This window comes from Plecotus auritus (genome assembly GCF_963455305.1).
Source record: "Plecotus auritus genome assembly, chromosome: 3".
NCBI classification, from domain to species: domain Eukaryota; kingdom Metazoa; phylum Chordata; class Mammalia; order Chiroptera; family Vespertilionidae; genus Plecotus; species Plecotus auritus.
This window is the reverse complement of record NC_137772.1, coordinates 133,726,294-134,014,651: the sequence shown is the minus strand read 5'-3', so window position 1 is coordinate 134,014,651 and position 288,358 is coordinate 133,726,294. Positions and strand designations below refer to the sequence as shown.

Genomic DNA, 288,358 nt, shown 5'->3' with positions numbered 1-288,358 from the left:
ACTAATTTGACTAAATAAAACTTAACATCTATATATTAAAAGTTCAGTGATCAGCTCGAAAAAATATTTGCAACATATAACATATATTAGTAGTTAATAGTTTAACTATATAAAATGTTGGTACAGGTTGGCAAAAAAAAAAGTTTATCTCAATAAGAAAACTATACAAATTGCATTCACAAAAGAAAATGACCAACAAACATATGGAAAATGATCAAAGCAACACACAAGAATGAACAGTAAGATATACTAGTACTTTACACCCTATCAAATATACAAAGATTTCAAAAGCAAGGAATATATTCAGCGTTAGGAATAAATAAACAACTGGTAGGTTATGTAAATTGTCCAACCTTTTTTGAGGCCAATTTCTCAATGGTTCTCAAGAACCTTAAGATGTTCACTCTCTTTAGCTCAGTAATTCGATTTCCTGAGGAAATCATCAGAAATGTGGGCAACATGTACAAGAATATTCTTTACAGAATTACTTGTTGAGTCCTTTTATGGGAACAATTTAGCATTTTTAAGCAAGGGAATAAAAATTCAAACTTCTATATTAAGGGGAAAACTGTGACAATGGTGAGATTTGCAATGAGTAGAAAGGTAAAAAGATCAATTAGGTAAAAATGTTTTTTTTATGTAAGATAAAAAGACCAATCAGGAGGTTTTCCTTAGAGGAGTGTTAATTTCTTTTCTTTGAATCACCAGCACCTAGCATAATGTCTAAAATGTCATGAGAGTTATTGAATTTTGAAATATTTAGTGAAGGAAATTGAACCAGGGTTGTAGAAAGGTGTTTTGTCTTTATCAATTACTACCAGTTAATATATTCTGCCTTAAACTTTTTATTTCAAAGTGTCTGAATATGAGACCCCAAAACTGATGTAACCGAGGTTTAGAGCTCTGGACTTAAGAGTCAGACATCTTGCCATTAATCAGCTATGCAATTTGGGGTAAATCTACCTTATTTCTCCTCATCTGTAAAATGGTGATACTATTTTTCTCTGAGTTGTTGTGAGCCTAACTCGGTCTTGCCTGTCACATTTACATGAGTGAAATGAATAGGGACAGAGGTAGTTTTACATATTTGATAAACTGAGTAGACTCTGGTACAGTAACAGGCAAACTGGGTAGGAGAGGAGGTCGTCATTTTTTAAAATAAATGAATGAATGAGTGCTTTATGTACTTTGGTTATGAAACATATTAAAGCAACTCGAAAGTGCAGAGGCTTTTTAAGATCTACCCTATTATATTTCCTAATAATTCTTCCACGATTTTACTTCCATTTTGATTTATAATCATTATGTTGGAACTATCCTTGAGAAAGAATCTAAGTAGCAGGCTTAAAGAATCTAGAAATATTTCTTCAGTTGTCCTTGAAAAAAAAAATCATTTGGAAAAGGTAGGGGTTGTGAAAGCTTCTTTGGAAATCCACCCATCTCACTCTGTTAAATGATCTCCAAACTGACATTTCTTGTGAAGCTGAGGATCTCACATGGCTTACCTGGCCCCACACAGGTAAACCCAGACCACCTTTCCCTTCCCATCCCACCTCCCACTGTCCCCGGTTGTAGGGGAAACAGTGCGGACAGAAAAATGGGTCTGGTCCTGCTGCTGCCATCGACTTTCTGACAACTGGCCTCTTTGTGGCCATCCTGTGAAACAGAGTGGCATCTACTTCACAGGTTAACCAAACAGATGAGGGAGCCCTGGGCTCACTTGTCCTCCTTGGATCTAGGTGTCTTTCCACTGCTTTGTTGACCTGACAAGGTGGCCAATGGGCTGGATCAGACCACCAAGTTTTCTTGGGCACACACAGATTATTTTTGCTTTTAAAAAATTTGGTTGTCAATATTTAAAATTAAAGTTTTCACACTTGTATAAAAATTAGATTTTCAGCTTCTCTTGGAAAACTGGGGATGGGGCAACACTAACCAAATCCTCATCTGGAAATAATCGTCTGCAGGGAGCAGGAGGGCTGCCCCAGTCCACTACTCCCTTTTGTTACAGGTAGTTTTGAAACAAAGGCAGCAATCACAACTCTCATCTATAATACTAAAAGCATAATGTGTAAATCAACCGAACAGCAGAACAACCGTCCGGACGACCACACTATGATACACATTGGTGACAGGCCAGCCAAGGTGGGTGTGATGTGATTGGTCAGGGGGCCCACCATCGCCCCATGATTGCCCCGCAGAGGGAGGCTCAGGCCACCGGCCAGAGGGGAAATTGATCGTAGAGCCCCAGCCGGGTGGGCAGGGTGTCCCTCTGCGGGGCTATTAATAACAGAGCCCCGCGATCCATCGCCCCAAAGAGGGAGGCCCTGGCTACCCGGCAGGTGGCGCTGCGGCGGATGGGCCGGGCCTCCTTCTGCGGGGCAGTTGATCACAGGGCTGCCACACTGCGAGAGGGCGCAGGCCGGGCTGAGGGACCCCCACCTCGAATGCATGATTTTCATACACGGAGCCTCTAGTATGGATATAAAATGAATACATTTTAAAGATCGCATTTAATTCATTAATGAAGAAAGTGGTGAGGTGTTACTACCAGTTCAAGAGAGAATCCAAAGATCAGGAACACTGAAATAAAGGTGTCATTGGAGACAAAACCTGGGGACAAAGTTCAGGTGAACCTTCATGGACAGAACTTACATGTCTATGAACAAAAAGTATTCTGCATTATGGGTTGTAAAATAGCCCCCATAGAATCGGAATCACAGCGCAGAAGAATGTGCTCTCATATGAGTGTCCACTCCAGACAATGCATCGTTTTCCACTGAAGCACAGATTTCCCTCTATACTTCTATATCCCACCGTACTATTATGGACTGCCTGGCCCCAGAAGTGTTTGTCCACCAGATCCTATTGAGCTGTAATTTCTCTCATTTTTATTCAGGTTCTTCAATGATGAAATGTGGAGATTGAATTGAATAACCTCTAAGTTCCCTTACAACTCCTTAATTCCAATTTCTTAGTGCTGCTTCTTTCCAACCCCTCTCCCAACACACACACACACCATCATCATCATCATCATCATCACCATAAATTGTTTACATCATCATCACCATAAATTGTTTATTCCTTTCAGCCCTGCAGGTCCTTATCAGTGAGGTGCAGCCACTTTAATTTGTACTGAGGTGTTAATGGGTGATGTTTTATTAATATGACACTTTATCCTCTGCAACATCTACTTCTACAGCTTCAGTTCCCATCCCAAACAATCATCACTTTCATGAAAGTACACCACAAGAACCAGCTTTAAATATCTGTTGTCAAGAAGGCCCAGACCTCTGACTGTGAGTGAAGACCCTTGCTCTCCCTGAAGACTGTGCCCTTTCCCCAATCCCTCAGCACACTAGGCCCAGTTCCAGGGATGTGATGACCTCTGTTGGTAAACCAGAGGAAGACAAGTGAAGATGGCCAGTCACTCAGTTTTCCTGGACCCCCACTGGAGTGCAGAGAAGAGATTTAGGTTACTAGCCAGGATTGTAATTAATACAGGAGACTGGATATCCTAATGACCAAACAGAGCTTATTATAATTTGAGATTTTATTACAAAATTGAAACATTACCTGAACAAAACCATAATAATTTGGGGTCAGAGGGAGGTTTCACATAAGAGTAAGGAATCTTCCCATCCTATCTGTTCATCAATCCAATAAATATTTATCAAGTGCCCAGTAGGTGTCTAGCACTTTTAGGTTTTGATATATAGCAGAGAATACAACAAATAAAAAGTCTTCCTTTCATATGGTTTACATTCTAGTGTAGAGATTTTAATGAAAAGTTGAGAGACAAAAATTGAAGCTACACTTTTAATAAATAGCAAATAAGTTTTCTATTAACAAATATATAGTAATACTAATTAATACAAATTAATAAATAATAGTAATGTCATGTTAATATCATATTACTGTAACTACCAACCCGCACTGTCCCAGGTGTTTGAGACTAATCCCTCACTTGTGCTCTGAATTCGGTCCCCTCCACTACCCTTCAGGACCAGGCACCATGAGTTATGCCAGCCTCCCCCAGTGCAATTGAAGGTTTAAATCTCTGTATGCCCTGACCCAGAGGTTTAAATCTCTGTATGCCCTGACCCAGAGCCTGATGAAACTTTAGACAGGCTTCTTCCATTTTCTTTAAAAAACTTGGAATTCTCTGCTTTTTAGAGATGTATGTAGGTCTTTTTAAAGTCTCTTGCCAATTTTACAAGCCAGAATGTCTGTTTCTAGGACCTGAGAGCCATTCCTTTGAAATGTAATCATCAGGGAGGCAGCACCCATCTCCATTTTTGTGGGAGGCAGGAGCCTACATCCAGTGGACAGGGCACCTGCCCCAATGCGCAGAACTACCTCCTGTCATACAGATAAGAGCAGCTCACTTTCCTTTGCATCAAACCAATTAGTGAACATAAATGGCCCATAGCTTCTCTGCACCCCAGCCCTGTCAGCATCTTCCAGCACTTCCACCAGCTCACTCCAGCCTGGGAACCTCCTCCGCTCTGCTTCAACACAGATGAGCACAGACTTTGTTCTGGTCTCTTTGATTATAAGAGTCCTTTCCCTCCCTTACAACAATCCCATCTAATAAAAGAGTAATATGCAAATTAACCATCACTCCACCACACCCACAAGCCACGCCCACCAGCCAATCAGGAGCGAGTATGCAAATTAACCCAACCAAGATGGCTGCAGCCATGAAGAGAGCAGGAGGGAGGCTTGGGTTTCCCCAGCAATGGCGGAAGCCAAGCTTTCTGCATACCCTGGCCGGCCCAGGCCTCTACTCGAGGCTACAAAGTTTCAATTATAGAAGATAAATAAATCCCAGCAAAAATGGTGGCAGCCACGGAGCTGGAGAGAGCAGGAGGCTAGTGTTGCCCCCAGAGATGGAGGAAGCCAAGTTTCCACAGCCCTGGCCTGCCTTGGCCTCTGCTTAAGGCTACAAAGTTTCAATTATAGAAGATAAATAAATCCCAACAAAAATGGCTGCCGCCACAGAGTGAGCAGAAGGCTTGGCTCTGCTCCAGGCTACAAAGTTTCAATTGTAGAAGATAAATAAACCCCAGATACCAGGGCCTCCACTTGGGTTGCTGGGGGGTGTGGCCGGCCTGCAAACCACCACAGGCCCCTCGCCCAGGCCACCCCATGCCCCAAGGGAACCCCTACCCTGATCCGAGACACCCTTCAGGGCAAACTGGCTGGCCCCCACCTGGGCACCAAGCCTCTATCCTATCTAATAAAAGAGTAATATGCAAATTGACCATCACTCCAACACACAAGATGGCTGCCCCCATGTGGTCAAAGATCCTGCCCCCATGTGGACACAAGATGGCCACCACAAGATGGCCAGCAGGGGAGGGCAGTTGGGAGGGACCAGACCTGCAAGGGAAGGCAGTTGTGGGCAATCAGGCCAGCAGGGGAGGGCAGCTGGGAGGGACCAGGCCTGCAAGGGAGAACAGTTGGGGGCGATCAAGCCTGTAGGGGAGGGCAGTTAGGAGTGACCAGGCCAGCAGGGGAGGGCAGTTGGAGGGGACCAGGCCTGCAGAGGAGGGCAGTTGGGGGAGACCAGGCCTGCAGGGGAGGGCAGTTAGGGGCAAACAGGCTGGCAGGGGGGCAGTTAGGGGCAAACAGGCTGGCAGGGGAGCAGTTAGGCATCAATCAGGCTGGCAGGGGAGTGGTTAGGCGGTGATCAGGCTGGCAGGCAGAAGTGGTTAGGGGCAATCAGGAAGGCAGGCAGGCGAGCAGTTGGGAGCCAGCAGTCCTGGATTGTGAGAAGGATGCCCAACTGCCCGTTTAGGCCTGATTGGGCCTAAATGGGCTGTTGGATATCCCTCAAGGGGTCCCAGATTAGAGAGCATGCAGGCTGGGCTAAGGGACACCGCCTCTTCCCCCCCCCCCCCCCCCCCCCGTGCATGAATTTCATATACCAGGCCTCTAGTCTTTTCAAATAAAAGTCTCTCCTTACTAAATCTGAATGTGCCTTTACTTGACACTCCTCAACCTTCCATCGTGCTCTTGCTCTCATTCTCTCAGGTCTTTCCTTCACTGGAAAGGTTTCTTCAAATATGCCTTCATCTCTCATTCACTCCATAGCCTTCCACAGTGTAAATCTGATCATGGCTTTCTCCTGATCACCCTGCAATCCCTGGAACAAGGCATGAGTTATGTAGCCAGACAGACCCAGGTCAAACAAGTAGCTCAGCTACTTCTAATGGGGCAATTTACCTTCTCTAAGCCCCTGCTCCGATCATTTAAATGAGCAGGAGAGGTTAGGTGATTTTGTCCAAATCTCACAGCTAAGAAGTGGTGGCATTCATATTTGAACCCAAGTCTGTTTAGGGCTTAACAGCTAAACCACTCTGCATTACCTCCTAGATAAAAGTTTAACTCCTCACTCCTCTCCCTCTCCCAACACACTGACTGCCACACATACACACACACACACACACACACACACACACACACTCATCTGCACACTCACACATTTCACCTGGTTATCCTCAAGACAGCTTTACAAATCCATTTTCTATGGGGTTTTCCTCTTTCACAAATAACCTCTTTATACTCTCAGAGCCTGTGACACATACCTCCATATACACTTCAATTATCCTATATAATAAAGAGGGAATATGCTAATTGACCATCACTCCATCACAAAAGATGGCTGCACCCACAGCTAAGGCCAAGTTCCCATAAGGAGCCTTAATGAGCAATCAGCAGGGACCTGAGACTACGCGCTCCCTCACCCACTTGGGGCTTGACAGGGGACCTCAGGCCGCATCCCCCACCCAGCAGGGCTTGACAGGGGACCTCAGGGTGTGTCCCCCACACAGCAGGGCTTGACAGGGGACCTCAGGCCACACCTCCCACCCAGCAGGGCTTGACAGGGGACCTCAGGCCACGCTCCCCACCTTGGCATCAGGCTGGGGGACTTCAGGCTGCGCTCCCTGCCCCAGTGCCAGGCCAGGGGACCTGAGGCCATGCCCTCTGCCAAGAGGGGCTTGACGGGGGACCTCAAAGTGTGCTTTCCATCCTGGTGCTGGGCTAGGGGACCTCAGGCTGCTTCCCCCACTCCAGTGCCAGGCCGGGGGACCTCAGGCCGCAACCCCCTGCCTGGCTGGGCTTGACAGGGGACCTTAGGCTATGCCCCCCACCCAGCGGGGCTTGATGGGGGACCTCAAGGTGCACCCCCAGTGCTGGGTCGGGGGAACTCAGGCCGCGCCCCCGCCAAGTGGGGCTTGACAGGGGACCTGAGGCTGCGCCCCCCTGCCTGGCGGGGTTTGATGGGGTACCTCAGGCCATGCCCCCCACCCAGTGGGGCTTGATAGGGGATCTCAGGCCATGTCCCCCACCTGGCAGGGCTTGATGGAGGACCTCAAGGCACGCCCCCCACCCAGGTCTGGGCTGGGGGACCTCAGGCCACGCCCCCCATCCTGGTGCAGGCCAGGGGACCTGAGGCTACGCTCCCTGCCTGGCAGGGCTTGACAAGGGTGGGACTGGCTGGGTCTGGATCTAGTCCAATGGGGGTGAGCCAGCTGGGTCTGGGTCTCACGCAATTTTGAGGTGCATGTGGGTGGGCGGGAACTTGACTCTGGGTCCCATGGTGAGCGCCAGACTCTGACAGGAGGAAGGTTTTCATATACATTTTACTAATTTTCTTTCATCTCTGAGACTTCTATTATAGAGAAAGGGCAAATAGCAATATTAAATTATTTCCTTTAATTAATCCCCTTTTAATGTGCACAAATTTTGTGCACTGGGTCACTAGTAGAACTTATATTTCTCATTAGAATAAAGTTGAAGGTGACCATAACATCAAGCAAAGCCGAGGGAGATATACAGAAGGGCCCAGGAAGAATTTAGAATTAGAGTAGGATCAGGAGGTAGATAGATTTGTTAAATTATAGAGGTGCAATGACAACATTATGACAAATGGGGCAGGTTCATCTTGTAGGCTGAAATCAGCTTTGATGGTCAGGTAAAGTGCTACTTTTGAATCCACAGGACAGGCCACAAGTGCACCTCCCACAGGGCAGAGCTTAAAGTACCTACAGGAAAAGCCGCTATAAATGGACACTCACCTCATCCCTCCTTAGAAGAACAAAAATCATCCTGGATATTGATGCCCAGATCTTGCACCCAGGGCACAGTCCTTGGTCACATGCATCTCCACACACTAGGAAGAGAATTCAAACACTTTGGGATGGTCCAATTGTTTCCTTAGTTGGCAAAGGTGTTCAACCTCCGAAAGACTTAAAATTAAATATACAAGTAATTCAAACATTGATTAGTATTTTGTTTAGTTGGGAATAATCTGTGTATATTTGATGTTAAATAATTCCTTAAACGTCAGAAAACACGATGATCCTGAAGGGAAGAACATATGTGACCGAGGAGAAGAAAGCAATTTGAATGCACTTAGAAGCATCAGGAAGAGCACTCTGGGCTCAGGATTATTTGGTGGAGGCCCATGGAACGAAACTTCCTTCATGGTTAGTCGGCTGTTGTGGCATTTTGATTTGGAGCTTGAGCAGAATGCCAAGTAACTCAAGTTAAACAAAACAGGATTTCTCAGGAGCCAAGGAAAATGAAAGATAAACCATTGCACTGGTCTAAAGAAGTGTGAAAGGACAAGCAAAAGACAGCCTAAACAAAGAATGAGTAAATGAGGAGCTGGTCAACTTAGAAGCGAAAGCAAGCAAAACCACTCACTAACAGTTTGGTTATTGTGCTAATTTGTGGCAAACCATGAACAGTGAGCCTATACTTTTAATTTACCTAACTAAAATTATCACCTAGAAAGATAGAAATGCTATGGTAGCTTTCTGTATTCTGAACCTCAGATATGTACTCTACTAGAGAACATAAAAAGGCTAGAGAATCAAAAGTGGGAAGGCTGAACAGTGGTGAGCTCTGGGCCCACTCAATGGTGAAAAGCCAAAGGCCTTTGCTCTCAGATCAGAAACAAGACAAGGATACCCACTTTTATTCAACAAACTATTACAAGTACAACCACAGCAATTAGGCAAGAAAAACAAAGAAAAGGCATCCAAATCATAAAAAGGTAAAACTGTCACTATTTGCAGATGACACGATACTCTATGTAGAAAACCTTAAAGATTACACACACACACACACACACACACACACACACACAAAACGCTGTTAGAACTAATAAATACAGTAAAGTTGTAGAACACAGACTTAATATACAAAAATCTGTTGTTTTTCTTTATATTAATAACAAACTATGAGAAAAGAAATCAGAAAACAATCCCACTTATAGTTGCATCAAAAAAGAATAAAATACTTAGGAACAATACTCGTTTAACCAAGGAGCGAAAGACCTCTATACTGAAAACTAAAGGCACCGATGAAAGAAACTGAAGAAGAGGCAAGTAAATGATGCAGTTATGGGTGATCAGGCCAGCAGGGGAGGGCAGTTAGGGATGACTGGGCCGGCAGAGGAATGCAGTTGGGAAAGACCAGGCCAGCAGGGGAGGGCAATTGGGGCGGGGAGCCAGGCCTGCAGGGGAGGGCAATTGGGGGGGAAACCAGGCCTGCAGGGGAGGGCAGTTGGGGGGAACCAGGCCTGCAGGGGAGGGCAGTTGGGGGAACCAGGCCTGCAGGGAAGGGCAGCTGGGGGGAACCAGGCCTGCAGGGGAGGGCAGCTGGGGGGAACCAGGCCAGCAGGGGAGGGCAGTTGTGGAGGACCAGGCCTGCAGGGGAGAGCAGTTAGGGGCAACCAGGCCAGCAGGGTAGGGCAGTTAGGGGTACTGGGCCAGCGGGGGAGGGCAGTTATGGGGGACCAGGCCTGCAGGGGAGGGCAGTTGGGGGCAACCAGGCATGAAAGGGAGGGCAGTTGGGAGGGACCAGGCCTGCAGAGGAGGGCAGTTGGGGGCAACCAGGCCTGCAGGGGAGGGCAGTTTGGGGGAACCAGGACTGCAGGGTTGGGCAGTTGGGAGGACCAGGCCTGCAGGGGAGGGCAGTTGGGGGAAACCAGGCCTGCAGGGGAGGACAGTTGGGGGAGACCCAGGCCTGCAGGGGAGGGAAGTTGTGGGGGACCAGGCCTGCAGGGGAGGACAGTTGGGGGCAACCAGGCCTGCAGGGGAGAGCAGTTAGGGGCAACCAGGCCATCAGGGTAGGGCAGTTAGGGGTGACCGGGCCAGTGGGGGAGGGCAGTTGTGGGGGACCAGGCCTGCAGGGGAGGGCAGTTTGGGGGAACCAGGACTGCAGGGTTGGGCAGTTGGGGGGACCAGGCCTGCAGGGGAGGGCAGTTGGGGGGAACCAGGCCTGCAGGGGAGGGCAGTTTGGGAGAACCAGGACTGCAGGGTTGGGCAGTTGGGGGGACCAGGCCTGCAGGGGAGGGCAGTTGGGTGCAATCGGGCCGGCAGGGGAGCAGTTAGGCATTGATCAGGCTGGCAGGGCAGTGGTTAGGGGGTGATCAGGCTGGCAGGCAGAAGTGGTTAGGGGCAATCAGGCAGGCAGGCAGGTGAGCTGTTGGAAGCCAGCAGTCCTGGATTGTGAGATGGATGTCTGACTGCCTGTTTAGGTCCAATCCCTGATGGACATCCCTCACGAGGTCCCTGATTGGAGAGGGTGCAGGTTGGGCTGAGGGACACACTGCCCCCCCCCCCCCCCCCCGCCCCATGCACAAGTTTCATGCACCGGGCCTCTAGTATATATATATATATATCTTAAAGGAACTCATACAACTCAATAACAAAATAAATCTGACTTAAAAATGAGCAGAGTCTTGGCCAGTGTTTTTCAGTGGTTACAACATTGGTCAATGCATCGAAGGGTTGCAAGTTCAATTCTCAGTCAAGGATTGGAGGTTTGATCCCTGGCCCTGGTCAGGGCATGTGAGGCAACTAATCGATGATGTACCCTCTCACATTGATATTTTGTTTTTTTTCCCTCTTTCTCTTTCTCTCTCTTCTCCCCTTTCACTCTCTCTAGAAAAAATAAAATAAACAAAAAAAAGAGCAGAGAATTTGAAGAGATATTTTTCCAAAGAAGACATACAGATGGACAACAGGCACATGAAAAGATGTTCAACATTACTAATCATCAGGAAAATGCAAATCAAATCCACAATGAAATACCACTTCATGGAGAAAGAGAAAGAACTCCTGGACATGGACAACAGTGTGGTGATTGCCAGGGAAAGGAATAGGGGGAGGTAGAGGAGAGTATGGGGGATAATTGGTGATGGCAGAGACTTGAGGTGGTGAAAACACAATACAGTGTATAGATGGTGTGTTGTAGAATTGTGCACCTGAAATCTGAGACCTGTATAATTCTGTTAATCAGTGTCAACCCAATAAATTTAATTTTAAAAAAGAGATAATCACCTCATACCCATCAGAATGGCTATTATTGAAAAGACAATAAATAACGAGTGTTTTTGCCAAACTGTGGAGAAAAGGTAACCTTCGTGCACTATTGATAGGAATGTAAATTAGTGCAGCCACTCTGGCAAACAGTATGGAGTTTTTTCCAAAAAATTTTTAAAAAGAACTACCAATATGATTCATCAATTCCACTGCTGGTTTTCTATCCAAAGAAAATGAAAACACTAATCAGAAAAGATATATGCACCCCTATGTTCATGGTATTATTTACAATAACCAAAATATAGAAAGAACCTAAGTGTTCATCGATGGATGGATGGATGGATGAATATAGAAAATGGGGTATATACACTGAGTGGCCAGATTATTATGATCTCTGAACGCATAATAATCTGGCCAATCAGTGTGTGTGTATATGTGTGTGTGTGTGTGTGTGTGTGTGTGTGTGTGTGTGTGTGTGTGTATATATATATATATATATATATATATATATATATATATATATATATATATATATATATCAGAGGCCCGGTACATGAATTCGTGCATGGGTGGGGTCCAGCCATCCTGGACAGGCAGAGGGGACATGGCAGTTGGCCAGCCTGCCTGCTGTTTGAACTCCTGGTTGAGGGACAATTTGCATATTAGCCTTTTATTATATAGGATATACACTGGCATTCAGAGATCATAATAATCTGGCCACTCAGTGTATAACCATGGAATACTACTCAGCCATAAAGAATGAAATCTTTCCATTTGCAACATGGATGGACCTTGAGGGTATTATGTTGAGTAAAATAAGTCAGACAAAGACAAGTACCATATGATTTCACTTATATGTAGACTCTAAAACACAAAACAAAGCAAAACCAAAATGTATAGGAACAGACTGGGGGTTGCCAGAGGGGGCTAGGGGTGGGGGTATGAAATAAGTGAAGGGGATCAAAAGGCATAAACTCCCAATCTATAATATAATAAAAGCATAATATGCTAATTCAACCAGACATCCTTCTGGATGAAGCCATGGCGGCTGGGCCGAGGCAGAGGCGGCTGCCGTGGTGGGCAGGGGCTAAGGCAGAGTAGCCGTGGCAGAGGAGGCTGAGGCAGCCACCATGGCTGTGGGGCTGAGCCCCTTGCACAAATTTCGTGCATCAGGCCTCTAGTTATAAAATAAATAAGTCATGAGGATGTAAGGTACAACATGGGAAAATAGTCAATAATATTGTACTAACATTGCATAGTGACAGATGGTAACTGTCTTACTGCAGTGATCATATTGCAGTGCATACAAATGTTGAATCACTACTATGCTGTACACATGAAACTAATATACTGTTTTATGTCGATTATACTTTAATAAAAAAAAGCTGTTCACTAATTCAGAAGCTGACATGGTGTTCATAGCATTTAAGTGACCAATATAACCCCTTCCTCCTAAGAGACCAGTGTACATTGGTGCCTATTTTCACTGCCCACTTGGATGCAAGCAGCTGACTTCATTATGGCTTCCATGTGGTTGTGCTCACACACCAATATACTGGAGTACTATTTTTTGTTATGTAATAGAGGCCCAGTGCATGAAATTCATGCACTGTGTGTGTGTGTGGGGGTGTCCCTCAACCCAGCCTGCACCCTTTTGCAGTCCGGGACCCCTTGGGGGATGTCCGCCTGCCGGCGTAGGCAGTCAGTCATCCCTCTTACAGTCTGGGGCTCTCGCAGTCCGGGACACCTCGCACCTTACCACCTGACTGCAGCAGAGGTGGGAGAGGCTCCCGCCACTGCCGCTGCACTAGCCAGTGGTGAGTCTGGTTTCTGGCTGAGTAGCGCTCTCCCTGTGGGAGTGCACTGACCACCAGGGGGCAGCTCCTACATTGAGCATATGCCCCCTGGTGGTCAGTGCACGTCATAGCAACTGATAGTTCTGCTGTTCGGTCGATTTGCATATTAGGGTTTTATTATATAGGATTATATTTTGATTTCATGTTAGGTAAGTTATAGTAGCTATGCCTTTCATGTCAGGATAATAAAGGATGCATTACAAAATACACTGAGTGGCCAGATTATTATGATCTCTGAATGCATAATAATCTGGCCACTCAGCGTATATCCTATATAATAAAAGGCTAATATGCAAATTGTCCCCTCGACCAGGAGTTCAACCAGCAGGCAGGCTGGCCAACTGCCCATGTCCCCCCCCCTGGCCAGGCTGGACAGACCCCACCCACGCACGAATTCCTGCACCAGGCCTCTAATATATATATATTACGTGTATGTGTGTGTATATGTGTGTGTGTGTGTATGTATGTGTGTGTGTGTGTGTGTGTGTATATATATAATTTTTTTTTAAATATATTTTATTGATATTTTACAGAGAGGAAGGGAGAGGGATAGAGAGCTAGAAACATCGATGAGAGAGAAACATCGATCAGCTGCCTCCTGCACACCTCCCACTGGGGATGTGCCCGCAACCAAGGTACATGCCCTTGACCGGAATCGAACCCGGGACCCTTGAGTCCGCAGGCCGACGCTCTATCCACTGAGCCAAACCGGTTTCGGCAGTGTGTGTATATATATATATCTCTCCTAATAAAAGAGTAATATGCAAATTAACCATCACTCTGCTACACCCACAAGCCACACCCACCAGCCAATCAGGAGATAGTATGCAAATTAACCCAACCAAGATGGCTGCGGCCACAGAGAGAGCAGGAGGCTTGGGTTTCCCTGGCAATGGAGGAAGCCAAGCTTTCCACACACCCTGGTGGGCCCAGGCCTCTACTCCAGGCTACAAAGTTTCAATTATAGAAGATAAATAAACCCCAGATACCAGGACCTCTGCTTGAGTCACTGAGGGGCGTGGCCGGCTTGCAAACCACCACAGGCCCCTCTCCCAGGCCACCCCATGCCCCAAGGGAACCCCCACCCTGATCCGGGACACCCTTCAGGGCAAACCAGCCGGCCCACACCTGGGCACCAGGCCTCTATCCTATCTAATAAGAGAGTAATATGCAAATTGACCATCACTCCAGCACACAAGATGGCTGCCCCTATGTGGTCAAAGATCCTGCCCCCATGTGGACACAAGATGGCCTCCACAAGATGGCCAGCAGGGGAGGGCAGTTGGGAAGGACCAGGCCTGCAAGGGAGGGCAGTTGTGGGCGATCAGGCCAGCAGGGGAGGGTAGTTGGGAGGGACCAGGCCTGCAAGGGAGGGCAGTTGGGGGGAACCAGGCCTGCAGAGGAAGGAAGTTGGGGATTACTGGGCCTGCAGGGAAGGGCAGTTGCGGGGGACCCAGGCCTGCAGGGGAGAGCAGTTGCAGGGGGGGAACCAGGCCTGCAGGGGAGGGCAGTTGTGGGGGGACCAGGCCTGCAGGTGAGGGCAGTTAGGGGTGACCAGGCCTGCAGGTAGGGCAGTTAGGGGCAATCAGGCTGTCAGGGTAGTGGTTAGGAGGTGATCAGGCTGGCAGGCATAAGTGGTTAGGGGCAATCAGGAAGGCAGGCAGGCGAGCAGTTGGGAGCCAGCAGTCCTGGATTGTGAGAGGGATGTCTGACTGCCCGTTTAGGCCCGATCCTACCGGGATCGGGCCTAAACGGGCAGTCAGTTTTTATTTATACTGTACTGAGGAATTTGCTGACACTAAACCAACTGTTCATCTGGGTCTTGGCTGCAATATCAACTTACACAAAAGTCCGAATTCCTGTGCATTAGCCATCACTGCAGAGAGACTGTGGCACCTCCTTCACATGGAGAGAACCTTTCTATATCCATTTATCTGAAATCATCTAGCTGTCCTAATAGCAGGGGGACAGACTTCAGGTAGTTTAGGTCTGAGCAGAGGACTATGGAATTACTGCATACAGTTTGAAAATCTGTCTACAATGTTTTATATGTATGTACTATTTTTTTTAAATATATTTTATTGATTTTTTACAGAGAGGAAGGGAGAGGGATAGAGAGCTAGAAACATCGATGAGAAAGAAACATTGATCAGCTGCCTCCTGCACACCCCCTACTGGGGATGTGCCCGCAACCAAGGTACATGCCCTTGACCGGAATCGAACCTGGGACCCTTGAGTCCGCAAGCCGACGCTCTATCCACTGAGCTAAACCGGTCAGGGCTGTACTATTTTTAAAATATATATAGATGTCATTAAGATAAAATTTGAAAAATAATCTCAAATTAGTTATGGAACATTATATATTTTCTCAATTAATGGATAGTAAAAGACAATCCCCTATCACTTGTGGTTGTCATAATATTTTGACATTAAAAGGGGATCTTTGTTATAGAAGTAGCTTGACACAGTGAAATTCAAATCCTTCAGCATTACAGAGGATAAATGACACATATCATTAAATATATATTTTTAAACAAAAATTATGCTTAAGCTCTAAATGGCTAAATTTCTCATTTTATAAATCAAGAAAGGAAAAGCTGTTGCAGAATATAACCTCAGATGTTTTAATAGAGAGATCTTATTCACTGTTTACAGGATTCTCTGATGAAAGTGGGCTGGTCACTAGCCAGGTAACGCAAATGACTCCAAAAACCCAGAGCAGCTCAGGAGCCACTAAAAGTTGACAGTCTTCGCTGGCTTCACCTCATCCATTTCAGAAGACAGCCAGCGGTACGTGCGATGACGCCGCAGCACCTCGATGGCCTTCAGTTCCAGGGGTGTGGCCTGAATACCAAGGTCTTCCAAGCCAGGCAAGTGAGGCAATGTCATGTCGGTGATGTGAATCTTTGAACAAACAAAGAACCACAGAGAACACTGAATGCTGTCCGAGAACGCCACATGCTATCCAGCAAGCACTTAACCCTCCAGCTGAGACCCATTACTGATACTGATACTTCACTGTTTTCAAAGGATATGGGGCAATACTTGATTCCTGGCACTCTCTAAAAGTTGACCACAGGAAAAAGGTTTAAGAAAAAAGGGCAAGTTCACCAAATAGCAGCTCAAAGGTCCCCAGCACTATCCATGAGCATAGAACACAGGCTCTAGGGGAGTCATTCTACAGATTTAAACAGAAATAAATCTAAAGTGAGAGGCATAGGTCGTCAAATTTGTCAGGGGTGGCTTTATAGGAGGTTTTAAGTAAAATATAGGATTTAAAGCCTGTGTGTCTGAGCACAGGCTTTCTGTCTCAGTTTTTTTTTTTAATTTTTTTTTATTGTTTAAAGTATTACATATATCTCCTTTTTTTCCCCCATTGACCTTCCCCCAGCCTCCCCTACCCCCTGTCGCATGCCCTCATCCCACCACCCCCAGTGTCTTGTGTCCATTGGTGTGCTTATATGCATGCATACAAGTCCTTTGTCTGCCTCAGTTTTAACTGTTGAATTACAGAAATAACTAGCATTTGTCCTTGCTCATTAAGAGATAATCCATTAACCTTTGTGCTCCAGCTATACTTAACCTGGTTGACTAATAATGCTCAGATCTAAAAATCCAAACCCATCTTGAAGGAAAATGAACTGTAAGACTTAAAAAGATCCTTCATCCTCCCACCCGACAAAGCCTGCAATTCTTTTACCAGTGCTGTAAAGCAACCTCCAAATCAAATCTAAAACCCATTCAGCCTACTGTACTAACACTTTTTCACTTACAAATGTGAGAGGCACATTAGTGCAAGATACATTCTGACAATTAGTTCTCTTGCCCAATCTTTCATGAATATACAGGACACCTTGAAATGGTCTTAGCTTTCCACCCTATCGGCTGTCCATTCACATTTGTTCTCCAAGGACTATTTTTCCATCTTCTCTACATTTTAGCTTTCAGGTAACATTCAAAGGACAATCTGGCTATTTCTTATTGATAAAAGGTCAACTGGTCTTCAAAGGTCGAGGTGGTATATTATTTTATTTTGTGTCCTCCCTAGAAACTTTTATAGGCAGTGGGTGAATGATCAATGAGTCAGAATAGAATGGGAGATAGCAGGCTGGGAAGAGCCAGAGCTCTGGAGTCCAACACACTGCAGAGGGACCAGAGAGGCAACAGGAGACTGCTCAAGGCAGTAAGAAAGAAGACTCTACCCATTTGGATTAAAGTGGGTAGAGGAGAGACAATTATTTCCTTTACCTTCTGTAAGTTGAAAAATTTAAATACTATTATAAACATTTTCATAACAAGCTGAATAAAAAGGTAGAAAGAGTAGAAGTTGTAAGATCTGGAGCGTATTTGAGGGTTACCAGAATCATACTTGCTGAAGGTGTAGAGCTGTGCTCTCCAATACGATAGCCACTAACCAACTTTAACTAAAATTAAATAAAATTCAAAGCTTATTTCTAGAGTCACACAAGCCACACGTCAAGTGTTCAATAGTGACATGTTGCTAGTGGTTACATCTTAGACATTGTAGATCATAAAACATTCCCAGCACTGCAGAAGTTCTATGGAAGAGCACTGATTTAGATCTAGACTGGATGGGAAAGGAAGAAATCCTACATTTTTGACTTGACAAACAGAGCTTATAGTGATGCTGTTAATTGTGATGACAGAGGCAGGTTTGCAATTCTATTTATGGACATGTTCTATTTCAGATAACTATAGTATTATCTAAATTGGTAAGAGCCCATTGCTGGGTTGGGGAGCTATTCAGGGCTGGAGATAAAACTGCAGTTATGAGTTACAGATAGCAGCTGGAGCTAGGTGAGGGTCATTTAGAGAATAAGCAAAGATGGCAAAAGGCTGAGGATAGAGCCCTTGGGTCCCCAAACATTTAGAGATCAGGAAGAGAATGACCCAGGAAGGCAGACCGAAAAGCAAGGCCCAACAAGAAGAGGAAATCCAAGAGAATGTAGAACTGGCCAGAAAAGAGATGGAAATTCAGGGTTGCAAGAAGGAGAGAGCACCTCATGGATGCAGCAAGATGATGTCAGAAAACTCACTATGGATTTGGCAGAATGGAAATCACAGGCAACCTTGAAAAAAACAATTTTAGGGGGAAAATGGGAATAAAAGCCTGAGTGAAGTGTGTTAAAGAAAGAATGAAGAAACCGTCAACAGCAGGCACAGGGAGCCCTTCTGAGGAGTTTTGATGCAATGGCACAAACAGGGTGGGAAGGGAGGGTTTTGTCTTTTAAAAAAGAGTGGAGCTCTTATAGCATGTTTGTATGCTGAGGGAAATGAGCCAACAGAGAAAGAAAAATTAATAGCACCAGAGAAAAGGTAGCGGAGGAACCACACCCTGGAGCAAGCTGAGAGTGGGGGAGTCTGAGTCCACAAGTAGAGGGCTGACCTTTCCAAGAGGGTAAAGACAGACAAGAGCATGAAAATAACCCCAGCAAACAAAAATCACTTCTAACTGCCAGACTCTATAATTGGGTTCCTCTTCAAATCATATAAATCTTTCACCTTTTCCTAACTTACCCATCTATGCAGCTCTCTGCCCAGCATCTATCCAGGCAGATGTTCAACACACTTATACTCACCCGCTCCACTTTATCCCTCGTTGTCCAGGGCTCAAATGGACTGATTTCAAACAATCGTGCTACCAATCTAGACAAAGGAATAAATACAGCACATGGGGTGTCTCTATGCCCAATATTCAAGCTAGCTTATAAGAACCACAGGAAGAGAGACTGCTCTAGAGGCATTTTTCCTTAAAGAAAACCGCCCAGCTCTAGCCGATTTGGCTCAGTGGATAGAGTGTCGGCCTGTAGACTGAAGGGTCCTGGGTTCGATTCCGGTCAAAGGCACATGCTGGGGTTGCCGGCTCAATCCCCAGTGTGGGGGGTGTGCAGGAGGCAGCCGATCAATGATTCTCTCTCATCACTGATGTTTCTCTCTCTCTCCCTCTCCCTTCCTCTCTCTGAAATCAATAAAAATATTTTTAAAAAATAAAGGAAAAAAACCGCCCAGTCGGCGTGGCTCAGTGGTTGAGCGCCAACCTATGAACCAGAAGGTTCTTCGTTCGATTCCTAGTCAGGTTACATGCCCAGGTTGTGGGCTCGATCTCTAGTGTGGGGTGTACAGCAGGCAGCGGATCAATGATTCTCTCTCATTATTGATGTTTCTATCTCTATCTCCCTCTCCCTTCCTTTCTGAAATCAATAAAAATTTAAAAAATTAAAAGAAAAAGAACCAACATCCTGGCACAACTCTCTGTGAGGTTACCTTTTCTTTCAAGTTAACCCAGCCTGACCGCTGTAACTGCTGCCACTCCTTATTCTCTACCAAAGAGACAACTAATCTTAAAAAGTAAAATAAAGCTACCACCACCAACAAAACAAACAAAATATCCCACATTCAGAAGTCTGAAATTCAATCTAATTTAAGCCTCAGAAATTCAAATATGCTTCCATTAAGGATGTAGGGCAAACTGAACAGTGTGCAAATATTAACAATGCCTACTGTGTGCCAAGTATTGTTCTAGGCATTGGAGATAGAGATGTGAACAAATAGCAATGCTTCCCCTTCGTTGTTTTTTTAAATTATTTTATTTTTTTAAATTTATTTTTAGAGAGAGAGGAAGTGGAGGGGGAGAGAGAGGGAAAAACATCAATGTGAGAGCATAACATTGATTGGCTACCTCCTGCCACACCCCAAATGGGGATCGAACCCGCAACCAGGGCATGTGCCCTGACTGAGAATTGAACCAGTGACCCTTCAGTGCAGAGGACAACACCCAACCAACCAAGCCACACCAGCCAGGACAATGCTCCCCTTCTTAAAACATTCATTCATTCATTCATTCATTCTCTCCTTAAAACACTCTTTTTTCAAAACTAATACAAAATGATACTGCATGTAAACTATAATTGAAAAAAAATTTTTTAAAAAGAAAGTCAAAACATCACTTTCCTTTGGGTATTTAGGCTTCCAAACTCTACATTTTTCACTTAAGCATTCTTATTACACTTTTTTAGCCTCTTTGACAAAGTTGTTATTCTGCTGGTTCTTTAAATGTAGGTATTCCTCATGCTCTGTCCTAGCCTCCCTCTTTCACTCACACTATATATACTCTTCCCTACCTACTTCAGAGTCATTATAAGTATTAAATGAGAAGTAAAGACAGCCTGAAAATAGAACACTCTCTATAGGTATTATCATCACACTACATTCTAATTGACTACTGTTCTGATACCTCTGTTACAGGGCTTAATGTAACATCTCAAGTGCCTAATGCATTGCCTATGACACAGCAGGCACTTGATGAACAAACAAATGAAGGAGTGAACTGCCATGCTGGTTTATAAAAAAATCTGGCAAACTGGAGTGACATAATTCTGAGCTTCTAAACCTACAAATGGAAGAAATGAACCAAGAAGCAGGGAAATAAGACAAGGCAACCATAGGCCAAGTCTAAACCAACCTAGCTCCTTTCCCCAATTGCATGACCAGAATGGTTTAATAAAGAGGAGTCCCTTTGCCACTTCTGGGTAAATGATATGAAACAGAGAAACCTTATTTCTCCTTTATCCAACCTGCCAAGATACTTTTCCACATTAAAACTCAGTGATTTTTAATTGGAGAATCTGAAGAACTGCAGATTTAACCCCTCAACACATCGTTTTTCTCATCCACACTAATCTGCATTTCCCTTTCTTAGACGTCTCTGGTTCTTTCCCAGACTAACATCAAGATATCAGGACAACATTGTAGTTAGAGATTCTGAGACTTCACTATAAAGGACATACTCCCTATAACCCTAAGTGAGAGAGCATTATGAACAAATGTATCTAGTTAGCTCTATTTTAGAAGGCACAAAAAGAAGTGCTTTACTTACTGATAGGCAAAACGTGGCAAAGGGTATGGGAGGAAGGGTCTATGAGCCATACCAAAGACATACTGCACCAGGTCAAAAAGAAGGTATCGATTGGGCCTACGAAAAACAAAATTCAGTTATTCAAATTATTTGCACCTACAAATTCACCTTTTTAATTTAATAAAATAACATTTTTCCTATGAAAAAGGAACACATATGCACTATAGTAAATACAGATTAGCACAAAGGAAAATCATCATAATCCCACCAAAGACAATGTTAATATATTTAAAATATATCCTTCTTATCTCCTTATATATACATTTGTGTTTTTATAAATATAAGATTACAGTTCATCCTATTCTGTAATGTCTTTTCATTTAACATTAAATCACAATCATCTGTCAATGTCATTAAACATTCTAGTGCATGTTTAATGCTTGCACATACTGCATGTATAGTAATTATAACTATTTTACCAATTCCCAATTTTTGGATGTTTAAACTATTAAAAATATTTTTCTTTTATAAAATAATGCTTTAATAAACATTCTAATAGTAAATATTTGTACTTATCCATAATTATGTGTTTACTAGAGGGACGGTGCATGAAATTCATGCACTCAGGGGGGAAGGTCCCTCAACCGGGCCTGCACCCTCTTGTAGTCCGGGAGCCCTCGGGGGATGTACGACTGATGGCTTAGGCCCAATGAGTGGGCTTAAGCCATCAGTTGGACATCTTTAGCGTTGCCGTGGAAGCGGGAGAGGCTCCCGCCACCACCGCTGTGCTCGCCAGCCTTGAGCCCAGCTTCTGGCTGAGCGGTGCTCCCCCTGTGGGAGCACACTGACCACCAGGGGACAGCTCCTGCATTGAGCATCTGCCCCCTGGTGGTCAGTGCAGGTCACAGCGATCGGTCGTTCTGCCGTTCGGTCTATTTGCATATTAGCCTTTTATTATATAGGATAATACATTCTAGAAGTAGGACTAGCTAAAAAGTATACTTTGAGATTTTAAGGCTTTTATTGAATACTAGAGGCCCGGTGCACAAAATTCGTGCACTGGGGGATTGTTCCTCAGCTCAGCTTGCACCCTCTCCAATCTGGGACCCCTCGAGGGATGTCTGACTGCCCGTTTAGGCCCAATCCCGGTGGGATCAGGTCTAAACGGGCAGTCAGACATCCCTCTCACAATCCAGGACTGCTGGCTCCCAACTGCTCACCTGCATACCTTCCTGATTGCTCCTAACTGCTTTTGCCTGCCATCCTGATCACCCCCTAACCACTCCCCTGCCAGCCTGATTGATGCCTAACTGCTCCCCTGCCAGCCTGTTTTCCCCTAACTGTCCTCCCCTGCCGGCCTGGTCACCCCTAACTGCCCTCCCCTGCAGGCCTGGTCACCCCTAACTGCTCTCCCCTGCAGGCCTGGGTCCCTCCCAACTGCTCTCCCTTGCTGGCCATCTTGTGGCGGCCATCTTGTGTCCACATGGGGGCAGGATCTTTGACCACATGGGGGCAGCCATCTTGTGTGTTGGAGTGATGGTCAATTTGCATATTACTCTTTTATTAGATAGGATAGAGGCCTGGTACATGGGTGAGGGCCAGCTGGTTTGCCCTGAAGGGTGTCCCAGATCAGGGTGGGGGTTCCCTTGGGGCGTGAGGTGGCCTGGGTGAGGGGCCTGTGGTGGTTTGCAGGCTGGCCACGCCCCCTGGTGACCCAAGCGGAGGCCCTGGTATCTGGGGTTTATTTATCTTCTACAATTGAAACTTTGTAGCCTTGAGCGTAGCCAAGCCTTCTGCTTGCTCCGTGGCGGCAGCCATTTTTTTTTTTTATTTATGTAATTGAAACTTTGTAGCTTTAAGCGGAGGCCTGGGCCAGCCTGAGTGTGCGGAAAGCTTGGCTTCCTCCATCGCCAGGGGCAACCCTAGCCTCCTGCTCTTTCCAGCTCCGTGGCTGCCGCCACTCCTGTTTGGGTTTATGTATCTTCTATCATTGAAACTTTGTAGCCTTGAGTGGAGGCCTAGGCCGGCAAGGGCAGGCGGAAAGCTTGGCTTCCTCCATTGCCAGGGAAACCCAAGCCTCCCTCCTGCTCTCTGTGGCCCTAGCCATCTTGGTTGGGTTTATTTGCATATTTGCTCCTGATTGGCTGGTGGGCGTAGCGGAGTGATGGTTAATTTGCATATTACTCTTTTATTAGATAGGATATCCAAATTGCCTTCTGAAAAGGTTATATCGATTTACATAAAATGCTAGTAACCCCCCTCACCAAAAATGAATTTAGTCATAAAAAGTAAACAAAATTTTGTCAATCTGCCAGGTAAAAAAAGGTACCTCAAATTTTTAATTAGCATTATTTTAATACTAAAGATTAATTTTTTTCTTTATATATTTTTGGCCATTTACACTTCCTTTTTTCCTGTCTATAAGAATGATTTGTTAAAAGTTTTTTATATTTTAATAATAAAGTTGGAAATATCTTTTATTGTTTATTCTTCACATTTTAATGTTTAGGTGTTTTATGGCATATAAAAGTCTAAACATTTCACTTAAAACTACTGATTTATTTTATTTTATGGTTTGGCTTTATATTGAGAAAATCCCTCTCCAGTCATCAGTGACATAACTTTTCATATATCTTTACTAATACTTTTACCAATAAGTTGTTATTTTTAAATCCATAACATCAGTACCTTTAGCAATATGTTTTTGTATTATAAGGTAAAGATATAATATCATTTACTGAATTATCTAACCTTCTCACATATTTTTAAATGTTGTCTTTATCACATACTATATTCTTACATATACTTAAGACTGTTTCTGGACTTTATATTCCATTCTCTTGATCTGAATAGTTTTGAACCAGTATAACCTCGCTTTAGTAATTATTGTTGCTTTTCATACATTTTAATATCTCTTCACCCACTTTCCTAATTCCTTTTCATCAGAAAGCCTGTGATAACTCAGCGAAATGAAAGGAATTTAGTGAGAACCTCATCATTCTGATATTTTCACCCAAAAACAAAACAAATAAAAAGAAAGACAGAAAATGTCAGCTAGGGGACAAAGCCCTTAAATAGCTTTCTTCTAATCCAGAAGGATGTGAAGATCACTGCACGGCATATAATATATGCTGTGCCAAAGAACAAACTATAATCTTTATGATGCCAAGCAATACTGGACTCATGGGCAAACTGATATGTAATATCCTTCCTTTTCAGCTCTTCTAAAGCACTTTGTGTTCCATTAACAGTGACTTGAAGACTGGTTTAAATGCCCCTGCTCACAGACAAAGTACACTGTAGCCTGTGTCCCTCCCAGCTTAGATTCCATGGTCATTCCTTCGCAAATATCCTCAGCAAAACCTTTTCCTCCAGCCTCCTCTCCACTATACCAGTGTAGCAAAACCCATACTCCAGTTAACCCAAATATTCGCCTTCTCAGTGCCTAAACCACCAGCAAGACAGAGTTGTAGAGAAAGTACAACTGGTGAATGGGCTTCACCTTTGATTTTTGATCACTACCTTCAAATGGAAGACTCAGTTCTGCTTTGCAATCTTACTATTCTCTCCTAGGAGTGCCCTTTTCCTGTTCTCCTAGGGAGTGCTTCCGTCTCTTCTGTGTCCTCAGACTTTCCATACACCTCTCTGATCTGCCCCATCCTTTCAGTGATGATCTCCTCACTTGTCTTTTTACCATTTTCTTAACAGTGTCTTTGGAATACAAACGTTTTTAATTTTGATCAAGTCTAATTTATCCATTTTTTCTTTTATGGAGTATGCTTTTGTCATATCTAAAAAAATCTTTGCCTAACCCAAGGTCTAGAAGATTTTTTATTTATCTTCCAAAAGTTTTAACACTTACATTTAGGTCTCTGATATATTTTGAGTTAATTTTTTCATGTATGGTGTGAAGTAAGGGTCAATGTTCATCTTTTTGCATTTGGATATACCAGTACCATTTGTTAAAAAGACTATCTTTCCCCCTTAGAATTGTTATGTCACCTTTCTCAAAGAGCAACCACCCATAAGGTTTATTTCTGGACTATCAAGTCTGTTTCACTGACCTATATGTCTATTTATATGCCAGTACCACACTTGATAATTGCAGCTTTATAGTAAGTTTTGAAATTAAGAAGCTTAACTGCTACCACCTTACAATTCTTTGTCAAAATGGTTTCAGCTACTGTGCTTCTTTTGCATTTCTATGTAGATTTAGAATCATTGTCAATATCTGCAAAAAAAAAAAAAAAAAGCCTGCTGGAATTTTGATAGGGTTAAGTTGAAAATATAGATCAGTTTTAGGGAAATTGCCATTTTAACAATATGGATTGACTCTTCCAATCCATGAAAATGAGATGTCTTTCCATTTATTTAGGTCTTCCTTAATTTCCCTTAGCAATGTTTTATAATTTTCAGTGTATAGGTCTCTATTTCTCTTGTTAAATTTACACCTAAGTATTTTATTCTTTTTTATGCTATTTTGAATAAAATTATTTTCTTAATTTTATTTTAGATTGTTCATATCCTAACATAGAAAACTGATTTTTTACTTGCTGATCTTGAACCTTATGATCTTGCTGAACTTATTAGTTCTCACAGGTGTGGGTGAGACCATAGGTATTTATTAAATGAACAATAAGCAGAATGGGCCAATATCATATAATTAGTAACTATGAAAAAACAAGAAGCAAAATTCAGGTCTTATGCTTCTGCCTTAACCTCAAAGTGTCAAGGAAACAAGCAAAGTTTTCCCCTGGAACTGAAGAGGCAAAAGAGAAATATAGATGTATTTTTATAATTTCACAAGGAAAAATGCCTACACTGCCAAGTCTGGCATTACTTGACCCATCACTGTGCCAAACAAGTATGACTTACCAGAGCCTAGCAAAGAGACTGAAGTGGCTGGGCAAAGCCAAAAAAAATGGCTAACTTATCCCAGAGCCATCCCCACTGAGCAGTAAGCAAGCAAAGTTTGTAAAGCCATTTCTGTTCATCTGTTCCTTAGTATCCTGGTCTAAGTACCTCTTAACTAAAGCCTGATGTGTTTGAATCTTGTGTTTTACAAAACCTGTGCTAAACACATTTTAATAATAGTGAAACATAAAAATGTATGAATCATAATCCTGAAAATAAATACTATGCATCTGGTTGAGAGAGAAAAGTGTCTTTTTTGTAGAATCAAATATTTCTTAGGAATTAGGTTATCCCTTCATTGTTGAATCAGATCCCCACATGTCACAAAACATCAGGCGCCACTAGTTTCCTTCACAGAATGATGGGGTTCTGAGCCAATTATTAGATAGATCTGGTACTTTTGAACTTGATAGATTAAGTCTTAGTTTTTTAGTCTTAGTCAATTCAGTATAAAGGTTCTAAACCTAGCTATGTCATAATTTAACAATTTCAGGAAAGTCAGTTTAACTGTGTCCCATTTTTCTGGAGAACAAACTTCAACAAAGAGAGCATATAACAAAAGATCAGTCTTGCACAGCGTTAGCAACTGTACCCTAAACCAGCCATTGTCAACCTTTTGGGGCATTAAGATACTCTAGCAAAATTAATTTGATTTTGTAAGTGTACTTACTCCCTAAAAGTATTCTGTGTTTTAGCATTTATAGTAATATCCTTTTATATATTAAAAAAATAACTGGAGTGATACAAAACCATCTGTGGTGGTCACGGGACTATGTATATATAATTCTCGAGGTAAGTGGTTCTCAGCCTTTGGTGACAGAAAAATCACTTATTTTAAAGCAGATTCCCAGGTTTCTTCACATTCTGACTTAATATAAGCATTCAGAAGATTCTGATAATGATGGCCTTTGGACAACTCTTTGAGACACACTGGTCTAAGGGCTAAGGGAGTAGGTTTCTGGAATAAATACACAGAAGAAAGAAACTATAAAAAATGCAATGAATAAATCTGTTAGTGAGTGACATGTTTAGAAATTATTGTTGCTGTAAATCAATGAGTACTTCATTTTAACAGGTAACACAATTTTAAAGTCAAACTCTAACCACCTACCCAACAAAGGCAAAAGTTTTCCCTCTGGCATCTGGCTCCTTAACTGCATTTACAATTCCTTTGGATACATCTACAACCTATAAGAAATTATAACACGTGTTTAGGTGATTGTTGACAAAGAGAGGGAGGGAAATAGAGAGATTCAAGAGAGAGAAAGAAAAAAGAAGGGAGGCAGGAAAGGAGAAAAGGAGGGACGAAGGGAGGGAAGAAGGAAAGAAGGCCACATCAATCAGACAGAGACAAACCCATGAAAAAATTAAAATAATGGCACGTCTGTTCAAAAACTTATTGAAGAACAGACTTCTAAGAGCTCAAACCATCTCTACATTGGAAGTTTTAAAATACTTTTTCTAGTCAAAGGTATTTATCTTCATACTAGAGGCCCAGTGCACGGATTCATGCTCCAGTGGGGTCCCTCAGCCAGGCCTGTGGGGATCGGGCCAAAATCGGCAGTCAGTCTGACATTCCGCTCATCCCGGCCCCGCTGTGCCTGCCACCACTCGGTAGTGCTGCCATGGAGGTGGGAGAGGCTCGCGCCACTGCAGCTGCGCTTGCCAATCATGAGACCAGTGTCTGGCGCCTGTCGGTCAGCTCCTGCGTTGAGTATCTGCCCCCTGGTCATCAGTGAGCATCGTAGCGACCAGTTGACGGGTCATTGGGTAGTTCGATCACTTAGACTTTTATATATATAGATGGCTGTCAGGCCTTCCTGATGTGCCTTTGCCTACCACTACTCCAAGCTCCTAACTCTGTTACTAAGCTCTCTCAAACTATTAGGCTAAACTACATGGGCTGGCCTATAATTCTACCACTTTGACTTTCAAAAATAATAATTTTATATAGTTTCAAATCTATGGTTTTTGGTCTGGGGTGACTTTGACACCCAAGAGACATTTGGCAAATGCCTAGAGGCAGTTTTAATTGACACAACTTGGGGGTTGGTAGGGGATGCTACTGCCATCTGGTGGCCAGAAGCCAGGAATACAGCTACAATAGCTCCTACAACAAAGAACTGATTATCTGGCCAAAAATGTCAATAGTGCCACAGTTGAGTGAGAAACCCTAGTTCAATATAATATGGAATCCAACATGCTCCCTCACCTCTGGGTTCCTGTACACACAGTTCCCTCTGCATAGGATGGTCTTTCCCAAACTCTTCATCTGACTTACTGCTAATCATTTTTAAGGTCTCACCTGATATGTCATTTCCTCTGGGAGGCCTTTCCTGACCATCAAGTCTAGATTAGGTATCCCCTCTCACATAACCCTGTAAATCTCTCTACCAGTCACGGCATTGATCACACTGCATGATCATTGCTTTGCTAATATGCCTCTGATGGAGACCAACTTGAGGATAGCAATTTGTGTGTATATATAGTTAATATCTCTATATCTGCCATGGTATGTACAGTGTGCCTAGTACATTAAGGGTTCAATACATTTTCCTTAAATGAAAGAACAAGACACAGAGAATTCATGTCACTCTTAGGTAAACTGAAAGGAAACCAGTTGAAGCAAACTGACAAAGAAGAAAATGACAAGAGTTATAGGATTAGGATAAATCCAGAAAACTGGTTACCCTTCATCCACAGTACTTACATATACTGGTTGTTTCACAGTCTTCTTGCCCAAGGACACAAGAGGTACACCACCAAAACAGCGCATATCTGGCAGAAGAAAGAACTATTCTTAGAACCCCTAAGCTGCTAAAAACCCACCACCTCCAGGTATTCCAGATTAACATAATCATTTTGCATAACAGAAATAATGAAATAAATGTAGGAGAGTCTGAGGAAATGAATGAGCAGCCCTTTTCTTTTCAGACAACAGGTATGGAAAGTAAAAAGGCCAAATACAGGGTGGGGCAAAGGTAGGTTTACAGTTGTGAGTAGGTGAAACACAGAGTTTATCCTTGTATTATTTGTTAGTATATTGTTTTTCATACTCACAACTGTAAACCTACTTTTGCCTCACCCTGAATATAAGAGAAAGGGAAACAGGTCAAATGGCTTGGCTACTTGTCTTCTACTCTATAATGCTAAATGTATGACCACTCCTAAGACTGGACTCGAAAACAAAATTGCACCTAATTTTAAGGAGGATATAACAATCAACAGATCAGTGATATAACGTACATAACCCAGAAAAAGATGCTGTTAAGAATGGGAATGTAGGCCCTGGATGGGTGGCTCAGTTGGTTGGCGCATTATCCCATGCACCGAAAAAGGTTGTGGGTTTATTCCCTGGTCAGGGTGCATATGGAAGGCAACCTATTAATGTTTCTCTCTCACATTGATGTTTCTCTCTCTCTCTCTCTGTTTCTCCCTCCCTCCACCAACTCTACAGTCAATAAAAATATATATTCAGGTAAGGATTAAAAAAAAAGAATGGGAATTTAGTATATAAAAAATGCAGTATCACAAATACATGGAAAATGGAAATATTATTTAATGTATGGTGCTGAGACAATACTACTTGGGGAAAAAAAGAAATGGTTCACATCTCACCATAAGCCAAAACAATCAAATTCCAAACGGATTAAATATAAAGGTAAAAAGAGCTTTTCAAAAAAATTTTAAAAGTAGAAATTATTTATAAGAGCATCAGAAAAAGAATTAAAATACTTAGGAAAAACTTAACCATGTTGGCTAAAGACCTGCGCAATGAAAACTATGAAACATTACCAAAAATATTTAAAGACACAAATGAATGAAAAGACATCCCATGTTTGTGAATTGGAAGACAATACTATTAAAATATCAATAGTGCCCTCGCCGGTTTAGCTCAGTGGATAGAGCATCAGACTGTGGACCAAAGAGTCCCGGGTTCAATTCCTATCAAGGTCACGTACTTTAGTTGCAGGCTCCTCCCTGGCCCGGGTGGAGCTTGTGCTGGAGGCAACCAATTGATGTGTTTCTCTCACATGGATGTTTCTCTCAGTCTTTCCCTTTCTCTTCTACTCTCCCTAAAAATCAATGGAAAAATATCCTCAGGCGAGAATTAACCAAAAAAAGGGGAAAAAAAAATGTCAATGGTACCCAAAGCAATCTACAGATTTAATGCAAACCCAATCAAAATCTCAATGGTGTTTTTGCAGAAATAGAGAAAACTCCATCTTAAAATTCATATGGAATCTTAAGGAACTCTGAATAGCTAAAACTATCTTAAAAAAGAAAGACAAAGTTGGGGTTCTCACACTTCCTGATTTTAAAACTGATGACAAAGCTACAGTAATCAAAACAGTGTATAGTGGTCAAAACAGTGACATAACGACAGACATATAAACCAAAGGAATAGAATAGAGAGAAACAGCCCTTGTATATATGGCCAAATAATTTTTGCCAAGGTGCCAAGACCATTCAATGGGGAAATGACAGTCTTTTCAACAAATGGTGCCAGGAAAATTGGATATCCACATATAAAAGAATGAAGTTGGACCTTTACTTTGTATCATATATAGAAAAATTAAATCAAAATGGATCAAAGATCTAAACATCCTCAAAAGAAAACATAGCTTCATGAAATGGGACTTAGCAATGATTTCTTGAATATGACAACAAAAGGAAAAATAGATAAATCAGATTACATCAAAATTAAAAGCTTCGGTGCATCAAAGGACACAATTAACTGAGTGAAAATTCACTGAGTGTAACCTAAGGAATAAAAGTAAATATCTGCAAATCCTATATCTAATTAGGTGTTACTATTCATAATATATAAGGAGCTCCCACCATTCAACAATAACAAAAAAAGACCCAGTTAAAGGTTGAGTAAAGGACATGAATAGGGATTTCTGCAAATAAGATATACAAATGGCCAACAAGCCCAAGAAAATATGTTCAATATCACTAATCATTAGAGAAATGCAAATCAAAAACACGAGATATTACTTCATACTACTATTTAAAAAACAACAGAAAATAACAAGTGTTGATGAGAAAAGAAAAAATAGGAACCTTGTGTACTTAGAAATGTAAACTGGTATAGCCACTACGGAAAATAGTGTGGCAGTTCCTAAAAAAATTAAAAATAAAATTACCCTATGATCTAGCAATTACAATTCTGAATATATACCCCCCAAATTGAAAACAGGGTCTCAAAGAGATAACTGTACACCCATGTTCAAAACAGCATTATTCACAACAGCAAAAAGGTGGAAGCAAGCCAAGTTTTCATTGACAGATTAATGGATAAACAAAATGTGGTATACAAATACAATGGAATATTCATTATTCAGCCCTAAAAAGGAAGAAAATCCTGTCACATGCTGCAACATGGATGAACCTTGAGAACATGCTCAGACAAATATTGTATGATTCCACATATATGAGGTACCTAGAGTAATTCAGAGACAAAAAGTAAAATGGTGGTTGCCAGGGGCTAGAAAGAGAAGGAAATGAGAAGTTATTTAATACATATAGTTTCAGTTTTGCAAGATGAAGAGTTTTGGAGATTGGTTGCAGTATAATGTAAATATACATAACAGTACTGAACTGCACACTTAGAAATGGTTGAGAAGGTGTCTTAGTCTGCCATAATGAAATACCATAGACTGCAAGGCTAAATTAAACAAGAGAAAAGTATTTTCTCTAGCTCTGGAGACTGGAAGGTCCAAGATCACAATGTCAGCAGTCTTGGTTCCTGGTGAGAGTTCTCTTCCTAGCTTGCAGTCAGTCAACTATTTTCTCACGTGGCTTTTCCTCGGGGCACACACATTGGAAAAGTGAGAGAGATCTCTCTCTCTTCCTCTTCTTATAATGCCACCAATCCTACCGGGATTGAACTGTGTCCCCCATGAGCTCATTTACCTTAATTATCTACTAAAAGCATTATCTCCAAATATAGTCAGCACATTGGGGGTTATTGCTTCAGGCAATGAATTTATGGGGGACATAATTCAATCCATAGCAGGTGATAAATTTTATATTATGTATTATATTTTTACCACAATTTTTAAAAAAGTGGAATACAGAAGGTGAAAGAAACACAAGCAATGGGGGGTTGGAAACACATGACAAAAACCTAAATTGGATAAATGAACTGTGGTATTTCCATTCAATTACGTATTATTCAGCTATAAAAAAGAAATGAGCTATGAAAAGATATGGAGGAAACTTAAATACACATTAGTCAGTGAAAGAAGCCAATATGAAAGGCTACAAACTGTATGATTTCTACTATATAATATTCTGGAAAAGGCAGAACTATGGAGATAGTTAAAAGATTAGTGTTTGCCAGGTTTTAGGGTGGGGGTTGTAGGTAGCAAGGCAAGGAGGGAGAGATAAATAGGTGGACTACAGGAGATTTTTAGGGCAATGAAACTATTCTGTAAGATATCCTAATAAGTATATATCATTATACATTTGTCAAAATCCACAGAATATACAACATAAAGAATGAACCCTAATGTAAACTATGGACTAATAATGTACCAATATTGGCTCACCAATTGTAACACATGCACAACACTAATGCAAGATGTTAATAAGAGAAACTGTTATGAGGGGACCATGAGGGATAAGGAATACATGGGAACTCTGTTTTCCATTCAATTTTTCTATAAACCTACAACTGCTCTAAAAAATAAAGTCTATTATTAATTAAAGTAAAAATGTGCCCTAACTGGTTTGGCTCAGTGGATAGAGCGTTGGCCTTTGGACTGAAGGGTCCCAGGTTCAATTCCAGCCAAGGGCACATGCCAGGGTTGCAGGCTCGATCCCCAGTGTGGGGCATGCAGGAGGCAGCCGATTAATGATTCTCTCTCATCATTGATGTTTCTCTCTCTCTCTCCCTCTCCCTTCCTCTCTGAAATAAATAAATATATATTAAAAAATAAAAAAATTCCTTTAAAAAAATAAAGTAAAAACGTAAATAAGACAACAAAAAAGTTGCAGCAAATATAAATATCCTTAATAGATAAAGTCTAAATAAATAAAAAAAAAACTCAAAAAAAAATGGGCAAAAGACATACACAGAAAACACAGAAATAATACAAATAGCTCACAAGAAAAAACAGGAAGCTTCTGATTTTAAAAAACTCATTAACCTTCCTAATACTATCTAGGAGAAAGGTCCAAATGTCCATCCAACACATAAGTGAATAAATTGAGAAGTAACTGATAATTCAATAGAAGCAGAAACTAAAGGTAGGTTCTGATCACAGACTTAAAAAAATGTATTCTCCCCTCCCACCCCCACAGAAGCACAGGAATCATTTTTTCACTTCTAAAGTCTCAAAATCTCATCACTTAGTAAGGACACAGATATTCTCTGTCAAGACAAAAGTCTAATTAGCAAACGAACAAATTAACCAAAATCCTGAGAGCAAACATAAAGTATCCCCCAGCCTATAAAAAGAGTTCACATATTATTTCTAGTTTATTAATGGCCAAATTAATATTTATTAATCTCTAACCCCATTCCATAGAAATTGCTATCATCAAGGAAGATCTATGAAATGTGTCTGACAAAGAATATTATCTCTTTGTTTTTGAAAATCAACACTAAAAAGACTTAGCAATCAGACTAAATCAGAAAGCAGTAAGAAATGGGCTTCATATGAAAAGTATAAATGAAGACTACATTTAAGCATTAACTATGTGCCAGCTGATATAACATAGGCTACTTCATCTAATTCACACACTGCTCTTGAGGTAGACATTATTATCTCCATTTTAAAGATGAGAAAGCTGCCACTCAGATTTGACAAAATCACAGAGCTAGTCAGTCCCCCAGCCAAAATTTAAACTCAGATCTCTGACTTCTAAATACATACTCTTTCCACGAATCTAAGATGCTTCTTTTGATACATAGTATCGAAGATCATAAGAAGGACCATGCTGACTAGGTAAATATAATGATCTTGAAGGAGAAAATAGCAACTGGGAGAGAAAAAACATAACCTCAGTCTGTCAAGTGAGAGAACACCGTTAACTTGTACTTAACTTAAACTTAGTTAACCAGTCTCCCGTTTTCTACCATCTATATATATAAAACCCTAATATGCAAATAGATCGAACAGCAGAACAACTGAACAACCGGTCACTATGACGTGCGCTGACCATCAGGAGGTGTGCATGGAACATGGCGGGCGTTGGAAGCAGTGGAGCAAGTGAGTGAGGGCACCAGACCAAGGCAGGGCACTGGTTGCTGTCATCGGGGTGAGGCTCTGGTGATTACTGAAAATTCTTTGCTCCTGCACACCGCGGTCCTGCCCAGCACTCATACCTGCTGCTGGAGCCAGCCCTGCTTGCACCTGATGCCAGCGCCAGAGCTGCTACTCGCACCTGCTGCTGGTGCCCGGCGCCAGCCCCAATTGCCCCTCAGGGCTTCTCCACCTCCCCCTGCTCCTGAGGTGCAATCGGGGCCAGCAGCCACCACTCGCACCCACTGCTGGCTAGGGCCCCACTTGCACCCGCTGCCAGTACCAGAGCGGCTGCTCGCACCTGCTGCCAGCACCCAGCGCTGGTCCAGATCGCTCAGCGCCATCAGCACGTGGGAGCGGTGGCGGCAGGAGCAGGGCTGCCAGCAGACAGAGGACTGGCAGACAGGGGATCAGGGGACGCGGCAGGAGGGGCTGCGCAGTGGTGCAGAAGATGGGCCGAGACCTGCCCCTATGCCCACTGCAGCCTCGTGGCCCACAGTTCCTTTCAAGGTGCATGAATTCGTGCACTGGGCCCCTAGTTAAGAAAGAACACACACTTGCAAAATAATTGAGGTATCTATCCTCTCGTCCAAAGATGTCTGACGGCTTTATGATAGTGGCTTCTGGAAATGCATCTCTCACTTCTTTCTCTCCAACAGCCTAAAGAAACCAAACAAACAGAGTTCTGAAATGAGTGAAAAAAGCATCAATTTTTCTCACTATTAGGACATTACTTATATTTCAAAGGTCATATGTTCCTCCAGATTAAGGTAATGGTACTGTTCATAAATCTCAATTACACAGAAAATTTTTAAATCACACATAAAAAAAAGTCCCTGTTTCTTACAGCTCTTGTTGGGTTTCTTTCCATAATTATTATAGGGAAGCTTACACAGAAGGAGAAAAATCAAAGTAGAATTTTTCTAGCCTCCATTTTTCCTTCTAATTACAGATTCTCTGGTTTGTGTCAACAACTTAGCATCCTGCCAGAGAAAGAGCTGTGTGGTTGCCCGGGTAGGTCCTTAATCTTCCTGTTCTCACTTGTTGTCATCTACTCACCTCCTAGACAAGGCCTCTTGTTCAATGCAGATATTAATCTTCCTTTCCACCCCAATTTTCTTTTCCCCTACACCACCACTGTGGGTGACATCAATGCCCAAGTGGACTTGAATCTCTGTTTCTTGAGCTTCTCAACTTCAACGACCACCTCTTCAGTCCACTTCTGCACTCTCAACTCAGTCAGGACACAGACCATATCAACAACTGCCCTTTTTCTGAAACTAAATGACGACACCTTCCTCTCAAAGAACAACTTCCTATACTTCCAGCCTGCTTGTTCTTGCTTATCTATTCCTGACATAATCTGTTTCTCAACCTTTTCAGGAACTCTAGTCCACTGATTCTGCTTTCCTCTAAATCAACTCCTCCAAACATCCTTTGTCTCTGATTAGATTCCACAGTCCAACTTTTCAATCACTCTCTTACCAATACTGTAAAATGCCTTGTCATTTTGTCCACTACTCCACCCACTAGGCAAAATACCAATCCTGGGAGAACCCTATCACTCTCCTTCTCTGAGCCATGAACTCCTTCTGCCTTCAGAGTTGGAAGAAATGAAATAAAAATCACAAATTGGTATCACTATATAGTCATGCACACATAGCATTTTGGTCAGCAACAGACCACATACACTATGGTGAGCCTATAAGATTACAATGGAGCTAAAAAAAAAATCCCATCATCTAGAGATGGGGTAGTCATCTTAACAACTTCGTGCAATGCATTACTCACATGTTTGTGGTGATGCTGATGTAAACAAACCTACTGCACTGCCAGTCATATAAAATAGTATATACATTTATGTGCAATCCATAATACTTGATAATAATAACAAACAACTGTTGTTTATATATTTACTATACTATACTTTTTATTGTTATTTTAATATGTACTCTTTCTACTTATATTTTCGCTTGTTCTTGATTTAATCTTGTGTTATTTGTACAGTAATATGCTGTACAGGCTTGTAGCCTTGAGAGCAATAGGCTATACCATCTAGGTTTGTATAGGTGCACTCTACAATGTTTGTAAGACAGAATGGCATAACAATGCATTTCTCAGAACGTAACTCTAAGTGACACATGACTGTAAATTCACCAGTTTTAACTGGGTCCTTAACATTTCCCACATATAGTGTTTTCTTATTATTACTTTACTCTCCCATATGACAATTTCAAACATTTTCTATTCTATTCAAATTTCTCCTTATTTTCCTCTCCCTTTCAGTAAATGACATTACCTGTTAATACTGCAGGAAAAAAATCACCTCAGTTCTCAGTACTTAATCTACAAATTCAGGTGCATGAACCAACATTTTCTCCTTCCTTCTTACCACATCAGAGGAGCAGTGCCACCACCAATGCTTTGGAGCTCACCTCCTTTAACTTTTTCAGGAAGCTGCCCCATTTTCTCTCCTATATCTTCAGTCTCAGTCCCTTCACCAGCACCATCCCACCAGCATTTCAACAATGTCTTTTAAACAAAGATTTTCTACCTTAAATGAAAAATAATTTTCCAACTTCATGTGACCCTCCAGCTTCCTGTCCATCTGTCCCACATTCCATCCTTTTACTAAATCACCTAAACTACTTGCCCTACTGTCCCACTGCCTCAGCTCCTACTAACTTCTCACTCACCTTTACTCTGGATTCTGCCTCAATGTTTGCACTCAAATCATTCTAGGTTAAGATCACCGATGACCTCTATATTAGTAGATCCAAGGTTACTCTAGAGTTCTTACTTACTTGGCTTCTCAGCAGCACTCAAAAGTAACTACTCCCTCCTTGCAACACTGTCTTCCCTTGGCTTTCATAACCTCACATCTCTTGGTGTCCCTTCTACCTGATCACGTTCACTCTCAGTCCTATGTTTTGGTAGTCCTCATCTACCAGACCACTAATTACTGATATTCCTCTGGGCCCAGTCCAAAGCTCTCTTCTCAATCCATGTTTCCACAGTAGACCATCTTATCCCCTCCAACTGTTTCAATTATCAACAAATGCTGGTGACTCCCTAATTTATTCCTCGAACCCAGACCTCTCTTCTGAGCTGCAGGATCATAAATCCCATTCATCCCCATTACCTGGACGATTGACACACATCTGAAATGCTACCCAAGTCCAAAACTGAATCATCCTCTTCCATTATCCATAAATTGTATTTCTCAATCTTTGCTGCACACTGAAATTACCTAGGGAGAGTTTAAAAATACTGGTGCCAAATTGTATTCCAATAGATTCTATTTGAATTGATCTAAGTGCAGCTTGGGCATCAGGATTTTTCAAAGCTCCTTCAGTGATTCTAATGTGTAGCAAAGGTCAAGAACCACTGCCCTAAAGCTTAGTTACAAATGTTTCTCATCTTATTCAATAGCACCACTGTCCACCCAGTGGTTAAGCCAAAGAGCTGGACATATTTGACTCTTCCCTCTTTCTCACCACTGACTTCCCCTGCCCTGTCGCTTCCAAACAATCATGAATTCAGATGATTCTATAAATGCCAGGGCAGAGGCAGGCAGTGTGAACTTTCTCTCTCTAGTGTAGTATGAAAATATGAAGCCTGGGGTACTGTCAGGCAGTTTTGTGAGTATGAAACACACACACACACACACACACACAGAATCACAGAGAAACAAAGCTGAAGCCCTCACGAACCTTGGCAGCAATGTGGCTAAGGATTCCTACTGCTGCCTTTTTCAGATATGTGGACCTAGAAGTTCCTTTTTGTTTAAGACAGTTTACGCTAAATTTTCTGATGCTAGTAATTAAAAGCGCCCTCTCCCCTCCATTATAGGCTCCTACAGCTATTTTGTAATACCTGGTACATCGGGAATTATTTTCCTCAATGGACTAGACAGGGGTGGGCAAACTTTTTGACTCGAGGGCCACAATGGGTTCTTAAACTGGACCGGAGGGCCGGAACAAAAGCATGGATGGAATGTTTGTGTGAACTAATATAAATTCAAAGTAAATGAGCGGAGGGGAGAACAAGAGAATCGGATAGAACAGCCGGATCCGGCCCGCGGGCCGTAGTTTGCCCACGGCTGGACTAGAAACTAGATATGGGCTAAGATCATGTCTGTTTTATTTACTCCTATATCTCCAATGCCTAATACAATGTAGCACATAGTAGATGCTTTTTAAACAATTTGTTCAATAAAGGAATGCAGTGGGTCAAAAAGTTGGAGCCACTGTCAAGGACCTCTGGTCATTCTCAGTCTTCCTATCACCCCTTCAGATGTAGCACAAGGTCATAACTATACAAGGGGTTTGAGAAAAAAAGATGATCCTGTAACCTTGGTAGGTGACACAGGTATGACTCTTTTGGGCAGGAATCATATTCTACCATTTTTGTTTACTGTGTAATTCTATTATGCCCTAAGAAACTGCATTTTAGAGGATAATAATATGGTCTATCCATCTTTTAAATCCCTTAGCATAGTTCCCTGCAAATAGAAGGCACTCGACCAAAATGGCAGAACACAATGCACACGCACATGCTCCCTCACACAAATCTAATTCTGGTATGGAGAATTAAAAACCTTTTAATCCTGGATATGTCAATGAGAAACCCTGAGTGAAAACTTAACTCTTGTTTCAAAGGGGCCAGGAAACGCCAGCTCTGTGAATCACTTCCCAAATCAACTTGTTACTTACCTTATTTCTCAGATATCGAGAAGTACTTTTAATATCAGCATTCAGATGTGAAATGTGAATAAATTTTTCAATTCCGGCTTCCTTGGACACCTGAGCAATTGCTTGGGGAATTTTCACAAAAACATCCTCAAAATCAAAGTTTCTAGAAGAAAAGGAGATCGGCTAAGAACACTTAACTCAGGATTTCAAAGCTTTCCGTTAGTAAGCTGACTTTCACACTAGTGCTGGAATTCATAATATCTGAACTGTAAAACAGCAATGATTTCACCCAAAATGAAACTTAATTACTTTATTTTACTGCTCACTGTTATTACTACATATATAATTCAAGGTTTACTAATGTTGTAAATCAGCTTGCATAATGTTCTGTGTCCTCAACAAATTCCAAGGCTGAGGACCTTGAAAAAAATCTGGCTGCACTGTTTGAGTAGGGATGAGGAAAGCACCGGGACCAGGGAAATCACTTTTTATTCTAGGCCTTTGTTTCTCTCAGAGTTAAAAAGAACAGTCAGTCACCAGTTTAATCCAACATTTACTAAATGCTTACTCTGTTTTACACTGTTAGTCACTATGGTAGGTATAATGCTAAGACCCTCCAAGTCATCAAAGAGCATTTGATGAGGTAGACATATATAAACAAATCTAAGTCAACCTTTAGTAAATGTTACAAAAACAGATCTGAACAAAGTTCTGTGGAACTACAGGTTTTAAACATTAGTTGTTGATAAATAACTCATACAAGAACTGTTCAAACCAGTACTCATGCCATCTTCAGTTAACAATGTGGAGAACAGATATAGAACATTGTCACACTGGAAAACACAATGGTCACCTTGTTGACAGTGGAACAGGCAAAATTCTCCTACCAAACCCCATCCCAGCTGGAAAGACCCAAACACAGGACCAGTATTGGTCATCCTGTCCAGTTGATGACACGGACCACACTGACATAATCATACATACTTCTTATGGGCCGCACATCACACTGCTTACTTATACCAAACTTATGCAACTAAATCCCCTAAGGGGAAGAGGGGTTGCTATGTATGCAAATGGTTAGTATGTAAATGGTTGCTTATTGATGAACTGATTTAAAATGTCATCACTACAATGCTTAACATACAGACAATGCCCAACAAGAGTCTACTGAACCCTAAGACAGCTTACACAAAGAAATGAGTCAAGACTTACCTGGTTTCCCAGTCTCGCCCAACAAGATTGATGACCACATTGCTGTGCTCGACTGCTCTTCGGATAGAATCTTTGTTTCTCACATTCCATTCCTATAACAGCAATAGCCAATCAAGTAAAAACTTAAGAGGTGTACCCTAGCACTTAACCTTTCTATAGGGCCCCACCCACAGACCCCCGCAAATTTCAAGATGGGCCATATGTTGTAGTCACAATACAGTGCCATTTCATACAGGCTCCATTTATTACAACAGAAATTATTCTGAGATCTCAAACCCCTGCTGATTCTCTGACTCTTCTGGAGACTAATAGTTGAAAGTCCACTTTACTCAGGTAATCAAATGGTAGAACTAGTAAAAAAATGCTATTCATTTTTTAAAATAAAATTATTTGAGTGAAAGACACACAGAGAGAGAGAAACATCCATTTATTGTTCCACCTATTTATGCATTCATTGGTTGCTTCTTGTATGAGCTCTGACTGGGGATCGAACCCACAATGTTGGTGTATCAGGACGATGCTCCAAATGAGATACCCACCCAGGGCAAAATGCTCTTCATTTTTAATGGGCCACATCAATTTCTGTCCACCCAAATGCCACATGTCTGTAAAGGAATCCAGTAATCAAGTCTCCCTTCCTGAAATATAGCTGAATAACCAAGTATCATCTGGGATATAAACTGATTTTCCCTTTTTAGCAGCAATCAGTTACAAACTGAAGATAAAGAGGGTCTATTAAAGGCTAATAATAAATTGGGAACATTCATAATAATTTTTCATATTTTTTAAACTCTTTTCTCTTTATAATCCCAAATCTAGTCATTTCTACTTTAAAGACATGAAAACAACGCTCAAAGAGAAGTGACCTGCCTAAAACTCCAGATTAAGCCAATGGCAGAATTTGGTGTAGAACTACACTTCTGAGCATCAGTTAGGACTTCAGTAAGATTGATGATTCTTATCCAAAATAGTGACTAGGAATTCAATAACCTCAGACAAAGGTACAGAGTTTTCTATATTACAATGAAACTGAATTTTTAAAGCATTTCAATAAAAGATAATTAAGAATTTCATAGAGTCAAATATTAAGTGTGTATGCATGAATGAATGGAATGGAAAGGAGAGGGAAGGGAAGAGAAAAGGAAAAAGAGAAAGGGGGATGGAGGCAGAGAGAACGAGTAAACATGAGCAAGCATACTCAAATGCCTGTGTAATTTAGAAAAGAGTGAATGGGCTATAGATATCAGATTCAAACGCAAAAGAACAAAGCCATAACTAGGAAAAACTAGTTATGATGGAGAGTCGGGTGGAGAGACAGTACAGAATAACAGCTTTGGAATCCAACAGGAATGCAAATTCCAGTTTGCCATTTACTAGCTGTGGACAAATGATCTCTCCAAGCTCCATGTAAAATCTGAAAATACAGCCTAACTCATGGGGTTGCCATAAGGATTAAGTAAACTATGCATAAAATCTACAGCACAGTGACTGACATACTCATTTAAAAAAAGCAGCTCTACACATAAAAAGCTAAAAAAAAAAAGAATTTTTCAGCCAAGATGGAAAGAATGGGAGAGGAAGAATCAAAAAAATAACTCAGTTTAAAAATTATGGCAGAGTCTGGCTACTACAAATTCAGGCAGAATTTCCCACAACCTCTTCAGATTCAATAATTAACTAGAGCAGTGGTTGGCAAACCGCGGCTCACGAGCCACATGCGGCTCTTTGGCCCCTTGAGTGTGGCTCTTCCACAAAATACCACGTGCGGGCGTGCACGTACAGTGCGATTGAAATTTCGTGGCCCATGCGCAGAAATCGGTTTTCAGCCTGGGCGAGTCTATTTTGAAGAAGTGGCATTAGAAGAAGTTTAAGTTTAAAAAATTTGGCTCTCAAAAGAAATTTCAATCATTGTACTGTTGATATTTGGCTCTGTTGACTAATGAGTTTGCTGACCACTGAACTAGAGTAACTCACAGAACTCAGGAAGGTGCTATACCTATAAGAGCCATCCTATATAATAAAGAGGTAATATGCAAATTGACTATCACGCCCTCACACAAGATGGCCACCACAAGATGGCTGGCAGGGGAGGGCAGTTATGGGTGATCAGGCCAGCAGGAGAGGGCAGTTGGGGGCGACCAGGCTGGCAGGGGAAGGCAGTTGGGGGCAACCAGGTCTACAGGGGAGGGCAGTTGGGGGTGACCGGGCCTGCAGGGGAGGGCAGATGGGGGTGACGAGGCCTGCAGGGGAGGGCAGTTGTGGGGGACCAGGCCTGCAGGGGAGGGGAGTTGGGGGCGACCAGGCTTGCAGGGGAGGGCAGTTGGGGTGACCAGGCCTGCAGGGGAGGGCAGTTAGGGGCGACCAGGCCTGCAGGGGAAGGCAGTTAGGGGCGACCAGGCCTGCAGGGGAAGGCAGTTAGGGGCGACCAGGCCGGCAGGGGAGGGCAGTTAGGGGTGACCAGGCTGGCAGTGGAGGGCAGTTGGGGGGAACCGGGCCTGCAGGGGAGGCCAGTTGGGGGCAACTGGGCTGGCAAGGGAACAGTTAGGTGTCGATCAGGCTGGCAGGGGAGTGGTTAGGGGGTGATCAGACTGGCAGGCAGAAGTGGTTAGGGGCAATCAGGCAGGCAGGAAGGTTGGGAGCCAGCAGTCCCAGATTGTGAGAGGGATGTCCAACTGCTGGTTTAGACCCGATCCCACAGCAGTTGGATATCTCCCGAAGGGTCCCAGATGGGAGAAGGTGCAGGCTGGGTGAGGGACACACACACCCAGTGCACAAATTTTGTGTACCGGGTCTCTAGTCTATATTATAAAAGGCCAGTGGCCATAACACCGTAATGACCAAACGAATGGTCACCAGGAGGTGCACTGATGGGTTTTGCGGCACAGCGGGTCTCATGGCATGCCGAGTTTCTGGGTCCCACCAGTGCGGTGGGTTTCTGGGTCCCGCTAACGCGGCAGGTCTGGGTCTCATGCGATTTCGTGCGCTGGGCCTCTAGTTATATTATAATGGATACAAATGAATAGTCAGATGAAGAGATACATAGGGCAAGGTCTGGAAGGGTCCTGAGTGCAAGAGCATCTATCCCTGTGGAGTCAGGGTGTGCCACTGATACAAACAGTCCTCGGGTTACGTTGGACTCAACGTATATCATTTCATGTTTATGTCGCCATCTCCCATTTATTTATATATTAAAAAAAAAAAGTTCCATCATTTCGACGTATGTACATAGGTGCTTTATGTTTTTTATTATTTATTTACCACAAGTAAAGGTCAGGAATTGTTATCTTTCTTTTAAATATTTTTTTACTGTTTCACTTCATTACTGCTGTGTATGTACTCCATGTGAGTGGCGTAGATGCTTATGTAGGTGGGTTCCGACTTACGGTGAAAATCGCGTTACTTTGTGCTGTAGGAACAGATCTCCATTGTAACCCAAGGACCTACTGTATATTGAAATGTTCACCAATCAGGAAGCGCCCCTGGGCCTCGGTGTCCAGACAGTTACACAGGCATGATTGATTAAATCATAGGACCCTGTGATTGAGCTCTCCAGCCTTCCTCCTTTATCTGAAGGTTGGGCTGGCCCAAAGTTCCAACCCTCTAATAATGTGATTGGTCTTTCTGGTGACTAGCCCTCATCCTGAAGCTATCTAGGGGCACCTCCCACCTCCCCCCCCCCCCCCCCGCAAAAAAATAAATGATGGCAGAGTAAGTGGATGCTGCACAGACATGCTCCCAGGACCAAACTGGAATTATAACTAAAATACAGGAAAACTTCCTGAATAACCAACTAAAGACTCACTGGAAAGAAACCTGATAACTGAGGATGGAAAGTGGAGAATGCATAGAGACTGGTGGGAGGTGCTGAGGACCAAAAGGGCTGGCTGAGCTCCTACAGACTGTCTGAAATTCTGGAGAGATATCTCAGCTGTAGGGGGTTCCACTGAGAACTTTGGGGTCTAAACCCCAAGCTGGGTCCCCCAGCAGAGAGCACCAGAACTGAGAAGGCTACCCACATAACATCTGGCTGGGAAAAGCAGCGGTGTTGCTGTCTGCCAGGGAAAGACAGCTAGAAATACAGGCACCCTCTTAAAGCACCAATGCACAAAATTCCCTGTGGAGTCACCCACCTTGTGCTCCGGCAGAGGGAGGGCAGAGTAGACTGGAGCTGTGTGAGCAGAAGCCAGGATCGGTAGCTCTGGGGTTATAACTCAGAAGGCAGACACCCCTGTTTCCTGTGCTGAGTCAGTCCTTCACGTTACAGAGGTCATCTTACTCACACAGACATTTGCTATACAGGTGAGCTTTGCCTGGGGGGAAGACAGTTGACCCACCCTATTGAAAAACACCTTGCCCCACAGTGTGGAGTTTCTGAGGCCCATTAAAAGACTAAGAATAACAATTAGCCTCCAGGCAGAACAACTGCCCCACTTCGTTGAAAAAAATCTTGCCACACCTGTGGAGGATTGCCTAGGGGCTATTCAAGATGGAATCCTAACAGTCTGTAGGCAGAGGACTCTGGAGGCTTTCAGTCTTTGCCTAAATAGTCAGAAACAACATTTGACATTGTCCTGTATTAGAGATTGAGAGGCACAGCAGATCTACCTAATACATAGTCACAAACCCAAACAGGCAGCCAACATGAGGAGACAAAGAAACAACCCCCAAATGAAAGAACAAGAGAATTCTCCAGAAGAAGAGATAAATGAAATGGAGATAAACAATTTATCTGACATAGAGTTCAGAATAATGATGGTAAAGATGCTCAACAGCATGAGAAAAGATATAGTAAATATGAAATCAGATATAAAGAATGACATAGCACAAATAAAGAACACATTGGAAGGAATACAGAGCAGATTAAGGGAAGCTGAGGATCAAATCAATAAATTAGAAGACAGGGTTGAAAAAAATCACTCAATCTGAGAACCAAAAAGAAAAAAATTAGTATAAACAAGAGGACAGCTTAAGGGAGCTGAGGGACACCATGAAACATAACAATATTCGAATAGTAGGTGTGCCATAAGAGGCAGAAAGGGAGAAGGGGAGAGAGAACATGTTTGAAGAAATAATGGCAGAAAACTTCCTTTACCGGGTAAAGGAAAAAGTCACACAGTTCAGGAGGCAGAGAGAACCCCCAAGCCAGAAGAATCCAAACAGGCCCACACCCAGATGCATCATAATTAAAATGCCAAAAATTAAACACAAAGAGAGAATCTTAAAAGGCAGCAAGAGAAAAGCAAACTATTGCCCAGAAAGGAGCTCCCATAAAGCTGACACCTGATTTCTCATCAGAAACTCTACAGGCCAGAAGGGAATGGCATGAAGTACTCAACGTAATGGAAAACAAGGATCTGCAACCAAGATTACTATATCCAGCAAGGCTAGCATTCAAAATAGACAATGAAATAAAGAGCTTCCGCCCTGACCGGTTTGGCTCAGTGGATAGAGCGTCGGCCTGCGGACTGAAGGGTCCCAGGTTCGATTCCAGTCAAGGGCATGTACCTGGGTTGCGGGCACATCCCCAGTAGGAGGTGTGCAGGAGGCAGCTGATCGATGTCTCTCTCTCATCGATGTTTCTAACTTTCTATCCCTCTCTCTTCCTCTCTGTAAAAAATCAATAAAAATATATTTAAAAAAAAAAGAAAGAAAGAAATAAAGAGCTTCCCAGACAAAAAAAAAAAAAAAAGGCTAAAGGAGTACATCACCACCAAACTAGCATTCCAAGAAATGCTAAAGGGACTGCTTAATGAGAAGATGAAACAGAGAAAATGAGGCATACAGAATTTAAAGGGCAATAAATAAGTACCTATCAATAATAACCTTAAATGTAAATGGATTAAATTCTTCAATCAAAAGACATAGGGCTGCTAAATGGATACAAAAACATGACACAGCTATATGCTGTCTACAAGAGCCCACACAGGATAAGAGTGAAGGGATGGAAAAATTTTTTCAGGCAAGACTCACACAGGATAAGAGTGAAGGGATGGAAAAACAAGACTCAAAACAAGACTCACACAGGATAAGAGTGAAGGGATGGAAAAATTTTTTCAGGCAAATGGAAAAGAAAAAAAGCTGGAGTAGCAATACTCATATTGACAAAATAGACTTCAACATGAAGGCCATCACAGAGACAACAAAGATCACTACATAATACTAAAAGGGAAGAGGATATAACCCTGATAAACATATGCACCCAATATAGGAGCACTTAAATATATTAAAAAAACTTCTAGAGGACCTAAAGGAAGAGATTGACAATAATAAAATCATAGTAGGGGACTTGAACACCCCACTGACTTCACTGGATAGATCCTCCAGACAAAAAATTAACAAGGAGCCCAGTTTTGGTGGCTCAGTGGATTGAGCATTCTCCCATGGACCAAAAGGACCTGGGTTCAATTCCCTTTCAGGGTACCTGCCCGGGTGGCAGGCTCGGTTCCCAGTGGGGGGTGTGCAGGAGGCAGCCAATCAATGATTTCCTCTCATCATTGTTTCTATCTCTCTCTCCCTTCCTCTCTGAAACCAATAAAAATATGTTTAAAAAAATTAACAAGGAAACAGTGACTCTAAAGGACACATTGGATCAGATGGATTTAACTGACATTTATAGAACATTTCACCTCAAAGCTGCAAAATATACATTCTTCTCAAGTGCACATGGATCATTCACAAAGATAGACCACGGGTTAGGACACAAAACAGGTCTCTACAAGTCCAAGAATATTTAAATCATATCAAGCATCTTCTCAGATCACAGTGGAATAAAATTAGAAATCAACTACATTAAAACACCCCAAAACATTCTAACACATGGAGGCTACAGAGCATGTTATTAAACAATGAATGGGTTACCAACGAGATCAAGAAAGAAATCAAAACCTTCCTGGAAACAAATGAAAATGAACACACAACAACCCAAAATCTCTGGGACACAGCAAAAACAGTCCTGAGAGGGAAGTTCATAGCACTACAGGCCTAACTAAAAAAAAAAAAAAAATTAATAATAAACTATTTAACCCTACAACTAAAAGAACTAGAAAGAGAACAAGAAAAGCCCACAGTAAGTAGAAGGAAGGCAATAATAACGATTAGAGCAAAAACAAATGACAGAGACTAAAAAAAAACAATATAAAAAAATCAATGAAACCAAGAACCGGTTCTTTGAAAGTAAAACAAGATTGATAAACCGTTAGCCAGAGTCATCAAGAAATAAAGAGAAAAAACCCAAATAAGTAAAATGAAAAACGAAAGTGGAGAAGTAACCACTGACACCACAGAAATATAAAGAATTGTATGAAAGTACTATGAACAACTATATGCCGACAAGCTGGACAACCTGGATGAAATGGACATATTCCTAGAAAAATACAATCTTCCAAAACTGAATCAGGAAGAATCAGAAAATGTGAATAGGCCAATAACAACTAATGAAATAGATGCAGTAATCAAAAAACTCCCACCAAACAAAAGCCCAGGTCTGGATGACTTCACAGGGGAGTTTTACCAAATATTCAAAGAAAAACTAACACCTACACTCCTCAAACTATTCCAAAAAAACAAAAAAACAAACAAAAACAAAACAAAACACAAAAAAACAAGAGGACGGAACACCTCCAAGTTCTTTTTATGAGGCCAGCATTATCCTAACTCCAAAACCAGATAAAGACACTACAAAGAAAGAGAATTACAGGCCAATATCCCTGGTGAACATAGATGCTAAAATCCTCCATCCAGCAATATATTAAAAAGATCATATACCATGACCAAATAGGATTTATTCTAAGGATGCAAGGCTGGTACAATATTCACAAATCAATAAACATGATATATCACATAAACAAATTGGAAGACAAAAATCACATGAACATATCAACAGATGCAGAAAAAACATTGGACAAAATCCAACACCCATTTTTGATAAAAATTCTCAGCAAAGTGGGAATAGAGGGAGCATATCTCAACATGATAAAGGCCATATATGACAGACCTACAGCCAACATTATACCTAAGAACAGGAACAAGACAGGGATGTCCGCTTTCACCACCCTTATTCAACACAGTACTGGAAGTCCTAGCCAAAGCGACCAGACAAGAAGAAGAAATAAAAGGCATCCAAATCGGAAAGGAGGAAGTAAAACTCTCATTTGCAGATCACATGATATTGTACATAGAAAACTCTTAAGACTCCACCAAAAAACTACTAGCTTTAATAAATGAATTTGACAATGTAGCAGGATACAAAATCACCACCCAAAAATTGATGGCTTTTTTATACACCAATAATGAATTCTCAGAAAGAGAAACTAAACAAACAATCCCATTTACCATTGCAACAAAAAAATTAAGATAAATAGGAATAAACTTAACCAAGGAGGTAAAAGACTTATACTCAGAAAACCACAGGATGTTTAAAAAAGAGATAGGAAAAGATATAAACAAGTGGAAGAATATTCCGTGTTCATGAATTGGTAGAATTATCAGCATTAAAATGTCCATACTACCCAAGGTAATCTGCAGAGTCAATGCAATCCCTATTAAAATACCAATGGCATATTTCACAGATCTAGAACAAATACTCCAAAAATTTATATGGAGCCAAAAAAGACCCCAAATGCCTGCAGCCATCTTGAGGAAGAAGAACAAACTTGGAAGGATCATAATACCAGATATCAAGTTATACTACAAAGCCACCGTAATCAAAACAGCCTGGTACTGCCACAAGAATTGGCATATAGATCAATGGAACAGAACAGAGAACCCAGAAATCAACCCAAGCCTTTATGCTCAATTAATATTTGACAAAGGAAGCAAGAGCATACAATGGAGTCAAGAGAGTCTCTTCAATAAATGGTGTTGGGAAAATTGGACAGATACATGCAAAAAAAAATGAAACTAGACCACCAACTTACACCATACACAAGAATAAATTCAAAATGGATAAAAGACCTAATGTAAGTCGTGAAACTATAAAAATCTTAGATGATACCATAGGCAGCAAAATCTTAGACATCTCTTGTAGCAATATGTTTATGGATACATCTCCTAGGGCACAGGAAACTAAGGAGAAAATAAACAAATGGGAATACATCAAAATAAAAAGCTTCTGCACAGCAAAAGAAACCATCAACAAAACAAAAAGAGAGCCCACTGTATGAGAGAACATATTTGGCAATGATATATCTGATAAAGGGTTAATATCCAAAATATATAAGGAACTCAAGCAACTTAACAAAAGGAAGACAAACAATCCAATAAAAAATTGGGCAAAGGACCTAAATAGACACTTCTCCAAAACAGACACACAGATCTCCAAGAGACATATGAAAAAATGCTCAAAGTCACTGATCATTAGAGAGATGCAAATTAAAACGAAAATGAGGTATCACCTCACACCTGTCAGAATGTCTACTATCAACAAATCAACAAATGACAAGTGCTGGAGAGGATGTGGAGAAAAGGGAATCCTGGTATACTGCTGGTGGGAATGCAGATTGGTGCAATCATTATGGAAAACAGTATGGAGTTTCCTCAAAAAATTAAAATATGTAACTGCCATTTGACCCATCAATGCTACTTCTAGGAATATATCCTAAGAAACCCAAAACACCAATCAGAAAGGATATATGCACCCCTAAGTTCATAGCAGCATAATCTACAATAGCTAAGATCTGGAAAAAGCCCAACTGCCCATCAGTAGGTGAGAGGATAAAAAAGCTGTGGTACATTATACCATGGAATACTATGCAGCAGTAAAAAAGAATCTCTTACCCTTTGAGACAGCATGGAGGGACCTGGAGAGTATCATGCTAAGTGAAATAAGTCACTTACAGAAAGACAAGTATCACATGATCTCACTCATATATGGAATATAAGCTATCTATAATAATAAAAGTGTAATATGTTAATTAGACTAAATAGCCGAATGACCTTCTGGATGTTCTTCTGCACGTCCTTCTGGACAAAGCCAGGGCTGCAAGGGCTGAAGCAAGCTGCTACACTGCGAGGACCTAGCCCCTTGCACGAATTTCGTGCATCGGGCCTCTAGTTAACAAAATAAACTGATGAATGGTGTGACATGGAAACAAGGAACAGAGTGCAGAATCTTGGAGGCAAGGCAGAGGAGGGTGGTTGGGTGGGAGGTAATCAACCAAAAACCTTGTATGCACATATGCATAACCCAGGGCTGCACGCAGAGAGTGGGGTGGTGAGGGCCTCGGGCGGGGGACAGGGATGGGCTGGAGGGAGTAGATGGGAAAAAAGGGGAAATATGTAATACTTTCAACAATAAAGATTTTTTAAAAAATTAAAATAACAAAAATAAAATAACTCAAGAGTGGAAGAGTGTGAGGCATCCTATCTAATAAACAAGTGATATGCAAATTGACCATCACTCCAACACAGAAGATGGCCGCCCCCATGTGCTCAAAGATGGCTGCCCCCTGTGGACACAAGGTGGCCACCACAAGATGGCTGGCAGGAGAGGGCATTTGTGGGCTATCAGGCCAGAAGGGAAGGGCAGTTGGGAGGGACCAGGCCTGCAAGGAAGGGCAGTTGGGGGAGACCAGGCCTGCAGGGGAGGGAAGTTGGGGGAAACCAGGCTGGCAGGGGAGGGCAGTTAGGGGTTACCGGGCCAGCAGGGGAGGGCAGTTGGAGGCAACCAGGTGTGCAAGGGAGGACAGTTAGGGGCAATCAGGCCAGCAGGGGAGCACAGTTAGGAGCAATAGGGCCGGCTGGGGAGCAGTTAGGTGTCAATCAGGCTGGCAGGGAAGTGGTTAGGGGGTGATCAGGCAGGCAGGCAGAAGCAGTTAGGGGCAATCAGGCAGGCAGGCAGGCAAGCAGTTGGGAGCCAGCAGTCCTGGATTGTGAGAGGGATGTCTGACTGCTCATTTAGGCCCGATTCCAGGGGGCCTAAACGGGCAGTCGGACATCCCTCGAAGGGTCGCAGATTGGAGAGGGTGCAGGCTAGGCTGAGAGACACACCCCCCACATATGAATTTCATGCACTGGGCCTCTAGTTAACTGCATAAATAGCTCTAGAATGAGGCCTGGAGCGAAGGAATCAAAAGGAAACCAGACTCCCAAGGATCAGGCCCAAGAACCCTAGTCAGATCAAGTAACCATTCAGAGAGCAGTTTCAAACAGAAACTGAAGCAGAGAAATCAGAACCCCACACCCATTATGGTCCATCCTTCTAAAAAATAAACAACAAAAACATAGTGAATCCCTCCCCCTCAATTTTGCTTTCCCTGGACTTCCCCTTTCATAATCATTACTAGAGGACCAGTGCACAAAATTCGTGCAAGGGGGGAGGGGATTGGGGGAAGGTGTCCCTCAGCCCAGCCTGCACCCTCTCCAAACTGGGACCCCATGAGGGATATCCGACTGCTGATTTAGGCCCGATCCTGGTAGGATCGGGCCTAAACGGGCAGTCGGAAATCCCTCTCACAATCCAGGACTGCTGGCTCCCAACTGCTCGCCTTGCTTCCTTGCTGATTGCCCCTAACCACTTTTGCCTGCCAGCCTGATCACCCCCTAACCCAGCCGTGGGCAAACTACAGCCCGCAGGCAGGATCCGGCCCATTCAGCTGTTTTATCCGGCCCACAGAGCCGAAAGAGCAAAGGGTTCTCTTGCTCTCCCCTCCGCTCCTTTACTTTGAATTTATATTAGTTCACACAAACATTCCATCCATGCTTTTGTTCCGGCCCTCCGGTCCAGTTTAAGAACCCATTGTGGCCCTTGAGTCAAAAAGTTTGCCCACCCCTGCCCTAACCACTCCCCTGCCAGCCTGATTGACGCCTAACTGCTCCCCTGCCGGCCTGTTTGCCCCTAACTGCCCTCCCCTGCAGGCCTGCTCAACCCTAACTGCCCTCCTCTGCAGGCCTGGTCACCCCTAACTGCCATCCCCTACAGGCCTGCTGCCCCCCCAACTGCTCTCCCCTGCAGGCCTGGGTTCCCCCTAACTGCCCTTCCCTGAAGGTCTGGTCACCCCCAACTTCCCTCCTCTGCCAGCCTGGTCACCCCTAACTGCCCTCCCCTGCAGGCTTGATTGCCCCCAAATGCCCTCCCTTACAGGCCTGGTCCCTCCCAACTGCCCTCCCCTGCTGGCCTGATCGCCCACAACTGCCCTCCCTTGCAGGCCTGGTCCCTCCCAACTGCCCTCCCTTGCTGGCCATCTTGTGGCGGCCATCTTGTGTCCACATGGCGGCAGGATCTTTGACCACATGGGGGCAACCATCTTGTGTTGGAGTGATGGTCAATTTGCATATTACTCTTTTATTAGATAGATAGGATAGAGGCCTGGTGCATGGGTGGGGGCCAGCTGGTTTGCCCTGAAGGGTGTCCAGGATCACGGTGGGGGTTCCCTTGGGGCATGGGGTGGCCTGGGCAAGGGGCCTGTGGTGGTTCGCAGGCCGGCCACACCCCCTGGCGACCCAAGCGGAGGCCCTGGTATCTGGGGTTTATTTATCTTCTACAATTGAAACTTTGTAACCTGGAGTGGATTCAAGCCTTCTGCTCACTTTGTGGCGTCAGCCATTTCTGTTGGGATTTATTTATCTTTATAATTGAAACTTTGTTCCCTTAAGCGGAGGCCAAGGCAGGCCAGAGCTTCAGAAGCTTGGCTTCCTCCCTTGCTGGTGGCAACCCTAGCCTCCTGCTCTCTCCAGCTCCGTGGCTGCCGCCATTTTTGTTGGGATTTATTTACCTTCTATAATTGAAACTTTGTAGCCTGGAGTGGGCCGGCCAGGGTATGTGGAAAGCTTCACTTCCTCCATCACTGGGGAAACCCAAGCCTCCCTTCTGCTCTCTCCGTGGCCGCAGCCATCTTGGTTTCGGTTAATTTGCATGCTCGCTCCTGACTGGCTGGTGGGAGTGGCTGGTGGGTGTAGCAGAGTGATGGTTAATTTGCATATTATGCTTTTATTAGATAGGGTTCTCTTCAAAGTTATGTTTAGTGCTTGTATTCCCTAAGACTGTGAGCTCCCCCTGGACTTGTTCATCAAGATATACCAGGCACACAGCAGACACTCAATAAGCACCTATGTAAAGAATGAAATAAGTAATATAGTTCAATTCTAATGACTCTCTACATTTTCAAGCCAGTAGCTATATAGCATTTCACCTACACTTGTGTAATATTTTTATTTTGAGCATTGACAAAGTAACCAATAATCTTAAGTTACAAAGAACTAGGAAAAACCTAAGCTACTGTAACTACATTAACAAGAGGATATTTGAAAATAAGATTTTGGAAAGGAAAAAAAACTTTAGAAACATGAAATTTCCAATATAAATATAGTTCATGAACATTCAGTAAAGAATAAATAAAATGCGATCTTGAAAGGGAAAGTGGAGCTTATCGGAAGCCTGATAATCCACAACTGCAGCACCCACCAAACAGCTGCGAGTCCCAGAACACCGGTCCCCAGTTGGGGCAAACACGCGGATTCAGAGGAGCTCTACACTCCACCGGAAAGGTCAGATTTCGCCTGGGATAAGGTGAGGTCTCTGGTCCCGGTGGGAGAGAGAAATGCGCATTTTGCGGGAGCTGGAGGACCAGGGAAGTCTGTGCCTAGAAAAATCCGTGGCTGTTGGGGCTGGCATGATCCGTGAATGTGGAAGGGGGTCCTCAGAGCTGCTAACAGAAGGGGTCTCTAAAAAGCAACCCATTTTGATCTGACGTGCAGGGACAGCCTAAGAATTTCAAAGGTGTGCCGGCTGCTTAGACTTGTGCGCAGAACCATTGTTCACACACTTGGGCTTTTTCCTCTTCAAATCCTTGCTTCTGATTACTAAGCCCAATACATAGGATCACCAAGTTGGGGACACCCTGGGAGACTGCAGGGGAAAGTTGTTTTTCTGGAACCTGGGGATCGAAGCGGGGAGTGACCATCAGAGAGCCAGCTCTGAGGCAGCCCACTTCCACAAACCGGTATTGAGTGACACAGGGAAAGAGGGATCTAAATACAGGCTAGAGAGGCCACATAGATCCGGAAATCAATCCAGAAACACTGTCACCCAGGGGCTGAATCACAAATACTCTTGTGTAATCAAAAATAAAGGAATACGAGAAATTAAGACAGACCGCCTGCTTAAAAATCAGGACTGGCTTACAACACTGAGGAGCAGTGAAATGCAGGGAACTGCAATACTGTCCGGACTGAGAAACAGGCGTGCCAAACAGAACAATAGAGGAAGTGAATGACCTTCACTACTGCACATTTTATTTTTTTTATTTTCATTTTTTGCATATTTTACTCAAGAAACTATTTTTTTTCTTTTTTCCTCACTTGATTTTACCTTTTTAATTATTACATTTTTATTTTCAATCAGTATTATTACTACTACTATTTTATCTTTTTTCTTTAAAGTATCATTTTATTTTCTCTTTATTTTACTTTGGGATTAGTGTTCTACATTCTATTTTCATCTTTCCTTTAGCATCGTTATACTCTATCTCAAATCTACCTTTATGCCATCACTCTCTTCCTAACCTTTCCTCTTTTGGTGTCCTGTTTATCTTACCCCTATCCTGCTTTAGATTTTCCCTATTCTTTCTGTTTACCCCCAGTTAAAATTTCTTTTTTTTTTTTTTTTTTTTTTAAATATATTTTATTGCTTTTTTACAGAGAGGAAGGGAGAGGGATAGAGAGTTAGAAACATCGATGAGAGAGAAACATCGATCAGCTGCCTCCTGCACACCTCCTACTGGGGATGTGGCCGCAACCAAGGTACATGCCCTTGACCGGAATCGAACCTGGGACCTTTCAGTCCGCAAGCCGACGCTCTATCCACTGAGCCAAACCGGTTAGGGCCCCAGTTAAAATTTCAACCTACTTATATATCTAATCTCCAATCCCCTGCTCCAAGTCCATACACACCTCTCTCTTCACTGTCTTAACTATCCAAAAAATTGTTTTCCTCTCTGTCCTTTTGTTGTTGTTTGCTTGAATGTTGATTATATCGAATTTTTATGCTTTTTTGTGAGATTGTCTTATTATTTTTTGTTTGTTTTTTTGTTTGCTTGGTTTTTGTTTGTTTTCTTTGCTTCTGTCTTCCCTTGCCTCACTTGATATTAGTTGGTGTTGTAGTTTGTATTAATCCCTAGGTACTTGTTGCTGGCATTTACTGGCATTAATGGTTGTTCTATTGGAGTTTTCTCCCCATATATATAGTTTGTTCCCCTTTCTCTCTTAGTCTCTTTCTTGTCTCTCTTACTTTTTTTTTCCTTTTCCCAATTTCATTTTGACACTCCTTTTTTTTTTTTCTTTCTTTCTTTTTCCTCTTCTTCTTTCCCTCCTATCCCCTAATTTGCCTTTCTCTGGTGGTCAGGAGGTTATTAATATCATGAATACATTTCCGTTCATTGCCTTGTGTGTTGTACCTGGTTGTGTTGTATTTTGTGCCTTTAAATCAACGCAGGAGAGAGAAAACTACATAACCAGACATCTGGAGAAGAGAGACCATGGGGAGACAAAGAAATGGCCCGCATATGAAAGAAAAGCAGGCATCACGAGAAAAGGAAGTAAACAAAATGGAAGCAAGAAACCTTCCAGAGAAAGAATTCAGAGAAATGGTCATAAGGTGGCTGAAAAGAATGGAAGACAAATCCGACAATATGAGTAAGAACCAAGAGGAAATGAAGAAGAACCAAGAAGAAATGAAAAATGACATCCCTGCTGTAAAGAACTCAATAGAAAGCATCAAGAGTAGACTAGAAGAAGCAGAGGACCGCATCAGTGAGCTAGAAGACAAGATGGGAAAAAATACTCAAGTAGAGCAGCTTCTAGAAAAAAAAAATTAAATTCAGGAGGAGAGCCTAAGGGAACTTTGGGACAACACGAAATGAAACAACATCCGCATAATAGGGGTTCCAGAAGGAAAGGAATCTGAGCAAGGAATATAAAACCTGTCTGAAGAAATATAATGACAGAAAACTTCCCTGATATAGGGAAGAAAAAAACCCACACAAATCCAAGAAGCTCACAGAGTCCCAAGCAAAAAGAACCCCAAAAGACCGATGCCAAGGCAAATTAGAATTAAATTGGCAAACACCAATGACAAAGTAGAATCTTGAAAGCGGCCAGAGAGAGACAGGAAGTTACCTACAAAGGAACCCCCATAAGACTAGCAACTGATTTCTCAACAGAAACTCATCAGGCCAGAAGGGAATGGAATGAAATATACAAAGTCATGCAAAGGAAGGGTCTGAATCCAGGAATACTGTACCCAGCAAGGCTATCAATCAAAATTGAAGGTGAAATCAGGAGCTTCACAGACAAAAAAGGACTAAGGGAATTTATTACCACCAAATCAGCAATGCAAGAAATGCTAAAGGGTCTGCTGTAAAAAGAAGAAATAGGAAGCGAAGAAGGAACACAGGGGTAAAGAATAAAAATGGCGACAAATAAGTATCTATCAATAATAACTTTAAATGTAAATGGATTAAATGCCCCAAACAAAAGACAGGGTAACGGATTGGATAAGAAAACAAGACCCATATATCTGCTGTCTACAAGAAACCCACTTCAGAAAAAAAGACGCACACAGACTGAGGGTGAAGGGATGGAAAAAGGTTTTCCAGGCGAATGGAAATGAAAAAATCACCTGGGCTAGCAATACTTATATCTGACAAATTAGATCTCAAAGTGAAGGACATAACAAGAGATAAGGAAGGCCACTTCATAATACTAAAGGGAGCAATCCAACAAGAAGAAATAACTCTGGTAAACATATATGCACCCAATACAGGAGCACACAAATACATAAAAAAACTCCTGGAGGATATCAAGGGAGAGATTGACAGCAATACAATTATAGTAGGGCACTTTAATACCCCACTATCACCATTGGACAAATCCTCTAAACAAAAAATCAGCAAAGAAACATCAATCCTAAATGACTCACTATACCAGATGGAATTAATTGACATCTTCAGAACATTTCACACCAAAGCCACAGAATATACATTCTTCTCAAGTGCACATGGGTCATTTTCAAAGAGTGACCATATGTTGGGACATAAGCAAAGTCGCTTCAAATTCAAGAAGATAGAAATCATATCAAGCATCTTCTCAGACCACAGTGGCATAAAACTGGAAATCAACTACAATAAAAACAATCCAAGAAATCAAACACATGGAGACTAAACCGCATGCTATTAAACAATTGCTGGGTTACCAGATAGATCAAAGAAGAAATAAAAAACATCATGGCAACAAACAACAATGAAAACAGTACAATCCAAAATCTATGGGACACAGCGAAAGCAGTCTTGAGAGGGAAGTTCATAGCTCTACAAGCCTACTGCAAAAAACAAGAAACAATGGTAATAAATTAGCTAACCCTACAACTCAAAGAGTTAGAAAAAGAGCAACAAGAAAAGCACAGTGTAAGCAGAAGGAAGGAAATAATAAAGATCAGAGTGGAGATAAACAACATAGAGACCAAAGAAACAATACAAAAGATCAACAAAACCAAGAGCTGGTTCTTTGAAAGGATAAACAAGATTGATGAACCTCTAGCCAGGCTCATCAAGAAGCAAAGAGAGAGGACCCAAATAAACAAAATCAGAAATGAAAGAGGCAAAATAACAACAGATTCCGCCGAAATACAAAGGGTTGTTAAAAAATACTATCAACAACTCTATTCCAACAAACTGGACAACCTGGAGGAAATGGACATATTCCTAGAAAAATATAACCTTCCAAATCTCAATCAGGAAGAATCTAAACAGCTCAATATGTCAGTAACTATGGAAGAAATTGAAGCAGTCATCAAAAAGCTTCCAGCAAACAAAAGCCCGGGGCCAGATGGTTTCACAGGAGAGTTTTACCAAACATTCAAGGAAGAACTAAAACCTATCCTCCTCAGACTATTCCAAAAAATTCAAGAGGAAGGAACACTTCCAAGCTCCTTCTATGAAGCCAGCATCACCGTAATGCCAAAACCAGATAAAGAGAATTGCAGGCCAATATCCCTCATGAACATAGATGCCAAAATCCTCAACAAAATTCTAGCAAATCGGATTCAGCAGTACATCAGAAAGATCATACACCATGACCAAGTAGGTTATCCCAGGAATGCAAGGATGGTACAATATTCGCAAATCAATAAACGTGATACATCACATAAACAAATTGAGAGATAAAAATGACAGTCATATCAACTGATGCAGAAAAAGCATTTGACAAAATCCAACACCCTTTCTTGATAAAAACACTCAACAAGGTGGGAATAGAAGGATCATACCTCAACATAATAAAAGCTATATATGATATACCCACAGCTAACATCATACTCTACTCAAAAACTAAAACCATTTCCCCTAAGAACAGGAACAAGACAGGGATGCCCGCTCTCACCACTCTTGTTTGACATAGTACTGGAAGTATTAGCCATTGCGATTAGACAAGAAGAAATAAAAGGCATCCAAATTGGAAAAGAAGAAGTAAAGCTGTCCTTATTTGCAGATGACATGATATTGTACATAAAACCCCCGAAAGACTACATTAAAAAACTAAAAGACTTTATAAATGAATTTGGCAATGTAGCAGGATACAAAATTAACGTCAAGAAATCTATGGCATTTCTATACACCAATAGTGAACTTACAGAAAGAGAGACTAAAAAAGCAATCCCATTTACCATCGCACCAAAAAAATTAAGATACCTAGGAATAAACTTAACTAAGGAGGTAAAAGACCTATACACGGAAAACAGGACACTGAAAAAAGAGATAGAGGAAGACGTAAACAGATGGAAGAACATACCATGTTCATGGATTGGTAGAATCAACATCATTAAAATGTCCATACTACCCAAAGCAATCTATAGATTCAATGCACTCCCCATTAAAATACCAACGGCATATTTCACAGACCTAGAAAGAACTCTCCAAAAATTCATCTGGAATAAAAAAAGACCGCGAATAGCACAGCAATCCTGAGAAAGAAGAATAAAGTAGGTGGGATCTCAATACCAGATTTCAAGCTGTATTACAAAGCCACTGTCCTCAAAACAGCCTGGTACTGGCACAAGAACAGACATATAGATCAATGGAATAGAATAGAGAACCCTGAAATCAACCCAAATCACTACGCACAATTAATATTTGACAAAGTAGGCATGAAGATACAATGGAGTCAAGACAGTCTCTTCAATAAATGGTGTTGGGAAAATTGGACAGATACATGCAAAAAAATGAAACTAGATCACCAACTTATACCATACACAGAAATAAACTCAAAATGGATACAGGACTTAAACATAAGACGGGAAACCATAAAAATACTAGAGGAATCCACAGGCAGCAAAATCTCAGACAAATGCGGAAAGAACTTCTTCACTGATATTTCCTCTAGGGCAATGGAAGCCAAAGAGAAAATAAACAAATGAGACTACATAAAAATAAAAAGCTTTTTCAGAGCAAAAGAAACCATCAACAAAACAACAAGAAACCCCACTGTATGGGAGAACATATTTGCAAATGGTATCACTGATAAAGGTTTAATCTCCAACATCTACAGGCAGCTTATACAACTTAATAAAAGGAAGATAAATGATCCAATAAAAAAGTGGGCAATGGACCGAAATAGAATCTTTTCGAAAGAAGACAGAAGGAAGGCCAAGAGACACATGAAAACATGCTCAAAATCACTAATTATCCGAGAGATGCAAATCAAAACGACAATGCGATACCATCTCACACCTGTCAAAATGGCTATCATCAACAAATCAACAAACGACAAGTGTTGGCGAGGATGTGGAGAAAAAGGAACCCTCGTGCACTGCTGGTGGGAACGCAGACTGGTGCAGCCACTGTGGAGAACAGTATGGAGTTTCCTCAAAAAACTGAAAATGGAACTCCCATTTGACCCAGTAATCCCACTCCTAGGAATATATCCTAAGAAACTAGAAACACCAATCAGAAAGGATATATGCACCCCTATGTTTATAGCAGCACAATTTACAATAGCTAAGATTTGGAAACAGACTAGGTGCCCGTCAGCAGATAACTGGATCAGAAAACTATGGTACATGTACACAATGGAATACTATGCTGCCATAAAAAAGAAGGAATTCTTACCATTTGTAGCAACCTGGGTGGAATTGGAGAACATTATGCTAAGTGAAATAAGCCAGTCAATGAAAGAAAAATACCACATGATCTCACTCATTTGTGGATAATAAAAAACATTATAAACTGATGAACAAAAAGATAGATATAGAGGCAGTAAAACATCAAACAGACTGTCAAATTACAGCGGGAAGATTAGGGATAGGTGGGAGAAATAAGAGATCAACCGACGGACTTATATGCATGCATATAAGAGTAACCAACGGATGCAAAACATTGCGGGGGTGAGGGCATGTATGGGAGTGGTGTGGAGGGGGGCAATTGTAAGATATGTACACATATACCTTAATAAAAAAAGAAAAAAAAAGAATAAAATGCCATTAAAATACGTCAACATTTAAAGAGATCACAAATCATGTATATAAAAAGAATATCAGATATTAAGGATATTTACCAAATATATTTTTTAAAGGGGAACATGGGCAAATGGAAAAGCTCAGTTCCATGCATGATGATGAAAGTAAGAAAAGTTAGCTAAAAGAACAATAGGCCCAAACATCAAAGCCCAGTGTTTCTCAGTAGCAAAACTGCAGACATTTTGGGCAGCCCATTTCTTTGTGGAAAGAAACTGTCCTGTGCACTGTAAGATATTTAACATCTCTGTCCCCTACCTAATAAACCAGTAAGATCTCTAGTCACTGACACACCAAAAGGGCCCACATATTTTTAAGCATCCCTTGAAGGGTCTCCCCCACCCCATTCCCCATCCCTCTACCCATTGGCAACTACTGGTGTAAAGGAAGAACCTGATATATTGATTATATTCTTCATACTACGTTTTTTAAATCTGGGGTGTATTTTACACTTAACAGTGCATCTCAGTTCTGACTAGTCACATTTCATGTGTTCAATAGCCATATGTGACTAGTGATTACCATATTGGACAGCATAGGTTTACGGCAGGGGCTGGCAAACTATGACCCACAGACAAATCTAGTCTACAGTTCAACTTTGTAAATAAAGTTTAATTGGAACACAGTCACCCTTATTCCTTCACATATCGTCTATAGCTGCTTTTCAGCTACAAGGGCAGAGCTGAGTAATTATGGCAAAGACCCTATGACTCACAAAGCCTAAAATATTTACTATGTAGAGCTTTACAGAAAAAGTTTACCAACAGCTAGACTAGAGTTTTCAAAAATGCCCTGTGAATACTAGTAGAAGATGCCTTTGGTCCACGCTGAAATGAACTGCTTATTTATTAACAGCCTCTCTTTCCTAAAAATAACCTCATAGTCATTTACATGTGTATTCAGTAATACAGGCTCTTACCAGAAAGATAATCTGGCCCAGGTCACCCATAGGACGAAGGTGCATGTAGTCATATGTATCACACCGATAGGGTATGATTACCTGTGACCCCATACGCCCTAAAAGAGAATGGATTGAGACAAGGATCAATGTTAACATAATATGAAAACATTATATGACAGTGATATGGTAAATATTTAAATGCCAGTACATGTGAATTGACACTATAACAAAAAGTGTATTTTGGCATGTCAGAGATGCCATAACTTTTCAGAGTCCCCTATTCCCATTTTAGCATCATATAGGAAGTGTGAGGAAGTATGGATGTGCTCACAATGCTCACAGTAGACCAAAATTACATAAATCCAAGACAGGAGTCATTCAGAACACTGTTAAAATGAAAAGAAACATAGCTCCTGGCTTCTCATTAGGTAACCCTAATAAGTGGCACTGGAGTATACTAAACTCCAGGAACTTTACTTACCAAGATGGTTGACAACATATCGGCCCAGGAATCCTGTTGCTCCAAACACAGTGGCCACCACCCCACTGACTGAGGAACGCCCACTTCTCCCATGAGGCATGAGTGCATGGTGAAGCTGGCGCTGGGGTGGGCCATGAAGCACGGCTGTGGCTAATGCAGTAATAGAAGAACCTTAAACAAAAGCCCAGAATATACAAAAATGGAAAGTATTAATATAACAGTGACTATGAATGAATACAAATAGCTCATTTTCCTAGGAACCTATAACATTATTTGCTATCAGTATTTTCATTTACTTAGGTTAAAACTTATATTAACTTTAAATTAATTTAATTACCAGCTGCTCTTGCTCTTTGGGGCCAGTATTAAGTAAAATAAGGGTTACTTTGAACACAAGCACTACAATTGATCTAACAACTGAGACAACTACTAGGTGACTAATGAGCAAGTAGCTATACAGCATGGATATGCTGGACAAAGGGATGATTCTCATTCTGGCAGCATGGAGAACAGCATGAGATTTCATCATGCTACTGAAAATGATGCATAATTTAAAACTTATGGATTGTTTATTTCTGGAACTTTCCATTTAATATTTTCAGACTGGAGGGCAATTAACACTGTGGAAAGCAAAACTATAGATAAGGATAGAGGGTGTCTACTGGTGTTAGCTCTATCAAGCAATGCTGAAAAGTGAAGTAGCATGAGGACAGAGTACTATGGGATCTAGAAAATGTTGGCTGCAAATGGCCTTAACAAGAGAAATTTTATTGGAATAGTAGGAATTAAAGCCTGAATGGAGCAGGCAAAAGAGAAAATGTGAAGAAAGAAAATGGTAAAAGGAGTAGTGACAATCTTTTGAAGAGATCTGATATAAAGGGGAAAAGAAAAATAGGACTAGAGTAACATGAAGACAAGGAAGGTAGCTTTTTTAAAATATGAGATGTTATAGCATATGCTAAAGGAAACGACCCAGTTGATAAGAAAAATTAATGATGCAAAAGAGGGAATGAATAGATAAGAGAGGATGGCCATAGATCAGAGCTGAAGGAAGTCATCTGGAGAGAAGGCAGAGAATTATCACAGATTTTTGTGGTGGGAAAAAGAGATTTTCTCATCTGATTCCTTAATTTCTCTGTAAAGCAGAGAATGAGACAGAAACACATGTTTTTACTTTAGAAGACTGATGATGTTAAATAATTGTTATAGAGAAAGGGAAAGCAAATTTCCTACGGAAATGGTAGTGTTGAATATCTACTTTGTATTCTATTGAAAATCTACTTTGAGATTTGTATTCATGAATTTAAAATAAGGCCAGTCAGTTTGTTTGGTATTTTCCCTAGCTCAGTTCTCCACTGCTCAGGGGCAGGCAGGAAATACATGGAAAGCTTGGTTTAGTCAGTGTTGACTTTTTTGCTAACAAAGGGAGATGGGCTGGAGAGTTGAGAATGTATGAAAAGGAATTATTAAAATGATGATTAAGGCAGGAAGTGAGGGCATAGGATAAAGGACAGTCAATAGGATGGGAACAATTGCCCTAACCGGTTTAGCTCAGTGGATAGAGCATCGGCCTGCAGACTGAAAGGTCCCAGGTTCGATTCCGGTCAAGGGCATGTACCTTGGTTGCGGGCACATACCCAGTGGGGGGTGTGCAGGAGGCAGCTGATCAATGTCTCTCTCTCATCGATGTTTCTAACTCTCCCTCTCCCTTCCTCTCTGTAAAAAATCAATAAAATATTTTTTAAAAAAAAAAGATGGGAACAATTACTGGACTCCAAGAATTAAGACCACAAAGGATTGTTATGAGGATCAGAATAAATGTACATAAGGCATTCAGCACATTACCTAAATCACATTTGGCGTTGCATGAATAATAGCTGTTTTCATTTATTACTACTTCAAAATACCTCAGAAGGTAATGTTACACTAACCTCACATGGTTATTTGTTTTTTCAACAATTATGGGCCAAGAACTATTCTAGAAACTGTGTCTAGTATAGTAAAAAATGACAAAGTCCCTAGCCTCAAGGAGCTAACATTTTAGAGGGTTGTATGGGTATTAATAATATATTGATAAGTGCCTTCCTCATGTAGGTGCTCAATAAATATGTTATTACCCTCTTTGGTTCCAGCCTCTCCATTTTCTTCCATGTATTATGAACATCATTAGGAAAGTAACATTATTTATTCCTTATATTCCTCTGTCCAAAAACCTACATTGGTTTCCTACTGTAATTCTATCTAATAAAAGAGTAATATGCAAATTGACTGTCACTCCAACACACAAGATGGCCGCCCCCATGTGGACACAAGATGGTCGGCAGGGGTGGGCAGTTGTGGGAGATCAGGCCAGCAGGGGAGGGCAGTTGGGGGGGACCCAGGCCTGCAGGGGAGGGCTGTTGGGGAGGGGACCATGCCTGCAGAGGAGGGCAGTTGGGGGTGACCAGGCTTGCAGGGGAGGGTAGTTAGGGGTGACTAGGCCAGCAGGGGAGGGCAGTTAGGGGCAATTGGGCTGGCAGGGGAGCAGTTAGGCGTCGATCAGGCTGGCAGGGGAGTGGTTAGGGGTGATCAGGCTGGCAGGCAGAAGCAGTTAGGGGCAATCAGGCAGGCAGGCAGGCAGGCGAGCAGTTGGGAGCCAGCAGTCCTGGATTGTGAGAGGGTTCCCAGATTGGAGAGGGTGCAGGTTGGGCTGAGAGACAACCCGCCCCCCCACCGCGTGCATGAATTTTGTGCACCAGGCCTCTAGTATCTAAATAAATTGTCTCCAAACATATTTACTTGCATACTGCATTATTTTTTAAGTATGTATTTATAAATTACACACATGTTCTAAGTACTCCAACGGTATAGACAATTATAAAACATGTATTAAATCACTAGAACAGTGTACATACAACCACTATAGTAAGCAGTCTGGTGATTCCTCAAAAAATTAAGAATAGAGCTACAACACTACCCAGCAATCCGTCTCCTGGGCATATATCTGAAAAACTTGAAATCATGTATTCACAAAGATATATGCACCCCTGTGTTCATTATAGCATTATTCACAGTGGCCAATACATGGAAACAACAAAGTGTCCTGCAATAGAGGATTGGATAAAGATGTGGTATATACACACAATGGAATACTACTTCGCCATGAAAAAGGATGAAATACTGTCATTTGGAACAACATGGGTGGACCCTGAGAATATTATGCTAGGTGAAATATGTCAGTCAGAGAAAGCTAACAGCCATATGATTTCACTCATATGTGGGATATAACACTGAAACTTGTGAACACAAACAGCAGTGTGGTGGTTGCCAGAGGGAACAGAATAGAGAGAGAAGGGGGTCCTAATATGTTGTGACAGGAGAAGATTTGACTTTGGGTGGTGGGCACACAGTGCAATGTACAGATCTTGTAACATAGAAACCCACACCTAAAATCTATATGATGTCAACCAACGTCACCCCAATAAATTAAAAAAAAAGAACAGTGTATATAGTTTGAATAACATAAGTATTAGTTCGGTTGTTTTGTGGGTTTGTTGGTTTTTGTTTTGCTTTGTTTGTATTCTATTATTTCCTCTTGCAAAACCCACTTTGGAGACAACTGATCTAAACTCTGTTTGGCTTTCAAAGGCCTCTATTATTTGATCCTATGTAATGTATCCAACTTCCTTTCCTACTATCCCAGACCTACAGGTAATCATTTCACAGCCTCCTAAGTACTTCATGGTTCCATTCTCACCATCTAGTCCTTGCCAGTGAAAGGAAAATGCCCAACCTTTCTGACTTTCTAGATCATAACAACCCTCACAAGATCAGTGGAAAAACTGCCATTCCCTGGTCTTCCAATCTTCCCTCACTGCTTCAAATGATACCAATCTTTACCTTTTCTGATATCCTATGGTACTTAATAGTCTCTCCACACTTCACTATGTATCTTTGTTTCACACAATTGTTCTATAGTGTTTTGATTATATTACACACTAGAGGCCCAGTGCACGAAATTCATGCATTGGGGGGGGGTTGTCCCTCAACCCAGCCTGCACCCTCTCCAATCTGGGACCCCTCGAGGAATGTATCCCCCTAACCACTCCCCTGCCCAGCCTGATCACCCCTAACCACTCCCCTCCCCTGTCTCTCAGCCCAGCCTGCACCCTCTCCAATCTGGGAACCCTCTCACAATCCAGGACTGCTGGCTCCCAACTGCTCGCCTGCCTGCCTGATTGCCCCTAACTGCTTCTGCCTGCCAGCCTGATCACCCCCTAACCACTGGGATCGGGCTTAAACGAGCAGTCCGACATCCCTCTCACAATCCAGGACTGCTGGCTCCCAACTGCTCGCCTGCCTGCCAGCCTGATCACCCCCTAACCACTCCCCTGCCAGCCTGATTGATGCCTAACTGCTCCCCTGCCAGCCTGTTTGTCCCTAATTGCCCTCCCCTGCAGGCCTGATCACTCCTAACTGCCCTCCCCTGCAGGCCTGGTCACCTCTAATTGCCCTCCCCTGTAGGCCTGGTCACCCCTAACTGCCCTCCCCTGCAGGCCTGGTCCCCTCCAACTGCTCTCCCCTGCAGGCCTGGTCACCCCTAATTGCCCTTCCCTGTAGGCCTGGTCACCCCTAACTGCCCTCCCCTGCAGGCCTGGTCCCCCCCAACTGCTCTCCACTGCAGGCCTGATCCCCCCCAACTGCTCTCCCCTGCAGGCCTGGTCACCCCTAACTGCCCTCCCCTGCAGGCCTGGTACCCCCCCAATTGCTCTCCCCTGCAGGCCTGAGTCCCCCCCAACTGCCCTTCCCTGCAGACCCAGTCACCCCCAACTTCCCTCCTCTTCTGGCTGGGTCACCCCTAACTGCCCTCCCCTGCAGGCTTGATTGCCCCCAACTGCCCTCTCTCACAGGCCTGGTCCCTCCCAACTGCCCTCCTCTGCTGGCCATCTTGTGGTGGCCATCTTGTGTCCACATGGGGGCAGGATCTTTGACCACATGGGGGCAGCCACCTTGTGTGTTGGAGTGATGGTCAGTTTGCATATTACTCTTTTATTAGATGGGATAGAGGCCCGGTGCACGGGTGGGGGCCGGCTGGTTTGCCCTGAAGGGTGTCCCGGATCAGGGTGCGGGTTCCCTTGGGACGTGGGGCGGCCTGGGCGAGGGGCCTGTGGTGGTTTGCAGGCCGGCCACGCCCGCTGGCGACCCAAGCAGAGGCGCTGGTATCTGGGGTTTATTTATCTTCTACAATTGAAACTTTGTAGCCTGGAGCGGAGCCAAGCCTTCTGCTTGCTCCGTGGCGGCAGCCATTTCTAGTGGGATTTATGTATCTTCTATAATTGAAACTTTGTAGCCTTAAGCGAGGCCTGGGCCTTCCAGGGTGTGCCGAAAGCTTGGCTTCCTCCATCGCCGGGGGCAACCCTAGCCTCCTGCTCTTTCCAGCTCCCTGGCTGCCGCCATTTCTGTTTGGGTTTATGTATCTTCTATCATTGAAACTTTGTAGCCTTGAGTGGAGGCCTAGGTGGGCAAGGGCAGGCAGAAAGCTTGGCTTCCTCCATTGCCGGGGAAACCCAAGCCTCCCTCCTGCTCTCTGTGGCCCTAGCCATCTTGGTTGGGTTTATTTGCATATTTGCTCCTGATTGGCTGGTGGGTGTAGCTGAGTGGTGGTTAATTTGCATATTACTCTTTTATTAGATAAGATTAAACTTGCCTCTCCGGAGTCAGCTAAAAGGTTATTTTACCAGAGACAATAAAGCAGCATGACAATCTATGTTGTCAGTTAAAAAAAAAAGTTAAAAAACAATTATAAAAATATCTAAAGGGGGACATCAGTAACACTTTCAACAATACAGATAATTTCTTTTAAAAACTAGAGCTGTGATTAGCAGATAGCAGGTACCATGAAAAAAATAGAACTTCTGGAGGTCGATGGTGTGTTTGTGAAGGGCTGGAGGGTGAAATAACGAGGTTGAAGCATAACTGGATTAAATTTCTTTGCTTTTAGCCTCTCTTACTGAGTGGAAGAGCAAATGCATGTTTTCAATCTCAGGACGATAATAGCAGATCTAGTAAGAATAGAGGGGTAAATGAACAACGCTTAGAAAAATCCCAAGATATCCTTTACTCTTCCCTTCCCTTTCCACCAAGTTCCGGATTCCTCTCTCTACAAGCATCCCTCGATTCCCCAGGCCCCAGCACCTCGGTCTAACACACTGTTCTCTACAGAGATGCTTTTGATTCAGAAAGTGCTTTCATGAATATTACTTAATTTAATCTTTTCCGAAACTCCCTGACGTTGTGGTATTATCATTTCCATTGTGCCACGAAAGATCTTAAGTTGAGACCGAGTAAGGGTTTGCACAAGGTCTTAAAGCAAATCCATTAAGAACTTTCTCTCCACTATCCTCCTCTCCCCCATCCTTTCCAGACTCCTCTCCACGACCCCTCACCCCAAACATAAATATTTCTCAGAACCCCAAACCCTTGCAACCCTAAGAGAAACCTGATTCTCTCGATCCGTTAAACGTCCCTCACTTTCTCCTCTCTCCTTCCCGTTGCTCACGTTCTCCCAGGGCAGACCCCTTCCCAAATGCACCTTTGAATTTGTGAATCGGAGACGCGACGGGAAGGAGAAACTGAATGGGCGCAGCCCTGGATCTAGAAAATCCAAAGTGTCCAGGGCGTCGGCATGACAGCTGCAGCACGGCGCCAGTCCCAACATTTTCACCCTGTCTCGGAATCCCAATCCGGGCCCGTTTTCCCAGTGACACTTACGTGACATTGGCAGGACCCGGACAACCCGGGGGTGAGCGGCGGCCGCCATCTTCTCCCACAATCCCCTGCCGCCGGCGCTCCGCAGACTACGGCAACTAGGCAGGGTCAAAAGTAATCGTCCCAACGGGCTTGCGCAGGCGCACACCGGGAAAGGGGGTGGGTCAGGCATTGGCTGGATGGTGGCGGAGAAAAGGGCTGGGGAAAGAGAGTGAAACGGCAGGGAGGGAACGTGAAGGAAAGGGGGAATAGAAAGAGAAGAATCCTGAGGTCGGAATCTCAGATCTCAGATTACAGAACGAACAGTAAAAATCATCTCGTTGTCGAGAAACCAGAAGTTCAGCGTCAACCAGTAATTGACTGACTCCAGGGCCTACAAAATGACAGAACCCGAGCTCAGCTTTTCTGATTCTCAATTCATTGTTTTCTAAAAATGTCAGAGAGGGAAGCCTTGGTGAGACTGGGGGAAGGTGGAGGCGTGGCCTCTGAATTCCTTATCTGTAAGGAGACAAGCAAGGTCCTGGGGAGAAGTTGAACAAGAAAGGAGTGGGGCAGGGATGCAGAGAGGAAGTGAGGAAGAGAAATAGAAATGAGGATGTGCACGCAGAATTCACCAAAGCGCATTCTGTGTTCTCTCCTGGAAGCCTCTGCTTCTTGCTGTTCCCTTTTTCCTGGCATGCTTTCTCAGCTGTCTGCACCAGCTCCAATCTGCTTGCAGGTGACTTCAGAGAAGACGTATCTGACATCTTATCCCAGGTGGTCATCATTCCTACTGTCTTTTATTCTCATTTATCAAAGCACTTATAACCACCTGACATGAGTCCAGAGATTCTTGACCTGGAGTGTGATTCATGAGTGCACTTCAGGATGCCTATGAACCTCCTGAAATGTTATTTAAAATTTAGTGGACTAAGGAGAAACTCAGGAGCAGTGGTTTGTAATTTATTTTTAACTGTGGACTTCCTTAAGAATCTACATTGTTTTAAAGCCTGAGGAGATTCCAAAAGATTAGACAAAACACTTGCAATTTTAAGTAGTTTATTCTGCTCAATTTTCAAGATCCCTCAGTAGCAGACAGCAACCTGTCCTGAGACATTTGCTTTGGATTTTGGATTTTATCTATCATAAAACACACAAGTTTAGCTTATGGTCAGAAGAAAGAGAGAGAGAGAGAGAGAGAGAGAGAGAGAGAGAGAGAGAGAGAGAGAGAAAGGGAGAGCTTAGCAAATAGAAAACTGTCAAATATGGTAGTTATTACAAGGGGAGGGACTAAACACAAAAAAAAGTTTAGGGGATCTTTCTACACTTGGTAATTCATGCTTTTTTGTTTTGTTTTGTTTTGTTTTGTTTTGTTTTGTTTTGTTTTCAGGAAGAAAAGTGTGCATGCTGAGATAGGCAAAAGACATGTAGTGAGTAGATTGGTTGTTCCCATCCCACCCCCACTGTTAAGCAGCAGCTACCAAACTGAATTAAAAGAGGAAACTCTTAGAGAAATTTTATCAGAGAAGTTTACTAATGCTGTGCTGTCTTATATTTCTTGGCCTCATCCTATGTTCAGTCAGCACTTAAAGTTTGGTAATATTTGATTCTGGGGTCAATGTGAATATCAACCTTTCCTGGTTCTGATAAATTGATAGACCCCTATTATCAGCAATGTGGGAACCCCTTTCACGTCCCGCGTGGTTCAGGGTTCCTGTTCAGGGTTCGGGTTCTGGAGAAGGCCGCACACAAATGAAAAGAGACTCAGAAAAGTATTAATTTGGAAATATTGGGGGCCAGGTGGGAGCCCAACTCTAGTGGAAGGACTACCCTTTGCTCTGGCCTTTCAATCCCTTTTATTGAGACTATGGGATACGCCCATAACCTTTAGGCAGGAAATTCCAATAACAGAAATTTACATAGGAGAAACAGAGGTGGAGGCTGCTTCAGCTAACAATGTTTCAACTAAACAGTGAGTGATCAAAACAATTAAGGTTGTTGACCAGCCTTCCCAGTTTCCTGTCCACATCCTTCCATCAGTGGTAGAATGATTGGCCTCCGGCATCTCCCCCGTTTCTTTCCTTAAAAAAAAATCTTACATCTGTAGACCAGAAATAAACACATAAGAACAAAAATGTTTGAGTCCCAATTTCAATGTTCAACAGTTCTGAGTTCCAGTTTCAATGTCCAACAGTTCTTTATATGTACATGTCAGCAATGACATCTGGATGGTGAACAAATGGTGGTAAGGCAGGTCTGACCCTCTCTGGTTTGGTCCTGGGCAACCTGCTGCGTCGCACAGCTGCTGACTGCTAGCATGGCAAGGTGTCATCAGCGTCTTCCATCTCTAGACTGTTTCTCCTCTTTGTCTTCATGGCTGGAGGATTACTGTCAATTCCTCTCTGTTGCAGGAATCCACATGTTGTTTTCTGAAAATATACAAACATACTCTCGACCAAAAGTTAATAAAGGAATCTTTTCTATAAATTTTACTTGGGATCCTTTTTATTTTTTGCCCAGACGATTTTCCTTTGGCCTATTTTGATACCATGTATGTTTTTCATTGGTGTCTTGCTGTTAGCATTACAAATGAAAATGAAAATTTTTTAAAGTAAAAATTTTCTAGATGTAATTTTCTTGCAGAATATTTTTCCTTACATGCTATTTTTCCACTACACTATCCCCCCTTTTTTTGATTAATGGAGGCTTTTGGAAAAAAATTTTTTTTTTATAAATTTTGGTTAATACTTTAGGAACAGCCTCTTGTACAATTAAATTTTCTGTCAAATTTAATACTTTAACAACAATTTTAGTTTACTCTGTAAAAATTAATGGAAAGAATTATATGCATCCTTGAGAAAGCCCTGAGCACTCCTAGATTTAGGTTAGATTTAGATATAGGGCAGTCACCATTAGCCAGTTCTCTGTTGCTTGGGTCTCAATATGAGCTGGGCCAAGTCTCTTGTTTGTAGCTGGATCTCAATCTGAGCTGGGCTCTGTTACCTGGGTCCCGATCTTGAGCTGGGCATGGGAAGCGCAAAGCAGCCATGGGGGCAGGAGACGTCCCTCAGAAGGGGCAAGGATTCAAGCCCCTGCAAGGCTGGGGGGGGGTGAGGGACTGTGCCCCACCTCTGTTGATCCCCAAGTTCTCTCCTGATGGCCCCCTGCGACTGTGCCTGTCTTAGGTTGCCCCTCCCTTGAGGAGTCTTACCCGTCATTGGCTAACCAGTCATCCTCCGGGGCCAAGCAGGGTGATGTGAGGTTCAGTTCTGTCTCCTTGGTAGCCTATGCCCCTGTGGCCTCTACGCCCAGCACCTGCCTTGGGATCCCCTCGCCTGCTGGCAGGGCCCCGGCACTGATCACATATCTTGGGGAACCCAGGTTTTTTCTCCAGGGAGGGCCCAGCTCACGCCATTGTGCGAGAGACAGATCCATGGTGCCAGCCACCATGAGGCTTCAACTTCAGCATGAACTGAAAACTCAAGCAACAGCTATGGGCAATTGGATTGTGAGGAGAGGGTCCCTCTTAGCAAATAAGGCAAGAAAGGCCAATATAGGATGCTCAAGTGCCTTCCCAGTGAGGCTTTCCACACAGTGGAAGGGATTAAATCCTTTCATGTCCTTTTAAATTGCTGCCAAACATAAAAAAAATTTAGATTTTTAAGTTTGTTTGGAACAATTGTACAACATGCTGTTGTAAAATATCAAAAATTATGACAATATTGTAGAATAATATCATGTAAGGATATTCTTTGCTTTAGGCCATGGCAATTCAATTTCAAACTGGCTGTCAATTTTTCTTTTTGTATAGACAAGGTCTTAGTTACATTTTTTGCACCTCTCCCAGGAGCAAGTAGTGATAGTCCCCTACTTTAAAGGCCAAAACCTTTATAACATCTAAAAGTAAAGTATAGTTATTAGTTTTTATTTGATAAAGTTTTCCATGCGATTTCAAGTATCAATCAGTTAAATTTCAAAAATATTTCCTTTAAGAAGAGAGAATAAATTTCTTGTATTACTCCGGGCCCTTGGAGCTTTCCAAGAATCATCTCTGTTAAAGCCTTGAAATTTTAACATGGAAAAAATGATCAAATATATATATATATATATATATATCCATATATGATTTAATTACCACAACTATATAATTTCTCCCAATTTAATTTGCACTTTGAACTTTTAAAGCTGGCAAGTCAAACATTTAGCAGTTCCTAGATTAATAACACTTTACATTTTTAAGAAAAATACAAGACATAATCAATTAATAGATTCAATTCTGTCCTCTAGGTTTTTTATGAGGCAAATTTAAACTTTACTTTTTATTTGCCAGTAGCTCTGTAAAACCCGGTTTGGTTTATTCGAATGTAAATTACCACATTTTTCAAAGATGGTTCCTGGCAGGAAACTAGATTACCTGTCTGCTGGGGGAAGGGCGTCCACTCGTTCCTCCATTAACAAAGGGCGTAGCCAGTTACCTGGGCTACTTGGATCTTTATAATTAATACATTATCTATATTTCAACAATTTCTTTGAGATTCTAGAGTCAATTATAATTAAGGCATTTACTTTGGATAAATTCTATAACAGAGACAAATTTACTTATTTTCTCATAGGCCTTAAAAGTTAATTTTTTTAACAAGGTTCATTAGCATTGTAAAAACTACTGTTGCTGGAATTAGCTTGAATTTCTTTCGAGAAGACTTTTTTGCCATTTTTCTTAGGAAAAAGAACCAGTTCTGGGTTTCTCATTTTCTATAGCTTTTGCAGAGAGATTCCAGCTGAAGACAATCTAAATGTCCGAAATCAGACCATGCGCGCATTCTGTCTTACAGCTAGGTTCTCTCCCCACGAGCACAGAAATTCCAGACACATTTCTAAACTTTTAAGACTTTTTCATGGCGAGAAAGGAAACTTTAAATTAGCATACTGGGAGAGTGGGCTTCCATATTGGATCTCCACGTGTCTCCCTTCCCCCACGTCCTGCTTACTTCAGGGGAAGTTTCAGCAACAGATCTGGCCGAATTTCTTTTCATGCTTAAAAGATAGACAGATCTTAAATTTTTTCTTTCTTTTTCGCTTTCCAAAATTATAACTAGCACCCAATTTGGCCAAGATTTGCATTTCCCTGCGAGTTCTTTTATAATTTTTAAATGAAACCTTAAGTAATCTCATTGCAGGAGAGCGGATAGCCTTGCCCTCTCCTGCCACCTTTGAATTTCTCCACACCAGAGGTGGTTTTTGCAGTGGAGTTTCATTTCTTATTACAGATTTTAAATTCCAAATACCAATTAAGATTTTAATTTGAATAAGAAACCACATTATTTTATAACCTAATTCTTCCCCATTAGCCTGGCTGAAAAAGACGTTCCCACCCTACTTACAGTTCGCGACTCTGCAGTTAGTCCGTGGGCTTTGCGTGCGGTGAACCTCCCTCACCTTTCTCTAGGTGAATTTTTTCCTTTCCTTCGCTCTTAGGCGAAAAATATCATCTCCTCCAGAAGTCCCGGGTTCAGGCGCCAGATGTGGGAACCCCTTTCACGTCCCGTGTGGTTCAGGGTTCCTGTTCAGGGTTCAGGTTCTGGAGAAGGCCGCACACAAATGAAAAGAGACTCAGAAAAGTATTAATTTGGAAATATTGGGGGCCAGGTGGGAGCCCAACTCTAGTGGAAGGACTACCCTTTGCTCTGGCCTTTCAATCCCTTTTATTGAGACTATGGGATACTCCCATAACCTTTAGGCAGGAAATTCCAATAACAGAAATTTACATAGGAGAAACAGAGGTGGAGGCTGCTTCAGCTAACAATGTTTCAACTAAACAGTGAGTGATCAAAACAATTAAGGTTGTTGACCAGCCTTCCCAGTTTCCTGTCCACATCCTTCCATCAGTGGTAGAATGATTGGCCTCCAGCACAGCAATCTCCTAACACATGTGTAGTATTGCCAGTAATGTTATTTTACATCTGCAAGTCAAACACTGCCCATGTTTTTTTTTAAAAATCCTCTCCCGGGGATATGTTTTGGTCATTGGTTTTTAGAGAGAGAAAGGAAGGGAGAGAGAAAAACATCGATGTGAGAAAGAAATAGCAATTGGTTGCCTCCCATACACACCGCACCCCAGGATCCAACCTGTGCAACCTAGGTATGTGCCCTGACCAGGAAACCGCAACCTTTTGGTGTCTTTGACGACACTCCAACCAACTGAGCCACCCACCCAGAGCTGCCCCATGTTCACTAGTTTCAAGGTGACATAATATAGTTGAATGAGCACTGACTTAAAATTCAGAATATTGTGTTATCAGTGGAAGTGGAGTTTTTGGGGTGTCTTAAGGAAAAGAATTTCCTAAGGTTCTCATGGGAAGATGGGGTTTTGTGGAAAGTTTTATTGATGATGTAAAATTAAGGAGGTTCCCTTCAAGGTCCCATCTCTATTCTTCTCACCATGGAAGAAGTCCAATCTTGTCTTCAGTAAGGACAGAATTGAGGCCACTGCCCAGAATTTCTGTTCCATATTAAAGTCCAGTCCAGTCTAGCATCCCAAGTATGGAGTCCGCATGGCCCATGGCCATGGCTGCTTAAAGCCACATGGCTATGGAAAGAAAATGGATGAGCTCACAGGAGAGAGAACAGCTGAGTGTGCAGGTCATAGAGCAAAAGAGAACAAGAATACAAGCCAATAAGAGCAAGCAAGAGAGAAAGAACTCTGGGGGGTTTACTTTCCCAAGATTTCATGTGCTTCTAATGGGGTCTACATCCTAGCCAACCCATTGTTCTCCAGGCTAGACTGACAGGAATTCACCTTCCCTATGTCTGTCACCTGCACTTCACTACACATGTGCCCATCTCCCCCTTTGCTCAATCCCTTCCCCCAGTGATCTGCAGGGAATGGACCGGTGGTTCCCGAGGTAGCGGGAAGCTGTAGTTTCCTGGCGAAGCTGCCCAGATGACCATGTTTATAATGTTTGGCCTCCCTTTTGCTCTCTTCCTATTATTAGTATTAATAACTAGTTAATTATAATGATAACAATTAGATCCCAGTTCTAGTTCCACCAGTTTTTAGTTGTGCCCTGAGCAAGCTTCTATACCTGTCTAACAGGGAAAATAATACCTGCACTATTACCTCAAATGGTTATTGTGAGGAACAGATGACAATGGATGTGTAAGCACTTTGTCATCTGCAAAGTGCAATATGCATTTACATGTAGTTTTAGTCAAGTACCCCTGAAATATCAAAATCCTAGAATGTCAGAGATGGAAGGTATTGCAGGAGATCAACATGCACAACTTCTTTATTTTAAAGATGAAAAAACTGAGACCTAATATAAAAGGTCATCAATAAATAACCTGCTACAGGAAGCCTGTAATAAACCAGTCAGTCACTTTTGGATCTGTTAATGATTTTAATTCTTATCTTGTTAACTTGATCAGAGATTCTTTTTGCTTCATGAAAACTATGCACTAGTCCTGTATTTAATCATTAATTAAAAGTACCTAAGGTTATAATTCCAAAGAGAATGTACTACTAATAAAGCCTAGAAATTGCTAACCAAAGGCCTCTTGGTCTGATTTATCCCACTACAGTTGGAGGTGGGGGCATTGCAGAGGATGCATTAGTGCTACTATATCTCTGACCATCTAAGACAAATTATTACCCAGAGATGGTCATTTTAGGAAAAATATCTCAAAATTTATTTCTTTTGTAAAAGGTAAGGTGTTTATAATAAAAAAGAATCCAAGCTGCATCCCACAGAATGAAGTGATTCCATGTGCTTTGCATACAAAATTTAGTAAAGCCCCCCCAATCCTTTTAATTCTTACTGTCTGCATCTATCTGGATTTGTTAATACATGATACTTACTCTGTTGTTTTAAGTGGAATCCATTGGTAAAAATTTCCCCTCCCATATTTCCTACCTAAATTACATATTTATAAGAGTTTTTCTTTCCTAAATTATATATTTAAAGAAGAAAATTACCAAGAGAAAGTTAACCCAAACTAAACATCAGAGCTTTTGGAGTGTATCTTCACCTCTCTCCTTGTCCTTTGATGACACAATTTCTGGTGGCCTCACCACTGTTGCCATAGAGATAGTGATATCACCAGTTGTGATTCTGATGTCACTCACCAGTCCTAACAAGGAGGAGGTACATGGAAGGCTGGGGGGAGGAAACAAGATCTTGAGCTGAGCAAGAACATCCCAGCATCTTCGTTGACTTTAAAAGTATATTCTGGGGTCTTCTGTGGTCACTATTCCAGTACTACAGAGGTAGGCAATCCCACTGGACTGATGAAACAGCCCATTTTCTGATCCTCTGCATTTAAAAGGGAGAATTTAGTGATATGTGATGAGTCACTTTGCCCAGTCAACTTTAATTTTACATGAATCTTCTGGAAATATATGAGTCTCTAACTTGGCAGCATTGCAGCTAAACCTACTATCTTTGCTGTTGAAGTTTTCATTTTGTTACAGATTGGCCAGACCTCTTTGCTCATCCTTTTGGGGACAAGACTGGTTCTTATCTCTGCTTTTCAATTTGACAATGAGACTGGAAGCTTGACTCCCTGCTGACTTTTCCTCCTCTTGGTGTCACTGTCCAAAAGTTCTTTTTTTCCCCAGTGTTATAACAGCAAAACCAGACTTGTATAGCTCTGCGTCCCAATTCTCATCCACTTTCATCCTCTCGCTATTATTTCTGAAGTCTTGGCTATACAACAGAGAACTGGGAAAAAGCAGGATATATAGATAGCTAACCATGTTGAAAATGTGTCTCTACTAATAGGGCACTACAGGAAGAAGTATTACTAAGGGGAAGTGAAAGTAGAGGAGATCCACAGGCAAGCTTAACAGTGAATAGTACCATTGAGAGAAAGATACACACACACACACACACACACACACACACACACACACACACACACACATTTCCAATCCTTATTTAAACAAAATCAATTGAAACTGATTTCATCAACAACCAAATTTATTAGGTGTCTAACAACATGCCAAACACAGGGAATGAAGGAGAAAAAGATAATGGGTATAATAGAATACATTCTTTCTAAAACTAGTAATAAAACCTGATTAAATAAACTTCAGAACTTGATCAGATATGTATCCACCCTGCAAAAGCTTGTTATACCACCTGTAATTTGAGCTTTCCTATGAATTTAGGAACCTCGAGTAAACAGGCACTTCTTGCTTATGATGAATACAGGAGAAAATGTCTTGAGATGAAGTTAAGGTCTGGGGCATAGCAACTATAACCATACCCCTGTGTTGCTTATGCCCTCCTTGACTGGCATTCAGTGATTTGCACTCCTCAATTCTTGAAGTAATAATCACACTGGTGGTTTTAAGGAACATTTAGGTCAGTCCTATGATTGGCTGGAGGATCCCTCTATTAGCCATAGAAAAATGTCACAGCTTCCAGGATGTTAACCTGCATAGCTGTAATATTTAGAGGAATATACCACTGGTTTTAATATTCCCTTTCTAGGTCTCCATTTTCTCAATGAGGGGGTTAGAATAAAAGGCTTCTAAGGTTAATTTATCTTTACACTGTATATAGTTAGCTTATTTTCCCCCTCAAATTTAATAGATAATACAAAGCATCCTTTTTTATTTTCCACCCTAACTCAAGGGCATTACTCACCAACTTTGAAATTAAGAAATATATTAATCCATTCATGGCTTCATTAAACTCTTCAGCTACACCCCCCCTTTTTCATTTCCTTATGGGAAATGTATACAGATTTAGAAGTCTGAATATCATTATCATAAAAAAGTGTTTAAGTACCTCTTTATGTATACTATTATCCAGGACAATTTGGGGAGTTTAAAGTTTAAAACAAGCTTCGTGGATACAGATAAACATGTAGAAGACGTAGAAAAATAGAATAAAAACATTAGGACATAAGTAAGTGGAAGCATTAGCTGGATATATAGGTTTAGTAAGTGTACTTTGCTTGTGAAAGGAGTGCAAGAGCACTTCTGAGATGTTGATTTATTAGTATTATTGGAGTAGGAAGGTGTGTTAATAAGTCTTTGGTTAAGTATACTGCATACATATTAGATAAGTCTCTACGGTAAAATTATCCACATAAAGAGTCAAGCTTCAAGAAAGCCTGAATGGCCCGTTTGGCTCAGTGGATAGAGCATTGGCCTGCAGACTGAAGGGTACTGGGTTCGATTCCGGTCAAGGGCATGTACCTTGGTTGCGGGCACATCCGCAGTTGGGGGTGTGCAGGAGGCAGCTGATAGATGTTTCTCTCTCATCAATGTTTCTAACTATCCCTCTCCCTTTCTCTCTATAAAAAAAATCAATGAAATATATATATTTTTAAAAGCCTGAATGTATGGCTTACCATCATAGCAAACTATTTTTGTTTTGTCCTCAGATTCTCCAATTTAAAGAAAAATTTAGCTACCTGGAATTAGAAATAGGTAGTATTTGTATATGCATTCTCTCAGCACTGACTTTAAGATACTAGCTACTATGAGGGATACCGAGATGGATAAGAAAATACATCTGGCCCAGCCAGTGTGGCTCAGTGGTTGAGCATAGACTATGAACTACGAGGTCACGGTTCAATTCCCAGTCAGGGCATATGCCTGGGTTGCAGGCTCAGTCCCCAATGGGGGGCGTGCAGGAGGCAGCCGATCAATGATTCTCTCTCATCATTGATGTTTCTCTCTCTCTCCCTTCCTCTCTGAAATCAATAAGAATATAAAAAAGAAATACTATTTAAAAAAGAAAATGTATCTGCCTTCGTGAAGCCATCTAATAAAAGAAATAGAATATACATGAGCCATTAAAATGCTACAGAGAATATAAAGGATTGAAACAAAATGGAACAATCACATTCAATTAGATATTTAGAAAATATTTCATGGATGGGTAAAATTTGACCTGGATTATGAAGTGAGATGGGATTTAGAGGGACTTTTTAGGAGGCTGGGTGGATATTCTAAGATGAGAGCACAATGCCCTACTGTATTCTATTTAAATGTCTTAGTAGAGGTACTATATGGAAGATAATTGATCTGGAAGCTGTTTTGACATTAATTATTAATTCCCTTTTATAGTATGAGGGTGTATATTTCTCTCAAATCCTCAAAGGAATGCTTACAAAGTGTTTTGAGATCTATGAATTCAGAGCACTTATTCTCCATTTTAGCTACTTATCTTCTGACTTCCTTTAGAGCAAGTTTGAAATTAGGCTAAAAACTTTTTGTTTCCTCATTGTTAAGTAAGCCTATATTGAACATAGAAAATAGTAATTTCAGAAATTATTGGCCAAGAGATGAAACCCTTTTTGTCACCAGGAAACCATCAGACTGCTCCAAGAATAAGATCTGGGATTTTAAATTTGTATGTCATCTTGTATTCATTGCTTGTGTACTACATGTGAAAAATAATAAGTCAAAATTATTATTTTGTAATAAAAGCAATATGGTTCATGTGTAAAATTAATCATTTTTTGTGTTTTTTATTGTAGATTCCTTATATTAAATGGCAGGAGGGGTGGGTAAACTTAGGGATAGTGAAGACAACAACACATTAATCAAGAACTTTCTTCATATCTCAGAACCCATCCTCAGTAAGAGTAAGTGGTCACATCTTTTCCTTACTTTTTGTATTTAAATTATATTCTTTTTAATTGTGATATATAGCTTAAATAAATCTGTAATCCTGTTGATTTTGTTGTTTTCTATGAGAAGTAACTCATTAAGATGAAATAATAAACTGGAAGCTAAGAGACTTACATTTCAATAGTCCAGGACAGCCCATTTCCAAGGCTTCTCATTCGTTGGCCAAGTAGTAGTATCATCCATTTTTTTCTTCATGGTAATGATTCAAGCATAAGAATATTTATATCTAATATGAGCTGCTAAGAGACAATAAAGAGTTTATTTCATAGACATTAACAGCTTCCTTATTGGGATTATAAATAATATCAAAATAAGATAACAAAGAAGGTTAGACAATGTTAGAGAAAATTTCTAAAGAAAAGAATAAATAATGATCTTTCTGGAGCTAGCCTGTCTGTCTCAGAGAGGATCTCTCCAAATAAGCCCAAGCCCAGGAACTCCCAATTCTAGATGCATGTTAAAATCACCCATGGAGCTTTTAAGAAATTCAATGCCTACGTTTCATCACCCTAAACCCATTGAAATAAGATTCTCGGCAGGGGGGGCGGGGTGGGGCGGTGATGGTACCTCAGATTCAGTATTTTTTTAAAACAGTTTTCTGGGTGATTCTAATCAGGGTGGAGAACTCATTGCTTACCCAAGGAATCTTATTACAGTGTCAGGAAGAGTAAAAGAAACGGTTTCCCTAGCTCAATGACCCAAGTCAGTGATTGGGGTGTTAAAACGGGTACAAATCCTGTGGGAGCAAAGAACAAATGCAATTGCACCATGAAAAATTGGATAAGCTTTTGGACTTTATTAAAATAGGTTTTAAAGCAGTATATTTCTTAGAATCAAAATATCGATATACTATATATGTATGTTTCACATAGATGTTTGGGGACATTTTGATGGGAAAATTGGCTGTCTTTTTCTATGTTGTTTATTGACAAATATAGATCTAAGCAAGGTTTCTAACAAAAGAAAGGAAATTTCATTGTAGAAGGCTGGCCGTGGAAGTTTGGCATGGAAAAGGGGGGAAAGAGAAGCTTCTAATGCTTGTAGATTATCAGTGGGCAAAGATCATGATAATTAGCCATGTTCCCGAGGACTAGCAAATAAGATGCCGTGAAAAATGGATGAGAATAAGGCCAAAGGAGTATTTGGAATAGGGGCTATGAAGCTCATTTGTGAAGTAAGGTGATAAAAACAGCAAGGATTAGCAATTCTTTCAAGAAAAATGGTGACAGCTGAGAGAGAAATGGTACTAGCTAGAGGGAGAGGCTTGGGGTGGAAGAAAACAACTAAAATGAGTATCGGCTTTCTGGCTTAGAAAAGCAGGTTGATGGATGTGTCATTACAGAGATTAGGGATTAGAGAAAAGTGTTGGAAGGGTTATGAAAGATCAACATCTGCAAAGTATTACTCCTCCATAGACAAAGGCCCATTGGGTGGTGCATATGACATCTGTCTTCTTGCATTTAGTAGTTTCGCTGAACCAGGGAGGAAGAATTCCTCCAGGATCCTTAGCTAATTGTAGGAGGAAGAGCCACTAGACTTACCGCTAATAAAAGTAAGCTGGTGGTCTGGAAATTAATTAAAAATGAACTGTGTGCCCAGCCGGTGTGGCTCAGTGATTGAGCATCAATGTATGAACTAGGAGGTCACAATTTGATTCCTGGTTGGGGCACATGCCTGGGTTTCAGGCTCAATCCCCAATATAGGGTTTGCAGGAGACAGCCAATCAATGATTCTCTGTCATCATTGATGTTTCGATCTCTCTCTCCCTCTCCCTTCTTCTCTAAAATTAATAAAAATATATGTATTTTTAAATGAACTGTGTATTACATTTTTTTAGAGTTGGTGGGGCAAGAACAGGCAGGGAGGAGTAAATTAATTCTATTTTATCATGTTGAATTTTGAGTGTTTACTGAAAATCCAAGATGTGGAAGAGCTGTCAAGCAAGGACACAAAAAGCAGGACATGACTGCTTAGGTTCTTTGATGAACAAATTTGTATTAAGCACCTCTAGTAGAGACCAGGCACTGGCGTTAGCACAAGAAAGTGTTTAAGAAATCTTCCTGCATTTGAGAGCTGAAGTCATCCAGAGGTAGGTGAGTTTGAAGTAGCTCTTGGCACAGGTCACTATTGAAAGCATTGCTCCTGTTTTCCACACCTCAGCTATTTACCTTATTTCTCCCTACTTTCATATAACTTACCTTTCTGATAACTTTTTTTTTTCTACTTCCAGATGTCGGAGAGGGTTGACTGGTTACAAAGCCAAAATGGGGTGTGCAAAGTTGATGTCTATTCACCTGGGGATAGCCAACCCCAGGACTGGAAAATGGTAAGTGGTCAACCTCCTTACAAACACATACTGGGTTCAGGGTATGTGGAGTGCCATTAAGAGTAGCCCTATTGTCTCCACCACCACCACCCACCTCTCATTTTTGAAGACTGATTTCTTGAGAAAAAAATGAACTTCTTTAGAACAAAAAATTCCCATCTATAATTTTTGGAAAACGTTCCTATAATATGATATTTAGTAGGAGAAATATGCTATAATTAATGAAAATATATATTACAGCTATAAAATTTTGTTCATAGAAAGTATTTTCTGAAATGTAGGCTGCCTCAAAATTGTCAGAACTATAAACTGTCATCTAAGTAATATTGTCATTCTGCCTTCATCATTCAACCAACATTTATTAAATACTTACTTAATAAGTCAGGGTTGAGTCAGAAGAGGGAAACCACACCAGTAATTTCATGTTAAAATACTGTTTATTAGAGGTAGTTAATCAAGTTAACTACTAAAGCTGTAAAGAGGAGACTCTAGAGTTCTAGCAGTAGCAAATGCAAAAAAGCAGCTACCACTAGGCTGAGAGAGTGAACAAGGAAGAAATCAAAGAATTCACAAAAACTCCTCTTTCTTAATCAAGGCTGCTTAAGATCGCTTTGGAGAAAGTGTGGTTGTCATGGGATCACACAGCCTGCCTAAGAGATAAAACAATTTACATATCTATAAAAGACATTAAGACATCCTATATAATAAAAAGGTAACATGCAAATTAACCCTCACACCCTCACAAGATGGCTGCCTACAACCAGGCTGGCAGGTGGGTTAGTGAGGGACGACCAAACTACTGAACAAGCAGGCTGCGTGGGGCGACCAGGCTGGCAGGGGGATTAGTAAGGGATGACCAAACGACTGAACAGCAGGCTGCATGGGGCGACCATGCCAGCGGGGTGGGGGGTGTGTGACCAGGCTGGCAGAGGGGGGCAGTTAGGGGTGACCAGGCAGGCAGGCAGGTGAACGATTAGGAGCCAGTGGTCCAGAATTGTGAGAGGGATGTCCGACTGCCAGTTTAGGCCCGATCCCTGGGATCAGGCCTAAACCAGCAGTTGGACATCTCCCGAGGGGTCTCAGATTGGAGAGGGTGCAGGCTGGGCTGAGGGGGATCCCCTCTCCTCCCATGCATGAATTTTGTGCACCGGGCCTCTAGTATAGATAATAAATATCCAGTTACTATAGAGTAAGTGCCAACCAAATCTGTTTCTACCAGATCTTTTATTTATCTCTGTCCTTTCATTTAGAAAAGCAAAAGACAGATGAGTTTCAATATTAAACAAATTAACAGAAATTTTTTCATTTTTCATTGAGAAACATTCTGGGAAATGCAAAAAAAGAACAAAACAATTTCAGTTTTCATAGACATAATTAATTTGAGAAAATAAAAAATAAATATAAAAATATAAATATAATTTAAAAGCTCTAAATAACTGGCAGATACTAATTATAAGAAATCTATGAGAATTTGCCAAATGGACTTTCTGGACAGTAATTGCTATAGCTATTTAAAGAACAGATAATTTCAAAGTAGGAGGAACTGGAGAGCATTATGCTAAGTGAAATAAGCCAGTCAGAGAAAGATAAATATCACATGATCTCACTCATTTGTGGAATATAATGAACAACATAAACTGATGAACAAAAACAGATTCAGAGACAGAGAAGCGTCAATCAGACTGTCAAACCTCAGAGGGAAGATAGGAGAGGGTGGGAGTAAGGGGGAGAGATCAACCAAAGGACTTACATGCATGCATATAAGTCTAACCAATGGACACAGACACCAGGGGGTGAGGGCATGAGTGGGGAGTGGGAGGTGTGGGGGCAATGGGGCAATAAGGACACATATGCAATACCTTAATCAATAAAGAAAAAAAAATATGCTTAAGTGAGCTAGAGCTGAAGAAGAATAGAATGGAAAGTTTATAGTATGTTGACTTAAAACTAAGCTTCTGCCCTGGCCTAGTGACTCAGTTGATTGGAGCATTGTTCCATACGCTAAAAAGTTGTGGGTTTGATTCCCAGTCAGGGCATAAACCTAGACTGTGGGTTCGATCCTGGTCGAAGCGCATAGGGGAGACAACTGAATGTTGTTTCTCCCTGTCTCTCTTTCTCTCCCCCTTCCTTTCTTTCTAAGATCAATAAAAACATGCCCTCAGGTGAGAATTGAAAAACATAAAACTAAGCTCTTAAAGCAAAAGATGGCTGAGGAGAGAAAATTGCCCCCCCACCAACTGCCTTAAACCTTTTCATATTCTTTATGAAGACATGAAATTTTCCCCTAGCTTTGATTAAGAAAGACTCAGAAATAATTTGATATCCACCTCCCCTAAGTGTTCATTTTATTATTGCATAAAAATAGAAAGAATTAAAGTTTGCAAGAAGTCTAAAAGGTTTTGAAAGAGATGGATATTTAGTTGTACACTGCATTGATAGAAAAAGAAATGTGATTGGCCTTTCAGTCAGTCACTATGACTTCATCAAGGACTTTTGCAAAATTCTTCTGGGTCAAGTGGAATAATGAACATAGGGTACACACATTTTAGGTTTAAAATACATCTACACTAATAAAAGAGAAACATGCAAATTGACTGTCCCTCCGCTATGCCCATCAGCCAATCAGGAGCAAATATGCAAATTAACCCAACAAAGATGGCAGCAGCCACGGAGCTGGAGTGAGCAGGAGGCTTGGGTTGCCCCCAGTGATGGAGGAAGCCAAGCTTTCTGCCCACCCTGGCTGCCACTGAAGGAGTGGCTGGGGGCCTGGGTCACCGGGGGCATGACCAGCCTGAAAACTGCCCTCAGCCCCTCACCCAGGCTGGCCATGCCCCCCATGGGGTGAGAGTCCCCACTGGGGGGCTTGGCCAGCCTGCAAACAGCCATCAGCCCCTTACCCATGCTGGCTATGCTCCCATGGAGAAAGAGTCCCCACTGGGGGGCCTGGCCAGCCTGAAAACAGCCCTCAGCCCCTTTCCCAGGTTGGCCATGTCCCCTCAGTGGGGACCCTCACCTCATGGGGGCATGGCCAGCCTGCAAACCACCACAGGCCCCTCACCTAGGCCACCCTACACCCCAAGGGAACCCCCACCCTGATCCAGGACACCCTTCAGGTCAAACCAGCCGGCCCCACCTGTGCACCAGGCCTCTTATCTATACTAGTAAAAGGGTAATATGCTAATTAGACTGAGAGACCCTCCAGGAGACCTTCTGGACGTTCTTTTGGTCAAAGCCATGGTAGCGGGGCCAAGATAGAGGTGGTTAGAGGCCAAGAGGGAAGGGCAGTTGTGGGTGATCAGGCCAGGATGGGACCGCAGTTGTGGGTAATCAAGCCAGTGGGGGGGCCATTGGGGGTGATCAGGCCGGCAGGGGGGGCAGTTAGGGGTGAGCAGGCCAGCAGGGGGGCAGTTGGGGGCAAGCAGGCCAGTGGGGAGGAAAGGTGGAGGTGAGCAGGCCAGCCGGGGGGGGGGGCAGTGGGGGCGAGCAGGCTGGCGGGGGGGGGGGGGAGTTGGGGGCGAGCAGGCCAGTGGCAGGGGGCAGTTGGGAGCGAGCAGGATGGCAGGCAGAGTGGTTAGGGGCAATCAGGCAGGCAGGCAGGTGAGTGGTTAGGAGCCAGCAGTCCCGGATTGCGAGAGGGATGTCCAACTGCCTGTTTAGGCCCAATCCCTGTAAACCTGCAGTAGGACATCCTTTGAGGGGTCCCAGATTGGAGAGGGTGCAGGCCGTGCTGAGGGACACCCCCCCCCCTTGCACGAATTTCATGCAACAGGCCACTAGTAGACAATAAAAACCTATAAACACAGAAAGTCTTGGCCAGTGTAGCTGAGTTGGTTGGAGAGTCCTCCCATACACCAAAAGGTTGCAGGTTCAATTCCCAGTCAGGGCATATATCTAGGTTGCTGGTTCAGTCTCTGGTGGGGGCATGGCCAATTGATGTTTCTCTCTCTCTCCCTATCCCTGTCTTCCTCTCTCTCAAAAACAAACAAATATAAACAAAACCTAAAAACACAGCATGCTAACACAACTCTATACTCCATCATGAAGCTCTATGCTCTGCTGTAGGTTTGTTGCTATTTTTTTAATGTTCTGTGAAAGAATTGAAAAAGATAAAAGAATAAATCCCACATCTGCATTAACCAGACTTACCTTTACATGTTAGCTCAATTATGGAAACACACCTATTTGCAGATAGTGTGCCTTTCTGTAAATAAGTAGTCACTATTAAGGGATAATTTTCAAAAAAGGGTGAAATCAAGGTTCCCAATCAGATATGAAAATGAATGCATGTTAAAGATTTTATTTAACTCTTTAATGAGGAAATCAATGAAGTGTTACAACCAGTTAAAGAAGAATAAAAATATACATATTTATAGGTCAGGAATATTGAAATAAATGCACAAGTAGAAGTAAAGCTGGCTTCTTCCACAGTGGGAAAGGGAAGTGAGATGAACCTCCACTGGGCAGAATTTACATGTCTATAGACAAACAGAATTATTTTGCATTGCTATCATTATCTACAGTTTACAGAGATGTAAAATAGCTTCCATAGAATCGGAAACAGATTATGTGGAAAGATGTAAACAATGCCTAGTCTATAGACTATGGGCTAGAGAAAATATATAGTTTTCTATTGAAGTACACATTTTTTCCCTACAGTTGCCTTCATTTTAATCAAAATTCTTAAAGTAAGATAAATTTTGATCACAAAATCAGAATACTCTCATCAGAATTGGCCTGATTATTTACATACATGCAGCAACCAGATAGTTTGCTTTGCTGGAAATTTTCATAAAGAATCTTAGATTGGACTTTTAAAGGCCTTTATTACTATTCTGTGACTAGAAATTCAAGACTAAGAAACTCCACCAGGTTTTACCTGCAGTTCCTAGAAAAACAAGCATGTATGCCATTAGATTTCTCTGACATTATGTTCCTAAATATAATCTCAACCATTTCTATTAATTATAACTTTTTTCAAAGTATTTTCTGTTCTTTCTATTCAAAAAGAAAACTATGGAGGGAGAGGTATATAATTGTGAACTATTACACACTAGCTAATGTACAGACTAGCAGAGCTCATGACACATAACACAATTTCTACAGCCACACACAGTCCTTCTACAACCTATGTGGCAAAAAATGAACACATTCATTAACAGATCCAAAGTCATATACTTTCTATAGCAATAAAAAATAAGAAGCAAAATCATATAAACTATGCTTAGTTATCAATATTTCCTTTTCTATTTTACTTAGGTATAATCTAAGTAACCCATGAATATCCATTAACTAACTCGACTTAATACCAGTCCAGTGTTTTAAGTTACATAAAAATGTTGGAAATGCCCTGGCCGGTTTGCTCAGTGGATAGAGCATGGGCCTACGGACTGAAGGGTCCCAGGTTCGATTTCAGTCAAGGGCACATGCCCGGGTAGCAGGGTCAATTCCTAGTAGGGGGTGTACAGGAGGCAGCCAATCAATGGTTCTCTTTCATCATTGATGAGTCTCTCTCTCCCTCTCCCTTCCTCTCTGAAATCAATAAAAATGTAAAAAAAAAAAAAGTTGGAAATTCATGATGAAGTTGACATACTATAAACATAAATTGAAATAAAGTTTGTCAGAATAATTATTCAACTGTATTAAATACAAATTTATATTTTTCAGCATCTTAAACATTAAGTAGACATAATACTAGCTTATTGGATCTGTGTAACATAAATTTCTGAAGATCATATCAAAATGAAATAAAAATGAACACTTGTATTATTCTTAACACTGATAAATCAGAAAAGACAAAACTATTTTTATCCTACTAAAATTATTAAACTAATCTTGCTTGCCTAACTTAGACTTATCTAACTTATCTAACTTAATAAAGATTTACCTAACTTATGTAAACTTAGGTTCCTAAGACATTTCTGAGTCAGGGTCTATAATAATACTTTATCCAATCAGAATAGAGGTCTTTTAATTTAATAGACTTTATAATCTAACTTATTAATACAATGTGGAGATAGGAAAACATTACTACTTACACGTAGTGCTTTTCTGAATGACAGACACAGTGATACAAACCTAATAGACAGCTTATAGCATCAGCCAGCCATTAGATTCACATGTCCAGTTTTCAACAAAATGTCACAAGACATACAGAGAAACAGGAAAGTATGGCTCATTCAAAGGGGAAAAACAAAATCAACTGTCTCTGTCTCTGAAAAAGCCCTGATATTAGATCTACTAGACAACACTATAACCAACTGTCTTAAAGATACTCAAAGAACTAAAGAAAAGATTTGAAGTCAAGAAAACAGTGTCTGAACAAACAAGAAGTATCAATAAAGAGACAAAACATACAGATAACCTAAAAGAAATTCTGGAGGTGAAAAGCATAATAATGGAAATGCAAAATTCACTAGTAGGATTTAAAGGCAGATTTGAGCAGGCATAAGAAAGAATCAGCAAACTTTAAGATAGGAAAGTGGAAATTATTAAGTCTAAAGAACAGAAAGGAAAAAGATTGAAGAAAAGTGAACAGAGCCAAAGGGGCCTGTGGGATACCATCAAGCAAACAAGCATATACACTGTGGGAGTCCCAGTAGGAGAAAAGAAAGAGAAAGGGGCAGAGAGAATATTTGAAGAAATAAAAGCTGGAAACTTCCCAAATCTGATGAAACATGAAATTAAACATCCGTGAAATTCAATGAACTTCAAGATGAACTCAAAGAAACCTGCAGTGAAACACATTATAATCAAACTTTCAAAAGACAATGACAAATGGATCATGGATAGAAATGATGTTAATCACTTCTAGGCCTGGACCACAAAAGCCTCCTATCCAGACCTTTACTATCTCTGTTGTTCCTCATACACAGGCTTGAAGAAAAGAATCTGAGGCCAAAGAGAGGGTGAAATCCTGAAAAGCAGAGCCTGGGTCCCTGAGTCACTGCAAAGGCAGTTGCTCTTTGAACGCCCTCTCTAAGCAAAGTGATCAAGGCCCTATTTTGTCACACCACTGAGTTGATTTAAAACTAGCATTACCCCAAATAATAGATTTTGCCTGTCATTTTGTTGCCAGCCTATTATATCTATCAAAATGCTTAAAAGTTCATCTCAAATATCACTTCTTTTTTAAGTTACCCAGCCAAAATTATCTGTCCCTCTTCTCATATTAAATATATCTATTTTAATTATTTTATAGCACTAATCACATAGTATTTAATAATATTTCTGTTCATGTTTTGTCTCTACAATAGATTGTATATTTCTTTCACTTTTATATGTTTTTGCAGTGTCTAGTAGTGTTGTACACAGACATGATATACACTTTGCATTATACAGGTAGTTGTGTTACACATCATTTGTCTCCCCTAAATCACCTCTGCAGTAGCAGGCCATCAGGTTGGTGGGCCTGGTGGATAGCATCTACTTTGGAACCTGATTTTCCGTTTCTTGAATGCTATCTTTGACTCCATCACCTTTTCTCTGTCACTTTCTCAGATATGCATAAGGGCAGCTTCCCCCACTCCCCACCCCTAAATCTTCATTTTAAAGCTAAATTCTGTCCATGAGGAAGTTCCCACTTGTTATTGACCTTCAGTTCTGAAAAATAATTTTTAAAAGATTTGTTATAGCAGCTCAGTAGTTTCCCCACACTTCCCACTCGGTGTGATAGGAATGAATCATAAAACACATCCCTAGCCATACTGTCTTTCAGAATTTCTCTTTCCACCCAGAGTACTACTTTCCCATACATGCAAGAAGTCAGGTTTCATTCCCTAGTGCTTCTATAGCTAGTTAACTATGTCTCACTGCACTGCCCTAAAGATCAAGCTTATTGGCTTCTCTCTTAACTCTTTAGAAGTCTAATTTTTATTTGAAATGTTAAAGTGGTATTAGCTAGCTTATAGACACCACATTAAGTGTACAAGTTATTTTGTGCATATTATCTTATTTAATCTCATTTAATTCTAATCACAATCATGAAAAAAATTAAAATAACAATTACCATATAAACAGCATTTCCACTTCTGAGTATATATCTGAAGGAAACAAAACCATTATCTGGAAGAGATATCTGCATCCCTATGTTTTTTGCAGCATTATTTACAGTAGACAAAACATGGAAGCAGCCTAAGTGTCCATCAGTGGATGCATGGGTAAAGAAAATGTGATAAAATGAGATATTATTCAGCCATAAAAAAAAGGAAATTTTGCCATTTGCAATAGTATGGATGAACTTTGAGGGCATTATGCTAAGTGAAATAACTCAGAGAGGGAAAGAAAAATACCATATGATCTTATATGTAGAATCTAAAGAAAAAAAGAAAGAACTCATAGATATAAAACCAATTCATGGTTGCCAGGGGTGGGGATGGGGGGACAAAATGGGTGAAGGTGGTTAAAAGATACAAATTTCCAATTATAAAATAAGTAAGTCCTGGTATAGAATGTATAGCATGGTGATGATAATTAATAATATTGCATTGTATATTTGAAACTCACTAATAGAGTAGATCTTAAAATTTCTCATCATAAGAAAAAATAATTTGAACTATGTGTGGTGATAGATGTTAACTAGATTTATTAGTGATCATTTTGAAATATATATAAATATTGAATCATTATGTTGTACATCTGAAACTATTATAATTTATATGTCAATTGTATCTCAATTAAAAATAATAAACTTGAAGCCATATGTCAAAAGTAAAAACAGAAACACAAAACTCACCTGTCCAAAAATCAAAGGGCCCCTCTCCTTCCAAATGGCACAAAATTATTAATTGATTTTAATTTAAGACAAGCAATAAATGCTAGCAAAACAGATTTTCTGTTGTGTCTTACCTAACAGAGAACAGAGCTCTATAAACCATAATTCATTAAAGAATCAACAAGTGGCGAGACAATAAAACCAATTTCTTAGTCATTACTGCTACTATTTAACCAAAGTGAAAATCAAAAGCAAAATTACTGGAGAAGAGAGTTAAAACTAGAAAAACAGAATACCTGCATAGTTCCATTACCACTGGGCATTTATCTCTGAGGGCCAAGAAGCACCTGGTACACTACTCTCATGATGACGTTTATGTCTGTTAGGTGAGCATAAAACATCTTGGCAAAGATTTCCAAAACTATTAAAACATCATTTTCAGAGAAAGGTGAAATAATGCCTCTCAGAAATATATAAAAATAAACTCATGTTAAATATTTTATTTAACTTATTAGCCAAGAACTGGTGTGGTTCAAAGGACAATCTAAGAAAAAAAAGGACATATTTATAGATTAGGAATATTGAAGTGAATGTGCAAATAGAAGCACCTTTTCTACAATGTATCCCTCCCTGGTCAAAATTATTGTGTGTATAAACAACAATTATATCTCATTGCTATCAGTTGTCTACACTTTACAGAATTGTAAAATAGCTCTAAGAGAATTAGAATCAGAAAATGTGGAATGATATGCTATAAATTATGCAGTTTTCCAATGAAGCACAAAATTTCCCTACAGTGCCCATTGTTAATATTAGGATAATCAATTAGGAAGACTTTGAACCAAGCACTGTGGCCAACAGGCAGCTTAAACCAGCCCTGCAGAGGACTGGTACAACTGCTTTCCTCTTCTTTCCAAGTCATCAAAATACAGTTGTGGGTAGAGAGCTCCAATTTTAGAGTAGGATCTGGATTTGAATACTAACCCTTATCATGTAGTAGCTGTGAGATGCTAGTGAATTTATTTGACTTTTCTGTGCCTCAGTTTTCCTACCTGTGAAACTGGACGAATAATATCTACCTTACAGGCTGTGTATGAGGATTAAATTAAATATTGTATGTAAAGCACTTAGCACAATGCCTGGCAAACATAATATTTAAAAAATAGTAGCTAGAAACTATATGACACTTGATAATTGAAGTGCCAAATTATCTTTAAAGATGGGCAATACTTGTTATTCCAGAAGCTATAACTCCAATAATTACAATGATCCTTTACATTGGATAGTGAATAGGGCAATTTTACATACATTCTTATTTTAGCTTGTGTTCAAGTGAAGATTATAAATTACAAAATATAAACATATAAGTATGTGCATGTGCTTATCACAGCTAGTGTCCACCAAAGAATCTGTATTCCCTTAAAACTAATAAATTGTCCACAGGTATTAACTCCTCAATTATAAATCAGAATTTTAACTTAAAGTGATATTAAATAGTCCTTTTGAAGCCATTTAGCATATCCAGATTATGCTTGTGTAGCCTGGCAAAGTGATTATGCACAATTATCCTTGAATTTTATAATTTTTTGAAAACTATATTTTATAATAAGAGACCTAAATAAAAACAGATTAACCATAGGAAATAGCAATTAATATTAATATAAGAAAAATCTTATTTAGTTAAAATGCTAATTCAGCTGTGATTGTGATAACTGTCAGCTCTTAAGGATACATGTTGTTAGATGCAATATAGTGTAATGGCTGAGAGCATGAGCTCTGGAGTCAGATTGCCAGGGTGGGGATTCTTGTTCCATCAATGATTAGCTGTATAACCTCAGGCGAGTAGCTAAATCTCTCAGTTCTTCAATTTCCTCCTCTGTAAACTATCCTATATAATAAAAGCGTAATATGCTAATTAGACTGGGCATCCTTCCAGACGACCTTCTGGACAAAACTGGGACTTGTTACAAGGGATGCTGGAGTCCCAGGTGCCAGAGGGAAGCCGGTGCTGGCAGCCAGGGGAAGGAAGGCCTACTCTTGCACGAATTTCATGCACCGGGCCTCTAGTGAATAATAAGAGAGCTAACATTTAAGTTTACTATGAGAGTAATATTAAATGAGATAATAGTCAAAATAGTTGAAACAGTGCCTGATAAATAGTAAGCACTTAATAAACGTTGGTTACTTTTATTGTGATGACAGAGGAGTTCAGGCTTGAGCGAGGTGACCATTTTTGTAACTGATCTTTGAGTTGTCCTGAATATCCCCTATGTTTACTTTGTTGTAGTCGGATGAATACTTGTCTGTTTTTAAGGAAGTCTCAACTGATCCTGTCAGAGTGCTCAGCTGGCTCCGCAAAGACCTGGAAAAAACTACAGCAGGGTTCCAAAGTGTTAGGTTCAAGCCTGGAGAATCATCACCTGATGGGGAAATGACCAACTCAGGAGACCCACAGAAGGGTTTCACCGTGGACTACTACAATACCACCAGCAAGGACAATCCAGGGAGATTTCATTTTGAGATGACTCACAAAGAAAACCCTCTCCCAGGTTCCAGTGTCCAAGATGATAATGGGAGTACAGTGGATGAAGTTTCCTTCTATGCTAACCGCCTCACAAATTTAGTCATAGCCATGGCCCGCAAGGAGATCAATGAAAAGATCGATGGCTCTGAGAACAAATGTGTCCATCAGTCAGTGTACATGGGGGATGAACCCCCCCCTACCAAAAGCCTGACTAAGGTGGCATCAGAGCTGGTGAATGAGACTGTCTCTGAATGTTCTAAGAATACTACCTCAGATAAGGTTCCTGGCTCTGGTGACAAGGTCTTAGGATCATTGCAGAGTCCCTCAAATTTGAGATACAAGACCACTTTGAAGATCAATGAATGCAAGGGTCCAGATGGCAAGCCTAGTTCTAAGAAGTCTTTCTTCTATAAAGAAGTGTTTGAATCTCATAATGCAGGTGATTCCAAAGAGGGTGCAAGGTCCTTACCTGGGGAGAGAAAGATGTTCAGAGGGCAAGAAAGGCCTGATGATTTTACAACTTCTGTTAGTCAGAAGATCATGACCTATGCTAACAGTGTGGTGTCTGATATGATGGTCTCCATAATGAAGACTCTGAAAATCCAAGTGAAGGACACAACCATTGCCACCATCCTGCTGAAGAAGGTACTACTTGGGCATGCAAAAGAGGTGGTCTCAGATCTCATTGACTCCCTCATGAAGAACCTCCACAACGTCACAGGGACCCTCATGACTGATACAGACTTTGTCTCAGCTGTGAAAAGAAGTCTCTTCTTTCATGGAAGCCAGAAGGCCTCAGATATTATGGATGCTATGCTGTGGAAGCTATACAGTGTGATGTTTGCCAAGAAACCTCCTGAGAATATCAGGAAAACCAAGGACAAGTCTGAGAGTTATTCCCTTGTCTCCATGAAAGGAATGGGTGGTCCTAAAAACCAAAAGGTAAATTTTGCAACAATGAAATCTGAAGGTAAATTGAGGGAAAGAATGTTCTCTCCTCCATGCAAACCAGAGAAGACTTGTGTTGAAACTTTGGGTGAACACATTATCAAAGAGGGCCTTAGTTTATGGCATAAAACTCAGAATAAAGAAGGAAAATCTCCAGATTTTCAGTGTGCAACATCTCCCAACAACCAGTATGACCCTCCCCCAGACTTTCCGCTGGAATATCCTCTGGATACTTGCAATTTCATCCCCCCTGTGCATCACCTAGAGAACCCTGAGAATTTTATGTGTGATTCAGACTCCTGGGCTAAGGACCTGCTTGTATCTGCATTACTTCTGATTCAATACCACCTGGCCCAGGGAGGAAGCATGGATGCACAGAGCTTCCTTGAAGCTGCTGGTAGAACCAACTTTCCTACCAACAAGGCCCCTGTAGTTTCTGCTGAGACCAACCTTAAGTCTTCACATATGGAAAGTAACCAAGAAGAAACAGAGAAGAAGGATCTAATGAGTGTTTTCTTCAACTTTATCAGGAATTTACTTGGTGAGACCATTTTCAAGAATGACTATAGCTCTGAACCCAAGGTGCCAGAACCACCAATTAAGGAAGACCTATGTGAAAGACCTGTACCCCCTTGTCCCATCAAAGTGAGTGAAGGTGATGAGGCTGGTGGTACTCTTGCTGGGCTGGCCAAGATGGTCACCAGCCACATGAATGGGCAGATGATAGAACATCTGATGGACTCAGTGATGAAGTTGTGTCTCATTATTGCCAAGTCCTGTGACTCTCCCTTGGCAGAGCTGGGAGATGATAAATCTGGGGATGCCAGCAGGCCAACTTCAGCCTTCCCAGATAGTTTCTATGAGTGCTTACCTGTCAAGGGCACAGGGACAGCAGAGGCTGTCCTGCAGAATGCCTACCAAGCTATCCATAATGAATTGAGAGGTGTATCAGGACAGCTCCCTGAAGGATGTGCATCAACCAAAGTGATTGTCAGCAATCAGAATCTAATTGATACAGTTCAGAACAAGCAACTCCAAGCCGTACTTCAATGGGTAGCTGCCTCTGAGCTCAATGTCCCTATTTTGTACTTTGCTGGTGATGACGAAGGAATCCAAGAGAAGGTAAGGAAGAAGAGTCAGAGGAATTTGGAAATATTTATTAATGGTTTGTTGGGGGTTTAAGTTATGTTTTCTTTCTAAATGGGAAGATAGCCACAAGAATAATGGGGACAGTAAGAATTTGAAGATCATGCCTCTTGGCAGAAGTAATGGGTAAAGTAAAATTATATTTGCCCAATAAGAATCACTGTAAAGGGGGAAGAAGGAGATATATGATAAATCAAATCTGATTCTTTTTTTCTGCATATATTGGTGGGATTGCATAGATGAGGAATTCTAAGAGACTTGGTAAAAAGACTCAGATTAAGGTCAGGGCTTCAGGCTGAATTTTGGATAGGACAGCATTGCCCAAAGAATGAAAAGGGACTGCTGGAAAGCACTCTAGGGATGTGTTAAGAGGGGGGGGGGGGGAGGTGGCATGAAGGATCTAGATTGATAAGCCTTTCAAAACTTTCATTCTTTTAGCTGGTTGTCTAGGAGATATTGGGGATTTGAAGGGATTCAATAACATCCCTCTTCTCCTTGCCTTACGTTCTAAATCAGTTGAAAAATAAGACTAAAGAATAAGGCAAATGGGTCCATCCAGTGTGGCTCAGTGGTTGAGCATCGACCTATGAACCAGGAGGTCACAGTTTGATTCCTGGTCAGGGCACATGCCCAGTTTGCAAGCTCAATCCCCAGTAGGGGGCCTGTGGGAGGCAGCCAATCTATGTTTCTCTTTCATCAATGTTTCTATCTATTCCTCTCCCTTCCTCTCTCTAAAATCAATAAAACAATTAAAAAAATAATAAGGCAAATGGGAAATCAACTTATCATTGTTATTACTGATAAAGATAAGGCCTTGGAACTGCTCACTGAAGGGAGATTTTGAGTCTGGAAAGCGTGGACACTTACGCAAGTTGCTACCTCATGCTATGGTAGAGGAATTAAGAAATAGAGACTATCCTCACCAGACACACACACTAGTTTAGGGCTTTTGATTATTGTGTCTCAATCGATAAAAGTGGAACAATGGCAATTAACAATTAAATAGTAAGGGGTGGCACAAGAGGCTGGGATTATTTATTAAAATAATTCATACTCATAGAAACCAGAGGATGTGTAGGAATAGGCTTTGTCTGTTTAATAAGTGGCATTAGAAACCCTTGCAACTGGGTTACTTGGTTTATCTGATGACTGGGAAGACATAGGATTTGATAGCATCCAGATTAGTCTCTACACCTAAACAAGAAAATACCTGATCTGTAGAAGGCTACTCAAAATGTAGCCTATTTGAACCAACAACATTGGTATCAGCTGGGAGCTTGTTAGAAGTTTAAAATCTCAGGCTCCACTTCTGCCCTACTGAATCAGAAACTTTTTTTTTTTTTTTAGCAATTTAGCAAAATCACCAGGTGATTTGTGTGTACATTTGAGTTTTCCAATCCTACAAATATCCCTAAAAGTTCTTAGCAAACTGTAAAGTGTCTCTGTCGCTACAGTTTTACAAGTATGTAAAACATAGCAATTTACAGAGGGGGGCTATATTCACAAAAGCTATAGACTGATGAAAAAATATAAAAAGAAGCATAGTTCTCGTGTACAATGTGTGAAACAAGCTTTTGTTCCATTGCCATCTCTTAAGTCAAGTCATTGTATATAAAATACATTCTGGTTTTAGATTATTTTGAATTAGAATGTCTATAACATACTTATCTAAAATGGGCACAATAGACTTGTAGTCCTTCCCCTGTACACACACACAAGCACACAATACCCATACATCTTTGCCCATTTGTAAAGATAAAGACAGTCGTCTATTTTATTAATGGAAAAGAATGGAAAGGACATCCAAACTTCAACTAATGAGGAAATTTTCGTTGAATATCAGTATATTTTTAGGAACAGTTGGATGAAGTATACATCAAAGAAACTTCCCAAAAGATGATTTGAAATTTTTTGGGAGAGAGATTTAATTACTGTATAAGAATATTCTCATGCTGACTTGAACCCAGTAACACTGGGATGCCCATGAGCCCACTTTAAATTAATTTGTATCCATTTTTTAATAGGTAATGTGTACATAGTTCAAAATCCAAAGGCACAAAAGGATGTACAGTGAAAACTAAGGTGTTTTTTTCTCTCATTCTTATCTCCCATCCTGTTGCTCTCTCTGGAGAAAACCATTTTTCTCTCTGGAGAACACCAATTTCTTGCTTATCCTTTTAGAAATACATGTGCATACACAAATAAGTACTTATATGTATGCATCTTATTTTAAGTCTCAAATGGTAATAAGATATATATATATATAGGGTGTCCTAAAAATGTATACACACTTTACAGCTGATAGCTCAGTTGATGTTTCTTTCTTTTCAGATTTAACCCATTGAAATTAATAATTATTCAAAGTGTATATACATTTTTGGGGGACACCCTATATATTCTGTTCTGCAACATATAGAGCTGCCACATTCTTTTTAATGGCTGCATATTACTTCATTGTATGAAGGTGCTGTATTTAACCACTCTCCCATGTATGGACATTTCAGTTGCCAATATATTGCTACTATATGCAATGCCATGTGCACAGAATTCAAATGTATCTGTATATGCTGAATACTTAGAAAAGGATTAAAGATCACCATAAATGTCTGTTTGTATATATATTTTTTCTATTTGTATATTTGAAATATATTTTCAAATTGCCTTCCATAGAGCTTGCACCAAATTTGCATATCTACTAAAATAATACAAAAGTGCATATTTTCCATACTTTAATCAACAGTGAGTGACAAACTTTTGATCTTTGCCAAGTGTTGCCTTCCTTTGTACTTGGCTTATTAGGAATGAGGGTGAATATCTTTTTAATGTTAGAGCCATTTGAATTCCCTTTTTCGTGGATGAATTGTTTGTTTATACTTTCAGCCCATCTTTCTACTGGGTTGTTGGTCCTTTTCTTTGTTGATCTGTAGGAGTTTTATGTATAAGGAAATTAGCCTTTGTGATATTAAATACAGTTTTTAATCATTTGCCTTTTGGTGTTTTGTTTTTGCCATATAAAATTTTTTAAATGTTTACATAGTCAAATCTAAGACACTTCTTTCTTTTATTTTTCCTGGATTTTATGTCATATTTTGGAAGACATTCTTTACCCCAAGATATTAACAATACTTTCCCATGTTTTCTTCCAATGCTCACTATTTTTTTTAAAAAAAATTAACATTTTGATCCATTTTTATTTTTATATAAAATATGAGGTAGGAATGCAATCTCTTATTTTTTTCCAGATGGATACCTACCTTTGGTTCTTTTTCTGAACTTTCTTTTCTGTTTCATTGAATTGTGTAACTATTTACTATTTTAATACTATTTAAATTAGCACACCATTTTAATTACTGTCATCCTATAATTTTTATTTATTTACTATTTTTTAAAATATATGTTTTATTGATTTTTTCAGAGAGAGAAAGGGAGAGGGATAGAGAGTCAGAAACATTGATGAGAGAGAAACATTGATCAGCTGCCTCCTGCACACCCTTTCCTGGGGATGTGCCCACAACCAAGGTACATGCCCTTGACCAAAATCGAACCTGGGACCCTTGAGTCCACAGGCCAATGCTTTATCCACTGAGCCAACTGGTTAGGGCTCAATCCTATAATTTTTAAAATATCTGATAGGACTAAACTCTTTGTTTTTCTATCTCAGAATTTTCTAGGCTATTTTTCTCAATTTGTACCCCCAGCCTCAGGTAACCATTAACTGGATTTCTATCATAGATTTACCTTTCCAAATTTTTAAACAATGGGGCTATAAAATATATAGTCTTTTACATCTGGCTATTCACACTTAGCATATTGTTTTTGAGGTTTATCCATGTTGTTGTAAAAATCAGTAGTTCATTCCTTTGTATTGCTGAATAGTGTTTCATTATGTGGATAAACTACATTTTGTTTATTCATTCACCAGTTAAGGCACATTTGGCTTGTTTCCACTTTTTTGCTATCATGAATAATGTTAATATGAACATGCACATACAAGTTTTTTGTGCATATACATTTTCTTTTCTCTTGGGCAACAAGGAGTTGAACTGCTGTACTTTATGGTAAGTATGTCTTTAAAAACTGCCAAACTGTTTTTCAAAATGGTTGTACCATTTTACATTCCCACCAACAATTTAGTTTCTCCACATCCTCATCATCACTGTTTATTATAACTATGATGGTGGTATCTATAGTGGATTTCATTTGAGCAAATTTTTATGTGCTAATTAGCTCTTCATATATATTCTTTGCTGAACCATTTATGCAAATCTTTCGCCCATATTTTGACTGTGTTGTTTTCTTCTTGTTATAAAGTTACAAGAATTCTTTATATATTCTGGATACAGGTTCTTTATCAAATATATGATTTGCAAATATTTTCTCCTAGTATATGGCTTTTTTTTTAATGGAGTCTTTTGAAGAGCAAAAGTTTTAATGATAAAATCTAATTTATCACTTTTTGCTTTTATTGCTTGTGTTTTGATGTTGTATCTAATCTTTGCATAACCCAGTGATTGGTTCTCCACTGGAGGCAATTTTGCCCCCAAGGGACATTTGGTAATGTCTGGAGCTATATACTGTTGTCAGAACTAGCAGCAGGATTGCTACTAGAGTGTACTGGGTAGAGGCCAAGGATGCTGCTAAGCATTTCACAACGCAAGGACAACTCCACAACAAAGAATAATCTGGCCCATAAAGTCAGTATTGCCAGATTGAGAAACATTGACATAACCCAAGGTTATGAAGATTTTCTTCTTTTTTTAACTTCAAAATATTTGATAATTTCAACTCATATATAGGTATGTGATACATTTTGAGTTCACTTTGTGTATGATGTGAAGTAGGGATCTGATTCATTATTTTGCCTGTGGATATGCAGTTTTCTCAAGACCATTTGTTGAAAATATAAATGGATATCTGACCTTTTGAATTATTTTTCCCTTTATAAAAATTAACTGACCATAAATGTTGAGGTTTAAGCTTTTTTTTTTTTTTTTAAATAGGTGTTTTCATGGTACATCTTTTCCCATAGTTTTACTTTTAACGTACCTATATCATTTAAACATTTGAAGTGAGTTTTTTTGTAGGTAGCATATAGTTGGGTTATATACATATACATATGTATATAAATGTATATATTGATTTCAGAGAGGAAGGAAGAGGGAGAGAGAGATAGAAACATCAGTAAAGAGAAAGAATCATTGATTGGCTGCCTCCTTCATGCCCCACACTGGGGATGGAGCCCACAACCCAGGCATGTGCCCATTCGGGAACTGAGCCGTGACATCCTGGTTCATAAGGTCGAAGCTCAACCACTGAGCCACACCTGCCGGGCGGGTCATATATATTTTTTATTCTGACAATTGATGTGTGTAGACCATTTACATTTGGTCTAATCATTGGTATGTTTGGATTTAGGTCTACTATTTTAATATTAGTTCTATTCTATTTTTCCTTTCTATTTTCCTTCTTGTTGCCTTCTTTTGATTTACTTAAACATTTTTTAGTATTCCATTTTAATTTATTTTATTTTTTACTATATCTCTTTGTGTAGTTTTTTTAGTGTTTTTTCCCCTAGGAATTAGAATATATATAACTTTTAAGTCTATGTAGGATAGTTATCACTTCAACTGGAATGTAGACATCTTACCACTTAGGCCCCTTTACAGTTTCCTTACATTTAGTTATTTTATGTATTTACTCTATGTAGATTTAAAAACTTTCATACAATGTTATATTTACTTTCAACCATAAAAGTATTTTATAAAACTGAAATTTTTACTATTTCTGTTGTTCTTCATTTCATTTATTCTCACTGTTCCCAGTTTCCTTCTGATATCACTATCCTTTTGTCTTAAGAAATAGAACATATTATCTGACAGTGAATTCTGTTTTCTTTAATCTGAAATTTTCTTTTTTTTAAAATTCTTTGTTGAAAGTATTACATATGTCTCTCTTTTCCCCCATTAACCTTTCCCCGCCCACTCCCTGAAATTTTCCTTATTTGACCTTTATTCCTGAAGTATATTTTTACTGGATGTAGAATTCTGGTTTGACAGTTCTTTTCACTTAGTGCTTTACTCTGCCTTATCTTTCTGGTGTCTATGGTTTCTGATAAATCTGTTGTCACTCAAATTGTTGTTCCCCTATAATGTGTCATTTGTTTATGGCTGCTTTTGATTTTTTTATTGTTTTGTTTTAAGCAATCTGATTATGACAAGTCTTAAAGGGAATTTCTTTAAGATTATCTTATTTTAGGTTTACTGAGCTTCTTAAATTTGTTACATCCTGTGGCACAAATTAGGGAAGCTTTCATCCATTATTCAAGTATTTTCCTATACCACACTTTTACTTCTCTTCTAGGATTTTCATGACATAAATGTAAAAAAATTTGTATTGTTCTACAGGCCCCGAAGGTCTGTTTCTTAATCTTTTTTGAAAGAAGTTTAATCAATCCTGTTTTTCAGTGTGGCTAATTTGCATTGTTCTATCTTTAAGTTTACTGATTTTCCTCTCTTTATTCTGCCCATCCAATAAGTTTTCATGTTGAATTTTTTGTTTTACTTCTAAAATTTCCATTTGGTTCTTCTTTATATCTTCTTTATGCCAAGACTTTCTGTGTTTCCATTTGTGTCAACAGTATTTGTAAGTAGTTTCTCACATGGAAATTTTCCCTTCTGAAAGAGCTCCTGATATTGGCCTGTTTACTTGCTCTTTGACTTTTCATCATAGAGTCAGGTGCATAATATACAAAATAAAAATTAGGTTACTTTAGTTTTTTTGCTGCTATGATTCCAGGTGAATGGTAATCTACTATGTTCATATTAGAATAGTTGCTTTGGATATTTTTTCTCATTTTATACTTGGAAAGAAAACTAAACATTGGTTGAGAGACCTGAGTATGAATTTTGCCCTTGCCAATTTCTAGCACTGTATTACTGACAAGTCTTCACCTCTCTGGGAAACATTTTCATGAAGGTTGAATGGATCTTTGAACTGCATTTCTTCTCTAACACTTGAGGGGTCTCTCATCTGTGGGGCATGGGACAGCATCTACATTGTCCTTTAACATATTTCTTTCCTGCCCTTGTTGGTCTTGGGACAATGATGGGGACTGCTTGATGATATTACGTGAATTTAAAAACACTGGAATTCTTAGAAAGCAAGAATACCATTGACCAAACAGCCACTGGAAGCAGGAAGATTTTAGTCTAGAGGGAAATTATATTTTCCATATCATGGACAGGTGGATGTTAATATCTCTTCTTAAATTAAAGGTGATATAACCAACTTTCTTCTGACAATAGTCCAGCAAACTTTACAATTAAGTCTCAACATCTATTTTTAATCCCTTCTGCTGAAGTTTCTCCAAGTCTACCTGACCTCTTTGTTCTAGCCTTGGCAGAACCTTTCTGGCCTGTTCTGGGATGTTCTGCCCTCCACTACTGTTTTCTTTCCTTTCCACAGCTACTTCAGCTCTCAGCTGCCGCTGTGGACAAAGGACGCAGCGTAGGGGAGGTTCTGCAGTCAGTGCTGCGCTACGAGAAGGAGCGACAGCTGGATGAGGCAGTGGGAAATGTTACACGGCTGCAGCTGCTGGACTGGCTGATGGTGAACTTGTGATGGGAGCCCAACCACTGCTTTCCCCTTTTCCAGCAGTGGGCCCAGCCTTGCCCCTTCCCTTCATTTTCACTTCCACAGCTCCCCTCTCTATATCCTCACAGAGCCCTAACATTATCTTCATCCCACTCACATCAAAGACATGTCATCTTATGCTAGTCACTGGATTTTGCAGATTTTCCTGTCCATGCGAGCAAGGACATAAAATAAAACAAAATTACAATTAAAGGGCTCCTGTGTATGGTTTCCTTGGGATTCAATGTGCCGCAACCTTTTGCAGTGGCTGGAGAAGGGGCCACGCACAAATGAAAATGCTATACAAGAAATATGAATTTAGAAGGCATTGGGGGCCAGGGGTATCTCTTTCATGAAGAGCACACTGAAACTCTGGCCAGTCCACTTTATTTTTTTCAGTTTTAGATACACATCTTGCCCTCAGTAAAGCACGGCAAACAGGTAGCAGACAGACCATCTCAAAGGTCAGTAAAGATCAGTAAAGATTTACTTTGAGTCTATCAGGTCAGGAAATTGCTTCAAGCCATCACTATCAAAACATGGAATAATTGGTGCATAGCTTTAGCCCTGCTAAAGCTCAAGGTTCATCAGCCTTCTGTGTTCCTTGATGCACTCTCATGATAGTATTAACAATGGATGGCTTCCCGCACCAATGAGGCAATAAGGTAAAGAAATCTCAGGAATGAAAAAATAATCAGATGGATAGCAGAAGAAAATGTATCCCCCATTCTGTCAATTTGCAGCTCCCCTTCTTTAAAGTGTTCCCTAAATATAGGAAGTCAGAATTTATCAACTCATTTCAGTCTTCTATAACCATGCAAATTGGGAAATATTTTTAATATCCAACCTAAATCATTCTAATTATAGTATCAAGAATTTGGCTTCAAGGACAAAACTGTCCACCTCAACTTTATCCGTGGTTGAAGATAGGTCCAGAAGACTCGAGATTTCTTGCCAGTTCTGTACCTTCCTGGTTATAAGACATGGGACAAGTTACCTCTCCCATGATACTGCTCTGACTTAATGTCCACATCACCCCATTTAAAAAGCATTTTCTGTTCTTATCCTGACCTTTCTATGCAATTTTATATTATTGATCCTTCCTTCTAGAAACTTTCTCCTCCTTTGGTTTCTAATTTTCCTGTCTTTTTGGGACTCAACTTTGTCAACCACTTGCATATTTATCTTTCCTAGGACTCTCTTGACCCTCTGCTATTCTCACTCTGTATTATCTTTCCTGCCTGACTTTATGCAAACCCATAGCTTCAGTTCTCTCATGTCTCTCTCCATAGAATATTACACAGTAATTAAAATGAAAACTACAAAGCCAAGTATATTTTTCATGTTTATGGCATTATGATTTTGAGTTTCTTATAAAATTTTATTGGTACTAAAATTACAACATATAGAGATTATGTATGCATTAGCTAAGGACTAGAAAGGCAAAAAAGTAAATGAACTTAATTAGACTATGGGAGTGATGGGTGGATGAGCACATCCTGCTATTGTGGTCCTAGAGAAGCATCAGATTTGGTGCTATCACTCGCACCAGCATCTCAGTATGGGGCTTGTGACCCGTCTGGCCAATCAAGGATCCCAGTATCTCAGACATAGTGATTGGTTTAAGACTAGTCATTTCTAAAACTTTCCTGGCAGCAAGGAAGACTGCATATTTGATTGGATGATAGTGATAATCTTAACTCTGGGCACAGCTTGTCTTCTGAATGAGGTTAGCCATAAAAAGAAGCAAGGTGAAGATGCAGAGGGAGTCTGAGCCCTATGACCTTGTTTGAATGCCTAGATTCTGCTGTGCCTGAAACTACACATACCCTTCTGATTGCCCAATCATATAAAACAATAAATGTCCTGTTGCTTAAACTAGTTTGAATTCAGCTTCTCTCATTTTCAAACAAGAATCCTGTCTTGGGCAAAAAAAAAAAAAAAAAAAAAAAATAGAGTTCTATTAGTGATGATATAACTGAGTGTTTACCATCCCCTCCACACACACAAACCCATACGAACACATGCCCATTGCTTTATCTCGTTGAGGGCATAAGGAGGGAATATAGATACAAGGACATTCTCTCCCACCCCTCATATCAGGAATCATGCCAATTGGCCATGTGAAGAGTTGTTTTTGTTTTGTTTTGTTTTTTTAAACAAACCTTTATGCATTAAAAACAACAATCTTATGTATTGTACAATATAAGTGTGGTCTCTAATACAAATCATTGGTGAAAAGGAACAGGACACGCCCTCAGCAGAGGTCATACAATAGGTGGTAAAATGCTTGTGTTCTTGGGGGAGGAGTTTTTGCTTTGTTGCTCTGTGGAGGTCTTGGATTCCTCTGGCCTGACAACTGCCTCTGGTTTACTGGAAGCTTCTGCTAGGTGAGGCAGCTGGACAACTTCAGCTGCATGCTGGAGAGAGCCCTGCTGATCACCTGAATTTTGAAACTGCTTGGTGGTGCCATCTTTTATTTTGTCTATGGTCTCTTCTTTGATGATCACATCTGCTGAAGGAGAGAGAAGACAAAGGAACAAGTGTTTAAATGTGAATTGTAACTGTCCATTAGCAGGAAAATTCTGGACGAAATGATATTAAATCAATTCATTTATAAGGCACATTCTATGTGCCAGGCCTCCTTCTAAGTACTTTATATTTACTAATTCATTTGATCCTTTCTCCACAACCATAGAAAACAGGCACAACTCTAATTCTCATAAATGGAGAAACAGAGATACAGCGAGGCAAGTAAATTGCCCAAGGGCCTACACCTGGAAAATGAGAGGGCCTGAATTTTATTCCAGTCAATCTGAATCCAATGACCATGTATATAACCAGTAGTTTATTTGTATATAAAAGATACTTTCTAATTCCATGATCTGATAAAAATTCAAAAGGTAATTATGGGACTGCAGAAAAGGATACAGTGAAAAAAAAAGTAGCAGAAAGAGAATTGAAGATAAGATGAAAAATGGAAAATCGTAACTATAAGGGAGCAAAAAAGGGCTACAACCAAGTTTCCTGAAAGGAAAATCCCAAAAGTAAGAAATGGCAGGCCAGTAGTGACGTAGCCAGAATAATTATCCAAGGTTAAGTTCAGAGAAACTGACATGCAATCCTCCAGAGATGCCTACCCCCTGGACTATGGAAAAAGATTCATTATTTGAGGGGCAGTACCTTTTTTATCCAAGTGGTGATGCCCTTGAACCTTGTCTTTTCTTGTCTCAGAGGATAAAGGGAGATTGAGTTTCCTCAGGGTCTGGGGCCTGGGCCGTGCTTTGAGATTCCGTGAGTCATGAATCCAAGCATGCTTGAGAGCCTGGTCAGGGGTCATGCGAAGAGAAGGTTCCCATCTACACACCAACAAAGCCCAGCACGGATTATTGTTTTATTTTCAATAATGAAACATTATCAAAGACTCCAATAAAAAAACTAAATGGTTCATTTTAAAGAGCCCATTTAAGCTATGTAATAACTCAAAGATACTAAAGAACAGAGATTATGACATATAATTTTAAAGTACCTGGAAACAACTATTGGACAATCATTTTTAGTAAATGTGCATGACAAGCCAAGTCTCCCAGAGTTCTAAAAATTTCCTTATAAGAAATATAGGAAATCTTAACCAATGTGATTTTGGATTTATAAACTAAGAAGATCAAAACAAAAAGATGCTTAATTTTAATTCCCAAACTACAGAATTTGGACCTACAAATATATCACAAAGAATATTATAGCATGGCCGGTGTTGTCAGTGGTTGAGCATCGATCCATGAACCAGCAAGTCATGATTTGATTCCTTGTCAGGGCATGTGCCCAGATTGTGGGCTCTATCCCCAGTAGGGGGCATCTCTTTCATCATTGATATTTTTATCTCTCTCTGAAGAAAATAAAGCATATTTTTAACAAAGAATATTATAGAATGATAGAATATTAAAATTATAAGGGACTTGAATATAATCCAGCCAAAATTCTAATGCAGTAACAAAATACATTTGACAGAACCCCTAGCATGGAGTCATCCTGTTGTCCTTGAGTAATTTTAGTGGCAAGGCACTAACTCACAGAACCACATGTGTTTTTTTAAAAATGCCAATTCTTTAGTTTTTCATTTTTATTAAGCCAAAATTCGCTTCATAAGAATTTTAAGCCTAGTAACTTGGACCCAGGTCATATATTATGATATATTATGCTACCCATCAGCATTATATGGATTGAGACAACTAATCCATATTTTATAATTCTGTAAGTATCTGAAAACATTTACACTACTAACTGCTGATCATATGATGTGGTTGCCACCTCCTAGATAGGCAATTTCAGCTGTTGTCTAACTGCAGGTCATTATATCCTAGACTCATCAAGGCCATATACAACTGAAATTCCCAGTTCTTTGTCAAATGAACTGCTATTAAGCTACATCTGCCCTCTTCTTCTAGACTTCTAGAGTTAGTCTATAAAACCTAGGCCAACACTTTACATTCACCACTGTTACATTTGACTAAGAAATTCTAGTCTCTCATTCCAGGATTTGCTGATTAGCAAAATATGGAGTGATGAAGTAACAGACTCCAGTAATTTGACTACTTCTTGCAAGTTGTGAGCAACCAGCCATTTGCACTAAAAAATAATGTCTTTCTTGGTTCTAAGCTGTGTTCTGGATGGTTGGGGTTTCTGAATCAGTCACCTCTGTGTCAGAAATGAGTTTCTGTCATTTGTTAGTGCACATTCATTCTACAGCCTCAGCAAGAAGTTTGGGTAGGGTGGGGTAATGGGGATACAGGATCCTTCTTTATCTCCATTTCCCAGAGGAGCAGCATGACTCCCCAGATGGGAAAACTTTCAGCAGTACCTGATCTTTATCCTCTGAGCTAATACCTAAATTCCAGAGTGCACAAATGCCAGAAGAGCGTTTGCTAAAAATTTCCCCTGCCGCCCCCCCCCCCCAGAAGAATGACAGAACATGAAGATGTAGTTTTCTTTACTGAACAATAATAGGACTGCTTATCACTGGAAGGGACATTGGGAATACCCCTTTATATTCAAAAGGAAACAGGCTCAGAGAGAGACAGTGACTTGCCAAATATCACACTGCTCATCTATTTGCCATTTGGCACAGATCAACTGGAAAAACCTTTTTAAAAAAATGAAAGTAGTAGAATGGCTATTATCAACAAATCAACAAATGACAAGTGCTGGTGAGGATGTGGAGAAAAAGGAACCCTCCTGCACTACTGGTGGGAATGCAGACTGGTACAGCCACTGTGGAAGACAGTATGGACTTTCCTCAAAAATTTAAAAATGGAACTCCCGTTTGACCCAGTGATCCCACTTCTAGGACTATATCCCAAGAAATCAGAAACACCAATGAGAAAGGATATATGCACCCCTATGTTCATAGCAGCACAATTTACAGTAGCTAAGATTTGGAAACAGCCTAAGTGCCCATCAGCAGATGAGTGGATTAGAAAACTATGGTTCGTCTACACAATGGAATACTATGCTGCTATAAAAAAGAAGGAACTTTTATCATTTGCAACAGCATGGATGGAACCAGAGAGCATTATGCTGAGCGAAATAAGCCAGTTGGAGAAAGATAAATATCACATGATCTCACTCATAGCCTATCTAATAAAAGAGTAATATGCAAATTAACCATCACTCTATTATGCCCACAAAGCCAATCAGGAGCAAGTATGCAAATTAACCCAACCAAGATGGCTGTGGCCACGGAAAGAACAGGAGGGAGGCTTAGGTTTCCCCGGTGATGGAGGAAGCCAAGCTTTCCGCACACCCTGGCCGGCCCAGGCCTTGACTCCAGGCTACAAAGTTTCAATTATAGAAGATAAATAAATCCCAACAAAAATGGCGGCAGCCACAGAGCTGGAGAGAGCAGGAGGCTAGGGTTGCCCCCGGCGATGGAGGAAGCCAAGCTTCTGCAGCTCTGGCCTGCCTTGGCCTCCGCTTAAGACTACAAAGTTTCAATTATAGAAGATAAATAAAACCCAACAGAAATGGCTGCCGCCACAAAGCGAGCAGAAGGCTTGGCTCCACTCAAGGCTACAAAGTTTCAATTGTAGAAGATAAATAAATCCCAGATACCAGGGCCTCCACTTGGATCGCCGGGGGTGTGTGGCCGGCCTGAAAACCACCACAGGCCCCTGACCCAGGCCGCCCCACACCCCAAGGGAACCCCCACCCTGATCCGGGACACCCTTCAGGGCAAAACAGCTGTCCCCCACCCTTGCACCAGGCCTTTATCCTATCTAATAAAAGAGTAATATGCAGATTGACCATCACTTCAACACACTAGATGGCTGCCCCCATGTGGTCAAAGATCCTGCCCCCATGTGGACACAAGATGGCCATCACAAGATGGCCAGCAGGGGAGGGCAGTTGGGAAGGACCAGGTCTGCAAAGGAAGGCAGTTATGGGCAAACAGGCCAGAAGGGGAGGGCAGTTGGGAGGGACCAGGCCTGCAAGGGAGGGCAGTTGGGGGTGATCAAGCCTGCAGGGGAGGGCAGTTAGGGGTGACCAGGCTGGCAGAGGAGGGAAGTTGGGGGTGACCGGGCCTGCAGGGAAGGGCAGTTGGGGGGGGGGGGACCCAGGCCTGCAGGGGAGAGCAGTTGGGGGAGACCAGGCCTGCAGGGGAGGACAGTTAGGGGTGACCAGGCCTGCAAGGGAGGGCAGTTAGGGGTAACCAGGCCTGTAGGGGAGGGCAGTTAGGGGCAAACAGGCTGGCAGGGGAGCAGTTAGGCATCAACCAGGCTGGCAGGAGAGTGGTTAGGGGGTGATCAGGCTGGCAGGCAGAAGGGGTTAGGAGCAATCAGGAAGGCAGGCAGGTGAGCAGTTGGGAGCCAGCAGTCCTGGATTGTGTGAGGGCAGTCGGACATCCCTCGAGGTGTCCCAGATTGGAGAGGGTACAGGCTGGGCTGAGGGACACCCCCCCATGCACGAATTTCGTGCACTGGGACTCTAGTCTACACTAATAAAGGAGAAACATGCAAACTGACTATACCTTCACAACACCCACCAGCCAATCAGGAGTGAGTATGCAAATTAACCTGACAAAGATGGTGATGGCCTGGCGCGCCCCCCAGCTGCTTTGGGCCTCTGGGCAGCATGCATGCATGCACAGAGCAGCTGGGTGGGGCAGGACACCTGCTATGAGGGGGAGGGCGGGGGCGGAGGGAGCTACAGGAGCCGTGCTCTGCCCAGAGCCAAGACTGAAGGTGGTGGCCAGAGCGAAGGCCTGGGTCCCAGATGCCGGAGGAAAACCGGTGCCGGCAGCCTGGGGAAGGAAGGCCTATTGCATGAATCTCTTTGTACAATGGGCCTCTAGTGTGGGATATAATGTTCCACATCAGTGGTCGGCAAACTGCGGCTTGTGAGCCGCTGCAGTTTGCCACTCTGTTGACTAATGAGTTTGCCGACCACTGCTATAAGGCATTACCCTTACACAGAAGTTTTGACTTCAGGTTAAAGACATTAGTACATTATTAAAATGTTTTTTAAGTGTTTTTCCCTAAGGCAGTGGTCGGCAAACTCATTAGTCAACAGAACAGCAAACCGCGGCTCGCAAGCCGCATGTGGCTCGCAAGCCGCAGTTTGCTGATCCACATAATTTGATGAACAAGAATAGACCCAGAGACAAATGGTAGAGGAGGGGGGGTTAGAGAGCAACCAAAGAACTTTTATGCATGCATATTAGCATAACCAATGGACACAGACACTGGGGTGGTAGGGGCTTGCCCGGGGTGGGAATGGCTGGGGGGTGTCAATTGGGGAAAAAGGAGACATATGTAAAACTTTAGATTAAAAAAAAAATGACAGTAGTGCCCAGATGGTGTGGCTCAGTGATTGAGCATTTGACCCATGCACCAAAAGTCACCAGTTCAATTTGTGGTCAGGGCACATGCCCTGGCAAGGGGTGTGCAAGAGGCAGCTGAGCGATGTTAATGTTTCTCTCTTAGATGTTTCTCTCTCTCCCTTCCTCTCTAAAAATCAATAAAAACATATTTTTAAAAATGATAGTAGCTTACATTTTTCAAATTCCTTCTAACTATGCACTGCACTAGGTGGGTGCTTCGTGTGCTGTTCTTTTCTTACAGTGATTTGACTTAAGTATGAAACTTAATTTCTAAGACTTAAAATACCCATGTAGACTCAAAAAGCTGTACATAATAAATGGCTTATAACTCACCCTTTCCCTTCCTGAAAGAATTTATGCTCTAAACCCCAGGGGAATGGGGAGAGGCCCTGAACCAGTACACTGGGCATGTGTGCAGAAGACATTTAGGACTTGCCTACCACCTCACTGTCAGGCAGCTGGAGGCTAAGGAGAAGGCAAGCTCTACACACATTGTAATCCAGGGCAAGACACTTAATCTTTTTGAACCTCAGCTGTCATATCTCAAAACAGAGCAAATCATCCACCCTGACAATCACACAGGAGGTGGGGAGAGCAGTCTGATGAGGCAATAGATGGGGAAGCGTTTTGTAGACTCTAAAGGTCTTTGGTCAGCACTTAGTGGCTTTACAATTCTCTCCCAGCCCCAGACTTCCACCAGCAAACATGTGGGAAAGTACAGTATTTAAAAGGAGAATCAGAGGTAAAGACACCCTTGACAAACTCACACCAAACACCTTCTGAGAAAGTCCAGGAAGCTGGAGTCATAGGTTTTCAGCACCATCGTGAGATCCTTGGAATCCGGGTATCTTTTTCTCCCCCTATTGTTAGTTATATTTTTAGGAAAACCTGTGGAATCTTTAGAGATACAACAGTCAGTGTTTAGTTCCAGTTGTAAATATTAATTGGTCACATCACAGCTGTTCACTCATCCAAGCTGTCTTGGGTGATCTTTGCAGCTCTCTCCCTCTCAGTACTTCACCACCCCATCCGTACAGACACGCCTGCCGTCTCACTCAATTTGAAATAACCACGTGTGAAGTATCCAATGGATTTAATTACCTTTTAGATCAATTTTCCCTACTATTTACTATGTTCTGAGTCTCCTTCCCACCACCTCCTTGAATCAATCAAATGATTTTAGGTAAAATAATAATGATAAGGATTAATAACAATAATATAATAATAAATCTGAGATGACGAAAATGTTCAGCTCTGAACAAGAAAGATATTGTTCATTCTCAGATTACTGATGCCTTAGCTTCTTCCCCACTAACTCAATAAAGTGATAATTTGGGACATCATGAGGTATAATAAGAAAGTCATTTTAGGAGAATGATTTGCTTTTAGAGCCCATTTACAAACCACACAGGCAAATTATTCTCATTACTTCTTTGTAGACACATCAAAAATTTTTGTCCATAATTGGAAATCAAACTTGATTGTTTCTTAGGGCACAGCTTGAAGTGACTTTCTTCAGTCATTTTCACCAATTATAGCCCTCACCACATGCATGATTTGTCATGCCTGAAAAGAGGCCCTGAAGACAGCGCCAAAGGTTCCCAAGGTGCTTTGTGCAATGCTGTGCAGGTGAGACCACTCATTTGGACACCTAGATTCTGGTGTGTATGCTCAGAAAAGTTGACCACTTATGCTCACACCTTATAAATCTTCATGTAAATGGGTTGAAATGTATATATACACACGTACACACAATTTACAGATTAAACTGAATTCTCACAAAAACTCAGTGGGGTTCATGTAACAGACCTTCTGGAAGGTGCATAGTGAAGTGCGTTCATTACTTTTGTAACAATGCAATTTGTGGAGCCTCCAAAAGAACACCTGCTCTTGATTCCTGGCAGGACCATGAATGTGCATATGGGTATGTGTGTACATACACAGACGTATATCTATATATGTATTTATTTGTATAAGGGTTCAATGCATAGCATCAGGTATAGGTGCTGTGAATTCACACAAATCCCTATTTCCCTTTTCGACTGTGGCACTGGTGGCCCCACCCCCACCTTATCCTTTATGTTGCTCTTTTTACAAATGACCAAAGAAGAATCAGGCTCACAGGCTTATAAATGACATAGTTCCTAAAGTCATCATTACGTAATTGATTTACTTGTACAAGTTTTCTCACCCCACCTATTCTCTCCATCTCCTTCTTGCTGCCTGAAGCTCCTAAGTATCTTACTTCCCTTTGAGGCAACATCACTTTGCTACTGATTAATGGTATTTACAAGGTGTGGCTGGGAGTTGGCAACCCAACCTGAGGAAGGGAGCCAAACACTGAAGTGGACACAGTGTTTTCCAAGCTCACTGTATCATGAGAATCACAAAGAGCTATTGTTAAAAACATAGACTCTTGAGTCCCACCTTAAGCCTACCAAACCATAGGTTATTCATGAGGGTCATGAGAAATAACATATTGTCAAGTACCCAAGTGATTCTTATAATCACATAAAGTTTGGGAAACACTGAGGAGGATGCAGCTCCCGATAATATTCTTTCTTATGCAGGAAGTGAGGATATGTGGGTGTTGCTACCAAAAACCACATCATCATTGTAAAGCCTAGTGTTGATGGTAAAAATTGGATACCCTATAAAATGGGCATGCGTATGTCTTTGGTTCTTGTTCAAAGATGCTCTATGTTCCCTTCCTTTCAGTCCCCACCCATACTTTCTCTTGAGTTTAGTATTATAGTTAAGATGTGACCCTTGCCCTGGCCAGGAGGCAATTTATCAAGATCTTTCTCTCTCCCCTCTCTCCCTCTCTCTCTCTTTCTCTCATCAATAAAAATATATCCTGGGGTGGGGGGTTAAAAAAAAAAGATGTGGCTCTTCCCACAATGTCTTTGTCTAGCAGGAGAAAACACCAATATCTCTATTCTTCTTTCCCTAGATCCTTTGAAATCCAAAAGACAAGTTTGGAATCAAAAGACCAGTTCCATTGCCCCATGTTTAAGTTATAGCAGCCAGTCAGCCAGATCCTCTGTCTGCCATCAGACTACTCTGGAAGAAGGTTAGTTAATGTGCAAGCACCATACTAAGGCTACCAAGACACTGACCCCACTCAGAGGCAGGGTCTTCAAAGCTCCAGCCATGACTGCAAGGTGATGTTTAAAATATTTAACCATTGGAATGGCATGGGACTGTCCAATCACAATGGATGACAGACATCCTTGGCACTGAAGTAGATCATAGAGGACTCCTCTTGCCAGGCCTTAAACTTTTAGTTTCTAAGTCATGGGGAATCCAAGGAGTCCTATGAGAGGGGCCAGGCAGGGGCTTAAGGTTGTGGCATTTTACTAAAGGGTACAGAAATAGTCTACATGTTAACCATCACATGGCTGAACCAGTGCATACCCACTGACCACCAACATGACTGAAACTCTGACCAGGAGGACCCCCCATGAGGGTATGTTTGACTCTCCTATTGACAGGGCAACTTGTGGAGAGAAATTATGCGATTTGCCTTTCATTTTGACACCACTCTCAGGTGAAAAATAAGAGGTGGGAGGGTTAGGAATGACTGGGATTCCATAGCCAGTATGAGCCTGTGAACTAACCCATTGACTATGGCTGGTCAGAAATGTCATTCCAGATGTCATGGAGTCCCTGCCTGTAGAGTCCCTGCCTGTGGAGTCCCTGCCTGTGGAGTCCCGGCCTGTGGAGTCTCGGCCTGTGGAGTCCCCATTCCTCATGTCTGGCTTCACTCCACTCCTTTGGGCTATGATTGCTTTTTCCTAGATGGGAATCCCTTAGCTTCTTGTAGTTCTTCAAGGGGATTTTAGATATGAGACTAATTTTGTCTTTTTGGTCAATAGTGCCCTGGAAGCCCTGCCTTAGTTGGACCTTGTTGATCCACTTGTCCATCTTGCACAGCACCACTTGAATAAAAAGGCAGAGGATCATAGTATCCAAAGCGTGGGAACTGTGATGAAGGCATCATGGGACTGTGGATGAGGCTTAACCCTAGTAATTAGCCAGATGTCCTATACATAACTGGCAAGCCACAACACCCCCCCACCCCCCGCAGCAAAACTGTTCTGAGAGCCCTTGTTTACCCATCTTATTTCAAAGTTATAATGAACCTGAGATAGTAAGGTTCTGGAGAAATAAGAGAATTTCAGCAGAAAAAGAATAGTGCTCCATTAATGACAGAATATAGCAATGAAACTTGCACTATTCTTGAAAAGTACCTTCTGCTCTTTGATTTCCCTGCACACTGCACTGTGTGAAGGGGCTAACTGCTTGGAGAGGCTAGGAGAACTTACAGAAGAGGGTACAGTTATAATATTTAAGTTCCAAGATCTGCGGATATATCTTCTGAGCAGAAACCTGATTGCTTTCATGTTCCTGCATATTTTCACTGCCAAGACTTCATGCCCAGTATGACTCCCCCATCCTGTCTCCACCAATCCATCTGGTACCACTTCTTAGCATCGTTTTACTTTTCTGAAAGAAATCCCTAGTCATAGCATGTCTTTTGGGATGGGGCCAGGGGAAGAGCACTAAATGGAGTTTGAGGTGTGGGAGATGTCTTCAAAGCTTGTGCTACCTCATAGGCCACAATGGGATAAAGAGTTAGACCTGGGGACTTACCAAAGAATGTCTGTCTCCTGGAGGCCGTCTGAATGAAGTGAGTTGGCGGCAGGCCCAGCACCTTCAACAATTAAAATGCAGTTGCTTCACTTTTGTGAGTCACACATGCAAAGACTGTTATAACTGAAGGGGCCTTTGGTCAAACTCTGCCTTCTACAGATACACCCCCAGGACATTGTGCTGTAAGTCAGTGGCAGAGCAGGCCCAGAGCTTGGGTCTTTGACTCCTAACCCAGGCTGCCTCAGCACGCTGAGCGTCAATACTGGTCAGGTCACTCTAAACAGGCATCAGCACCAACTAGAAGTAGGCACTCTTGATGGTAGCCTGATGTCATGATCACATTGAACAACCCAGTCAGTATCCATGATTAAACCCCTGAACTAAGGAATATCACATACTGGCTCGGAGCACTGGGGAGGGAGGAAAGGAAGAGGAGATGGAAAAAACCAGGTGGCCGTCAGACACTTTATCACAAAATACATACTTGAAAAAAAAGTGTAGCACTTACTTGTTTACCTATCCCCACTGCAATCTATAGTTTGCACTGAGATAGAGAAATTACAGGTGTCACCCTAACCCCAGGGTCACCTGCACTGGCAACTGGGTTCACAGCCATATCCATGCAGACCCTGCCCCCCTGCTCCTCAGCCTCATTGACACTGAGGTCAGGAGGAAGCTGACTCTGGGGCAGTAGGAACTCAGCTCAGATCCCATACTCCTCATTCTCCTTGGTACTGGAAGCAGGAAGACTTCAGGGGTGCTTTATTAAATCATCCATTATCAACTTTAGAAGCCATCTATGCAGATACTTTCATTTTATAGGAGTCCAGAGCAAGAAAGTAAGTTGGCAAAGAGAAAGATCCAGAATGGAACTCCAGGTTTACTGATTCTCATGCCAGTGGTCATCTCTACATAGCTATCATTTACAGCTATTTTAACACTTCATTATTTTTAACCATGAGATTAAACTATCCTATATAATAAAGAGCTACTATGCTAATTAGACCAGACAGCAGAATGACCTTCCAGAACAATCTTCTGGAATGACCTACCAGAATGACCAGTAGGCAGGGAGTGGGGCCACGAGGCAGCCGGGGCCACAAGGGCTGAGGCAGCCAGGGCTGTGAGGGTTGACCCTTGCACAAATTTCGTGCATTGGGCCTCTAGTCCTATATAATAAAAGGCTAATATGCAAATCGACTGAATGGTAGAATGACTGGTCGCTATTATGCGCACTGACCACCAGGGGGCAGGTGCTCAACGCAGGAGCTGCCCCCTGGTGGTCAATGCTCTTCCACAGGGGGAAGACCACTCAGCCCAAAGCCCGGCTCATGGCTGACGATTGCAGCGGTGGTGATGGGAGCCTCTCCCGCCTCCACAGCAGCACAAAGGATGTCCAACTGCTGGCTTAAGCTGTCAGTCGGACCTTGCCTGAGGGCTCCCAGACTGCAAGAGGGTGCAGGCCGGGCTCAGGGACGCCGCCCCCCCCGAAAGCACAAATTTCATACACTGGGCCTCTAGTATTTAAATAATTCTCAGGGGTATATGTGTATCTCTGAGTTGTAACTTTGAGACACTTTAGAAAATAGAGATTTGTATAGATAGGTAGAAAGATTATAGATAGATAGATAGATAGATAGATGATAATGAGCCTTTTTTGTTCACAGTCAAAATATCTTTGTTCACTAGAAATTTTCTATTTCTTACGGTTATTTTACTCCTGTTTTATCTAATTTAATTCCATAACAAGAGGCATTTAAGTAAAAGAATAATAGGTATAATAAATGACATCTGATGTATCTTTTTTTGGGAGATATACTTCCCAGAAAGCTAAGAAAATGAATGACTAATGACTGAACAACACAGAGATTTTTTTTTTAAACAACACATAGGTTTTGATGGGTGTCATGTCACACTGGTTTTAGAGTCTTTTGAATATATTTGAAAGACTGGTATAACAGTTTTATTTTTAAATGTCACTTCACAATATGCTGAAAATTACATCTTTTGTAATTATTAATGGTAAAAAATGTTAGATGTCAACTTAAAAATGTAAAAGGGGATACATAATTTCAAAAATACTTTTAGGGAATATCTACTCCAAAACAGAAGAGTATGCAGGCCGCTGCCCTACAGTGAGCCTGATGCAACCCAACCTTTGAGAGTGGAAGCGAGCTGTCCTGCCACTGCTCAGCGGAGCGTGGACAGGCCGCCCCCTCACCTCCATGATGCAGGCCAGCTGCTCCACTTCATTCTCCCCGGGGAACAGAGGGTAGCCCGTGTGCAGCTCAGCCATGATGCATCCCAGGCTCCACATGTCAATGGCCATGTTGTAGGGATGGCCCAGAATCACCTCTGGCGATCGGTAGAACCGGCTTTGGATGTACGAGTACACTATGAACAAAAGAAAGAGAAACCTTCCCTAGGAAAACCTTCTCCTCCCCAGAGCATCCTTCTCCAGGATACCCTCTCAGGTGAGGGTGAATGATAACTACGACTCCCTACATCAAGCATGTCAAACTCGTGGCCCATAGGCCACATGCAGCCCACAATGAATATTTTTGTGGCTCAGCCAATATATCAGTATATAAGAAATGTTTTAATAAAAATTTCATAACTTAATTTTTACAATATCCTGTTATACATAATCTTTATATATAAAACCCTAATATGCAAATAGACTGAACAGTGGAACAACTGAACAACCAAAAAACCAGTCGCTATGATGTGCGCTGACCACCAGGGGGTGTGCGCGGAACATGGTGGGCATTGGCAGCAGGCAGCAGATTATGGAACATGGTGGGCATCAGCCGTGGTGGGATGGTGGAGCAGGTGAGTGGGGGCGCCAGACCAAGGCAGGGCGCTTGTCGCTGTCATCCAGACGAGCCTCTGGTGGTTACTGAAAATTCTTTGCTCCTGCGTGCCAGGGTCCCTGCTGCCAGCACCAGCCCCACTTGCACCTGCTGCCGGCATTGGAGCCTGCTCTCACCCGCTGCCGGCGCCCGGCACTGGCCCTGATTGCTCGGCACCATCAGCAGGTGCGAGCAGCAGCTGCTGGTCCTGATTGCCCCTGAGGGCTTCTCCACCTCCCCCTCCTCCTGAGGGGTGATTGAGGCAGCAGCCACCACTCACACCCACTGATGGCACTGGCCCCGCTTGCACCCATTGCTGGCATGGGTCACAATTGCTCTGCGCCATCAGCAGGTGTGAGTGGGGCCGGTGCCGTCAGCATGTGGGAGCAGCAGTGGTGGGAGTGGGCTGCTGGCAGACAGGGGACTAGGGGCCGTGGCTGGAGGGGCTGGCCGGGGGTGCGGAGGATGGACCGAGACCTGTCCCTATGCTCACTGCAGCCTCACAGCCCACAGTTCCTTTCAAGGTGCACAAATTTGTGCACTGGGCCCCTAGTTATTAATAACAAACTACAACGTTCGCTAATGACTGATTGTTATAATTGTGTTGCATTCATTTCCCTTACGTGCCTTATGCGCAGGCACACCATTTCTCTCCATTAATACTAGCAGCACATATTTAGCAGCTGATTGCCACATCATTAGTCTTGGACTGACTTGTTTGGTGTGAGCAACAGGAAATATTTTCCTTTTGGAGAACAAGAAAAATATGCTTATTTGTGTTTCACTTATTAATTTGTGCCATTATTCAGTGTCTGGTAACTTAATGTTCAAGAAAAGATATTAATTTTTTTAAAATATATTTTATTGATTTTTTACAGAGAGGAAGAGAGAGGAGAGGGATAGAGAGCTAGAAACATCGATGAGAGAGAAACATCGATCAGTTGCCTCCTGCACACCTCCTACTGGGGATGTGCCCGCAACCAAGGTACATGCCCTTGACCGGAATCGAACCTGGGACCTTTCAGTCCGCAGGCCGACGCTCTATCCACTGAGCCAAACCGGTTTCGGCAAATTTTTATTAAAATGTTCTATTATTTTATGTTAACAATTACTCATTTATTTCAGCCCTTTGTATTCAGCGTGTCTCTATTGAAATAAACCTATGTTTCTGTGAAAATTGAAGCTTTTGTTTTTTTGCAGCCCACATAAACTTAAACCTTGTTTATTTGGCCCGTGTTAGCCTTTGAGTTTGACATGCTTGCTCTACGGGCTTTGCAGAAAACCGGAAGTACAACCGAGCAGCCCTCAGGAGTCACATCTTGTATCTAGTCCCATCAAGTCTTACAGCCACAGGCTTGTTATAAAGGTTATTAGCCTCACTTTATCGATAAAAAACTCTATTTCCCCATGGTTCTAGGAAATCAATTTTAGTCAGCTAAGCTTTAAAAGAAGGAAACATAAGACTAATATAAAGCTGAGTTTCCAAACTATCATATTAGTTTGGGGTAGACATCTTCAGAAAGTACTGTGATTTGGCAAAGGAGGAGGCATATGAGAACTGAAAAAGAAGCACACAAAAGGCACAATTTAAAAATGTATATTCAATATATTATGCACATATGTTGTTTAATGTAAAATGTGGAAGGGAAAGCTCAGTGGAATCTCAGGAGATGAGGCTGTATGGAAGATGATATTATAGGGACTGAGGTTGGAGAAATGGGACATTTTTGTTGTTTTCACATGCTATCATTGGTTATTCCCTGGATGGGGCAGGGCAAAGATTCTGTAATCCCTTCTTTGTTGTTTGTCTTGGTTATAGTAAGGATATGATAATTTTGTGACTAAAAACAAAATAAAGATTTAATAAAAATCACTTTTATGTCCTGCCTGCTTCCAAAATGGATTTGAAGCACTTTGCAACTAAAGTTTATACATACAGGGTAGTATTAAAAACTGGTTTTAACAGGTTTAACAGATACTTGCATAATGATTACTATGTGCCAGCCACTATTCCAAGTGTATTATACAGATGAACTCTTTCAATCCTTACAACAACCCTAGGAAGGAGTTACTATTATTGTCCCCATTTTAAAATGAGAAAAATGAGGCATACAGAGATTAAATAAATGGTCAAGGTCATTCATCTATAAGTGGCAGAACTGGGGTTTGAACCCAGGCAGTTCAAGTCTAGTGTCTCAATTCTATACTGTCACACAGTTAAACAAAAGATAAAGGGAAATGTATAAAGAGGGATATGACAGAAACCCAGGATAAAATAATTACAAATTTGCTTCTGAGCATTCTGCCAGCCACAATAAATGGTAACAGAGGTTACACAACTTTTCCAGCTGAGAAGAGTAAGCACACGGGTTCTTTGTGAGAGGCATACTGTTTTCTAGCTGGAATTTCTTATGGGATCCATAAAAGGTAAAGGACATATGTCTTCAAAGTGGTGCTGCAGAATATTTTAAAACGTCCTTCTAATAGTTATTTTTTCAACCTCAGGAGGCTTCTTCTGCCACCCCTGCCACCATGAAGGCTGCCTCCTCTGTGTGCTCTTAACACGGCCTGATCACTGCACCTATCATGTTATCTTTCTGTGTCTTCCATTGGACTGTAAGCAACCTGAGCACAGGAAATGTTTATTTTTTGTTCCTGGTATCCAGGACAGTGACTGACACATTGTAGATACTCAATAAATCTTTGTGGAATGGTACTTGTTGTCAACAGCAAACTTGATAAAAGCCAAAAGTAGAGACTAGCAGGTCAAGTTCAACAGTTTGTGCCAATGTTCTCAGTGCTGTTTGCTGGATTCTAGCTTGAAAGAAATACAAAGCCTAGGGAGCCTAGGGCAGTGAATCCCAAACTTCAGAATAGCTATGTGCAGATTCTTGGGTACTGCCCCAGAAAACTAGATTTGGCACATTGGGGGTGAGGCCCTGGAACCTATAATTTTTCAGAGGCCACAAGTGATTCTGATGCACAACTAGTTAGTTTGAGGACCCGGTGCTCTTGGGTAATTCCTAATCCACAAAATATGAGATCTGCAAAGGACGCCTAGTGGCTTTAGATCCAACCTTCTCATTTTAAAGAGGCGGAAATTTACTCTCAGAGAAGTGAAGCACCTTGTGCAAAATCATGCAAGCAATTTTAACAACTGAGCCCAGACTAGAACCCAAGTGACTTCATTATGAAGTACTTGTTTCAGTAGGGAAAGAAATCTCGATAGGAAAATTCAGACAAAGAGACTGGAATGGGGCTTACCTCTCTCATGCTCATAACAGCTTGATCCAAAGTCAATAACTTTAATAGAGACTTGGCCCTTCTGGTATAACACGATATTTTCCTGAAGAGAAGAAGGACATATGTCACATTTAAATACTATTGTCCTAGGTCTTCTATTGATCTAAATGTATGCCATCCTCCAGGACCCAGTCCAAAATTAGACTGCTTCATGGTAGACTCCTCCCACATCTGCTCCAAATCCCATGTGTTTACCTTCCTTGACATCCCATTTGACTTGTATTATATACCTCTTATTTGCTGCTTTGCAGTATTTCTTTTACATATATTTTGTCCCTTTCCCCATATAGATTATGCATTTTTTTAAAATCTCCTTGGCACCTGGTCCTATGCCTTGTTTACATAAGGCCTTGGAAATATCACGGACAGAATTTGATGTATCCATTAAGTGCCCAATCATATACAGCTATGACAGAAGACTAAAATAAACAAACAAATAAAAAGACAATGATTTGATTGGAATTTGTGATTCTTATGCTGACTTTGGGGGAAATGTGAAACCAGGAGTTCCAGCAGTGTCATGGATAGAGAGGCAGATCTCCTGGACTTGCTTCCATGAACATGACAGTGTTCAACTGGAAGATTAAACTACTAATCGTGTTTTCAAGAATCTGGATATCAGATGAATTGATTATTATGAATATCAGATGAATGAATTGTTTTCTCGGTCCCTTACCATTCTAGATATGGAATATCAGCATTAATCCAAAACCTCTGGCACCATAAACTAAGAAAGTACAAATTTAGTTCCCACTCCTTTTTCTAAAGAATATTTGTGTTAACTGAAAGAGTACAGTCAGCAAGTCTTAAAAGAACGAGAATTTCTTGTGTGTCTCTAGGCCACTGGTCAGCAAACTCATTAGTCAACAGAGCCAAATATCAACAGTACAACGATTGAAATTTCTTTTGAGAGCCAAATTTTTTAAACTTAAACTATGTAGGTAGGTACATTGTTATTAACTTAATTAGGGTACTCCTAAGCTGGCCTTGCTAAAAACTCAAGGGGCCAAAGAGCCGCATGTGGCTCGCGAGCCGCAGTTTGCCGACCACTGCTCTAGGCCAATGAAAAGTCTCCTTAGCTAGAGGGAACTGGCCTTCCAATTTAATTGGCAGAAATCACTTGGGGGCGGGGGAGAGGGGGAGGCAGGAAGGGGGTCATGGATGCATCAGGCCATTACAGGTCTTTGATACTAAACATTAAGTTCATAAGAATAACTCTAATTCTTGAACCCACATTCATCATTCTGTTGGTTATATGCATACTTCCCTACTGGGCACATGCATTCCAATTTACTTGACCTATTTCTCAAGGAAATAAATATTTTGGCTACCAGGTGTCTTGTGAATTTCCTTGGTGAGAGTCAGTCCCCTATGCTCAAAGGCCATGGTTATTGTGACCCGTTGAAGCTGCAAAGCTAAGGATGAGGAACTTGAGTGTGGAGAATAAGTCAATGTACTGGCATTGTGAGGCTCCTCCAGGCAGCCCTGAGAGAACATCGCTATTTAGACAATCCTTAATCGTCTAAATATCCCAAATTATCTAATGGATTACATTTTAAAAATTAACCATTTTGGGGTGTGAGGAGAAAGGAATGAAGAAAAGTTAAAGGATATTTAAGTATCTGTAAAAGTCAGGTTGATTTTGGAACCAGCTCCTGACCCCATATCTTCATACTTTTATACCTTTTCTCTAAGTACTTCTCTGTATTCCTCACATTTACTAGTACAATCATTAATTCATCTAACAAACATTTACCTACATATTGACTGCCATTTCTATTGTCAGGTACCATGTTAGGTCCTGAGAATAAAATGGTGAGAAGACATGATTCCTGACCTTGAGAAAACTTGCAGTTCAGTGGCAGGTACACATAAGCAAACAATTCCTACAGAAAGCAATCGGTGCGGAAACAGAGCTAAGTATAGATTGCTAGCAGGACATGAGGGAAGGGCACATCCATTTGGATAATAGCAGTAGTCAGAGATTTGCTGTACCCTAAGACCACTTCAGAGTAGAGTGGAGATAGTGATGATTTAATACAGCAGAGATCCAGCCCCCTGAATGACACATCTCTGCACACCTTCACAGGAAAGCCCTAGACCTTCCTATCCTGACTACCTCAATGACACCATCTCTCTTCATTGTCCCCAAACAATCCCTTAGTCTTCATAACCTATGACTACTTGGCTTTTATCTGAGAGCTCTGGCCATGATGCTGTCTAGTTACCACTTGGGAAGAGAATGGGACAGTTTCTGAGGGTAGGAACCAGCTACCCTGGCAGGATAGAAGTTGTACTCACAGGTTTGAGATCGCAGTGAATGATCTTCTCTAGATAAAGCATTTGTAAACACTTCAAAACAGAGAGGGTGAAGCGCCGAACTACTGACAGACTGAAGCCTTGAAAGCTATTATTCTTCATTAACTCATACAAGTTGATTCTGGGAAAGAGAGAAAGTGATGTGCATCAGTGTAAAAAGTATAATGCTAAGTCTGAACCAGCAAACAATCCCATACTACCTGGTTTCCCTCTGGCAACAGGCAAGTGTCAGACTAGAGGCAGGGCTTTTGTGTCCTATAAACTCAACTTTTCCATTGATTCATGGGGACTCCAAGGTGCCACTCAATTGTGCTGGCCTCTCAGATGTGCCCTCATTTCTTACATGAGAAGGTCATTAAATAACTTTGTTATGTTGTGGGTGTTAAGACATTGGACCAAACTTCTAAAATATTCATAGTTCTTCAGGCCCTTTGGAAGAATTCAGGAAGTCTACCAATTACTCAACCCAGCAGCCACCTCTGCCCAACCCTAAAAAGACTATGTAAAGATGTCAGATTTGCCCTGGATGATGTGGCTCAGTTGTTTGGATGTCGTTTCGAGCACCAAAAGGTTGCTGAGTTTGATTTCAGTCAGGGCGCATGCCTGGGTTGTGAGCTCCATCCCTGGTAGGGGGGCTTGCAGAAGGCAGCCAATAGATGTTTTGCTCTCACATTGATGTTTCTCTCTCTCTCTCTGTCTCTCCCCCCATTCCTCTCTCTAAAAAGTCAATTTTTAAAAATTATTTTAAAATTTCAAAATAAGAAAACAAAAAAGAAAGATGTCAGGTTCCCGACAGATAAGGGAGCAAGAATGTGGACAGATGGGGGCTGGGGTAAAACAGAGACACCCTACCCTATCTATATCAAGCCTGACCACTTGGTTCCATCTGTCACTTTGCAGGAATAAGGCCTCATTCTTGCCAGATTTTCCTAAACTTTCTAGACAAGCAGAAGCCTGCAATATTATATAAAAACCAGCCATATTATATGAAATCTGCTGACTTAACAAATGTTGGAAACTAATGCAAAGCATTTTAACAAGAAAAATGTATTTGTGGGCTACCAGGTTATAACCTCTGTACAAACTGTAAGATGGGGAGAGGAGAGATAGGACACAGCCCAGAAGTGACTCTGCATCGGCCTCTTTCTGATTTCTCCTAATCTTCTATCTCTACACTTTATCTAACTCTGCCTGTATTTAGGAAGCCATTCATTTTTGACGGGCATAGTGGCCTCATCCTAACCAGCTCTGTGACCTGGGCAACTCTGCAACCTCTCTGAGCTTTGGCTTTCCCCCACAGACACTGCTCCTCCTGACTTCTCAGAGCACTTTCAATACAATGACATGCTAACTGTGCACTTGATTAATGGCCAAATCAGGCAGCCTGGGTTGTCCATGTTGTCACAGGAAGAGAATTCACTTGCGGAAAGTGGACATTTTGTAATCACCAGAGATGGTGAGGAGAGTGTCATCTTCACTCCTAATTCAAATTTAGCCAGTTTCTAGAATTTCAGCGATGGTGTCATGGGATCACCAAGCTACCAGCTCAGTAAAGCTGATAATACTGGGCTTCTGAGAGGTCACCTCTATTCTCCTTTGCTAAATGCATTCTAGGTCTCTGGTTTTATTTAAATTTTATCAGATGGTGTTCTCAGAGAGAAAAGTAATCAAATTAGCATGTCCTTCCAATTAGCACACTCTGTCAACTCCAATATTCAACTAGGTGATGCCAATCTATTTTAGTCAGGTTCTGCTCTCTTACCAAAAAATCTGGTCCTGTCCTTATTTGCACAAAATCAAAGCTCTTTCCCCACTCTAAGAAGCCAGCTGCCTGCTTTCCTGAGTTTCAACCTCTGCATCACAGGGTGGTAAAGCCAGTGAATAGGGAAATGGTAGCAAAGAAAAGTCCTTTTCAACGTATCTCAGTTTCACTCTTCAGGGCAGAGGCCTTGTTTTGGTTATGTCACCCAGTCCAGCACACAGCACCTGGTGGCACATCCTGTGTATGTTTCCAGGTGACAGGCATGATGAAGGGATGGGGTGAGATTGGCAGCTTTTGGCCCAGTCTCCTTGCTCTTGGGCTTTCTCTATTCTAGTAATTACATGTTTACATCCAGAAAATTCTAGTGTCTGACCTCAAAGTTTCTCTTCTGTCACCTTAAGCCACTTTTTGAAAGAAAATGAATTAAAAAAGAAAAAGAAAAAGCAGCTGACCCCAGGAGTTCGAAGGTGATGCAGAGGTGGTTGCGGAAGTAGAAAAAGTCCTTCATGTGCACCACATTGTAGGTGTTGTCCTTGTCCTTCCTTCTGAGAGTGTCCAGGATCTTCAGCTCCACCAGGGCCTGGTGGTGAAATCTGAAGTGATTGGGGAGGGGCAAAGAGGATGAGAAATGGAGACAGGAGACATGGTGTCATATCATGCTGCAGCAGTAGCCCATTTCCTCAGCTCCTTCCCTTGACCCTGGCAAGGCAGAAAGCACTAAACTCTCCATACCTTGCATTCCCCTTCACCCCACCATGAAATCAGATAGGCAAAAAAGAGAAAAAGATCAGAGGAAGGGGCAGAGTTGGGAAGGGATGGCATTATGGAGGGGCCAGAATCATGCAGTCCCTCCTCTATAGCCTATGCTACTATCCACCCCACCTCTTCTTGTTCCTGATGATTTTCAAGGCCACCAACTCATTGTTTTTGTGATCCAAGCACTTGGCCACCTGTCCAAATGACCCTTTCCCAATCATCTCCAGAACCTCGTAGCGGTAGGCAATGTGGTCATGCAGGACCTACAGAAGCCAGGTAAAGGGTGAGGAGCAGAGCCATAGACTCTGAGGTTCCCTGACACTGAGGCCCCTGGATACCCATTCTCAGCTCATGGATGACTCCTGGGGGGAACTTTCTGAACTGCACTGGGCACTAGTGCAACTCCCACCCTTATCTCATTGCTACTGCAATGGTTAGTTTGTTGTCTTGATCCCAGGCTACCCATGTGATACCAGGAAAAGTCCCACAGGCTCTATCCATGTCAGGTGATGCAAAGAACATTGGGTGTTCTTTGGGGAAGAGCAGCTTCTGTTTGGGGGAAGTTCTGTTTCTGACCCCTGATGTGACTCCATCAATGAGAGAAGGCTTTGTGTCTGTTCTGTGTCTTTCTGGCCAGACCTGGTTCTTCTCTTGACTTATCCAGATTTAATTTTACCTTGGAGTTAGCAAGTTATCGAGTTACATAACTTGGACCTTTCTTAACTAAGAAGAGAAATAAATTCCAAGAGCCAGAATCATCCATGTCCCTTCATGTGCTGGAAACTATGAAGCAACTGTTTTAGTCAAAGCAACAGAAAATTATACATTAAAAAAAAACTTTCTGGTTGGCTTCAGACAAGCTACATACCCACTCTAAGCTGCAGTGCCTTCATCTGAAACAAGGTTCTAGATAAGATATCTCTAAGACCTTCCAGCTATGAGAATCTGTGATTTCTAGTGTTACACTCATGAATTTGGCAGAGGTGAGGGAAAAGTGTTTATGTACAAGTCCTCAGAATGTATTTGTGATTGTGTAGTGGGGATCTGTTCTCATAGGAGGAATCAAGACCATGCACATGTACAACTTCAGTGATATGTGGAAATAGATTGCTCTACTTGTAAAGGTTCTTCTCATGTTGATGTAAAGATATAGGTGGTTCCCTGGCATTCGTACATATCTTCTACATGCCACCAGTTTGGGGGTATCATAATTATACACTTCACACTTGGACATTGATTGAGGCAAAGTACCAGGCCATACTCATTTTTTATAGTTTCCTTAATATTTCCAGAGTCTAGCAGATGCCCAAGTATATGATAGGTTCTCAATAAATGATGATTCAATTAATATTTGCTGACAGAATAAATGTGAGAATGAGGTTGTGTTGCTTGTTTGGAAATTTGCTATGTACATTGTATATTTGTGCATACACTAGAATGCAACAAAGATGGAGATTGCAAGCATACAGAAAGCACACATATCACTCTCCCCTGACCAAAACATAGCTCTCTAAGACTTGAGATTGAGAAATTGAATTCCAGTGAATTAACTTAAAGGTAGTGCTGAAATCCCTGGGGAATTTCCCAGAGACTCTAGGCCCAGGTTAGGGGGAGAGGAAAGAAGAGGGAAGGGAGAATGTGAGGAAGCCTGTCTGAAATGGTGGTAAGATTTATATTAAAGATTCTTAACCAAGGACCCATTAACTATCCCTCCACCCCACTGAAATTTTGTGTCTGTGCCAGAGTGCCTTTTCTGATGTAAGGATTTATAGCTTTTATCAGATTCCCAAAGGGATTCTTGACCTAAAAATGTTGAGAACTAGGGCTCTAGATAGAGGATGTGTGCCAGAAACTCTAAATCCTTGCTTCTCAAAGTGTGGTCTGAAGACCAGAAGCATCGGCATCAGCTGGAAGCTTTTTAGAAAGGCAAAAATCTCAGGTCCCACCCCAGACCTGTTGGATAAGAATTCAAAATTTTAATAAGATCCTCAGGTGATTTGTGTGCATAGTAAAGCTAAGAGAAACACAACCATAAATGCTATTAAAACAATTTGCCTCTTCTGTGAAGTCATCAAAGACCAATCCTGTCTCCTAAACCTAATCAAGTTATGAAGAGTGTCCAGAGGAGGAAATTCCCACTAGCCCACCATCCTAGTGGAACAAGAATTACTTATTTGGACATCCTCAGAAATGGAAATTGCTTCCTGGAGCAATAGGAATACCTTCTACTGCCCAGATTTCACCTGAGGCTGCAGAGAGGCCCCATGCTGGGAAGCCACAGAGATACAGACAGAAAACTGAAGGAAGTCAATCACCAGGGACTCTATGCACCAGGGACTACAGTGGCAAAAGGTTTTTTTTTCCTTTATTTTTATTTTTTGTCTGTTTGAGAAATGACATCTACACTAATAAAAGAAAAACATGCAAATTGACCGTTGCTTCCTGACACCCACCAGCCAATCAGGAGTATGCATGCAAATTAACCTGACAAAGATGGCAGTGGCCCTACCCCCTAGCCGTTCCAGGCCTCTGGGCAGCACACATGCAAGCACAGAGCAGTTGGGCGGGGCAGGTCGCCTGCTATGAGAGGGAGGGCAGGGGAGCGAAGGTAGCTACAGGAGTGGTGCTCCGGCTGGAGCGAAGACTGAAGGCTCCCGCCAGAGCGAAGATGGAAGGTGGTGGCCAGAGTGAAGGCCTGGGTCCTGGGTGTCAGAGGAAAACCAGTCCTGGCAGCCAGGGGAAGGAAGGCCTATTGTACAAATCTTCATGCAACAGGCCTCTAGTTTATTATAAAATAGAAAAAAGGTCCATGTATGGGCTGGTGTGGGGACAAAAAAAGGGAATGTTGGGGAGACTACATCTTATTCTGTAGTCAGTCTTTTACCAGTGGGTCCAGGGCTGTGCAGAAGAGCCTGTGGGAGTTCACCCAGGAAACTGTTACCCCAAATACTCTTAGAAAAAATTATATTCTGTTACAAGAGTAGTTTGTGTATTAATTGCATGTTTCCCCATTTATAAAAATGGCATTTCTTTGGTTTAGCACCTACTAGAATACTTCAGGATGCCTCGTCCCAGATACATCAGCACCAAAGGCTATAAAATACCCCACACTTTTTTCCTTTCTAGGCCTTTTTGTCCCCAAACCCCTGCAGTTTCTATGACCTACTCTCCCATCACCTTCATATAGGAGCCATGTTCATCATCAAAACTCGTCTTGCTGAATTTCTCAGGAGCCACGTGGAGCTTCTTGGCTTTGAGTCCCAGGAACCACAGCTCTGTGTAGCCCAGGATTTCACTTTGCTCATAAGAAGACAGTTGGTTCCTAAAACACCTTAGGGCCTCTGTGTGAAAAACACTGTGGTTGTCAGTTCAGGTGAGGCACCCTGGGATCTGCCCAAGGTGGAGACGATGGCAGCCCTTCCAGTTTGTGAGCCAGTCCGCCCTTTCGGCACCTAGGTGGCTTACTAAGGACTATGCATCTTGAGTCTCACAGGGTTGAACTATAACACGGATACATGGCAAGGTGTACTGATTTCAACCAGGAGAAAAACACAAAGGAAGTGAAAGGGAAAATTCAGCCCAAGTTAATTTGGTATTGGGCTGCACAAATAGTTTATCCTGAGAGGGCCTAAAAGCTATGATGTCTTCAGGAGCCAAGCAGGTAACATAAATATGACTTGCAAATCCCAGGAGGTATTACCAGCTAAGCCAGTGAGTCCCTTAGACCCGGGGTCGGCAAACTGAGGCTCGCGAGCCACATGCGGCTCTTTGGCCCCTTGAGTGTGGCTCTTCCACAAAATACCATGGCCTGGGCGAGTCTATTTTGAAGAACTGGCATTAGAAGAAGTTTAAGTTTAAAAAATTTGGTTCTCAAAAGAAATTTCAATCGTTGTACTGTTGATATTTGGCTCTGTTGACTAATGAGTTTGCCGACCCCTGGCTTAGACTATAAGGGATGAACATGTGTTAGCTCTTCTCTCCTCTACGCTGGCCCAATCACATCAGGGTCTTGTGTTTGGTCTCAGGGTGGGTGGGGTGGGATTCAAACTTTAAGAGAGATGTAGATAAACTGGAGAGTGCTGAGAGGAGGGAAACCAGGATGGGGGAGAAGAAGGGGCACAGTGTTATTTAACAAACTGCTAAGGAGTTGGAGAAGGAATTATTGGGGGGAAATAAAAAAGACTTATGGGGGACAAGACCTGTATGTGTTTCCATATATACAGTACAAGCTGACTAAGGCATGTTTCTGGCCCAGAAGAACTGAGACCTGAAAGAGCCGGGAGACACATAGCAGCTCTTCAAAGGCAGAACTAGCTCAGAACTAGAATATCTCCTAGGGGGCATTTCCTGGGCTGTTTTAGAAGCAGCAGCACAATCAATTTCAAAGATGTGGGAGAACAGCTCTGAGCATCAGATAGTGTTGGGACATGGTAGATGCTCAGTGGATTTGGGTTTTCTTCCTTTGCACCTTAATAGGTTATGAATCTCTGAACCTTGTGAGGAGTCAGCTCCTGGCCAAAAACCAATGTGTAAGCTTTCAGGCCTGATCATAGGCAATTACAAATGCTTTACCTGGCTGACACCATGGGGAAGCTGCCCTCCCCACACCAGCCTTGGTGCACAGCCAATGCATTGAAATCTGGGAAGAGTTTAAGTCAAGGACTCAGGGTCCCTTGCTGGCCATGCACTTATACATACCTAACCCAGGAGCCTCCATTCAGAGGCCTCTGCAGGTACTTCTGCCAAGATCTCTTTATCAAGAAGATGGGACAAACTTCAAGACATTTTTCCCCACTCTGACTCAGTACTCAGTACTTTTCCACTCCTAGAACTCCTCTTTCCCCTCTCCTCTATAAAGGGACAGAAGCTTGGTCAGGGTCTCCAGGTAGTGTGAGCTAGTGCCTCTGACTGTGCTGGTACCTGTGACCCTGACCTGGTGCCAGTCCATGGGTGGCAGGAGGGGTGAAGAGGAGGAACAGAGGGGGTCAGTGTTTTCTCCTATTGAGCATCCTGCTTACAAAAGGCTTGACTGTTACTTTCATTTTGGCTTGTTGCCTTAATTGACTAATCCAATACCTAGCAGCTTAGCCTTCTCCAGCTCAGTTTAGCTCTTCACACCTCACCATGGATTACCACCCCGGCCACATACCCTGCTACTGCCCCGAAGGCATACCTGCCGCTGTCAGAGGCACCTTGTGCTTCCTTCGTGGCTTCTCCTTGGACTTGGAATCTTGGGAGTTGGTGCTTGAAAGGGAAGGCATTTCTGAAGCCCTATCTTCAGAGGCCAGCATCTGATTCTGATTTTGATTCTCCTGTTCATGGAAAGAACTTGTGATAAAGAACTCCTTAGGCTTCTCCAGGGTGTCCCAAACTATTCACTTGACCAAGAACACCTACATCCAGACAGGCTCTACTCCTTCCTCTCCAGGGAGAAATGGTAATGATGAGACAATAGGTTTTCTCAGTCTTTCCCTCAAAGAGAGTATCTGTCTGACTCATCTTTGTGAGATCCATGTACATTATGCAGTTAACAGTATGCACTTAACAGCTCCAGTGACCTCTACTGCAGGAGGATATGTATGGAACAGTATTTTACTGCGCTCTTGAGAAGGCCAATTCCTAACTAGATAAAGTGACTTGTCCAAGGGACACAAACACTTATACTTATGTGTGTATAACACCCTTTAACTTGGCACTTTCTTACATTATCTCATTTGGTCCAATCTCAAAAAAGGGAGGAAACAATGGAGGCAAAATTTTTTTTTTACACCAGACACTTCATTTTTCCTTTCCTCAGTGAATCCTCATAACCCTGGAAGAGCTTTAATTTTGTAGATTAAAAAAAAGTCAATGGCTTAACAGTATTTGCTGAAAAATTACATTCATTGTAAAGGTGAAAACAGGACTAAAACTGGACTCCTCGGCTGACTTGGGCTTTTCCCACCTTCCTGGGCCTTTCTAAACATTGATTCTGGACTAAAATCAAGTCTTCACCTGCCTGCTCAGATCATGCCCATTGCCCAGCACTCACCGTATATAGCAGAGGTGGCTTCAGCAAGATGTTGTGGCTGATGTGTGGGAAGTTAACCATGTTGTTCTTCCCCTTGGTATCCACCAAAGGGAGTGAAATAATGCTGGTGTTTGTATCCTATAGAAGGAGAAAGTGGAAAAGTTGAAGAAGCCTCAGGCAAGAAAAGGTCTCTGGGAGTCATTTCTCCCAGCATCCTCCCCACAGCAAGGATGAGCCTGAACCAAATCTAGGCCTTAATTAATTAATTTTAATTTATCTTTATTGTTGAAAGTATTAAAGATGTCCCTTTTATTTACCCCTTCGGCCCCCTCCACCCTGCACCTGCCACCCCCAGGCCTACCGCACTATTGTCTGTGTCCATGGGTAATGCATATAAGTTCTTTGGTTAATCTCTTCCCATCCCCCTCCTTCTCTCTGAGATTCATTTTTAAAGTTCTTGGAGAGAAAATCAGAGTGATCAAGCAGATGGCCTCTGGGTTTGAATCCCTGTAAACAGATCACACTCTGTCTAAGCTGCAATTATCTCATCACTACCATGGGGACAACAATGGGACCTACCTCATACTTTCTGTGAGGTAAATAAGGCAATCTATGCAGAATAGTCCATAAGTGTTAGCCATTATTATCATCACTGTAATATCTTACAACCTTAACATGGGAAAGTTCTTCCTGCAAATTTTCCTTGGTACAACATAGTTCCCACTTACTCTACATTATTAACTTGACCTACTCACTTGGATTCCTCCCCCACCCTGCACTGATTGAGTGACTGATTGATTAGGAAAGAGGTAGTTTGACTATCAATAAATAGAACAGTTAACATCATGTGGAGATGGGGCATGGTGGTGTGGATAGAATGTGCTCATCATGTTATGCGGAGTTGAACAAAAATGCCTGTTACAAAGTACCCTGCCGCGCTACCTGCCCTCATCCTCTCCTAGAGAAAAGACACTAAGCATCACTTCCTACCTTATGCAATAATCGGGTCATTCTCAGGTTCGTGATCTTAGAAGATATCTTCTCAGTTTGAACACAACGGTTACACTCAGTCTGGATCAAGTGGAAGAGAATTGGAATAATGCTTCACGTGGTTTCATCTCAAGCCACTCAGACATTTGTTTTGCTTCATTACAATAAACAAGATACACTTGAAGCCAGCTATCCTGACCCCAAAGCTGAGGAAGGGCTAAGAGAGGCTCAAAGAAGTGCTGAATGAATGTCTAAAAGACTGAGTGAATACTCAGACAAATGATCTTTCTAGCAGTATTTATCCTGGATCAATCTGTCCTATGGTTTGTACACATTTTTTAAAAATCCACATAAGCCTTTTATCAAATAAAATCGTAACTAGAACCCCAGGATATGGGAAGAGATAAAAGCTGAGCTTTTCTTGCTAACGAGGATAAAATGCCCATAGTCTTGCCCAGGAATGCTTTTACCCTCAGAGTGGCTTTGAAGGGAACCCAATAGAGTATTAGGCACCCAGCCAGAACACCAGTGACCTTATCAGAAGAGATTTCACATCTAAAAAGAGGTGGAGAGGGGAGATGAAAACAACAGAGCAGTGTGTCCTAAAGGATGGCAAGCACACAATGAAGCATGTGGCATAATTGTGAATAGTATACAGATAACAGCTATCTAAGAGTTATTCATTTATTTTAATATTTATTTGAAAAATTATAACCAACACATTAAACCTGTAATTTTGTGGTTGTTATTTAGAATAAGACTAAAATTTAAGTTAAAAAACAACAACTATGTGAGTACTATATAGATATGGCAAAAATCATGAAGGTAGCACTGAGAAATAACTAAAGTTTAGCAAAAACAGCCTACAGTTTGAATCTAGGTCCTGTTCTTTGAAGCAGAACCCAGGGATCTCCTTCCAGCCCTCTCTTAGGAATTGAATGACATTTATCCAAAGCTGAGGCACAGCTGGTACCAGACTCACACCTGTAAAACTTAGTACACTGGCTGCATTGAAATAGGCACAGGGTGTAATACTTCAACTTAATATCACCTATCACAGCTAAGCCCTCCACAGAGCTGTAATGGTGTGGACTATTTAATACAGTTTATCTCGATCTTCTGGAATAGAGTTATGATAGGAGAGGGGACTGCATAGAGCATGGGCCATGGCCTCAGACCAAATTCATTTGATTAGCTAATGTGTACTATTTACAGAATTAGGTTGTCTATTGGATGGACAATGATGCTATCTGAGCAAATACTGCAATGGCAAATCTTAGTGAGTCCCAACTTCTCATCAAGTTTGTGGGGTTTAAAACTTATAATCATCAATACTGACAAGCTGGTATTGAGAATGATTGGGGAGATTGGACAGATAAATGAAAAGTACATTAACAAAACACAATCCAGACTAAATGCCAAATGAATAGCATGGAGAATGAGTGTCAACAAAGAAGGAAGAGATCACTCTGAATGCAGTCTGCCCAAGAGAATATAGGGAGGCTCTTTGGAAGGGGTGTGGCTTGTTCTGGGCTATACTTGGGAGGAAGGGCAGAAAGCATGTTTATTAGGTGGAACAACAATATCTGGGCACATCCCAGGGGTCTTCGCTGCTCATGCAGTTGAACTGGAGGACAGTGTACACTGGATTGCGGAAGGCACTAAATGCTAAACTAAGACATGGTCTTTATCCTATGGGCAACAGTGGACCACTGTGCCAGTTTACAAGGCTGGGAGTTACATATGCAAAGCAGTATTTCAGAAAGATCCCTCAGCAGCAATGTGGCATAAAATAATGCTCATCAATATGGACTCTGAAGCAGACTCTGGTTTTGAGTCCCAGCCCCACTGCTCATTAGCTGTTTGGCCTTCAGCAAGTTATTAATCTCTCCTAATGTAATATGGGGATAATAATAGTACCAACCCCATAGGGCTGTTGTGAAAATTAATTGAATTCATATGTGTAAAGCACTTAAACCAGTGTCATGTATATGCTATGGGTAAGTGTTTGCTAGAGCTCATTTTCCTCATTTGTAAAATAGAGAAAGAGAGACCTTTGCTCATGTCATGTGAAACAGGAAAACCATGGACTTAGAAGTGATGTAGGATGCACAAGATGGTGTGGGGCCTGAAATGATTAAAGGAGCTGAGGATGATTAATCTGAAAAAAAAAAAAAAAAGACAAAACTCCTGAGAGTTTAACAATTCTGATACTGCCATATATTATACTGGAGTCAAACAATTAATAAATGGATGATAGATGGTAGGAACCAGGTTTCTCACTGTTAGTGTGGAAATTTATAGATAATCATGCTCAACATCAACATTACCATCATGGATAATGGATTAGAATTGGAGATATCAGCAAGAACTCATGTTTAACTTAATATAGGTACAGATGGCTACATACAGAAATATTTTTGGACTAGTGGCCCAGTGCACAAAATTCACCCACATTAAAAGGGGACTAATTAGAGGAAATATTTTAATATTGCTATTTGCCCTTTTTCTATAATAGAAGTGTCAGAGATGAAAGAAAATTAGTAAAATGTATATGAAAATCTTCCTCCTGTCAGAGTCTGGGGTGCACCTATGTCATATACCAAAGTCAAGTCCCCACCCACCCACAGTGCCTCAAAATCACATGAGACCCAGACCCAGCTGGCCCCACCCCCATTGGGTGAGATCCAGACCCAGCTGGCCCTAACCTTGTCAAGCCCTGCTGGGTGGAATTTGCAGCCTCAGGTTTCCTGTCAAGCCCCGCTGGGCAGGGGACACGGCCTGAAATGCCCCAGCCTGGGCTGGGGTCAGGGGCATGCCTTGAGGTCCCCTGTCAAGCCCTGCCTGGTGGGGGACACAGCCTCAGGTCCCCCATCCAGCCCCACTGGGTGAGGGGCACAGCCTCAGATTCCCTGGTGCTGGGGTGGGGGGAGCAGCCTGAGGTCCCCAGCCCAGCACCGGGGTGGGGCCACACTTTGAGGTCCCCCATTAAGCCCCACCAGGCCAGGGTCACAGCCTCAAGTCTCCCAGCTCGGTGCCAGGGCAAGGGGCGCGGACTCAGGTCCCCTGGCCTGGTGCCAGGATGGGGGGCGTGACCTGAGGTCCCCCAACCTGGCGCCAGAGTGGGGGGTGCAGCCTGAGGTCCCCCAGCCTGGTGCCAGGGTGGAGGGGCACGGCCTGAGGTCCCCTGTCAAGCCCCACTGGGCGGGAGGTGCAGCCTCAGGTCCCCTGCCCTGGCCCAACACCATGCAGCCTCAGGTCCCTGATGATTTGCTCGTTAAGGCTTGTTATAGGAACTTGACCTCCCTATGGGTGCAGCCATCTTGTGTTACAGAAACCCCGCCTCCTCTGTGAACACAGCCATCTTGTGTTACAGAAACCCTGCCTCCACTGTGGGTGCCACCAGCTTTGTGACCGTGTGATGGTTAATTTGCATATTCCGTCTTTATTAGATAGGATGTGTGTATATATATGGGTTAGCACCCAAGTGTGCACATACACACACTTCATTGCTTTGTCAGCTGAGAGGTCATAAAGGAAATAACACTTCAGTGAAAGCAAGCACACCTAGCACTCAGATCGTGGTTTCTAATTCCTTTCTCCAATAAGAGGAACAAAGGCTCCTTGGAGAAATAATTGATTTTAGGACTGGGGCAGGAAATGTATGAAATGAGCCTGGGCATCTTGTAGTGACAGAAAGTAAAGAAGTGTTCAAAGAAAAACCCAAACCCCACAATGATGAGAGTGTGTCAGAAAAGTACATGAGCCAACTGAAAGGGCTGCCAATGGCCAAAGTTGGAACAATTTTAGCAACAAAGTAAAGTAATATTGGATTATAACTCTAAGTATAAAATACATATTTGTGATTCCATACTGATGTAAATAAATTATTTAATAAAGAAATCCATAGGGGAGAAGAGACATGTCTTCCATGCAGAAGAATTTCTAATAAATTGTATAGATACTCCACCCTGAAGGAGGAGGAGCACAATGCCCACTCCTTCAGCATGGGCTGTGCATAGCGACTGGTTTCCAACAAGCCCAGCATGGGAAGAGAGCGACCAGACAAGCACTGCCTCTGCAAGGTGATCCAGCATCAACAGTCACAAGTCATGTTGACAGTAGGAACCGTTGGTAGAATTTGGTGAAAGTGGCACTTTACCTCAGTGGACTTCCTCCCAAAACCTATAGCCCTAATCTTATAATGAGAAAAACAAATTCCAAACCAGTAAACTGTCAAGGTCATAATAAAAGGGGGCCGGGGGAGTCTGAGAAACTATCACAGCCAAGAGGAAGGAGCTTGGGGAGACATGAGAATTAGATGTAATGTGGTATCTTGGCTGGAACCCTGGAACAGACAGAGGATATTAGGTTAAAATTAAGGAAATCTGCCAAAGTATGGAGTCTCCTTAATAATAATGTATCACTATCTGTTCATGAATTGTAACTAATGCACCATACAAATGTAAGATATTAATAATAGGGGAAACCGGTGCAGGGTATGAAGTAGTATGTGGGAATTCTGTACTATCTGCTTATGACACTTTACAAACTTGTTCTACAGGGTCTAAGGAACAGGATCGGGTCAAAGTGTGGAATTTATAAAGAGGTAGCTTTTAGTTTGATAAAAAGAAGGATTTCTTAAGTTTAGAGCTGTCCAAGAACGGAACACGAGTCCTCGTGAGGTGTGAGCTTTCCATCACTGGAAGAGCCCGAGCCCACCTAGTAGCATCTGTGAGAAATGTGCACAGAATTTCTCAAGATATAATCACCAAGATCACATTTGCCTGTAAAAGTCATTCAAGTGACCCTGGGAGTGTGTCTTGAATGCAATCTTCATCCTCGTGTGGAACTAAGGTTGAGAACCATTGCATGGAACAGTGCTCCCCAACCTTTGTCATATCATGCCACACATAAACAATACTATTTGTATGACAAGCTGAGGTGAAGAGAGGCAGCTCTCAGCCAAGTGCTAGCAGCCCTGGGTTCCAGCTGCCCCAGGCTTGACCAGGCCACTTTGAGAGCTGGTAGCCTCCACATCTCTGCACACCACACCTGGTGCACCGATACCAGTATGTTACACAAGTTTATGAACTTGCTTAGTGGTTTGTTGTCTTAAGCATCTTCCTCAAGAGTCACACAATGCTCTGTAACACTGCATTCTTTGGTAGCATCCCCCGGAGGCAGAAAGAAGAAGGTGCGAGCTCCTGTATTCAGGTGGCGAACAGAATTTTTCCTTTAACAGTGAGTTTCATGACATTGTTCTGTGATCCCTCGCTGACCTCTGAGCTGATATAGTAGGAATCTCTCTAACAATCTTGAACTCTGTATCCAAATTTAGACTCCTCAGAGTAAAAAGGAGTCTATTCACAGGGGTACCTAGCATAAGTGATTCCTTTGCTGCTGAGACCTGAGAGCTGAGCAGTGGCTGGCAAAACCTCTGGAGGGTGGGAGCTCAGAAGTCAGGGCATCAGAGGGAGTCTGCAGGGCCTTTTCATGGCTCCTGTCTGTGCATCATGGCCCTCAAAGGCCTCAACACCAGAAGTCAATATGAACATCCTTTATTTTCCAAGCTTTCTATATGAACATTCACTGCTTATCATTAAAAAATACCATTATTTAAAATGGTATTTTATATAAATAACAGCAGGGAGCACCCTGAGAGCCTGGAGCAGAGAGAATTGGACTTGAGAAGAGGCTGTCAGGGGACCTAGACTCAGAGCCTCAGAGCATGAAGACCACACTGTGGAGGTCAAAGGAAGAGAGGGAGACCCCTGTGCTCACAGCAGGCTCAGGTTGCTAAGATTCTCCCAAACCCAGGCCCACATTCAAACGTTGGGATCTCCCCTTCCCTCCCCCACTCTCCAGCTGTGCTAGTCATGGCTGGTGACAGATCCAGAGGGCCTGGGCCCTGAACCAACTGCACCAGGAGAGTTGATCAGGGGCCTCAAGCCTCATATCCTGATCCTGGGTCCCTCCTCCATCTCTCTTGTGCCTCTGTCTTCTGAGCTGGAAGCTTTTGGGTTCTAACACTTCTTTTGTTTTCTCAGAAAAAAAAGACAAATTCCATCTCACTCCCTTGCAAAAGCCAGCTCACCTTTCTCAAACAGAAGCTGAGTTCAGCTTAAAAGCTGATCCAGAGAAAGGTGAGAAAGCTGAAACCCAGGTAATCCACCACCACCACCACCACCACCACCGCCTCCCCACCTACATCTCTGGCAACTATTCCAGTTACTGGTTCCTGTGACTTAAGGATTCTTTTAGAACAGCTCCTTCTTGTCTCCCCAGCTGGGAGATACATGGAATCACAGATCCATGGACCCTGGAGACATATCATTCTTACCACATTTACTGAGCACATCTATGTGCCAGGTAGTGTGCTAAGCACAATCACATGGTCCAGGGGTATTCACATTTGTCTGAAGAGAGTTTACAATACAAAATATCCCCAGTGGTAAAGCCCAGAAAACTTTATTCTTTAAAAAACTCCCCAAGTGAGTTCTGTGCAGCCAAATTTGGAAACCCCCTTTTGGAACTAATATCTCCCACCTCTGAACTTGGTTTTTCTTTATGTCATTGATGTTGATGTACCCATCCTAATTTTTTATGAGCTTTTATCTCCCCACAATGAGCTCCTATGGCGGCAAACATTAGGCCCTTCACCACATGCCAGCCCTCCAGAGCAGTCTCTCTGGCTGGTTCATCTAGGGGTCTGACCGCCCCCAGAGCCTAGCCTGTGTGTTGATGTCCATGCCATTATCATAAGACTAAGCTGGGGTCTTCTCTAGAGCCAGTCTTGGATGTGCTGAGTGTCTCTGGATGGGGGTGGGGTCTTCATTAAGTATCATCTTTTTTTGCTGGGGTAGCAGGATAAACTGCAGGTTGCTTCTAATGAAGGCTGCCTCTTTATATGATACCATGAGGAAGTGCAAATCTAGATTAATCAACACAAGCTGACTACAGTAAATAGGACTCTTTCACCTGCAGTAGTGAGAGTGAGAATATTTTTACAAACTTGCAAATTGTCACTTACCATTTATTATCATGAGTAGCATAATTGTGTGAGAAAGAAGCTATTCCTTCAAGACACTTTGCTCACAGTATCCCTAGTTCAGGTACCTATTGTAATGGTCTCCTCAGCAGTTTCCCTGCCCCTCTTCCAGTCCATCCCCCAAATCTTCTAGTCCATCCCTCAAAGCCTAAGTGACCTTAGAAATTAACATCAACGTCTGATTTTGTTGCTTAAATCCCTGGGGCATAGAAGTCCTGGCCTACAAAACCCTCCCAGCCTCATCCCTTGCCATGGCCCTGGCCCAGGCCTTTTAGCTCCAGCCATTATGAATGACTTGCAGTTTTCAAATGCCCATGCTATTTCACATCTCAACACTTTTAATCCTGCTCTATTTCTTGGAATGTTTTCCCAACATCCACCCCATCACCACTTCCTCCACTCCAAGCTCCTGTCATTCACCTGGTGAATCCCCCCCCACCCCACCCCATTCGAGCACCACTTTCTCTGTGAAGCCTCTGTCACCATCCCTCTTGCATCTGTAACCCTCTGCTACCTCATGCTCTGCACTTGCTCCATTCACAGGACCTGCAAGGTTGGTTGCACGAGGTTGTTTTACATCTGTCCTCCTCTGCTGGACTATAAGACTCTTTAATAAAAGATCTGAGTCTCACCTCAGAATCCCAAAACCTAACATGGTATCTCACACATAGTAAGCATTATATATTTGCCAACAGAAGGAAGGAAAGAAGAGAGAGAGACTGAGAGAGCAGGAAGCACTAGCACCTCAAAGATTTGAGATGAGCGTTGACTCCAGCATCCCCTTGGTTGGTAGTCCACCCATTCCCCAGTGTGTGCACTCCACATGGCTTCGACTCCCACCAGGGACCAGTGCTCTCCTGCTCCCTGGACTTCCTTTTGGAAAGAAAGCCTTCTAATAAGCTAATTCACACATGCGAATCCCCTCCCATATGCTGTTCTCAAAGGCTATTTCATTTTCAAAGACAATTCTCCAAAATTTATGTGTTCCAAATAAATAAATCTCTACTCAAAGAAGACTTCCCAGAACTGGGAGCTGGATGAAAGGGATGGTTCATTTTAGGAAAGGAAGGTTCTGCAAACCCTCTCAGGCAGGAGCCCATTCCCATGAGTCACTGACTTGTCACTTCTACATCAGAATGGAGGAAGGAGGTGCACAGAAAGGTGAAATCCCCAGTCCTATGTCCTGCATCAGTGTCCTCTCCCTAGTGCCACTCCATTTCCCCTTCCCTGTTTTGCCTTCTCATCATGCCAAGCCCCTACCCCCAACAGCCACAGTTTATCCACTGGTCACAGGGAAGTACATTTCCTGCTGAGAGCTAAAGGATAATATGGCTGGTCCCTATGTAGGGCTAGTTAGAGCAGAACCCAGAGACACATGGCCTCATCTTATTACCTTGTATGGAACACTGGATGTCCTCATCTGTAAAGTTGAGAAAGCAACTGGCTCTCAGCAGGCATTAGACCCACCTGGTCCCCTGCCCAGAAGCCACCCAGCATTTTAAGAAAGGCACACCTCCATCAAACTACATTGCCTCGATCACACCTATTTTTTAATTTTTCTCAGCTGGCTCCTTCTTGTCTCTGCCTCCTCCCCATTAAAAAAAAAAAAAATCCCCAAGTGCCTGGTCAAGGTTTGATGGGCAGATAAAGGTCCAGTTATGTGATTTCAAATCACAGCTTCCTCCTTGCAGACTCCACAATCCCTTCTCAGAAGCCATAACAGCCAAGAGATCAAAACAAATGCATTAATGCAGGGAGAGGGTGTGATGAGGAGAGAGAAGAGAAACTAATTGGTCTCTAAATGGGGATTCTCTAAAAAACACCAGTTCATGATTCGCACAGAAGTGCACCACAGAGAGCTGGGAGAAAGAGGGAGGTGCCAGATTTCTCACATTTCTAAGCTACTATTGCTGGCAGACTTTAGGCAAACCACAGCTTCTCTCCCACTGCCTCTTCTAGCTGATTCTGCTCTTAAAGCCCCTTTATTGTATATGAGAAAGCTCAGGATGCCTAGCCAGAGGGGAGTGGCCTTCCGATACACCCACAGTCCAGGCTGGCCCCTGGAAACCCATTAGTAAAGTGAATGTGATCAGCCTCTAGAGAGGATCAAGCCTTCATCTGGCTGATGCATGTCCTCTTGGGGCCTTCCCACCAGGCAATGCCCTGGTGATGGTGGAAGAAGATCTTGGCCACCCTTAGGGCTCCAGGGAAGGGCAAGAGCATAAACCTGTAAGCCCAGAAGCTTGGAGCTGTTTTCTAATGCACTCACTGGAAGGCCGTGGGGGAGCTTCTTGTTCAGGGCCTCTGGACATGGAGCTTAGAAAATCATGGTCTTAGAAGTCACCTTAGGGAACCTGTAGTTAAATTCCCTCACTTTACAGATGAGAAGAAGAAGCTAAGAAAGTATCCAAATGACTTGTCCCAGATAACAAAACAGTTGGGAACCTGAATCTAGAATCTATGCCCTCTAGTGCCCTTCTACTGCATCATGTTGCCATCAGATGACTTCCTCTGACTTCTTTTATGTCCTGCCATGAACCTGGGTGTGAAGGGATTATAAAGTACATTCCTTGTAAAGGCCTCTAATTAATAATAAGATCATGCTTTTATTGTGATATAGACAATAGATAATCAGAAAACAAGTGTTGAACAGGTTGGAGAAAATGGCAGCTGAATAGGCAGCAGTGTTGTGCACCTCCTCCTAGAGCCAGGCCAGAAAAGCAACTAAATCAGAGACCATCCACCCTGAATTAACAAATTAGACACAGCTGAGGAGAAAATTTTCAATAAGGAAGGGCAAAGGATGCCTAGAAAATGCTGCTTGCCAGCCATAACTTGTGTGGAACCACCACCATGCCCCAGCAGTGAGTGCCGCAGTACCTCTCAACAGGCTCCCAGATGTCTGCAGGGAGCGTATGCCACCAGAGTGAGCTCCCTCATCAGGCCTCTCACAAGCCCACTGGGACCCAGTGTCCTAGGGTCTGGCTTCAAGACCCCGCAGTGAGTGCAAGTCAAGGGGAACCCAGTTCCCCACCCCCACCCCAGACCCCAGAACCATGCTGCTAGCCTAACCTGGAGCCACCTGGAGCCCACTCCACCCAGAGCCCCAGGACCTGCTGTCGTAGCAACCCAGAGCAGCCCAAAGAACACTCCAGTCTTGGCCACAGAGGAGCTCTGATTGTTTGACCCAGAGCAACCCATGCCCGCTCCACTGCAGCCCCCGGGACAGTTCTGCCAGGGCCATCCGGAGCAACCCAGTGCTCACCTCACCCCAGGTGACAGGGGAGGGCAGACTGAGCAATCCAGAGCAACATGCCCCACTCCACACTGAGGAGGGGCGAACTGGAGCAACCCAGCGTGTGCCTCGCTCTGAGCTACAAGAAAGTGGGGACTATGTGATCCAGAGGAACCCGCACCCACATCACTCTGAGCCCAGGGTCTTGCTTCTGGGCAATGTGAGCAACCAGCACATGTCCCACTCAGGCCACAGAGGATCTCTGATATTGCGACCCAGAGCAACCCACACCTGCTTCTCCCCAGCCCCTGAGACAGTCCTGCAGGGGCTACCCAGAGCAACCTAGCACATACCTCACTCTGGGCCATAAAAAAGTGCTGCCAGGGTGAACTGGAGTAAGCCAGTTTGCCAAGCCAAGGGCCACAGGACCATGCCGCAAGTGCACTACCAGAGGGACCTAGGGTGTCACCCTGCAACAGGTGCTGGGGCCACACAGCGAATTGCATGCCAGAGGGCTCTGAGTCCTCACAGGGAGTCGCACATCAGAGGAACTGTGCACATGCTCCCACCACCCCAAGCATCTGAAGCAGACAACTGAGGGACCAGATCTGTGGGAGAAGGGGTTACAACTCGGAGCAGAGACAATAAAGGCACAATACTCAAGGCAGACCCAGCCTCTGGGCTAACGATTTCCAGACCATTTCCCTGATAGGTTCTTCAACCTCTCAAACCCCAAGCAGAGTGCCCAGGGCCAGAAAAATACAGCAAAAATGGGGAGACAAAGAAACAACCCACAAGGAAAGAAAAGGAGGACATGCCAGAAAAGTAACTAAATGAGACAGATGCATGCAACATGTCAGAAAAAGAATTCAGAGTAAGGGTTATACAGTTCATAAATTGGATGGATGAGAAAATCAACAACTTATGTAAGAATCAAGATGAAAACAAGAATGAGATAACTACAATAAAAAAACACACACAATGGAGATAGACTATAAGAAGTGGAGGACTGAATTAGTGAGTTAGAAGATAGAGCAGAAAACACACCCAATCTGAACAGCAATTGGAGAAAAAAATTAGAAAGTAGGAGGTGAGCCTAAGGGAGCTTTGACACAACATGAAATGAAGTAACATATATATACTAGGGGTGCCAGAAGGACAAGAAAGGAGCAAGGATTAGAAAACCTATTTGAAGAAATAATGACAGCAAACTTCCCTGATTTGGGAAAGAAAAATGTCACACAAGCAGAGTCCCAAGCAAGATGAACCCAAAAAGACCCACACCAAGACAGGTCGTAATTACAATGGCAAATGTTAATGACAAAGAGAGAATCTTAAAGGCTACAAGAGCGAGACAGAGAGTTACCTACAAAGGATCTCTCATTAGATTATCAAATGATTTCTCAAGAGAAACATATCAGGCCAAAAGGGAATGGAATGAAGTATACAAAGTGATGCAAAGCAAGGGACTGAATCCAAGAATATTCTACCCAGCAAGGCTATTATTCAAAATTGAAGGGGAAATCAGGAGCTTCACAGACTCACAAAAAAGGCTACAGGAGTTTATCACTACCAAGCCAGCAATGCAAGAAATGCTGAAGAGACTGTTGTAAAAAGAAGAAACAGGAAGGGAAGAAGAAACACAGGTATAAAGAATAAAAATGTCTACAAACAAGTACTTATCAATAATAACCTTAAACATAAATGGACTAAATGCTCCAATAAAAAGACATAGAATGGCTGAATGGATAAGAAAACATGACCCATATACATGCTATCTACAAGAGACCCACCTCAGAACAAGGGACTCACAAATACTGAAAATGAAGGGATGGAAAAATATTTTCCAGGCAAATGGAAATGAAATAAAAAAAGCAAGCTGGAGTAGCAATACTTACATCTAACAAAATAGACCTCAAAGTGAAGGCCATAACAAGAGATAAGGAAGGCCACTTTATAATACTAAAAGGATTGATACAACAAGAGGATATAACTCTGGTAAACATATAGGCACCAAATGCAGGAACACCCAAATACATTTAAAAAAAAAATAACTTCTGGAAGATATCAATGAAGAGATTGACAACAACAGAATCAGAGTAGGGGACTTTAATACCCCATTGACATCACTGGATAAATCCTCTAGACAAAAAAATCAGCAATCAAAAGCAATCCTAAATGACTCAAAGGTCAGATGGACTTAATCAACATCTTCAGAATATTTCACCCCAAAGCCACAGAATATTCATTCTTCTCAAGTGCACATGGAACATTTTCAAAGATAGACCACATATTGGGACACAGGCAAAATCTCTTCAAATTTAAGAAGATTGAAATCATATCAAGCATCTTCTCATAACAATGGCATAATATTAGAAATAAACTACAATAAAAACAATCTCAAAAAATCAAACACTTGGAGGCTAAATAGCATGTTATTAAACAATGATTGGGTTACTAAAGAGATCAAAGAAGAAATAAAAAACATCCTGGAAACAAATGACAATGAAAATACAACAATCCAAAATCTGTGGGACACAGTGAAAGCAGTCCTGAGAGGGAAGTTCATATCATTACAAGCCTTTCTAAAACAAACAAACAAACAAAAAAACAAAACAAAAAAACCATCAAACAAACAAAAACAAACAAACAAAAAAACAAGAAAAACTGGTAATAAATTATCTAACTCTACAACTTAAAGAATTAGAAAGAGAGCAACAAGAAAAATCCAGAGTGAGCAGAAGGAAGAAAATAATAAAGATCAGAGCAGAAATTAATGACAGAGATTTTTTAAAAAATGAAACCAAGAGCTGGTTCTTTGAAAGGATAAACAAGATTGATGAAACTCTAGCCAGGCTCACCAAGAAGCAAAGAGAGAGGACCCAAATAAACAAAATTAGGTATGAAAGAGGCAAAATAACAACAGGCCCCACAGAAATACAAAGGATTGTAAAAAAAAAAAAATACTATGAACAACTCTATTCCAACAAGCTGGTCAACCTGGAAAAAAAGGAACATATTCCTAGAGAAATACGACCTTCCAAAACTCAATGAGGAAGAATAAAAAAATCTCAACAGGCCGATAGTTAAGGAGGAAATTGAAGCAGTAATCAAAATACTTCCAGCAAACAAAAGCCCTGGGCTAGAAAGCTTTTAAAGGGGAGTTTTACAAAACATTCAAAGAAGAATGAAAACCTATCCTCCTCAGACTATTCCAAAAAATCCAAGAGGAAGGAACACTTCCAAGCTCTTTCTATGAAGCCAGCATTACCCTAACCCCAAAACAAGATAAAGATACTACAAAGAAAGAGAATTACAGGCCAATATCTATGATGAACATAAATGCTAAAATCCTCAACAAAACTCTAGCAAATCAGCCCTGACTAGTTTGGCTCAGTGGATTATGTATCAGCCTGCAGACTGAAGGGTCCCAGGTTCAATTCCGGTCAAGGGCATGTACCTTGGTTGTGGGCACATCCTCAGTAGGAGATGTGCTGGAGGCAGCTGATCGATGTTTCTCTCTCATCAATGTTTCTAACTCTCCCTCTCCCTTCCTCTCTGTAAAAATCAATAAAATATATTTTAAAAAAACAACACTCTAGCAAATCAGATCCAGCATTACATTAGAAAGATCATACACCATGACCAAGTGGAATTTATTCTGGGGATGCAAGGACAGTACAATATCCACAAATCAATAAATGTGATATATCACATAAATAAATTGAGAGATAAAAATCACATAATCATATCAATTGATGCAGAAAAAGCATTTGATAAAATTCAGTACCCTTTCTTGATAAAAACTCTCATCAAAGTGGGAATAGGGGGATCAACGTAATAAAAGCCTTATATGACAAACCTAGAGCCAACATCATACTCAATGGGCAAAAACTAAAACCATATCCCTAAGAACAGGAACATGACAGGGATGCCCACTTTTACCACTCCTGTTTGGCATAGGATTGGACGTGCTAGCCATAACAATCAGACAAGAAGAAGAAATAAAATGAATCCAAATATGGCTTTTTTTATACACCAATAATGAACTCTCAGAAAGAGAAACAAAATAACAATCCCATTTACCATGGAACCAAAAAAATTAAGATACCTAGGAATAAACTTAACTAAGGATTTGGTAAAAGATTTGTGGAAAACTACAGGATGTTGAAAAAAAAGATAGAGGAAGACATAAATGGAAGAATATACTGTGTTCATGGATTAGTAGAATCAACATCATTAAAATGTCCATGCTACCAAAAGCAATCTATAGATTTAATGCAATCCCCATTAAAATACCAATGGCATATTTCAGAGACCTAGAAAAAACTCTCCAAAAATTAATCTGTAATAAAAAAAAGACCCCAGATAGCCGCAGCAATCTTTAGAAAGAACAACAAAGTTGGAGGGATCACAATACCAGATATCAAGCTATATTACAAAGCCACTGTTCTCAAAACTGCCTGGTACTGGCACAAGAACAGACATACAGACCAATGGAACAGAACAGAGAACCCAGAAATTGACCTAAGCCATTACGCTTAATTAATATTTGACAAAGGAGGCAAGAGCATACAGTGGAGTCAAGACAGTTTCTTCAATAGTGTTGGGAAAATTGGACAGATACATGCAAAAAAATGAAACCAGACCACCAATTTACACCATACACAAAAATAAACTCAAAATGGGTAACGGACTTAAATGTAAGACCAGAAACCATAAAAATCTTAGAAAAATCCATAGGCAACAAAATATCAGACATATGTCATAGCAATATCTTTACCGATACAGCTCCTAGGGCAGTGGAAATTAAGGAGGAAATAAAAAAATGAGACTACATCAAAATAAAAAGCTTCTGCACAGCAAAAGAAACCATCAACAAAACAACAGGAAAGACCATTGCATGAGAGAACATATTTGTCAATGTTATATCCGATAAGGGCCTAATAACCAAAATTTATTAGAAACTCATACATCTTAACAAAAGGAAGATAAACAACCCAATAAAAAAATGGGCAAAGGACTTAGACAATATTTGAAAGTGTACATACAGAAGGCCAAGAGACATATGAAAACATGCTAAAAGTCACTAATCATCTGAGAGATGCAAATCAAAAGGACAATGAGGTACCATCTCACGCCTGTCAGAATGGCTATCATCAACAAATCAACAAATGTCAAATGCTGGTGAGGATGCGGAGAAAAAGGAACCCTCCTGCACTGCTGGTTGGACTGCAGACGTGCAGTCACTGTGGAAAACAGTATGGAATTTCCTCAAAAATTAAAAACGGAACTCCCATTTGACCCAGTAATCCTACTCCTAGGACTATATCCCAAGAAACCAGAAACACCAATTAGAAAGGATATGTGCACCCCTATGTTCATAGCAGCACAATTTACAATAGCTAAGATTTGGAAACAGCCTAAGTGCCCATCAGCAGATGAGTAGATTAAAAAATGGTGGTACATCTACACAATGGAATACTACACTGCTGTAAAAAAAGAAAGAACTCTTACCATTCACAACAGAATGGATGGAGATGGAGAGCATTATGCTAAGCAAAATAAGTCAGTCAGAGAAAGATAAATATCACATGATTTCACTCATTTGTGGAATATAATGAACAACATAAAGTGATGAACAAAAATAAATCCAGAGACAGAGAAGCATCGAACAGACCATCAAACTTCAGAGGGAAGGCACGGGAGGTTGGGGGTGGGTTAAGAGATCAACCAAAGGACATGTATGCATGCATATAAGTATAACCAACTAGGGGGGTGAGGGCATGTGCTGGGGGATTGGGGTGGCCAGGGAGAAGTCAACGGGGAAAAAAGGAGACATATGTAATACTATGTGTAATACTTTAAACAATAAAGAATTAAAAAATAAGAAAGCAAGTGTTCCTTCTAAATTAACTATATAAATTAGACACTAAATTCCCTATAATATAAAGTGGATTTGTGCATCATGTAAGAGGATTAGAGTAGATGACTTCTAAGGCTCTATTCCCATTGTTTTAGATTTATGCTATGCATTTGCATATGTTATTCTGTCTTCCTGAAATGCCCTTCCTCCAGCTCACCATGCAGCAGCTTGCTTAACTCCAGAGGGCATCATTCATTTAAAGAAAATGTGAATTATAATCCCTGTAACTATGTCACTTGATAGGACAACTGATTGATGTTTCTCTCTCATCATTAATGTTTCTATCTCTCTCTCTCCCTCTTCCTTCCTCTCTCTAAAATCAATAAAAAACATACTTAAAAAGTAATAATTTTTAAAAATGGGCAAGCCAACATATAACTTCAAAAGATTAGTAAATTCTTTGAATAGCTTGTATTTATTTATAAATGAATATATGTATATATTTATATTTATTTACATGTTATTTATATTTATTTTATATATATTTTATATAGTCTTTGTAGTATTATTTTGTAGAATCGTTCTTTGTAAAATATATTTTATATATTCTATAATCAATAAGAAAAAGACAACACAACAAAAAATATTTAAGCCAGAGAAGTCATGATCAGGTATCTCACAGAAGAGGAAACAAATGGCCAATAAACACATGAAAAGTAGCTCAATTTCATTAATAGTCATCAAAATGCAAATTAAAATACATTACAATATTTTGCCCATCAACAAAATAGGTAAAATAAAGAGCCACACTATATCATGTGATAAAAAGGATGTGGAACTACTGAAACTCATACTACTGATGGCAAAGTACCAATGTTTCAGAAAACCATTTGGCATTGTCTGGTACAGTTAAGCATCAACATACCCTGTACCCAGCAATTACCCTGCGAATTGTATACTCTAGAAACCCCTGTATGTATGCACTAGGAGAATCGCACAACAACATTCACAGCAGCACCACTTTAAATAGCAAAAATACAAGAAAAAAGCCACATGCCCATCAACCATCAAAGAAGTGTAATATGTCATACAATTGAATATAAAAGTGAAATTGATTTATAAAGAGGTTCCCAAGAACAGAGTTGATATTCATAGTATCTACAGGGTACAGGCACTGGTCAGTCAGATTGGAGGCCTGACCAACCCAAGAGAAAGCCAGCAGATGCTGTGCCATGTATGCTAGCTTAGTACTAAGCATGAAAAGCGAGTTGCAGAAGAAAACAAAACGGTAGGATCCCATGTATTTATATGTCCCACAAAAACATGAAAAATTAAACAGTAAGTAGTTTAGGAGACTTAGAAACACATAAAGAAAAGTAATGGAGCCCTAGCCTGTTTGGTTAAGTGGTTAGAGCATCAGCCTGCAGACTGAAGGGTCGGGGGTTCAATCACTGTCAAGGGCACATACCTTGGTTTCATGCTCAATCCACGCCCTGGTCAGCAACCAATCCATGTGTCTCTCTCACATCTATCTCTAACTCTCTCTGTCTCTCCCGTTCCCTTCCACTCTGTTTAAAAATCAATGGAAAAATATCCCTTGGTGAGGATTAACAAAACAGAAAAGTAATAGAATAATAGATGTAAAACTCAAGACAGCAGTTATCTCAGAGGGATTGGTGAACAGGGTGAGATAAGATGGGGAGGACACCAGAGTACTTCTTTCTTAAACTATGTGTAGTATACACACAAGGGTGTTCACTGTGTTATTATTCTTTATATCTTACACATATACTTACTATTCTTTAATATATACTCAATATCCTATATGGTAAGAGAGGAATATGCTAATTATCTGCTACACTGTAACATCACAACCAATCTACAAGTGGTGGAGAGCTACAGGAGGGCGGGGCAGCGAGCAATGAGCAGTGGAGAGCTACCAGTGGTGGTGGGCGGGTGGCCAGCTGAGGCAAGAGGCAGCGAGCTAATCGCGCATGGATTCCTGCACAAGGCTACTAGTCCTATCTAATAAAAGAGTAATATGCAAATTAACCATCACTCCGCTACAACCACAAGTCACGCCCACAAGCTACGCCCACCAGCCAATCAGGAGCGAATATGCAAATAAACCCAACCAAGATGGCTACGGCCACAGAGAACAGGAGGGAGGCTTGGGTTTCCCCCGCAATGGAGGAAGCCAAGCTTTCCGCCTGCCCTTGCTGGCCTAGGCCTCCACTCAAGGCTATAAAGTTTCAATGATAGAAGATACATAAACCCAAACAGAAATGGCAGCAGCCATGGAGCTAGAAAGAGCAGGAGGCTAGGGTTGCCCCGGGCGATGGAGGAAGCCAAGCTTTCCGCACACCCTGGCCGGCCCAGGCCTCGCTAAGGCTACAAAGTTTCAATTATAGAAGATACATAAATCCCAATAGAAATGACTGCAGCCACGGAGCAAGCAGAAGGCTTGGCTCTGCTCCAGGCTACAAAGTTTCAATTGTATAAGATAAATAAACCCCAGATACCAGGGCCTCCGCTTGGGTCACCGGGGGGCATGGCTGGACTGCAAATCACCACAGGCCCCTTGCCCAGGCCGCCCCATGCCCCAAGGGAACCCCCACCCTGATCTGGGACACCCTTCAGGGCAAACCAGCTGGCCCCCACCCGTGCACCAGGCCTCTATCGTATCTAATAAGAGTAATATGCAGATTGACCATCACTCCAACACACAAGATGGCTGCCCCCATGTGGTCAAAGATCCTGCCCCATGTGGACACAAGATGGCTGCCACAAGATGGCCAGCAAGGGAGGGCAGTTGGGAGGGACCAGGCCTGCAAGGGAGGGCAGTTGGGGGCGATTAAGCCTGCAGCGGAGGGCAGTTAGGGGTGACCAAGCCGGCGGAGGAGGAAAGTTGGGGGCAACCAGGCCTGCAGGGAAGAGCAGTTGGGGGGGGGACAAGATCTGCAGGGGAGGGCAGTTAGGGGTGACCAGGCCTGCAGGGGAGGGCAGTTAGGGGAAAACAGGCTGGCAGGGGAGCACTTAGGCATCAATCAGGCTGGCAGGGGAGTGGTTAAGGGGTGATCAGGCTGGCAGGCAAAAGCGGTTAGGGGCAATCAGGCAGGTGAGCAGTAGGGAGCCAGCAGTCCTGGATTGTGAGAGGGATGTCCGACTGCATCGGGCTTAAATGGGTAGTCGGACATCCCTCGAGGGGTCCCAGATTGGAGAGAGTGCAGGCTGGGCTGAGGGACACATACCCCTGTGCACGAATTTTGTGCACCAGGCCTCTAGTTTAATAATAAAAAGCAATCTTTAAAAAGCATGAGTGACTGCCCTAGACAGTTTTGCTCAGTGGATAGAGCATCAGCCTGCGGACTGAAGGGTCCCAGGTTTGATTCTGGTCAAGGGCACATGCCCGTTCTGTGGGCTTGATCCCCAATAGGGAGCATGCAAGAGACAGCCAATCAATGATTCTCTCTCATCATTGATGTTTCTGTCTCTCTCTCCCTTCTCCCTTCCTCTCTGAAATCAATAAAAACATTTCTAAAAAGAATATTAAAAATCATTTTTTTTAAAAGACATGAATGACTTACAGAATAAAATCAGAATCCTGATTTTAGGTTTTATTAGCAGAATTAGGTAACTTGCTTAATCTCTTAGGGTCTCAATTTCCTCCTCTGTAAAATGGGGGTGATGAAAGGAGCAAATGTAAAAAGATGAACACATCAATGGGTGGGGATTGTGTTCCTAACATCTCCTCATCCCCACTTCCAATGTCAAACAGATAGACCCTATTTGTCATGGCCTGAGGAAGTTCTCTATTCTCTCTTATTAATGCTGGGATTCAGAGGTGGTCCCCATGCCCGCTTGCTTTGCATCCTAATCATAGCAATTGAAGGTAAACTCAAGTCTTTCTTCTCTCCCCTAATTGAGAGCGCCAATGGGAATGAGGAACAAAGGAACCAGTACTTACTCTGTAGATATCGGAAGGACGTGTGGGGCCCTAGGAGAGAATGGGGAAAAGTAGGTAAGTGGTCTCTCTCAGAACCCCAAATGCACTCCAAACATAGTTGTTATATTGTAACATATAGGGTGGGACAAAAGGACTTTTACAGTTGTGAATTCATGAAACAGAAAGTTTATTCTTGTATAACTACTTATTGATTATTGTATTGCTTTCCATATGAATAACTGTAAATCTACTTTTGCCCCACCCTATATAACAATTTTTTATTGAGCCACCACTTGTAGATTGGCTGCTTATAGTTATAGTTTAAATGTTTTAATTTTTAGTTCTGTGACCATTATAATTTCTAGTCTGAGCCTTCCACTTGCATTTAAAAGGTAAATTCTTTACCATAATTAATATAGAACTATTTAATTATTATAAACATATTTATAACATATTAAATATCATGATTAAATATAAATTATTATTAATTTATTTAAATATCAAAAAAATTTTTAACACCTGCTTGGGGCAGTTGATATGCCGAGATTCATAGCCCCCTCATCTCCACTATGGTTTTAGGTGAAGGGGTTGTAATTCATTCTTTTCATTCTCATTAATATAACTGTCCACTGAAACTCTAGCTTTTATGGTCTGAGGCCAGTTATTGACTTATTTGCATTTCCTTACTTAAGCCTATTCAATTCATTGGATGATAAGTCCATTGGGAGAAAATAAACAGATGGTGAAAAGACATTTATTTAGGGCCCATCAGAATAATTACCAATGTAAAGATAATAATTGTAAGTTTAAATGGTATTTTAAGTGATATTGTCAATTTGCCAGTAGCTATCATAAAATACAACATAAATGAATTTATCTTCAGTGTGATTTTTAATTTCAATTTTTACAATTCTTGTCACTGGAACTGCAACAGAATTTACTTTCCTTATGATTAATATAAGTATATTAAGGAATTGTATACAACAACATTTACCAGAGTTGACATTACTCAGCAAAAAGGCAAGAAATAGAGTGGTTAAGAATATGGGTTCTGGGCCCCAAGTCTTCGTGATGATACCATTCTCTTCCCCAAATGAAATTCCAGGACCCTTACCTTTACAAAGGTGAGATTTGGTTTCTTTTTTGTTTTCAATATTGGGAAGGATTTCAAACTGCCTTTGCTTGGCTTTTTTGCATCCATTTTAGTACTGTAGAGGGAGAGTAAAAAAATCAATTGGCAGTAGGAGCAAAATGTAAGTAATGACACCCAAATGCAGAGATGCAAAGAATTAGTAGAAATGTAAATTAGTGCAGTAACTATAGAAAGCAGTATGTAGTCTCCTCAAAAAAATGGAATAGAGTTACCACATGATCTAGTAATGCCTCCTTGAATATTTACCTGAAAAAATATTAAAACATTTATTCATTAAAATACATACACCACTATGTTCATTGCAGCATTATTTATAATTGCCAAGACAAGGGAAAGAACCTAAGTGTCCATGGACTAATTATTGGATAAAGAAGATGTGGTACATTTCTACAATGGAATCTTACACAGCCATACAATATGAGATATTGCCATTTGCAATAACATGAATAAATCTTGAGATTATTGTGCCAAGTAAAATAAGTTAGACAGTGAAGGACACTAATCGTACAATTTCACTCATATGTGCAATATAAAACAAACTAGCAAAACAAACAAAATCAAACTCATTGATACAGACAACAGAATGGTGGTTACCAGAGGGGAAGAGGAGTTAGAGGGAGGACAAAGTGGGTAAAGGGGGTCAAACATATAGTAATGGAAGAAAAAGACTTCAAGTGGTGAGCATGCATTAGGGTACATAGATACCAAATTATAATCTTGTACACCTGAAAATTATAGAATGTTATTAACCAGTGTCACTGCAATACATAAAAAAGATACTAATTAAAGAAAAAAAAAGACTATATGCGTTTGAATTTTGCCCGCCATTCACTGGTTTATGGTTATGACTAGTTAACTCCACTTGAATCTCAGTTTCCCCCTCTGTAAAATACTTGGATACAACAATCACCACTTGGTTCTGGGCCCCCAAGTTTTTGTGATGATACCATTCTCTTTCCCAAATGAAATTCCAGGATCCTTACCTTTACAAAAGTGAGATTTGTGGGTTTTTTTTGTTTTCAGTATTGGGAAGGATGTCAAACTGCCTTTGCGTGGCTTTTTTGCATCTATTTTAGTCCTGTAGAGGGAGAGTAAAATAATCAATTGGCAGAAGGAGCGAAATGTAAGTAATGGCCCCCAAATGCAGAGTTGCAAAGAACACGGGGCAGGCTTGGAGGAAAAAAGGCGGCAGGCCTAAAAGCAGTGGCTGAGTCTCTGCTGCTCCTTTTGTTTCCCTTCTGGCGACTGCGGAGGGGAGACATCTTACTGTAGCATTAGTCCTGTGCTCAGGGAGAGGGTGATAGGAGCCAGGGGAAGAAGATGACTTACTGAGGTGGTGAGCAGCTAGGACACCAAGAGAAAGACCCATTTCTCCTAGTTAACTGCAAAGTAAACCATTCTTTTGTCACAAATACCTTTTGTTCTAAAATATAGTTATATTAATGGTTACTTGGTAGCTTAATGCCTATAGAGAAAGAAAAGGTAAATAATTGGTAGAAATGCTGTCCCTGGATCTCTTTTGGCCACTTTGTACCTTCCTCATTCAGAGCACCGCTCTACAAATAAAGAACTCACTGCAAGATGAAAAAATAACTCACATAAGCATATGGAGTCTAGTTAAAGTGGTAATATATGTAAAAGGAAGGTAGCATATTAGAGGGCTCTCATGCCACTGGTATACTCCTACTCTGTTAGCAGGCCACTGTGAAACTCCAGTCTCCTGGAAGTCCCTTTTCAGCCCCTAAGACTAGAAAGAATCAAGGTAATTAAGAATATACAAAATAGGGACAGAACAGGAATCAATGCAAATGCTATCACAGCTTCTGCAAACCACTCTATTAGTTCTTGCAGACACTATAACACATAGTGACAGAATCACAATTTTGAGGTTATTTAGAGAACTGAAGACGTCACAGCAACATTAAGCATATGGTAATGTCAAAAAATAAAAAATTACTTGTCTATATATGAGAAGTTTAAAAATATGGCACATATGTATTATGGTATATGAGATAGTCATTTTAAAAATGAGGTAAATCTTTATGTCTGTCCATAATATATTGAGTAAAGACAGAAAAATATGGATAATATTCTATCTCTATATAATAAAAGGATAATATGCAAATTGACCGTCACTCCAACACACAAGATGGCCACCCCCATGTGGACACAAGATGGCCACCACAAGATGGCCAGCAGGGGAGGGCAGTTGGGAGGGGCCAGGCTTGCAAGGGAGGGCAGTTGGGGGGCGACTGGGCCAGCAGAGGAGGGCAGTTGGGGGCAACCAAGCCTGCAGGGGAGGGCAGTTGGGGGTGATGAGGCCTGCAGGGGAGGGCAGTTGGGGGGGGACCAGGCCTGTAGGGGAGGGCAGTTAGGGGCAACCTGGCCTGCAGGGGAGGGCAGTTAAGGGTGACCAGATCGGCAGGGGAGGGCAGTTGCGGGGAACAGGCCTGCAGGGGAGGGCAGTTAGGGGTGACCAGGGGAGGGCACTTCGGGCAATTGGGCCAGCAGGGGAGCAGTTAGGCATCAATCAGGGGGTGATCAGGCAGGCCGGTAGGTGAGCAGTTGGAAACCAGCAGTCCTGGATTATGAGTGGGATGTCCAACTGCCCTTAAGGCCCAATCCCGGTGGGACATACCTCGAGGGTGCAGGCTGGGCTGAGGGACACACTCCCCCGCCCCCATGCACAAATTTCATGCACCAGGCCTATAGTGATTCCATACTTACTTAAGAAAAAATAAGATAAGCTTCTAGAAAAAAAATTAAAAAGCAGGAGGAGAGCCTAAGGGAACTTTAGGACAAGGCGAAATGAAACAACATCTGAATAATAGCGGTGCCAGAAGGAGAGGAAACTGAGAAAGGAATAGAAAACCTGTTTGAAGAAATAATGACAGAAGACTTCCCTGATATAGGGAAGAAAAAACCCACACAAATCCAAGAAGCTCACAGAGTCCCAAACAAAATGAACCCCAAAAGACCGACGCCAAAGACATTATAATTAAATTGGTAAACACCACCAACAAAGTAAGAATCTTAAAAGCAGCCAGAGAGAGATAGAAAGTTACCTACAAAGGTTCCCCCATTAGACTAGTGACTGATTTCTCAACAGAAACACATCAGGCCAGAAGGGAATGGAATGAAATATACAAAGTCATGCAAAGGAAGGGTCTGAATCCAAGAATACTGTACCCAGCAAGGCTATCAATCAAAATTGAGGGTGAAATCAGGAGCTTCACAGACAAAAAAGGACTAAGGGAGTTTATTACCACCAAACCAGCAATGCAAGAAATGCTAAAGGGTCTGCTGTACAAAGAAGAAATAGGAAGCAAAGAAGGAACAAAGGGGTAAAGAATAAAAATGGTGACAAACAAGTACCTGTCAATAATAACTTTAAATGTAAATGTATTAAATGCATCAATCAAAACACATAGGGTAACGGATTGGATAAGAAAACATGACCCATATATCTGCTGTCTACAGGAAACACATCTCAGAAAAAAAGATGCACACAGACTGAGGGTGAAGGGATGGAAAAAGGTTTTTCAGGTGAATGGAAATGAAAAAAAAAAAAAGCTGGGGTAGCAATAAATTAGATCTCAAAGTAAAGGGCATAAAAAGAGATAAAGAAGGCCACTTCATAATTCTAAAGGGAGCAATCCTACAAGAAGAAATAACTCTGATAAACATATACACACCCAATACAGGAGCATGCAAATACATAAAAAAAACTCCTGGAGGATATCAAGGGAGAGATTGACAGCAATACAATCATAGTAGGGGACTTTAATACCCCACTATCACCATTGGACAAATCCTCTAAACAAAAAATCAGCAAAGAAACATCAATCCTAAATGACTCATTAGACCAGATGGAATTAGTTGACATCTTCAGAACATTTCACCCCAAAGTCACAGAATATACATTCTTCTCAAGTGCACATGGGTCATTTTCAAAGGTAGACCATATATTGGGTCGCAGGCAAAGTCTCTTCAAATTCAAGAAGATAGAAATCATATCAAGCATCTTCTCAGATCACAATGGCATAAAACTGGACATCAACTACAATAAAAACAATCCAAAAAAATCAAACACATGGAGACTAAATAGCATGCTATTAAACAATGACTGGGTTACCAGATAGATCAAAGAAGAAATAAAAAACATCATGGCAACAAATGACAATGAAAACACAACAATCCAAAATCTATGGGACACAGCAAAAGCAGTCTTGAGAGGGAAGTTCATAGCTCTACAAGCCTACTGCAAAAAAACAAGAAACAATGGTAATAAATTACCTAACCCTATAACTCGAAGAGTTAGAAAGAGAGCAACAAGAAAAGCCCAGTGTAAGCAGAAGGAAGGAAATAATAAAGATCAGAGCGGAGATAAACAACATAGAGACCAAAGAAACAGTACAAAAGATCAACAAAACCAAGAGCTGGTTCTTTGAAAGGATAAACAAGATTGATGAATCTCTAGCTAGGCTCACCAAGATGCAAAGAGAGAGGACCCAAATAAACAAAATCAGAAAGGAAAGAGGCAAAATAACAACAGACCCCACTGAAATACAAAGGATGGTTAAAAAATATTATGAACAACTCTATTCCAACAAACTGGACAACCTGGAGGAAAAGGACATATTCCTAGAAAAACACAACTTTCCAAAACTCAATCAGGAAGAATCTAAACATCTCAATAGGCCAATAACTATGGAGGAAATTGAAGCAGTCATCAAAAAGCTTCCAGCAAACAAAAGCCTGGGGCCAGATGGCTTCACAGGGGAGTTTTACCAAACATTCAAGGAAGAACTAAAACCTGTCTTCCTCAGACTATTCCAAAAATTTCAAGAGGAAGGAACACTTCCAAGCTCATGCTATGAAGCCAGCATCACCCTAATACCAAAACCAGATAAAGACAACACAATGAAAGAGAATTATAGGCCAATATCCCTCATGAACATAGATGCCAAAATCCTCAACAAAATTCTAGCAAATCGGATCCAGCAGTACATCAAAAAGATCATACACCATGACAAAGTAGGATTTATCCCAGGGATGCAAGGATGGTACAATATCCACAAATCAATAAACATGATACATCACATAAACAAATTGAGAGATAAAAACCACCTAGTTACATTAATTGATGCAGAAAAAGCATTTGACAAAATCCAACACCCTTTCTTGATAAAAACTCTCAGCAAGGTGGGAATAAAAGGATCATACCTCAACATAATAAAAGCCATATATAATAAGCCCACAGCCAACATCATACTCAACGGGCAAAAAATAAAACCAATTCCCCTAAGAACAGGAACAAGACAGGGATGCCCACTCTCACCACTCCTGTTCGACATAGTACTTGAAGTATTAGCCATTGTGATTAGACAAGAAGAAGAAATAAAAGGTATCCAAATTGGAAAAGAAGAAGTAAAACTGTCCTTATTTGCAGATGACATGATACTGTACATAAAAAACCCTAAAGACTCCATCAAAAAACCAGCAGACTTAATAAATGAATTCAGCAATGTAGCAGGATACAAAATTAACGCCAAGAAATCTATGGCATTTTTATCATCGCACCAAAAAAAATTAAGATACCTAGGAATAAACTTAACTAAGGAGGTAAAAGTTCTATATGCGGAAAACTACAGGACACTGAAAAAAGAGATAGAGGAAGACATAAACAGATGGAAGAACATACCATGTTCATGGATTGGTGGAATCAATATCATTAAAATGTCCATACTACCCAAAGCAATCTATAGATTCAATGCACTCCCCATTAAAATACCAACGGCATATTTCACAGACCTAGAAAGAACTCTCCAAAAATTCATCTGGAATAAAAAAAGACCCCGAATAGCCACAGCAATCCTGAGAAAGAAGAATAAAGTAGGAGGGATCTCAATACCAGATTTCAAGCTATATTACAAAGCCACTGTCCTCAAAACAGCCTGGTACTGGCACAAGAACAGACATATAGATCAATGGAATAGAATAGAGAATCCAGATATCGACCCAAACCACTATGCGCAATTAATATTTGACAAAGGAGGCATGAGCATACAATGGAGTCAAGACAGTCTCTTCAATAAATGGTGTTGGAAAAATTGGACAGATACATGCAAAAAAATGAAACTAGATCACCAACTTACACCATACACAAAAATAAACTCAAAATGGATACAGGACTTAAATATAAGACGGAAAACCATAAAAATACTAGAGGAAGCCACAGGCAGCAAAATCTCAGACATATGCCAAAAGAACTTTTTCACTGATACTGCCCCTAGGGCAACGGAAGCCAAAGAGAAAATAAACAAATGGGACTACATCAAAATAAAAAGCTTTTGCACAGCAAAAGAAACCATAAACAAAACAACAAGAAACCCCACTGTATGGGAGAACATATTTGCAAATGTTATCACTGATAAAGGTTTAATCTCCAACATCTACAGGCAGCTTATACAACTTAATAAAAGGAAGATAAATGATCCAATAAAAAAATGGGCAACGGAACTAAATAGAATCTTTTCGAAAGAAGACAGAAGGAAGGCCAAGAGACACATGAAAACATGCCCAAAGTCACTAATTATCCGAGAGATGCAAATCAAAACAACAATGAGATACCATCTCACACCTGTCAGAATGGCTATCATCAAGAAATCAACAAACAACAAGTGTTGGCGAGGATGCGGAGAAAAAGGAACCCTCGTGCACTGCTGGTGGGAATGCAGACTGGTGCAGCCACTGTGGAGAACAGTATGGAGTTTCCTCAAAAAACTGAAAATGGAACTCCCATTTGACCCAGTAATCCCACTCCTGGGAATATATCCTAAGAAACTAGAAACACCAATCAGAAAGGATATATGCACCCCTATGTTCATAGCAGCACAATTTACAATAGCTAAGATTTGGAAACAACCTAGGTGCCCGTCAGCAGATGACTAGATCAGAAAACTATGGTACATCTACACAATGGAATACTATGCTGCCATAAAAAAGAAGGAATTACTACCATTTGTAGGCACCTGGATGGAATTAGAGAACATTATGCTAAGTGAAATAAGCCAGTCAATGAAAGAAAAATACCACATGATCTCACTCATTTGGGGATAATGAAAAACATTATAAACTGATGAACAAAAAGATAGATACAGAGGCAGTAAAGCATCAAACAGACTGTCAAATTACAGCGGTAAGGTTAGGGAGAGGTGGGGGAAATAAGAGATAAACTGAAGGACTTATATGCATGCATATAAGAGTAACCAACGGATGTAAAACATTGGGGGGTGAGGGCTTGTATGGGAGTGGGGTGGGGGGGCAATGGTAAGATATGTACACATGTAATACCTTAATAAAAAATAAATAAATAAATAAAAATACCAATGGCATATTTCACAGACCTAGAAAGAACTCTCCAAAAATTCATCTGGAATAAAAAAAGACCCCGAATAGCCACAGCAATCCTGAGAAAGAAGAACAAAGTAGGTGGGATCTCAATACCAGATTTCAAGCTATATTACAAAGCCACTGCTCTCAAAACAGCCTGTTACTGGCACAAGAACAGACATATAGACCAATGGAATAGAATAGAGAACCCAGATATCGACCCAATCCACTATGCTTAATTAATATTCAACAAAGGAGGCATGAACATACAATAGAGTCAAGACAGTCTCTTCAATAAATGGTGTTGGGATTATTGGACAGATACATGCAAAAAAATGAAACTAGACCACCAACTTACACCATACACAAAAATAAACTCAAAATGGATAAAGGACTTAAACATAAGACGGGAAACCATAAAAATACTAGAGGAATCCACAGGCAGCAAAATCTCAGACATATGCCGAAGCAATTTCTTCACAAATACCGCTCCTAGGGCAATGGGAGCTAAAGAGAAAATAAACAAATAGGACTACATCAAAATAAAAAGCTTTTGCACAGCAAAAGAAACTGTCAACAAAACAACAAGAAAGACCACTGTATGGGAGAACATATTTGGAAATGTTATCACTGATAAAGGTTTAATCTCCAACATTTACAGGGAACTCATACAACTTAATAAAAGGAAGATAAATGATCCAATAAAAAAATGGGCAACAGACCTAAATAGAAACTTTTCAAAAGAAGACAAAAGGAAGGCCAAGAGACATATGAAAACATGCTAAAAGTCACTAATCATCTGAGAGATCCAAATCAAAACAACAATGTGGTACCATCTCACACCTGTTAGAATGGCAACAATCAAAAAATCAACAAACGACAAGTGCTTGTGAGGATGCAGAGAAAAAGGAACCCTCGTGCACTGCTGGTGGGAATGCAGACTGGTGCAGCCACTGTGGAGAACAGTATGGAGTTTCCTCAAAAAACTAAAAATGGAACTCCCATTTGACCCAGTAATCCCACTTCTAGGAATATATCCCAAGAAACTAGAAACACCAATCAGAAAGGATATATGCACCCCTATGTTCACAGCAGCACAATTCACCATAGCTAAGATTTGGAAACAGCCCAAATGCCCATCAGTAGTTGAGTGGATTAAAAAATGGTGGTACATCTACACAATGGAATACTACACTGCTATAAAAAAGAAGGAATTCTTACCATTTGCAGCAGCATGGATGGATCTGGAGAGCATTATGTTAAGTGAAATATGCCAGGCAATGAAAGAAAAATACCACATGATCTCACTCATTTATGGAAAATAAGTAACATTATAACCTGATGAACAAAAAGATAGACACAGAGGCAGTAAAGCATCAAACTGACTGTCAAATTACAGCAGGAAGCCTGGGGAGTGTTGGGGAGGGGGGAAAAGAGATCAACCAAAGGACTTATATGCATGCATATAAGCACAACCAATGGACACAAAACACTGGGGAGGTGGGATGAGGGCATGTGACAGAGGGTAGGGGAGGCTGGGGGAAGGTCAATGGGGAAAAAAAAGAGAAAAATTAAAAAAAGAAAGAACAAGGTATTTGCATGTCTTTATCAGGTATATTGAAGGATCTAGAAAAAAATAACTGTAAAACATTTAGTGAGGAGTGGGTGTGGGGGAGGTAAGTTGGAACATTAATTTTAACACACACACACACACACACACAAACACACTAACAGAATTTTCAAGAGAACATGAAAAAGTTCTATGCAGAAGCAAGCAAAATAGTTGATTCTCTGCAAATGATCATGGTTTTACCTCTCCCTCCCTTTCATTCCTTTCTACAAACATTTGCTGAAACAATTCTCCTGGTACACCTGACATGGCCTCTGCCCTTAAGGAGAGCCCATTCTCCAGGAGGGAGACCCCTGGAGACGGGCTGTTAGGGTGCTGGAGACCAACGCGCTAACAGCACACTTCAGGGTGGTGACTAAATCTGTTGGGAATGCTGAGGGTCTTCACACCCGACTGCGTAGAGTAGAACTGTCCTTTGAAGAATATACAGGACAGGCACAAAGTCAAGGGCAGATGGATGAGACTGTGCAAAGCACAAAAGTATAAAAGAGCATTGCCTTTTCCAGAAACTTTGAGTCGCTGGACATTGCTGGTAGAGGGCCAGAAAAGGGGTTAGATTGTAAAATGTCATATAGTCCATGTAGGGCATTGGGGCCTGTGTGGCTATTCTAAGGGTGAAAATACCAGCTTTGTATTTTAGGTCCATCTCCCTGACAATCCCACAGAGCATGGTTGGGAGAGCTCAGGTAGAAAACCACCTCGAGCGTCTAGGCAAGAGATGATGAGGGCCTCCACAGCGAGGACAGAGTGGAGGAATGAACCTGGGAATAATTTTGGAGACAGAACTGGTAGAAGTTTGGCTATCAATTTAGGGTGGCATTTGTAAAATCCCAACACTGGGAAAAGAATGAATACAATTTCTCCTGCCAAGGCTCCGTATCAGATGCTCCCTCCATCTACTTCCCAGGGAAGTAGTAGAAAATAAATGCCAATGTGTCTCTTTCCAAGCAAGTGGAGCTCTTTCTTCTGTTCAGTTTTGGGAGCTCTGAAGGTGAAGAGAACCTGAAACCCAAAGAAAATGTGAGGAATTGGAGTCTAGTCTCAGGGCTGCCCCAGATAGATTTTGAGCAAGTCACTTGTCTTCTCTGTATTCAGTGTCCCTATCTATAAAATGACGGAGCTAGACTAGATGACCTCTAATTTCCCTTCCAGCTCTAAGCTTCTTTGAGTTTAACTGCCAGATTGGAGGTGGAGGGGGATGAGTTCTGTGGTGATTTATTCCATGACTTCCCTCCTTTGGATAATTCTTTGGTGACCAAAGAATTCTGTGCCTTTCTTAATACATTCAATCCAGCTTCCACTTAACCCATTACACCTAACCCACACTCAAATGTCACTTTTATTCTCAAAATACATGCTGAGTTATGCAGAAAAGGAATTAAAATGTTTTATCTTGTTTATGTGTTCTTTGAATGATTAAAGATAATGAATAAATTCAGCTCAGAGCTAGAGTGAATATGACTTTGAGAACGAAAACTAAAATTTAAAAAGTCCTCCTATTGTTTTACACAAAGATCAGAGTTTCCCTACCAATCTGTACAGCCTATACCAATCTCCTCTCCAGATTTCAACACTTTCATTTGTCACTTGGTCAGCAGCTTTAGTGTTAATTATCTTATGTGTATATATTTTCATCTCATGAGTTTCTTAGGAATAAGGAGGATGACCTTGTATTTTATTTTCATATTTTTCATAGGGTTGAGGACAATAGCTAATTTATTGAAAGCTCTTGGTACAAATTTGCTGAGGAGAGAGAAATCTAAAATAGTTTATATAAATTCATCAAAAAAATTTCAGACCATCAAATACATGCTAGATACTGTGCTAAGCATGGGGGATTCAATGATAAATAGAACAGAATTATTGCTTTCAGTTCAAAGTCTGGTGAGAAAAACAGACCCATAAACAGTGGTGCAAGTATTACTACTAGTATGTGCACAGTATTTTATACGTAAAGAATTATCTTTGTATACCAAGTGCCAATGCCCCGGAAGGAAATATCTTTTTTGAGATTTATCTGCTATAATTTCAGTATTTCTATTGCAGTTGTCAGTAGCTTGATCTTTATGTTGGGGGTGGAGGGAGGGCTCCCTTTGGGGCAGAAATTGTGGCCACTTAGGACATGCAGGGATTCCCTTTGCATTTTTATGAACAGGAGATAATGTACTAAATGTATTTATGTTACTATCACTTGTGCCTAAGAGAACTCCTTGGCCCCTCTGCATTTCTCCTGGAAACTCTTCATGGTCCACGGACTCACAGACTTTAAAAGTTGGAAGAGGTTTTAGAGGTCATCTTGCACATTTTCCCACTCTGGGCAGGAATCCTTTTTAGATTAGAGTATCCATGGCAATCAGTGGGTCTCCACTTAAATATTTCTGTGACAGATCTCACTGTTTTTCAGGCATCAAATTTGCACACAGCTGTTAAGTGACATATGGCTGGTGCTCAGTAAATGTTGGTCGGAAGACATGATATGGAACAACACATCCTCCACTGACACTTGTTATCCTCTGCAGAACAACAACAAAAAAAACACTACCCTCTCTTCTACTTAAGGGTAATTGAATATTCAAAACTGGCTTTTTGTCTCCCCATGCACCTACTCATCTCCAGGCATTCTGTGGTTTCATTTCAAACCTCTCCTCATGATCGAATATGCAAGCATAATAGAGAGAACCTGTATTGTGACTGTCCCTCTCTGTTTTCTAATTTTTTATGACCTCTCTAAAGTTTTCTAGTCTAGATTATGCTCTAATCACTGCTAAGTCAGGCAGTGAGAATTTTACATCTCTTATCTGGTCACTGTTTCTATTAACGCACCTAGACCAGTATTTGCTCTTTTGAGTTGTCACAGCACATTGATGTTGGGTTGGTGCTCAGCCAATACCACTGACTCCCAGCACTGGGCCCCCCAGTTTGAGAAGCAGGCATTCTAGCCAAGTTGCTGACAATATGGAGATGAGAGGGGAATGTTAGGGAAGAGTGGCTGGCACATTGCTAGAGATTCCCTTCAAGTTGTCATTACCCTTTTGAAAAGGACTAAAACAAGAAAGGGGAATTACAGACTCAATTCATTGTTAAGAATTCCTTAGAATTCCTAGATTTTATGTATTTACCACATATAGATGATTAAATCCTACAAGCAAGACTGACTAGTCAAGAGTAAGAATGGCAACAAATAAGTACCTATCAATAATAACCTTAATTGTAAATGGTTTAAATGCTCCAATCAAAATACATAGGGTAGCTGAATGGATAAGAAAATATGACCCATATATACGTTATCTATAAAGAAATTCACCTCAGAACAAAAGACTCACACAGAATGAAAGTGAAGGGATGAAAAAAAAATTTCTAGTCAAATGGAAATGAAAAAACAAAACAAAACAAAACAACAACCTGGGGTAGCAATACTCATATCTGAAAAAATAGAATTCAAAGTGAAGACTGTAACAAGAAACAATGAAGGCCACTTCATAATACTAAAGGGATCGATACAACAAGGTGATATAACTCTGGTTAACATATATGCACAATACAGGAGCATCCAAATATGTAAAACAAAAACAAAAACAAAAACAAACAAACAAACAAAAACTTCTGGAAGACTTTAAGGGAAAGATGGACAGGAATATAATCATAGTGGGGGACTTTAATACCCCACTGACATCACTGGATTTTTCTAGACAAAAAATCAACAAGGAAGCAGTGATCCTAAACAACACACTAGATCAGATGGAATTAATTGACATTTACAGAACATTTCACCCCAAAGCTACATAATATACATTCTTCTCAAGTGCACATGGGACATTTTTAAAGATAGACCACATGTTAGGACATAAAACAAGTCTCTTACAAGTTCAAGAAGATTGAAATCACACCAAGCATCTTCTAGGATCACAATGGCATGAAATTAGAAATCAACTACAATTAAAACATTCAAAGACATGGAGGCTAAAGGGCATGTTATTAAATAATGAATAGGTTTCCAAAGATATTAAGAAATAAATAAAAAACTTCCTGGAAACAAATGAAAATGAACACACAACAACTCCAAATCTCTGGGACACAGTGAAAGCAGTCCTGAGAGGGAAGACACTACAGGCCTACCAAAAAAAAAAAAAAAAAAAGAAAGAAAAAAGAAAAAGAAAAACTTCTAATACACTATCTAACCCTACAACTTAAAGAATTAAGAATAAAACAACAAGAAAATCCCAGAGCAAGTAGAAGGAAGGAAATAATAAAGATCAGAGCATAAATAAATTACATAGAGAATAAAAAATATATATACAAAAAGGTCAATAAAACCAAGAGCTGATTTTGTGAAAAGATAAACAAGATCAATGAACCCTCAGCCAGACTCATCAAAAAACAAAGAGAGAGGACCCAAATAAACAAAATCAGAAACAAAAGGCGAAGTAATACTGACTCCACAGAAACACAAAGGATCATAAAAAAATACTATGAACAACTATATTCCAACAAACTGGGCAACCTGGATGAAATGGACATATCCCTAGAAAAATATAATCTTTCAAAACTCAATCAGAAAGATTCAGAAAACCTGAATAGGCCCATAACAACTGATGAAATTGAAACAGTAATCAAAAAACTCCCAGCAAACAAAAGCCCTGGCCTGGAAGGCTTCACAGGGGAGGTATATCAAACATTCAAAGAACTAACACCTATACTCCTCAAACTATTCCAAAATATCCAAGAGGAAGGAGCACTTGCAAGCTCTTTTTATAAGGCTACCGTTAGCCTAATTCCAAAACCAGATAAAGACACTACAAAGATAATTACAGGCCAATATCCCTAATGAACATAGATGCTAAAATCCTCAACAAAATATTAGCAAATCGAATCCAGCAATACCTTAAAAAGATCATAGACCTGGCCTGTTTTGCTCAGTGGATAGAGCATCGGCCTATGGACTGAAGGGTCCCAGGTTCGATTCCAGTCAAGGGCACATGCCCAGGTTGTGGGCTTGATCTCCAATGGGGGGCATGCAGGAGGCAGCCAATCAATGATTCTCTCTCATCATTGATGTTTCCATCGCCCTCTCCCTTCCTCTCTGAAATCAATAAAATATATATTAAAAATAAAAAAGATCATACACTTGCCCTAACCGGTTTGGCTCAGTGGATAGAGCGTCGGCCTGCAGACTCAAGGGTCCCGGGTTCGATTCCGGTCAAGGGCATGTGCCTTGGTTGCGGGCACATCCCCAATGGGGGGTGTGCAGGAGGCAGCTGATCGATGTTTCTCTCTCATCGATGTTTCTAGCTCTCTATCCCTCTCCTTTCCTCTCTGTAAAAAATCAATAAAATACATTTAAAAAAAAAGATCATACACCATGACCAAGTGGAATTTATTCCGGAGATGCAAGGCTGGTACAGTATTCACAAATCAATAAATGTGATACATCACGTAAACAAATTGGAAGACAAAAATTACAAGATCATATAAATTGATGCAGAAAAAGCATTCGATAAAATCGAACACACATTTTTTATAAAAATTCTCAGCAAAGTGGAAATAGAGGGATCATACCTCAACATAATAAAGGCCATATATGACAAACCTAGAGCCAGCATCATACTCAATGGGCAAAAACTAAAACCATTTCCTCTAAGATTAGGAACAAGACAGGAATGTCCGCTTTCACCACCCTAATTCAACATAGTGCTGGAAATCCTGGCCACAGTAATCAGACAAGAAGAAAAAATTAAAAAGCATCCAAAATGGAAAGGAGGAAGTAAAACTGTCATTATTTGCAGATGATTTGATATTGTACATAGAATACCTTTAAGACTCCACCAAAAACCTACTAGATTTAATAAGTGAATTTGGCAATGTAGCAGGATACAAAATCAACACCTCATATATCTATGGCATTTTTATACACCAATAATGAACTTTCAGAAAGAGAAAATAAAAAAAGCAATCCCATTTACCATTGAAACAAAAAATTAAGATACTTAGAAATGAACTTAACCAAGGAGGTAAAAGACCTGTGCTTGGAAAACTACAGGATGTTGAAAAAAGAGATAGAGGAAGATATAAACAAGTGGCAGAATATATGGTGTTCATGGATTGGTAGATAAACATCATTAAAATGTCCATACTACCCAAAACAATCTATGGATTCAATGCAATCCTCATTAAAATACCAATGGTATACTTCACAGATCTAGAACAAACACTCCAAAATTTATATGGAACCAAAAAAACCAAAAAACCCAAATAGCCATAGCAATCTTGAGAAAGAACAAAGTTGGAGGAATCACAAAATTGGACAGATACATGCATAAAATGAAACTAGACCACCAACTTACACCATATACAAGAATAAATGCAAAATGGATAAAAGACCTAAGTGTAAATCATGAAACCATAAAAATCTTAGAAGAATCCATAGGCAGCAAAATCTCAGACATCTCTTGTAGCAATATGGGTACGTCTCCTAAGGAAAAAGGAAACTAAGAAGAAAATAAAGGGGACCACATAAAAGTAAAAAGCTTCTGCACAGCAAAAGAAATCATCAACAAAATAAAAAGAGCCCACTGCATGGGAGAACATATTTGCCAATGATACATCTGATAAGGAATTAATTTCCAAAATTTATAAGGAACTCATACAACTTAACAAAAGGAAGATAAACAATCCAATTTAAAAATGGGCAAAGGACCTAAATAGACACTTCTCCAAAGTGGACATACAGAAGGGCAAAAAACAGAAAAAAATGGTCAAAGTCATTAATAGTCTGAGAGATGCAAGTTAAAATGACAATGAGGTATCACCTCACACCTATCAGAATGGTTACCATCAACAAATGAACAAATGACAAGTGCTCGTGAAGAAGTAGAGAAAAGGGAACACTCATACACTGCTGGTGGGAATGCAGACTGGTACAGCCACTGTTGAAAACAATATGGAGTTTCATCAAAAAATTAACATGGAACTCCCATTTGTTCCAGTGATCGCACTTCTAGGAATATATACTAAGAAATAAGAAACACCAATCAGAAAGAAGATATGCACTCCTATGGTCATAGCAGTGCAATTTATAATAGCTAAGAGTTGGAAACAGCCTAAGTGCCCATCAGCAGATGAGTGGATAAAAAAGCTGTAGTCCATTTACACCATGGAAATTATTTGGCAGTAAAAAAGAAGGAACTCTTACCATTTGCAACGGTATGAATGGACCTGGAGAGCATTATGCTAAGCGAAATAAGCCAGTCAGAGAAAGATAAGTATTACATGATCTCACGCATGTGGAACCTGATGAACAAAATAAACTGATGAACAAAATAGTTCCAGAGACATAAAACCTGGAACAGACTAATATCAGAAGAAAGGCAGAGGTCAGTGAGTAGGGGGAGAAATTAACCAGGAACTTATATGCATACTAGAGGCCTGTTGCACAGATTCGTGCACTGGTGGGGTCCCTTGCCTGGCCTGCATCCTCTCGCAATCTAGGACCCCTCAAGAGATGTTGAAGAGCCAGTTTCACTCCAATCCCCACAGGCCAGGCTGAGGGACCCCATCAGTACATGATTCCATGCACTGGGCCAGTTTTGGCCTGATCCCCATAGGCCAGGATGAGGGACCCCACCAGTGAACGAATTGGTGCTCTGGACCTCAAGTATGCATATAAGATTTTTGGTTAATCTCTTCCCCCCCCCTCCCTCTGAGATTCATCAGTCTGTTCCATGTTTCCATGCCTTGAGCATCTGGCCCCTGGTGGTCAGTGTGCATCATAGCTACCGGTCAAACAGTCAAGCGGTTGCTTAGGCTTTTATATATATATAGATATGTATAGCCCATGGATACAGGCAATAATGAGGTGAAGGCTTGGGAGGTTTGGGTGCGGGGTAGAAGGGTTAATGGGGGGGGGGGGGACACCAAAGGGGACATCTGTAATACTTTCAACCATAAAGATAAATAATTAGGAAAAAGACTGACTAGTCACAGGGACACTTACGAGTATATTTGTCATTTCTTAGTTTGAACTTTTCATTTAAATGGCCTCACACTTTTGCCAAGTTCCCCTTTAAACCTGAACAACAACATGAATTAAGATTCTGGACTGTCAGTCATTTAAAAATTGTCCAAAGGGTCACAAGTTACTTAAGCCCTGAAATAGCTGATGGATATTTCAAATGTAGCAAATATCACGCATTAACTACACTTAAAAAAGAAAAATCCCAAATTTTGCATCGCCTTTTTAAGGAAAAAAACACACACACAAAACAAAACACCTAATACTGGTAATTACCCCAGAGGAGTGGCAAGTAGCACCTGAAAGTGTTGCTCTGAAGGAATAAATCTTAAAGTGTTCTTGTGTCGAGGATTCGGCTCTGGTTGACCTGGGAGTTGCAGGACTGTGGGCTGGGTAGGAATAGGCTAGTAGCATCCAGACCCTCATCCACAAATGGTCAGGGACTCACTTTGGACATACAGTGAACATAAAAAAAGGGGGTAGGAATTTTGTGTTCCGAGTTGTTGGAGTCAGGGTTGGAAGCAGTTTTAGTGTAGGTCTTGATTTCCCTAAAATCCATCTCTCCACTCCCGACCCACACTCAGCCGAAGTCAGTGATGCAACATTCCATCAGCAGAAACATTGTCAATGTTGGGTTGTGAGGATGCAGCTGCTCAGAGCAAGATTTAAAATTCTATTTGCCTTCTCTCTGCACTCAGAGCCACCCCTCTCTCCTCCGACCCACATGCCTCCTTCTACTTTTTTGCATTCTGTAGGCCTTTCATTCTCCTCACTTACCCAACCTCCTTCCCTCATTGACTTGGGTGCTTCTTCCCCTGGAAGGCAGCTCCGACCTAGCAGATCGTGGCCTCTCTTGCCCTTTGTTCAGGTGTGGGTAAGAGGTGGGAGGAGCGGCACCTTGCTGGCGCCTGGGAGTGCAGCTGGAGGACCACACCCTCCTCCCATTGCTATAGAAACTGTGTCCACCCTTTTTGTGACTCTGGAGCTGAAAGGACTTAAGGCTCTGGTCCAGTCCTGAACCACCTTTTACATCAACCTAAAAAACACATCTTTCATCCTGCTCCGATTCTCTTGCCCCAATTCTTTAAAGTTTGGGACAAGAATTGGAGGACTTCCCAAGGACAGATTATAGTTGACCAAAACAGAGCAGACTCATAAAATTATCCCTACCCTCTTCCTCTTCAAAGTTTGTGGTTACCAGAATTCATAGAACAAGTTTTGAATACACTGTGTTTATCAGATGAACAATTTTAGAGCACTTGCTTCTGCACCAGGTTTTAAAAACAGGAAAACTAAGGCAAGTTATAGTTAAACTAGAGGCCCAGTGCACAAAATTCATACACGGGTAGGGTCCCTAGGCCTGGCCAGCAATCAGGGCCAATCTGTGGGGCGACCGGCAGGGTGATAGGGGGGCCCCTGCTGGCACCAGCCTTGGCTGGCCTGGGGCCTGCGGGCTGGGGACAGCTCCTGTGTTGAACATCTGCCCCCTGGTGGTCAGTGTGCATCATAGTGACCCTGTTCCGCTGTTTGGTTGATTTGCATATTAAGCTTTTATTATATAGGATGATGGCAGGGTGGCCTGAGGGAATACACAGTCTGGTCCATGGAGGAAACAGACATCCAAATAAAGCTTTCTGTAAAGCTGAGTTGAATCTGAGTTTTCAAGACAGCAGGAACTCATAATGTAAAGAAGGCAAATAAGAGCCAACCTGAAGGCCCAGAGTTCCGAGGGCACAATGCCATGGGTGTCAGGCAGGGGGGTGTTCATGCTCAAACTTTATTTTAGAAACCTACCTCTGGCAATAATGGTATGGAGTGTAGGCCGGAGTAGGTTAAGAATCAAGGTAAGGATGCCTGTAAAAGTAGTTAAGTGATGATGTTTGGAGCAAGGGACAAGTCAAAGGAAAGAACAGTTTTGAGCAATTGAGGAAATTAAAGCTAGGTGATTGGATGTGCAGGGTGACAATGCCTTAGGCACCTGAGTTTGTGGTGATGCCATTTACTAATAAAATATAGGAGGGAAGATTTTGGGGGCAGGAGGAGATGTTATTGATGACTTAATACATCAAATTATCAATGGACAAAGCAACAGGTCTTGTGCAAAGTGAGATCTGGACTAAAGATCCTGATATGGCAGTCACTGTCACATAGGTGACCACTGGAGCTTGAAATCACTTAAGTTTTTGGTTTTTCTTTTTAAAGGTCAGAAAAGAATAAAATCACAGAATATGACATCATGAAGGGGAAAATGGGCATGACAGAAGATTAGAAAGCTGCAAAATAATGAAGAGTAGGCAGGGAGGTGGGGTGAAATTATGAAAGAATAGTGTTACCCACACTCCGAGTATGATAAATAGGGTTCTACAAGATTAGGTGAGAAAAAGGTATACTGGATTTGGCAACATTAATGAGCTCATTAATGCTTTCTGCAAGGCCAGTTTAACAAATTTTAGGGTAATTTTCAATAGAAACTATGAATTACACAGAGAAAACAGGTTCATAGAGCTTGTGCCAGATGATTAAACAATGACATCAGTAACTAATACAGGGTGGGCTCTTAAAAAATGTTTACCATTGAACTGCAACATATAGGGTATCTCAATACTGTATAACTGGAAAATATAGTTTAAAAATGGGGTAGGGTAGGTGAGGTGGTATATGACAATGTAAAAATATACACTGGATAATAAAAATGGACAATAGCAATAAGCAAATGCTTACTTTAATCATAATTCTAAATTACATATTTTTACATGGTTTCATAAACCAAAAAGAACTGAGCTACATATTACACATTTTTATTTACAGAGATGTTAGGGTCACCGAAGGAGAAACGCACAAGGCCAAAGTGGTGGGGGATTACGAATTTACTAGAGGCCCAGTGCACAAAATTCGTGCACAGAGAGGGGGGGGGGGGTCCCCTCAGCCCAGCCTTTACCCTCTCCAACCCAGGACCCCTCAGGGGATGTCCGACTGCTGGTTTAGGCCCAATCCCGGGATCGGGCCTAAACCGGCAGTTGGACATCCCTCTCACAATCCAGGACTGCCGGCTCCTAACTGCTCACCTGCCTGCCTGCCTGATTGCTCCTAACTGCCCCCTCCCCGCCAGCCTGATCACCCCTAACTGCCTCTGCCTGCCGGCCTGATCGCCCCTAACTATCCACCCTGCCGGCCTGGTCACCTCCAACTGCTCCTCCTGCTGATCTGGTCGCCCCCAACTGCCCCCCTCTGCCAGCTTGGTTTCCCCTAACTGCCCCCCTTTCAGCCTGATCACCCCTAACTGCCTCTGCCTGCCAGCCTGATTGCCCATAACTGCCACCCCCGCTGGCCTGGTCACCCCCAACTGCTCCCCCTCCTGCCGGCCTGGTTGCCCCCAAATGCCCCCCTGCTGGCATGGTCGCCCTCAACTGCCCCCCGCCAGCCTGGTTGCCCCCAACTGCCCCCCACCCCCGCCGGCCTGGTTGCCCTCAACTGCCACCCCTGCTGGCCTGTTGTTCAGTCATTTGGTCATCCCTCACTAACCCCCCTGCCAGCTTGGTCGCCCCACGCAGCCTGCTGTTCAGTTGTTTGGTCATCCCTCAGTAACTCTCTGCCAGCCTAATCACCCCACACAGCCTGCTGTTTGGTCATTACTGTTACTGTGATGGCATCCCAGACAATTTGCATATTCCTCTATTATTTGTATAGTTATCTGGATACCAGATAGGCTGAGCCCCTAAATGGGACCAGCCTCTAGGAACAGGGAGTGAGATTTTTAAAGGACTCTAGACGGGCTTTTTCTGGGCAGAGAATTCTCTGGGTGAGTCCAGATCCTAGGAAGGTCTGTAGGGGAGAGATAATAATCTTAGCAAGTGGAATGTGGTCTAAGCAAGAGGGAATGTTCGTTGTGAAGTGGCCTAAAGGTCAGTCCCCAGGGGAGGAGGTATCAATTCAATTATTTGATCAGACCTAACAAGAGAGAAACATTGATGTGAAAGAAACACATTGATTAGTTGCCTCCTGCACACACCCTGACCAGGGCCTGGGCCAGGGAGAAGCCTGCAGCCAAGGTACGTGCCCTTGACAGGAATCAAAACTGGGACCCTTGGGTCAGCAGGCTGACAGTCTATCCACTGAGCCAAATCAGCTAGGGCCACATTACACATTTTTAAAATGGTTATTGTAATTTGGAGAATTTTTATTAAAAGTGACCAAGAGTTGGATGAAATTTTCACAATATAAAATATTTATTACTATTTTATTCACAAATTCAGATCTAAGTTTCCTGAAAAGCTAAATTAACTAATATAATAAGAATAATTAGGTACTTAACAGCCACCCTCAAAAGTACTGACTTAACATAAAGTGATTACTTTAAACAGTCCCCTTTTATATTTACAACAAAAGGCTAATGTTTTTGGCTAAGCACTCATTTTGTCATGAAACTAGAGGCCCAGTGCATGAAAATTCATGCACTAGATTCGGCGGGGGGGGGGGGGGGGGGGGAGGGAGGGGGTGTCCTTCAGCCCGGCCTGCCCCTCTCACAGTCCAGGAGCCCTCAGGGGCAAGAGGTGACCCAGAGATCAGGGGGAGGCGACACCCCCATCACACCGCTGCTGCTGCCACTGCCAGCAGCACAAGCCTTGGCTGATCCTGGTTACCTGTGCCTCGGGTGGCCCTGGGTGGCTGGGCAGCCGCCATCGGTGGCTTGCCTGTGCCTCGGGCTGGCCCTGGGCTGTTGGGGGGCTGAGGGGACTTGGGGACTCCAGAGGCAGGTGTGCGGAGTGGCCGGACACACCTAGGGGTGGGCCCAGCCATGCTGCATGCCTGCCGCCCTGGCGGGGCTGAGGGGACTGGGTGCCGCCATATTGTGGCTGTGGGTGCCACCATCTTTGTGAGGGTGTGATGGTCAATTAGCATATTACCTCTTTATTAGCTAGAATGCAGACAGAGAAGAGAGAGATAGATGCAATAGAATCAAGAAAAAGATCATATCAAACTTTTTCATATTTATTACAGGTTTTGACAATGAGTACTTCACAAAATGTCATAAAATTCTATCTGCTATATAATAAGCATCTATCGCTAAGTAGAAAACATATGTCATATTAGAGCAACTGTTTTAATGTAGAAATTCATTCTGAATTCTTCCTATAAAAATATTTGACTAAAATAATAAGCATCTTGGCAATAAAACTGACAATGCAGCTTAAGTAACATATTCCAGAAATATCTCCTGGAAAAAATTGGAATGTTTTCTTTTGCCAGATAAAATCTGAACAAAAATGCCATAAACTAGTCAAAGCTAGAAAGAACCCTCATGTTACTAGAAAATAAAATAGCAAATAATGTGGACTTCCTCCATGTCAAATAGACAAACACTAATGACAGTGAAGTATTATACATAAGGATGTAGAATATTCTCTTCAGAAGGAAATGATATTACAACATAATTCTTATAAACAAATCTCTTATTGAAGTCTTGAGTAGCTTTTCAGAGAATATAATCACAAAATGGGTAGAGATAATTTATAACGTTAAAGGATTCCTTTATATTACAATATAAACACACTTGTTAAACTGTGATTCTCTTAAAGAAACATTTCTTTACTACGACACTCAGCTACTAGCAGTGTTTGGATGCAAAGGTTTAACACGTGCTAATCTAGACAAGCCAAGGCGGAGACTCTGATTTGGAGACTTAACAAACTCCCCTGCCAGTGGGCTGCTGCTGGTGCTGCTCCTTCCGGATACCGCTGAAAGAAAACACATCACCTGATGCTGATGATGTTAGAAATCTCTTAAAAAAAATTAACTTATAAAACAAAAGCAAAAAATATAGTTAAGCACTATTCTGCTATACAGGTTCTATCAAGTTATAAACAAGATCAAAATAACAGAAGTACTAAAGACCAGAAAAAAATATAGTATTGTCCATTTTCAAACATTCCCAGAAGGCAAGGTCATGATTCCAAAACTTTAAGGGTAAAAGCTGAAATACACAAGTTAAAAGAAAATAACATTGGTTGTAGATGCATAAAAAGATGAGTGTAATAATTTCTAAAACAGAAGAAAAATTTAATGCATTTTTTTAAATCCTGCAATTTTTACAAATACACTTTTGAAAGAATCTATTTTTTCAATTACTAAATCACTTTAAACATGACAAATGCTATTTTAATTTATTTATACAGGCTTCATTTATGCTACCATTCTAATGTAGCAATTATTCCAGCAAGTATTAAATTTCAAATTTTAACCACTTAAATGTTCATAATTGATCATGATTGTAGTCATAAGTACAACTGTGTGTACTTTTCTTCAAGTAAAGATTTATAAATATTTCTATGTTTCTAACCATCTGATTTATCATTCTTAATTGCATGTATGTGTCATATATCAAGTTCTTTTAACAAACTTTTGAAGTGTTTACTATTTTCATATAAAGTTATAAAAATCTGGCCACTTATTACTTTTTCTACTTTTGAATTCTTTTTAAGGAATTAATTCCTAAGACTAGTTCCTAGGCCAAAGGACAGGTTTATTTTCATGGCTCCTGTCAAGCTGTTCCACCAGTAAAGGATTTATAGTAAACTAGAGGCCCGGTGCATGACATTTGTGCACTGGGGGTAGGGCCCTCAGCCCAGCCTGTGTTCTCTCACAGTCTGGGACACCTCGAGGGATGTCCGCCTGCTGGCTTAGGCCTGCTCCTTAACGCTGCCTCGGAGGCGGGAGAGGCTCCTGTCACCGCTGCTGCACTCAGCCAGAGGCAGCACTCCCCCTGTGGGATCACACTGACCACCAGGGGGCAGCTCCTGTGTTGAGTGTCTGCCCCCTGGGGTCAATGCATATCATAGCAACCAGTCGTTCCACCATTTGGTTGATTTGCATATTAGGGTTTTATTATATAGGATAATTATACCTGCTACCCCATAACCCAGAGTGTCCTAGATTAGATTGCTTTATTACTTTCTAGTTTATTTTATTACTTTCATTTATATTTCCTTAATTACCAGTGAGATTGAAATTCTTTTCATATTTATTTCTAGTTGTATTTCTTGGGACTATTAATATGTTCATGTCTTTGGTTCATTTTCCCATTGGGATCTTGGTGATCTTCTCATATTTGAATAAAATAGTAACTAACGGGCAACCTGAGGTCAAATCTAGCTCACAGATATATTGTTTGGTTCACATGGTGTAAAAAAAAAATCATTTTGAAAGCTAGGAGATTTCTCATTAAAATCTAGATCTCTGGTTTCTCTTGAAAAAAGAAATAAGGTCTGGAAATAATCCTGCATGTAAACAATTAGATGGAGTTGAGCAATAGCTGCTTTCTACCAAAGGGGTGTGAGCTCTCAAGTCCAACAATCTCTTCTCACCCAAGTTTATGACTCAGGCCCAATTCTCTCACATTACTTGCCCTACCCTTTCACACAATGAATCTATGAGCACTTTGTGCTTTATGATATTAACTCTTTATCCATCCATGCCATATCATTCCATTATTTCCTTTCTATCTTTTTTTATTATGCTAACTTTAAATTTCTTGTCATTATATCATTTTTTTAAAAATTCCTTCTGTTGGGGAATCACTAATTATTCTCAGGAGAAATACACTGAGGATTATCCTTCTAATGTCACTGCATCATTAATTCTTCCTCTTTCCTTCTCCAAAAAGTTTTAAGTCCTCATTAAAATCTTAGATGTATAAACTGGAAAAGACATTAAAGATTATATAGTGCCTAATATTTCAGATGATAGAATGAAGACTCGGAAATTAAATAATCACGTCTCAGGCCTAAATCTGTCTATTTTTTTAATTTATTTTATTGATTTTTTACAGAGAGGAAGGGAGAGAGATAGAGAGCTAGAAACATCGATGAGAAAGAAACATCGATCAGCTGCCTCCTGCACACTCCCCACTGGGGATGTGCCCGCAACCAAGGTACATGCCCTTGACCGGAATCGAACCTGGGACCCTTCGGTCCGCAGGCTTACGCTCTATCCACTGAGCCAAACTGGTCAGGGCATAAATCTGTCTATTAATACCTAGTTATGACTAGAGGAGTGACCACTGTGGGCCAACCAAGAATATCACTGAAAAGAAGTAAAATAAACCTGAGTAGACTTGGAATGACTCAGAGGACAGGGTACAAACGAGGAAAGACTTACTAGAAAGAGAAAACTGCATAGAGAGGCTGTGACAGAAGAATACACTGTGTTTAAGGGGCAAAAAATGTATCCATTTCACCGGAATAGAGGAGTCAACTGGTTGGACAAAGGCAAGTGGAGACAGAACTATTAGGAAGGCACTAATAGTTTGGATATAAAATGAACAGGGCTGAGTTAGGGTTTTAGGAATGTCAAAAGGGTGAAGGTCAAAGAAATTTTGAAGCATCAGTGAGACTTGGCTGTGAAACAAAGAAAACAAAAAAGAAAAGGTCAGTTTGTACAAGACGGAAGTTGAGTTTGCTAGGGCATTTGCTAAATGCTGGAATTCCCACATATGAGCCCTGATGCTTCTTCAGTTGGACTGTGAAGGTCAGCAAGTCTTGAGCAAACAGATTTGTTGCCAAAATCATGTATAGGAATCTTAACTGTTAATACTCTTCGACATTGTAATTCTTTTACTAGGAATTTATCCTAAGAAAATAATCAGGATGTGCCCACAAACTTATAAAATAAGGATGTTTGTGCTTATTGCAACCTTATTTATAACATTAAAAACTAGTAAATAACCTCAATGCTCAATATGAGGGAATGATAAAATGATGAATAAATGCAAAACCTCAGTTTTGAAGAAAATGTAATAATATGTATACCGTTTACAATGAGGAAAACAATCTACCAGTGGTAACTTTCCAAGCCCCTGCCCTTGATTGATAAATATACCATACCTGGTGGGACCCACTTAGGTCTCTTGCTTTCAGTTGAAGGACTGCGTATTTGTAATGGTTTCCTAGTTGCCTCTGAAGAAAGAGAAACCTTTTTTGATGAGGGCTGAGATTCTGATTTGACAGCAGCTGGAGCAGAGTCTACTGAAGTTATTTATTAGAAAAACACACATAAAATAGATTTTAAATCCAGCATGTATGTGTAAAAATTATAGTTATATAATCTTATAAAAATTTAAAAGGCAGTATCATTTTGAAAAACTTATTAATAAACATTTACTGAAAGCCTAAGAATAACCATCTTTTATGAGCATTTATATGATAGGCAGTGTAGTAAGCACATCATAAACATTATATTTAACCCTTACAGCAACTCTGATACAGATATTACTAACCCAATGTCAGCAGCTAGGGGAACAGAGGTTGAGCAAATTGCCTATGGCTTGATCACTAGTAAACAATATAACAGGTTAGGAAGCAGGTCTGACTCCAAAGTTCATACTTCTAAACACTGCATAAATTGTCTCATCAGTATGTGTCACTGAGTCAATATATTAGGATCTAGGGTCTCAAACAGTGAAACTCATTGGTCCTGCTCCCAAGGAATTTCTATGGTCTAGTCACTGGACTCTAGTAGAAAGGGCAGCAAAATAAAGAGATGTGTATGCTGCAGTGTGATAAAGACATATGACAGACTCCAGAGATATGCACAGTAGTGTGGAACCTACACTCTGTGTATATATCTGCATAGGTATAAAAGTCGCAGGGAGGTAGGTGAGGTTAATTTGAACCAAATCAAGGCTGAAAGGTAAGGATGAGTTAGAGGAAGTTTTTCAGGCAGAGGGAGTAAGAGCAAAGCTGGAGGATGCAGCAAGTTCCAGGGCAGCTACTGGTTCTGTATGGCTGGAGCCAGATGGCAAAGGTTGGAAAGTTGAGAGAAATAGACAGGGTACTGATTGAGAGCTTTGCATACCAGTGAAGGAGTCATGCATTAATTTCTCTCAGGAGTACTTGCACTCTGAAAACATCTTTCTAATGGTAGTGTATGGCAAGTAGACTACTGAGAAGGCTCTTATGGTAATCCGAACTAAGGGCCTGAACTAAGAGGGAGAATGGAGGGGGAAAACAGCAGATCAGATATCTTTTAGTAATCAAGTGGGGGAGGTAGTGATGGACATGAAGTAATAATGACTTGCAAGTTCCTGTCAGTGGCACACTGCTTGATGGTGCCATTAACCCCAAGAATAAACACAAGAAAGAGAGTCAGTTTAGATTTTTTCGGGGGGGAGGGGGGGGAGATGAAGGAAGGTGGAAAATAAATTGATTTTCAGATAATGCTTGCTTTGAGATACCTAGAGGGGAATCTAACTGCATATAAATATGAAAATTCTTGCTCTATAGTCTTTTTAATATTAACATCTACATTCGCTCAATCAGCACTGTTCAACAGAAGCTTTTCTACAATGATGGAAATGTTTTATATTTTGTTCTGTGCAATTAATTGAGTAGCCACTAGCTACTTTTAAATGTATTTAATTTTAGCTCAGACAGAGTGGCTCAGTTGGTTGTGTTGTCCTGTGCACGCCAATCACTCTCTCTCTCTCCCCCCCCCCACTCTTTCACCCTCCCTCCCTTCCTCTCCCTAAGCATGTTATCAGGTGAGGATTAAAAATGTGTTCTTTTTAAATTTAACTTAAATGTAATATAGCTACAAGTGGTTAGTGGCTACCATATTGGACAGTACAGATCTTAGAATTTGCTTCACCAAGAAAAAAATTATAACATGTGCCAGATGAAAGACTCTCAAAGGCTACTAGTGGAACTAAAAATATAATCCATCTTTTATAATTCTTTTTTTGTTTGTTTTACTTTAATCCTCACCCAAGGACATGTTTCCATTGATTTGAGAGAAGAGAAAAAGAGAAAGAGGAAGAGGAAGAGGAAGAGGAAGAGGAAGAGAGAGAGAGAGAGAGAGAGAGAGAGAGAGAGAGAGAGAGAGAAATATTGATTGGTTGCCTCCAGTGCACATCCCGACCAGGGATCAAACCGACAACCTACGTATGTGCCCTGACCGGAAACTGAACCCAAAACCTTTTGGTGTACAGATGATGAGCCACCTGGCCAGGGCCATCTTTTCTAATTCGTAATCCCATTATTTAGGAGTTAAATTATATTTACTATATATTAAAATTCCTTGTGAAGCAACTTGCTCCAAGGCATAAAGAAGACTTTATATGGTAAAGTCCAATTTGGGAACTAAAATTGTATTTTTAATTTTTAGTGCATCTCTTGGGGAGCAGCACAAACAAATAACTAAAGAAAATATAAACTATATTCATATTGTTAATGGCTTTTTCATATCAGTTTGTGGTAGGCAGAATAATGGCCTGTCAAAAATGTCTATATCCTAATTCTTTACACAGCTAAAGGGCTTAGCATGTGCCATTAAGTTAAGAATCTTGAGGTGGGGAGACCCTTCAGAATTATCCAGATGGGCCCAACGTACTCACAAGGGTCCTTATAAGTGAAAGTGAGAAGCAGGGCAGTGAGAGTGGGAGCACTGTGATGTGAGATATCTCTGCCATTGCTGGCTCTGAAGATGGAAATGGGCATCTAGTCAAAGAACACAGGCGGGCTCTACAAGCTGGAAAATGCAGAAATGGATCCTCCCCTAGAGCCTCCACAAAGGACACAGCCCTGCTGATAGCTTGACTTTACAGCCCAGTGAGAATCATTTTTAACTTGTGATCTGCAGAACTGTAATAAAATACATTGTGGTATTTTAAGCCACTAAGTTTGCGGTAATTTTTTACAGCACAAATTGAAAACTAATTCACAGCTTTATCTCTAAAAACCCCTACATTTAAAATGTAATTTCTGGAAACCAGATCAATCTGTCAAAAAAAAATAATTAAAACCTCATTAATTTAGTATACAGTAGAAAGAGGAATATGACTCAATCAGCATTTAATTCTATTTATTAGCAAGTACTCAACACCATGCTATTTAAGGCAAGAGCAACTCCTACCATTAATAAATGGAGTCTGAATAATGGAAATTTTAGTTTCAAAACAGCATTTATATTAAGCAAACAAGACATAAAAATATATATAGACAAGTGAAACAAATCAGTTTAATGCAAGTTATATTATAATAATCTACCATATATTATGAATTAAAAATATCCTAACTTCTTGTACAAAAGAAACAAGTATCCCATATTGAAATTGTCACAAATTGCAAAAGTTTTATTGTAGAAATGATTTCTAATGAAATTAGTTTTGAAAAAACACACAAAAAGGCCCTAAACATGTGGCAAAGGGTTCTCAAATAAAAGATTAAACAAGCATGAAAGCAAGAAGTTAGAATCATGCAAAGTTGCCTGTTTAAATTGCATGGAGAAAATGCGATCCAGTGGATAGAGTTTACACCAGGAATGGATAAATCTGGGTGCAAATCCCAGACTCTCACTTATTAGTTGTAAGAATTTCAACAAATTATTTAACCTCTTGGAGCCTCAGTTTTCTCACTGCAAAATGCAGGTGATAACTGCTATCTCAGAGGGTGGCTGTCAGTGCTAAAGGGAGGTAAATATACAGGATGTGCCAGATAGGTAGTGGAGCTCAGTACTCTCGTCTGCTGTTCTCCCTTCCCCGCCCCACCCTGCTTTTCTCTATGTATTTTAACCAGAAATGAACACTGGCAAACTGTAAGGAGACCAAAGGCAAAGATAAGAGAAACTCATTAAATACATTAAATACATTTTCTTTATAAATATATTTTAAACTAAGCTTACCTAATGAATTACATTTGGATTTAGCTTTCTTTTTCTTTACAACTGGAGATTTAACCTTCATTTCTTTCTTTTTAATTTCTTTACTTTTTCTCATAGTGAAGTCTTTATCATTATCTTCACTCTCACTAAAATCAGAATCATCTTCAGAATCTTCACCTAAAACAAAAGATTATATGCTTCAGTTTTGTTATAAAAAGTAAGGCTTCTATGGCCTTGACTTTACAACTTTTGCAGCAGATTCTTGTGTAAATTTGTGCTAAGCCAATTCCTGTGTGAAACACTGCAATTATGGAGAGCATGGTTCCCTGAATTTGAATCCTGGTCCTTCCACTTACATGTTGTGTAACCTCAGACAGGCTGCTTGCTAACCGCACTGTGCCCCCATTTCCCATGTACAAGGTGGGGATAACCATAAAACCTACATTACAGGGTTTTTGTGTGGACTAAATGGGTTAATATAGGTAAAGCATGTGCAGTAACATCTGGCTTACAGCAAGCAAATTAGAATTGTTTGCTATTACTATCTTCTATATACACTGAGTGGCCAGATTATTATGATCTCTGATCCCATAATAATCTGGCCACTCAGTGTATTTGTATCTCAAATGGGTACCAAAAGTATTCTAGACTTTTGCTTGAGATCAACCACCTATTTGCCCTGAGCTTTCTATCAGCCAGTGCAAAGGGGAAAACTGATCAGGTGCACGATTTATAGTATATTTGATATCAAATAAATGAGGTACTCAAGAGAAGTACACTGAGTGGCCAGATTATTATGCGTTCAGAGATCATAATAATCTGGCCACTCAGTGTATATAAAAGCCAAGTGCCAACATATTCTCGGAGAAACCAAGATGGCGGCATAGGTAAACACCTGAACTTGCTGCCTCGCACAACCACTTCAAAACTACAACTAAAAGACAAAACGGACATCATCCAGAACCACAGGAAGGTTGGCTGAGTGGAAATTCTACAACTAGAAGGAAAGAGAAAAGCTCACTGAGACTCAGAGGAGCTGTGGAAGTAAAGTGCAGAGGTACAGAGGCGCACGTGAGCGGAAAGGGCTGGCAACCGAGTACGCAGCTGTCTTTTTCAATCTGGAGGGAGACACAAGCTCCTGACTGCTCTGAACTCCAGTTCCAGGCGAGACTCTGGGGACCCAGACTCGTACGGGGAGAAACTGGACTGTCTGACATCGGGTGGAACTCGAGGGCAGTTTTCTCTCAGAGGTGCCTGCAGCGATTACCAAGGGACACTGAGACCAGGGGGCCTCTTAGGGCAGGGCTGATGGGAAGCCATTGCTGTTTGCTCCGCCCTGAGACCCCGCCCCACCCAAGTGGTGCGCAGAGGCTTTTACATATGAATGGCCTGGTCCTTTGAAATCTAAAATTAGCTAACAAACTGCAGCTGAGTCAGAAAGACCCAGAACATCCAAAAGAAGGCCCAAGGCCCCACAGCAGCTTGCATTGCTTCACAGCTGGGCCTCATCTGGGCACCTCCAAAACCCAAACAAAGAAGAGGAATCTGCAGACCTCTCTGTAGCTCCTGCTGGGTGGCCTCAAGCAGAGACTAAATTTGCACCTCCTTGGAGATCCAAGAGCCAGTGTACCCAGTGGTCAGAGTGGGACCATCCAGATTACAACTCCTCAGATCCATAAGGGACACACTCAGGGAGCAGACTCAGTGAACACCAAAGCCCCACTGAAGCAAGTCTTGACTCATAAGGGTGTCTCCAGCACAGAAGTTCTCCCATCGTAGACACTGCTGACCCTCACAGACAATTGGCCTGGAGGTCAATTCCTCCCAGTGATACCAACAACAATCAAGGCTTAACTACAACAGGATTGTGCAACAACCCACAATGGGGTGCACCAAGAGAATCCACCTCAGGTAACTGGGGAGGCTGAGCCACTGGGCCCTATAGGACACAGAGCACACAAAGCCACTCTATCAACACAGGGAAGCAACCAAAATGCGGAGACAAAGAAACAGGTCACAAATAAAAGAAATGGAAGATATAGGGTTCAAAACCACGGTTATAAGGTTTTTCAAGAATTTTCTAGAAACCGTCAATAAATTTAGTGAGACCCTCGAGGATATGAAAAAGGGCTAACTAGGAATTAAGCATACACTGACTGAAATAAAGAATAATATACAGAGATCCAACAGCAGACTAGAGAATCGCAAGAATCAAGTCAAAGATTTGAAATACAAAGAAGCAAAAAAAACCCAACCAGAAAAGCCAAAAGAAAAAAGAATCCAAAAATTTGAAGATAGTGTAAGGAGCCTCTGGGACAACTTCAAGCGTACCAACATCTGAATTATAGGGGTGCCACAAGAGAGAGAGCAAGATACTGAAAACATATTTGAAGAAATGATACCGAAAACTTCCCCCACCTGGTGAGAGAAATAGACTTACAAGTCCAGGAAGCACAGAGAACCTCAAACAAAAGGAATCCAAAGAGGACCACACCAAGACACATCATAATTAAAATGCCAAGAGCAAAAGACAAAGAGAGAATATTAAAAGCAGCAAGAGAAAAACAGTTAGTTACCTACAAGGGAGTACCCATACGATTGTCAGCTGATTTCTGAACAGAAACTATGCAGGCCAGACGGGAGTGGCAAGAAATATTCAAAGTGATAAACAGCAAGAACCTACAACCAAGATTACTCTACCCAGCAAAGCTATCATTCAGAATTGAAGGTCAGATAAAGAGCTTCACAGATAAGAAAAAGCTAATGGAGTTCATCACCACCAAACCAGTATTATATGAAATGCTGAAAGGTATTCTTTAAGAAGAGGAAGAAGAAGAAAAAGGTAAAGATAAAAATTATGAGCAACAAATACATATCTATCAACAAGTGAATCTAAAAATCAAGTGAATAAAAAATCTGATGAACAGAATAATTTGGTGAATATAATAGAATCAGGGACATAGAAAGGGAGTGGACTGACAATCCTTGGGGAGAAAGGGGTGTGGGGGGTGTGGGAAGAGACTGGACAAAAATCATACACCTATGGATGAGGACAGTGGGGGGGTGGTAAGGGCATGGAGTGGGGTGGGAACTGGGTGGAGGGGAGCTATGGAGGGAAAAAAGAGGAACAACTGTAATAATCTGAACAATAAAGATTTATTTTAAAAAATAATAAAAAATAATAAGAAAAAATAAAATAAAATAAAAGCCAAGTGCCTGGAATGACTGGTCTCTATGACTGGCCTGATATGGGCCCTGATTGGCCCCCTGAACCTCTCTCTGCCCCTCCCCCCTGCCAGCCCGCCCCTGATTGGCCCCCCCACCCCGATTGGGGGCAGGGCCAGCTGGCCAACGGCCTGCGGCCCCTCACCCCTGCAGGCCCAGCCCCGATCAGCCTCCATCAGGGCAGGCCGGCCAGACCCCACCCGTGCACAAATTCATGCACCAGGCCTCTAGTTATCATTATAATTTCCCATTAGTAATCTTTACTTCCGATTTTACCAGTTTAGCTCATAACTTTTGAAAACAATGGTAGGATATAACATTGGCTACTCTTTAAAAATGATAACCTTGGTGGTTTTAATAACAGTACACCTTCCCTTAATCACATAAACTTAGCATTATAGAACAGAAACACATTGGGAATTGAGGAGACTAACCATACCACAACAAGCTTAATAGATCCTATATAATAAAAGCCCAATATGCAAATCGACCGAACGGCGGAACGACTGGTCACTATGATGTGCAGTGACCACTAGGGGGCAGAAGCTCAATGTAGGAGCTGCCCCCATCCCACAGGCCCCAGGCCAGCCAAGCCAAGTCACCAGCTGCTCCTCAGAGGAAGGTGACCGGTGGCTGTGGCGGGGGGTAAGGCTGGCAAGTGGGTGTCGCCAGGCCAGCTAAGGCGGGTGCCAGCGGGGGTCCCCCCCGATCACACCACTGGTCACCCCACAGATTGGCCCTGACACTGGCCAGGCCTAGGGACTCTACCCGTGCATGAATTTCGTGCACTGGGCCTCTAGTAATTCTATATGATTTCATTTGGAACATACCTTTAATTTCGCACAAAGTCTTATCTGGGATGATACAAACCAGTAATATAATGTTAAGTAAGCACAGCTGCTCTGGGAAAAAGTATGGAGAATACTTAATAGTTAAGCACTACATGCTTACTGCAGAAGATATAGACCATATACAAAAAGTATTAAAGAAAAATAAGATCCACTCCCTAATATCACCACTGAGAGATAACCACTGTTATGCCTACCATATATAATCTCTACCTATCTATATGAAATATATTTTATATAAAAAATACATGAGAAATTTCAAACATATACAATAATAGATAATAAACTGTTCAACAATTCTCAACATTTTGATGCATTTGTTTCATCTATCTACCTTTTCTTCTTTTTTTCTCATCCCTTCTTGGAGTTTATTAAATCTTAAGTATCGTGTCATTACACTCCTATATACTCCAAAATGCATTTCTAAAAAACATGGGCTTAAAAAACACACAATGTCATTATCATATCAATTTAATAATAGCTTCTTGGTATTACCTTCTATCCAGTTTATATTAATCACTTTTTATATAGAGCACTATCCCCTCTCTTTTAGGACCCTCATATCTTTGACTTGTTGCAGTAACCAAGTCAGTTGTCCTATAAAATATCTCACATTCTGGATTTGTCTATTTTTCCTTCCTCATGGTGTCATTTAATTTGTTCTTGCATTTTCTGTGAGCTGGAGTTTCCTCAGGACTGAATTAGAATCAGGCTCACTATATTATTTTTTGTTAAGAATACACTTCATAGGTGATGCTCTGTACTTCATATTACATCATATCAGAAAGCACATAATGTGGTTGTCCCACTCTTTGTTGGTTCCGTTGACACCAGCCTGAATTCTCCACTGTAAAGATCCTCATCAGCCTCCTGAAGATCTTTGCCTAAATTAACGATGGTCATTATGGTCTTCAAATTAGAATTTCTTTATTCTACCATTCTTTCCACACAAATAAAATGTTTTAAAAGAGCAATCAACCCACATATTTACATGATGATTATTGTTATATGAAATTAACCATGTAAGGCCAGCAGATGTCATAAAGCCTGTCATAAGTAGTACCTTGCAAAATCAAGTTATTTTTTTCCAGAGTACCAAAAAGATCTAGGTTCAGGGGGCAGCAAGTAGTGGAAAGTTTCTCCAGAAGTTTAGAATATAAAATCTAGGGAGGACAAAACTTCCTGTATATCCAACAGTTCTGTTATTACATGAGTTCTTTTCTTGGCTAAAGAGAATAAACAGTAGGGACTGAGTTTCCCTATTGATCAAGCTTATTAAAAGACTAGAGGCCCATTGCAGGCCCTCCCTTCTCCCCTGCCCCGCCTGCTTCCCTCCCTTCTCCGCAGCCCCACTTGCTTGCTTCTCTGCAGCTTCACTCCCTTCTGCAACGCCTGGCTTCCTTCTATGCTGTCTTCAGTCTTCGCTCTACTCCTGGATATGCAAATTAACCGCCACCTTGGCTGTGTTAATTTGCATACTCACTCCTGATTGGCTGGTGGGTGTAGCGGAGGTACGGTCATTTTGCATATTACTTTTATTAGATAGGACTAGTAGCCCTGCACACAAATCCGTGTGCCAGTAGCTCTCTACGGGGCCTGGCCTCTCCGTGCCCACTGCCCAGAAGCTCTCCGTGGCCCAGAGGCTCTCCGTGGCCCAGAGGCCCATCTGCGCCCCGGCCTGGCCAGAGGCCCATCCACAGCCAGGGTGACGACGCAAGTGTTTCCCCCCCGACTCCCCCTCCGGCCGCTCCGTGCCCGCTGCCCAAAGGCCCTCCGCGGCCGGGGTGGAACACTTGCCTTGTCACCGCAGCAACGAAGTAAGCATTCTGCCAGGCCGTTCATGCTGCCTGCTCTCAATTGCCACCCCCCTGAGACTAGGGCAGTGGTTGGCAAACCGCGGCTTGCGAGCCACATGCGGCTCTTTGGCCCCTTGAGTGTGGCTCTTCCACAAAATACCACAGCCTGGGCGAGTCTATTTTGAAGAAGTGGCGTTAGAAGAAGTTTAAGTTTAAAAAATTTGGCTCTTGATATTTGGCTCTGTTGACTAATGAGTTTGCCGACCACTGGACTAGGGGACTCCAGCGGGGCTGAGAGGACTGGGCATCACCATCTTGTGGCTATGGGTGACATCATCTTTGTGACAGAATGATGGTTAATTTGCATATTGCCCTTTTATTAGACAGGATGGTGTCCAAGGGATCTTCGTAAGTCAACTGAGAAGCATTTAAATAATTTGGAGCTCCCAGAATCTCGTTATTAGCATACCAGATTAGAAAATCTGAAAGGCCCAAATACTGAGGTTATAGATTCTGGGGATCATTAGATTTTTCTTAAGAAAAGTCTTATGTTCCCTCTCATTTTCACTTTTCTTTTCCAACTGAAGTTCACAGATGACCCTTTCTCTTTTCATCTAGGGTGAGCCAATGCTGGGGGGTGGGGAGCTGACAGGTCATCTAAAGAAAAGAACCCTGCTTAAAAAAAAAAATAAATAAATAAAGCCCTTACAAGGTTGTCTGAACTGATACCAGTTGCACATTCAAGTATAATAAAAATCAACTCTAAGGGGTTTGGAGAGTTGTTAGTCATTCTGGGTTTAGAGTGAATGAAAATAAACTGACTGTATTGCAACTTAAAGTACAATAAGCAAGAAGAAATATGTTTGTATTTCAATTAAAGGTAAAGCAGGCTTGGCTAGAGTAGATTAGAAGGTTTATAAGACAGCATAAAGCTTTTGCATTCTTGGGTTGGAGGACAGAACAGGAATCAAAAAATTAGAGAGGCAATGAAAAATTTTTGCTTGAAGCTTAGTTTGTATATCCACAGCACAGATTAGAGGGCTGTTATCACTTCTCAGCTAATGAGCTAGCTCCCTGTAAGGGTTGAAGGACTGATTCTCAGGGCTGGACCACATGTCTTTTTATAGGGAGAATAGCCATACTTGTAGTTTGGTGGAAGCCATAAAAATGAAACAGAGAGAACAAAACAAAACAAATTTCAAAGATCTAAAGAAGTAGTCATTTTAGTCTATAAGTGACGCAAGAAGATCAAGAACTTTTGTATCTTGCAAAAAAGAACTTAAGAATTTTTAAAAAGATTTTTAAATTGATTTTTAGAGAGGGGAAGGAAAAGGGAGAAAAACATCGATATGAGGCAACATCTATCAGCTGCCTCCTGCACACCCCCTACTAGGGATTGAACTCAAAACCTGGGCATGTGCCCTGACTGGGAAGCGAACCAGCAACCTTTCAGTGTACGGGATTATGCCCAACCAACTGAGTGGGCTACACCAGCCAGGAAACAGAACCCAAGAATTTTTAAGAGTCTATTATTGCATAAACTACTAGCATCATTTTCTCCCAATGTCTCAACCAGACTAACATCCAATAACTCAAACATTCCATTAATTGACAAATAATTTTTATCACAATGGCTTTCCATTGTAATTATTCTTCTATTACAGTTACAACAACCCTCATTATCAGAATTTCAGTAAAATCACCATTTGACAACCATGTTTTCCCCAAACAACTACAGGTCTTGAATCTGTCTAAGGAAAAATAATTTTCAATTAGAAATATTTTTTGCCGTTCTCATATCCAGCATAACTTCGGAAGCACACATATTTCAACAAATGTTTTCTTTCCTGTTTTTCATGTTTTCTATATCCCAAATTACTGTTCAACTGTACAGAACTCAAAATAAAAATATATTCTCTCAAAACTATGACTCATACTTCATCTAAAAAATATTTGCTTATGCAAAATTGAGTAAGAAAAAAACCTAGAACCAAGCTATTCACTTTTTTAACTCATTATTTCCTTTAAAATGTTTTTAATTGTGGTAAAAAAAGAAAAAACCCGTAACATAAAATTTACTAACCTAAGCATTTTTAAGCATACAGATCAGTAGTGTTAAGTACATATATTCACATTTTTGTGAAACAATCCTCCAGAACTTTTACATCTTGCAAAACAGAGATTCAGTACCCATTAACTCCCCATTCCTTCTCCCCCCAGTCTCTACTAATCACCATTCTACTTCTGTTTCTATGAATTTGACATTTTAGATTCCTCATTTAAGTGGAATCACAGTTATTGGCTTATTTTACTTAACATAATGTCCTCAAGGTTTATCCAAGGTATAGCATGTGACAGAATTTCTTTCCTTTTTAAGGTTGAATAAAATTCCATTGTATGTATATACCACATTTTGTTTATGCATTCATCATCAATGGATATTTGGATTGCTTCCATTTCTGGGCTTTTGTTAATAATGCTGCTATGGGTGCAAATATCGGAGACCCTGCTTTCAATTCTTTTAGAAATGTACCCAGATGTGGAAATGCTAGATCATATGGTAATGTTGCTTTTTAAATCCTCACCTGAGGATATTTTTTCCATTGACTTTTTTAGAGAGAGTGGAAAGGAGGGAGGAACCGGGGGCAGGGGAGGGGGGGGAATGGGGACGGGGTAAGAGAGAAAGAGAGGGATGGGAGAGAGGAAGAGAGAAACATCAATGTGAGAGACACTTGGATTGGTTGCCTCCTACATGTGCCTCAATTGGAGCTGGTGATTGAACCTGCAACCCAGGTATGTGCCCTTGACTGGGAATCAAATCCAAGACCCATTGGCACAGGCTGTTTGCTCTCACCACTGAGAAACACCAGTTAGGGCTGGCAGTTCTATTTATTATTTTTTGGGTAACTGCTATACTGTTTTCCATAGTGGTTGCTTCATTTTACATTTCTACCAACAGTGCATGAGAATTCTAATTCCTCCACACCCTCACCAACACTTGTTATTTTCTGTTTTTAATATCCTAATAAGTCGTGATGTGAAATCTCATTGTGGTTTTGATTTGTTTATGTCTACAATATAGTGCACATAATACTCAAATATCGATACTGATTAGTAATGTTAAGCCTCCTTTCATATGCTTTTTGGCCATTTGTGTATAATCTTTAGAGAAATGTCTATTCAAGTCCTTAACTATTTACTTTTAAGAGTTTTGTTAGGGTTTAGAGTGAATGAAAATAAACTGAGCAGTTTTATGTTTTAAATTTTTTGTTTTGTTTTGTTAATACTAACCCAAGGATATTTTTCCATTGATTTTTAGAGATAGTGGAAGGGGGAGGGAGAAAGAGAAACATGTATGTGAGAGAGATAAATCTATTGGTTGCCTCCTGCACACGCTCCAACCGGGTCAGGGCTGGAATTTGCAACCCTGGTATGTGCCCTTGACCAGGAATCAAACCATTCGGTGCTCAGGCCAACACTCTAACCACTAAGCACACTGACCAGGGCCAGGGGCAATTTTAAAGTCACTATACAAATCAGGATTTCCATAAAAACTTACTATTATAAAATGGTTCAAGAGAGATTATCTGAAATTGGAATGCAAATAACACAATGGTAATCTTTTTAAATATTTATCACCCACTAGAAACATAACTCACAAATTCCAAAAACTCAACAAGCAAAGCAAATGATTTCACTTCTAAAAACATAGCCAACATTTTGGTCCTTTATTAATTTTGTTAGTGTGCTAAGTTAAGTAGTCTTGCAATTTATAACTTCAGAACTGTTTACTGCTTTTTCTGACAGGCATGCATCAAATAATGATAATAATATTCTGGGGGTGTTACAATTATTATCCCTGGAAAAGACATTGAAATTGCCAAGGAGGTATTTTGATTATATTGGGGGTTTTTTATATTAAGTAACCTTAAGTTGGGAAGCATTTAGTCCATGCTCTACTATGCTCTGGTATTTTCTTTCACTGGCTCCTACTTTTTGGCACCCCACTTATATTAGTGGTTCTCAAAGTAAGATCCATAGACCACCTGCTCTGGGATTACCTGTCATGTAGAAGGGCAGGAATTGGTTAAAAAGGCAGATTTCTTGGCTCAACCCTGCCTTTCTCTTCTTCATGGCTCTGCTGTGGTGGCACTGGACACATTATGTATAGCAGGTCTCGAATAACATTGTTTTGTTCAACGTCATTTTGTTATAATGTTGAGATGCTACAGAAACTTAACTCTTGTTTATATCAGTTAGCCTATGGTAAAATTGGTTTTATTTTACATCAATTCACTTTAAGTAAGAACTTAACATATTTGATTACTGTCCATTCCCCTCACTCAAATTTAAGCTCCTAAAGGGATTTTTTTTTCACTGCTGTATCTCTGATGTCTACAATATAGTGCACATAATAGGCACTAAAATATTTGTGGAGTAACTGTTGATTAGCAAATCTGTTATTGTTTGTCATTTATTATTTGTCAACAGCATGTTAAAATCTATCAAACCATAGCATTTGATTTAGAATAAATTGATGGAATTATTCATTTTAATCTTTAGTTAATGTCATGATGTACTATCAAAGTCACTATGCCTTCCCATTTACCCTACTTTCTGAATGCGTCTGAAAACAACTGTCATAATAAAATAGATTTCATATCACTTCTATCCAAAATATTTCATTAATTCCTATTACTTACAGAAAGAAGTCTACACTTCTTGGAATGGGTCTGAGATGTTTTGTAATTTAGTGCCTGCCTGCCTCTCGAGCCTCTTCTATGACATTCTCCCTGCAGGCCTCACTGAACTCTGGTACGTGCACTTGTCTATCCCATTATTTATGCCTATCAGTCAGAAATGCTATTTTCCCTCTTTAGTCTGCCTAAATGCTACTCCATTTTTAAGGCATGGCTTATAGGTCATCTCCAGGTAAAGCTTTTCCCCCAAATGCCAAAGCTGAATTCAGCTGTTCTTGTGTTCCTCAAGTTTGTATTTAGCACAGCACTTTACATACATTAATGGTCTCTAAGAACATTTTACTGAATTTCCATGGAATTTGGAGGTAGGATGTAACTTACCAGTTGCAAAGTCTGGTTCAGAGTCATTCGCACTGTCGCCATCACTGCCTTCCAAAAGAATCTTCCTCTGCTGTACCACAGCTTTAGATGCTGCTTTTCTTCTCCCTTGAGCGCCAAGAACATCATCTTCCTCAGTAATCTTATCCAAATCTTCAGGCAGGCATAAAAATCAATGGAAAACTTTTTGTGACAGGCAATATTTACAGAAGCAAGAATAGACTCCAATTACATCTGCTGTTTTAATTTTCCCAGCTTCATCCTTTCCCTGCTTCTCGTAATACACCACAGAGCCCAATCTGAGCCAATAATAACACATCTGTCTCCTGACAACAGAGTATGGTTTAAGAATAAGTCAAGAACCCAAAATGAGAGAGTCTTTCCCCAAGAATTTTCAAACTGAAGCTGGGAAGATATAGCCTCTTTCTTCAGTGGTCAACTGCTGTTGATTAGAAGCCATGAGTAGGTACTCCTGACCCTTCACCAGGGAAGAAATTGGATCTACAGTAAGAGAAAAGAAAACCAAAACAGAAAGAAACAAAGAGAGATGAAGAGAATATTGACAAAATTTAAGACCTTGGTTCTAGCTATAGTTTCAGGAATTAAAATACAAGGTAGAAAAATAGCATTGTTGTAATAAATATTATCACTATAAAAAAACTTACCTAAATAATCACTGGCTACACTGCAATTGGAGATATGGGGAGACTTATCCATTGTTTCTCTTTCACTATTGTCATGTTTTTCATTGCCTAAATATAAGGAATAGGTAAGAAAAAAACAGATGTACCTTAATCAACCAATGTCTAGAAGTAGGAAGATTAGAGCTAAATGTAATAGCATCCAGATACATATAAGTGATCCAAACTCAGACTAGCACCTTACTTGGAGAGGCAGGCAGTGTTAGGAGTTTGGGCTCTGAAATCAGAGTTAATCAGACTTAAGTTCAAAGTCAGGCTCTACCAATTAAACTGGCTATATGACCAGGGGAAAGTTGCTTATCCTCTCTAAGACTTAATTTCCTCATCTATAATATGGAGATAAAAATAGTGTGGCAATTCCCCTGGCCAGTTTGGCTCAGTAGATAGAGTGTCAGCCTGTGGACCAAAGGGTCCCGGGTTTGTTTCTGGTCAAGGGCATGTACCTTGGTTGCAGGGTCCTCCCCGGCCCAGGCCCTGATCGGGGCCCGTACAGGAGGCAACCAGTCGATGTGTTTCTCTCACATAGATGTTTTTCTCTGTCTTTCCTTTACTCTTCCACTTTCTCTAAAAATCAATGGAGAAAGTGTCTTCAAGTGAGGATTAAAATTTTTTTTTAAAATAGTGTGGGAATTAAATGAGGTTATTGTGTGGGATTAAGTGTCAATCACATATGAAAACTGCTTGTTGTAATGCCCAATACATAGGAAACAGTCAATAAATCCTAATATATAAAAAGCCAGGGGCTGTCATGACCGAAACAACTGATGGACGACCGAACACAGGCTACGTCAGGTGACAAGGCTGGCAGGGGGGTTAGTGAGGGACGACTGAACTACTGAACAGCAGGCTGCGTGGGGCAACCAGGCCAGAAAGGAGGGCAGCTGGGGGTGGCCAGGCCAGTGGGGAGGGCAGCTGGGGGCGACCAGGCTGGCAGTGGGGCAGTTGGGGGCAACCAGGACAGCAGGGGAGGGCATTATGGGTGACCAGGCCTGCAGGAGGGGGGCCAGTTAGGGGCGATCAGGCTGGTAGTCAGAGGTGATTAGAGATGATTAGGCTGCCAGGGGGGGGCAGTTAGGGGTGATCAGGCAGGCAGGCAGAGGCAGTTAGAGATGATCAGGCTGGCAGGGAGGGCAGTTAGGGGCAAGCAGGCAGGCAGGCAGAGGTGGTTAGGGATGATCAGGCTAGCGGGGGCGGGGGCAGTTAGGGGCAAGCAGGCAGGCAGGCAGGTGAGCAGTTAGAAGCCAGCAGTCCCGAATTGTGAGAGGGATCGGGCCTAAACCGGCAGTTGGACATCCCCTGAGGGGTCCCAGATTAGAGAGGGTGCAGACTGGGCTGAGGAGACTTCCCTCCCCCCACCCACCCCCTGTGCACGAATTTCGTGCACTGGGCCTCTAGTATTAACTATATTAACAATTATTTCTGTGTACGCATATCCATGTTTTCACAAGAATAAAGACTCTTCAATCATTATAATAACCTTAAATGATCTAAAGTATTTTAAGAGAACTTTAAGTCATGATAATTGGTAATGTTAAATTGCAGTGCTACAATGTATGTTATTCTATGAGAAGTGGTACTTCCAAGGAATACCTGCTATACATTCTACAATCTCTTATAGGAGATGAATTTCACTTTTTTAATTTCAGATATATGACAATTAACATTTTAAGTTTCTTTGATTCCTGATTACTAAAAGGCCCACTAGTCAACACTGTCTCATTTATTTTCAAATAGAAAGTGATAGTGATTAAAAATCTATACCCCCTACATAAACTAATAGGCTAAAAATACCCTCCAACATAAAGGAAGTTAAGCCAAAACAATGTAATCCAAAATAATTTTTAAGATATATTTTTATTGATTTCAGAAAGGAAGGGAGAGGGAGAGAGAGATAGAAACATCAATGATGAGAGAGAATCATTGATTGGCTGCCTCCTGCACGCTCCCTACTGGGGATCAAGCCTGCAATCAGGCCATGTGCCCTTGACTGGATTGAATCCGGGACCCTTAGGTCTGCAGGCTGATGCTCTATCCACTGAGCCAAACCAAGTAGGGCAATCCAAAATTATTTTAGAAGTTTGAATGTCTCATCCAGCAATAATGATTTCTGCCTCTCCAGAATATCAATCATGCCACCTGCTGCAGTTGCCAGAAAAATCAAAGGAGAAAACTCCAGAGAAATCCAGAAACCATAGATCCTTTAAGTCTACTGAGCTTGCTAAACAAATTAATACTGTTAACCTTTGTCAATAATAAAAATTACCATCATTAGGTCATGTTTAACTAATTTGAATTTTGAGAGAAAGGAGGTAGATTGTTAGGATTGTATAGATCAATTCATTTGATCAAAAAATGAAATTTTCACTGTATACAAAGATGTAATTTGAACATCTGAGTGCATAGTCCACGTCATCGAGTTTATTTTGGGTGTTAAGCAGAGATGTATGTATGAATGAGATGTATGCAAAAGAATAAACAATTGAACCCAATTATACCCTCTGCAAATTGCACTATTTATAGTCCAAAGTATTGAAATTTATTCTTTTCTCTGTGAAGGCTCATCCAAAGAAATGATTACAAAAGCAATACGAACCTTATGGAAATATATAGAAAATAAAGTTACTTTCACCTTGAGACCCCTCCACATCAATGGTGACTGTTGGAAGTTCCTTCGCTGATAATGCCAGTGCGACTTCTAAGTCTCTCTGGTAGAGTTTGTCATCTAAAGCCATCCTAGAGTAGACACACAAATAATAATGAGTTTTTAAAATTATTGATCTCAAACAGAAAAATTTGAGAGTTTCCTGAATTACTATTTAAGAGTGGCTAACCTTACAAAAATGTTTTTAAACAATAATCACGACCATAATCGACCTTTAAAGATGGCTTCTAAAATGTCACAATGTCATTTTATATCTATCAGAAGAGATTTGAAATAGGAGCAGCATGTGCTGTGCACTTACTGTTTCCTTTTACTGTCTGTCCTTTCCACTAGTTCCACTCAGGTGGGAAGCACCTGCTCAACACAGAATAGAGACTTGGCTCAAACATAATTTCCACTTAAGAATCTTCCGTGACCTTACCCACACCTCCTTAGATAACTCTTTTAGGTCTTATATTTAATGTAAAAATATTTAATTTGTTCTTCCCAATCTAGACTGTAACAAATATTTCACTAAGTACTTACAAGTACTGTGTATGAGGCACTGCACTAGATAGGATACAAAAGTACAGTAACACCTTGATATAACAGACTAATTCGGGTGAGGCGGTATCCATTAAAGCTGAAAGTTCATTATACAATGAAGTAGGTTTTCTGAATGGGTATGTTAAAAAATTGACAAATTAGCTTACCTGTTTTTACTTAAGTAGACGTGTTTGTGTAATTAAAATTAAGTATGTATGAAAAGTTTAATTTCACAGAAAAAAATTTTGTATGTTTACTGTAAGTTTAAATTTATACTGGATAGGTCTAGTAAATGTTTGCACTCACCAGTCACTGCGAATAAACAAATGTACACGGCTCGGGTGCGGCTCAGCACATAAGGAAACATCAGCCTGCACACATTAAAACTACTGCAAAGTCACACCCTGCGACAATAGAACCAGTTTCCTCGAGAAATACCATGTGATCACATGCTAATCATTCCCTGAACACTGTTTACAAGTGGTGACTCTTAGATTTAAATATATAGACTAAAGATGTACATATGTAGTATTTATTTATGTCGGTGAAATTACTACAGTTTTGTCCAACATATGGCCTATTCGCTAAAATTTGTTAAAAATAACAGTGAATTAATAACAAAAATTAACCTGTTATTTTAATTATGAGCAAATCTTGGCTAAAAGCATTTTAAAACTAACAAAGTGTTCATTTGCACATATGACATATACAGATCAGAAATTTTGTCTGTTAAATCTGAAGTTTGTTAAATCGAGGTCTGAAAAATCAAGGGTTTGCTGTACCATCAAGGAGTCTGCAATTAATGAGGGTGAGGAAATAAGACATACTTATAAATTATCCCACATAAGCAGATTATTATGTTTCCTATTCAAGATGGTGAAAAGTGCTATGATGTGTAAGAGGAAAAGAAATAAAAAACAGATAAGGAAAGATTGCATGAAGGAGGAAATAATGGAGTATATCTTGAAGAATTTATTTTTTTAAATAGCAACTTTATTGAGATGTAATTCATATAGCATAAAATTCATCCTTTTAAAGTGTAAAATTCAGCAGTTTTTAGTGTATTTACAGTTGTGAAACCATCATAACTTTTTTATCATCCCAAAAAAGAAACCCTGTATACATTAGTATCTACTCCCCATTTACCTCTACCCAGCATCTGGCAACCACTAATTTACTTTCTGTTCTTATGGACTTGTCTATTCTGCATACTTTTGTGTTAATGGAATCATAAAATATGTGGCCTTTTGTGCCTGGTTTATTTTCATCAGCATAATGTTTTCAAGGTTCATCCATGTATAGTATATATCACTACATTTTTGTTGTTGTTGTGAAATATAGTATTCCACTGTATGAATATATCACATTATCTTTTCATCAGTTGATAAACATTTGAATTGCTTCTATTTTTTGGCTATTCTGAATAATGCTGCTACATTCACGTACAGGTTTTTATTTCTCTTGGGTATGCCTAGGCTGGGTCATGTAGTAACTTTGTGTTTAACATTTTGAGAAACTGTTACTGTCTCTTCCAGTGTAGGTGTACCATTTTATATTCTCAGCAACAATGTATGAGAGTTTTAATTTCTCTGCATCCTCCTTAACACTTCTTATGGTCTGTCTTTTTTATTATGGCCATTCTAGTGGGTGTGAAGTATATTATCTCACTGTTGTTTTGATTTGCATTTCTCTGATGACTAAGGATGAGCATCTTTTCATATGCTTATTGGTCATTTCTGTATCTTTTTTGGAAAAATGTCCACTCAAATCTTTTGCCCACTTTTAAATTGTATTATTAGTCTTTTTATTGTTGAGTTGTAAGAGTTCTTTAAATATTCTGGATACAAGTCCCTCATCAATTATATGATTTTATCTCCCATTTGTGGGTTGTTTTTTCCACTATATTTAAAATGTAGTCCAAGAAGCTAAAAAATAGAAACAAAACAAAAATAAGAGAGAGAAAAAGGTAAAGAGAATGACATGGGCTACATTTCTCTTTGATAATTAACTTTTCTCATACTTGTAGCAATAAACCATCACATGCCCCGTTTTCCATGTGTTAATATCCTCTTCTGGCCTTCTACTCTTCATACAACATGTTTTGAGCCCCTCAGGACTTCCCTCACTCTCTCTTGGTACTAACTAATGGAATTCCAGAAATAATACAGAAACTGTAGGATTTTCTCACTGCTGAAAAAGTCTTAACAATATAAAAAGAAAATATCTTTTATCTGCTGAAAACTGTTATTAAATTTTATAAAACTGTCCTTACAAATATAATTTTTAATGAAGTAGTCTTGTAAGACTTGAGGGCTTCAGAGACAGGTACAAGGTCCTATAAAAGTAAGCTATAACCACCAAACTTTGTAAGTATGATTACCTTAATATTTAAATGGATATTTGCTTACATACTTGTGAATTACTTTTTAAAAAAATTTTTTTAAATCCTCACCTGAGGATATGCTTTATTGATTTTTAGAGAGAGAGAGAGAGAAACATTGATGTAAATGGGAAATATCAATTGGTTGCCTCCCTTATGTGCCCTGACCAGGGATGAAACCCACAAGCTAGGTATGTGCCCTCATGGGGAATTGGGAATTGAACCTGCAACCTTTTGGTGTATGGGGTGACATTTCAACCAAAATGAGTCACCGAGCCAGGGCTATGAATTTCTTTTTTAAGTCAGAAAGCGATTAACAGTGCAACCCTGTTCTCCTACAGGCACTAAATAAAATCATACCTATGACTCTGCTCAAGCTCTCATTTAAACCAAGAGTTTGAATCTGTTTCTCTCTCTTTTTTTTAATTTAAATTCTTTATTGTTTAAAGTATTACATGAGTCTCCCTTTTCCCCCATCAATCGCTTCCCAGCCACTCCCACCCCCCAGCACATGCCCTTACCCTCCTACTGTCTGTGTCCATTGGTTATGCTCATATGCACGCATACAAGTCCTTTGGTTGTTCTCTTACCCCCTCAGCCCCGCTCTTTCCCTCATAGGTTGGACAGTCTGTTTGATGCTTCTATGTCTGTGATTCTATTTTTGTTCATCAGTTTATGTTGTTCATTATATTCCACAAATGAGTGAGATCATGTGACATTTATCTTTCTCTGACTGGCTTATTTCATCTGTTTCTCTTTTAAATTAATGTCATGTATTTACTGCATGTCTTACCTCTCACCTTTTTTTAGGAGTTTTCTCTTGTAATGGGATGTCTTCCTTCTGGAGATTCTTCAATTTGGGTCTTGGTTTTACTAGTTTTAACTCGTTTGGTGTTCTGGATTTCTTATTTAAAGGTCCAGTTGCAGAAACAAAATCATCATCATCTACTATGTGTGAATTAAAAATAAAAGAATATATACAATCACTTTTTCTAAGTAAGAAATAAATAAAATTATTTTCTTAGCAGTTGAAATTCATTATCGTGCTTATTCAAGTTATAAGGTTAAGCAAATTATTTAATTTCCACAATTTAAAAAATATTATTGGCATATTATTTGTCTTTATTCTCACTCATGTTTAATTTTGTTTTGGTGAACTTTATTTATCAAAATGTCAATCTATCAAAAACCAATTCACTAAAAAGCTGGTATATCTCTGTTGCACTCAACATAAAACTGCTGCTGTAGCTTTTAAACTTACACATGACATATGCATGCATACTTTCAGGGTACATGTAGTCTTAATAATATACCTTAGTATTTATTAATATACTAGAAGCCCGGTGCATGAAATTCGTGCACGGGGGTGTGTGTCCCTCAGCCCAGCCTGCACCCTCTCCAATCTGGGACCCCTCGAGGGATATTCTACCGGGATCGGGCCTAAACGGGCAGTCGGACATCCCTCTCACAATCCAGGACTGCTGGCTCCCAAATGCTCGCCTGCCTGCCTTCCTGATTGCCCCTAACCACTTCTGCCTGTCAGCCTGATCACCCCCGAACCACTCCCTTGCCAGCCTGATTGCCCCTAACTGCCCTCCCCTACTGGCCTGGTCACCCCTAACTGCCCTCCCCTGCCAGCATGGTCACCCCTAACTGCCTTCCCCTGCAGGCCTGGTCTCTCCCAACTGCCCACCCCTGCTGACCCGGTCACCCCTAACTGCCTTACCCTGCCAGCCTCATCGCCCCTAACTGCTCTCCACTGCTGGTCTGATCCCCCTCCCCCAAATTCCCTCCCTGCAGGCCTGGGTCCCCCCATACTGCCCTCCCCTGCAGGCCTGGTCCCCTACAACTGCCCTCCCCTGCATGCCTGGTCACCCCCACCTGCTCTCCCCTGAAGGCCTGGTCCCCCCCAACTGCTCTCCCCTGCAGGCCTGGGTTTCCCCCAACTGCCCTTCCCTGCAGGCCCGGTCGCCCCCAACTTCCCTCCTCTGCTAACCTGGTCACACCTAACTGCCCTCCCCTGCAGGCTTGATCGCCCCCACTGCCCTCCCTTACAGGCCTGGTCCCTCCCAACTGCCCTCTCCTGCTGGCCATCTTGTGGAGGCCATCTTGTGTCCACATGGGGGCAGCCATCTTGTGTGTTGGAGTGTCGGCCAATTTGCATATTACTCTTTTATTAGATAGGATGCTGTATATATTATGCTTCCTCAGGCAGGAATATAATAACTTGTGATTTGCCCCCACACATACCCTATAATGTCTGGAACACAACCAGCAATTTATAAATATTTGGTGTGAGATAGGTGAGAGTGATAAAAAGCTACAAATTATCTATATACGAGGCCCGGTGCACAAATTTGTGCATGGGTGGGGTCCAGCTGGCCAGCCTGATGGGGGCCTATCGGGGCAGGGCCGGCCAGGGGGAGGGGCCACAGGCAGTTGGCCGGCCGGCCCCAACCCTGATTGGGGTGGAGGTAATTGGGGGTGGAGCCAGCCAGGGGGAGGGGCCATGGGAGGTTGGGGGCTGATCAGGGCCCCCATCGAGCTGATTGGTCACTGCAGTGTGAGTCATAGCGACCGGTTGTTCCGCCATTCTGGTCGCTTGGCTTTTATATATATACTAGAGGCCTGGTGCATGAAAATTCATGCACTGGAGGGGGAGTCCCCCAGCTCGGCCTGCCCTCTCTCACAGTCCAGGAGCCCTCAGGGGCGGCAGGCGACCCGGCAATCAGGGGAAGGCAACACCTCCATCACACCTCTGCTGCTGCCACTGCCTGCAGTGCAAGCCTTGGCCAGCCTTGGTTACCTGAGCCTTGGGCGGCCCTGGGCAACTGGGCAGCCGCCATTGGTGGCTTGCCTGCGCCTCAGGCCAGCCCTGGGCGGCTGGGGGGCTAAGGGGACTGGGGGACTACGGAGGCAGGCATGCGGAGTGGCCGGACATGCCCGGGGGCGGGCCCGGCTGTGCCGCGCACCTGCTGCCCTGGCGGGACTGAGGGGACTGGGCGCCACCATATTGTGGCTGTGGGTGCTGCCATCTTTGAGGGTGTGGCAGGCAATTAGCATATTCCCTCCTTATTGGCTGTGGGCGTGCCATCTTTGTGAGGGCATGATGGTTAATTAGCATATCCCCTCTTTATTGGATAGGATCCTATCTAATAAAAGTAATATGCAAATTAACCGTCACTTTGCAATAAAGATGGCGGCACCCACAGCCAATAAGGAGGGAATATGCAAATTGACATGACAAAGATCGAGGCGCTGGCCAGAGCCACAGAGCTGGCCGGAGAGCCGGTGGGAAGGGTTGGCATCCTGGGTCGCCCCAGTGATAGGAGCAGGATGGGGATGCTATATCCAGTCTGGGCACCACAGCGGGGCGCTGTGTGTGGATGGAGTGCCCAGCCCACATAGGGGTGCAGGCGGTGGGGAATGGGGAGCCCCTATTTGGGGAACGGACGTGCAAAGAGGAGAAGCGTGGCCGCACACAGCTCGCCTGCTTCCTCTGGAGGAATTCCATGGAGAGAGAGGCGGGGAACGGCAGGCTTCAACTGTGCCTGCCACCTGTGGGCGCTGCTGCTTTCACTCACTCATTCACGCACCACAGGCTCGCTCCTTCCAGGTAGCGGATTGGCAGCGCTGGTGGAGCGCGGACATCAGTTCCGGGTTAGAGGGCCGCTGCCTCCCACCCCAGGACAGGCGGGATGATTTGCATAGCAAACCAGGGTGACACCCCCTTAAAGGGCCTGATTCCCTGAAAACCAGACTCGCCCCAAAAGGATAAGCTCTTTGCTATTGTACTGATCCGTCACCTTAAGCATCATTCACACATTAGACACGTTAGAACGTTATAAAATAGATGTGTGTTTTTTTTAAACTTTATTTTCCAGATAAGGAGAGGTAGACTCAGGGTCTGAATCCAAAACTGTTTGGGTGGAAAACTTCTCTTCAGCTCTGAAAGCTGGGCGTGTGGTAGTGGACAACCATCCCAAAAATACTAGATGGTGAAAGAAGGAGCTGGAAATGAGACAAAATGGTATGTGTGCATCTTCAAAGGAAAGTGGATGCCACTCCAGTCTAGGCACTTTCTAGGAGACCTTGACAATTATCTGCAAGCTGCCATTCTGAAAGAAGCAAAGGCGAGGAAGGAGTACAGGTAATGCAGAATGGAAACTGTAGTTTGGGCAGGTCAAGGACTTCGACCTAGCAATATAATGCCATCAAAGTTGGGACGTTCTGGGATTCTCAGAACTTTGCAATTGATTTCTATTGTTTGCTTCAAGAAATTTCAAGCAAATGCCCTGAAATTTTATCTATACTAATAAAAGAGTAAGATGCAAATTGACTGTACCTTCGCGACACCCACCAGCCAATCAGGAGTATGCAAATTAACCCAACAAAGATGGTGGGTTAATTTGCATACGCAGGCGCCGAGTGGCTGGGGGCGTTCCACACTGCCCCAGCCTCTCTGGGCCTCTGGGCAGCATGGGAAGGCAGAAAAGCGGCCCTGGGCTGGAGCAAAGGCAGTGCCGGTAGCCAGGGGAAGGAAGGCCCATTCTTGCATGAATCTTCATGCATCGGGCCTCTAGTATATCTACAATAATAAAAGAGTAATATGCAATTAGATCAGACATCCTTCCGGACGAAGCCAGGGCTGCAAGGGGAGCCCCTCCCAGGTGCCAGAGGGAAGCCAGTGTTGGCAGTGGGGGAAGAAAGGCGTACTCTTGCATGATAGGTCTTCCCTGCCAGCCTGATACAGCTTTACATTTGAATGTGTATATTATCTACACTAATAAAAGCCGTAGGGGCGATCAGGCCAGCAGGGGAGGGCAGTTGGGGGCAATCAGACCAGCAAGGGAGCAGTTAGGCATCAATCAGGCTGGCAGGGGAACAGTTAGGGGCAATCAGGCTGGCAGGCAGAAGCAGTTAGGGGCAATCAGGCAGGCAGGCGAGTGGTTAGGTGTCAGCAGTCCCAGATTGTGAGAAGCATGTCCAACTGCCAGTTTAGGCCTGATCACGCAGGGATCCACCGAGGGGTCCCATATTGGAGAGGGTGCAGACCAGGCTGAGGGACACCCCCCGCCCATGCACGAATTTCATGCACCAGGCCTCTAGTATACATATAAAATGCTAATATACAAAGAATCCCCTCAGGAGTTTGACTGGGAGACCGATCGCTCACTATAACGTGCACTGACCACCAGAGGGCGGTGCGGAACAAAGAAAGGCCCTGGCCGGCAGCCGGCAGCCAGGGAAGGGAGGCACCAGCAGGCAGCTGGGGAAGAGAGGCCCCGGCCAGCAGCTGAAAGGCCCTAATCAGCCCTGATCGCCTGCCAGGCCTAAGGACCCTACCCGTGCATGAATTTCATGCACCGGGCCTCTAGTATTCTATATTATTTTCTCCTAAGTCTTAGACACACTTAAGGCTATACCCAAGACTAAAAAAAACTAACAAATCCCAAAATAAAGATTCCTTCAAACCTCAGAGTTACTAAGTATTTGATTCACAAAAATTTCTTATGGTCTGAGAAGTACAAAACCTGCTTCAAAGTATAATGTAGTCTAACCCCATATTTATCAAACACTTTTTATTAATTAAATTTATTGGGATGACACTGGTTCGCAAAATCATACAGGTTTTAAATGTACAGCTCAATAAAACATAATCTGCACAATGCATTGTGTGCCCATTGCCCCAGTCTCTTCCCATCCCCATTTCCCCCCACCTTACCCACTTACACCTAGCTCCCACCTCTCTTCCCCTCTGCTTATCACCACACTGTTCACTGTGGTCTGTGTCTGTGTTTTGACTAAAATTCCCTTAATAGGAGAGATAAGTAAATAGGGCATAGCTTAAGCCTAACCTTTCTTCAAGGTCTTGTTTTATTATACAATTAATGGGAATTTCCCACCATATTCTGTAACACATTTGTGTCTCAAAAAAAAAAAAAAAAAAAAAAGCAGTGTCTCAAAAAACAAAACAAAAGCAAAGGCAGTCTCTCCTCCAAAGTGAGGAGTCAAACCTCACTTTGATAAACAGGGACTTGCAGTAGTTTTGACCTAAAGAACTACCTTACCTGGCCCTCCCATTTATCACTTACCTACATAATTCTCATCAATGTAATTATCAGCATAATTATCCCAAATGCATAGAAAATTACGTTTCCAGACCTACCTCGTATGCAATTGGGTAATATACATACACTAGTGTGTGTGTGTGTGTATGTATGTGTGTGTGTATATATATATATATATATATATACACACATTTCTGAGGAAATAAATTTCCAAAAACTTTAAACAAAGTAAGAATCTCTACATACCATCGCTTTCGGAGTTCTCAAACTGTGAGTAATTGACTGGCTTCTTATTCCTATAACCAACACAGAGATTTTTCATTTACACAAATGTAAAAAAAATAATTTCCTTCCTCTAGGCACTAAATGAAATGGTCCTCTGCCAAATTCCCAAGGGTGAATGACCTAGTATGTCAGTTGCTCTTTTAAGTAAAAACAGTTTTCTATGAAAAAGAGACTAGTTCAGCTCACAACTCAACCTTACAAGTGGTTTTCCTTAAGACAATTGTAGAAGTGTTCTGTGCGTGCTTCTAATTTCCTTATACAGAATATTAAAATGAAGAGTATTCTTGTTACTCTCCTACTCTTTGGAATTAAAGAATTTGAGAGCTGAATATAGAAATTCTGAGATTGAATAATAGTAAAATAAATAAAAAACACTTAAAAAATATGCTCAGCCTGACTGGTGTGGTGCAGTGGTTGGGCTTAGACCTATGAACCAGGAGGTTGCAGTTAGATTCCCTGTCAGGGCACATGCCCAGGTTGCAGGCTCGATCCCCAGTGTGGGGCGTGCAGGAGGCAGCCAATCAATGATTCTCTCTCATCATTGATGTTTCTATCTCTTTCTCCCTCTCCCTTCCTCTCTGAAATCAATAAGAATATATTTTTAAAAAGTATGCTCAATGGTTGAACTTCCTATATATATAAAAGCTTAAGTGACTGGTTGACTATTCGACCAGTGCTATGACATGCACTGACCACCAGGGGGCAGACGTTCAACACAGGAGCTGCCCCCTGGTGGTCAGTGGGCTCCCACAGTGGAAGCACTGCTACATTGGTGAGTGCCACTGCAGTGGTGTGAGCCTCTCCCGATCGGGACTAACTGGGCACAAGCCCACGGCAGGTGCAGCTGGGCCAGGATAAGCGAGAGTGGCGTGGCGCCAGACCCGGGCTTGGGCTCCTCCCTGGCCACCTGCTGCGGCCTGATCCCCACAGCCACGCTGAGGAGCCCCACCGATGCACAAATCCGTGCACCGGGCCTCTAGTAATAATTCTTACTGATTCATCAAACACTCTCTTAAGTGAAACTGGCATTTTCTATTTTTTATTTATTTTTTACTCTGAATGTGTAGCAGTAAGGAATACAATGACTACTCCCACAGTTTGGTGCCATTGCCTTGATTTGTGCTAAGGCACCAGCCCTTTGACCACCATTGCAGTGCAAATGACAGAGCAATTAAAAACAGCAAGTGCCCTGACCGGCTTGGCCAGCCATGGGCAAACTACGGCCCGCGGACTGGATCCGGCCTGTTCGGCTGTTCTATCCGGCCCGCGGAGCTGAAAGAGCGGAGGGTTCTCTTGCTCTCCCCTCCGCTTCTTTACTTTGAATTTATATTAGTTCACACAAACACTCCATCCATGCTTTTGTTCCGGCCCTCTGGTCCAGTTTAAGAACCCATTGTGGCCCTTGAGTCAAAAAGTTTGCCCACCCCTGGGCTTGGCTCAGTGGATGGAGCGTCGGCGTGCAGACTGAAGGGTCCCAGGTTCGATTCTGGTCAAGGGCATGTACCTTGGTTGCGGGCACATACCCAATGGGGAGTGTGCAGGAGGCAGCTGATCAATGTTTCTTTCTCATCGATGTTTCTAACTCTCTATCCCTTTCCCTTCCTCTTTGTAAAAAATCAATAAAATATATTAAAAAAATAAAATAAAAACAGCAAGTAATGGCTTAGTATTATTATGAAAATATTTTTAACCTCATAGACCTCCTGAGAACGTCTCAGGGACGTGGAGGAGTCCACAAATCTTTGCTACTTGGATGTTAAACTTAACATGTTGAAAACAGTACTTTCTAAAAATATATATATTTCTATTGATTTCAGAGAGGAAGGAGGAGAGATAGAAACATCCTATCTAATAAACAGGGAATATGCTAATTGATCACTCCATCACAAAGATGGCTGCACCCACAGCTGAGGCCAAGTTCCCATAAGGAGCCTTAATGAGCAATCAGCAGGGACCTGAGGCTATGCCCCACCCCACCCCCACTTGGCGGGGTTTGACAGGGGACCTCAAGATGCGCTTCAAACCTGGTGCTGGGCTAGGGGACCTCAGGCTGCTCCCCCCGCCCCAGCACCAGGCCGGGGGACCTCAGGCTGCGCCCCCCACCTGGTGGGGCTTGACAGGGGACTTCAGGCCACACCCCCCACCCGGTGGGGCTTGACGAGGGACCTCAAGGTGCGCTTCCCGTCCTGGTGCTGGGCTAGGGGACCTCAGGCTGCTTCCCCTGCCCCAGCGCCAGGCCATGGGACCTCAGGCTGCGCTCCCACCAGGTGGGGCTTGACAGGGGACCTCAGGCCGCACCTCCCACCCAGCACCAGGCCAGGGGACCTGAGGCTGTGCCCCCCTGCCTGGCAGGGCTTGACAGGGGACCTCAGGCTGTGCTCCCCACCCAGTGGGGCTTGACGGGGGACCTCAAGGTGCACCCCCAGTGCTGGGTCAGGGGAACTCAGGCCATGTCCCCCACCCCCGCCAGTGGAGCTTGACGGGGGACCTGAGGCTGTGCCCCCCTGCCAGTGGGGCTTGACGGGCGACCTGAGGCTGTGCCCCCTCCCGGTGCCAGGCCGGGGGACCTGAGGCTGTGCCCCCCCCACTTGGCGGGGCTTGACGGGGGACCTCAAGGCATGGCCCCCCACCCCATCTGGGGGACCTCAGGCCACGCCCCCCGTCCTGGCGCTGGGCCAGGGGACCTGAGGCTAAGCCCCCTGCCCGGTAGGGCTTGATAAGGGTGGGACTGGCCGGGTCTGGATCTAAGCCAATAGTGAGGGGGCGGCCGGGTCTGGGTCTCACGCAATTTTGAGGTACATGTGGGTGAGCGGGGACTTGACTCTGGGTCCCCCTTTTAATGTGCATGAATTTCATGCACTGGGCCACTAGTCAATAATGAGAGAGAATCATTAATTGGATGCCTCCTGCACACACTGGGGATCGAACTCACAACCCGGGCATAAACGCCAACTGGGAATTGAACTGTGACCTCCTGGTTCATAGGTCAATGCTCAACCACTGAGCCACGCTGGCCAGGCCAAAACAGAACTCCTGAGCCCCACACTTCCTGACCCTGTTCCTTTTCTTAGTCTTCCCCACCTCACTAGTACAAAGATATTCAGTAGTTCAGACCAAAAATATTGTAAAATCATCCATGATTCTTTTTCCCTTACCTCCACATCAAGTTCCTCAGCAAGTTTTGGCAACAGTACCTCCAAAATACATCCCAAATTCATCTGTCCCATTTCATGTCCACGGATAATAACACCCTAATCCAAACCAGTATTCAATGCTATAATAGCCTCCTAACTGGTTTTTCTGCTCCCCTTCTGGTTACCTGGTCTCCCATTCATTCTCCACCAGTCAACTATATAGAGCCAAAATTAGATTTCTCTCCCCTATTTAAAAATATTGACTTCCCATTGCACTTAAAATAAAATCCAAACTCCTTTCTAAAGCCTACAAGGCCTACCTGCTCTGGTCCCTACCTATTTCTCTGACCTAATCCCCCACAATTCTCCCCACTGCTTGCTAATGCTACTGCTTTAGTGGCCTTCTTTCTGTCCCTCACACACTGTCAAGCTCAGGGCCTTGGCTCTGTTCCCTGGTTTGCCCCAGATTTTCATCGGCTACATCCTTCTTGTAGTCCTTCCTCAGTTCTTGTACTATCTCCTCAGAGAGGCACAGCCTAATTACCCTATTGAAATCAAGGCTTTCCTCCTCACTCCTTCTCACATTTCCATGTTTGGCCCCCTAACCTCACCCCTTGACTAGACTGTAACCTCCTGCACCTAGTACAGTAATGCATAGAAGTAAATATATTCCATAACTTTACTTAATGAATGGCTGACCCTAGCTCTCAACTGTTAAGTAGAGGAATAGTTTCAAATACTATAAGGGAAAGCACAGAGGATCTGGAGCCAGGTGGCTGAGGTGTGAGGGTTATCCTGCCACTCTCTAGCTTTGTGACTTGGGTTAATTGGCTTTTACACCTAGTTTAAATCGATAAAACAGGGATACCAAAGAACTATAGTGATGAACAAATGAAATAACACATAAGTAGGAGCTCGGTGAGATGCAAAGCGCTGATCCAATGTTACCACAACAAGGTCTTATTTGAATGGGGTGGGTAAAAGAAAGGGCAGCAGCTACGAAGGGAAGGGAGGCAAGAAGACAGAAACTGAGAGGGTACTTCTGAGGAAGGGAGGGGGGGGAATCTCAGGGGAGGATGGGAGTTTCCAGTAACTGTCAATCCCACCCACCATCGCTACCTCCGTTCTACTGGGCCCTCGGGTCTACAGCATCTTCCTGCTCTTTCTCCCCATCCCCGCCGGACGTCCTGAACTCCTCACCTCACAGGCCGCACCATGGCTCCCTTCCAGGCTGGATATTTGCAGCTATCAAGTTCTTGTAGGCAGCAGAGGCGGTTTCAATTCCCGCCCAAATCCTGACCCGAGCTCTCCGCCCCCGCCCCGCCACCAGTCCTCCAATGAGCCCCGGCCATCCTTGCGCAAGCGCACGCGTCCAGAGCATAGTGCTCACTCCCTTCTCAAGCCGGTGCCCTTCCGTTTCCGGTCCACCGGAGCCGAGTTTGTACTTTGCCGCTACGCTTTCGCCACGAAGGTGGCTTTTGCGCGGACTCTGAAATACACCATAGCAGTAGAAATACACCTTCTCACAGGTTTTGAATGATTACATTAGTACATGGTGGAACAAGGGGCCACTTAGATCGGGGAATTTTCTACGGGGTGGCAGGTAAGGAAAAGGTGGCGGGCGAATCGGCTGAAGCGGATTTGCTGGCGGATTTGCAATCAGTAGGTCAGCTGACGTTCCCTGTGCCGTGGCTTCTTGACAGGTCCCTGAGTGCGGACCCTTCGGACTTCGGAACTTGGGGAGCTGAGTCCAGAGGTAAGAGCAGGGATGCCCCTTCAGAATGAACCCCCCCCCAATAGAGCTACTATCCCCCCTCGGTCGGCTGGAGCTGCGAGGCCCCGCAGTCTGCCCTCAGAATCTCCGCTGTTGATGGAATGAGTTCGATCCTGTCCTCCCCTTCCCATCCCATTTTTGCACGGGAATCCTTTGCTTATTTCACCCCGACGTTATTTAAAAAAAAAAAAAAAGTGGGGAGAGGGAACTAAATAATAATTTGTCGAAACAAGTCTAAATGTTGAACCGATTGAAACTAAAGCTAATGGTTATTATTTACCAAAAATATTTAGCCAAGGAAAGGAGCAGAACGAGTGTTCTAGGTAAAGGAAAAGCATTCAGAAAGATTGGGAAAAGCATTCAGCAAATTTGTGTCTTTGGGAAGAGGGGTTCAGGTGCAGGTGCTGGTGCGGAAAAAGCCTGGAGATAAAAGCAGAGGCATTGTATACTGGGTTGACACCCCCCCCCCCCCACACACACACCGCGTGCACGAATTTCATGCACCTGGGCCAATAGAATGTTATACAAGTGTTTTAAGCAGGTGAATAACAAGGTATCTGCTTGTTGGAAATATTACTGTGATTTGTGTCGTATTCTATTTTGTCCCAGAGTAGTGTAAGAACTGATTTGATGAGGAAAAGCCTAGAGACTGTAAGTCGAGGAAGGAGGCTGACAAATCTTTACAGGATATTGATTCTTACCCTGTTTTACTAGATTTTCTTCTTTTTGAACAGCATCCATTTTGCCTTGTGGGATATTTTATACTTTCTATTTCCTGTGTATCTTCTTCCCACATGAAAATCTTTCCAACACCTACCCCCAATCTGATCTCATACAACATCTAATCTCCAAGATCACTTCTTCGTCCCTGATCTGTTTCTTCGATTTTTAAAAAATATTTTTATTGATTTTGGAGAGGGAGATATCAAAACATCAATTATGAGAGAGAATAATTGATTGGTTGCCTCCTGCAAGCCCCACACCGAGGATGGGGCCTGCAACCTGGGCATGTGCCTTTACCAGGAATCTAACTGTGACCTCGTGGTTCATAGGTCGATGCTCCACCACTGAACCAAGCTGGCTATGCTGTTTCTTTGATTTTGTATTCACCAACTGTTCCATAAATTCTATTATCCCACCTGTGCATCTCTTCCTCAGACTCCTCTCTGCTCTTTTCTCCCTGTTCTTTTTTTGTTCTTAAGAATCCTGCTTAGAAATGCAAAGTTCTCTATGGGCATATTTTTCCTTAAATAACGCTTAAAAGAAACTGTCCTCATTTTAAAAGATGCACTTCATTTTCACCACAAAGATGAAAACACAAGGATGAAAGTAGGAAAAACTAGAATAAGTGGCTTTGAGTCACACAAATAAAATCTCTAAGTAGTGGAATATTTTCTTGGAAGTGGTAGAGCAATAATGTGGTATATCATGTTTTTATGGACTTCTAAAGTGCTGCTTTTTTGTTAGTTCTGTAGATATCCTGCCAAAGAAGATGAAGAAAAACAGAGAAAGATTCTGCAACCGAGAGAGGGAATTTGTGTATAAATTCAAAATAGGAAGTCAGTGCTTAGAACTGAGGGTGCCCCTCCAATTTCCTGTTCAAGAGAATGCCAGTTACTTACATGGACGCCTGATGCTGCTGCACAGCTTGCCATGCTTTATAGAAAAAGGTGAGGACTGATTTTTTAATACTACTTTATTGTTTATCTAGAGTCTCTGACATTAAAAGTTTCATATTAGAAAGCATAAAACTAAGAAACATTGGAAAGAACCATAAAATATAAACTGTTTAACTGCTTTTAAGAATAAAAAGATTCCCCAGACCTTTGTTTTATTTAGTGATTTTTCCTATAACTCTTGTAGTTGTTGAGAAGGCAGGTTAGTATAAAAATTAAATCATATAATGAAAAATTAGTTACAAAGTCTGGAATAGAACTTTTAACCTCTTAACTTAGTTGGATGGATTCATAAGGCATTTCAGCTGTCAGTTATTATATTATAGAATTATATTGCTAAATGCATTGCCCCTTTAATGATCTGGTTCTCAGTTCCTGAGATGTCATGGAAGAGAAGGAATATAAATCGTTGAATAATTTTTGCTTATCTAAATTAATTCCATAAAGTCATCTATATTAAACCATTTAAAAAGCCTATGTCCTACCTCACAGATGAAGAAAAAAATTTAATTGAGAATTTGTTGGATCATAGAAAGTTAGAGTTAGGGAACCTAGAAACTTTCACTGTACATCTTAAGGAAATCTGCAAATAAAAAGGTTAAAATATTTGCCTAAGGCAATGGTTCTCAAAAGTTGTTCCATGATCAGGAGCAGTAGCATCGCCTGGAAACTTGTTAGAATTGCACATTCTTGAGCCCCATCCCATTCTTGCTGAATCAGAAACTCGGGGTAGCATGCAGCAAGCTACTTCAGTAAGCCCTCCAGGGGATTCTAATGCATGCCCCTGGTCTAAAGTACCGTGATGGACAGAGCCCACACCAAAACACAGGCATACTGACTTCTATCCCAGTGCTCTTTCCATTATATTGGTTTTTAAGTACTATCTCTAAAATTGGATTTATACAGCATCTGAATTACATCAGTTTTAATACACTAATTATTCAATTTCTTTAAATTCAAAGAATGTAACAATACATATATAGGAAACGTTTTCATTTAAATACAGTAACCTTCAAACCCTTGAAATCTGTAGAAGTTTTTCTGTATGTGATTTTACCAACTCAGTTTCAAACTAAAACATCAAGCTTAAGAAATTAACATTTAAAATTAGTATCAAGGCTATACATGAGTCAAGAATTTTGACCATTGTCCATGCAGTAACCTGTAATAGTAAAGAAAAATGGTTGTGCAAAGACCTTGTATCTATATATGCATAACCCAAGGACACAGACAGTGGGGTGGTGAGGGCCTGAGGGGAGGGTTTGAGGGGACCGATGGGGGAAAAAATGGGACATATGTAATATTTTCAACAATAAAGATTTTTTTTTTTAAAGAAAAATGGTTGTGAAGCAGATAAATGATCCCCTAAGCTTATTTTATTTTATTTAGATACTAGTGGCCCGGTGCATGAAATTCATGCACGGGATGAGGGGTGGGGTCCATCAGCCTGGCCTGCACCCTCTCCAGTGTGGGATCCCTCTCACAATCCAGAATCACTGGCTCCTAAGTGCTCACCTGCCTGCCTGATGCCCCTAACTGCTCCCCTGCCGGCCTGATGGCCCTAACTGCTCTGCCCTCCTGGCCTGATCCCCCTAACTGCCTAAGCGCTCTCCTCTGCTGGCCTGATCTTCCTAACTGCTCTCCCCTCCTTGTCTGGTCCCCCTAACTGCCTATCTGCTCTCCCCTCCTGGCCTAAAGCCCTTAAATGCCTATGCGCTCTCCCTTCCTCTGCACCCCGGTGCAGGAGTGCTGAGAGTTCTCTGCCAAGGCCCTGCCCCCATCCTGTTGCCCCTCTCTGGGCCGGGCAGTGCCATGGGCCTGCGCACTTCCGCTGGAGGGGGCTGCCCCATGCGGCAGCCTCATGTCCCAGGGGCGCAAGTCCCCGCCCATGTCCCCACCCACCAGCTCCTGTGTGCACGTAGCCTGGTTGTGACTGTGACACCATTAGGACCAATTAGCATATTACCTCTTCATTATATAGATTGTACTTGATAAAATAAAATTTGACATTGGAATGCTTAGGTAAAATGTTTCCTATTTTTGTCTGGATTTTGCTGATGATAGCATTTTTTGACCCTGTTATAGACTTAAAAGAAGCTTTGAGCCGGTTTATAGAAGGAGAATCCCTCAGAGATTATGATAGAGAGGCTGAAGCATCGCTGGAAGCTGTGAAATCAGGTGAAGTAGATTTACATCATCTGGCAAGTACATGGGCCAAAGCTTATGCTGAGGTAAGAAAATAGATCAGATTGTAAATTTCAAGGATATTCTGGATTTTGATGAGGATTTTTAAATTGCTAAGATAATACTGAAACAGATGTAGAATCCTATTTTCTCAATTACAAAATTTATTCCATAACATGTAACATCTATATATTTAAAAGGCTAATATGCTAAGTGTCTGACCGGTCTCTATGACGCACACTGACCACCAGGGGGAAGGTGCTCAGTCCAGGAGCTGCCATGACGCGCACTGGCCATTTACAGAGAAATGGCTCTACGGACCTGGCGCCCACAAAGCAACACTCTGCTTCTCCCAAGTGGGACATGGGCCCCGCCACCACCCCAGAGCGATAGCCCACCAAATAACAGCCAGTGCTGACAAGACCCCATGGCACAAAATGCCGTCCGCAGCCCAGCCCAGAAACCGTCGCTGTGGTGCACTGGGTAATGACGTCTCATAGCAACTCCCGGCTTCCTCTCCCTAGTGACAAATAGCCTCCTTGCAGTTTCTTCAGCCCAAGAACATCACTTGCTTTATAGCCAGGTGCAAACATTTCATACTCTAACCAAATGTCTGTGAAGCATTTTCCCATGCCTCATCTCATTTGATTTTCACAGAAGTCCTGGAGTAGGTAGATAGGAAACTCTGTGGAATCCTATTTTCTTTTCATTAGCTGGAAAATGGAGATTTAGAAAGTTTAGAAACTTGACCCGACTGAAAAGAAGTAAGAAATGGTGGACCTTGAAAATGACTTCAGGTTTTCTCACTGCACAGAATATAGTCAAATACTGCTGTGGTTAAATATTTTACCCTTTGTTCTCCCTGTGTAATCTATAATAATAATCTGCTTCGTGTTGATATTTACTGCTGTGTTGCTGACAATTACCTGAAAGAGAAGTTGGGGTGCTTCACTAGGCGGGAAAAAGTTTAGCTAAATCAGAAAGCAGGTCTACAATAATTAAGCAAATTTATTCTATATCTATAAAAGGCTAAGTTGACTCATGCATGTTTGATACATATAAAGCTCTCGCTGGCACCAATTGCACATGTGTGTTTAGATCTGTCATTGTAAATCATGAATTTGGTTGACACTTCTATTATAGAGAAAGGGCGAATAGCTATATTAAAATATTTCTTCTAATTAATTTCCTTTCAATGTGCACGAATTCGTGCCCCGGGCCACTAGTATGTTAATACTTGACTGTTTCCTTCCTATATGAAGATAAGTACCTAAGACTCAATACTTTATGTAATGCATTTATAAAATGAAAAACTACTTTGTATCTCTAACCAGCATAGTGTTGCCAGAATTAGTAATTAATAATGCAGGGCACTAGTTAAATTAGAATTTCAGATAAGCAGTTAATAATACTATCTAATAAAGAGGGAATATGCAAATTGACTGTTACACCGTAACAAGATGGCTGCGCCCACAGCGGAGGCAGGGATTCTGTAACACAAGATGGCTGCGCCTACAGCAGAGGCGGGTATCCCAAACACAAGATGACTGTGCCCACAGCGGAGGCCGAGTTCCCCCTTAACGAGCAATCAGCAGGGACCTGAGGCTGCGTGGTGCTGGGCCAGGACAGGGCACCTGAGGCTGCGCTCCCCGCCTGGTGGGGCTTGACAGGGGACCTCAGGCCGCACCCCTGCCCCGGTGACAGGTTGGGGGACCTCAGGTTGTGCCCTCTGCCCCGGCGCCAGATTGGGGGACCTCAGGCCGCAACCCCCGCCGGGCGGAGCTTAATGGGGGACCTCAGGCTGTGCCCCCAGCCCGGCAGGGCTTAACAGGGGACCTCAGGCTGCATCCCCCGCCAGGCGGAGCTAGACGGGGGACCTCAGGCTGCACCCCTCGCCATGCAGGGCTTAACAGGGTACCTCAGGCCATGCCCCCTGCCCTGGCGCCAGGCTGGGGGACCTCAGGCCACACCTCCTGCCTGGCAGGGTTTAACGGGACCTCAGGCCAAGTCCCCCGCCCACGGGGCTTCACAGGGGATCTCAAGGCGCGCTCCCCACCCCAGCCTGGACTGGGAGACCTCAGGTTGCGCACCCCGGCACCGGGCCAGGGGATCTGAAGCTGCACCCCCCGCCTCGTGGGGCTTGACAGTGGATCTCAGGCCACGCCCCCTGGCCTGGGCCAGGGGCCCTCAAGGCACACCCCCTGGCTCTGGCCCGGCACCAGACCAGATGACCTGAGGCTGTGCCCCCCACCTGGCAGGGCTTGACGGGGGGTGGGGCCTGCTGGGTCTGGATCTAGCCCAATGGGGGTGGGGCCAGCTGGGTCTGGGTCTCGCGTGATTTCGAGGCACATGTGGGTGGGTGGGGACTTGACACTGGTTCCCTTGGTGCGCCCCAGACTCTGACAGGAGGAAGATTTTCATATACATTTTACTAATTTTCTTTAATCTCTGATACTTCTATTACAGAGAAAGGGCAAATAGCAATATTAAAATATTTCCTCTAATTAATTCCCTTTTAATGTGCACAAATTCCATGCACTGGGTCACTAGTTTTAGTATAAGTATATCCCACATATTCTGTGGAACATAATTACAGTAAAAAATTATTTGATGTTTATCTGAAATTCTAATTTAACTGGATGACCTGTATTTTAACTGGCAACCTTAAACTAGCAGTAGTAGCTTATTTTCATCTGGTTTACTTTTGTTCTCTTACTTACCTTCTAACTGTTTTTAGGTAGCTACATAACATCATCATTTTTCCATTTAAATAATATATCTTATTTCATAAAGTCTGACATGCCATTGATCATAATTCATACCATTATTATATTTACAACTAAGAACACTTCTATTTTTAAACTATGATAGAATGCCAAGATGCCATCAAATATAAAATATATACTGATTTTTGAGAGTTGAATAATAAAAAATATGTATCTTAGAATTGATGAAATACAGTATATTCAGAATCTCTTATATGCCAGGTATAAAATAGTGAGCAAGACAGACAAAAGTGAAATTTACATTTTAGTTAGAGAGCCAGATACAGGGATATGTAAATAAATAAATTTAATAATTGCAAGCTATAGCGAATGAATTACATTCCACTTTAACTCAGTCTATGAGAATTTGAAAGAAATCAATTTTATGGGGTCATATTTGTTATTCTAAGCAGTTTGCTCTGTGCCCAGTAAGGTTTCCTAGTTTACATAAAAGATGACACTATGCTCATACATGATTTTAAATACTAAAAACATAATTATTTTGTTAAAAAACATATATCTGTGATAATTACAATGTAAAGAATTATAATCTTTTTGCTGATAAAAAGAAATAAAGCTATAAGATGTATTAAAAGAATAATTTCACTTAATTTATTCAACCAATATTTTTATATCTCTAAAATGGGTTGGGTGTAGAGCTGAGGATAAGTCTTTGCCCTCAGGAAGCATACAGTCTAGTAGGAAGATACAAAGAAATCCACAGACTGTTGTAACACTGTGCAGTCAGTGGGATCAGTGTGAGATCATGTAGAGAAGTTGGGGGAAGAAGGAGCGGCCAAGAAAGAATTACTGAGGAAAGCAGTTTCTTCTCTAGGAGTGTTCTTATTTTGATATAAAATCTGGAAGCAGAACCTCTCCTCTCCCTGATTTTATGTAACCAAAGAGAGAACTTCCTGAATACTAGGTCAATAAATGCTTATTTATCTTTTTTTTTTAATATATATTTTTTATTGATTCAGAGAAGAAGGGAGATGGAGAGAGAGATAGAAACATCAGTGATGAGAGAGAATCATTGACCAGCTGCCTCCTGAGCCTGCAGCCCGGGCATGTGCCCTTGACTGGAATCGAACCAGAGACCCTTCAGTCCGCAGGCCAACACTCCATCCACTGAGCCACACCAGCTAGGGCTGTTTATCCTATTATAAAAAACTAGAGGCCTGATGTACAAAATTCGTGTAAGAGTAGGCCTTCCTTCCCCTGGCAGCCGGCATCGGCTTCCCTCTGGCACCAGGGACCTGGGCTTCCCTTACAGGGGAGGCCCTGCCCATCCGCCGTAGCCTGCCAATATGTTGCAGCCGCAGCGGCTTGCCTCAGCCCTCACAGCGCCAGCTTCGTCTGGAAGGTTGTCTGGAAGGACGTCTGGTCTAATTAGCATATTATGCTTTTATTATTATAGATAATTACCATGTTTACAAAATTTATGGTTTTACTTATTTTTTTGTGCTTTAGCCATTCTAAAAATAGGAGTTTGACTATCTTTCAGATTAATGATCCTAATAATAGTAACAAAAATAGTAATACCAATGTACAAAATAATAACACTTTATACTTATTAATTTATTTAATCACAAGATACAGATTAACAGTGAATTAAAATCATCAGTATTAATTGAAGCAAGTACTCTGTTCTACCCTATGTAAAATTAGTAGATACATAGCACTTTTTGTTTCATAGAGTTCAGATTTTTATCAATGCCAGGATTCTAGAACTATAGTAGCTTATTCATCTTTAAAGAATTAAGGAAAGAAAAAGCAAAGACGCTATTTCTAACAGTAAAAAAGGAAATATTGACAGTCAGAAAAATAACAGAGAAGACCCAAATATTGCTATAGACCAGTGGTCGGCAAACCGCGGCTTGCGAGCCACATGCGGCTCTTTGGCCCCTTGAGTGTGGCTCTTCCACAAAATACAACGGCCTGGGCAAGTCTATTTTGAAAAAGTGGCGTTAGAAGAAGTTTAAGTTTAAAAAATTTGGCTCTCAAAAGAAATTTCAATCGTTGTACTGTTGATATTTGGCTCTGTTGACTAATGAGTTTGCCAACCACTGCTATAGACATATTGCTATAGACATACCCACTGAATATATCTGGACTCTCACTGGCAAGGAAAATTATAAAAGCCAAGCAGCTCAATACAAGCTCAAGAAAGATGGGAATCAGTGACCAAAAGGAAGGAATTAAAAAGGAAAGGAAACTCTGTAATAGATTGCAAAGGGGCTGGCAGAGATTAGAAGATGCAGCATTATGGAGATTAGAAGAATGATAGTATGACTAACAGCAGACTCTGATGGTGCAGGCAGGACAGGGTAGTAGAAGAGACAGAGGAGTGCTAAAGCATCTCTGCAACATGAGTAAACAGTCTTTCAGTAACCCTGAGACAAATAATAAGAGCTTTAATAAAGAAGTAAATTAACAGAATGTTTATAGGAATACCAGTCACCTAGGGTTATAAGGGAATGAGCTCTATTTTCTACAAATGGATTTACTAGATATTTCAGATGTAGCATACTTAAATTATGAAACTTTTACCTTAACCACCTTTTGATGAAAATATTTTTTAAATGTATTACACATTTCCCTGCTTTCTTAAGCATGGTATATCAAATTCAGTTATAACTTCTTGTTGACCCCGGGTCATCATTATAAATGTAAGTGATTATATCTTTATATGGTACAGTGAGGCACTATTATCGAGGGTGGCCTGTCTGTCCCATCACTGCAGAGATGTGCTGAATATACTGCTATTATATAAGGAATTTTCATTGTAGAGGTTCACTGTCTTTGATATACAGAGCTGGGCTTTAATGGATGTACTTTATGGTATAAGGAGGTTCTGATGGTTTACTAGAGTGTGTGTGACTGTTCATTCCTCCTTTGTAGAGTAAGTCTGTTTTCTTCTGTATTTCCTTTTTTGTCTATTGCCAGAGGATCTATTGCTTGCCTTCTTTTTCTGCTTCTAGTTCCTAAAAATGTAATCATACTGTTTCTTCTATTATATTAGATTTCTTTTTTAAATAATGAGAAGTAAACTTGGATAGGTAAAGAAAGGCAAACAGAAGAACCACTGACAAAATTGTGAAGTTGTCTATTTTTTTTTGGGGGGGGGTAATGCCCTATCTTCTACTTCAGTGCTGTTTTCTTTGTATTCATTCATTCAGCAAATGGGTATTAAGCATCTGTTATATACTATCTAATAAAAGAGTAATATGCAAATTGACTGTACCTCCACTACACCCACAAGCCACGCCCACCAGCAATCAGGAGCAAGTATGCAAATTAACCCAACCAAGATGGCTGCAGCCACAGAGAGAGCAGGAGGCTTGGGTTTCCCCGGCAATGGAGGAAGCCAAGCTTTCTGCCTGCCCTGGCCTGCCTTGGCCTCCGCTTAAGGCTACAAAGTTTCAATTATAGAAGATAAATAAATCCCAACAAAAATGGCGGCAGCCACGGAGCTGGAGAGAGCAGGAGGCTTGAGTTGTCCCTGGCGATGGAGGAAGCCAAATTTCCACAGCCCTGGCCTGCCTTGGCCTCTGCTTAAGGCAACAAAGTTTCAATTATAGAAGATAAATAAATCCCAGATACCAGGGCCTCTGCTTGGGTTGCCAGGGGGCGTGGCCGGCCTGCAAACCACCACAGGCCCCTCACCCAGGCCACCCCACGCCCCAAGGGAACCCCCATCCTGATCCGGGACACCCTTCAGGGCAAACCAGCCGGCCCCCACCCATGCACCAGGCCTCTATCCTATCTAATAAAAGAATAATATGCAAATTGACCATCACTCCAACACACAAGATGGCTGCCCCATGTGGTCAAAGATGGCTGCCCCCATGTGGACACAAGATGGCCTCCACAAGATGGCCAGAAGGGGAGGGCAGTTGAGAGGGACCAGGCCTTCAAGGAAGAGCTGTTGTGGGCGATCAGGCCAGTAGGGGTGGGCTGTTGGGAGGGACCAGGCCTGCAAGGAAGGGCAGTTGCGGGTGATCAAGCCTGCAGGGGAGGGCAGTTAGGGGTGACCAGGCCAGCAGAGGAGGGAAGTTGGGGGCAACCTGGCTTGCAGGAAGGGCAGTTAGGGGGACCCAGGCCTGCAGGGGAGAGCAGTTGTGGGGGGACCAGGCCTGCAGGGGAGGGCAGTTAGAGGTGACCATGCCTGCAGGGGAGGGCAGTTAGGCATCAATCAGGCTGGCAGGGGAGTGGTTAGGAGGTGATCAGGCTGGCAGGCAGAAGCGGTTAGGGGCAATCAGGAAGGCAGGCAGTCGAGCATTTGGGAGCCAGCAGTCCTGGATTGTGAGAGGGATACTAGATTGCAGAGGGTGCAGGCTGGGCTGAGGGACACCCCCCAACACACCCCGTGCACAAATTTCATGTATCCGGCCTCTTGTAACATATATAAAGGCCTGAAGGTGAGAGAGCCCATGGCACATTAGAAGAATTGAAAGAAGTTCGGAATGGCTAGGAAAGTCTTGCAAGCCATCTTGAATTTTGTCTTTATTCTGAAGGTATTGGGCAGCTTTGAAGGAGTTTAACAGAGGAGTGAGATCATATTTACATTTCAGAAAGATCAGTGTATTAGTGTGAAGAATATCTTGGAAAGAAAAATTTGGAGTAAGTTCGAAGACTTATAGTTATAGGGAAGAGATGATGAAATCTTAATCTAGAAGTGGTAGTGGAGATAAAAAGAAGATAACAAATGATTTTTTTTCATATATTTATTTATTCAACTAATACTGTATGTGGGACCTGTCCCACACCTCTGTGATATATCAACAGAAGAGATTTGGTCTTTATTTTCATGTACTGATAATGAAGAAGAAAGTAAACAAACAAGCACATGACTAATTTATATTTGTAAACCTATTATAAGGAAACTAGAGGCCCGGTGCATGAATTCATGCACGGGTGGGGTCCAGCTGGCCCGCCCTGATCAGGCCAGGCTGGCCATGGGGAGGGGAAGTGAAAGGTTGGCGGGCCGGCCCCACCCCCTGGTTGAACTCCGGTTGAATTCCCAGTCAAGGGGACAATTTTCATATTACCCTTTTATTATCCTATATAATAAAAGGGTAATATGCAAATTGACACTAATGGCGGAACGACTGGGAATGACCGGTCACTATGACATGCACTGACCATCAGGGGGCAGACGCTCAATGCAGGAGCTGCCCCATGGTGGTCAGTGCACTTCCACAGGGGGAGTGCTGCTCAGCCAGAAGCCGGCTCATGGCTGGCCAGTGGAGCAGCGGTGGCAGGAGCTTCTCCCACCTCCACGGCAGTGCTAAGCATGTCCAACTAATGGCTTAGGCCCACTCCTTTAGTCAGACATCCCCCAACGGCTCCCGGGCTGCTGGAGGGATGTCTGACTGCCAGCTTAGGGAGAGTGGGCCTAAGCCATCAGTCAGACATCCCCTGAGGGGTCCCAGACTGCGAGAGGGCACAAGCTGGGCTGAGGGACCCTTCCCCCCGAATGCATGAATTTTTGTGCACTGGGCCTCTAGTATAGGATAAATAGGGTGCCAACATAGAGAACTATGAAGGGGGAGAGGTGGGAAGTGAGAATCTAATTGATATGGGTTAGAGCAGCAATCGCCAACCTTTTGGACCTCATGGACCACCAGTGATCCACGAACCACCGGTTGGCGACTGCTGCTCCAAAGGTTTCCTTAAACCAGCGGTCGCCAACCTGTCAGACCTTGCAGACCACCGGTGGTCCATGGACCACCAGTTGACAACCGCTGGGTTAGAGAACTCTTCTCTAAGGAGGTACCATTTAAGGTGAAATTTAAAAGATAAAAGATCTCTTGGCCCAGATTTCTGGTTTGGACTACTGGATAAATGGTGTAATGGTGGTTCCATTCATTTGAGGAGAGGCAAGTGTTGGCATAAAAGTATGGCTTCAGTTTTTTTGTGTGTTTTTTACAAAATGTTTTATTGTGTTTTGTTTTTTAGAGAGAGAGGAAGGGAGAAGGATAGAGCAATAGAAACATCAATGAGAGAGAAACATCATTCATCGGCTGCCTTCTGCACATCCTCTGCTGGGCATCGAGCCTGCAACCTAGGCCTGTGCCCTGACCAGGAATCAAACCAGTGACCTCTTGGTTCAAGGGTTGACACTCAGCGACTGAGCCACACCAGCTGGGTGATGGCTTCAGTTTTACACCTATTAAATGTGAAGTGCCTATAAGACATCCAAATGAAGATGTCTCATAAGCACCTAGCAATATAGACCTGGCACTTAGGAAAGATGATGAACTGGAGACTTAGGTGTGGACGTCATTCATTTGTAGATGAATTTTAGAATGAATGAAATTGTGCAGGGTGATTATGTAAAATGAAAAGATTAGATGTCTGAATAGAATCCTGACAAAACCCTATATTTTAATTGTGTTTTGACTTATATCTCTTACTTGTGGATATCCCCCTGGAAATGTCTACTTTATTCTCTATTATAGCTCTGATATCTAGCACAATGCCTGCAATTAATAGCGCTTTGGTATGTGTTGGATAGATGAGATAAATGGATGGCAAAATTATGGATGAGTGAATATACAAATAAATGAAGAGACTCTTTCCTAGCCATTTTGAACTTCTTTTGATTCTAGAGTAAGAAGAACTTTGCAAAGGAAAGAGGAACTGGCCAAAGATGTAGAAAGAAGGTAAAAGATTATGGTTTCACAAAAGTTAAGGAAAAAGAGGCACCAAGAAAGAGAGAATAGTCAACAGTGTCAAATACTGTAGAGTAGGTCAAGTTAGAAAAAGACTCAATCATATCCATGGGGTTTACCAAGTAATCTTATCTGTGGCAAGATCAGTTCCAATGGATTGGTGGGGGCAGAAATTAAGATTTCAGTGACTTCAAGAATGTGTGGGAGTATGGAAGTAGAGAAATGAGTATAGATAACTCAAGAAGTTTGGCTATATAGAGAAGAAGGATGAGGCACTTTCAAAATGGGATCTCAGGGTCAGAGGTTTATTTGTTTTAAGATGGTAGAGATGAAGATTAGAAGGGATAGAATTCAGAACTCAAGTAGAGAATTAGTCTTTCCTGGAGGAGGGGTGTTTCTTTCATTATAGCAGAAAGAAAGAAGAAAAGGATGGATATATATTAAGAAAACGTAACTACTTTCGTAGTAGGCGTTGAAGATTTTTTTTTTTTTAACTGCTTCTACTTTATCAGGAACTAGTAGAGACAGGCCACGTCTTTGGATGAGGTTGGGGATTGATGAGATAGTTGGATGTTTGAAGAGAAAATTAACCAGAGAAAAAGAGGATTGCCAGGCATTGTTGAAAGGAAAGGTTAGAGTCAGTCTGCCACCATAAACTTAAAAGTTTTTGTAGTTTTTCTGCTGCACAAGCATGTCAAACTTGCAGCCGGCGGGCCACATGCCTCTACAACCTGACGGTAAGGTTTAAAGTTTTGTTAGGTGGGCAAGAGATAGAATATCAGTCAAGGGAGTTGAGGATTTTGGCAAGACAGTGGTTAAATGCTGGACCATGTAATGTAAACTACATAGGGAAGAAAGGGACGCTAGGTATGAGCTAATGGCTGATATGAAGAACCAGTTGCCTGGGCATAGTTGAGTGAGAACTCTTGGTCAGAGGTTATAGTCAGAAACTGAATGTTTGACTTTGAGAGGCTGAGTTGTTCCTAGTGATATAGAATGGGTGTCTAGGTGGAAGTAAGAAGGCAAGGCATGGGATGGGTTATCCACACAGACATTCAAGTGATCAGGTTTGATGACAGGATGTGAGGCAGAGAGGAAGTGTGTGAACTCAGGGTCAAAGCTTTAAATGAATGAGGGTTAGTGACAGGTAGGTTGTTAGACAACCATGACTGTTAAAGATTAGGGATGCCAAATGAAGCAGCTATCAGAATGTGGTCTCAGGTTTTCAGAGGCATAGAGTAGGTGAAATCTATGTTCTAGATTCAGCTAGTCATCTTAAACCCTTCCCTCCTGAGCTGGTGATTGAAGTATAAGTGAAAGAAAACCTGCAAAGTTTACCTATTGATTGACCAAGTTTAAAATACCTGTTTCTGTGACTTAATCCATTTGCTTTATTTTTAAAATAAATAATTACTCTCAGTTATGTTACATAGAATACAGTTTTTAGTATTTTCATTGGTAAGAAAAGGGAATAATTCAAATTGTTCCTTTTTTTTTTACCGTTGTTTGTATACAATGTTCTTTTTTTTTACCGTTGTCTGTATACAAAGATAAGTAATGGAAAACACATTGTAATCTTTGTGTTATTTACACTTTTGCCATGAAATTGTGTGATCCTTAACAAGGGACTTCTCAGCATGTCAGTTTCCTCACTTGTAAAGCATTGTGTCTGTCTGATGTGTTGAGATATCACATGTCTGGGACAGGCTTCTGTACTTCCCAGGGTAGATTTGTGTGTGCTGATGGTATCCCTAGTTAGCCTCTCTCCATGTTTCTGTTTTTGTTGTTTGTCAGTGTTTACTCAGTCCTTATCACTTGATAGCTGCTGTTTTCATGTACCTAAAAGCATGCTTACATTTTAAGAAGAAAGCAGAATCGCCACACTTTGTACATCACCACACTTGGGACCATATGGGTAACCTCATTTTCTAAATATATAGTTAAAAAACATTTTTTAGCAATGTATTTGTTAATAATGAAAAGTTTTCCTGATTATGTAATTAATACATGCAAATTATTGTATTATCCTATATAATAAAACGGTAATATGCAAATCAATCGAATGGTGGAATGACGGGTCACTATGATGCGCACTGACCACCAGGGGGCAGATGCTCAATGCAGGAGCTGCCTCCTGGTCAGTCCGCTCCCACAGTGGGAGTGCCGCTCAACCACAAGCTGGGCTGATGGCTGGCTGGCGAGCGCAGCAGTGGTGGCGGGAGCCTCTCCCAACTCTGCGGCAGTGCTAAGGATGTCTGACTGATGGCTTAGGCCCGCTCGGGGACATCCCTCGAGGGCTCCCAGACTGCTCAAGAGGGACCCCCCAACCCCCCTGAAGGCACGAATGTTGTGCACCAGGTCTCTAGCACATCCTATCTAATAAAAGAGTAATATGCAAATTAACCATCATCTGCTACACCCACAAGCCACACCCACCAGCCAATCAGGAACGAGTATGCAAATTAACCCAACCAAGATGGCTGCAGCCACGGAGCGAGCAGGAGGCTTGGGTTTCCCCGGTAATGGAGGAAGCCAAGCTTTCAGCACACCCTGGCCGGCCTAGGCCTCCACTCAAGGCTACAAAGTTTCAATTATAGAAGATAAATAAATCCCAACAAAAATGGCGGCAGCCACGGAGCTGGAGAGAGCAGGAGGCTTGAGTTGCCCCCGGCGATGGAGGAAGCCAAGCTTCCTCTGCTCAAGGCTACAAAGTTTCAATTATAGAAGATAAATAAATCCCAGATACCAGGGCCTCTGCTTGGGTTGCCGGGGGCGTGGCCGGCCTGCAAACCATCACAGGCCTCTCACCCAGGCCACCCCACGCCCCAAGGGAACCCCCACCCTAATCCAGGACACCCTTCAGGGCAAACCAGCTGGCCCCCACCCGTGCACCAGTCCTCTATCCTATCTAATAAAAGAATAATATGCAAATTGACCATCACTCCAACACATAAGATGGCTGCCCCCATGTGGTCAAAGATGGCTGCCCCCATGTGGACACAAGATGGCCACCACAAGATGGCCAGCAGGGGAGGGCAGTTGGGAGGGACCAGGCCTGCAAGGGAGGGCAGTTGGGGGCGATCAAGCCTGCAGGGGAGGGCAGTTAGAGGCAAACAGGCTGGCAGGGGAGCAGTTAGGCATCAATCAGGCTGGCAGGGAAGTGATTTGGGGGTGATCAGGCTGGCAGGCAGAAGCGGTTAGGGGCAGTCAGGAAGGCAGGCAGACAAGCGGTTAGGGGCAATCGGGAAGGCAGGCATGCAGGCGAGCATTTGGGAGCCAGCAGTCCTGGATTGTGAGAGGGATGTCCAACTGCCCATTTAGGCCTGATCCTACCGGAATCGGGCCTAAACGGGCAATTGGACATCCCTCGAGGGGTCCCAGATTGGAGATGGTGCAAGCTGGGTTGAGGGACACACACTCCTGTGCACAAATTTCGTGCACTGGGCCTCTAGTTATAATATAAAAAAGCAAAGGTCATCACCAATCCCACTGCCCTGAAATAGCCATCATTAGCATTTTGTTAATCACATCCTTGTGTGTGTATATGCTATTTTACAGAAATTGGGTTATAGCATAGTGTTTTGTTTTGTTTTTATTGTGTACACTTCCCATCTCTTCCTCCACATACCCCCTCCCCATCCCTGCCTTCAGGGATGTTAACAACTTAGTTTATATCTTTTAATTTTTGTGTGTGTACTCAGATAATCCTAGATAACCAATATATACACATATATGAAAAGACAACATCTTTCTGTCCTTGTCTGATGTACAAAAATAGAATCATAATATAATAGTACATGCTTTTCTAGTAGTGTGTTAAATAAAAATCCAACATCGTGATTTTAGAATGTCTGTGTATCATTTGTAGACCACATTAGAGCATGCAAGGCCTGAAGAGCCCAGCTGGGATGAAGATTTTGCAGATGTGTACCATGACCTAATACATTCTCCTGCCTCTGAAACGCTCCTAAATTTGGAACATAATTATTTTGTTAGTATCTCAGAACTGATTGGTGAAAGAGACGTGGAGCTGAAAAAATTACGAGAGAGGTATTTAAAATTTCTTGCATTATCATAATTAAATGTTACATCATCAATTGTGTGTCCTGCAGAACTTGTTTTTATTTTGTTATAAAATTTAAGAATAAAATAGAAAAAATTCTTTAATATTAGAAATTAATTTTCTTGTGTGTTTAAATACGTAATTTCAAGTGGGAAATCCTCATAAGTTTATAAAACTTCTCAAGTGATTTACTGAAATAAATAATGGTGATTTTATATATTCTATTTCTCATAAGAAAAATAGCTTACTTCTGAACAAAGTGTTTTGGATGCTGTCTTAGTCAGTTCAGGCTGCTATAGAAAAATACCATAGACTGGGTAGTGTAAACAACAGAAATTATTTCTCACTCCTGGTTTATAGATAGTACCTTCTTGATGTGTGCTCACATGGCCTTTCCTCACTGTGTGCTCCTACTGTGTCTTTTCTAGAGTGAGAGCTCTAGCATCTCTTCCTCTAATTCCATTATGAGGACTTCAACTTTAGGCCTTTTCTAAACCTAATTACCTCCCCAAAAGCCCTGCCTTCAAATACCATCACATTGCAGGGGGGCAGGGTTAGGGTTTCAACATATGAATTTGGAGGGGACACAAACATGCAGTTCATAACAGATGCCCTATCTCATTTATCCTTACCACAACCCTACTGTTACATCCATTATGCAGATGAGGAAACTGAGGTTTCAGTAACTTGTCTAAGGAAAAGCTAGAATTTGAAACCAGGAAGTCTGACTCTAAAGCTGTTAAGCACTATGCCATACTGCCTCCCTATTCAGGACCTATTTAAAACCTTGCTGTGACTAAGCCCATAGTCTCAGTTCATTTTGTAAGCTTACTTACATCCGGGGTGGGATGGGGGGGAAACAAAAACACTAGTAATATTCCAAGAAACGTTGATTAGATTTAAATTCATTTTGTATGAATTACTTAATACAGTATGCGAACAGTGTTTTTATGATCCATTTTTTTCTTCAGAGTAAGTGAAAAATTGCTAGCATTATTTTAAAGCATGACTTTCTAGACTGCTTCCTAGTAATTCTATAACTAGTAATTCAGGACACACCTCTTCCAGATAACCCATTTTGATCTAGCTGAGTCTAATTACATTAAGTTAAAAACATTTATTTAAGACTTTAGGTATATGTGGCATTAAGATTATATTTTAGTGTTGCTGATGTAAAATTTCTTTAATTGTGAAGGTATATTAGGAAAAACTACATATTATGAAATTAGTCCCAAAGAAATAAATTTAAAATGATATACTGGTTTGCTTCTGGCCTTCATTAGCTTCTCATTAGAAACTTTGGGACTAGCAAGATGAGAATAATGTGTTATTTTGAGGGTTGTCATTGTTTTAAAAAAACTTAAAACACAGAAATCATAGCAAATAGATTTAATCATTTTTCCTGTGCCTACTGTCTTTTGTGTACCAGATCAGCATTCCTATATTGCATAGATTTGTACGTTTTCATAATAATTCAACTCCTCTGGACCTTTTATTCTCATATCCAATAAGGTATTAGAACTGTTTCTGGGTCAAAAAGAACATGATTTTTTGAGACATTTGTCACTCTTTATGTGTTTGGGCTTGCTGATTAGCTGTTTTGAAGCAGTTTATTTTTTTTTCTAGATGGGAGACCTGTAGTATGGGTAGTTGCCACTGGGTAAATAGTTGAAGCTGTGTGCCTGGAGGAGAGAAACATTCTTTTTTCTAGTTCTTTATAAGGTAGCCAATAGAATTGTGAATATATTTTTAAGATAAGAACAAAATAAAAATTAGATTTTTAAATATCCTAAATAATAAAAGGTTAATATGTAAATTGTCCCCTCGTGAGTTTGACCACTCGCTATGACATGTACTGACCACCAGGGGGTGGCACAGAATGAAGGAAGGCCCCAGTTGGAAGCCGGGGGAAGGAAGGCCCCAATCAGCCCTGATCGCCGACCAGGCCTAGGGACCCTACCTGTGTATGAATTTTTGTGCACCTACCCGGGTATGAATTTTCCTACCAGGGCTTCAAGTAATATAACTCATTCCAAATTTGTTCTTGGATCTCAGGTTTTCTAGGACTATAGTCATTCTGCTTATTAAGGTATATGAAAAAATTCCCAACTTGGCCATCTATAGTTTATATCAGTAGCTTTTATTGTCCTTTTATTCAGCTGGGGAGCTACTCTAAATTGTAGCCCACTTTGTTGCCTAGTCCCTACACCTCCCAGAAAACTTCAATTGTGGCCATCAGTATTCTCTGACTTTCACCTTTTGGGAAGCTGAATTAACTTACTAATTTTCTGCATTTATTGGAATTTTATACTTTTTTTTCTCTATCCTGGAATAGTTTTTAGTAAAGTTTTGTTATGCTATTATTTTAAAATATATTTTTATTGATTTTAGAGAGAGGAAAGGAGAAGGATAGAGAGATAGAAGCATTGATGAGAGAAAAATATTGGTCGGCCACCTCCTGCATGTCCCCCACTGGGGATTCAGTCCACAACCGGGGCATGTGCCCTGACTAGGAACCAAACCATGACCTCCTGGTCCATAGGTTGGTGCTAACCACTAGACACACTGGCCAGGCTGTTACGTTATTTTTTGAAATATCCTTGGGCCAAACTTCTTGATAGGGTTTTGCTTTTTTTCTTTCTAAAATATAATCATTTGAATACATTTCTTTTTTAAAAGATATTTTTATTGATTTTAGAGAGGAAGGGAGAAGGGAGAGAGAGATAGAAACATCAATGATGAGAAGAATCATTGATTAGCTGCATCCTGCACATCCCCCACTAGGGATCGAGCCTGCAACCCGGGCATGTGCCTTGATAGGGAATCGAACCATGACTGCCTGGTTCATAGGTGGACGCTCAACCACTGAGCAATGTCATCTGGGCAATACATTTCTTTTTAAAACAGTTTTATAGTTTATCTTTCACATATCTAATCTGTTAGCTTAAAAAGGAAATATAAGCTGTGTTGCTCTTAAGGTACATAATATATATCGCAAAGGTGAACAGTATACTTAAGGTAAGTTGGAATTCACTAGTATTTGTGGAATTTCACCCAAAATTTTGCTTAATTCATTTATCCAATGTGTGAGCAGGATGACACATTTTCCTATATATCCTTTTATTTTAATTCCATTTTACATCTTTAAAAGACAGTTTCTAAGCACAGCATCAGTGCAGTTATTATGATCTTTTTTTTCCAGAGTGTGTTCAAGATTATATACAAGTTGTCAGAATTGTCATGCCTGACATACATAGTATGTCTGAAATATAATAACATTCCCTTTGATCTTAATCATAGAAAATATATACTGTATTATTAATACAGGGTGGGGCAAAAGTAGGTTTATAGTTGTGAGTACATGAAACAGTTTATTGTATTATCATTTATTAATTATGGTATTTTTTATAGAAACAACTGTAGACCTACTTTTGCTGCATCTTGTATATCATTAGCTACTTGTGTTTCTGACACATTTAAGGTAAAAAAAATATTTGTGACATTTTGTTGAGTTCTTATTTATTTGTCTTTCTTTTTTCTCACTGGAAATTTGCTTCTTTTGGCATACTAAAAATGTAAAAATGGCAGTGATATTTTTTATCCACTAGAGGGAACATGTGTAATGTAAAATATTAATACATTCATATGGAAGTTTGTATTTATAAATATTTAGCAGTTATTTCTGTTTTAAATAAAAATCTTACTTGCTAGCATAATCTTCCCCTGACCTCTAGTAGTTATTAAAAAGTTAAGGGGGTCACCTACATTAGAATTAAGTGGGGACTAAGTGGTGTTGAATATTTAATATTAGAAGGTATATATAGAAATGTGTAAATGTATGTTGTATGAATAAATTTCATTTATCATATACATAAGTATCTTAATCAGTTGTTATAAAGAAGTATGAACTTGCTTCTAACAACATTTATTTAAATTAACTAGAATGATGTAAAATTATTTTAGTTGATGTCTGTTTCATTCTTTCTAAGTTTGTTTAAAATACATTTTAAAACAAACTTTTTAACACAGTTGTATTAAAAGGTAATTTTTAATTTGAATGAACTTACTTATTAAAATATAACATTACAGAAAGGCAACAAACGGGAGGTGTAAGCTCACTAAACTTTTACCAAGTAAGTACACCCATGTAATCATCACCCAGCTCAAGAAATAGAGTATTTCCAGCACTGCCAAAGGCTTCCTGGTATCCATCTAGTCACTACCCATATCCCCCATAAATAACCATTATATGAACTCTTAATGCCATTGATTAGTTTTTCCTGTAGGGAAAACCATTTTTAATGTCTGCACATTATTTATTTGGATAGATGAATAAGGTAAGACTAAAACATATTTTTAGTAGTATTTTATATTTCTCTGTAAAGGGAACTTGTGACTTAATAGCAATTTGATTCGTAGAGCCTAATTGGCAGCTTCTAGTTATAAACTAACTTTCAAAGATTAGAGTTACTTTAACTCATGTACAAATAAATAGAAAATGTGTTTAAGCTGGAATTGCAGAGTATTTTTGAGGAAATCTGCAGATGAAATGGGGTTTGGACTTTTTAAACAATAGCCATGGAAATTGAAAGATGACCTAGAGTTTGACTGCTTTCATTTTGCATTAAATTTAGATTAAAATTTAGCTTCACAAGGCCCTTGTTGGGTAGCTCAGTTGGGTAGAGCATCATCCCAATAAACAAAAGTTGTGGGTTCGATCTCCAGTCAGGGCACATACAAGAAGCAACTACCAGGTGTACCAGTTAATAATACGGATTTTGTAATAAAAGAAAACACAATGATTTCAAGAGAAACATCAGAAGTGCTTTATTCAAAGTAATGTCCATCGCTAGCTACACATTTCCCCCATCTTTTAGGTAATTTGTGGATACCATCCCAATAGAACTTTACTTGTTTTGAGGCAAACCATTCAGAGACCCAATTTTCCACTAATTTGTACATTTTGAAGTGTTGCTCAGAAAGTGTGTGTGCCATCGATCGGAACAAGTGGTAATCTGAAAGAGCAAGGTCTGGTGAATATGGCGGGTGGGTTAATACTTCCTAGGCAAGATCTTTTAACGTGTCTTTAACTAGTTTTGAAGTGTGTGATGAAGCAAAATTACTTTGTGGTGTCTTCGGCACATTCTGGTTGTTTCACTATCAAAGCGTGGTTCAAATTGATTATTTGTTGTCTGTAGCGATCAGTATCAATGGTTTCACCTGGTTTTAGAAGCTCATAATACACCACACCTTCCTGATCCCACCAAACGCAGAGCATTGTCTTCTTCCCGTAGCGATTTGGCCTTGCAGTCGAAGTTGATGGTTGACCTGGATCAACCCATGATTCTGTGCATTTAGGATTCTCAAAATAAATCCACTTTTAATCGCCAGTCAAAATTCGATGCAAAAAAGACTTTCGTGACATTGAAGCAACATTTTACTGATTACTTTTTGGGTTTCCATTTATCTTTCATTCAGTTGATGTGGCACCCATTTTGCTTCCTTTAAAATCTTTCCCATTGCTTGTAAACTATCGGAAATTGTTTGCTGAGCAACGTTTAATCTTTCTGCAAGTTGTTTTTGAGTTTGGCATGCATCTTCATCCAATAATGCTTGTAATTGTTGGTCTTCAAACTTTTTCGGTTGACCTGGACGTTCTTTGTCTTTCATATTGAAATCATCACTTTTAAAGCATTTAAACCAGTGTTCACAGGTATGAGATGGAGCATGTTCACCCTAAGCTTCCTGAAGTATATGATAACTTTCAGCAGCACTGTTCTTCAAAATAATGAATTAAAACTTCCCGCAAATGCTCCTTTTTTGGCATGAAATTCGACATTTTTAAGTTTAAAAATATCTATGATGTTAACACCTTCAGAAAATTTGACATATGAAGTTTTGAAGCTTGTTGTCAATACAACAAAATAGCATACACATCAAGTTGCATATATATCAACATATGTGTAACTCCATCTATTGAAAAATATCCGCATTATTAAGCAGTACACCTGTAATAAATGCATAAATAAGTGGAACAACAAATATATATTTTCTCTTTATCTCCCTCCCTCCCTCTTTCTAAAATCAATTAATAAATAAAAATTTAGCTGCACAAATGATGTTATTAATATATGAAATTATCATTATTATTTCCACATCTCCACTTAAAAGGCTTCATAATGTTTTCCAGGTATTATAGTTGCCATTCTTGGACATATTCCTATAAAATAAAAATTGTATTTTTACTTTCTAGAGAGTGTTCAATGTATCTGGAGTGGTCGTATTACATTAAAATTCTAACGAATATATCTGATCTTATTTATGCTTTAGACAAGGTATTGAAATGGAAAAAGTGATGCAGGAGTTGGGAAAATCACTGACAGATCAAGATGTAAATTCACTGGCTGCTCAGCATTTTGAATCCCAGCAAGTAAGTAAAGTACAATGGATTTTAGATATGCAGTTACTTTTTTTTTTTGCTTACTTATTTTCATAAAAAAATTAACTAGTTGGTATATTGTCTATGTTTAGGACTTAGAAAATAAATGGTCAACTGAATTAAAACAATTGACTGCCATCCAAAAACAAGAGTATCAGGAATGGGTGATCAAACTTCATCAGGACCTAAAAAACCCCAACAACAGTTCCCTCAGGTATTAATCATGTATTATTCTTACTAGATGAAAGTTCACTGTTATTAATAATTTGTGTTTATTATAAAATTGAACCTTTTTAGTTGTAGATATTTTTAAGTTACCAAAGAAAATTCAAGATAATTTTATGCTGTTTTAAAAAAATCTTTTTTGTTGAGAGTATTACAGCTGTCCTCCTTTTTTTCCTCCATTGCCCCCCTCCACCAGGTTCCTATCCCACCCCAGGCCTTCACCACTCTATTGTCTGTGTTCATAAGTAATACATATCTATAATAATAAAAGCGTAATATGCTAATTAGACCGGACGTCCTTCTAGGAGGGAAGCCCGGGTGCCTTCCAGGGCTGCAGGGAAGCCTGGGTCCTGGGTGCCTGCCTGCAGCTGGAGGGAGGGAAGCCTGGGTCCTGGGTGCCAGAGGGAAGCCAGTGCCAGCAGCTGGGGAAGGAAGGCCTACTCTTGCACGAATTTCGTGCATCAGGCCTCTAGTATTCATATAAGATCTTCGGTTAATTTTTCTCATCCCCCCTCTTCCATTCCCTGTGAGATTTGTCAGTCTGTTCCATGTCTCTGGTTCTATTTTATTCATCAGTTTTTTTTGTTCATTAGATTCCTTGTTTGTCTATTTTGATCTTTAGATTCAATTGTTGATATGTATTTATTGCCATTTTATTCATATTTTTTATCTTTTTTTTTCCTTCTTCTTCCTCTTCTTAAAGAATACCCTTCGGCATTTCATATAATAATATTGGTTTGGTAGTGATGAACTCCATTAGCTTTTCTTGTCTGTGAAACTCTTTATCTGACCTTCAATGCTAAATGATAACTTTGCTGGGTAGAGTAATCTTGGTTATAGGTTCTTGCTCTTCATCACTTTGAATATTTCTTGCCACTCTCTACTGGCCTGCAAAGTTTCTGTTGAGAAATCAGCTGATAGTCATATGGGTGCTCCCTTGTAGGTAACTAACTGCTTTTGTCTTTATGCTTTTAAGATTCTCCCTTTGTCTTTAACCCTTGGCATTTTATTTATGACTAGAGGCCCAATGCACGAAATTCGTGCAAGAGTAGGCCTTCCTTCCCCTGGCTGCCAGCACCGGCTTTCCTCTGGCACCTGGGACCCGGGCTTCCCTCCCAGCCCTGGCTTCGTCCAAAAGGTTGTCCGGAAGGACATCCAGTCTAATTAGCATATTACGTTTTTATTATTATAGATGTGTCTTGGTGTGGGTCTCTTTGGGTTCCTCTTGTTTGGGACTCTCTGCGCTTCCTGGACTTGTAAGTCTATTTCTTTCACCAGATAGGGGAAGTTTTCTGTCATTATTTGTTCAAATAGATTTTCAATATCTTGTTCTGTCTCTTCTCCTTCTGGTACCCCCATGATGCAAATGTTGGTATGCTTGAAGTTGTCCCAGAGGCTCCTTACACTATCTTCATATTTTTGGATTCTTTTTTCTTTTTGCTCTTATGATTGGGTGTTTTTTGCTTCCTCATATTCCAAATCATTAATTTGATTCTCAGAATGCTCTACTGTACTGTTGAATCCCAGTAAATTATTCTTTATTTCAGTTAGTGTATGCTTAATTTCTGACTGGTCCTTTTTTATGTCTTTGAAATTCTCACTAAGGTTCTTAAAAGTCTCACTAAGTCCCTTGAAGCTTTTATTAAGATCCTTGAGCAAACTTATGACCATTGTGTTGAACTCTATATGTAGTTGTTTGCTTGCTTTCATTTTATTTAGTTCTTTTTCTTGGGATTTTTTCTGTTCTTTCATTTGTGACATGTTTCTTTTTCTCCACATTTTGGCTGCTTCCCTGAGTTTGTTTCTATGTATTAGGTAGAGCTGCTATGTCTCCTGCAATTGGTAGAGTGGCCTTGTGTAGTAGGTGTCCTTTAGGGTCCAGTGGTTCAGACTCCACAGTCACCTGAGTGGGGTACTCTAGCAGTGCCCCTGAGTGGGCTGTGTGCACAGTCTTGTTGTAGTTGGGCCTTGATTGCTGTTGGGGTCACTGGGAGGAATTGACCTCTGGGCCAATTGGCTGTGAGGACCAGCTGTGACTACATTGGAAGAGCTACTATGCAGGAGACACTTCTATGGAGCAACACTTGCTTCAGTGGGGCTTTGGTGCTCACTGAGTCTGCCCCTTGAGTGTGTTGTGGTGGATGTGTAGGATTGTAATCTGGTATGGTCTGAAGCTTTCCACTGGGTGTACTGGTTCTGGGGCCTCCTGGGAGGAGCTTCAGAGCAATCTGCAGATTGCTGCTACTTATATTGGGCTTGGAAGTGCTCAGGCGAGGCCAAGCTGTGAATCAAGGTAGGTTGGTGCTAGTGCTGAGTCTTGGGCACTTATTGATAGCTGTGGGGCATGCTGATGCTAGCTGCTGCTTGTTTGAAAGATTTTAGGAAAGTCTGAAGCCTGAGCCAGGACAAGACATTCATAAGGAAAAGCTGCTGCAAACAGCTTTGGTGGGTTTGCAAATTGGATGGGTTTTTTAAAAAGCCTTTTGTTTTATAGATTTTATGTGGGTTATTTGGGAAGAGGATTGATTGGTTGATTTAAAATAGTGGTTTCTCCCCTAGAACTTAGCCTTGTAAATCTCTTAGGTGTATATAACTAAATACCCCAAGTACTATTTCTTGTTTCTTTAAAGTGGTTTCCTTCAGTGCAGTAAACATTAGTTGAATGCATCTTAAATGCTAAGTATTCTCAAAGCAAAAAAATAAAAACATTACCTGCCTGTGTGAAGCTTATATTCTAGAGAGACTGGAGACCTGTAAATAAAATAAAACTATATAGAGTGATATGTGCAGTAATAGCATGTACAAAGTACAAAAATAGTATAGAGGACTTTTCATGATTTATATCTTGCATGGTTCCTTATGGCCTAATTACATTATATTTCATAGATAACCCTAGAGCTGGACAGTGCTTTATTTCCTGGCTATCCTATCTAATAAAAGAGTAATATGCAAATTGACCGTCACACCAACACACAAGATGGCTGGCAGGGGAGAGCAGTTGTGGGCAATCAGGCCAGCGGGGGAGGGCAGTTAGGGGAAACCGAGGCCTGCAGGGGAGGGCAGTTGGAGGGGACCAGGCCTGCAGGGGAGGGCAGTTGGGGGGGACCAGGCCTGCAGGGGAGGGCAGTTGGGAGGGACCAGGCCTGCAGGGGAGCTGTTAGGTGTCAATCAGGTTGGCAGGGGGGTTGTTAGGTGGTGATCAGGCTGGCAGGCAGAAGCGGTTAGGGGCATTCAGGCAGGCAGGTGAGTGGTTGGGAGCCAGCAGTCCTGGATTGTGAGAGGGATGTCCGACTTCCCGTTTAGACCCGATCCAGGGATTGGGTCTAAACGGGAAGTCGGACATCCCTTGAGGGGTCCCAAATTGGAGAGGGTGCAGGCTGGGCTGAGGGATGAATTTCGTGAACCAGGCCTCTAGTATATTCATATTTGAGAATAATGAATTTCGTGCACCAGGCCTCTAGTATATTCATATTTGATAATAACTTTCTTCTTTCAAATCCTAAAGTATATTCAATTGGAAATATACTTAGCATAGTATAATGATCCTATTTCTAGCACCAACTGGTATCTTACCTAATAATAGACAAACATGCTAATTGACTGTACCTTCGCGATGCCCACAGCCAATCAGGAGTGAGTAACCAACAAAGATGGCAGTTAATTTGCATACTCGGCCTCTCTGGGCCTCTGAGCAGCATAGGAAGGTAGAAAGGCGGCTCCGGACCAGAGCAAAAGCGGTGCCGGTAGCCAGGGAAAGGAAGGCCCAGTCTGGCACGAATCTTCGTGCATTGGGCTTCTAGTACACTATAAACATTTAGAAGTAGCATTTTATTTGTGTAATGGCAGTCTCCCCCATTAGTCTTCCCTTGAAGACAAAGAATACATCTCTTTTTTCTACTGTATACCCAAATCCTTGACAAGTGTCTGGCTCTTGATACTGGCACATAAGACATACTCAGTAAATATTTATGGACTGGGAACAAACAGGCAGATGGATGCATTATTATTAAACTGTTTGCCTGATATCTATATATCCTCTTATCTAAGAATCATAATCTTTCATTTGCCTTATTGTTTTCCCTAAGATAAAATCTTAGAAATATTTAAACAATTTTTGTAATTAGAAATAGCATAACATTCTTGACACTAACATATTTGACTATACTCCTCGTTTCAAATGAAAATAGTGATGAATATAATGAAAAGGGGGAAGGTCGGGGCAAAGCTGGACTGGGAACATCTGCAAGATACAAAGATGTTTCTCAAACTGCTGGTTGCAATCTGCTGGGGACCATTTTAGATCTTTTACTTTCAGACTTTTAAAATAACAGTAAAATGGAATGGAACAGAGTATAGTAGAATAGAGGAAAAATATCAGAGCACATGTGTGAAACTTTCTGTAAATGACTATGTGTATTGAGCCAAAATGTAAAACATATACTGTATTTTGTGGTAAAATAAAAAATTTTGCTGCAAAAATTATCTCTCACTTTGCTGCTGTAGTTACAGAAATTCAATCTATAAGATTAATTCCATATGTAAATATTGACCTCTGGCTGCTGCTCATTTCAAAAAACAAATATTCCCAGTCATATTTTTATTATGAGTCTGTTAGTTTGCTTTCCTATTTTGATAGGGGTTTTCTTGGGCAGGAGAAATCTGTTTTCAACACAACTATGCACGTATAGAACTCCTATGGAAATTAATAAAATGTGTAATTTATTTTGAATTATTTTTGCTTTTTTTAAAAAAAGTAAAGTCTATTGGAGGAGAAATTGCATAAAGTAAAATGCACCTATTTTAGGTTTACATTTTGATGAGTTTTGACACACTTAAATTAGTCATGAAACCATCACAGCAATCAAGATACAGCATTTCCCTTTTACACCTTTCTTTTTCTTTTCCCACCTGTATACTTAATCTTCTTTTCCCTAGCCCAGGGAAATCTGATCTGATTTCTGTCCCTGTAGTTTTGATTTTCAGGAATGTCATATAAATGGAATCAAACTATATTTAGTAGCAGTTTGTGTCTTGCTTCATTCACTTAGCATAATGCTTTTGAGACCCATTCATGTTCCATTTATGAGTGGTTCTTTCCTTTTTATTGCTCAGTAGTATTCTGTTATTCTTTGTTTATTCATTTACTCAGTAATGGACAGTGGAAGTAGTTCTAGATTTTGGCAGTTATAAATAAAGCTGCTGTAAACATTCATAAATAGGTCTTTGTATATACATATGTTTTTATTTTTCTTATATAAAAACCTATTAGTAGGGTTGCTAGATCAAATGGTAATGTATGTTTAACTTTATAAGAAACTGCCAGACTGTTTTGTTACTATTTTACTCTGGTGTTTCACTTTTTGGTTGTATCAAACTTGTGTATTAAATATAGTCATGTTCTGGGTGTTGTTGTTTTTTTTAAAGAAACTGCCAGCCTATTTTCTTATTATTTTACTATTCCCACCACCAATGTATGAAGGTTGCACATGCTCCACATCCTTGTCAACACTTGCTATTGATATTTAGCCATTCTAGCGGGTTTTGATGTGGTGTCTTGTTGTGATTTTACTTTGCATTTCCCAAATAGCTAATAATGTTGAACATTTTTTCATATGCTGATCTTTTATCCATATCTCTTCTTTTTTTCTTATTATTGAGTTGTGAGAGTTCTTTGTATATTCTGGATACAAGTTCATCATCACATAAGTGTTTTACAAACATTTTCTCTCACCCTGTAGCTTATCTTTTTATTTTCTTAACTAGAGGCCTGGTGCATGAAATTTGTGCACGGTAGGGTTCCTAAGCCTGGCCAACGATCAGGACTGATCAGATTCCCCACCTCCCTGCCTCCTCCTTCCCTCGCTGCCTGAGCACTGCCACTACATAGTTCCCCCCACCTTCCTGCCTCTTCCTGCCCTCGTTCCCTCAGCGCCCTGCTGACACCACTGCTGGTCACCTGGAATGTTCCGTGCCGCCCCCTGGTGGTCAGTGCATGTCATAGCGAGCGATCGAACTCCTGGTCTCCCAGTCAAACTCCCAAGGGGACACTTTGTATATTAGCCATATATATATATGGACTAGAGGCCCAGTGCATGAAATTCGTGCACTGGGGGGGGGAATGTCCCTCAGCCCAACCTGCAGCCTCTCCAGTCTGGGACCCCTTGGGGGGTTCCGACTGCTGGCAGTTGCACATCCCTCTCACAATCCAGGACTGCTGGCTTCCAACCACTCGCCTGCCTGCCTGCCTGATTGCCCCTAACCACTTCTGCCTGCCAGCCTGATCACCCCCTAACCACTTCCCGGCCAGCCTGATTGACACCTAACTGCTCCACTGCTGGCCCAATCGCCCCCAACTGCCCTCCCCTGCCAGCCCAGGCGCCCCCAACTGCCCTCCTCTGCCGACCTGGTCGCCCCTAACTGCCCTCCCCTGCCAGCCATCTTGTGACCACATGGGGGCGTCCATCTTGTACGAGGGTGTGACAGTCAATTTGCATATTACCTCTTTATTATATAGGATACTATCTTTTGAGGAGCAAAGCTTTTCATTTTTAATTAAATGTAGTTTATCAATTATTAAGTGCTTTGTATCTTAGCTAAGATGTATTTGCCTAATCCAAGATTGCAAACATTTTCTCCTATGTTTTCTTCTAGAAGTTTTATAGATAAGCTTAGTCATATAAGTCATGATGTATATCATATTCTATATAAATATATGTAAATTATCCACTATAAAGTAAGTAAATATACCTACTATACTATTATATGTTGGCCTCTAGTTTTGTTTTGTTTTTATAATACCTTCGTTTGGTTCTGATATCAGGGTAATGGTGGCATCATAATGAGTTGTTGGTCTACTTATGAGCATGTCAAAGGAATTGATATCTGTTGCCATTGATCTGATATCATGTATTATTTCTAGTTCTTCCATTTGTTTTCTCTCTTTGCTGAAATTCTTCATCTGCCATTGTGTATTGTTTTACACTAGATGTTTTAATATTTTATTTATACTTAATTTGAAAATCCCTTTCTTTTAGACCCAAAGTCTGGGTCATCTCTAAGACTGTTTTTGCTGATTGCTTTATCTATTTACAATGGTTTTTTGTTTTTTTTTTTTTTAATTTGCTTGTTTGTCTGCATTTTGGGTTCTCTTCCCCCCTCCCCTCTCTCTCTCTCTCTCTCTGTCACTCTGAATGTTGGATATTGTATGTATTAGAAAAGAGGCTGAGGTAAATGATATTTACATATTTTTGTTGGAAATAAACAGGCCATGAATGTAAAGGTCATGCAAATCTTATCAGTAGTTGAGCTGAGTTTGGTTTTTGTTCCTTCGGTATATCACAAGCTTCATTTTGTATAGTTTTAAGCTGCCACCACTTTGTGTTTAGCGTGGGCTTTGGGTTCTAGAGGGTTTTTCTCTGTCGTTCTGCTGCATTCTCAGATGTTGGTAGTCTTTGCAGGCCTTGCCACAGCATGAGGTCTCTCTGCTGTTGCTTGAGCCCCCCAGCAATAGACTGTTGTTTGTTACTCAGTGCTAGGCTTATAATTGAGTGTGGGAAACAGATCTCTGATGTCTTTGTCCAGCTTTAGTCTTTGGCAAGTCTGTATATCTGGGCCTTGGGCTTAGGGCACCCTCAGCATTTCTACATATGCCTATAGCGGGTGCTCCTGTCTCCTGCCCTGCCTCTAGTATTTTCTTGGAAGCACCTAGTGGAGGCCAATGGAAGAGTTTGAAAATGCATGCAAACTCCCCTTGTGCTTGGGGCATATAATTATTCTAAATTTTCATGCTAGCTTACATTTGACTTTTAAGAATTTGGCTCAGTGGATAGAGCATTGGCCTGAGAACTGAAACGTCCCAGGTTCGATTCCGGTCAAGGGCACATGCCTGAGTTGTGGGCTCGATCCCCAGTGGGGGACTTGCAGGAGGCAGCCGATCCATGATTCTCTCTCATCATGGATGTTTCTCTCTCTCTCTCTCTCTCCCTCTTCCTTCCTCCCTGAAATCAATAAAAATATATTTTAAAAAAAAGAATTTGTTACAATTTTAGCTGATTTCTTCTTACCTACCTGCATTATAGCAATGCATTTCTACCATGCTCTGCCAAAAATGAAAATTGTGTCCTGTCTCTCCTTGGAGGGTTTGTCACACTTTAGAATTTAGATTATTTGGTTGTATTGTTATCTCAAATCTCTGATAGACTCCAGAAAACTTACGATTTTATATATTACTAGAGGCTCGATGCATGAAATTTGTGCAGGGGGCTCGGCCCTCGCCACCACAGTGACTGTCTTGGCCCCTGCCACCACGGCTTCATCTGGAAGGTCATCTGGAAAGATGTCCAGTCTAATTAGCCTATTACGCTTTTATTTATTATTTTTTAAAATGTATTTTATTGATTTTTTACAGAGAAGAATAGAGAGTTAGAAACATTGATAAGAGAGAAACATCGATCAGTTGCCTCCTGCACACCCCCTATTGGGGATGTGCCCACAACCAAGGTACATGCCCTTGACCAGAATCGAACGTGGGACCCTTCGGTCCACAGGCTGACGCTCTATCCACTGAGCCAAACCGGTTAGGGCTACTTTTATTATTATAGATTTGACTTATTAGAGTGGGACAACATTCTCTTGATACTTTTTGTATCCTAAGATGAGATATTTTATTAATATAAATTTATCTTTAGGTTTATATTTGCCATATACTAATGAAGTCAGTGAGACTAATAAGACTGCTTGGATTAACTCCAAAAATGTAGTTAGGGGAATGTATGACTGTTACAGGCTTATCTCATCTTCAGCATACTGAAACGAGACAACCAATGGGTCCAGGCTGCCTGTCACTACTTGAGCCAATTAAGCAGAGACAGGGTTGAGTCATATATGAGCATTTATTTCAATAATGCCAGCAGTATGGTAGAGCAGCAGGTCATCCATGAAAATTTGCTCTACCCTTCTCCACAAGCCAGCTGCTTATATTGGGTAAAAGGACAAAGATTACATGGAAAAGTAGGAATTACAGGCATGGGGCAGTAGGCAACATATAATGTTACAGGTTACAGGCAATGTGGGCTGGTGGGGAGGGGGACGCAAAGGGCGGGTGCCTCAGGACCAGATTGTTTTAGCAACAAGGTTGTTAATCTTCCCTTGATGATAGGCAGTTCTCAGCAAAGGAGAATGGACTGCATTCCAGTGTTAACTCCCAGGTCCCAGGGCATACAACTCTCAGCCAGGTTAAAATGTGCTTTCTCTAATCAGAACAGAACCATCATGGTTAAAAGAGCATGATTAATATTTCCTATAATTATAACTAGAAGTCCAGTGCACGAATTCGTGCACAGGTGGGGTCCGGCCGGCCTGGCACCAATCGGGGTATCAGGGCTGGGCCTGTCAGGAGGAGGAGATGACGGGAGGTTGGCCAGCTGGCCCACCCCAATCCGGACCCAATCAGGGCCGGGCTGGCTGGGGGGAGGGCCACAGGCGGTGGGCTGTCTGGCCCCGCCCCCGAATGGGGCCAGGGAGGAGCCGTGGGAGGTTGGCCAACCAGCCCCACCCCTGATTGGTGTAGGGGGAGGCGATCGGGGGTGCAGCTGGCTGAGGGGAGGGACCGCGGGCCAATTGGGGTGGTGAGGGCTAATCAGGGGTTGGGTCAGCCGTAAGGAGGGGCTGTGGGTGGTGGGCTAGCCGGCCCTACCCCCCAAATGGGGTGGAGGGGCTGATCAGGGGCCAGCGGCCTGGGGGAGGGGCTATGAGTGGTTGGCTGGCTGGCCGCACCCCCTATTGGGGTAGGGGGGGCAATCAGGTGTGGGGCTGGCCTGGGGGGTGCTGTGGGCCCATCAAGGTGGTGGGTGCCCATCGGGGGTGGGGCTGGCTGGGGGTAGGGGCTGCAGGAGGTTGACTGGCCTGCCCCGCCCTCTATTGGGGTAGGGGGTCAATCAGGTGTGGGGCTGGCCTGGGGGGTGCTGTGGGCCCATCAAGATGGTGGGTGCCCATCGGGGGTGGGGCTGGCTGGGGGTAGGGGCTACAGGAGGTTGACTGGCCTGCCCCGCCCTCTATTGGGGTAGGGGGGGCGATCAGGGGTGGGGCAGGTCAGGGGGAGGGGCTGTGGGCCAATCAGTAGTGGGGCCAGCCAGGGGGAAGGGCCACGGGGGGTTTGGCCAGCCACCCTGCCCTCAATTGGGGTGTGAGAGGCCGATCAGGGGTGGGGCCGGCTGTGGGGAGGGGCCATGGGAGGTTGGCCAACAGGCCCCACCCCCTGATCTGTCTGGTTCGCTGGCCACAGTGGGCGACTGGTCGTTCCGGTCGTTACAGCGTTTTGGTCGCTGGCTTTTTATATATATAGACTAGTCCTCACTATTCTATTTCTGTCCCTAACAATACCATGAAATTTGAATTGAACAGCTGTACAGTTACAGTGCCTCCATGGAAACCTTTTCAGGAAATACAAGAGCAGAGTAGAGCAAATAGAGAAGTCCTTAAACAGGAGGAGAATGTTGATGGGAAAAATATACATAAAAATGAACTTCATTTTTTTCTATTATTATGTGATGTTTTATTTTTAATTTTCATTTCTTTCACTTTGCCTATTTTCTAGTTTTGTCTACAGCCAATTCTAATAAGTAATATGTATTTTTTAAATGTTATTTTAAAGTGATAAGTTGGTCACTTCTTTTAATCATTCTCTTAGGCCATGAAGAAATTTTAAATGATAATATAGAATTGATATGGTAGTGACTGAAAATGAATTATATGCATTACTGTGAGGAAATGAAAGAACAAGTGGGAATTTTAGAACCTCTTGGTATTTATGATCTTATTTGTCATCATGGATTAAGGATAAGTTTAGGAATAAATTAAGCGCTACTCTCAGCTGTTAGTTTGTCATTTCGTTAGAAAGCTTTCTTTTCTTTAAAAGAAAAGTTTAAAAGTTCTTGATAAACATCCCCCTAAATCAATAATTTTATTAATTTCAGTGAAGAAATTAAAGTTCAACCAAGTCAGTTCAGAGAGTCAGTAGAACCAAATGGAAGGATTTATGAGGAACAGAGAAAGTTAGAAGAAAGTTTTACCATTCACTTAGGTAAGTATATTATTTTTTTCCAGTCATAATTTATTGTGTGTTGTGAAGCTTTTTGTATGCTATAAAAAAAATTCCTAGCATATGAGTAAAACATACCTATGTTAGTTTTAATTACGAAGTATATCCTGCTCAAAAAAAGCCTACAGATTTTTGGCTATAAGTTTTAGTTTATATGTTATTTTTTGCAAATAGAAAGATTCAATATTACTAGTTATTAAAATGGGAAAATGCAAGGCCTATTTTCAGTAATTTGTAGCACAAATTTATCTGGATGCTTGTCATAGGAATTTGCAGCTAAGTATCTTTCTGGGATTGTTGCCTATATCCCCTAGGAGCTCAGTTGAAGACCATGCATAATTTGAGATTGCTGAGAGCAGACATGCTGGATTTCTGTAAGCACAAAAGAAATCATCGAAGTGGTGTGAAACTCCATCGACTCCAGACAGCTCTGTCACTTTATTCCACATCTCTCTGTGGCCTGGTTTTACTAGTAGATAATAGAATTAATTCATATAGTGGTATTAAAAGAGGTAAGTTAACATTATACATATTTATTTCATTAAATTTCTTTTTTAAATACCATTCTCACAAAGAAAGAAATTAAATTATGGAAAAGTTGAAAAAAATTTTTAGTCAACCCAGTGTTCAAGTAGACCAAATAACAACCTACTGGGCCACAGCTATTTTAGATTTGTTTCAAGCTTTAACATGGGCATGGTGCTTTAGAATATTTAATTTTTCTTAAAATTGTATTATATTGTAAACAATGCTCTTACTGGTTCCTTGTTTCAAGGTACAACAAAAAGAATAATCAAGATATAAATGTAGCCCTAGCTGGTTTGGCTCAGTGGCTAGAGCGTCCTGGGTTCAATTCCAGTCAAGGGCACATGCCCTGGTTGCAAGCTCGATCCCCAGTGTGGGGTGTGCAGAAGGCAGCCAATAAGTGATTCTCTCCCATTATTGATGTTTCTATCTCTCTGTCCCCTTCCCCCTTCCTCTCTGAAATCAATAAAAAGATATTAAAAAAAAAAAACAGCAATAGCTTTAAAAAAAAACAAGATATAAATGTATTTTCAATTTAGAAACAGATCCCGGCTTTAGTGAATTTTAATTTATCCATTTGTACCTTTTTGTTTTTTTTAAATAATCTATTTCTTAAATGTGCTAGGTAAAATGTATACCTTCCCTCAGAATACAACTCATTTTTTATGATTACTTAAAAAATTTCAATATGTAAACTGTTTTAAAATACATAACTTTTTAAAAGAAGCTTGAATAGAGTCTATTTGTGACTGGATTATGGTCAAAGTATCTATTGTTTAAAGAATGGTTGGAATTACCTTAAAATTTCCTTGTCTATTGTTTACTCTTTTGAGTGATTGAGAGATTGTTTCTGATAAAAACAAAATTGCTGTACTTTAACTTCATAAGACATAATTGTTGAAAGGACAAGTATAAGAAATCATACTTGTGAATTTTATATTTTATTTCACCTGATCTCCTTGTCTGTAAGTAAATTCTAAATATTTGATAGTTCACCTTTGAAGTTTGTACATGTTTTGGGTTCCTTAGATTTTGCCACAGTTTGCCAAGAGTGCACTGACTTTCATTTTCCTCGAATTGAAGAGCAACTGGAAGTTGTCCAGCAGGTGGTACTTTATGCTAGAACCCAGCGCAGGAGTAAGTTGAAAGAATCACATGGTCAGTGAAACTCAAATTTTTAAAAATTTCACTCTCATAATGTTCTGTCCCTACACACTCTAATAGCATATGGGCCATCATTGAAATACAGAAAGAGGTGGAAGACAGAAATTAAGAACAAAATTCAAGATCTTTAGGAGCTTAGATTCTGTTCTTAATTCCCTTTTTAGCATGATTTTGTACAAGATCCTTAGCTCGTGCATCGGGCCTCTTGTAAGTATTAATCCTAATATATAAAAAGCCAGGGGCTGTCACAACCAAAACAACCGGACGGATGACCAAACACAGGCTGCGTGGGGCAACCAGGCCAGCAGGAGGGTTAGTGAGGGGTGACCAAACGACTGAACAGCAAGCTGCATGGGGCAACCAGGCCTGCAGGGGAGGTTAGTGAGGGACGACCAAATGACTGAACAACAGGCTGCATGGGGCCACCAGGCCAGCGGGGGCGGGGGGGGGGGGGAGCAGTTGGGGGCAACCAGGCCGGGGGGGGCAGTTGGGGCAACCAGGCCAGTAGGGGGGGCATTTTGGGGCAACCAGGCCGATAGGGGGGGGGCAGTTGGGGATGACCAGGCCAGCAGGGGGGCAGTTAGGGGTGACCAGGCTGGCAGGGTGGGCAGTGAGGGGCAACCAAGCCAGCAGGGGGGGCAGTTGGGGGTGACCAGGCCAGCAGAGGGGGGGCAGTTGGGGGCAACCAGGCCGACTGGGGGGGGCAGTTAGTGGCAGCCAGGCCGACGGGGGGGGGGCAGTTAGTGGCAACCAGGATGGCAGGCAGAGGCTGTTAGGGGTGATCAGGCTGGCAGGGGGGGCAGTTAGCGGTGATCAGGCAGGCAGGCAGGCAGGTGAGCAGTTAGGAGCTAGCAGTCCCAGATTGTGAGAGGGATGTCCAACTGCCGATTTAGTCCCGATCCCCGGGATCGGGCCTAAACCGGCAGTCGACATCCCCTGAGGGGTTCTAGATTGGGGAGGGTGCAGGCTGGGCTGAGGGAACCCCTACCCCATGCACGAATTTCATGCACCAGGCCTCTAGTGTATAAATAACCTTGAACATACATCATTGTGTGTGTATGGCCATATCTATAGAATAGATTCCTAAAGAGAAATTCCTGGATTGTAGGACACTTACATTTGTAATTAATGTAAGTGTCCTTTAATTAATTCACTGTCCATTGAAACTCTACCAGTTTCTATTGTCACTATAGGTAACTGTGGCTTTGCTATGGCAGTATGTGTATGACAGAGCCAGCCTGAGTACTAGGAAATTGGTATGGAAGCATATCCTAACTGGGACCATTTGGAAAATTTCAGTGTGCCCTCTTATTCATCTACCATCTTCCTCCATCTCTTTCAAAACTAGCAATGATGTGATCACTAACATTTTAATATTATTCTTAGTAGTGACTAAAACATGAAAATTGAGATCATGACAGGTGTGGCAGAAGGAGGATTCTAAGTATATTTGTGAGAGATAGCAAGTGTGCAGTAAATGACAGGAAGTTTTTAAACCACATACGCTTAAGGCAATGTGTGTACATCATGGTACTATTTTGTTTTTGTTCAAGCAACTATTTTGTGGTTTAAGTGAGTCAGTGAAACAAGTAGGTTTGTAAAAGACAACTTTCTTAAAGGAACTAGTATGTTGTTATAGAACAGTTTTTTTAAAGTATTTTCTCTGTCTTTTCCTTTTCTCTGCATGCCCACATTATTTGTTCTACACATTTATATCCTGATACACAAGTACCTTTTTATTCTAAGACATTCCATTGTTTTCTTTACTGTGTTTAGTATATTATCATCTTTATATTCCCACAAAAACAATGTTTTTTGTACATATTTTATAAACATTTTTTAAAAATAAAAAATAGCCATTTTCTTAGTAAACATGGAAAGGGAGCCTTGGCCGGTGTGGCTTATTTGGTTGGAGTGTTTACCTATACACCAAAAGGTCATGGCTTCAATTCCCGGTCAGGGCACATACCTAGGTTGCAAGTTCAGCCCCAATTGGGGCATGTATGAGAGGCAACCAGTGAATGTTTCTCTCTCACATCATTCTCTCTCTCTCTCTCTCTCTCTCTCTCTCTCTCTCTCTCTCTCTCTCTCTCTCTCTCTATATATATATATATATATATATATATATATATATATCTTCCTCTCTTTAAGAAAAAAAAAATCATGGAAAGGAAAATGGACTATGAACTGTTCTTTCTTGCTTACTGAATAGGAATTCTGTTTGTTCATACCTTATGTGAACAAAGTTAGAGTCCTTATGTATTGTTGTGGGGTTTTTTTTGTTTTCTGTGCTATGATCAGATATGTATTCAGAGCCTATCAATTACATGGCTCTGTATGAGAAACTGACTATTACATTAAATATGGATTCTGGCAACACAGCCTTCCTTCTCTTTGTGCCTCTCTCTCCCTCTGTCCATTCATAAACTATATGTGTTTACAAGGTATGATGTTATAAATCAATTCATTAAAGTAGTTCCTAGGTAAAAATATTTAGTTATTTTTATTCAGAACTTTCTTGAAACCATGATGTTCCCTTGGTATGTGCATTTTACTCATTTGAAGTTCTGACTCTTTCCAAGTGATTTTCTTATGCTGAAGGCCATTCCAAATAGTTTTGTATTTAATTGGAATCAATATATGGCTTCTTAAAAAGAGCTTCTTTAAATGCTAATATTTGTTCTGCATTTTCTTGATTTCTGCTAGAGTTCTTATAAAATTCATATGTATCTTCTATTAAAAATATGTGTATATGTAAAATAATTCATATATAACTGTAATCATGTGTGGTCAATTGTGATGTATCTCATTTTACTAACATGTATCCTTTTAAGTAATATGCCTTCTACAAAGAATAGCTATTGACTACCTGAAAAAAAATGCTCCATTTGAAACAGAATCTTACATATCTGTTTGAAATAAATTGTATATAATGTCAAATTATAAGTAACAAAGGGATTCCTGGTGCTACTAACCATTTGTTTATAGTTCTGAACAAGTTATATAAAAAACAGTGACTCAGATTCTAAAAATAAAGATGGCCACATGACAACTATCTAATGAAGTTATTTTACGTGTTGTTAACTTAGTGCCTTGAACCTCTCAGATGAAAAATAGGGTATTGGCAAATCTAATGTGGTTAAGATCAGAGGATTTGGGATCTGTATATGTAGGTTCAATCCTTGTTCTACCACTTACCTGTGCATTCTTGGTTAAGTTAATTAACCTATGAAGCTTCTGTTTCCTCAAATATAAATGAACTACTAAAAGTACTTAACTCATAAGGTTGTGGTTATTGGCATTTTGTAAAAATTAAATGAGACCATCCATGTAAAGCAGGGTGGGGAACCTTCTTTCTGCCAAGGGCCATTTGGGTATTTATAACATCATTCATGGGCCATACAAAATTATCAACTTAAAAATTAGCCTGCTATATTTGGTTAAACATTTAATTAACTCACCCCTAATGCCTTGGCAGGGTCAGACCAAATGATTTTGTGGGCCTTATGCGGCCTGTGGGCTAGACGTTCCCCATTCCTGATGTAAAGCGTGCTTCAGAATGCCTGACACCTAGAGATTCCTAATAAATGTTTGCTGTCATGATTGCTTGAGGAATAGTAGTAGTAATGTGTTTTTATATGTTGTGATATTCTTTCATGTTCCATTATCTTATTAATAGATTCTGGAAACCGAAATGGAGGAAGTGAAGATAAGTCTAAAAATGCTGATAGAAACTATTTAAATATTTTACCTGGTAAGTATTATTTCAAATTGCAATTTTCTTATTAGACTAGTGACCACCGCGGTGCACAAAATTCATGCACATTAAAAGGGAATTAATTAGAGGAAATATTTTAATATTGCTATTTGCCCTTTCTCTGTAATAGAAGTGTCAGCGATGAAAGAAAATTAGTAAAATGTATATGAAAATCTTCCTCCTGTCAGAGTCTGGGGCACACCACAGGAACCAGAGTCAAGTCCCCACCCACCCACGTGCACCTCAAAATCACACGAGACCCTGACCCGGCTGGCCCCACCACCATTGGGCTAGATCCAGACCCGGCCGACCCCAGCCCTGTCAAGCCCTGCTGGGTGGGGGGCACGGCCTCAGGTTGCCTGGCCCAGGGTGGGGGGCACGGCCTTAGGTCCCCTGTCAAGCCCCACCAGGCAGGTGGCGCAGCCTCAGGTCCCTGCTGATTGCTCGTTAAGGCTCATAACGGGAACTCAGCCTCCTCTGTGGGCGCAGCCATCTTGTGTTACAGAATCCCTGCCTCTGCTGTGGGTGCAGCCATCTTGTTACGGTGTGATGGTCAATTTGCATATCTCCTCTTTATTAGATAGGATACATTGAAATCAGATTTGAAACATTAGTTCTTATGGCATACTTCATAAAAAGTTTGTCAGTGTATCACTTTAAAACAGCATCATATCTATATAGTATACTTTCACAGATGTTCTGCAACTTAAATCTTATACTAGTACTGAGTTTTCTAGATCCGTATAAGAAAACTTGCTCAAGCAGTTGCATAAGCCTTATTGTTATTTGCTGTTTTAGATTTCTTCTTTCTTACATTGGTTTCTTAGTTTCTTTAATGAACCAAGAAATGATTACTACTGCCAGCTCCACAACCCCCATTTTACTAATGGGTAAAATGTAAACAGTACATAGAAATGTAAGCAGTTGAACTTGTAGAGAGAACATGGGTCATCTGACTTAAAATCTATTTTCCCATCAACTTTTATACTTTTCACTTTGTTCATTTTCTTATTATCTTGGGTATATCTATAATAATAAAAGCATAATATGCTAATTAGATCGGATGTCCTTCCAGACGATCTTCTGGATGAAGCTGGGGCTGCAAGGGAAGCCTGGGTCCTGGGTGCTAGAGGGAAGCGGGTGCCGGCAGCTGGTGCCGGAAGGAAGGCCTACTCTTGCATGAATTTCATGCATCAGGCTTCTAGTAGTATATAAACTGGAAATTCAGTCTCTTGGTCCTATCCCAGATTGAATTCACTCTGATGATCCTTAATAGTGTTTGTATGACAGGGCATAACAAGGAAGGCCTATCTGTTTACTTTATAAGTGTAAAGTCTTTTAAACTAAATGGTATATTTTGCAGTTTCATAAATAGCCAAGGTCGTTTCTTCGTATTTCCTTCCCAGATTTTCTACATGTAGGTCACATTCCATTTAATCTAGGAAAATAGCATAGCCATTTCTGGTATTATCTTGTTAGTCTCAGTCAGTTAACTTGTGGTCATCAGCTTCTGAATTTCCTTCCACCTTCAGATATCCTACCTTAGTGGATAATGTTAGAGGCCGGATTGCATCACCACTTTGTGGAACAGGAAACTGTCCTCTTTCTAAAAATACCTTCATTGAGACAGGAATCATTATATTTCTCTTCATAGATCCATAATTTAAATTATCCATATTTTGTGGTTTTCTTAAAATGTACCAATCTTAATATCTCCGGAAGTACCATTGTCTAGTTTTTGTTTTTTTTAAAAAAACTTACCTGTTTTTTTTTTCTTTTTGTTAATCCTCACCAGAGGATATTTTTTCCATTGATTTTTAGAGAGAGTGGGAGGGAAGAGGGAGCGAGGGAGGGAAAGAGACAGAGAGAGAAACATCAATGTGAGTGAGACACACCGATTGGCTGCCTCCTGCACACGCCCCAACTGGAGCTGGGGATGAAACCCACAACTGAGGTATGTGCCCTTGACTGGGAATCAAACCTGCAACCCTTCTGTCTGTGGGCCAGTGCTCTAACCACTGAGAAAACCCAGCCAGGGCAAAAACTTAACTCTTTATTGCTATGTTTATTTCCTTCCTTGCTCCTTTTTGGAAAAAGCCTATAGGTTAGTATCTCCTTATCACCTCCAAGTCAGGAAACTATGCCATTAAGTCTGTATTAAAAAAGGAGTATTAAGCTCTTCAATTAGATATGCAGGTAGCATCTGAATTTCTATTTAGTTAAAGGATGCCTACACAGCTAGGAAGTAAACAGAGAAAAAAGATCCAAATCACAAAAGCTTTACATTTTTTAAGTTGCAAAGAAAAAATATTTTATTCATATAATTTTTAACTAGTAGTTTGCTTTATCATTTGCTTTAAAATAATCTAAGTATTTACAGTCTATATCATCTAATTCTCACAACTACTTTGCAAGAAAAGCAGTGTGGCATTATTTTTTCCATTTTATACATGACGTACGAAGGATCTGTAAGTTGGATTGATTTACCCAAGATCACTCAGCCAATAAGTGCTAGAGGCAGATCTTCTTAATGCCCAATCTAGTCCTTTTTCTACAATATTATATTGCTGTGATTACTACTGCCAGCTCCACAACCCCCATTTTACTAATGGGTAAAATGAAGCCCAGTGACAGGGGTTCTAAGGCCACCCGAAGCGATGTGGGGGTTAGGAGCGACTGCTTACTAAGTCATCTGCCTCACTGCTGGACCATGGCCATATTTCCTGCTAAGACCTTCATCACCTAATGATCAGAGGAGTTTAAGAGGCAGTGCATTTCATTGGGCCCAGAAGTATATGGTCTCAGAGAGAGTCGTCCAGGTTTCTAATAAGCTACCTGTGCCTTATATTGCCTTCCAGAAAATTGTGACAAAACTATTTTTCATCAGATAATTTTTTAAACTTTTTTATTTGACTAGTTTATTTTCATGTTTATGTCTCTTCTTTTTTTCTTTAATTCCTTTTTCTGCTTATCTAATTCTTTTATCTTAAGTTAAAAAGAAAAATACCTCCTGGGGCCTGTCAGTGGCATTCATGGGTATAATTCATGTACACTGGTAACTAGAAATGGTTAAACATTGTGCTAAAGTACATTAAGTACCTTTAACTATACTATTTGTTAATAAGTACGTATAAGTAAAATCCTGAGATAATGACTTTGAAGCCAAGATAAGAAGACTGTGGGGGCAGGGGTTAGTGATAGAAGAATACTTCTTAGAAGAGCACAGCTTTCCTAGGACATACCAGAATTTCCAGGCAACAATGTGTATTTTTTAAAACATATTCTTTATGTTTTATATTTTATTTCTTTATATGACAGAAACTATAGAATACAAAAGCTGATGAGATTTTATATTCTGTAGCTAATGTGGCTACATAGAAAATGGAATGATTGTAGGAAGCATGGATTTTAAGTTTCGATGAGCACTGCTCTTAAATTCAGTCTAAGACATTTGTTCATCCATTCATTCAACAAATACTTATTAACTACCTTCTATGTACCAGGTACTCTTCTGTGTGCTAGAGATAGAACATTAAACAAGATAGACAAAATTCCTAGTTATGGAGTGTAAACAAATGGTCTCTTTAAAATAATCTCATAAACAATGAAGAATTTCATTGCCAGGAATAGGATAAAACATAACAACATGAAAGAGAAGTGAGAGGTGAGGAAGTCCTCCAGACCCTGGAACAGTCAAGGAAGGCCTCTCTAAGGAGGTGGCTTTTGATCTGAGACATGATTAATGAAAAGTCAGCCGTACAAAAATCTGGGGGACACCTTTCACAAAGCAGCCGGAATTGGGAACAAGCTATACATGTTTGCAGAACTGAACAAAAGCCAGTGTGGCTGGGCAGGAAGAGAGAGGTTGAGACAAGAGGGTGTCAGACAGATAGGCAGTGTCCAAATCATATAGGCCTTGCAGATCACAGTAAAGCATTTGGACTTTTTTCTGAATGTGGTTTGAGCCTGTTGGGTGATTTTACATAGGGGGTTGATATAATGTGATTTACATATAAATCATTTATTTGCCTGCCCTATGGGCAACAATGGAAACAGAGAGATTCATTAAGAGGCTATTACAAAAACCTAGGTGAGAGGTGATGGTAGCATGAACTAGGGTGATAGCAGTAAAAATGGAGTGCTCATATTTGAGATATTTTTTGGAGATGTTACTGAAAATAGTTGGTGGTGAATTGGATTGGGGATTGGGCAGACACATAGAGAGAAAAAAAGTAATGAAAGGCAACTTCTGTGTTTTTGTCCTGAGCAAATAACTGGACAGAAATTAGACCCATAAATTGCGATGGAAAAGAGCAGATTTAGGGTGTGGGGATGACAGGTAGTCAAGTAACCTGTTTTTACATGTTAAGTTTGAGTTAAGTGGGACACTTTGAGCATTGATATCAACATAGAGATGATGAATACTCATTTGATTTACTTACTACTTGGTGGTTACTTCATAACCAATTTATGAACCTAATGCAAGAGTGGCTATTGCTTCTTTTTTCATCACTTTTGCTCCAAGAATTTATATGCAGTAATCATAATTGCTTCCTGAATCCAACATAGGTTCCTGATTCACCTCTACTAGTTTGATACATTGATTGCCCATTCCAGCTCTTTGTGCTCTCCATTGATGGCGGTGATTTAGCCATTTGAAAATCATGATTGCATTTGTTGTTCACAGGAGAATTTTACATTACACGGCATTCTAATCTCTCAGAAATCCATGTTGCTTTTCATCTTTGTGTGGATGACAATGTGAAATCTGGAAACATCACTGCTCGCGATCCTGCCATTATGGGGCTCCGAAACATACTCAAGGTTTGCTGTACCCATGACATCACAACAATAAGTATTCCTCTCTTGCTCGTGCATGATATGTCAGAGGTGAGCATATAGGAAAATATTGTAATTGTATGAATATATAACCCTCCATATTGTGTACTAATAATAATCACTTTACATTTTAAAAGCACTTTTTTTTTTTTTTTACTAATGGACATTTTTATCTCCTATCTGGTTAATAGAATTGAGTAGCATAAAATACAAAACAGTGAATAATTCTTAACCATTTATGTTCAGAGAATTATAGCATTATTCTATAGAAGGTAACTAGAAAATCAAAATTATCTTTAGATTTGGATAAGGCATATGTTCCTACTCCTCCCCTTTTCTCCCTCCTCCTCCTTTTTCTCCTCCATTTTTGTCTTAAATTATTTAGCATTAGATTTGCCTCCACATTTATATTTGGCTTAGGCTAACATTAAACTTAGTTTGCCTTCTCTGAGTCTGCACTTAATAGGCAAGGGACAGAGATGCTAGATGACAGGAAGAAGCCAACTTCATTTTAACATTTTGTCAAGGATGATCTTTGGATAATACAAGTAGTGACTTCTATAACTAAAACATGGTATAGTCGTGCACTTATTTTATTAAATACTGTACTTTATATTTTACATTTTAAAAAATCTCTTTCCATGACTGTTTGCTTTCTCTCCTGTTCTCTTCCCTCACCCACATAAAAACTGGCTAGTGGGGCTAAGTTGTAGAAATATTACAAGGACTAAAAATTAAATTTCAAATAGTCTGGAGGAACAAGGCAGCCTCAAAACAAATGGATGCGGGCAGGTCCTTCTGGGAGAGCCAGAGGTCAACCTGGTGATAAAGGGCCCATGTCAGCAACCTGGTGCCTGCCTGTCTTGAGGTGGCATTTTTTTAAAAAAAGTAAAATGGCTAATTGGTAAGTACAGATTGTGAATGTCAGGAAGGAAGTTTGATCATTGATTATTAGAAGTTATTTACCAAAATAAAAGATGTGTGTTAATGCCATATGGTAAAGTGTGTAAAAGATTTTATGTTTTGCTTTTTAGAGTGACTGAGCCTCCACTTAGACTGATTATAAGAGACCTCATTTTTAAATGCAATACCCTATGTAAACACACACACACAAATTATTGCCATATAAGGCAAAATGATTTTCCACTTATAGTCCATTTGTATTTTCACCAGACACATTATCATTTTGATTAAGAAAATTCTGGCTCCATCCTGAAAGTTGCCTCATACTAACCTCTCATTCCATTCACTTCTGTAGCCTGTCATACCTAATATGGTATCAGGGGAGATTGACATCAACACGTTTTTCCCCCACTGTAGCTTTATAAAGTCTTAGTTCCATCAGGAATTTTTAGCCATTGTTAGGTTATCATCACTAATTAGTCCATATATAAAAGAGCTTTGGGGAATAACAAAGAAAGTTTGTAATGAATTCCAGCCACAAGAAAACATTCAAACATTCCTGCAGCTGGGCTCCTGGTTAACCAGTTTATAAAAATGGTCATATGTAGGTGGGAAACAACCTCAAAGCAGTGTTTCCAAAAGTCACTAAGTTCGGATTTACTTCAGACATCTGATACTACCAGCATTCCCTCTCCCACAAGGTTACAAAAGTTACATGTTTTAAATCGGGACAGCCAGCTGCAGAACATTAAGTTTGTTTCCAAAGTGTCCATTTTAATTCACAAAAGTATATTGGGCCATGATATTACCATTTGTTGTATTTAAACATCCATTCAGGTCAAGAAGTTTATTCTATAAATTCAGACAACACTACACAGGATATAGCGGTAATATTTGTCTTAGGTTTCCTGCATTTTCAGGTGTTGTTTTCTTCCTCTAACAGAATTGCTAGACACTCAGTTACCACATATTAGTGTGTGCGTGATGATACTGTCTAGAACAGACTATAGACTATAGTAAATAAAAAGAGCTGTAGAAATTAATTGTAGTGTGTGTTTTTTAACAAAGGAAACAATAGTCTATCGGTAAGAAGAAAAATATACTGATATTACTAGCTTTATCTGTGTAGATCTTTGTGATCTGAAGATACTGTCATCCTGGAGTCAGTCTAACCTGATAGATGTGGAATGAACCTACAAGTCAAGAATCCTACATTCCTGTCTTTCTTTTTTTTTTTTTTTTTAATTGATTTCAGAAGGGATATAAACATCAGTGATGAGAGAAAATCAATTATCAGCCGCCTCCTGCACTCCCCCTACTGGGGATCGAGCCCACAACCTGGGCATGTGCCCTTGACCAGAATCAAACCCGGGACCCGTCAGTCAGCAGGCCGATGCTCTGTCCACTGAGCAAACAGGCTAGGGCCCTGACTTTCTTTTATTTTCACTATTAACTTGTTGAATAATCTGGGACTTAGGGGTTTTAGTTGTAATTATTGTGGTTGGTTGAAGAGGTTGTTTGTTTTTAACTTTTTGTTACAGTATAATGCACATATAGAAAAATACATATATCATAAATATATAGCTCAAATTTTCACAAACTGAACACCAGTGTAACAAATACCCAGATCATTGAACAGAATATTACCAGCACCCAGAAGCCACCCACATGCTCTCTTCCAATCATGTAAACCACAATCCCCCCAAAAGGGTAAACACAATTTTCACTTTGAAAAGCAGAAATTAGTTAGGTGTGTTTTTGTAGTTCATATAAGCAGAATGAATCCTATAGTACATACTCCTGTATCTGGCTTCTTTCACCCAATCTTATGTTCATGAAATTTATTTATATTACCGCTTGTGGTTGTGGACTTCATTCTCGTTGTTATATGTCATTCCATTGTGAATTGTAAGCACAGAGCTTACAATTTTACTATTACTGTTTTGCTATTTTTGGACATTTTGGTAGTTTCCAGGTTTTGATTATTATGACACATATGTTGCTATGAACATTCTATACATACATGTTGGCATTTCTGTTGGGCATATACTTAGGAATGGAATTGTTATGTTTCAGGGTGTGCATATGTTCCACTTTGGTAGATACAATCAAATACACCCTCAGAGTGGTTGTAATCCGCCATTGCTTTTGAATATGAAAAGTGAGAAAGCCAGAGTAGTTCTCACCTTTTGATAATGACTGTGAAACAGATTAATACAAGTATTTCAGGTATCTCAGTGGCACATACTTGGGAGTAAAGAATAGTTTTGCAATTTCCTTCCTGTTCAAAAACTCATAAAATAATTCTGATATCTAACTTCCAAGACATACAGTGAAGACCTGTATACCATCTAAATTGTAGTCACCTCTGCAGTTAGCCTTACCCTAATCAGAAGATTCAAGTTGAGTCGTCAAGATATGGCCATTAACTTTAGACAGTACTGTCTGCAGTTTAATCAGAATTGACATTTTAATTTCACAAGTTTAGGATTTATTCTGTGTGTTCAGTGCCCACTTATCATCTAAAGTATAGCCACAGGGCCCAATTTTCTTCCTCAGTTCCTAAGTCTGAAGTGTTTCACATGATCCATTCAGCTTTTTCAATGTATTTATTTTTTAAAAATATATTTTTATTGATTTCAGAGAGGAAGGGAGAGGGAGAGAGAGAGAAACATCAATGTTGAGAGAGAATCATTGATCAGCTGCCTCCTGCACGCCCCCTACTGGGGATTGAGCCCACAACCCGAGCATGTGCCCTTTACTGGAATTGAACCTGGGACCCTTCAGTCCACAGGCTGACACTCTATCCACTGAGCCAAACTGGCTAGGGTATCAATGTATTTCTTAGTGCGTTTTCACAGGTGTGACAGTAAGGTTGTCACTTTGCCATTATTTAAAGCTCATGATAAAAACTTTATATACTCTTACCTAGCCCACTATGTTGTATATCCCATCCTCTCTAGTAAAAGGGTAATATGTAAATTAACCATCACTCCGTCATAAAGATGGTGGCGCCCATAGCCACAAGATGGCAGTGCCCAGTCCTCTCAGCCCTGCCGGAGTCCCCCAGTCCCTGGGGGGCAGCTGCTGAGAGTGGGCAGCATGAGCGGCTTGGCGGAATGCCTGCTTCATCTCCAAGGGGCCTCTGGCCAGGCCCGGGCACAGAACACTTGTGTTGTCGCCCTGGCGACAAGGCAAGCGTTTCGCACCCAGCCGCAGATGGGCCTTTGGCCAAGCCAGGGCACGGATGGGCCCCTGGGCCATGGAGAGCCTCTGGGCAGCGGGTGAGGAGTGGCCAGGCCCCACAGAGAGCTACTGGCACACGGATTCGTGCACAGGGCTACTAGTCTACCATATAATATATACTATAAGATTTGTTTCCAGAAGAAAGCTCCTTATATAACTGTGTTCATGGGTTGGAAGGCCACATCTCATGAGGACATCCAATAAGTCACATTTTTCATGACCTTAACAACTTTTAAAGCCTACCGTTTACCTTTTTCAAGTATAAAAAGCCATACTTTTTAGGTGCTGGTTTTAATCTGAGAAAAAATGACAAACATGCCTGGGATGGAGTCTCTGTGTAGACAAACGGGAAATTTAAAAGCAACTAGGATTATATGCGTGTGGATGCATACTGTCTAGCATTTCCTTTCTGGTTCATATGCAGCTAAGCAGAATTAAGTTAAAGTAAATGGAATATGAGAATGGATCAAAGACCTAAATTATAAGACCCAAAACAATAAGTTACATAGAAAAAAACATAGGAACCAAACTTATGGACCTTGGTCTTAGAGAGCATTTTATGAACTTGACCCCAAAGATAAGGGAAGTAATGGCAAAAATAAGTGAATGGGACTATATCAAACTAAAAAGCTTCTGCACAGCAAAAGAAACTGACAACAAAACAGAGGCAGCCAACCAAAGGGGCGATAATATTTGCAAACAATAGCTCTGAAGCTCTGTGCTTACAATTCACATTAGTTATACTTGTGTGCGAGTGATGGTTAGTCTTAACCTGGGCCTGAAATAATTCAGAGGCAATCATAAGTATCCGTAAGTTATCTATAATAATAAAAGCATAATATGCTAATTAATCTGGACATCCTTCTGGACAAAGCCATGGCAGGAAGGGGCTGAGGCAGGGGTGGCAGAGGCCCCCCAGCCGCGGCGGTGGCGGGTGGGGGCTGGGGCCAAGGCCCTTGCACGAATTTCGTGCATCGGGCCTCTAGTAGATTATAAGACAAGTAACTGTCAGATAATGCTTTGTTATATATAAAAATGAGTACATTACTTACAATAGTATAAATAGTAATAATTCCTTGATTCTGGTTATTTTCATGGTATTTTAAAAAGTGGTGTATTTTAGAGTAACATTTTAAGGTGATGCAAATACGTATTTGTTCCTATATATGATCCTTCAATAAAATGTTTGACATACGTGAAAGATAAGTAGGCCCTTAAGGAAATAAAACATCATGATTGATTGAAAACCTGCAGAAACAACCAAACATAGAAACAGATATGCAAAGATTTGAGGCACCACAATAGACACAAACCATAAAGTAGTTGATAACTGTCTTTAAAAAAACTTGAAACAAGCTTAAAATGTCTTCAGATAAAAAGATGCTGTTAAAAAATGACCTAGCAACTACAGAATTGAGCTTTTAGTTGCCTAAAGAAATTTTAAAAGATCTAAATAAATGGAGAGATATTCTGTGTTCATGGGTTGGAAGGCTCAATACTTTTATCAGTTCTCCTCAAAGTGATCTATATAGACTTGAATGATCATCAAAATCCATATAAGTACTTTCAACAATAAAGAATTTTAAAACAAACCAAAAAAAAAAAAACAAAACAAGGCAATTTGGAAGATATTAACAAGGTAATTCTAAAATTTACATGAATGCATAGAACCTAAAGTTTTGAAAAAGAACAAAGTTGGGGATCTTACACTAATTGATTTTAAAACTTACTGTAAATGTATAGTAACCAATACAATGTGACATTGGCAGAAGAATAGACTATGTATGGATCAAAGGAAATGAATAGAGAATCCAGAAATAAATCCATGCATATATGATGATTTGATTTCCAGCAAAGTTGCCAAGGCAATTCAATGGGAGAAAGGCTAGTGTTTTTTCTCTCTCTCTTTTTTATTATATTTTTACTAGAGGCCTGGTGCATGAAATTTGTGCATGTGGTGGGGTTGGGGGGAGGGGGGAAGTATCCCTCAGCCCAGCCTGCACCCTCTCCAATCTGGGACCCCTCAGGGGATGTCTGACTGCCGGTTTAAGGGCATTAATTTCAGCCATTAGGAAAATCACACAGAATGTCCTTGATATACAAACAGTGTGGTTTTATGAGTTGTTCTAATAATAATGGTCATTTCTTTAAATAATATCTGCTTACATACAATACAGCTGGTACTGTGTGAATTCAGAATGTTAATATCACAAAACCATAGAAAGTTGTAGTGGAAATAACCTTGAATTATCTAGTCTAAGCTTTTATAAATATTGTCATTTTCTTTTCAAAGATTTTGAATGCTTTTTGTCCTAAGAAGCTTAACCAACTTTTGAGGCAACTCATTTTCTGTGAGAGGACTGGGGGACTCCGGCAGCAGGCAGGTGGCACAACCGGACCCACCTGGGTGCAGGTCCAGCCATGCTGTGCGCCTGCTGCCCCCTGGGACTGGGGGACTCCGGCGGGGCTGAGTCCCCCCAGGACTGGGGGACTCTGGCACGCCTGCTGCCCCCCGGGACTGGGGGACTCTGGAGGGACTGGCGCCGCCATCTTTGTGAAGGCATGACGGTCAATTTGCATATTCCCTCTTTATTAGATAGGCTTGATTTCAGAGAGGAAGGGATAAGGAGAGAGAGAGAAACATCAATGATGAGAGAGAGTCATTGATCTGCTTCCTGCATGCCCCCTGAGGATTGAGCCTGCAACCCTGCATGTGCCCCAACCAGGAATTGAACTGTGACCTCCTGGCCAACCACTAGGTGCTCAACCACTGAGCCACACCAGCAGGGCAAGGGTAGTGTTTTCAACCACTAGTTTTGGAAGAATTGGATATTCATATGGAAAAGATAAGCTTGAATTGTACCTCACATCATACATACAAATTAACTTCAAAGGGATCATAGACCTAAACCAAAAAAGCTAATACTATAAAACTTCTAGAGGAAAACATAAAAGAAAACCTTGATGACATCAGGTTAAGCAAAGATTTGTTAGGACACACACACACACACAAAAGCCATAAAAGAAAAACTTAATAAATCATAATTGAAATATAAAACCGTTTTCATCAGAAGATACTATTAAGAAAATGAAAATGCACATCTCAGACTGTCCCATGGCCTTGGATGATTCACTGCACCTTTCTCGGTATCTTTTTTTTTTAATAAAGGTTTCTTGTGAAATATAAATTATATACATTGTAAAATTCCATGAAGTTTTGTAGTTTTAAGAACTATCGGTATTTTCTCTTAGCTGTAGGTAGATATTGCTTAGTCACCTTGTTCTCTCTGTACATTATTTTTTTAAACTGGGGAGGAACAAGTCAAAATACAAAAACTTGTCACTGTGCATGTGTGTACTCCCATAAGGCACTGTTCCTTTTTGTGAACTTTGAATCGGAGAAGTATTGTAAATATAATGTAAACATCAGAAAATTTCACTAGTCATTTTCATAAGCTTCCAGAACTTTGGAAAAGAGGATTCTGTACATTTTAGCCCTCTCAGTAACTAGACCCCTTTTATTTATCAATTTTAAAGTATCTTGGACACAAAAAGTAGTTTCCTATCAAAGTCTTTCTGTAAAGAAAGTCACTTTCTTTTTAGATTTCCATAAATGAAACAATGATTCACTCAACCTAAGTTTCTGAGCATCTATATGTTCAGTATTATAGACGTATTGTAAAGATAACAAAGATGACTGAAAAATGGTTCACACATTTTCTTAAGTAAAGAAAACATAAATCCCATCTCCCTGCCTATTTCTCCTCCACACACACCCCTCCAAAAAAGACAGAGTAAAATGTGATTGTTGAGATAAAAGAAAAAAAATGACACCATTCATAGCTGGGGAAATACTTTATGAAGGAGAAGGAAGTTAAGCTGGACATTGGAGAATGAAGATCAGATTTCAACAGATGGAAATAACAGGAAGGGCATTCTAGGTGGAAGAAGTGGCTTGCAGCAGAGTGTGAGGAGGTGGGCGACAGCATTATAGATCATATTCAGGCAAAGGTGGGCAGATGTGCATGAGTGAAACCGTTTTTAAATTTAAAAGTCTAGAAGCTGCGGTGGTTTTGGTCCTAATGTAAATAGCCTTGAATACTAAAATAAAGTCTTAGATATTATTCATGGGACAATAGGAGGCAATTATAAGTTATTAAACAGGAATATAACATGATCACAAATGTACTTAAATTAGCCAAATCAATGTGTTGAAGGGGGGTTGGAGTCCAGGAAACCAGGTAGGGAGTCATAGCAGTAAGTAGGCATGAGGTCCAAAGACCTTGAGAGTTTGGTCAAGAACTAGGATAATTGAGGTACACATCAGCCCCCAAGAGGGGGTGGCAAGTTTCATGAAAAAAGGGAGTGGCCATTAATGGGAATTATGCCAGAAAGGTCAATCAGAATAAGATTGAGAAAAGTTTTGGTAATAATCATTGAATTACAACTCAACATTTAAAGTAAAGATCCATGAGTCCATACTGATTAAACATGATTGGTTAAAAAAAAAAAAAAGGGTGGGAAGGGAAGGAGAGGGTAGAGGAGAGAAGGGGAGAAGAGTAAATAAATCTCCCATGCAGAAGTCCAAATAATTTATGTACATACTCCATCCTAAGGAGGGGCACAAAAATATCTTCACCTTTTAAGTGTGTGCTGCACACAGTGGATGACTTCTTTCCAGAGTCCAGTGTGGAAAGTTCGGGGGAAGGGGTAAATTTACAATGGAGAAACATAAAAAACACTACTTGCACCAGGTGATCCAGGTCAATATCAACAGTCATAAATCATGTTGACAGTATGTACCCTTGTTATGCGATGAAAATGACACTTTAGCACTTCTTACCAAAATCCATAGCTCAAGTCTAATAATCACAAAACCATCAGACAAATTCCAAGATAAGGCATCTTATAAAATCATTGACCAGTTTTCCTCAAAGCTCATCAAAAACAAGGAAAGTGAGAAACTCACAGGCAGGGGAAGCCTAAGGTGACATAATGACCCAATATAGTGTCCTGGATGTGATCCTGGAACAGAAAAAGTCATTAGGTGAAAAGGAAGGAAATCTGCATAAACTGTGGATTTTAGTTAATAGTAATGTATAATAGTAATGTAGCGATAGTGTTTTCCGGGGGGGGGGGGGGGGAATGATTTCTTTATTGTACAAAGAAAACAGACAATGCACTCATTACAAAGAATAAAAATGTATTTGGGGTTTTATTTTTATTGGCAGCGACTAGAAACCCTTTAGTGAGATCATGACAATATGACAATATTATTATTATATTCAGTAAAGGTACATGGGGCAATTGCAAGATCAAATTCTACAGCTGCTGCTTTCTATGGCTTCCAATTCATCTGGCTCCTGAAATGATAGGGAGACAGCCTTTATTTGTTGGAAAACATTTCCTAAATGAAGTTATAGGTTCTTAATATTTTTTTTCATGTCAGTTGTTAAAATGAGGTCTTCTATTTCTGTGTGTATATGTTGATTATTTCACTTTAATATCATGACCAGAATTTCTGTAATTTCATAAACTACTAGAGGCCCAGTGCATGAAATTCGTGCGCTTGGGGGGGGTTCCCTCAGCCCAGCCTGCCCCCTCTCACAGACTGGGAGCCCTCAGGGGATGTCCTATTGACGGCTTAGAGCGGGCCTAAGCCGCAATCTGGCCTACCTCTTCGGGAGGTGACTGGGCTGATCAGGGGAAGGTGCCAGCCCCATCACTCCGCTGCTGCTGCCACTGTCGCAGCCGCCAAGGTGTTTTCATCAACACGGACTCCAGTCCCTTCACCACGAAAAAAATGACAACTTTCTTTAGGCATTTTTAAGATGTGTCTTTCATAGGATATGACATTTCCTTCTTTTGTTGTTGTTTTTTTCCTCACCTGAGTATATGTTTCCATTGATTTTTAGAGGGCTTGGAAGAGAGAGGGAAAGACAGAGAGAAAAATCAATGTGAGAGGGACACTTCAATTGGTTGCCTCCTGCATGAGCCCTGACCTGGGCCCGGGCCAGGGAGGAGCCTGCAACCTAGGTACATGCCCTTGATCAGAATCGAACCCTGACCCTGCGGTCGGCAGGCCGAGGCTCTAGCCACTGAGCCAAACCGGCTAGGGTAGGATATGACATTTCTTAGCCCCTCCAGCAGCGGACCTTAGTTTTTTCCTCTAGGAGTGAGGTGGAAAAACCCTAGATCTTCTTGGATTCTTATTACCCGTTACCAAGAACACTGTGAGAAGCAGCTTACAGGGAGCTTAGCCAATTAGCAGTCAGAAAAGGTGTTTTCTCTGCAGCTCATGCACAGAGGACCCTCCGTTTTGTGTCCGCTGGGATGGGGGTGTGCCCCAAGCCCTGCGGAGCCCAGCAGCCCCGTGTTCCGTCTGCTGGGCTTCTGTCCGCTGGGCTAGGGGTGTGCCCTGAGCCGCGTGGCAGCCGCCGGGGGCGTGCCCCGGGCCGCCACCTTAGCCCAGCAGCTCCACATTGTGTCCACTGGGCTGGGGGCATGCCCCAAGCTACGCGGCAGCAGCTCGAAGCACACCCCCAGCCCAGCAGCCCCACGTTGTGTCCACAGCCCTCCCTCTGCGGCCTGGGTGCTATGGACGTTGCCGTCTTTGTCGTGGAATGACAGTTAATTTGCATATTACCCTTTTATTAGGTAGGATTATTTCACAGTGTAGGAAAGAATTCAGTTGTAGTAACCCATATATATGTATGTATAGTGTCCCAAAAAATATATACACATATTTTGAATAATTATAAAAGCAGTGTTTATTAAAATACATTTCATTTTCAAAATTGAGTTATCAGCTGTTAAAGTGTGTATACATTTTTTGGGACATCCTGTCCCAAAAACCCAAAGTGAATTAGAATTGCTAAAGAATTTTTCCTGCAGTTTTTTGGGATAATCTATTCTCTTTATTCTTGATAGGTGGCTAAACGGCCTCACTCTTAGTAATATATTAATATATTAGTTAATAGTAATGAGTGTGGGAGGTAATAATAAGGGGAAACTGGGTGTAAGAGTATAGGGCAGCCGTGGGCAAACTACGGCCCGCGGGCCGGATCCGGCCCATTCGGCTGTTCTATCTGGCCCGCGGAGCCGAAAGAACGGAGGGTTCTCTTGCTCTCCCCTCCGCTCCTTTTCTTTGAATTTATATTAGTTCACACAAACACTCCATCCATGCTTTTGTTCTGGCCCTCCGGTCCAGTTTAAGAACCCATTGTGGCCCTCGAGTCAAAAAGTTTGCCCACCCCTGGTATAGGGAAATTCTCTGTACCATTATCATAAATTTTTTGTCAACCTAAAACTTTCAAAAAATACAGTCTCTTTTTAAAAAAACTATCAGGGTAATGCCATTTTGGGCCTGTTAAATTAGTAATAATGTCAAATAATATTTCAAGTAATATTTAAATGTCCAGGTGCTAGTGAACATATGGTGAAATTGGATGGCGCGTACATTGCTAATGGCTAATGTAAATTGATATAACTTTTAGGGGAAGGACCTAAATTTTATAAGTATACCAAGAAATTATTCAAAAACAAGATATAGAGCCCTAGCCAGGCAGCTCAGTTGATTAGAACATAGTCCCAATACACCAAGGTTTTGGGTTTGATCCCTGGACAGGGAATATACAAGAATCAACCAATGAATCTATACTAATAAAAGAGTAATATGCTAATTAGACTGGGAGACCTTCTGGACATCCTTCCGGACAAAGCCATGGTGGCAGGGCCAAGGCAGAGGCCGTTAGGGGCGATCAGGCCAGGAGGGGATGGCAGTTGGGGGTGATCAGGCCGGTGGGGGGGAGGCAGTTGGGGGTGAGCAGGCCAACAGGGGGTGGCAGTTGGGGGCAATCAGGCCGGCAAGGGGGGGCAGTTGGGGACAAGAAAGCCAGCAGGGGGGGGGCAGTTGGGGGCGAGCAGGGTGGCAGGCAGAGTGGTTAGGGACGATCAGGCAGGCAGGCAGGCAGGTGAGCGGTTAGGACATCCACTGAGGGGTCCCAGATTGGAGAGGGTGCAGGCTGAGCTGAGGGACAACCCCTCCGCCCCATGCATGAATTTCGTGCACCGGGCCACTAGTCCTATATAATAAAAGCCTAATATGCTAAGTGTCTGGTCATCCAGTTGGCCATTCAACCAATCAAATTGTAATTTGCTAATGATATGCTAAGGCCACTCAACCGCTCACTGTGACGTGCACTGATCACCAGGGGGCAGACAGTTGACCAACCGCTATAACGTGCACTGACCACCAGGGGGCAGATAGTCAACCAGTCGCTATGACATGCACTGACCACCAGGGGGCAGACGCTCCGACCAGTAGGTTAGCTTGCTGCTGGGGTCAGGCCGATCGGGATGGGCCGGACACGCCCTGGAGCCCTCCCGTGGTCCCTCCCCAGCTGCCAACCTCCTGTGTCCCTCCCCGGCCCAAATCATGCACCAGTGGGGTCCCTCAGCCTTGACTGCTACCTCTAGCAGTCCGGGACTCCTTAGGGGATGTCAGAGAGCCAGTTTCAGCCCAATCCCGCAGGCCAGGCTGGGGGACCCCACTGTTGCATGAATTTGTGCACTCTAGTATATGAATAAGTGGAGCAACAAGTCTTTCTGTCTCCCCCATCCTCTCTCTCTCTCAAGTCAATAAATTAAAAAAATACAGATAGATAAATAGATATAGATATATATACTCACACATATACATACATAAATTCACTGCAATGTTATTTAAAAATGGACATCTAGCTATAAGGGGCTGTTTAAATAAATTATGATACATAAAACAACAGTTTTTAAATTGTATTCTGAAGATTCCCCCAGAATCCTAGCCCTTTCTGTTGGGGTTGGGGGGTGCGGTCAACAAGATTTTTATTAGTTTTAGTTCCTAATGCAATAAATACATATAGTACATATAGTATGTACATATAGTACAGCAAATGGAAGAAGTCATGTACCTAAACACACACACACACACACACACACACACACACACACACACACAGAAATCCAGCTGAAATTAACTAATAGTTACCTGAATTTGTTCACAAACTGGATGATCAACATTATAGATAAATTAAGATCTGAGTATGTATTTTTTTAGAGTTCTTTAGAAACAAGATTTGTTTTGTTTCTGTTTCTAGGAAATGACTATACCATGGTGTTTAAGGAGAGCAGAACTTGTGTTTAAGTGTGTCAAAGGTGAGCATAACCTTATATTTAACAACGACCTATATTTCTTCCTCCCAAATACTCAAAATAGAGCAACCCAGGAGAAAAAATGTAAACGTTACTCATCATCAGGTGCCTCAATTAAATGGTTTATCAACCAAATATTTCATAGCAGACGTTTTTTACTTATCCTTTCCTAGACACAAATATTCAGCCTTCTTCAAATACAAGATATTTTGATATTATTTATATTTTGCTCTGATTATAGCTTGTTCTTTATTGTCTTTTATTCTTTAAAAAAATAGAGCCATATGTTTAGCCTTCGATAACCTACTTTGCCTTTATTGTATGGAGACTGAATAGTACTTGAGAAATCATAAGTAAGCGTGTTGACAAAGCGACGTGAAACATGTCTGGCATGGTGAATTCAGGTTGCAGATGTTGATCTTCCCTGTAGGCTGAGCCTCTCTTACAGTAAATGACTACCTAAAAGGTCAAGACATGAAGCCCCACAATGAAAATTCAGTTTATTTCGATAAAGGGCTGGGTAGGCTTGAAGCAGAACTCATAATTCAGCAAAGTCTATTATTCTGTTTTAGGTTTTATGATGGAAATGGCTTCATGGGATGGAGGAATTTCTAGGACAGTGCAATTTCTGGTACCACAGGTGTGTTATCTTACTATATCTCACCCCAATTTAATCTCTGTTACAGTATTTTTCCCAGATATAGTGAGCACACTGCCCTAACTCAGTATAACGTAACAAAATGCTAACAGCTTCCTCTTTTTTAAGTGTTTGGATGCCATAAAGGCACTTAGTTTATTGTCAGTGATGTTAGCATCTACCACCCAGGGGATCTTTTTATTTAACCCCAAAACCAAACTTAACTCATTTACCCTTTTCCCCCACATATATGTTATATAGATTTTGAAGAGCTCATAGATAAGGGCAGCAGCAGAGAGTGGCTCTGTATTCTGTGTGGCCCTTAGCGAGTCAGTGGCACTTTTATAATTGATTATACTAGTGTTATCTAGGGTCTTTCTGGTAATCAGGCTTTATTTGACAGGAACAACATACGTTCTCAGAGGATGGAGTGAGGAAAACACCCCAGTCCTTAGCTGCACAGTTAAATCAGTCATGAAAGATAATTTGTACATATTGCACTCCATGTCTAGAACTAGTTCCATAATTTAAAATATTTTAAATGTTTAAAAAATCAGTTATGATTTAACAAATACAAACTTTTTTTTAACCTCTTACAGAGTATTTCTGAAGAAATGTTTTACCAACTTAGTAACATGCTTCCCCAGATCTTCCGAGTATCATCAACACTTACTCTGACATCCAAACACTAAACCCTTATATATCACCATGCTGGCAGAAGAGAATTGTTAAACTCTCCAGGAACTTGAGCTCTGCTGGGATTCAAGCAAAGATGCCTAGAAAGAGAACTTGCGACCCAAGCCACAAATCAAATCATGATAGATGTCTGTTAAACATTCCAAAGACTCATCTACCATACAGGCTGATGATGAGCCCCTGATGTATACATTTATTGTTGAAGTCTCTATGAAAAAAATGTCTTTCCCTATTGTCATATCCTATCTGTGAATATTAGTAGGTTTAAACTTCCTACAGGGGTATATCTCATGCAAGGACACTTGATGTAGGAGAGTGTTCACTGCATTTTCATAAAGACATTTGTCTTTTCCCAAAGGTATGAATCATATCAGGTACAAGACTTAATTAAACATACAAATAAAATCTTTCCTCTATCTTATTTGCCAAGTGAAAATTAAAAAGCACTGAAATATACATTGCACGTTTGGATGTCTTGTGAAACTTTTTTTGTAGAAACACAATATATGAGACATATACTTTTTAAAATTCTAATGTTTCAAAAACTCGTTTTTAATGTACTCTTACTAAGGTTTTATAAGTTCATAGTCAGAAAAAGATATTGGATTCTTTTCCTCTGTCTCATCTTCCTTATGTGACTTGCCCTTGTCTGTTAATAACATTTTGTGGGCTGGGAAAATAGTGTGCTTATTTGCAAGTGGAAAGTTAGTCTAAACCAGCACCTGGAAGTATTGTAGTGCCCATCAGTACTGTGACAGTCAGACAATGAGAATAATTTTTATTTCTCCATCCTGTTGTCTGCATTCTCAGCTTCTTTAACCATTCTTCTACTTGCAGTTTTTTGCTGATAACGATGTCCCCATTTCTGTCTCTGCTCTGTTTTCTCTCCTTTTCCATTGTTTTTCTTTGTAGAAATACTTTTTCAAGTGCTGTATATCGCTCATGTATCCCATCTGTAACATTTGCAATGAGTACTGAATACATTGACCAAAGGCATTTACAAAAGCAATAGTTTTGTCAAATTCAAATTGTATGGATGTTGTAACTGGCCAATGGAATGATACAGAGGAGCTTTGACATGATAAAATGGTATATTTTTTATTCCAAGAGACAAAAAGCACTCGATTAGTATGCCTAAATATAATAACTTGGAGAAACTCTTGGCATGCAAAATGCTTCCCCACACCATGGAATGTGTCTTGATTTTCTATTCAAGGAAATGACTGTCCAAGTAACCACACTAAGGAGTTTATCCACTCTAGGCTGTGTCCATTACAAACTAACACTTTCCAAATCCTTTTTCAAGGAACCTGGTGATCCCACCAAGAAAAGGGTAGGTAGGTATTCTACCCTTAGAGCAAGAAACCGTCTTCCAGACACTACTGTTACCATTAAGACAGATTCTAATGCAAAGCAAAGTAGACAGGTAGAAATTAGGGGTGTGCTCGAGCAGTGTCAGAGACTGTATGAGTTCATAATGTGATAGGTCAGGTTGGAGGTGGGTATAGGAGGGCCAGTCAATAAAAGACATTAAAAAAGAGGCATTGAGACTGCACAGAATTTCTATAAGTGTGTAGCCAACATCTTGAAGGGTGCATCCAGGGTCAGGGTGTGGGAGTGAGGGTTCATTCGCAGAAACTTGGTAATGTAGCTGCCCAACCCTTCCTTTGTCTCATCAGGGCTGTTTTATTAAATTATAAAGTGGTAGCTTTCACTCTAGGGCAATTTAAAGTTTCTATTGGGCCTATGAAATGAAGATGAATTTAAGTATTCATTATTCACATGGCAAGATTAGAATAATACTTACGATGTTACATCACTGATATGAAGACACACCAAACACTAAGTTAGCAACATTACATAATGTAAGTCTCTAACTATTCACATTTAAATAGTGGGGGTTTTAGTGAAGCAATAGATGAGGAAGTCTGGAGTTCTATATTTGGACTGGGAAGGATGACATTATGGCCTTCTGAGTGTTCTAGAGGGCTGCTTAGAAGGACGTGGTTCCGGAACTTCATGAATGATGTGAAGAACGAACTTTAGTAGGCTGAGACTAGAAGGACCATTCTAGGTGTGAGGAGTAGAAATAGAATGAAGGGAGGCAGTGATAAATGGTCTGATGTTGAGAGAAGCTGACCACAGAAGCCTTTTGGGGGTGGGGTGGAGGGCCTGGGCCTTAGCGCTAATAATGGTGAAGTCTCTCAGCGAGCATGAATTTTTCTATTTGTATAAACAATTAAATATTCCCAAAACAATGACAATCTGGTCCTCAAGGCCTTTAAAATATGTTTGGAGACTCAAGCGGGAGCATTGAGCCTGAGGTCTCATTCTGCTGCTCTTTCCCTCTCCTTCCATTTCTGTTCTCAAAGTACAAAACCAAGCAAGGCTGTAACCTTGCCATTGATCAGGAAATGTGGTACCAGCTGTGCTCAGCATGGCACTATGACTGGAATGGAAGAAATGCATGAAAAAGAATTTCAGCAGAAACAACTTTCCTGGGAGTTGGCAGATCTCTGCTGTCTTTTGTGTCACTTCAGTTGGGTCCTGGCTAATTCTCAGAGGAAGAAAAAAATGTTCCACAAAGGAAAGATGAATTTACAGAAACATGCCTGTACTAGAGGCCCTCTGAGAATCAGCAGAGCTGTGTTGGAAGAATGGACAAAGATAAAGAGTGAATTCCCAGGGCAATTTTTAGTTTCTAGATGAAAGTGATTGCTTTTCTCTTTATTTAGTTTTCCCATTTAAATGAGATTGGACTGCTTTGTTCAAAGGAAATTGTGGCACTGTAAAAATCATTATAATAAAAAAATTACAACTATTTAAATGAAATACCATGTATTTAGAATCACTTAGATAAATGCTTTTCTGTCCTTTAACCATCAAAGAACATTTCCATTATCTACCTCATATTTTTCTGAAATATTTTGAAAAGTTAGTAAACAACTGAAACACTTGAACAATCATTTGAGCAGTGGTCTGTTTTTTGTTAAAGACATGTCTGTGGAGCTGAGTGATAGATGGTATTAGCAGCAGTACATAGTATCACATAGAATTATCATTGTAGGATTCTGGGCAAATTTATAAAAAGAAAACCTTGCCATTTTATTTAACCTGTGAGGTCTCATCCTAATGAAATGTATTTCTGGAAAGACTTTTAAAACAGCTCAATGACATACTTCAGACACCTTTTAAGGACCATTGGGAACCCCAAGCTGGGGACCACAACTTTAGAAATATTTATGTGAGAGCACATTACGAAGGAAGGGCCGAGATAAGGACAATATACGTAGCAGTTGACCCTGAGGGATCCCATTCAGTAAACAGCAAGTGTTTGCCAAGTTTCTTCCAAGATTTGGACTCTGGAAACCTATACAAAGGTGATGCTATTTAGGAACTATTTGATTAAAGGAAGAATACTTGACAAGTTTCTTCGTGATCTGTGACGCTGACAATCTCTAATGGCCAGGACAAAATCCCGACAAAAGGAGGGGGATGGATGAGTAGCCTTCTGAGGTGCCCTGCAGGACTAAGAGGTACTTGTGATGTCCTCTTCGGTATACAAAATTAAGATTATTGTCATACACTCCACATCTTTCTTGCTGGTTTTCCCCCCTGTGGGAAAACAGGGTTCCCGATATGTTAAAATCTAAAATATATCAGGCTTTCTGATAGATCCATATCTAAGGCTTACCAAACTTTATTCTCTATACTAGATGTCCAGTGCACAAAAGTCATGCACAGGTGGGGTCCCTCCACCTGGCCAGCAATCAGGGCAGGTCAAGACCATCTCGCCCATTCCCAGTCCCAACCCTGGGAGCTTCCTGACGGCTCTCATCTCACACCTCACTTTCCAGTCCATCCACCAGCGCCTGCAGCAAGCTAACCTATCGGTTGGAGCATCTGTCCCCTGGTGGTCAGTTCGCATCATAGCAACTGGTTGAGCAATGAAACTCCCAGTGGAACTCCAGTTGAATGGGGCAATTTGCATATTAGGCTTTTATTATATAGGATAGTCAATCCTCATTAATCATGGACTCTGTACATGCAAATTCCCCTACTTGCTAAAATTTATTTGCAACTACAAAATTACTCAAGTCATTTACAAAAGCACATAGTTGTCGACAAAAGCAATAGTTTCATCAAATCCTAGTTGTGTGGATATTGTAACAGGTCCACAGAATGAATTGGAAGACCTTTGACAGCACTTTTGGCATCATCTGAGGACGTGCAGAGCAGTGAAAAAACTGAGTCGCTCAACACACATTCCCAGCTGAGAGAACATAAATAGGTGTCCTTCTCACAGTCTATTTACTGCCACATATTTCACATTGTTGTGTTTTTTGGTGATTTTGTTATTTTATTTATTTATTTTTAAAATATATTTTATTGAATTTTTTTACAGAGAGGAAGGGAGAGGGATAGAGAGTTAGAAACATCAATGAGAGAGAAACATCAATCAGCTGCCTCCTGCACACCTCCCACTGGGGATGTGCCTGCAACCAAGGTACATGCCCTTGACCGGAATCGAACCTGGGGCCTTTCAGTCTGCAGGCTGATGCTCTACCCACTGGTCCAAACCGGTTAGGGCTGATTTTGTTATTTTAAATGGCCCCCAAGCATAGTGCTGAAGTGCTGTCCAGTGCCCTAAGTGCAAGGAAGGCTGTCAGGTGCTTCATGGCAAAGACATGTGTTAGATCAGCTTGTCCAGGCATGAGCTGTGGTGCTACTCAACAATCTATTAAATAAGGTGTCTTTAAATAGAAACACACATAAAAATGATTCTAGACAGATTGGCTGGTGAAATGTGATGAGAGGTTTGCAGGAACCTAGCCCTATATTTTTCCTGGGAGTAATGGTTCAGGATTTGCTAATTCAGTGTTCACAGCACAAAAATCAACTGTGTGTGTGTCTTCTCTCACAGGTGAGAGTGCATAAATAGCTATCTGGACACATTTGGCACATGGAGAATAAAACCGGGAACACATGACCAGAGAAGCAAACAGGGCCTTCCTGGAGATGGTTAAGAATTAAGCAGAAACTGTGCTGACACAGGTTAGGTCTGACATCTGCAGGGGGAGAATGTATTGGTGGGTCTCTCCCTCCCTCTTTTATTCTCCTACTTTCTATCCTTCCCTCCTTTTTCTTTATAATGAATTCTGGTTTCTTGTTATCAGCAAATCTGTGCTCAAAACTCTGTTCAGAGCAACAGTATAGCATCAGAGGGGAGCACAGTCCCTAAAGTTAAACAAACCTGGTTCAAGTGTGGACACCCTGATTTACTCACTGTGGCCTGTCACATTGGGCGTATTACCTAACCCTCATAAGCATGTTTCCTCATCTGTAAGCTAGGAAAATTAGTAATAGTATCTACCTCACTGAGTAGTTGGAAGGATTAAATAAGAAAGTGCACACTACCTGGCATATAGTCATTCTATAAATATTTGCCACTATCCATTCTCCTTCCTTTCCCTGCTTGCTTCCTGTCTCCCCTTCCTTTCTTCCTTCCTGTCTGACCTTTCTCTTTCTTTCCTTCCTTCCTTTCACTAGATAGTAAGGACACTACGTTGCTTAAAACACCATGTCCTCAAGGAGTTTACGGCCTGCCTGAGATGGGAAAAGAACACATTGTATAACTCACAGTACTAGCCAGTGTATCTGGTAAAGGTGTACAGTCAGTGCATAATAAGGTGTACATGGATGTGGTGGAAGTCAAAGTGGAAACATGAGCAGGCAGAGGGCCAGGAGGGATGTGAGCCCCTTGAGAGCAGACTGCCTAGCCCTGCCTTTCTCTGGCATTGAGTGTGTACCCTCTGGGGGCCCTTGTCACTCTCAATAGGTCAGGCACAGATCCTCCTGGCAGACAGACAGAACGTCACCGGTGCCAGTGGCAGCAACAACTTCAGATACAAAGGACAGGTCATGTTAGAATGTCAAGAGGAAGTCACAAGGTAGGTGACTAACCCTGTATTTGAGTGAAGCAGGAATAACTATCACATTTTTATAAGTGAATCTAGGTTTTAGATGTAACAGTAGTATGAAGTAGTTACGAAATTTACAGTTTCCTCCCCCACGTGGCAGCTATGTAGAACTTACCCCTATAATGCTTCATGTCTTGTAACTATCTTGTCAGTGAACTGATCAGGTGTTTGCTGTATTACAAATGACTAACTGAGGCCAGAGAATGAAATGCTGGCAAAAAGGATGAAATGCTAGGAAGGTACAGAGAAGCTGTCCTGAGGATGAAAGAAGAGGGTTAGAACCCAGAAATCACTAGTCTATTTAGTGTACTGTGTGTGTGTGGGCGGGGGGGGAGGGGGGGGTAGCGAGCAATAGGAAAAGTACATCTTTTTCTTTTTTATCATCATCTTGGCTATCTTGTGTAGTATATTGCATTGATGTATTTACTCTTCTAAATTTTCTTTATTGTGCAACACTTCAAACATATGGAAAAGTTGGGAGGCTTATATAACAAACTAGAGGCCTGGTGCACAAATTCGTGCACGTATGGGGTCCAGCCAGCCTACCCCAATCAGGGCTGATCGGGCCAGGCTGGCCAGGGGAGGGGCCGTGGGCAGTTGGCCGGCTGGCCCTACCCCCTGGTCGAACTCCTGGTCAAACTCCTGGTTGAGGGGACAATTTGCATATTAGCCTTTTATTATATAGGATACTCATGTATCTACAACTACCTATATTTGTTATATTTTAAGATTTTGCTACATTTGCTTCAGGTCTCCTTTTTTAAGACAAAATGTCAAAGGTACAGTCAAACCCTTTTCTCTTTTTCCCCTCCCAATTTTATTCTGTCCTTATATCAGCTACTTCTGAGTAACCAACTATTCTAAAACAGTGGCTGAAAGAGTAAGAATTTATTTTTCTTCTGTGACTCTATGGGTCCCCTCAGCAGTGCTTCTGCTCTTACCTGGGCTCATTCGTGAGTCTTCAGAACGACTTCCATAGGCCAAGTAGGCAGCTCTGATAATGTTGGCTAGTCTCTTTCACATGGTTGGAGGTTGGCTGGCTATAGACTGGAATAGGATGACCTCAGCTGGAACACCTGGACTTTCCTTCAGTGGGTCTCATCCTCCAGGAAACTAGCCAGGACTCATTCACATGGTGGCAGCAGGGCTGTAAAGAGAGTGGAATCACGCAAGGACTCTTGAAGCCTTGATTCAGAACTGACACTCTTATCAGTTCCACCACATCCTACTAGTTAAAGCAAATCACACAGCCATCCCATATTCAAGCAGTGTGGATAGACTCCATTTTGATGAGAAGTACTACAAAAGTTATGATGCAAAAAGCATGGACACAGCATAAGGAGAAAAATTGGGAATATTTTTGTCATCATTGTATCATACTCTATCCCCTCAGCAGTAACCACTACCTTAATTTTGTTGTTCATCATTCTCATGGATTTATTTATAGTTTCAATGCATATCTATATAGTATATATCCATATCCTTTTAGTATAACTATAAAATGTGTCATACTGAAATGTGCCAAAAGTGTCATATTGAAAGCATTATTTTCTGCATGTCATTCAACAACTTGTTCATTAAAATTTCCATATCATGCTTTTAAAGATTTAACCATGTTGATATAGGTAGAACTAGTTCAATAATTTTAACTTCTGTATATTTTTTTGGATATGCTGAATTATATGCTTATAGCTCACTTTATTTATTCTAATGAACAATGAAGTTACTTTCATTTTGTGCCATTTTATACTCTGCTGCAACAATATCCTATGTATATGTGTTCGAGTTTCTCTAGGGTATATACCTATGAGTGGAATTTGATAATTCCAAACTTAACTGCAAAGTAGTTATATCAAATTCCCCTTCTACTGGAAGTAGGTGAAGAGCTTTTTCTCTATATCCTCATATAAACTAGGCAAGAACTTTCAGAAATTTTAATTGTTGCCATTCTGATAAGTATGAAATAGTATCTCACTGCTGTCTTGTTTTGCATTTCTGTTGTTGCTGAAGATGTTGAGAAGCACAGAATATGTTTGTTGGCCATTTTGACTGCACTTTTCATGCATTGTCTGAATCCTTTGTCCATTTTTACAGTTGGGTCATTTGTCTTTTTATATCAATTTGTAGACATCCTTTATATAATCTGAACATTAAACCTTTATAAGTTATTCTTGCACATCTCTTTTCCAAATTTTTTTCACTTTTTAGTGTTGTTTTTTTTTCTCACAGAAGTATTAAATTTTAATACTCTGATATCTGAGAAGAAAAGCAAAAATAAATCTGCATTAAGACCCTTTATGGTAAAACTGCAGGACACCCCAAACAAAGATAAAAATCTGAAAAGTCTTTAAAAAAATTTTAGTCCAGAAAAGAGAGATTTGAATGACAATTTCAAAGACAGTAGAATTATCAACAGCAACAACAGATGCCAAAAAATTATCAAAGTGCTAAGAGAAAATAACTGCCAACTTAAATTTATACCCAACTAAAATATCATTCAAGTCATCCATACTTAAGTTAAAAGAGGTGCTTTCTTTTTCTTTCTTTTTTTTTCTTTTTTAATCCTCATCTGAGGATATTTTTTCATTGATTCTTAGAAAGAGTGGAAGGAAGAAGGAGAGACAGAGAAACATTGAGGTGCATGCCTTTGAGTGGAATCAAACCTGGGACCCTTCAGTCCATGGGCTGATGCTCTATCTATTGAACCAAACTGGCGAGGGCAAGGAAGGAGTTTTCAACTAAGGAGTTCACTGAAAGATCTACCTAAAGATTTACGTTACTTTACTTCATGAAGAACACCTAACCTCAAAGGAAGAGAGGATCTCATGCAAGGGAATATGTGGTTTATTCATGTAAAACAGCAAAAGGCCAGAAGAAAGTTGATGAGGACATCAACAAAAATACTTAGTTGTCTGTGGATTTTCTGAATAACTGAAGAATTTAGCCATAGAGCACACATGGCAGGCTGTCTCCATGTAATATCTGCTAGTGTCCTTCTGTTGGCACATCCATGTTAGTTAAATCAAGATTGTATCATTTCTCTCATCAGAATTTCTGTCTGTAAACGTTTATTTCATACTAGAGGGCTGGTGCATGAATTCATGCACCAGTGGGGGTCCCTTGACCTGACCTGTGGGATTAGGTTGAAACCAGCTCTCCAACATCCCCCAAGGGGTCTTGGATTGTGAGAGGGCGCAAGCCAGGCCAAGGGACCCCACTGGTGCACGATTGGGGCCAGGGAGGTTGGCCAGCAGGGGAGGGGCCACAGGAGGGCTCCAGGGCATGTCCAGTCCATCTTGCTCAGTCCCGGATCTACTGGACCCCAGCAGCAAGCTAACCTACTTGTCGGAACGTCTGCCCCCTGGTGGTCAATGCATGTCATAGCAAGCAGTTGAATGGCCTTAGCATATAATTAGCATATTACACTTTGATTGGTTGAACAAATGACCATACACTTAGCATATTAGGCTTTTAGTATATAGGATATTCCACCTGCTACATTCTATCTTTTCTCTATCTTCAGTTCACTGTTTCTCTTAACTTGTGTCTAATTTGCTATTTAATTATGCCAATTCCATTTAACTTCAATGTCAAGGACTATAATATTTTTTCTCTAGAAATTTTGTTACAGAAATTCTATGTTATTTTCACTTTATATTTTTTATTTTTTGATGATAACATTTAAGTTCTACTCTCTCAGCAAATTTCAATTACATAGTACAGTGTTATAAACTATAGTCACCATGTTTTACATTACACCTTCAGACCTTATTTATTTTAAAGCTGAAAGTTTGTAACCTTTTACCAACTTTTCCCTGTTTACCCTGACCCCCAACCCTTGGCAACCACTTTTCTACTTTCTGTTTCTATGAGTTTTAAGTGATACCATGCAGTATTTGTGTTTCTCTGTCTGGTCTATTTTATTTAGCATAATACCTTCAAGATCCATCCATGTTGCCACAGATAGCAGGATTTCCTTCTTTCTCATAGCTAAAATATGGATGTGTCATTGTGTGTATGTATATATTATATATGTGTACATATTATATATGTATATATTGTATATACATACACCATACACACACACACACACACACACACACACAGAGAGAGAGAGAGAGAGAGAGAGAGAGAGAGAGAGAGAGAGAGACCTCACATTTTATTTATTCACTTATCCATTAATGGTCACTTAGCCTTCCATACCTTAGCTATTGTGAATAATGCAGCAATTGGCATGGGAATGTAGATATCTCTTCAATATTCTGTTTTCATTTCCTTTGTATATATACCCAAAAGTAGGATTTCTGAATTATATGGTAGTTCTATGTTTTTATTTTTTGAGGAACATCCATGCTGTTTTCTATAGCGTCTGCACTAATTTACATTCCCACTAACTGCACAGGCTTTCCTTTTTTCACATTCTCACCAACACTTAATATCTCTTGCATTTTTTTATGACACTCATTCTAAAGATATAAGATGTATCTCATTGTGGTTTTGATTTGCATTTTCCTAATGATTAATGATGTTGAGAACCTTTTAATGTACCTGTTGGCCACCTGTATGTCTTCTTTGGAAAAATGTCTATTCAGGTCCTCTACTGATTTTTTAAATCAGATTGTTTTGTTGTTGTCATTGTTAATGAGTTGTATGAGTTCTTTAGGTATTTTGGATATTAACCCCTTATGAGATATATGATTTAAAAATATTTTCTCCCACTTAGTAGGTAGCCTTTTCATTTTGTTGATGGCTTCCTTTACTCTGAAGAAGCTAAGTTTGATTTAATCTTACATATTGATTTTTGTTTTTGTTAACTTTGCTTCTGGTGTCAAAACCAGAAACCTGTTGCCAAGACCAATGTCAAGGAGCTTATACCCTATATTTTCTTCTAGGAGAGTTACATTCAAGTCTTTAATTTATTTTGGGGTTTATTTTTCTGATTGTTGTAAGACAAGAGTCCATTTTCATTCTTTTGCATGTGGCTGTTCAGTTTTCCCAACACCATTTATTGAAGAGACTATGTTTTCCTCATTGTATATTCTTGATACCGTGGTCATAAATTAATTAACCATTTATGCATGGATCTATTCTGCGTTCTCTATTTTGTTCCATTGGTCTATGTGTCTGTTTTTATGCCAATGCCATAGTGTTCTGATTACTATTACTTTGTAATATAGTTTGAAATTAGGACATATGATGCCCCCAGCTTTGTTCTTCTTTCTCAAGATTGCTTTTGTTATTTGGAGACACTTGTAGCTTCACACAAGTTTTAGATTATTTTTTCTATTTCTGTGAAAAATGCTATTGGAATTTTTTTATTGTGATGTATAACATACAATTTTCCATCTTTTCTTTCAATTATAGTTCACACTCAATATTATTCTGTATTAGTTTCAGGTGTACAACATAGTGGTTAGACAATCATATACTTTACAGAGTGGTCCCCCTGGTATTTCAAGTACACCCCCCCTATCCCTGGCCCATACATAGCTATTAAAATATTTTTCCCCATTGACCTCTCCCGGCCACTCCCACCCTGCAGCACATAGCCTCACCCCACTAGTGTCTGTGTCCATTGGTAATGCTTATATGCATGCATACAAGTCATTTGGTTGATCTCTTACCCCTCACCCCTCCCCTGCCTTCCCTCTGAGGTTTGACAGTCAGTTTGATGCTTCTCTGTCTCTGGATCTGTTTTTGTTCATCAGTTTATGTTGTTCATTATATTCCACAAATGAGTGAGATCATGTGGTATTTATCTTTCTCCAACTGACTTATTTTGCTTACCATCATGCTCTGCAGTTCCATCCATCATGTTGCAAATGGTAAGAGTTCCCTTTTTTTTTTTTTTTACAGCAGTGTAATATTCCATTGTGTAGATGTACCACAGTTTTCTAATCCACTCATCTGCTAACGGGCACTTAAGCTGTTTCCAAATCTTAGCTATTGTAAATTGTGCTGCTATGAACATAGGGGTGCATATATCCTTTCTGATTGGAGTTTCTGATTTCTTGGGATATATTCCTAGAAGTTGGATTACTGGGTCCAATGGGAGTTCCATTTTTAATTTTTTGAGGAAACTTCATACTGTTTTCCACAGTGGCTGCACCAGTCTGCATTCCCACCAGCAGTGCAAGAGGCTTCCTTTTTCTCCCCATGCTCACCAGCACTTGTTGTTTGTTGATTTGTTGATGATAGCTATTTTGACAGGTGTGAGATGGTACCTCATTGTAGTTTTTTTTTTTAATTTCTTTATTAAGGTGTTACATATGTGTCCTTATTCCCCCATTACCCTCCCAACCCCCCACTCATGCCCTCACCCCCCTGTTGTCTGGTCCATTGGTTAGGCTTATATGCATTCATACAAGTCCTTTGGTTGATCCCTCCCCCTTTACTCCCACCCTCCCCTACCTTCCCTCTGAGGTTTGATGGTCTGATCGATGTCTCTCTCTCTCTCTGGATCTGTTTTTGTTCATCAGTTTATGTTGTTCATTATATACCATAAATGAGTGAGATCATGTGATATTTATCTTTCTCTGACTGGCTTATTTCACATACAGAAGACCAAGAGACATACGAAAGCATGCTCAAAGTCACTAATCATACGAGAGATGCAAATCAAAACGACAATGAGGCTTAAGTGAAATAAGCCTCATTGTCGTTTTGATTTGCATCTCTCGTATGATTAGTGACTTTGAGCATGCTTTCGTATGTCTCTTGGTCTTCTGTATGTCCTCTTTTGAGAAGTGTCTATTTAGGTCCTTTGCCCATTTTTTGATTGGATTGTTTATCTTCCTTTTGTTAAGTTGTATTAGTTCCCTGTAAATTTTGGAGATTAAACCCTATCGGAGATAACATTGGCATATATGTTCTCCCATGTAGTGGGTTTTCTTGTTGTTTTGTTGATGGTTTCTTTTGCTGTGAAGAAGCTTTTTATTTTGATGTAGTCCCATTTGTTTATTTTCTCCTTAATTTCCATTGCCCTAGGAGCTGTATCGGTAAAGATATTGCTACGACATACACTAAGTGACCAGATTATTATGATCTCTGAACGCATAATAATCTGGCCACTCAGTGTATATATGTATATATATTAGAGGCCCGGTGCATGAATTCGTGCATGGGTGGGGTCTGGCCAGCCTGGCCAGGGGGAGGGGACATGGGCAGTTGGCCGGCCTGCCTGCTGATCGAACTCCTGGTCGAGGGGACAATTTGCATATTAGCCTTTTATTATATAGGCTACACCAGCCTTGGGCAAACTACGGCCTGCGGGCCGGATCCGGCTGTTCTATCCGGTTCTCTTACTCTCCCCTCCGCTCCTTTACTTTGAATTTATATTAGTTCACACAAACACTCCATCCATGCTTTTGTTCTGGCCCTCCGGTCCAGTTTAAGAACCCATTGTGGCCCTCGAGTCAAAAAGTTTGCCCACCCCTGGGCTACACACTGAGTGGCCAGATTATTATGCATTCAGAGATCATAATAATCTGGCCATTCAGTGTATGTCTGATATTTTACTGCCTGTGGTTTCCTCTAAGATTTTTTTGTTTTCCTTTCTTACATTTAAGTCAGTTATCCATTTTGAGTTTATTTTTGTGTATGATGTAAGTTGGTGGTCAAGTTTCATTGTTTTCCATGTATCTGTCCAATTTTCCCAACACCATTTATTGAAGAGACTGTCTTGACTCCATTATATGCTCTTGCCTCCTTTGTCAAATATTAATTGAGCATGATGGCTTGGGTCAATTTCTGGGTTCTCTGTTTAGTTGCATTGGTCTGTATGTCTGTTCTTGTGCCAGTACCAGGCAGTTTTGAGAACAGTGGCTTTGTAAAATAGCTTGATATTTGGTATTGAGATCCCTCCTACTTTGTTCTTCTTTCTCAGGATTGCTGTGGCTATTCGGGGTCTTTTTTTATTCCAGATGAATTTTTGGAGAATTTGTTCCAGGTCTGTGAAATATGCCATTGGTATTTTAATGGGGATTGCATTGAATCTATAGATTCCTTTGGTAGTGTGGACATTTTAATGATGTTGATTCTACCAATCCATGAACATGGTATGTTCTTCCATCTGTTTATGTCTTCCTCTATCTCTTTTCAATGTCATGTAGTTTTCCAAATACAGGTCTTTTACCTCCTTAGTTAAGTTTATTCCTAGGTATCTTAACTGCTATTGGAATTTTGATAGGGGTTGTATTGAATGTGTAGATTGCTTTCAGGCCTGGCATGTGTGGTTCAGTGGTTAAGCATCAACCTATGAACCAGGTGGTCATTGTTCAATTCCTGGTCAGGGCACATGCCCGGGTTGTGGGCTCAAACCCCAATAGGGAGCATGCAGGAGGCAGCCAATCAATGATTCTCTCTCTCTCTCTCTCTCTCTCTCTCTCTCCCTCTCTCTCTCTCTCTCTTCTTTCCTCTCTCTAAAATCAATAAAAAATATATTTTAAAAAATAGATTGCTTTCAGTAGTAAGGACATTTTAATAATGAGCATGAAATATCTTCTCATTTATTTGTGTCCATGAGCATGGAATATCTTCTCATTTATTTGTGTCTTCTTCAATTTCTTTTATCCATGTCTTATTGTTTTTAGTGTAGAAATCTTTCACCTCCTTGATTAATTTTATTCTTAGGTATTTTATTCTTTTTGATGGAATTGTAAATG

At 41.3% G+C, this 288,358-nt stretch overlaps 5 protein-coding genes across 15 annotated transcripts; 2 read left to right on the top strand and 3 right to left on the bottom strand.

The window, feature by feature from the left end:
• Positions 1–15,234: 15,234 nt before the first annotated feature.
• On the bottom strand, positions 15,235–68,863 carry NDUFA9 (NADH:ubiquinone oxidoreductase subunit A9). 2 transcript variants are annotated; one of them, XM_080660932.1, is made up of 12 exons: positions 68,782–68,862; positions 67,907–68,072; positions 62,032–62,202; positions 61,569–61,666; positions 40,153–40,244; positions 38,962–39,103; positions 34,804–34,906; positions 28,702–28,769; positions 27,103–27,179; positions 21,099–21,194; positions 18,802–18,868; positions 15,249–16,105 (listed from the first exon to the last, which is right to left on the bottom strand). In XM_080660932.1, the coding sequence occupies exons 3-12, from the start codon at positions 62,129–62,131 to the stop codon at positions 15,935–15,937; spliced, it is 1,014 nt and encodes a 337-aa protein (XP_080517058.1). In that variant the 5' UTR covers positions 62,132–62,202; positions 67,907–68,072; positions 68,782–68,862; the 3' UTR covers positions 15,249–15,934. The 2 variants fall into 2 exon arrangements, with proteins under 2 accessions (XP_080517057.1, XP_080517058.1); XM_080660931.1 differs by lacking the exon at positions 67,907–68,072 and having other exon boundaries at positions 15,235–16,105; positions 68,782–68,863.
• A 13,771-nt stretch (positions 68,864–82,634) lies between these two features.
• On the top strand, positions 82,635–103,678 carry AKAP3 (A-kinase anchoring protein 3; the record flags this gene model as incomplete). Its single annotated transcript, XM_080660777.1, has 3 exons — positions 82,635–82,730; positions 93,755–96,034; positions 103,523–103,678. The coding sequence occupies 3 exons, from the start codon at positions 82,635–82,637 to the stop codon at positions 103,676–103,678; spliced, it is 2,532 nt and encodes an 843-aa protein (XP_080516903.1).
• Positions 103,679–105,957: 2,279 nt separating this feature from the next.
• On the bottom strand, positions 105,958–155,513 carry DYRK4 (dual specificity tyrosine phosphorylation regulated kinase 4; the record flags this gene model as incomplete). The annotated part of the gene is made up of 15 exons (XM_080661059.1): positions 105,958–106,202; positions 106,874–107,049; positions 112,334–112,463; positions 116,223–116,283; positions 118,444–118,616; positions 122,339–122,420; positions 124,679–124,817; positions 126,911–127,051; positions 127,341–127,477; positions 130,392–130,555; positions 132,388–132,526; positions 133,246–133,362; positions 134,215–134,295; positions 154,334–154,363; positions 155,427–155,513. 15 exons carry the CDS (start codon positions 155,511–155,513, stop codon positions 105,958–105,960), a joined length of 1,902 nt encoding a protein of 633 aa, XP_080517185.1.
• A 21,954-nt stretch (positions 155,514–177,467) lies between these two features.
• On the bottom strand, positions 177,468–213,269 carry RAD51AP1 (RAD51 associated protein 1). Of its 8 annotated transcripts, none has more exons than XM_080660369.1 (9): positions 213,055–213,251; positions 208,682–208,731; positions 203,165–203,309; positions 199,427–199,530; positions 196,762–196,848; positions 196,100–196,249; positions 185,171–185,326; positions 181,378–181,515; positions 177,468–178,233 (listed from the first exon to the last, which is right to left on the bottom strand). In XM_080660369.1, exons 1-9 carry the CDS (start codon positions 213,069–213,071, stop codon positions 178,097–178,099), a joined length of 984 nt encoding a protein of 327 aa, XP_080516495.1. In that variant the 5' UTR covers positions 213,072–213,251; the 3' UTR covers positions 177,468–178,096. The 8 variants fall into 8 exon arrangements, with proteins under 8 accessions (XP_080516495.1, XP_080516492.1, XP_080516494.1 ...); XM_080660366.1 differs by having other exon boundaries at positions 177,469–178,233; positions 181,378–181,518; positions 203,165–203,312; positions 213,055–213,269; XM_080660368.1 differs by having other exon boundaries at positions 177,469–178,233; positions 203,165–203,312; positions 213,055–213,269.
• A 45-nt stretch (positions 213,270–213,314) lies between these two features.
• Positions 213,315–276,680, top strand: FERRY3 (FERRY endosomal RAB5 effector complex subunit 3). Of its 3 annotated transcripts, none has more exons than XM_080661357.1 (14): positions 213,471–213,610; positions 215,096–215,298; positions 217,390–217,535; positions 230,799–230,980; positions 237,324–237,423; positions 237,525–237,646; positions 248,631–248,737; positions 249,070–249,267; positions 250,310–250,438; positions 254,124–254,198; positions 258,889–259,091; positions 272,327–272,384; positions 272,954–273,021; positions 273,618–276,680. In XM_080661357.1, the coding sequence occupies exons 2-14, from the start codon at positions 215,121–215,123 to the stop codon at positions 273,708–273,710; spliced, it is 1,659 nt and encodes a 552-aa protein (XP_080517483.1). In that variant the 5' UTR covers positions 213,471–213,610; positions 215,096–215,120; the 3' UTR covers positions 273,711–276,680. The 3 variants fall into 3 exon arrangements, with proteins under 3 accessions (XP_080517482.1, XP_080517483.1, XP_080517484.1); XM_080661358.1 differs by having other exon boundaries at positions 213,596–213,610; positions 215,104–215,298; XM_080661356.1 differs by lacking the exon at positions 215,096–215,298 and having other exon boundaries at positions 213,315–213,610.
• Positions 276,681–288,358: the final 11,678 nt, after the last annotated feature.

What these genes read in the sequence shown, in the direction of transcription:
- NDUFA9 (XM_080660931.1), bottom strand. Translation starts at nt 68,830, where the DNA reads ATGGCGGCCGCCGCTCACCCCCGGGTTGTCCGGGTCCTGCCAATGTCA. An exon ending in TGGGCCAGATTATCTTTCTG is followed by an intron (nt 40,245 to 61,568) that starts GTAAGAGCCTGT and finishes TTGCTGTTATAG; the next exon opens with GAATGGAATGTGAGAAACAA. An exon ending in CGAGGGATAAAGTGGAGCGG is followed by an intron (nt 16,106 to 18,801) that starts GTGAGTATAAGT and finishes GTTTGTTCAAAG; the next exon opens with ATTCACATCACCGACATGAC.
- RAD51AP1 (XM_080660366.1), bottom strand. An exon ending in TGAGAACTCCGAAAGCGATG is followed by an intron (nt 203,313 to 208,681) that starts GTATGTAGAGAT and finishes ATTCACACATAG; the next exon opens with TAGATGATGATGATTTTGTT. An exon ending in TGTAGCCAGTGATTATTTAG is followed by an intron (nt 196,250 to 196,761) that starts GTAAGTTTTTTT and finishes GCCTGCCTGAAG; the next exon opens with ATTTGGATAAGATTACTGAG.
- FERRY3 (XM_080661356.1), top strand. Translation starts at nt 213,391, where the DNA reads ATGATTACATTAGTACATGGTGGAACAAGGGGCCACTTAGATCGGGGA. An exon ending in AGCATTTTGAATCCCAGCAA is followed by an intron (nt 237,424 to 237,524) that starts GTAAGTAAAGTA and finishes GTCTATGTTTAG; the next exon opens with GACTTAGAAAATAAATGGTC. An exon ending in TCGTGCATGATATGTCAGAG is followed by an intron (nt 259,092 to 272,326) that starts GTGAGCATATAG and finishes TTCTGTTTCTAG; the next exon opens with GAAATGACTATACCATGGTG.